The sequence below is a fragment of the Miniopterus natalensis genome, chromosome 3 (genome assembly GCF_054644295.1).
Source record: "Miniopterus natalensis isolate mMinNat1 chromosome 3, mMinNat1.hap1, whole genome shotgun sequence".
Classification (NCBI taxonomy): Eukaryota; Metazoa; Chordata; class Mammalia; order Chiroptera; family Miniopteridae; genus Miniopterus; species Miniopterus natalensis.
Window position 1 is genome coordinate 37,480,374 of NC_142083.1, and position 244,976 is coordinate 37,725,349.

The following is a 244,976-nucleotide window of genomic DNA, read 5'->3' on the forward strand; positions in this document are numbered from 1 at the left end:
GGTACAGAGACAATAGCTTCCTTCCACTCCAAGGAGATGAAGAGGGAAAGGAGAGTTTTCCTTGTTTCCATAGTTGGAGCTCTTGCAACTGTGGTCTTTCCCTTTGCTTCCGGAACACTTTGTTCTGCAAAACTCAGAAATATGTGACACAGAAACTACTTTGCCAGAGTGTAAAGAAATCTAGGGTGTGAGCTTCACAGAGGCAGAAAAACTATGGGCACACAGTCTGGTTTCTTAGACCAACTCGGCACCAACCGACCTGTTTTTAACAGGATGTTACTTTCTAGCCCAGCTTCTGTCACCAAGGAAGCCAAATCCTTTTTGCATGGGCCCCAGTCCAATTCTAAACCAAACTGTCCCCTCCACCATCACAGGAACCCTCGGAGTGAGTCACTGAGAGACAGAAGCCGTGGGTGACAACGGGTGTGGGTAAGGGAAAGAGAACAAGACAGGCCAATTCCAAGGTCCACCAGAGGAATGCAGGAGGGGATCCTAGGAAACTATTTACATTGGCAGGAGGCCCAGCCTCTCACACCTTACCAAAAAATATAGATGAGTTTCAAACAACTTACTTAAAAATAGTGACCTACAAAAAATGATTTTCTGAGTGCTTTACTAACACATTTTTAATGGAGGTTTCTCGGAAAATCCCGAAGACCATCTTGCATGATTCGTGTATCTCTGTGCTGTTGCATAATTTCCATACTGCGCTGCTGGGGGGATTCCAGAACCAAATCCAGTCTCACCCCTGGATCCTCTCTGATGTATTTCAGAACTATAGCATGACTATTCTCTCCAAGCTAAAGCAAATAAGCTCATTAAAATCTTGGCTGGGATTCTTAATTTGTAGGAATTTTCTGTTTGTTTTACTATCTTCAAAGGAACTTAGTTTAATCTGTGGAAAGATAAAAACATGTTAATATATTTCTATAGCCATCTTGTGTGTTTTAGAGAATGGATCACTCATTTTTAAACCATGTTCCCTCCTAAATTACTCTGGCTCTCCTCCAGATCCATTTCTTTAGCAAAAGTGCTTGCTAAATGAATCGTTGATGGGTCTAATAAAGTCACATAAGAGAGAATTCATCTACACTGAGTGAGCTTCATCAGGCACTAAGCCATATTAGGTGAGTTACATGAAAAACAAAGGACAGCATCCATGGAAGCAGCAGCAGTCATGGTAAATGTCTCAAAGACAGTACCATGGGAACTATCGCTAGTGTCATCCCTAGAGCCAGAGGGTGAAGATCAAGATGGCATTGTGCCCGGCCGGGCGTGGCTTAGTGGTTGAGCTTCGACCTAGGATCCAGGAGATCGGGGTTCGATTCCTGGTCAGGGCACATGCCCAGGTTGCGGGCTGCAGCCGATCAATGACTCTCTCATCATTGATGTTTCTATCTCTGTCTCTCTCTCTCCCTTCCTCTCTCTGAAATCAATAGAGATATATTTTTTTAAAAAGATGTATATATTTTTTTAAATGGCATTGTGAGCTCAAGCTTTTAAGTCATTCCCTCTACTCTAAACACTAAGAAAGTAATTTTAGAAGAGTAAAATTAAAAGATAATAAGGGGAGTAAGTAAAGTATGAGCATATATATACATAAGAAGAAATAAGTATCTGTCCACTAAAAATTTAACAAAAAAATAACACAGTAAGTAACTGAAGCTGTGAGTTTGGTAGGCTCTGGAGGTACATAGAGATCGGCAGGATAATGCCACCACAGTAGTGGTTAGTGAAGGTGCCTTAGATGGTTAGAACCTGGATCCAGGCTTATTGCTTGAACTTGAATGGGGTGAGGAGTTCTTGTTTGAAAAAAAAAAAAAAGCCACAACTGCCACCTGAGCTGTGAGGGCTTAGATGAAAATGAATCTAGAAAAACAGGAATAAGCAGACGTGACCTTGTGGCCAGGACTTGGGTCAAATTGCCACCTGGCTCAGTGACTAGAGTACAATGTCCCAATACTACAAGATGGGATCCCAGAGCCATCTACACAAGTGCAAGCTGTGGGCTGGGGCCCTAAGGCCCAACCACTGAAAACATGCCAGACAGAGAAGCACACGGGGAAAGAAAAGGGTTACAAGAGAAAAAGGGAGAAATTGATGCCGCTCCTGATGGATGTCTTTAAAAATTAAAATTCTAAAACACTTGGAGAAAACTAAGACTGAGAAATGGAGACAACAAAATCAATATTTGGGAGAATTTCATTCCAGATTAAATGAGAATAATAGCAGAATCTGAAAGTTCTTTTCTAATAATAATTTTTAGAATCCTCGAAGAGAAAAAGAAAGAAAGAATATTCTTTAAAATGATTAGCAAATTGTTAAACAAAACAAATTTAAAAATTAAACAAGAGCAGGTGAATATGAAAAAAATACATTAAAAATCCTGGTAGAGGAAAGTATAGTACTTGAATTAAATGCTAAATAGTCAGGATGAATTCCATCTCAAGTGTTATAATAGAGACAACTTGTGAACTGAAAGATGATATTAAGGAGTTTACCTAGAATGCTGCATAAATACTTAAGCAGGGAGGTTACAAAAACATGAAATAGCAATTAAGAGACATAGAAGACATATTGAAAAGTTCTAATATATGTCTAATAGGGTTTCTAGAATAGAATAGGGGAGAATATCTGTGAATCTATAGTCAAAGAGACACTGGCTGAGAACTTTTCAGAATGAAGAAAATAATATGTGTACCCTTTCACTTGTGCAAAAGGATATACCAAATCCCAAACAGAATATCTAACAATGAATCAAACCAAGAAACATTTTATAGTAAAACTGATGAACATAGAAGATAAGAGAAAATCTTAAAAGTTACCAGAGAGAAAAGATGGAAAATCTGCAAAAAATTGGCAATTGGACTAACTCTCATGTGCAACGGATGCCAGAAGACAGGAGAGCAACCTTTTCGCAGACTTGAGGGGAAAAAACTATCAACCAAAGATTCTATACCCAGGTAAACTATCATTCACAACAGAGTAAAATAAAACATTTTCAGGCAAAAAGATTTAATGTATTATCACTCAAATGCTAAGCTTCAAAACAGATAAAATATATTGATAAATATATTAACCATTGACTTTAAATAACTAAGTTATGTTTTTAAAAAGTAAATCTAAAAACCTAGATAGCAGTACTATGAAAGATGGAGTAGTAGGAAGTGCATGCTAAATTTCTTGAATCTTCCAGGAAGAAGATAAAGATAGTGAATAAATCTAGATTTTATTAGAAATTTTCACATTAAATAAATATACATATTAATATTTAGATGTAAACACAGAAAGTAAAAACTAAAAAGTAGGAGCCCAGGGTTTCGTAATAAGTATCTTAAAAAATCTGTAGGGCAAGACTTGAGTTGCAAAGGTAGCAGCTCACTAAAGGCTGCCCATGGCCTGAGAAAGCAAAGCTTTCCACGTTTCTTCTATGTTCCTAAAAAGGAACTTAAGCACTGAAAGAATTAAATGCCATGAAATTAAATTCAGATGCAAATTAAAAATTTCGCTTCTTCAGTAACAAAACAGAAACTTAATATGCCCTTAATTCAACATTGTTATTGATTAGAAGACACTATTCATTTAAAAACATTTTGGCCTAAATTAACCATTGATTTTAAGGTGCCAGCTGATTTCAGGAACACTAAGTAAGCATTTAGTTATTTATTTTATTTTATTATGATATATTTTACATACATTGTGTAAGTTTAAGGTATACTTATATTAATTCGATACATTTAAATTGCAATACAATTGTCATTGTAGCATTAGCTGTGGTCACATAATTATTATTTCTTCCAGTGTTGAAAACAATTCAGATCTAGTTTCTCAGCAAGTTTAATGTTTACAGTTTTGTTTTCTATAATCACCATACTGTGTATTTGATCATGAAGGCTTATTTATCTACTAGTTGCAGGTATGTAACCTTGTTAAACAACATCTCTCCTATCCCCCACCCCCACCCCCACCCGCCAGCTCTGGGTAACACCATTTTTACTCTCTGCTTTTGTGAGTTTGTTTGTTTTTTTAAATTTCATATATAAGATATCATACAGTATTTGTCTTTGTTTGATTTATATCATTTAGCATAATGTCCATAAGGTCCAATCATGCAGTTACAAATGGCAAATTTCCTTTTTTCTCATGGCTGAATAATATTCCACTGTATATATGTGCCACATCTTCTTTATCCATTCATCCACTGATGAACACTTAGGTTGTTTCCATTTCTTGGCCACTGTGAATAATCCTGCAATCAACATTGGAGTGCATAGATCTCTTCAATAACCTGTTTTCATTTTGTTAGGATATATACCCAGCAGTGGATAGCTAGATCATGGCAGTTATATTTTTTATTTTTTGAGGAACTTTAATACTGTTCTCCATAGTGTCTAAACCATTTTACAATCCTACCAACAATGCACAAGGGTTCCCTTTCCTCCACATCTTTACCAACACTTGTTATTGCTTGTCTTCTTGATGATAGCCATTCTAACACATGTGAGATGACATCTCATAGTGGTTTTGATTTGCATTTACCTGATGATTAGTGATGTTGAGCATTTTTTCTTGTGCCTGTGACTATTTGGATGTCTTTTTCGGAAAAATGTCTATTTTAGTTCTGCCCATTTCTTAATCTATTTGGTTGGTTGGTTGGTTGGTTGGTTGGTTGGTTTGGTTTGTTGTTGAGTTGTATGAGTTCTTTATAAATTTTGGATATTAACTCCTTATCCAATATATAATTTGTAGAAATTGTCCCCATTCTTTAGATTGCCTTTTCATTTTGTTGATTATTTCTTTTGCTGTGCAGAAGCTTTTAAGTTTGATTTAGATCCACGTATTGGTATTTTTCTTTTGTTGTTTAACTAAACTTTTATTTTTACAGTGAAAAAATTTTATGTTTAGAATTAGCCAGCTAGACTTAATTTAAATCATCTCAATTTTGTTGGCAACATCTAAAGCATCATAGTTGGGAGCCAGTTGAACATATGCCTTCTTCTCTCCCTCAGGCCTAGCATGGGGTCGACCTTGGCCATGTCAGGTCATAGAGCTTCTTTACAGCCTGTTGACCTGGTGCTCGTGGGCCTTGACGTCCACAAGGAACACAGTGTATTGTCTCCTGTCTTCTTCTTGGCTGACTCGGTATCAGGGGAACTCGAAGATGGCACAGTGGTCAAGCTGGTTTCTCCCAGGGTCCCTCTTCTGAGGCCACATAGGCTGCCTTCAGGGCCTCAGTGTCTTTGACCGTTGCAAGGTAGGTGAGTGCAGATCTTTTATGTGTGGCCGTGCATGCCTTCCAACACTGCTTTCTTTCCTTCAAAGCCTTGGCTTTGGCTTTGGCTTTGGCTTTGGCTTTGGCTTTGCCTTTGCCTTTGGCTTTGGGAGGGACAGGGGCTTCCTTCTTCACTTTCGGTGACATCTTCATGGAAAGGTAAGTAAGCATTATAAATCAACAAAATATATTAACTTGACTTTGGGCCAGGTAAAGTGGTTTTCAAGTGCATAAACCTCTTTTAGGGAAGCTTATTAAAATCTAGATCCTGGATACAACTCTCAGAGATTCTAAAGGTTGGGAGAGGGTGGGATATGCATTTCTAACAAATAATTCTGATACAAATGGTAAAAAGACCATAATTTCTGGAATGTCTGAGTAAAATTAAATTATCTAGATAACCCTGAAAAAATCAACACCAAACATAAACACTGAGCCACCCATTCTGGGAGAGATCTAGGATGGAACTATGACAATTCTAATTAATGAGTTAAATACTAGTCTAGAAAACAAAAGATGTAGGTCTCTGTTCCAAGTCTGCCAGTAACTAGTTTTAAGACCTTGGAGGTAAGGATTGGGGGGTGGGGGTGGGGCAATTATTTGTCCTTTCTAGGCCTCAGTTTCCTCATCTATAAAATAAGATTGGGTTAATCCCTGCCGGCTCTAAGTTTCTTTGGCTCAGTGAGTTCAAGTAATGGGAGTGTGGACCTGTAATTAATTTCTTCTTTAGACATTCGTTGAAAGAAGAGCTCCCGTGATTACCCTGGGGTATGGCAGTGGGAAAGTGCAGGAAGACACCCAGGATGGTTTCTGTTCTGGGACTAGTTCATTCGCATTAGGCTGCAGAGAAGCAAACTCTGGGTGCCTCGCCAAATCGCACCTCCGAACCACAGCTCCACAACCCCCCCAGTTGCAAAAGTTATTCCCTAGTAAGGAACTTACCAGACAAATACAGCAAAGGGTGAGTAAAAAGGCAGCTGAGCTCCTCTAATTGGAAATTACCTTGGCAACTACGAGAAGCAATTTAAAATAAAAACGGTGGCAACCAAGAACAACAGCAAAGATTGGATTCCCAAGCCTAAAGCTCTCAGATTCAGCCCAAAGCCGATTGGCAGGGACAAGCTACAAATCCTGGGAGATGCAGGCCCCTGGACAAGCTGTATGGTGGAGACAGGGGCCCTAACAAAGCAACTTTCAGAGAACAAACAGACTGTTAGCTAGTTCTAAGAAAAAGAGTTTTTCCTTTAAAAGCTGTCTTATGTGAGTCTTGGATTCCTCCAGCAATAAACATAGTGCCAAGCTGTCAACCCAAAGACTGGAGCTCTGCGCGCCTCCTCCAGCGTCTGCTGCAGACATCGCCGTTTGTGCTGAAAGCCCTTTTATCAGCACGTCCACTACTCCTACAGCACGGACTCCGAACACCACCGTTTAAGAATCGATCTGCAAATACCAGAATGGCTAATCCCAAAAATAAGGTGTTAACTGGTCTCTGGGTGACTCCAACCCCACACACAATACCAAGGGTTTTTAGCATTCCTTTTTAAGTGCAGAGGTTTTGCTCTCATGGCTGGTCCAAGGTGCTGGCCCTTCTCACCTGGGTGTCGTTTTCCTTTTTCTTCTTTTCAGCTCATGTTTTAGTTGAGGATAAAGGGAAAGGAAAGTAGAAAGAAATATATATAATGGGTCTTTCTCTCTTCATCTGACAGTAATTACAGGGTGTTACACCCAGAGTAAGCCAGGCTGCACCGTGTCCTCAGGAAGAAGGGAATCCGGAGGGAAGCTTGTCATTCCTGAAGTCTTCATCAAGAGCTTGGGGACCCTCCACTAAGTAACACGCACCTCCTGGGCCCAAATGCCCAGTTAACGTGGCCCAGTTTCCCTGGCTGTTGGCTGTTTACCTGCGGCCCGGATCCAACCCATAAACTGCTGACATTAATCCTTTGTATCGTCTTATTTTCATCTCCCACCTCTGACCTGCAGCAACTGCACATGTCAGCTCAGATGCTGGGGCCTCTGGACCCTCCCTGCGCCACTAAGAGCGAATGTCCTCATCTGAGTGAAGCCGTGTGTCTCTGGCGTGGTGACAGGGGAGGAGAGACCTCCCCGCCCCCACCGGGCAGGGACAGGCTGCCTCGGGGCTCTGCTCCCAACCGCCTTCATCCCACCACCCACCGCTGTCATTTCCCTGTGAGATCCTTGCTTTGGCATGGACAGAAACCTGACCTGGGACTGTTACTGGTTTTCAGCTGAGCAGACAGATGGCCCTAGAACAACAAAGTTTGGAGAAAGTGCAGTTGTTGTCCTTTGCTTGGGAGCCTGCGGGAGCAGAGTTAGAGGGAAGGATGGCGCTAAAGGTGACGGTGACGGGGCTTCCCCCAGACCCTCCAGCAGCCAGCACTGCCCCGCGCTTGCGACACCCCGGGGACTGCGCTTCCTGGTGGGCCTGGCCCCAAGCTGCCTCTGGTGGGCCTGGACGGGAGCCTGCAGAGCCAGGGGCAGGAGACAGGATGCGGGGTCCCTCTGGGAGCAGGACTGAGCCGGCCCAGCGCTGGGAACCGAGTGCTCAGACATTACTTCACATTCCAGCCGAAGGAGGCCACGGTGTCTCTGCACCAGGCTCTGGTAAACAGCTCAGGGTTTGGTTCTCTGTCCTCACTGATGTTCTTGTCACCGAGCCAGTGGCTTCCTCAGAGGGATGCAGCAAGGATCCTTACTTAAAGCCAGCTTTGTTACTGGTAAGTAAACAGTAATAATTACAGGCTCTGTACACGGACCACTGTGCAAAAGCCAAAAAGAAAAAAAAGTGGCCCCAGCTTTCCAACAACTCATCTCCCTCAAGATTATTTTTAAGTCCTTGTGGATAATTCAGTCAACCAATATTCACTGAGCAGTTTTTATGGGCATGGCAATATGCTGGGCGTTAGGTTTGCTGGTGGATGATGAATTCAACACCATCCCACCCTCCAGGGATGTGCAAGACATTACAGAGGCTAGACGTGCACAAAAAAACAGATCGTCCTAAATACCATTACAGAGGCCCCGCGCTGGTGGGAGGGAGGGCGATTTCTAGCTGAGGGCCAGCAGTCAGGATTGGGCTGTGTTGAGTTAGCCTTGTATGTTACTCTCAGGGGTGAGTAGATCTCTGCTGTTATAAGTCATCTCTATCCCCTCTCCATGCCAGGATACAGTGGACTCTGTATTTTACATAAAAATCTCGCCTGGTCTAGTCTTTATGTTGCTTCCACTAGGACAGATGAAAAAGAGAGGGTGAGACCTCTTAAATAGTTGAGAGTGATATCCAATAAAAAACCTCACTGAGGTTCATTCAGGACCCACCAACAGTGATACTCACGCAAAATCTGAAAAGAACTCCTGCCGGGCCCTGGCGGAGTAGCTCAGCTGATTAGAGCATCGTTCCCAGTATGTCAAGGTGGGGGCTTGGATCCCTGGTCAGGGCATATACAAGAATCAACCAATGAATGCATAAATACATGGAACAACAAATCTCTCTCTCCTTCTCTCTCTCTAATCAATAAATAAAATTTAAAAATAATTCCTGCCAGAGAATCAAGGATGGACTGCAGCTATCTTCACCATAACCCTCCTTCTGCCCTCTGTCTGCAATGCACCCATTTCCTCTCCCCAGTGCCTAAAACATCACCTCCCAGAGGCCTTCCCTGAAGACTCTTCCCAAGAAAGCTTGTCCCCTCTCTCCCCTATCCCTTTAATTCATTAAATGCATCACTATTTGTAATGCTTTTCTTATTATCTGTCTTCCCACCCAGACTGCAAACTCCTTGAGGACAATGGTACACCCAGTGCTTAGCAAAGTGCCCAACACATAGGAACGTGCACAAATTATTTGTCACACGAATAAATGAGGCAACAAATGACCCGTGGCACTATTCCTTTAGGCAAGTTCTCCTCCCTCTGTAGACCTTGGCTGCTGCACCGATAAAATGAAAGAATTCTAACCAAGGACCCATGATTAATCTCTAATTCTAGGACCTGGCAAACTCATACCTAGCTCCTCACCAGAAAATGTTGAGCATCCCTGATTTAAACAGAGTTTTCCTAGAACAGACATAAAATAGGCAATAGACGGGGAAATGTTGGGCATTTTGATCCCATTTTTTAAGAAACAAAAACACCTAAGTACATTTTGTGGTTGCTGAAAAGCCAGGGAACTGCAGAAGCTCCTCCGGGCAGGCAGACTGGTTAAACAGTGTGGGCAGTCAGGGGCCCTGGCCTGGCCCCTCCACTGGGGGACGCTAACAAGAAGATACTTGCAAAATACTTTCTGACGGAGTCAAAATTGCCTCTGCTCAAACCCACAAGCTTGCAGTAAGTGCCTCAGTCCAACCTAACCCTAGCAATGCCTTATGGGTCCTAAAAGTGGGTGGTCTGAACCTCTGCCTCTGAGCCTACCTCAGACTCAAACAAACCCCACATTAGTTCAAAACACAGAGGCCAGAGGGATTGGACGGATCAGAGCTGTTGGTAAACACAGTGGCTTTATTTCTTTAATCAGCAGGAAATATAAGCTTCTGTTCAGGACAAGGGGGGAGGAAGCGCTGAAAGTAATTTCTATCTGAAGCTGTCTAGTAGCCCATGTGAAACGCATTGGTGGTATCGTTCTAATTCACAGCAGACCCGGTTCCAAATTTTGTTTTTAAGTCAGTCTTTTTCTGTTTCCTGTTAACAAAGAACATGGGGTTATTTAAACACTGTTCCACTGGGTTTTCCCAAGTGTTGATAAGGCCTGGAATCCTGCTCATCTCATGAGAAAAAATCTAAACTCCTAATTAAAAGTTTTGTTCTCGCAATCAAATCTTGAACCTGTGCCCTTTGGCTTCGCTTCTCATATGGTAACTCATTTCAATCTTCATTTAAAAGATATGTTGACAGTGTGTGGGATGAGCCATTATCAGAAGATTATTTATTATTATTATTTCTGATTTTGAAAGAAGGAATTTGCTGTAGCACTCTACTTCAGAGACTGTGATTCATACCTGCGCGCCCAGCCCCAAACACAGGACCCGTGGCATACCTGGCAGTCAGTGAACATATGTTAAATTGAATTTTTTCTGAATGAATCATAATTGTTCAAGTCTAGGACTGGCTAGATAAACAGAGGTGGTTTATTAAATAGATTAGGTTTAGGCTCCGGTTGAATCCAATGACAAGAAAATGAAAGTAGATCTGACATTGGGTGACTTGGTATTTTTTATAATTTTAAACAATTCGGATACTGTTGTTTTGGGAGGCTGCCCAAGATCTGCTCTACGTGTAAGGAAACTATAAAAATGCAAACTAGGGCTTTGACAAACCACCTGCTTATTTCCCCAAGCGGACTTCATATTTTCTAAACTAAAATACTTGGTTTAAAATTTTTGTTATTGGGACTGCCCCAGAAATCTGAGACGTATGGTCAGGACCTGAAGCCTGCTGTTAACTTGGAGTTTTCTTAGCTATACCTGAGCCCTTTCTTCATGTCCCCCTGCCCCAACACACACACACACACACACACACACACACACACACGCCATCCCAAAATTTCACATTACTGGGAAGAACAAACATATTTTATAGAACTTAAATATTGAAAGCAGCCACTATAAATTTTTAGAGATGGTTGGTATTTGAATGCTTTCAAGTCTAGTCCACTTATAATTTATAAAAAGACATACTCAAAATTTAAACATTAACGCAGTGGTGGACTCATCCAGGCAAACTCCTTTTATTAGCAAAAATGAGAATCTTACTTCTGAATTCTTTGGAGACCATTCAGAAACTTCTGGAAAGGAAATGGTGTGAACACCCTTTTTGCTACCAAGACTGCCGGTAGTTACAGCAAATTATATTATAAAAATGTCTGTTTTACTTGCTAAACAATACATCCACGTTTGGAAAGCTCTGGGTGGACGTAGCAGTAGGTGGAAAGGCAACTCCTGTGGCAACAGCCATTGAGGGGAACTAAACTGAAAGCTGGCCCCAGCCACTGTCCCAGATTCTAGAAGGCTCCCAACCTTGGGGCAGGTGGTTACCTGAAACAAGGAGGAAAGGCTGCTGCAGGACAGCCTTGTCGTGGAGAGAGGAACCTTTCCTATGGCTCACCCATCTCTTGACTACTCAGCCGTGGGTTCCACAGACCCTGGCAGCACCCCAAAGGCTGGCAAGCTCTCGGGCCATTTCTGGTTGGGGGAAGACAATAGGTGAGCTTGCAGCAGCCTGGCTCCCCCACTCTATACAGCTATAAGCTTTTCCGAAGAATCCTTAAAGTCGAGGCCAATTCGAGGCCTTTTGGACAATGTATCAATGTGAATCATGCCCTACAGGAAGGTTTCCTTTGTCCCTGCATGACTGAAACGGACCCAAACTAATGGAATCTTCTTATTCTCTTTTGCCATTTTCTATTTTTTAAAATTCATATTTTGACTTCATATAGGAAGATTTTTTTGCCCAAGAGCAGCATCCTCTTGTAGATATTCTCCCAGTGACTCAACTCATATCCCCTGGGTGTGCTATAGAGGAGCCTTGAGCTCTAAGCAAGACCCGATAGCCCACCAGCCCACATGTAAGAGAAGTCATCTGGCGCCAGCGTGCAGGGAGTGGACAGGGCATTGCAGTGGGTGACAGAGAACACCTCCAGCTAAGGCGCGCAGCCTCCCCTCCTCTCCTGCCCCTCACTCCTCCTTCCCCTCCTCCAAATCACCATCATCTGCTTGAAGGCAGAGGGGCTAATTTACCAGCCCCTTCCAGCAGAGTTGGCCTGAGCTTTTCCCCTCCAGTGCACCTCCCTCGCTCTTCCAATTCAGCTGCGAGGCTTGTGGGGCCTGCGGGCGGGCACATTCCGAAAAGGATCTTGAATATTTCATTGTCAGGAGAATCCTCATTAGCTGGCTCCTGTGCTCGATCTTCTCCGGTTCTCACGTGAAGGCAGGACTAGCTAGCGCCTTTGTCACCTTCTAATTCGCTTTCTCCACCCCTCACACCCCAACCCCACTGCCTCTGGCACCCCTGCTGAGAACAAGAGATGGGGGAGAAAATGTTTCCGGGATTAGTCTCATAAATCTTTCACTGGCTTTCCTTGAAATTCTCTGTCCTTGAGCAAGACGGGCGTGGGGGAGCCTTAGAAGATCATTCCTGACTCATCAGCACGTTTCTGCGATGTGCCAGCTGGATCATCTGAAAATTATTCAGCTACCCAGGAAGAAAGGCTCTTTGCCAAATGGCAGGTTAACTCGAATTTAGTGCAATCCTCAGCCCTAGTGTCAGATGCAAAGCAGAAAGGGCCCTTCAGAGAGCCACTTCCTGATGCCCAGAGCAGTCAGTGCCCCCCAGGTGGACTTTTTACAGAGGGATTCTGCCCTTGCCTGCAAAGCTTCCTAAAGCAAGGGTGGGGGTGGGGTGGGAATAACCCACTGTGCTGCTCCTTTGTGATGTCTGGGAAGGGGGAAGTCCTGCACCTTCCTGCCCTGATGGAGCAGGTCCTGGGAAATATGGTTACTTTGCCCTGTCAGATCCCCATGAATTCAATCAGCTGATAACAGGAGCCTTTAGGTTTTTGTGTGAGCACTCACCATTTATTGTCTTTTCTTCTTTGGCTTCCTTCATATCTAAGAGCTTTTATCATCACTCATTGTATTTGTGGATGTTTTCATTCCCTTGTTAATGCTTTACTTGGTGTGAATTTATCAATAATAAGAGAAGCCACTGTGCCGAGGGCTTTACACTCATTAGCTCATTTACCTCTTGAAAACACTACAAAGTAGGTGACTAACAGCCTATTTACAAATGAGGAAACTGAGGTTTAGGAAAATTAGCCCTGTCACTCAAATCACACAGCCAGAAAGTGGCAGTCAGGATTCGAACCCTGCTCTGACTCACAGCATTACTCAAAGCCACTTCAGTAAAACACAAAGAGCCCAGGAAACTTTCTCTGGTTAACACTCATATCTGAGCTCATGCTACGGAGCCTGAGCAATGTCCACTGTCGCCTCACCAGCTCTCTTAAAATGATGATAAAGACTAAGGCCTCCATGGCAGTTTCTGCAAAAAGTCACAATACAAAAGGAATTTTAAGAATTGTCAGAAACCTTGAGGCCAGAAACATGCCTAGTTCCTAATACAGAGCAGGGTGCTAAACAGGTGCCTGATTAAATGCTTTTGATGATGAAAGAGAATTCCTCAGGCAATGGAGACAGATCAGTGAGGTGAGGAGCATTAAATGAGCCACCCCCAGGGGGAAGAAACAGGGGTGCCATCAAAGACAAGGAGGCAAGTCAGACAAACATAAAACCAGCCCAATTATGAATAAAAAAGGTGAGCCTTTGGAAGTCTGAGGGATGGTGGAAGGTCAGAGATTATACCAGAAGTTCCTCTGCTGTTGGATTCTAGCCTTCAGATCTCTACGTCTCCCCCTCTCCAAAACAAACCCTCCAACAGCCTGAGCTAGTAGAGTGCTAGAGCCTAATGAATTTGAGTTTAGAAAATCCTTGGAGCTAATTAGAAAAGACTTGGCTTTCATACATGTAGTCTCTCTGTCCTTAGTTTTCTCATCAAATATATCCATTCATTCCATAATATTGAAAGCCCTACTGTACACGGGGTTTTGTCATAGCCCTGGGAGAGAGGCTCCTTGACCCTGAGTGGCCTGCTCTCTAGGGTGTAGAACAAGAAATGCACACATCAAAAAGTGAATGAAAATGGTTCAGACCTGCATCCATCTGCCTGACACCATCCACATACGGGGGACCATTAAACACCTTGAACTTTAACATGTTCAAAACAGACTCTTGGTTTTCCCAGCATCTCCACTCGTCCCTTCCACTGTTCTCCATATTATACTTCAGGGCTCTGCTGGTCTCCACCTCCATGGAGCTAAACTGCCCCTCCAGCCCATACTGACCTCTCTCTCCTAGAAAACACTTCAACTGTTGCTGGTGGAAACAGGGCTCTTCCAAGGGGTCACAAGAAAAGCCTTTCCATGACCCAGGCATGGGAGGATGAGGGGTACTGGTAAGATTTATTGGAGTAGAGATAAAAGACTGCCCCAGGTTCCCGGAGGCTCATCCCCGTCAGCCCAGCGCTGGAAGAAGTGAGCCTGGTCTTCACCGAGCCCAGAAGAAGGGCCAGGGTCCAGAAACCCTGTGGCGTTGGCTCACCGCGCAGGACCTCGGTCGGGCTCCGTCTCTGTCCCGCGTGGCTTCCGGAGCCTGCGCTCCCAGCTGCATTCTGGCCGGCGCTGCGCTGCCCAGGCCCGGCGGCCAGGCGCCCTGGGCGGCCACGGAGGGAGGCCAAGGGGCGAGCGAGCGGGCGTGGGGGGCGGCACCAGAGCGGCCTTGGCTGGGCTTTGATTCCAGTCCCGCGGGCTTGGGAAAGCCCAGCGCTTCCAAACTAGCCAGTCTCCTTCCCAATCCTTCAGGGCTGCTGCCTGCCGCCCCCTAACCAATCTGGTCTTTTCCCAGATTAGACGCCTCTCCTTAGGGCCGCCATCCCAGCTCTTACAGCACGTGCACCCAGCAGAGGAATTTCCCCTCTCCTCCCCCAGTAATCCCAGTATCGCACCAGGGAGACTGTTTCTGTCCACTTTGGAGGGGTGGGCAGAGGATGCCGCGGTCCTCGGGAGGGACCTAGTGAATGAGGCTTAATGTCTGATCCCACCTGCTCCCTTCCTTTATTCATAACTAGCTAAGTCCCTACACTAACAGAATCTCTGCCCCCTCACAGAGGTGACCCCAATCATCCTCACCTTCGTAAACAGCAACACTTACCACCCATCTTCTCAAGCTGAGGCCACAGCATCACCCTCGGCCCCTCGCTTCCCCCCTGGAGTTGCATCGCTCTATCAACAAGTCACTGCTTCCACCACCGGCGCTTTCCGGGGCTTTTCCAATGGCCTCGCCCCCAGCCTCCCTGTTTTCCCTCAGGGGTTGTTCCTCCACTATTTTTCCACACAGCCACCAGAGTGACATTTTTAAAATAAACTGGAGCATATCATTCTCCTGCTTACAGTCCTCACGTCGGCCCACTTCACCTACTCTTCCTACTGAGGCTGCAACGCTGTGCTGATCCGGGGCCTACGTGCGCCTGTGACAGCTGCTCTTACTCACCTCCCTCTGTACCCAGCAGGTAAATGGGCCTTCTTTCTGTCCTTCCAGCCACTAAGCTTGTTTCATTCTCAGGGCATTGAACTTGCTGTTCCCTTCACCTAGAACATTCTTGCCCTGGGTCATCCCCAGCGTTGACTCTTGTTATGACTGGGACCTCAGCTTGCATGTTCCCGCCTCAGACAATCCTTTTCTACACTGCCAGTTCAAAGCGCCACCAAACGCTTTCTAGTCCATCACTGTTTCATGTGCATCATAGTACTTATCACTGGATCCTTCTTGATTGCTGCTTAATTTATGCAATTGCTAAGTACTTCTTTCACACATACAATTAGAATGCAACTTTATTATAAGCCCTATTCCACACTATTTCCACAGTGTGTAGGGAGGTGTTCAGTAAATATTTCTAATTAATTAATGTAAATTAATGTAGTACAATGTAAGTTTTCCTAACTAGGAAATGGTACTGAAAATACATAAGACCTAGTATGTTTCAGAGGAGAAAGGAAGCCATGTGAGCTGGCTGCATCAGGAAGGCTGCATGGGGGAGGTGAGACAAACTGGGCCATGAAGGAGCATTAGGGGCTGAGCCATGAAAGAGAGCACGCCATGCATTTCTGGCCAGGGATTTAGCACAAGGACAAGCTCCTTCAAACATAGTAGGAAACCTTGACACAAACTTAGGCAGCTCAACTCCAAATACAAAACCAAATGCCACACACTACTAATAATCTGGGAAATACTGTATTTACTCAAACTTGAGATGATGACCTAAACCAGAGTGGAGCTGGAATGAAAATGGAGTGGGACTAGAAAGAAGAGAAAATGTGAGAGACATTATAGGGAAGAGACAAACAGGCAAGTTATTTTAGCATAATTAAATTGAGCAAACAAAAATTAGAATTAGCAGGAGGAATCAAAGATGAATTTGAAAACCCAAAATCAAAGATGAACTTTAAAAATTAGAGGAAATGGTGGTGTCACTGATTGTAAAGAGACTGATGTCGATGGTGTAGGAAAGTGGATCAGATTTTAGTAGAGTTGGGTCTGAGAAGGTAGCAGTGCCTGTTAATGGAAATATCTAAGAAGTCCCAGGAAAGGTGGACCGGTCTCCGAGGGTGAAATTAGAGCCAAAGAAATGGATCTGCAAGTCATCTAAACCGGAATCAGAAAGGGCATTCTGATATACTCCAAGAGAAGGGAAGACTGAAGAGATGGTCCCAATGTCTCTCCCCTCAACTGCTGCCCGCCGGCTTCAGAAAGGGGGACCTGCTCAGCCTAGAGGTGGAGGCAGGTTCCAAGCACCAGGAAACAGAATGGCCCCCCTGAAGAACTGAGCAGCAAGTTGGAGCTCCAGGAAAACAGTATCTACATGGGAAGGTCATTCAACTGCTGGGGCCACATGCAGGCAGGGCACATGCGTCAGACAGGCTGAAAAGGAGAGACAAAGGAGACCAGGCGAGGAAGCAATGAGAATTCAGTCCACAGGTGGAAGCCAACAAAGGTGTCAAGTGTGTGTGGTCAGAAGGCCCAGTGCGGCAGAGTCAAGAGATGAAACTTCAAGAGACCAGCTGTGACCAGAGTGCCACGCTGCAGGGATGTCAGCGAGAATAAAGCCTAAGGGAAGGTCACTGGCTTTCCAATCAGTGACTCACATTGACTACAGGGAACAATTTCAGCTGAGTGGTGGGCCAGACACCAGAATGCTTGGGTTTATGGGTAGGAAAGTAGAAAACCCCAGGAGCACAGAGTGGACTCAAGAAGGACCACAGTGCCTGATACAATTTGAGTTCTGCAAGGCCACAGATGAAGTCACCGGCCGAACAGGAAGAAATGGAAGCGGGAGCCAGGGGGACAGAGAAGCATCGGCGTAGGCGCGATGGAGACAGTGTAGAAAACAGGCTTTCAGGTGCGAGGGCTGTTTGAAAAGTGAAAAATGCTAAGTACGGTCATTTGTTCATCCAATCAATACTTCATGAGCATTGTCTTAGGAGGAGCGACATGGCCACAAACAAGCCTGCGCCCCATACAGCTTGCAGGGGCGGGCGGGCGTGGTGGTTGGGATAACACTTGCCATTACTCTTTATAACACTTCATAGTTGGAAAAGCGCTTTCACATCTCATTATTTCATTCAACCTGACAGTGCTGCTGTGAGGCCAGTGTTGGGAAACTCATTCTGCAAAAGGAGAAAACTGAGACTGAGAGAGTAGAAGGTGTGCCAAGGGCTCCACAGCTAGTCACTGGGAGACTAAAACTGAGAAGTCGGGGACCCATGCCTCTCACAACAAGCAAGGAGCTGGCCAGGCAGAAGGTAGCTGTTTCTGGCATTAAGTGTCTCTTTGGTCTCTTCTTCCATCCCTTTCTCCTCCCTACCCCCACCCTTCTTCAAGTCGAACAAAGTCCTGTCTTCATATCTAATTTCTTGATCTGGACCCAGCTCCAGCACTGAAATGCCAATTCAAGCAACTTCGGATTTGGGGGTAGCCAAAGATAGCAGCCATCAGTGTTTACTGAACACTATGTGGTACATTAACTCAAGTCCTCATGCCCCCAGCTATCCTGTGGGATTCCCCTGTCCCTTGAGCTTTAATAAATTTGGCTTAAACCACCCAACTCTAAAAACGTTGAAAGTTCAAAGCCCTTCCCTTAATTTTTATGAATTCCTGGAGCTTTAGAGTCTAATCTCCTTGTATCTGGTTTCTGCAGTCACATCTGCTGTCTTCTCTGGCCCCAAACCGAAACCCAGCCCCCTTCCCTTGTTTCCACCAATCTAGTGAGTTTAATCAAATGTATAGATTTGCTGGGGGTGAGGAGAGGGCTTGGAGGATATGCTAATTAAACAATACAGGGCCCTCTCCCACCTCACTAGCTCCACTCTCTCCTCCCCACTTCCTCTCCGAGCCTCCCCGGTATAAGCTAAATGGAAGTCCTCTTCTTATTTCACACAGTTCAGTAGATCAGCCACATTAGGTATCCTGAGCTTGCCCTTGAGGGTCTCATCTTTTACCCAGAGTGGCTTATCCAAGTATTCCTTCCAAATAAATGTAGTGTTCCCTAGTAAGAGAAATTAAGGCAAACACAGTGCTCTACATTTTGACATTCATAAGAAGCCTCTAAAGTAGACACTATTCCCACTTTGTAGGTGACAAGTAAGCAGTAAATAAGCCCTGGAGACCTACCGCACAGTATAGCGAATGTAGACAACAATATTCTGTTACAACCAGCAAACGTGCTAAGAGACTAGATCTTATTTCAAACACTAAAAAGAAACTCTCATTACACGCAGTGATAGAGGTGCTGATTAGCGCTACAATGACAGTCGTATATAATATATAAATGTATTAAATCAACATGTTGCACACCTTAAATTTACACAATGTTATATATGTCAAATACATTTTAATTAAAAAAAACAAACAGAAAAGATTACCGTGGAGACCGACACCAAGGAAATGAAGTCATGACTGAGGGAGCATCATTCAAAAACCCCGATGCTGACTGTACGGATGATAAGAGGTGGCTGCATTTAACTCAGATGAGCCAGCCAACCTCAGGCTCTCTCTTCCTGCCGACGCTGTGAGTCTATGAGAAGCCGCCTGACCCACTGACATCTTTGCCACGCTATTGCACCCCACTTTGGGGTTTAACAAAAACGGAAGAGGGAAATCCTGAAAGGGTTCTTCCCCTCTCATCACCCCAGATGTCTTACAGGAAAGCATCGTCATCATTATCACCATCATGGCCACTGAGTAACATACGCCAGGCGCTGTGCTAAGCACTGTAGGAATAAGGACAAGTGAAAGCAGAGCCGTTGCCCTCACAGAGCTTCTAGTCCAGAGGGGAAGATGTTAACCTTAAAACTCGCAAATAGAAGTATATCGTTGTATTAGTAAACTGTAAACACTTTACTCAGTGACTCATTTAATTCCATAACCCTAAGAGGGAGGTAGTGTTGTCCTCATTGATGGATCAGTAAGTTGGGATTCAGAGAGGTTGACTAGCCTGAGGTTACATGGAGCTGGGATTCGGCCTGGGTCCAAGTTCAGGGCTACCCCGCGCGTTCTGGCGCCACCCGAAAGGAGGGCCTAGGACGAGCCTTTTAACGCTGGGTTATGCGTGTTGAGTCATGTTAAAGTGATGGCGGGAGACAGGAGGAGCAATTATCCATTGAGACTCACAGAACCTTGGGGACCCCGTTGCAGTTTCTGCCGTTATATTCCACCAGGTGGTAAATATGAGCAACTTCTTAGATTTTTCTTATCCCGAGTTCTCCTTGTCTCTTTTTGAGGAAGGGCCTTCATTTCACACAGAGGAAGGAGAGTAAAACAAAACACAAACACAGTTCATTTCAGCAGGAATCTCTGGAGCAGAGCTCCCCAAACTTCCCCGCGAGGGTCCGAGAGCAAACGTGTTGGGTCCTCTGTCTCTGCTGCAGTATCGTGAAAGGGGCCATTGAAAGGCGTGAAAGGGCATCACGTCGTTGAATTCAAGTGAAATCTTATTGATGGCAACCAAAATCTGAATTTTATTTCATACAACTTGTATGAGTTACGAGGTAGTATCCAAGTTCTCCTTCAGCAGAGGGTGCCTCTACAACCACTTTTGATCAGCACCTTGTTTATTTGATCAGCGCCTTGGTCATATTCAACCAGAAAATGACCAAAATTCTTAGCATGACAGGTCCCCCATGACTTGACCACTTTCATCCTTTCTCTAGCTCTGGCCTTGGAGCACACCGAGCTTTTTGCAACGCAATATCCTCACATTTAATTGCCTTGGGAATTTAAAAAAAAAAAAAAAAAAAAAAGCTTAAAAGCTTTCCCCACGTACTTCAGGCATTTCCTTCTCTGTGTTCTCACCTTCATTAAAACTGTTATCTCCTCATAGGTATTAGTGCCTCACCAGGCGAACCCTGAGTTTCTCCAGGTAAGAACTGTGTCACATCCATTTAGTTCTAGCACCTAAGAACAGGCACAGAGTAGGCACTTGATAAGTGCTCAGTGGGTAACTATATGAATGAGTCAAGGAACGATCGAATATCCTGTGACTCAGGGCTCTGGCACTCCTGGCAGGTACAATTTCAAAATTCCTACTAAGCCGTTTCACTTAACAGGCTCAATAAGTAACCTCACAGAATGTCAGCTCTGCAAGGTGTCTGAAATAAACGCTTCCAGCCCTTATATTTTACAGATCAGGAACTAAGGTTTTGCAGAGAAGACACTTTCCCAAGGTCACTTCTGCATTGCTCTCCACTTACTCTTCAATCACTCTTGGTTGCAGGTGGTTCATTCTTCTAACTTTGAGCTCAATGCAATCCCAAGACATTTTTTAAATTAAAATTAACGAGTGGTCTACAAAGAAGCCTATTAGTGTCACAATTACCCTGGGGGATCTTGAGAGACACTCTGGCGGGTGGAGGGAGGCAGAGGCAATGAGGTCATCGTGGTGTCTGTATTTATCAATGGGGATCTTAGTTCCTTCCCTCCATGAAGACTCTGCATTTAATGGGGAATTTTAAAAGCTTGTGGTTTGCAATAAGATCCATCACTGTTGCTTCAGCTGAGCCTATTGTTCCTTGCTGCTCATTGCAAGTACAAAGTGGGACTCAAATAAATGTAGGATGATACTGAATAAATATACATAGAGTGTAGGTAACATGCAATTAGCCCAATCATAGCGCAACTAATACTCAACCATGTGTTGTAGCCAAGAACTTGGCAAAGTCTCACCCCTAAAAGTTACTGTGTTATTGAATTCTTTACAAAAAGGTTTTACCTAAAAGGAATTATATAAAAAGTGTAATTCTGCTTACCAAACAAAAAGCAGCCAGATCTCACTGGCTGCCCATGGCTGTTAACGCTGTTTTCCTTCTCTTTAGAAAGCAAAGGGTTTCAAAACAGGAATCATTTCTCTTCATTTTGTATCCCCAGTGTCTCAAACATAGTAGGAGCTCAATAAATGTTTGGTGAAATAATAAGTCAACACATAAAAGAATGAGTGTTTGCCTGCTGTTGTCATTAAGATTAGGTTCAGCTGTACATAATTGAAAACCAAAATGAGAGGTTCAGACAAGATCAAGGTTTCTTTCTCTTTTACACAAAAGAAAAGTAAGAAAACCTGGTTAATTTGAGAGCTCCACAGCCACCAGAGGCCCAGGCTCATTTTACCTTTGCGCCACATCCTTCTGTGCTCGAGGTTGCCTCGGGATCAAAGGTGGCTGCCATGGCACCAATCAAGTCTGTGATGCAGGCAGGAAGGAGAGGGGCAAAGGCCCCCCACCTACTCAAGTAGATTTCTTTGTTTTTTAAGCGTAAGTATTTTTTAATCTTTTTCATTTTTTTAAATTGTGGTAAGATATAGGTAAATAGATAGATATAGATATAGATATAGATATAGACACAGACATTTCATAAAGTTTACCATCTTAACATTTTTAGGTATATAGTTCTATGGTATTAAATACATTTATAATGTGCAACCATCACCCCATCCATCTCCATAATGCTCTTGACTTTGTAAAACTGAAACTCTGTACTAGTTAAACCCCGACTCTCAACTCAGCAACCACCATTCTACCTTTTCTCTGAATGTGACTACTCCAGGTACCTCATATGAGTGGGATCATACAATATCTGTCCTTTTGTGACTGGCTTATTTCATGTAGCATAATGTCCTCAGGCTTCCTCTGTGTTGTAGCATGTGTCAGAATTTCCTTCCTTTTTATTTTTTAATTTTTATTGTTGACACTATTATAGATGTCCCCTATTCCGCCCCCTGTGCCCACCCGCCCCCCTCCTCCTACCTCGTTAAGGCTGAATTATATTCCATTGTGTGTTATACCAGATTTTGTTCATCCATTCATGTCAGTGGACATCTGGGTTATTTCCACTTCGGGCCACTGAGAATAATGCTGCCGTGGACACAGGTATGTCAACTAGATCTCTTAAGAGTTTGACTGGCCACCCTTCACTGCTAGGGCATTTGAGGAAAGTAGCCTTTATGTGGGCCCATTTCCCATCCAAATAATATATTTCCCATATAAAAGAGAGAGAGAATATTGGGTAGGCACCCAGCAGGCCATGCCGCTCTGCTGGATAGTGCCTCATCAAAGTGCCCGCTTTTCTCAGAACAACCCATCTGCTCTGTGCCTGAACTCTTCTCCAAAACAGTCTGTCTGTAGGTTAAGGAGCTGTGTCCCCAGAAATCTCCTCCCTGTAAAGAGTGACACATTCAGCCCGAATAATAAATAATTCTGCTCTGTGGTTTTTGGAGCGCTTTCAAATGCCCACTCTCACCTTTAGGCCCACAGTTGCAAAGGCCTGCTCAGCCTCCCCTCGGGAACTCGCCGGCGTTTCGCTCCACAGATCAGGAAGGGGAATTCTCCTCCCTTCACCCCCGCCAACCGAGCAGCTCTTCCTCCTGACTTTTTTTTCAGCTCAAACAGGTTTTCCGTATGTAACCTTTAAGAGTCTTTAATGTGATCATGTGTGCTGTGAAGCTCCAAAGGAGAGGCATGGACCAGAGCGCTTCTCGGGTGTGTTTGTCCATGGAACCCTTTCCTCTTTTATGGAACAACTTGGGATGACTGTGCTGAGCAACATATTACGGGAAACAGCCACGAAGCCTGGAGACTCATAGACGCCTTCAAGTCCCTCTTACCTTTGCCGCCTTCCAAGTCACTTGATTCTTCCTCCACAAAGTCTCTCATCTCTCCCTTCCTTCCCTTCTCTCCCATTAAATTAATTAAACGAGGACGTCATTAGGCTGGGGTGGTTCTAATAAATTCATTAGCAGCTATGACATAAGCAACCCAAAACATAAGCCTGTAGATGCCTCGAGGTTAGGAAATGGAAACCTGTGAACGATCACCGCCACCTAGGCTTTCCCAACAGGGCCAGCACCTGAGCTGGAGCCAATCGAGTGGCCTCCTTGCTCTGCCTCCCTCCTCTTTTCCTCTGGGAAAGTCTCTCCCCCAGCTCCCGTCTGCGGAGTGCTTCTGCCAACCTGATTTGTCACTGCCTGCTTCAGATCGATTTCTGCTCAAATAAACACTTAAATTTCTTAATATGCCTCAGTTGATCTTTGAACACTCCCTGCCACCCCTGGGGCCATCCTATCACCTTTCCCGGTGGGACTTCTCCCTCTGAGCTAGGACATCTGCCTTATCCATTCATTCCACGAACTGTGGACCAGTGGCCATGCTGGGCACTCTCAGTGCCCCGTGAACAAAGGAGCCCTGGTCCCTGTCTTCCTGCCTCATGTCGCTTTCAGCCGATGGGCGTGGAGAAACAGACAGATATCAAATGATCACAGAGTGAGAGTAAAATGACCACTGTGATGGGCGTTGCAAAAGAGAGCGTGATGCTGTGTCCTGAGGAGCGCTGCTTGAACGGAGGCGGAGAGTGGCAGGGATTGCCTAAATGGGAGGGAAGAGTTCACCGGGCAGAGGGGAGGCTCCTGCAGGAGGCAGAGCTGTGGCAGGGGGCAGCCTGGAGCCGAAGGCTTAACTACGGCCCAGCAGCCACAGGACACAGTGAGTGGCTGTGGTGGGGGCGCACAAAAACGGGGCAAAAGAGATAGGGGGAGTCCTGAAAAGCTTGTTAAGAATTTTCATCTTTGGCCTTTAAACCTAGGGGTGACTGATCACCACTTCCACCTTGAAAAGTTAGCTTCATCTCCCGCATGGAGTATGTGGGACTATAGAGAGGCAAGGGTGGATGTGCACAGAGACAGAGGTTAGTGCAGGTATCCACATGAATGATGAGGGCTCGGCCCAGACTGGCTATGAAGGACAGGTTTAAGTGATATGTAAGAGAGAGAATTAGTAAGACATTGTCTGGGATTATATTAGGTTATCTGTGGATTGGTCTCGTTTCTTGAAGACAAAAGTCTATGTGTTACTTATTTCTTGGTTTCGCATACCCAAGTGCAGACCTTGCATTTGGTAGAAGATGGCCATTAAGTTTGATGAACTGATTTGCATTGAATATTTGCATGCAGAGAGCAAAGGTTTGAGGAAATGCAACAAATTAGAGCATTTGGATGCAAAAAAAAGGGCAAGTTTCCCCCTATTATACAGTTCCTGAGGAGAGCAAACTGAGTTGGGTACCACTGAGGAACATGCCCAGCATAGGGACACAAAAAGAAACTCTCTCCTCTGCCTCTACCTCAGGGCATGGGCATAGAACCATTCTGTGGCAGAAATGTAATTCTATTGCTTTCCGTGGGGAGGTCTCCACATCTCCACCAGTTGCTACTGGGAGTGGACTTCTTGCAATATCCTGAGAAAAGGAATTTTCTGAGACTTGCAGTGGAGGGTGAGATAGTGTAGAAAGTTTTATTTCTGTGGAATGACACCCATGAGTTTCCAGGGTCCCATTTCCCTTTGTCCCACCAAGGAAGAAGTCCCATTTTGGTTTCAGCAGAGCTAAAATCAAAGTCAGTGTCCAGATTTTTCCATTCCATGTTGGGACCCAGTCTAATCCAGCATCAGGCTATCTTAGTTGGTGTTCCCAGCTGCAGTTCATTAGTCCACTGGGTGTAGGGTCTGCATGGCCATGGGCCATGTGGCTGTGGAGGGAACACAGCCAGGAGCAAAGCCAAAGGAACTAGAGAGCCAAGAAAGAGAATCCTTTGTTTGTGAGATTATTTATTTCCAAGCTTTCTAGGGTTTGCAATGGCCCTGCCTACTTTAGCCAATCCATGGTTCCCCAAGCTTGACTGACAGGTACTTTCCCTGTGTCACCCAGACTCATTGCACATGTGCTCATCTTCCCCTTTGTTGGACCCTTTCCCCCAGTGACCTGCAGGGAATGGGCCAGTGGTTCCCTGGGGAGTGTGAAATTGCAGCTTCCTGGTGAAGCTGCCCAAATGGCCATGCTTATAACATCTGGCCTCCCTTTTGCTCCTTTCCTATTATTAATAACTAGCTAATTACAATGGTATCAGTATGATCACTTTCCTAATGCATTAGAGAAATAGAGGGACCCCTGTCAAGCCATATAGATCCATCTATGGAAGGGAAAGAGATTTGAGGGCCTTATTTTAAATTAACATTTTGCAACAAAGAGCAGTTGCTGGGACATTTCAATTCCTATCACAATTATTGCTCTTAGATGTCAGGGGCTGTGCCTAAAAACTGGGGAAAATAAACAAACGAATCCACAAGCAGTGGTTTAAAGAGCTTTTTGGTTAATTGCTGTAATTCAGAACACTCCATATGGACTACCAAACGACGGTCATAGTGATCCACATCTCTTATAAAAAAATAAAAAGTTATTTCACCCCTCTCATAAACAGAGTTAACTTCTTTCAGAGATGCTGAAGAAAGTTCTAGATTCAGGGGTCAATCATTGCCTTTTTTTTTAGTGCTGAAGCAATTCTGTTCCAGAAACAAAGGCCTCCTTGTCCTCACTTGTCACCCCTTCACTCTAAGAAACATGAGTGTTCTTTTCTCATCTTAGCCACTGACCCCACACCATAATTAAAACCCAGCCTGAAAATTTCCCAGAGTTCAATGACGCTCACCTAAGTGACAGGCTTAGAACTATAAAAATATTTTCTTTGAAACAGAACAATGCCATCAACATCTGTGATGCTTTGTAAGTGACTAGACAGGACAGGAACAGGGGTGGTTTGGGAGAATTGCAAAATAGCAGCTGATCTTGAGATAAGAAGAGGAAAAGAGGATGCCTGAGGGGAATTGCTAAGTCAGGGCTTTTTTTTTTCTTTTTTCCTCTTGCTCTGCATTTTCATTAGTTGCTGTCTGGATCTGAAGAGGTCATAGACCTAATTATACCTGTGGACATCACATAATAGAGGCATTAACAGGGTGCCCAATGACCCACCAAGAGCGCCCCTCCCCCCCGCCAGCCTGAAAGTTCCCAAAACACACCAAATCAAAAAGTCCATGAAATGTGGATGACATTTAAGATGTTTTAGGTTTGATAATGATATTGTGGATGTACTTTAAAAAGAGAAAGAGAGAGCCCATAGTTCTCAATGATACACACTGACATATTTACAAATAAGAAAATAGGATGCCTGAGACCTTCGTCGAGACAATCCTGTTGGTGGGGGCGGGTAGGGGAGACTGAAGGAGAGAAACTGAAGCACAGCTTAGCCTTGTACTAACAATAACGGACTCTGGCCATGGGAGAACGGGGTCCGGGCACAGTGCTCTCCTTGTGTGTGTGTGTTTGACATTCTCTACAAGGAAAAGTTTTTAAAATACCACGGGCATCTTCTTTTTTGGAGACCCCCCCTATGACAGCCAGACTTCTGACACCTAGAAACCCCTTCCTTGAGGCCAGGAAACCAATATAAGCGTGTTGCTGTTATCACATGCTCTTCCATTTCTAAAACATTAATGTTGAGCTCTTTGTCGCCAGAGGATGGGCAAGCTAGGAATGAGGTGGAGACTCTCTCTCAGGCCATAAAAATAATAGTCACATCAACGTTTTTTCTCACTTCTAATCATGTGCCCCGTGGCCTCCCAGATGTTAGCCAACTGATTATTTTCAGAAGAATTTGTAAGAGTTTACTACTGTTATCCTCAGCACAAGGCCCTGTGGGCAATGCACTCTAAACAGGAACAGACTGAGATCCAGTTATAAATTCTGTTCAAAATAGTTTCTCCTCAGAAGCCATATCCACAGTCTCCCTAGAAAACTCCCGTGTTTGGGGTTTAAGGATTTCTTTGCCCAGGAATCTGGCTCTTGGAAGTTGGCTCACTTCTCGGCCCCTTTTGTCTTCTTTCACAGCAAGAAGAGAGACTTGCTCTTCTGGAAACTTCCTCCCACCCTCTGGTTTCCCCTTGCTTTACGGAGCAGCACAAGATAATGTCCTTAGGGCTTCCTGCTATGGCCACTATTCATGTAGGGCACTTGTCCCCTGTCAACGCAGGTGTTCTTGCCAATCAAATAAAGTGAGATTTAAAAGTATCAATGTGGCACCTTCTGGGCCCCCAGAACCATCCTCTGTCCTGAAAAAAAGGAGAGAGAGAGAGAATGGGATATAGGCAGAGACAAGGGGTGGGGAGGGAGGCCGGGGAAGGAAAGGGGAAGGAGAGAGACAGACAGAGGGAGGGGAAGGAATGAGGGAAGGAACAAAAAGAAGGGAAAAAATGACCTCCTAATTAACTATCTTCCATAATTTTTAGATCTGAGAATACATCTTTCCAGAAAACGCTTCCCTCCGATTCACTAACACAGAACTTCAGGAGAGAAAGAACTGAGCCTAACGCTCACCTCCAGCACCTCGGGCTCAGAGCTGCCTCTGAAGCTGCCTCGCCTGGGCCTGGGCCTGGGCCTGGGCCTGGGCCGCGGGTGGAGGCCGGATCCGCGTCTGATGAGCCAATTGACCCAGCGGGCGACTAGAGGGTTTTAAAAGCGCTCTGTGTCTGCACAGGCTGTTGGGCCATATCCCACCCAAAAGGAAGCCTGCAGCCTCCTCGGGCCAGCCTAGAACACTCTCCCAAACGGACGGGCCGCCGTGATTTGTCAAGAAAAACGCCACCGTACCTGGTAAAATTCCTCCTGAATAATGCGTCTAGATGTCAGTTTAAAAAATGTCCCTTGTGCTCTTTTCATTTTAAAGTGTGTGGTTGAGAGACTGTGGCGTGATTTATTTGTTGGTTGGGCATGTGGTAGAGTAGAGGGAAGGGGGCAGAAATTAGACGACAATTTAAAACGTAACAGATTTCGTTTGGCACTCCTCGGTGGGGACTTGAAATCAAATACAGTAGCAAAGTCATCTGTCAGGGGCAGCCTGCTCTGATGTCCAAAAGAACCTCCTTAAAAACTTATGTGTCATCGATGCAAGAAATGAACATTTTCCTTTCTTCCATTCTTCACGTCTTGGGGATGCAAGACGCAAGGAATGAAATCTTGGACTGTAAATCATAGCGACTGGCTGTTACATCTGAGCCCAGGCCCAGAGGTGAGTCGGCATGTTCAGCATCGTTCATTTTCAGCCCTCTCTCCCAGCCCTGGGCTCCCAGACCACCCCCACCCCACCTCAGGCTTGTTACCGCCTCCATTCATCTTGGTAAGAGTGACATAGTGGGAAATTGTTAAGGCTGAAGGAGTTGCCAAAAAAATGGAACAACTGAAGGATTCAGCGAGGTCCTGCCCCCTTTGTGGGACTTGTGATAAAACCAAATGATGAATGAGGGAGAGGGGGAGGAACTGAGTTAAACCAGCAAGTTTCTTTCTCATATTGTTTGCAAATGTGACTCGACATTGGCATCTGCTTGAAAGATCTTAAATAACCTGCTGGCTCAGCTGAGAAGATAAACGCCAGCCTAGGTCTGTCTGTCCCTTGCGCCTAAAAGAAGTCGGGATGATAAAGGCTTACCTGGGTTATAGGAGGGAAACAGGGTTGCCTTCTTTCACGTGGCACGAGTGTAAACGTGGCCTTGAGTCCTGTTTAGAGAAGTGTGTGTGCACGCGCCCGTTGGGGAACGTGAGGACAGGAATAAGAAGCTGCGTCACCCCGACAGGCCCTGGCCTCTTCCAGCGTGTGCAGAGGGAGCTCTTCCGCCCCACTCAGGAGTGGACACGGTCAAGCCCGGAATCCAGGAGGGCTTGTGGCAGGGGTGGGCGCACTGACACTACACCTCCCAGGGGCACGGAGCGAAGGGCTGACTCCATCTGAAAACCTCTTTGTGCAGAGGGGGGAAAAAGTTATTTCAGTCTAGAAACTGACACTGATTGACATCGGTTCTGGCAGGAAACTGGCAGGAGAGTCAGTTTTTACAAAGGAACGGTGGATGCTGTGGCCCTTGAAAGGGCCTGGAGCTGTCAGTCATCACAGCCTCCACGTCTGGGGGTGACATCTCCATGAGTCCGAGCCTTGCAGAAATTTTATTTTTATGTGTGAGTGTTCAGGTCCTCTGAGAATAGCAAGAGGTCAGAGGGACTCAAAATCGTGGGTGGAAAAAAATGGAAATAAATTAAAATACACGTGAAACCGAAGCACAGCTGCTAGGTGAATGCAAGACGCTCTCCAAGTCCACGCCATAGAATCAGTGGCCAAAAGCCCCAAGGAAGCTGAGCAGCCCCCAGGCCCACCCACAGGTTTTCAAGAGCAGGAAGACCCCAGCTACAGGTTCTCCCATTCCATGTGGGAGAGAAAGCACGTTCCTCTACACCCATTCTTCCCACTCTCCTTGCTCGGGATGCCACCACGTCATAGTCGCCAAGATCACAAGACGTTGCCCAGCGATCCAAAATTCTGGTTTATCACTTGAGGGATAAACATAACAGCCAAGACGACTGGATTCTCATGTAAACCTCTTAGAACCTTCTGTTCCCAGCAGGAAAACCAAAATAACAGCAAAAACTTATCTGTGAGTATAATCGTTGCCAAGAGAGTTGAACCTGAAGAATATTTTTATCAAGATATTATAATTATAATGTCTGAAACCACCTTTTTCCTCTACAGGAATTTATCTGGTACTTGAACTAGAACTGGTCTCTCCTTTCTTTGAGATGACAGCCTGGAGAACTGTGGTTAGCACACCTCAGATCATCAAGCTGAGAAGAGTCGGGGATTTGGGGGCAGACAATCAGTCTATAAGGGCAAAAAAAAAAATTTTCCCTGAGAGCGAGGCAACAATGTACAGAAGTGTAATTGTGATTATTGTTAAGAGTTCACACTCTGGATGCAAACCCAGGCTCCACCACTTACCCAGCTGTGCATAAGTTTCTTTAGCTATAAAATGGGATAGTAAGGTTTCTGGGAGGTTTCAATAAGCTATAAAACAGCACACAACACCTGGCCCACTGTAAGTGTTCAAATACATGGGAGTTAATATACTCTTATCATCATTTACTGTCTTAATTTTGCCATTTTCACCTTATACACTCTCCAGCTTGCTTTGAATTTCTCTCTTTTATGCAACTATCCCTCAATTTAAAAAGATGGGCCCTACTGACTCATTACACTGTCTAAAATGTTCTTATCAAAGATAAAAAATAATTAAAACAGTCCATTGGACAGGAGAAGAGAAGAGACTTTTTCCAGCATAGTATTCCTTTTTTTTTCTAGCGAGGAAGCTTATGATCTTACCATCCACTTGGCTTGTGCCCGTGAGGCTTGGGTGTTTCACCCAGTGCCACAGAGGCCGTAGAAAACTGTCCAGGAGCCAGGGAGTACAACCTGCCTGCCATCACCCAGGCCCGATTAGCTCCTAAGATTATACTTGACCTGGTCCTACCATTGCCTCTTCCTCAGCCACCTCTGCCAACTCAGAAGGGGGGGAGCAAAGCATTCTCTGGCTTCCTCCAAGTCTAGGGTCATTTTCTTCACAGGAGCTTTGTTTCCATAGGAGCCATTCATTTGGGTGTCTCTGTATGTTACATGGTGTCTTTACTGTTGAGTGTCCAACACCCTGTCACCCATATGCTCCTGGGATAAACTTATTTTGAGCAGCGACATATTTTTCAAGTGCAAATGAGCACAATAGCCCCGAGGGGGACATAGGAGGAAATGATTTTGAAAACAGAAACCAGAATCTCTTTTATCACAAACAAGGTAGATAGTCATCACCACGGCAAACACGTACTATTACTACCTTGGCCCCATAAAAGAAAAATTTTCATTCCCATCTATTCAAAATTTCCACTTACAAATTTGGCCTGTATGAAGATATTCATTGTGGTATTGTTTCTAAGGATAAAAAAACTGGAACAAGTCTGAATAAATTATAATCAAAGATTATACAACCATATTTTAATATCACCTAGTAGTTTGTTTATTTATTTATTTATTAAATATATCTTTAGTGATTTCAGAGAGAGGAAGGGGAGGGAGAGAGAGAAACATCAACGATGGCCTGCCTCCGTGATCTCCTGGATCACAGGTTGGTGCTCAGCCTCTGAGCCACGCAGGCCAGGCTCCCACCTAGCAGTTTAACAGAATGAGACAGAGGCTTCAATAGTGACTTGGAAAGATGTTTAAAACATGTAAGAAGAAAAGCAAGTTACTGAGCAAATATAACCCCATTTGTGTTAAAATATCTATACACATACACCAAACAAAAACAAAATGTATTTTTATAGGCCCATATATGTCTACGAATGTCAACACATAGGGGAAAGGGGGAAAAAGGTCTGATTCATTGGAGAGAGAAGAAGAGTACAGTTTGGCAAGAAGCCTTTGGTTTTTCTGTATCATTTGATTATTTTACATAAGAATGTATTTAAATATGGATTTATTTTTTAAAGGAGTTATTAGGAAATTTAATTAAATATATAATCTCAGTTGGACGAAAATGCTATGCATAGTCACGATGTCAGTTACAGTAGGAGGATTCTCTTGGCATTTATTTACCAGCCTCTTCAACAACCAAGAGACAATTTTGTTTGGCATAGGAGAAAAGCCTGAGGCAAAGATTGAAGGGAATCAGAGGATCACATATTTTTAAGGAAATCAGGTTTAGCCATCTGGTCAAATTATAGATAACCCATCACCTGTTGATAGTCACAAATCCTTTCCTAAATATGAACCTACCTACCATGCAGGCCAAGATTAATTTGTCACTCCCAGCAGTGGTTCAACCCCAATCACCGCTCTCCCCCTAACAACGCCTTTCCTGAATAGTTGCCCTGTTCCCTGCGTTTATCAAGTGGAAGCGAGGAGCGGGAGTCGCATCTCACACAGCAGGGTAGCTGGCAGGCAGTCGGGAAGATGAACAGCTCACATAAGGTTCTCATAAACTCGGGAGTGCTCACTCAATACCCTGTTGTGGAATACAATACAAGGAGGAGTGAAGCTGTAAACACAGAGCTAACTGGTGTTGGGTTGTAACCTTTCTATTGATTAGCTTATTTTTCAGCTATTCAGCAGCTAGATCTCAAATATTTTCAAAAGTAACTCTTCTTGATAAATAAAGCTTTAAAGAGCCATTCTGTATAGAGTTCACACTGAAGTCTGAACGACACAAATGTATGCCTTTCACCCCGCTCCGAACCAAGAAAGCAGGGAGCGGAAAAAGCATCACTCCCATGGTGAGTAGCATACTTTTAAAGCTCATTTACCCAGGATGCTGTCAAGAAAAGTCTGACTAAATCCTAAGGACACAATGGGCATAATTGCTCTCACTATTTCCAAAGTATTTTAACATTTACTATGGTTGATACAACAACCCCATGGGCTAGGCAAGCAAATAATAGTGTTCCCATCACACAGATGCAGAAATTGTGATAGGTTGAAGGGTTCAATATCCTATGGCTAAATAGTGACAGGGCCAGAGCTAGAATCCAACCAAGTATGTGGGCTCCCAATCAAGGTCTTGAAAATTCCTCAAGTAAAACATCAATTTCATAATTGGAAAAGGACACTTATTCTCTAAAATAACACAACTGGTCATTTAGTCAAGTCCTATAAAAGTGACCTCCTGCTTAGTGTGGGCCTGCAGCTCCCCTTAAAGAGGATGGGCCCATTGTTCCATTCTGGGAACGTCCTTGTGGGTCAGGTCTGTGTTATTGCTTCAAGTTGTTTCCATTAGTTCCTGCAAACAACTGTCACAGCCCGTGATGTTTCCATGCAAGTCATTTCGAGGTCAGGACATGAAGCACATCACACGGTGGGCACTGACTGCCTTCCTATTTTAAGACCCACGTGCTGCCCATAAGCTCTCCAGTAAGTCTCAGACTAAGCAGCCACCGACCTTATTGATTAATCTTTCAAACTTTTCCACCAAGATGACAATCACATCCTTGTTAGTAATGCTTATCCAAGTCTCCCAGACCATAGAGATGAGAGCTTCTTCTCTTTGGAGAAGACTGAGGTTATCTAGTGGCCTACCCTTCCTCCTAGGCAGGGAAGCTTTCCTTCCCCAGAGAAGTGACTCCCACAGATGACTTGAAGCTGCCATCCCTGGATCGGTGACCTGATTATATGGGAGCAAAACTCCCTTAGAGATGATTCAAGAGACTTGAAGCTCCCCAGGAATCTGAAAGAAATGGCCTTTAGGTTTTCATGGCCCACTGGAGCTGGTTAAAAGGTCAGAAATAAAAGGTTATTGACCTGGGAGTTTTTCTTAAGAGGAGGAGGGCTCCTGGGTCTCTCCAACTCGGGGATCATAAAGGAGCTTGCAGGTCACTGATGCTGGAGAAAATAAAAGTGAGAAAATGATAGGAAAATCTACTCTGCATTTTATTTGATTTTTATTAAAGTAAGTTGCTAGGTGATGCTCTGCTTCCAGAAAGAATATACTAGCTTTCATTTTCATATTGCTATGGAGACCTCGCTATATATATATTCCACTGAATAACACAGCATCTTCATGCCCATTCTTTCCTTTTCTCTTGGGTTATTATTTCCTCAGGACATATTCCCAGAAATGGAATTTACTAAGTCAAAAATGTTAACATTATTTTTGACTCTGGATACAGGACATCCTATTGTTTCACTGAAGAGTTTATCCATGGTAAATATATATATATATTAGCTTTGGAATAAGTTGTCTTGGGTCTTGTACTCAAATTCACATTCCTTTAATAGCTCCTTCACTGGGACATCCTGAGGCCTACACAATTCAGTTCCCGGTCTCCAACTAATTAAACAATTGAGTATTTGGCTGGTTCTCCGTCAGCTCCTGAAAATCATCGCACTGCCTGGCAACCAGGAAACACAGCAAACATAAAATGCCCCTTAGCTTTGATCAAGGCGAGGTGCCGGGCGCCTGAAACGGCGTTTGGCGGAGTGGAAGCGAGCTGGAGGACTGGGTCAGGAAATCGAGAAAAGGAAAGAGAAAAAGGTCACTGATCAAACGCCGCCCGGCAAGTGAGAAGAACCGGCTGGGGACAGGGCCCCGGGCGCCCTTTGGGCAGACTGGCCTCGGAAGGCACAGCCGCACATTCCCGAGAACGGCGTCGGGGCCGTCCCGTCCCGTCCCGTCGCGATCATCAGGAGGCTGTGAGAATGCCACCTCCCCTCTGACGCCACAGCAGCCGAAAAGCCCAGCTCCTGGCAATTTATGCCACGGGGCCTGAGCCATTAACATGCAGCTTCACACACTCCTTGGAGTTTGACACTGGCTGAACTTGTTTTTCTGGTCCCCTGGGGCAAAAGCAAGCAATAGCCAACAGTAATTTCACGTGGTAAAATGTCCTTTTCTCTCCCCAACTTCTCCCCGACCCCCGAGGTGCTCGAGAGCGTGTCCAGGGAGGAACAGGGAGGACACAGCTCCCGGTCCAGCGGCGGGCTCTGGGCCTGGACAGCTGGCCACCAGCGACAGGACAGAGACCAGCGAGCAGCTTCGCACAGGCCGCTGAGCAACCGTCAAGGGGACAGGATTTGGGGCTGAGTGAGGCTTGAATCAAGTGACTTGCTGAGGCGCCTTGGTCTGCCATCATTCTCAAACCCGGGCCTTTGGATGTTTTCTGATCCCTGCTGCGAGTCCAAATTCAAGCTTTTCCCGTCAGCACATCAAAAATGCCAAGGGGCAAAAAGGAAATACTCGTCACGTAGGGCTATGGGAACAACAGGTCAGTCACGTAGCTGTCATCTCTGCAGCAACCCATCTAGGAAGCCTGGTGAGACAGTCATTGTGTGTTTGTTCATGGAATCCCTTTCTTTCCTACAAGCTTGTAATACTTTCAACAATAAAGTTTTTAAAACTGAAAAAAAAGAAACCAACAATAAAGTGGTCTTTGCTCACCCCGCCCTGGCCTCTGTGCTTTATGATGCGGAATGGGGGGAGGCCACAGACCTGGAGGGAGGAAGGAACGGCAGACAGGAAACAGAGGCAGGAGAAAGGTGTGGGAGTTTTTGCTTATTGGTATTTCGAGGTATTTTGTGTGTTGGGGAGTTTTTTGATTGTTTTCTTGGTTAGGAAATTAAGAGTCAGGGAGAGAGTTGGGGAAGGACCACTCCTTTCTGCAAAGGGCACCCTAAGAGTGGCTGAAATGGAAAGATAAGACTTTGAAGATATTTAGCATAAATTAAGGATTATATTTCCCTCAGTCCTTTTGCAGTTGCCCTAGACATAAGTTAAAAATGAAGTTGCTATTAGTTATATTTTTCTGTTGAACAACTGTTTCTTTAAACCACCCTTGAGACTGGGCCACACAGGGCCCCAGTTATAATCAAATTATCCTTGACACCAGTAGTGGCAAAGCAAAGCTCAAACAGGGTCCTATAGTGATGATGACATGACTCACAGAGACCCATTTTTCCCAACATTGCTCACTCTTATCCATTCTTTTTTTTTTTTTTTTTTTTTAAATATGTTTTTAATGATTCTGAGAGAGAGAGAGGAAGGGAGAGGGAGAAACATCAATCAGCTGCCTCCTGCATGCCCCCTACTGGGAATCGAGCCAGAAACCTGGGGCATGTGCCCTGACTGGGAATCGAACCAGTGACCTCTTGGTGCATCAGACCAGGTTCAACCAACTGAGCCACACCAGCCAGGGCCATTCTTATCTATTTTTTTTTTAAATATATCTTTATTGATTTTAGAGAGAGGAAGGGAGAAGGAGAGAAAGAGACAGAAACATCCATGATGAGAGAGTCATCGTTGATTGCCTGCAGGCCCGAGATCTTCTGGATCCTAGGTTGATGCTCAACCAACTGAGCCACACCTGGCCAGGCCATTCTTATCTATTGATAAGAAGGACACCTACATTATTGGTATCCCTTGATACACTTGAAAGATAAAATTATGCCAGACTGACATTGACCATATCATTACACTGATAAAAGTATTCATCGACGAGATGTCTGCTTTTGAATAAGCAGAAGATCTAGATGATTAACTGTAATTTTCTTTTCTTCTGGACATTTGCTATGAGGGAGATGTGATCATTGACATTCAAGTATGAAAACTGTAGTAGATTTGATGTCAGGCATGCTAGTACCTCAGCAGGAAAATATGCTAAACATAAAAGGATTAAGTAAGAGAGATGATGGAGTGGGCCCCTTGGAGAAAAGGCTAGCCTACATCCAAACCATAGAGTTCAAGAAGCACAGTGAAATCAGACTCAGTGTGGTATCTGGAGTATTTGACATCCTGAGTGAATCATTTCTAACAATTTCCCTCTTCTCCAAACAACAAAATTATTTTTAGTAATAATTATGAAATAAATCTAATAACAACAGCCAAAAAAGAAACAAAGACTTAGGTCAAAAAAAGAAAATAATAAAATACATTAAACTATATAAAAGGGAAAAATTAATGTATTAATATTTTCTACTGTATTTCTCTTTCTAATTTCAATGTATTTTTTAGAAAAGAAAAAAACCCATGTTCATACTGGTCTGTAGTGAATCTTGCAGTTTGCACTTTTTCACTGGTTAAAATTTTAAACACAAATTTAAAACTCCAAGTGATCACGCTTCTCCATGTTTACAATCACCATGTCATCATTTTTATTTTGAATCCACTGCTTAAATACAAGAGTATATTGTACCACAGGGGTTGGAGACACTAACTTGTGCCCTAAGGGAGCTCAAATGATTCTGAGTCATTGCAAATTTAGGAAACAAACATACATCTGATTCCAACTGTGTTGTAGGCAGATTGTATAACTACGAGTCTTCAGAATTAAATTCCATTTCATGGAATGTTTAATAAAATGTGTATTATAATTGCATTAAATTGCAATGTGTATTGAAGGACAATAATAAAAATGTTCTCCTCGGACGCTTACAAAACATAATTAAAAGTCTATTGTTTAGAATTTACTTTTTGCCCCCGGGGGAGAATTGCTCCCTTTGCCCTGCCCTTAAATTGCAACTATGCAGGCTCAATCTGGGCTAATATTGTCTATTTTGACAACAGGAGCACAGCTACAGAAATCTCTAGGTTGTTTCAAGATGAGGGAAATGGAGTCTAAATCAGAAATGGACGTACACAGTGGGAGGTGGGAAGGCCATATCTCACCAGGCATTCAAGACTGACTCCATTCCTTTCCTGCTCATAAGAATAGAATGTTTATATGAAAAGATGAGCACCACCACTAATCATTAGGGAAATGCAAGTTACAACCACAATGAGATACCACCTCACACCTGTCAGGATGGCGATCATTAATAAATCAACAAACAAGTGCTGGCGAGGGTGTGGAGAAAAGGGAACCTTTGTGCACTGCTGGTGGGAAGGCAGATTGGTGCAGCCTCTATGGAAAACAGTATGGAGGGTCCTCAAAAAATTAAAAATGGAGCTGCCTTATGACCCAGTGATCCCACTTCTGAGAATATATCCTAAGAAGCCCAAAACAGTAATTCAAAAGAATATGTGCACCCCTATGTTCCCTGCGATGTTATTTACAATAAGCAAGATATGGAAGCAACCCAAGTGCCCATCAATATATGAGTGGATAAAAAAATGATGTTACATATATACAATAGGATATTAAAAAGAATAAAATCTTACCATTTGCAACAGCATGAATGGACCTAGAGGGTGTTATGCTAAGTGAAATAAGTCAGTAAGAAAAAGACAAATATCATATGATTTCACTTATATGTAGACTCTAAACAACAAAATAAATGAACAAACAAAATTGAGACAAACTCATAAATACAGAGCACAGACTGATGGTTGCCAGAGGAGAGGGGGTTTGGGGGACTAGGTGAAAAAAGTGAAGAGGTTGCCCTGGCTGGTGTGGCTCATTTGATTGGAGCATCCTCTTGTATACCAGAAGGTGGTGGGTTGGATTCCCAGCCAGGGCACATGCTCAGGTTGTCAGTTCAATCCCTGATCAGGGTGCATGCAGGAGGCAACTGATCCATGTTTCTCTCTCACATTGATGTTTCTCTCTCTCTCTTTCCCTTCCTCTCTCTAAAATCAAATTTTTAACAAGTGAAGGGATTAAGAAATACAAATTGGTAGTTACAAATAGTCATGGGGATATAAAGTACAGCCTAGAAAACATAGTCAATAATATTGTAATAACTATGTATGGTGTCAGGGGGTACTGGAAATATTGGGAGAACACTCTATAAAATGCTTGTCTAACCACTATGCTGGACACCTGAAACTAACACAAAATAATATTGAATATAATTTGTAATTGAAAAATTAAATTAAAAAAGAATTGGATGTTTCATTTTCTGCCAAGTTTGGTCCAGATAGCTCGGGACCAGGTGGGTGGGGCTGGCCTCTGGGGAAAGTTCTTTGATCTGAAGCCCTTGAAATAACCCTTCAGAGGGGCTTTATTAATAATCAGATGATCATCAGAAGACTGTCAAAGTTCTTCTAAACCAGCTAGTGCATTCACATTGTCATTCTAGAGCTGTAGTTATTCAGAAAGTGAATGTTAATTTGGGGAAGTCCTTACCTGCCTTTTTCATGGAAGAATTGAAGAAGCGAGAGGGATAAATTAAAAGATGCTGTGGCTGACCATTTCTTCAGCTGCTTCTCCTTGGGTTTCTGATGTGGCCACTCTTGAAAAGCTTTCCCGGATTTCCCAAGTTATTATGTGGCTGGGGTGCTTCAAATATCACCTGCTCAGCAGGTTCCTGTGCAAACCTTGAATTTTAATTATTATAACCACCATTTATTGGGCACTAACTACGTTCTAGGCACTGTGTTAAGCTATAGCTATAAAAGTAATAATAATAATTGGTCTTTCGGGTGCAGATTTACAAAGGGATAGTTCCCCATCACAAATAAGGACAGAAAATAGCTTCAAGGAATTAGTCATCACCCCAGCTGATAGAGATAATCATACCAAACTATGCCGGAGTTGGGAAGCACCACGTTAAGAAGATTACAAAGGACAAAGACAACTGTAATTACTCACATTAAGTATAATTGAATCACATAATTCGTTTCCATTACTTAAGTTCTGGGCTGGGACTGGGACGTTACTAGAACCGGGAGTGATCTCTTGACTGCCTTTCACTCTTCCAAAGATTACTGGGGAGCGAGGGGGCGTGACATTCAATGTGGCAAATAAGACTCTCCTGCCCATCCACCGCTTACCCCCCAGAATTCTGCGACAAATGAAGACTCTGACACTATAAACCACAAGAGTACTGGGGTGTGAAGAATTCTAGGAAAGAGCTAGGACAGCAATCATTTGTGTGAGGATGCCCTTAAGCAGGGCTGTGGGTTAGGAAGACGCAGGACCCGGCAATAGGTCTGAATTTGTCCTAGCTGGTTTGGGACTTTAGCAAGGTCAGAGCCTCACAGATTCCTGTCTGTGAGACAGCGATAAGGTTACACCCTGGTCACCTCGCAGGTCACTTGTGAGGATTCCGTGAGACGATGCATGTGAGCGGTAGGCCATGGCGTCTGCAAAAAGAAGAGGTCATCGTCCGTAAGTGTATCTGCCTTCCATCCCAAGTGCAGGCTAATGGCCCCAGGTTTTCTGAGCCTTAGATCATGTTAAAATCAAAATACACTTTATTATAACAATTATTTCAAGCAATGCAATCTTCTTCATTGTCTAATTGTCATAATGAGAAGTGGTTTAGTCATCTCGCTGCCATACAATCTGCTTTTAATCTTGCTGAGATATCCCACCGGGCTGAACACAGACACTAGAGGTTAGGCCCGCAGCGGGAGGCTGGGCAGGCTCCCGCACCCCTTCAGGTCCACAGGGGACTCTGAGAAGGACCAGTCAGGGCGGAGGGGCGGGGTGGAGGGAAGTGAGGGGAGCAGGGGCAGGTTTCCAGCTCTGTGGGAAGGTCCCGGGCCTTGGATTCCTAAGGGCACCAGCTGAGGGTCAGCCGGAGCTCACCCCCCGCCCGCTCGGCCCTCAGCTCCGCTGCTCTTCCACAGGGACGGGGGCCAGTGGGAAAGCCCACGCTTTGGGCCATGGGACTTGGTGCATTTTGCTGCAGCCCACGGCCTGGAGAGCAGTGTCAACATCAGAAGAGCGTGTTTGCTCAGGTTGTGGCAAAGCTGGCTTCACCACAGAGTCGATATTTGCTTAAGCCTCGAAGCTTATTAGGCAGATTGGGAGGCAATTAGCTTGCCCTGTCAACCACTAGTCCGTCATTGCTTGGGTGTCTGTGTGCCTTGGTGTCTCCTGCTCATTTGTTTGTGTGGCCGGGGGAGGGGGGTTGTAACGCATGTATGTGGGAGGGTCTGTCAATCAATTATTTAAGAATGGATCATTTCAAATAATCTATTTTTAATAAAAAAACCAAACCTTTATTTGGAAGGAGTAGGCCATTGGATAAATTGTATTTCTGGTCCCACCGTATCTCTCCTTGTGAGAATTTCATCACGTTCACATCTTCTGGTTTCTGTTTGGCTTTGTTCCCCTAAAAATTAGCTTGCCTGGGGATATGTTACACAAGGGAAAAGTAAATCCATTGATCACTGGACTTCGATTCTTTCTGATAACTCATCTAATACTATGCACTCCACACAGATGTCCCAGGAATAACCTACTAGCCCAGCAGTGACAAGAGTGGGCCCTGTGCTCAGAGACCATTAAGGCCAAAGTTATTACAACCTTTTCAGAGAGTCCTATTGGAAAGCTGGACACTTTAAAGAGAAGCTCAGCATCAACAGGGCACCAGATTGCTGTGTTTTAATCCTAGTTTTGCTACTTACCAGCTATTACCCTCAGGCAAGTTTTTAATCATTCAGCACCTCAGTTTCTCCATCTGCAAGCTGGGGATAATCATGGCTGTGAGGAGTCACTGATTTAACACATGGAAAGCGATTAAAACAGTTCCTAGGGTATAATAAATGCTCAATAAACATTACTATTGTTATTATTAGAAAAATACACTACTCAACGATTATACACACACACAAAAATCTTTCCCTTCCTAATCTCTCTAACCAAAGGGACTATTGAAAACTTATGTCCACACAAAACCTGACAGAGATGTTTACAGTGGCTTTGTTTATAATTGCTACAGACAATGGAACATTAGAGCTCTAAGGAGCTATCAGGCCATGAAACAATATGGAGAAAATTTGAGTGCCGATTAGTAAGTGAAAGAAGCCAATCTGAAAAGTCTATGTTCTAAATTATTCTAACTTTATGACATTCTGGAAAAGACAAAACTATGGAGACAATAAAAAGATCAATGGTTGCCAGGGGCTGGGGGGAAGAGACGGAGGAATGGGCAGGACACAGAGGATTTTTAGGGCAGTGAAAATACTCTGTATGATAGAACAGTGGTGGACACATACAATTTATCCAACCCGCAGAATGCACAGCACTAAGAGCGAACCCAATTAATGTAAATGAGGGACTTTGGATAACGATGATGGGTGAGTGCCGGGTCCTCATTTGTAACAAGCGTGCCTCTCTAATGGGGAAGTGTGGATAACAGGGAGCGGCTCTGCATGCGTGCAGGGCAGGGAAATCTCTGTCGCTTCCTCTCAATTTTACTGTGAACCTAAATTTTTTTAATAAGGTCTTTTCTTTTTAAACAAAATCTGAGCTCATCCCCACTCTCTCTTGTAGGATCTGTGCATGTTTCCATACAAATCATTCCCCACAAAGCCTATGTAACAGAAATGCGAATAGGGTTTCTTAGCATTTTGAGGAACATGTGTCTGAAGCAATTGGACTCCATTCTCCAGAAAAATTATACATCACAAATTTACATAAAATTTTGGAAAATCGCACACCTACCGCTCCCACAGCCACTCTTGGACTCCAAGAGGTCCACGGGACCTGAACTAGAGGTGGGAATCGGAGTTCGGGATACACAGGATGTGCAGCCCCGGGAGTATGAGCAGCTAGCTAGCCCCTGCACTGCAAAGCCTGCCAGCCCCTACTTGGCTGATTCTTCCCAGAGACCAACCGTGAAAGGACCCCTCAGCGCACAGCAGCACTGGATTTGGTGGCCCCACTGTGATCTAGCACAGGTCATCTCTGAGATGCTTCTCAGAGGGCTGAGGAGAGGGCCTTGAGCAGGCCCAGCCTGCCCGGCGCAGACGGCTGAACTACAGACCTTCACACTACTCATCCAGCTCCTGTGGCACACACTCTGTCTCCAGCATGACTACAGTCATTTCCCAAAAATGCTCAAGACAGTCCCTAACCTCAAGGATATTAAAATCTCCTTGGGGGCTATGAAAAAAATACATATCATTTTGAGAGAGAGAGAGAGGCCATGTGGTCCGAGGCTCATCACTCTGTAAGTCCAGAATATTTCATAAAGGCCAGTTGTCGTCTGAGCCGAGGGCCCACAGAGCATGAAAGGCTTCCAGGAAAAGGTGAGGCTTGAGCTCGGCTTGTTTCACGTGTCCCTGTAACTAGTGTCCTCCTGACAGTCACTTTCCTCTACCCACCACCTTAATCCGCTAGAATCCACCTCTCAAATATTGTCTTAGCAACCGTTCACTGATTAACAGCGACGGGCCGACATGAATGCTGCCTCCAGGACTCACGCCTCTGGCTCTGGGCTGCTTTTATACCATCACAGAGTTTTAGGGTCAGAAGAGACCTTAGAGGTCACCTAGTTGAAACTCTCTTCCATTACTCAGGAAAGAGACATCTGGGGACACGTTCGTCAAACTCCTTGGAGAGTAGCCCCGGTGCAGAATCAGCCGTGGGCCATGAAGAAGCAGGGATGTTAGGACAGACCGCACACCTGATCAGCCTCGCTGTGGGCAGAGCACAATCACCTCGAAGATTTAGGCTGTCCCAACGCCAAACTGTGTTACCATGGCCACACAACGAATTAGCCCTTTGACTGTCCAAAAGTCACGGCACCAGCCACACTGTGGTCTGCGAGCCTAACCCTCCAATTCAGTGCAGAGGTTTCGTGGTTCTTACCCAAGCCAGCTCCAGCCCCACTCGGAATTCAGGGGCAAAGATCGAGCCTCATTCGTTTGTGCATCTCTGGGCCTCACACGGCGCCTGACACTCGATGGGCCGCCCCCTGTGGCTTTGGTGAACTGAACTGAGTTGCGTGGACTGAATTGCACTGAATGACACCGATGCGTTACCATGAGCGGGCAATGGCAGGGACAGGAGATGTGACAGTGGCTGGAAGGAAATAAAAGGAGGGGTAAACCAATTTCCCTCCCGCCTCCCGCCCCCTCAGGATCTCTCAACCCAGAGAGAAATATCCATTCGTGTATATGGTGAGATAAAGATATTGGTTTCATCTGGAAATAATATCAGAATAATAATCTTAATGTAAAATGATACTATTAGAACAATTAAGTTACAAGCAATAAGTTTAGAAATGGGATGTGATTTTTTTGGAAAGAAGCAGAAATTGAGCTGGGTTTCAAGGGACGGGTAAGTCTTTGCTATCAATGTGTGAGCAGAAAAAGAGGCCAGGCCAGGTGACATCATCGCAGCCACGAGGAGATGGGGCTTCAGAGAGAGAAAGAGATGAGTTTTGATGGCAGCAGACTCAACAAATCAGATAAGGACTGAACCTTCCATTAAATTTAGCAATAAGGAGGCCAGAGTTGACCACAGCAGGGGAAATAAGGGGAGTAGCTGGGATGGAACCCAGATTGCAGCTGACGGAGCAGGAGCAAGAGTCAGAGGGCCCCAGAGGAGACCTGCTTTCAGTCACGTGGCGGAGGCAGCCCGGCGGGGGGTGGAGCAGAACCGAGGAGCGTTTTCTGCAATAAGAGAACCTGGAGCCCCTTCTCGGGGAAAGTGGCAGGACCGGTGAAGTGGTAGAGGCTGGGGATGCAAGAGAAAGAGGGGGGTCTAGAAAGAGGGGGGACTTGCCTTAGAAAGAATAGGAACAAACATATAGCAAAACACCCTGCACCTTGGCAGCCATCCTCTGACCATGTCTTACGCCCCAATTTTCAAGAAAAAATTTAGTTTTGTAACTTTGCCTTGTAAAGAATGGCAAGACAAGAAAACTCGCCCTTAGCCTGTGTTCTGCCTCAGGCTTTGTACTAGGAAATTTAACACTTACTGGATCATTTAGGTCTCAGATGCCCAGCTGGCTACAGGAGGTGAGATGCCAGCTGGGTGACATCTGGTCCCAGCTCTGTGAAACGGGAGTTCAGGGCGTCAGAAATGCTTGCGCAGAAGGTCCTGGCAGAGCAGGCGGCCCACCGCCATCTGCCCACTGAACTTCCCAGGATGGTCAAGAAAGAATAATTAAGACCCTGGCATTCCCCCGGCGACTCCTTTCTCCATTAGTCAACTTCTAAGTTAGACAACTTGATCACAAACAGCATCTTCTCTTCTTTCGCCTCGCAGAGGAAACTAAAACACCCTCAGGTATTCCCATCTTGCTTAGCCACTGAACGCTTATTAAGCACCTATTATGTGCCAGGCGGCATCAGCTTGCTTCCCTGCATATCAATTGACCCCAAAACGCCAAGCACGCGTCGCTGCTCGGGATTCTGCACACCCAGCTGAAAGTCAAGGGTTCCGAGGAGGACAGTGGTGGCAGACAGGAGCGGCCGTTTCTGTGAGGGGAGCTCAGGAAAGGTTCTGAAAAGAGAAGCACTCGGCGGAGGTCCCCCACCTCAGGCATGGGGGCAAGTTCGTCAGGCAAACGGGGGCATTTAAAGAAAGGGAGATAGCAGGAAAGGTGCAGAGGACTGTGAAACTGCAGGGCGAGCTTGGGGAGCTGTCCAGAAACTAGTGTGAGACAGAGGGCCCGGTGAGGTGGGGCTGGAAACGGCGAGTCTTGAAGGCTGGTAAGCAAGGCAGGGGTCGTCCGTGCAAACTAAGGGAAAGGCAGGGGGGAGAGGGGACATCTTGAGAGCTGTTCTGAAGTAGATGAGAAAGAGAGAGGGAGGGGGGGGAGCAGGGCTGGGCTTTGGCCTGTGACAGTAGTGTCATTAGTCAGGACGGGGGATAGCGTCAGAGGAGAGCAGAGTGACAGCGATCAGCCTGTGGTGCCTCTGGGAGACCCTGCAATGGCTGTTAGCCGGATGGTTGTATACTTTGTCTGGAGCTCAAAAGAAAAGTTCTGGGCTGGAGCATTCAATGTGCAAGCTGTCAGCATATGTAGTGCTTTAGGGATATTAAAAAGAATAGAGATCTTCATTGTGGATCATCCCAGCTGGCAAAAAAGAAGGAAAAAAAAGTCATTTCTTTTTTAAAACGAACAATCATTTTGAAATTCTTTTCTCTCCCAACAAAGGAATTAGCCAAGGGTTTGTTTCAAGACCAAACAAATAGGGGGAAGCTATTGGCTTTCTACGTGAATGCAGCGGGCAATTCATGGGCTCTGGAAAATACAGCTGCAGTGTTGCCAATAATTTCCTGCGCCTGTGTAAACAGGACCATGGTCTCTGAAGCTTTTTTCGCCCCTTCAAAAAGGTAAACTTTGCTTTGCCAGTAAGTGAGGGGCAGAACAATGTGCTCAGTCTGCAAGTTCTCCCTGGGTAAGACCAGGTTCTTTCAGCAGCCTCAGCAGTCTTCAGATATTACATGAATTGGTTACTTATTTGCTGGAGAACTGGGTTAGAAACACATTAAGTACAAGTGGCCAGATATGGTTAGCTGTTATTACTGATGTAGCTGATGAAGATTGAAGAGGGAAGGTAGGCGGATCCCAGCAACAGGCTTCTCGCCGTAGCATTTCCCTACGTTGTAGAAATTGCTTGCTGCTACTGTTTCAGGAACATTTTGCTACTTCGCCAAAGAGAAAAACAAAAACAGTAAGCTGGCCACTAAGCGGAAGCTGAGTTTGTCACCCCACAATCTGCCTTTTAGAGAAATTGATTATTTTAAGTTGGTTATTTTTAAGAAACAAAGGTCTCAAAAAGAAACTTGGACCTTCCCTCTTACCTGCCCAAAGAAATTCAGGTAGAAAAACCCCCTCAAAGGAAGGGAGCTGTCACCTTAGCATCACGTGAAGAAGTGGTGCGGAGGGGAAGGAATCTAGCAACTGTGTGATAGACGCCCCCTCTGCGTCCCATTGTGTCTGGGTGGCCCCAGCAAGAATTTGTTTACCAAACATCTGCTCTTTCTCATCTCTCTGTGGATTGTCTAGCTGCCCTTTGAAGCCCCAGACTCCTGCCTCCCTCTCCTTGGTCCAGAATGGCGTCTAAGCTTCAACTGCCCAACTTGCCCTGAGGTCCCATATTCTTAGGGAACCCCTGTACGCACACATGTAATACGTTTGGTTGCCTTCTCCTATTGATCTGCTTCATATTAATTTGATTATTAGACCACCCAGAGGAACTTGGAAGGGTAGAAGGAAAATTATTTTTCCTCCACGACACCATCAAGAAAATTTGGAGAATACTGGATGCCAAACCCCCTTTTAGGGGATCACAGTAGTGAAGAAACTTGTTCAACTTTATTTAAGTCAGTGTTTCCCCAAATTTATTTGGCCAAGGAAACTTCACTTCATAGAGCTCTCATTATGACCGTACGGTCTTTTGAAAAAGCAAAATGCATTTTGGGAAACACTGTCTTCGGGGCTTTGGGGTACTGCTCTGCAGGGTTACCGGAGCCTCGCTCTCAGCATCTCCGTCAGGGCCAACTTGGATTCATAAAAAGAGGCGGCCCGTTCTCCCATCCCCATGGACCTGGAGCGAGGATATCAGCTCCGGGCGGTCACTCCCAATTTAAATTCTGAATTTGAGCGGCCAGAAACAGCTGCCTCCCCTCCCCCAGGCCTGCCCGCTGGGGAGAGGTTCCCATTGAAGAGGAAATCCACCATTTCCTGCCCGAGCAGGGCCTTTGGTGAGGTGGGCCTTTGACCTGCTGAACTGGGGGCCTGTCTTTGGAATTATTCCCGGGCTGAGGAAAACTCCTCTTAGAAAAGATTCTTTGTCCTTGGGCAGCACACCTCCCAGGGAAAGTATAAAAACAAACACAGCCCAAGTTTTGTAGCCTTACTTTTATTCTATTCTGTATATTCGACCAAGGGGAAGCACTCTTCAAAAACAAAGCACGAGCCAGTGCAGGAAAAGTAAAAATGTGTATGGCAGCTTTTTGCTCTTAGATATTATAACGTATTTTAAGTCAGGAAACACAACATCTGCAGCTGCTCTTAAGGATTCTCTTTTTATTTCCTCACCACCAAAGGTTTTTTGGGGGGCAGTTATTTTGGCTAAAATGTCAGACATAAATTTGCATGTACCTTTGAACTAACTTTGTGTAAGATGAAACCAGGTGCTAAGGGAAAGTGCTTAAGAAAAACGAAAAGGTGAAGGGAATTGAGGACAGGGTGTCGATTGGCATCAAGTTCAGCCATGACAAATAAACAAGAAAATAAGTCATCACATTGTCAGCATCAGGAGATTCGAGGTGCTGGAGAAGTAGGAAGAGAGAGGTAGAGGGAAAGAGGGGTATCTGAGTGAGTCAGAGATGGGCCTGTGTTGGGGGGAGGGCTACAAATACCATAGGAAGAGCTGACTTTTCATTTTCACTCACGACATTAGATTGCAACATTCTATGGCATCATTTACCCCTGTGTGCAGCGAAGGCTGGGAAATAATCTTCAGTCCTTCTTGGGTCTTCGGCTTGTTGCATCCACTCACATTGCGCTCAGGCCCCAACACTGCTTCCCAGACTTGCATGGATGCCCCCAACCCACTGGAGACCCCAGGTGCTGCGTGGAGGAAGGAAGGCTGATGGAACTACTCAACTCAGGAAGCCCTTTCTCAGGGCTCACAGGGTTTATACTAATCGGTTAGGATTGCTCTCGGCTGCAAGTAACCAATCAAGTGGTTTAAACAGGAAGAAATCTAAAGAGAGGCAGCTGTTGGTTGGTTCAATGCCTCATCAAAGCCAGGTTGATTCTTGCATTGTCATAGCCTTTCCCTCGTGGTCCTAAGATGACTGCCTGTGCTCCAGGCATCACATCTACATTCAATCTTTCTTTTGGGGTCTAAGAAGAAGGAGAAGGGCATAGGCCCGTCCAGTGATATCTTTCCCTCTCATCAGAAAAGTGTTTCCCAGAAGCCCCCAGCAAGCTCTAACTTTTCACTCATGTCTAAAACCATGGGACATAGACAGGCCTACCTCTAAGGAAGACTGGAAACGAGGGTGAAGCTTCTCCAGTCTATTAAATAGAGGCAACAAGAAGATTGAGAGGCTCTATTGGCTGAGCCAATGGTAAGCATCTGCCGCAGGATTCTTATCCGTTGACCTTATTTTTACTGGAATCTCCTTCCTGAAATTAGATCGTAGACCCCTCGTGAAGCTCGTAGCGCCCCATTCTGCTCATCACGACACTTGACCCCTTAGAGGCAAGTGATGGTGTTTGTGAGCCAGCAGTAGGCACTGACTTGGTTCCCATTTAAAATAAAAACTTTTAAATTTGTTTAATTTTTTAGGCCCACTCATGTGTTCCCAAAACCCTCCAGTTTCTTTGGTTTACATCAAAGTCCTATCTAATTTGCTCCCCAGAGGAAACCTACCACAATAGTGACGTTGTATATTTCCACAGGGATTTTCCCTAAACGGTTAATGGGTTGTGACTTCCTTATATGTACACGCAGACAAGGCTGGTGCTCTCCAAGCAGGTAGACAGAATTCAAACCAGATGGTTCAAGGAAAGGAAACTGGATTAGCAGATCATTTCAAACACCTCCATGTGTTGACTGAAATCCATAAGGGGAATGACAAAACATGTAGCTTATTTTCTCAACAAACTGTGCACCATATTGAATGTTAAACATTAAATTGAGGGAGGGGTAGAGCGAGCTCTGGTTTTTCTTTCCTTGTCATTAGAACCATAAGCCTAGTTTTGCCTGATTCATGTATGGGGGGGGGGGAGAGAAATGCATGGCTGGTTCATAAACTCATGCCACAGAAGGACTCGGTGGTAATCCTATGGCAACGGCATTTGAATCAATCAGAGGTGGCGAGGGTGTGTCTAATTTCCCCAAGTTCCTGTATGGGAAGCAAATCCCATTTTGCCTGATTTTCCAGTTTAAACAATAAACCATAGGAGTCTCTCATCCCCATCCTTAAGCCAAATTCACTGAAAGGGGTGGGGGTGGGGGGGCTGATGCAAATTAAGGCACTTTTCAGCACTTAGACCCCCTAGCCCCAGTTTAATTAAAGCCTAATTTGGTTTAGGAGTAAACTGGTATTTAAAAATCAGGAGAAAATCTAGTTCCAGTAATTAAAAGGATTTTCTAAATCTTGTCCCCCATGTTAGAACACCCGTTTTAATAGTTAATTAAAGACTCCTTAACTATCCTTTGAAGGAAATTTGAAAAAGAAAAGATTAGGGACCTGCCACAAAGACATTACTGACAACTGGGACCGAAATTCTTTGTTAGGCCCTGTAGGAAAAGCCAAGGTCTTCATTCACCCAAAATACTTTGGGCATGAAGACTTTTTTTGTTTCCTTTTAACAAAAAGAGATACTAATTTGCCTCTGTGTTGCTGTGGGTAGCCTTGCAAATTTCACCGCTGTTCCACACACCTTAGCCAGCTGGCAAGTCACCCGCATGCCACCGCATTGCCGTTACGGAGCACGGGGGTCCTGTTCCTCTGGTTTCCCAAGTGATGGCTGGGGCCGAAATGTCAAGCTCCCTAGGCAGAGGCCCCCCAAGCACAGAGAAGAGCAACAGTCCCCTTGCGAATTCCACATGCCTCTCACGTACTAAATGGGTCTTAGCTGGCAGACTGATCACCCAATCCCCACCTACCCAGCCCTGTGCTAGGTGCCAGGTGGGCACAGCAGAGTCCTCGCTGCTCAGAGACTGGACCCTAATGAAAAAGACAACACTTGTCCAGGTAGCGCTCGTGCAAGGCCCTCATGCTGGACCATGTACTGAGGCCCAAACAGGGCAGTGAGAATGGGGCGGGGGGGAGGCTGCCTGAGGAACCCTCCTGGAGGCGAGAGTCAAGATCCTCAACAGAGAGGACAAGCAGATACCCGGAGAACAGGACTTCCAGAGGGGACAAGAGCCAGCGGCGGGGGGAGCAGTGCACGGTCAAGAAAGAGTGCGGACGCCCAGCCCGGGTGGCGCGGCTGGTGGGAGCGTCACCCCGTGCCCCAAAAGGCTGAGGGCTGATTCTGGTCAGGGCCATACCCAGGCTGCGGGTTCGATCCCCAGCCAGGGCACGTACGGAAGGAAACCGATCCATGTTTCTTTCTCATATAGACATTTCTCTCTCTCTCTCTCCTTCCCTCCCTTCCTCTCTGGAAACAATCAATAAAATGCTGGGCTTTCTTTAAAAGAAAAAAAAATGAGTGTGGAGATCCTTGGGGCTGGAGCAAAGGGTTCTGGGGGCATGGGGCTAAGAGGAGGGAAGAAAACATGAGCGGAACGGCATTGCGGAGGGGCTTCCCCACCAGCTGAGAAATATGTTTCGTTGTGTAGGAAAAAAGGTTTGGAGGTGATGGAAGTAAGTGGGTTAGGGGCAAAAAAGACACTTAGTCAGGAGACCGATTGGGATATTGCTGCTCAAGGCTGTGCCTGCAGCACCCAGAGGTGTGCTCCACAGCGAGGGCTCTTCAGAGAGAGGTCCCCACGCCCCGTGGATCCACAGGCTTTCCAGAACGCACATACGCTACGTGGGTCATTGAAGGGAATCCACTTCTGGATCCTCAGCTTCTTTCTACACGCATGCCCTTTTCTCTAAAACTGCCTGATCACCCGAATCACCCTGGAAAAGGAAAGCCACGCCCCCCCTTGCCAGGTCCTTCTACGGTGGGTTACTGGTTCACCGAGGCGCCTTAGGCGCGTGCGTTTCTTGTCTTTGCTGGCATCTTGGTTCCTTCTGTTAAGGATGAAACTTGACCTTTGAGGGAGGTTCTGAATTCGGAATAATCGGTGTAGCATAGATCAGTGACATTGATCATTCAAATGTTCCCTGGATGTCCCCTAGAGTAATCAACTTTTTAAAGATAAAGCCCACAAGTCGAGATCCTATTTAAATTCTCCCTGATTCAAACAGCATTTCAGGAAGTCACTTAAAACTTATTTGATCAAATCTGTCATATTTATTTTAATTGCAGTCAGTTCTCATCTTATTTCAAATTACAACATGTTTGTTATTTTCTACCTCCTATTAACAAAGAGTAAACTTCTTTAAATCCAGGATAAAAATTTTAGATGTCTATTGCACTTGGTGTATCTTTCCAACATAATTCAACTGCTTACAGGTTTGTCTTTGCCCTTCTTGAACAGGGTTCTAAAAGTACACCCGGTTGTCCATATAATGCCCTGAAGCACCTCCAATTTAGTTAATTCTCTGAATAAAAAGATGTCTTTTCAATTCCAAAATTAATCAGATTTCTTGTTTGATATCAGTTTAACAAGGAATCTATTGATTGACCGAGTCCTTGACTTCTCCATTGCATATTTCGCCTTTCCGTCTGATGATGGCAGATGTCACTGTGCAGATGGAAAGGCCATCTGGCGCGAGCTGCTCTGCCGGGTGAAGAACGCTGGTATTCTCGCAGCGCAATGCTCGGTACTGAGCACAGCGCACGCTGTGAGAGCCACAGCTTCCCCCACAAAACAGCCGTCCAGATGCGCCTTGCCGACCTCCCCTCCCATCTGCGCCGTCCCTGCACCTGACGAGTGATCCCGACATAGCCTTCCTCTGGCCTCGGAGCCCTCCCAAGAGCCGTGTAAAGGACTCGGATAATTTTTTTAATGCATGGTAAGCAACATATAATTTCAGAAGTGAAATGGAAGCCCCTTTTCAAAAGACAGTGCAATTGTCTATGAGCTTTCTTCTATTACAACACATCATTACATTATTTTGTAATTACATATTTTCCAAGCCATCTGTTTTGTCTACTTGACTGAGAGCTCCTCAAAGGCCTGGGCCGTGTGGGCCTTATTTATCGTCATATCCTCAACAGCCAGCAAGGAGACCGGCACAAAGTGGGCACTTAATAAACGTTTGTTAGATGAATGCACGGAAAACTGAAGGGATGACTAGTGAGGGAAGGAAGGAATTCAAGATTTCAATCCCTGTTTTCTTCTGGACAAGGAGGTGGTAACTCGAGGAACGTCCTAACATCATCTTTAGGTCACACTGGTTATCAGGACCTGTCTGCACCACAGCCTGACAGCAACAGCTGATATTTCAAGGCCTTAGAAATTTGCTCTGCCCTGTGTTTTCTGAAGAATTGAACTAAAAATTATAGCCCATTCAAATTGAGCTTAGTTTCACTTCTTATACTTTGATATTTAACATCGCCTTCTTCCAGATACTAAATACTTTGCTTCTGATGTGATGATCTCCCTTGAATGTGCATCTCTCCCCCATTTATCTTCTCTGTCACTTTTAAAACACATAATACTTCCTGTCTTTATTGCCTGATATTGTTCTAATTAGATTTCTGCTTTAGAAAAAAACAAAACAAAAACAACATACATATATATATATATATTTCCCTTTTTTTTCTTCTGTAATTTGTTCCCAGGGCCTCAGAGCAAGAAGCCGCCCTTGACCCCTAAATTTACGTTGGCTCCCATGCCACTTTCTCAGCTGGGCTGCCTGCCACTATCTTTAAAACATTCCTAGAATTGCTCCTTGCTGAGATAGATACCCATGAGCACACCTTCATCTTGACTTATCTTGACAGTTCCAATCTTTCCATGTGCGGTCCGCATACCTCCCCGCTGTCTGAAGGTCTGCAGATGTAAATCCCGTCTGTCCCACTCGGGGACGGGCATCTATCACTCCCTTGTCCTTCTTTGCTCTGACATTTGGGACTTCGCCAGCCCAGCTTCTTCCTTCAAATCTGGTGTCAAGTTGTTTCCTTAGAGCCGGTGATCGCATGCGGAGACTTGTGCTTTGTTTTGTTTTTCCCCTGGCTCTGCCTACCGACACGGTAAAACGCCGGAGACGAGGTATTGAACTTGACTCTCCCGGTGAGCACAAAGCCGAGATTTAAAACACGTGGCATTCAGCCACTCGGGAGCACACCCTAAGGACCATGATCTGCAGCCATAGCTAGGAATCTGTTATTACGGATCTCTTCCAGCAGCACTGTAATTTTACTGATATGTTCATGATGCTCATAATAATATAAAGAAATACGTTAGCAGGCATGAAAACTCGGAAAGACTCTGTTATCATGGTCTTTAAAAATTATCTGCCTACTGTGCTCCTCACCTCTCTAAACACTACTGGACCTTTTTTAAAGCAAGTATCAAACTGCCCAGCAATCACTCTTTCTCTTACCACTCTAGGTGAGTTCGCTTTGTCCCGTTGAGACTGTAAGAGCCTGGACATAAGGCTCATGCTGATCTTCCTCCGGGACCCCGCAGCACCAGCTCCAGCACACCCAGGTCGCTCCCAACAACACTTTCTGATTGGCAGTATTGCCCATCCTGGGGAATCTCTTTATCATAGTGGATAAAGGATGGTGTGCGACTTGAGTGAGACTGCAAAGTTGAAAATTATTAAGTTTAAGCCCCTTTGTTTGTAGCTCTGGGAAATAAACTGCTCCAAGCCCTCCGAAAGCCCTGAACGCAGTTCCCAGCAACCCCTGTGTGTTACTCGGAATTTCCGAAGATTTCCCTGCTGGGCCGGGCTCCTGCTCTCGGGAGCGGGGCCACACCGGAGCGCGTCCTTTCCCACTCACCCACGTTTCCTGGCCACATTCCTCTCCGGCCTTCTCACTTTTGTAGGTCAGCCCCTGAAAATGCCACATTTATCTGAGACGACAGGCACAGTGACACCCACCCACCTCCACATACCGCAGTACAGCCTTGTGGTTGCCGGCCTCTTGTCTGCTGCGAAGGGGAGAAACGTTCCCTGTATTTATTGAGCACCTGCTTGGGTCGGGGATTCCTCTCCTAGTTGCTTTACTAAGTCTGTGTGTGTATGTGTGTGTCTGTGTGTGTCTGTGTGTGTCTGTGTGTGTCTGTGTGTGTCTGTGTGTGTGTGCGTCTGTGTGTGTCTGTGTGTGTCTGTGTGCGTCTGTGCATGTCTGTGTGTGTGCGTCTGTGTGTGTCTGTGTGTGTCTGTGTGTGTCTGTGTGTGTGTGCATCTGTGTGTGTCTGTGTGTGTGTGCGTCTGTGTGTGTCTGTGTGTGTGTCTGTGTGTGTCTGTGTGTGTGTCTGTGTGTGTCTGTGTGTGTGCGTCTGTGTGCGTCTGTGTGTGTCTGTGTGCGTCTGTGCATGTCTGTGTGTGTGTGCGTCTGTGTGTGTCTGTGTGTGTCTGTGTGTGTCTGTGTGTGTGTGCATCTGTGTGTGTCTGTGTGTGTGTGCGTCTGTGTGTGTCTGTGTGTGTGTCTGTGTGTGTCTGTGTGTGTGTCTGTGTGTGTCTGTGTGTGTCTGTGTGTGTGTCTGTGTGTGTCTGTGTGTGTCTGTGTGTGTGTGTGCGTCTGTGTGCGTCTGTGTGTGTCTGTGTGTGTCTGTGTGTGTGTGCGTCTGTGTGTGTGTGCGTCTGTGTGTGTCTGTGTGTGCGTGCGTCTGTGTGTGTCTGTGTGTGCCTGTGTGTGTCTGTGTGTGTCTGTGTGTGCGTGCGTCTGTGTGTGTCTGTGTGTGTCTGTGTGTGTCTGTGTGTGTGTGTGCGTCTGTGTGTGTCTGTGTGTGCCTGTGTGTGTCTGTGTGTGTCTGTGTGTGCGTGCATCTGTGTGTGTCTGTGTGTGCCTGTGTGTGTCTGTGTGTGTCTGTGTGTGTGTGCGTCTGTGTGTGTCTGTGTGTGCCTGTGTGTGTCTGTGTGTGTCTGTGTGTATGTGCGTCTGTGTGTGTCTGTGTGTGTCTGTGTGTGTCTGTGTGTGTGTGCGTCTGTGTGTGTCTGTGTGTGTGTGTGCGTCTGTGTGTGTCTGTGTGTGTCTGTGTGTGTGTCTGTGTGTGTCTGTGTGCGTCTGTGTGTGTCTGTGTGCGTCTGTGTGTGTCTCTGTGTGCGTCTGTGTGTGTCTGTGTGTGTCTGTGTGTGTCTGTGTGTGTGTGTGTCTGTGTGTGTCTGTGTGTGTCTGTGTGTGTGTGCGTCTGTGTGTGTCTGTGTGTGTCTGTGTGTGTGTGTGTCTGTGTGTGTCTGTGTGTGTGTGCGTCTGTGTGTGTCTGTGTGTGTCTGTGTGTGTGTGTGTGTCTGTGTGTGTGTGTGTCTGTGTGTGTCTGTGTGTGTGTGTGTCTGTGTGTGTCTGTGTGTGTCTGTGTGCGTCTGTGTGTGTCTGTGTGTGTCTGTGTGTGTGTGGATTTCTTCCCAGCTCTCTCCCCCTGGCTCTCTGCCTCCCACCCTCCGTCCGTCTCTCCCCTAGAGGTAGGCAGGCTGGGGAAGTGATGTGCTGGTAAATGTGCGCAACCAGTGTGGCGAGGGAGCCCTGGTTTGCAGCGCTGGCCGATCTCCATGCCACTGTCCCGGTTCGGGACGTGATGTCACGGCACACAGTGTAGAGGGCGCACCGCACGATTGGCTCCAGGGAGCTGGGTGGAGCTGGCTCGGGTTGGGGCGCAATCAGGTAGCAGCTCAAACTCCCAAAGTGTCTGTGAAACCAGCGCATGCAGAATAAGCATAAATTGGGCTTTTTTCCCTTTTGACTTTGCTCCCGGGTTATACACAGAGAGCCAACCACTCACCCCGAGGGCAGCAGCAGAGGCCGCCCCCGCCGGGCCGCTGCAGAGGGAAGGCCGGCTGCGTTTGGGGAAAGCATTTTTCTCTAGTTTCTTCAAAGCAAAGCATGCGCGGTAGTTTTAATGAAAGGCACTTAATAAAAAATAAATAGTACCTTCAGACCACTTACGCAGGCAACTTCCTGACCATCCCTGGAAGCGCCGACTGCCCGTAAGCTAATTACCCTGTAAATTTCCTTTGCTCCCCCAGTGTGAAGGTGAGATCTAATTTGAAAGATTAAAATCTTTGCGTGATTACAGTATATAGTAATTGTTAAGCTCTGCAGTTACATGCTCAATAGCTACTAAGTACAAAGAATTACAAGGTGATTTGTGCCTGTAAGATAAATTCCAAGAATTCTGCTTCTACGAAAGGCAGGGAAGTGGAGGTGGCAGAACAGCAGATGTGCTAAGTGGAGCCGCTGATGGTGACCTTCGGGAAGGAGGGGCTTCGGGGCCTCTCCATCCCCGACGGCCAGTCGCAGGATGCCTTCCGCTGCATTTCCTAGGCTGTGCTGAACTTTATTTACATGAAAGCACTGCTCAAGTAGGTGAAGCTATCTAAGGCGTTTTTAGCCTAAATTCCTGGACAGGTTCCAAATGTCTGCTATTCTCACAGTAGAGAAACCAACCAAGCCATGTGTTCATCACTTTCAAACACACAAAAAGCACCAAAAGCCAAGTCCCATCAATACGAGAGCAATATGAGATTATATACAGACATAAAGGTTTTAAAGAAAAAAACAATAAAGTGTTCGGTATTTAAGTTTCCAACTCCACTACTGTTTGGTGTTGCGCCAGCCATTCTTTCCCTGCCTTGCTAGATCACTCCGGAAAATTCACTCATTGAACAAATATTTATTCAGCACCCAGTGCATACCAGGCTCCAGTTATTGCCACTGGGGACATGATGACAAATAAAATAGATAAGGCCTTTGCTCTCATGGGCTCAGAGTCCAGGAGGAAATAAAGATTACTAATACCTTCAAGTATTAATTATGATTACTAACACTTACAAGCACTGTTTACAGGGCCTGGGAAAGAGAGCCGCAGCATACCATGGAGCGTGTGAGCGTGGGGGGTCCAGCCTAGTTTAGGAGTCAAGGAAAGTATCTATGAGGAAATAATGCTTTATTTGGGACCTTAAGGATGAGTAGGCATTAATGGCTCAGAGACAAGGGGGTGGGCAGTCTTTTCTCCAGGCAAACGACACAAAAGGAGTTTCCAAAACTATTTTTTAATGCCTTTCTCCCTCCAAACCATGAAGGTCCCCAGCTCAGTGAACTTGTTATAGCTAAGATTTCTTTCATTTTGCTAGTTATAATGTTACTGGTAGCTGCAGGTATAATTCTAAGAGAATAAGAAATATCAGACCTGATAAAACTGGGCCTAACTAAGTCACTAGAAATTCAAAGGCAGAGTGGTCTGGGAGTGACTGGTCCTACAGCCATTCTGGGGAGGTATCCAGGAGTGTGGCTTCCCTGGTAAAGAGAAGGGGACACATGGGCAGGCCAAAGAAGGAGGGGTGGTGGACAGGGGCCGAGTCAAACTGAGCTCACATTGTTTTTGTGCTCCTCATTTGAAATTGCCTTCAGAATTATTTTCCGAGTCTCCTGCATTTTTACTGCCGATGATGTTACTCAAGTTGATTATGAGTCTTACCCACCTGGTTGGACCTAACCTGCTTTGAGAGGGTTCCGCTGATCGTCTCTCTCACCTCCGGAACTAGAGGACTGCTACTATGCACCTGTCCCTATTGGTCCATATTCCCGGGGACTCTAAGACTCAGAACCAGAGTAGGGAGGAGGTTTGGGGTAATAGGACATTCCTGGAACAATCGTAAGGCATAGAGGAGCCTGCTTTGAGGGAGTCCAGATGCATCTGCATATGTTGGTTCTGGTGGGGGTCTCCATGAGCAGGTGTGCCCTCCACAGCCAGCACCACCTAATTTGATGGCCTCGCTTCTCAAACGTGCGTTTGAAAGTCCTTACTTGAAATTCAAATATGCAGAATTGCTTTTATGTTTTTTAAAAATCTAAGAAAAAAAGTTGCATAAAGTCAAGGTTAAACTGAAATCATTAAGGCTGCCTCATACGAGACTTAACAAGGTTTTGTCACAATTAACTGTGTGCACACAATTTTGAGCACTGCTTTTTCTGACAAAATGTGAACCAGCCAAGTCCACAAAGGTGGCAGGCCTACCACAATTTAGAAATTATCGCACCGTGACCCTCTGAGTATAGAATGGTGCTTATGTCAACATGCATTTGTTCAGAAATTCCTAAGATGCTGCTTTTCTGAGGCAGAATCAGCAGTGGGATTGATTACTCATTTAAAAAACACTCTTGGGCATCTCAGCAATAATGAACGAATGTCTTTGGTGGGTCAGTAATTTTTCTCTCTAATCACAAGGAGAAACCCAGTGCATCAGGAAAGTCATCAGCAAAAACGAAAAAAGATAGGTGCCAGCTGTTTCTGGCAGCCTCTTACAGAGGGGACAGAAGAGAGCAAAGAGAAATGCTCGCCATGTGTTGGGAGATGAGTGGTAATGGAAAATATTCATGAACAAATGACTAACACTTGTCCGTGTGCTATTCAGGTGCGCAGCTAGAACACATCCATCTCCTTGCCATCGACTTTTCTGCATGCAAATTAGTCCACGGCGCAGGCAGTCATTTCCAGGCTTGTCATTCCTCATGCAGACGGGACCGTCATTGGTGTCAGCAGTTTTGCTGTATAAGCACTTTACGATAAAATCCGAACATCTGAATTAGCATAAAACATCCTGTGCAAAGTAATTCACATTAGGGGCTTTCCTTGTCGATTTGCAAAATGGAGTTGCTGTGGTCTTGTCTTCCGAATCAGCTTAGAAATCTCTCCCCTTCCCCCTAACCCCCTGTCCTTGGTCCCTGGCCTGACGCATCCCCCTCAGGCCGGCTACCTCGGCTGCGCCTCGAAGGCCCCCTGTTTGGCAGAGGGCAGGAATCACAAAGTCTGCCCACTAAGGGTCAGATCAGTATCGTGAGCAAACACCCTCTTCCTGTGCTTGTATTTACATAGGTATGATAGATTTCTTTCCCCCAGCAATTCACTGTCTTCTCCAGAAATTCAGTTTTGCCAGAGCAAGAAGCAGCTGAGCAGACACCCTGGGCAATAAAAACCCTGCTAAGTAAAGGGAGCTCGAGAGGCACACAGCCCTTCCGGAGTGAGTCAGGGCATGAGTTAGTCATCCATAAACCACACTGTGGCTTTCACAATCCGGCCGGGGTTCAAACACAGGAGGGCGACATCCCAGGCCTTCTGGGAGAGCCAGGGAGGCCCGATTTCAAGGTGGTGAGATCCCAGCTGTGACCCTGGGTCTTGGCCGTGTGTGCAGGTGGCCACAGCTGTGCAGGCTCTGTGACGTGTGCCGCTTCGTTGAATAGAGAGCTAACAGAGGTTGCCACCTCTCTTGCTTTAAAAACAACTGTTTTTAATGTCTTTTTTTGTTAAGATAAATAATTAAGTCCTTGACGATGTCTATAACCAGGTTTGTGGTTCACCATGGCTGCAGCACTGCGACCGAGAATTTGGCTGACTTTCACCTGTAGGTCAGCCTTAAAAATTTGTCACCAAGGTGTTTCTTTTTTTAAAATTGAATTTATTGGGGTGACATTGGTTTGCAAAACTGTTAGAAAGACATGAGCAGAGCATGGACAATGGGCCAGGTACAGGAACTCAGGTAAAGAAACTCACCAAGGCAGAAAGCCCCGCATGCCTAGCAAGAGGTGCAACTGGAAAACAAGAACCTTGTCCCCAGGGCAACCTATCTTCCCCTAGCATATCGCTGGTCTTGCGGTTTAGACCCCCTGAGCGTTTCTCCCTAAAGATAACACCTAGGCCTCACTTGTATTTCAGCTCCAGGCCCAGAAAAGTAGCAAAACCAGACAAGTGGCGCCATGGCTGCCTCAGGACCAGCTGCATTGACTAATGACCCCCTGCAGTGGCACCGACCAATCAGTGGAGACCAGGACCCTGAAAGAGCACCTGGAAAGCTGGTGAGTATTCCATTGAGATCCTCCCCTGAGATAGCCCCTAAGATTCCCACTTGCAAGAAAGAGATAAATATGCTCAGGACAAAGGACCCAGCTCGAGCTCCTGCCCAAGGGAGACGCCAGCACCATCTCCACCCCCTTCTTCCTTCCAAGGGGACCCCAGAGACTTGCAACCAGGGGAGCAATGGGCAGGGGCAGCTCCTCCCAGGCTAACCCCCTGAACCTGTCTCCAAGGCCGCTTCTCTCTCTGACCTCTCAGTGAGCCAGAGCAGCCCCGCCTGGGCTCTGCTGTTGCTTCCATGCCCCTCCTTGTTTCACTGTCCCAAGTATATTTTTGCTGCCATCATGGACCCAATACCCTTTGACTCAGTGCTGTGTAGCCCTTCCCTTTGGGTATTCCCCACCCCCACCCCCTTTTCCTTAAATAAATTCAATTTTTCTTTGTCACCATCTGAGATGGCTATTTAGCCGGCGGTGCACCACCGACCTGAACCCTTCGAAACCCATGCAGGTTTCAAGTGTTCAGCTCAATGAAACGTCATCTCCACGCTGCACCGTCGCCCCTCCCTTCTGTGATTTTGCTTTCCAAGGTTTCAATTAACCACGGTCTAGAAATATTAAATGGAAAATTCCAGAAATAAACAATTCATAAGCTTTAGACTGCTCGCCTTTCTGAGTAGCATGAGGACACTCAAGCTGCCCTCTCTGCCCGGCCTGGGACGGGATCACCCCTGTCCAGGCGTCCATGCCGCACACGCTGAGTGGCCGTCTAGGTTAGCACCTCAGCTGTTGAGGTGTCGCAATGCTTGTGTCCAAGTAACCTTTATTTTATTTAAAATAATGGCTCCGAAGAGTGCCGATGCTGGCGATTTGGACATGCCAAAGAGAAGCTGTAAAGCATTTTCTTTAAGTGAAAAGGTAAGTACAGTAAAATAAGATAAATTTTGAAAGAGAGACCACATTCACATAATCTTATCACACTATATTTTTATAACTTTCTATTTTATTATTAGTGCTTGTTGTTAATCTCTTACTATGGCTAATTTATAAATTAAACTTTATCATTGGTATGAATGTATAGGAAATAGCATCGTTTATATAGGGAGGGTTTGTTACTATTTGGGATTTCAGGCATCCACTGGGGGTCTTGGAACGTATCTCCCGAGGATAATGGGGGACTACTGTATTTACCTGGTTCTGTCACTCCATTCAAATCGATTATTTACATACTTCAGTGAGCCACAGGGTCACCAACTATCTCAGTCATTAGACATTCAACACAGAATTCAGATCAGTGTGTGAAAGTGCGAACCCAGCTCCTGGCTGCTGGCGTTTTGCCTCCAGGCTGTCCGAGTATTAGAGGCTGCCTAGTCACTCAGCATCTCTTCTTTAACTCCTTCACCTGTAATACTGGGATACTGGCCAGAGTTTCCGCCTCTGGTTCCTCCTAGGGGTGTGGTGATAATTAAAGCAATAATGTTTTTCAAGTACAGAGACATTCCAAATTAAAGACACTACATAATTGAACACATTCTGCTTCTAGTGACATAGCTCGATGTAATTGCAAGCTAGGGAACTAGATTAAACCAGGTGTCCCTATTATAGGAGTGATGCCATATGCCTCACTCTCATTGACTCAAGGCCTGCCTGCCTCAAAATGAAAAGAAGTCCCAGTGCTCAAGATAGAAGGCACCAGGGTGAGAAAGAAATGCTTTCATCCATTCAACCTGCATTTTATCAACATACAAATGGGTGCAATTCTATTCCAGTCACTTAGTTTAAGGCTAAAAATAGATTTAAAAATAAATGGCACAGCTATTTGTTCATCAAGTCACTTGTACTTAGAGAGGGCATTTATAAAAACAGTCATGTTGCTATAAAGGCAGGAATACTTGTCAGGTCCATCCGTTAACCTAGGCAAATGCTATGCATGTTCATTTCCTTCTCTCCCTGTATGATTGGCCCACATATATAATTGGTAACACATCTGTTCTGCTGACCAATGCATCAGCTCTTAACCGAACATCTGACATCTGACACAGAGCTTTAGCAGAGCCAAAGCTACAAACCACAATGGTGGTATCAAAGACGCTGCAAAGATATCAAGAAAAGTAGTTTGGAGATCCGAGCTCTTTCCCAATGGAATGCACTTCTGTAAGATAATGCTTATGAGAGATTGTATTAAGAAGCTCTATTCAGAGCCAAGCCACTGAGAATATATTTTCTGATTTCATCCATTCAAATATGTCCGGAGTTCCAGGTCTAAACTGGCAAAGGAACCAGAAAGGGCAGTTGGAAGTGTTCATTGGGCGGCGTGGATTGAGGAGGCCGACAGAATGCGAGCCAGGAGAGGATGAGGACCGTTCCTGCTGGCTGTCTGCTGACTGAGGGGCTCCTAAGCATGGCCAGGGTGCCCACTCTACTCCTAATGTCCTGACGTCCAACCTCTTTCCAGAGAAAAGAGAACACAATTAGAAAAACATTCACACGGAGAGGACCCAGTGACATAGTAAGAGAAAAACGCAAGTTTCAGATTCATACGCAGAGTATGATTAACCCTCTTTGCTTCACCCCATGGCCAAACTCATCAGAAACCAAGCAAGCTTGATATTATGGATCAACTGCATTTGGGCCACAAAACTGTAGAGGCGTCATAGGAACGTCGCCCGTCAAGAATAACTCCCTCTCCGTGGAAGATGTCTCCCAAATTTCAAACAATTCTTGCTTAACAGCTCTTAAGCATAAGTCATTCTTAAAGGCTTTCAAAAATTTGGTACATAATAAATGGCTTAACTGAGAATCTACCCTGATTGTTATTTTTCAAAACTGGGTCGTTAAAAAAATTACCTTCCAGTAGCAAGGTAACGTTCTCATATTTGTCATCCGGGCCCTTGGTGCATTTCTGTGGACCCTCCACCCCAAATCCCACATGATGATCCAAACTTCATTTCCAGAAATAGCTCTTCAAATTTCCTGATAAATGTTCTCATCTGGATAAATAACGAGTTGAGTATTTATTGCTATTTAAATAAACCTAGTTTTACACATCACACGGCAAAGGGAACAGCCCAACCAAGTTACTTAGATATTTTAATTTTGGTCAAAAGAAGTTTGAAATTATTTTTATCAAGCTGAAACATGAAAACTCTCCAGTCAACTTTTCCTGGGTTTAAGAAGCTTCTCCATCGTCTGTCATCTCCCCGGCACTTAAGCTCTCAGGATGAGTTTGCAAGAGGCACGAGGCTGTCAGTGGTTCTATTTCAGCTCTTCGGTCACATTTCAAAAGTGGGTGAAGGACAGCCCGCTGACCGGTGTGGCTCCGTCTCCCGCTGCTGACACTTCCACAGAGGGGGCTCTTCGCGGAAGTCATTTAATAACTCAAATTACAAACAACTTTATGGCATAATCAAGGAGGCTCCAGACTTTTTTTTTTTCTGTGACTAATATGGTTTCTTCTCCTCCTTCCTTAAGACCTTTAAGTGAATCACCGAGAGGAGCTAAAGGCTGAAACAATGTGTCAGCTTTTTAATAAGCTTTTATTGTCACCACAGAAAATTAACCACAGGTTGAGAGTCAGGCTTCAAGGTCAGCTATAAGCCCCAGACTAGTAATCAGTTCTGATCCCAGGATCTCCTGAGAGCTTTGTGTCCGGGGTAAATGGAGGGTCAGGGGATACCTGCGTGGAGCACCGAGCGGGAGCGTTCCGCTTCTCGGCTGGGCCACAGATGAGACTATTTTCAGTCATTTCCTACCCTCTGCTAATTTGGCTGAGGGACCTGAAGGCAGGATGGGAGCTGCAGCCTGCAAAGCAGGCCCCGGCTGCTGAAGGCCTCAAGCTGTGGGCATCCATTCGTGGTCTCTTCCAAAGCAATATCCCTCAGACATCTTCCAAAAGTATATACCAGAAACTGAACACCGACCTTGAAGAAAGGCAATGCTTCGGGGTCGGGATATTAACAAATCGAAGGTGACCGCTGGGGCTTCCCGCTGCTTCCGAAGCAGGAATTTCCTGCAGATACATTCAATCAACATATTTTCCCTGAGTGACGATTTAGCAGGTTGGAAAAAAAAAATTGGAGGAAAAATAACTGTAGAACTCAGGCAGTCGGTATTTATTTCATAACAATGCTCAGAGGCCTCCTTTGGATAGTGCCGAATCGATGCAACAGCCGAGCTTGTTAAAACGGTCCGAAGCGGCGGCCACGGGCTCTCACAGAGCCGCGTGCTTTTCAAATGCACCTTAAATGGCTCCCAAATCCTTTCCCTCCAAACCCACAGACAAAAGGAGTCGTTTCTTCTCAAAGAAACCAAGACTACTATCTCCTCAGAGAATAAGCTATTAGAGCTGGTAAAACATTAGCGAACAGCCCATTCCAGCCACAAAGAGAAGAAACGATCCGGTTTGGCTGCTTAGCAGGGAGAAGTGCCATTACCTTGAGGCTCTGCTGTGGGAACACTAGCCGGAGGGTTCTAATTGGCTTTCGCTCACTTACCAGGCGGAGCGAGGAAGAGTTTTTGCCCAGGTGACGTAACAAAATGAAAAAGCAGATGTTACGTATCCTGAAATTTCCGCCGAGTTTTCCTGAGCTGCGAGGCGCTGAGATGCTCTGAGGATGCTGCCTAAAATGGCAGCTTAGCTGTGAACAGAGCAGTCACATCCCCGTGCTCCTGCAGATTGTCACCAAATACTAAGAAGCTTTCAAAAACACTTAGTCGGCTCCCCAAATACAAGAAAGCAAGCAAAGAAACTAGCCGTCTGAAGCTGAGATGCTAAAAGCTGGGCCACTGGGGTGACTCATCCCTTCTCAAACCCTTCCGTCGCCCGCCCATGTGACATCATAGGGCGACCGGGCGAGGTGACAGGCAGGGGTCATTTCCATCCTGGCCTTCAACGGTAACCCTCTGAGTTAGTTTGGATTCTCCATGAACAGACGTCAAGCAAGAGACGCACGGGGAGAAAGGTCTCTGAAGACAGTGGAGGGGACCAGAGAAGGCGGGGAGAGCATTCGGACCACAGTGCGGTGAGCTCCTGCAGGGAGGGAGGGAGGACAGAAGACACTTTCCTAGACACTAGCGTTTCCCTCCGGTAGTGGGGCTCCTGTGCTGGGCGTGAGCGGCTCCATCTACTCACCTCTCTCACCTCCCCTTTCCTGCAGGTTCTACCCAGTGCCGTAGATCAGCGTCTCAGGCTCTCTCACGCCGTCCCAGGCCCCCCTGTGAACAAGGGTGTCTCTGTGTTAAGCCAAACCCGAGCGAGGAGAGATGGGCAGATCTTCTCCTTTCTCCGGCTCTGATTGCCCGCTTCCTGCTCCCCACGGGGGGCTAATGCCGGGTCCCTGCTTCCCTGGTGCAATTACAGCAGCTCCTTCCAGCTCCTTTCCTCCCTGGTTCCAAGAAGGCACCTACAAGCCTTCTCAGAGATGCAGAGGGAGGGTCACGCCCGCCCCTTGTTCTCAGACAGGAAAGGATCTCCTGATGACAGCCAACCACCCAGCCTGCGGAACTCACCGAATGCTGAATGTCCGAGCACAAGCAGTGCCAACCCAGAGACCCCAGGGGTCCCTGGTTTTCTGCTCTGGGACGTGGGTTTGGAGGGTATTCAAAGGCTATACAGGTAGTCACTGCCCTAGGCCCATCCTCCTAGCAGCCTTCTCTCCAGTTTGCTGCAAGCACAGGGCAGCCGGCAACATCTACCCCACCCCACCCCCAGTGTGCCTCTATCCCCCACTTCTCCACCCTTAGGGACCCCAAAGCTGAAAGGCGCCTCTGCACAGGAAACTCGGGGAACCCTGCGGCAGCGAGCCCAGCAAGGCCAGCCTGCTGCCGTCTGCGGGGAACGCTCCCTCCCCAGCTGCCTCTCATCGGCTCTGGGAGAGCGTCCCGAAGGCTCGTCCTTCCCAAATGGTTTGGTCTACCTCCGAACACGTCTACTTCCCACCTGGGATAATTATCCTTCCCTAATTGTTTTCCCCGCCAGCAAGTAAATGAATGAATGAAGAAATGAATTTCTAGCCACACAGAGGCGTTTATACACCCATACTGCCATTTATAAAGTAAGCTTTCTGCTCAGAGAAATACCTGAAAAGGAAAATAAAAATGTGTTACATTTTCAACACTAAGTATGGGGGGGGGTTGCAGAAGTAAAAATCTCTGAGTCAGCATTTCACTGCGAGCGCGGACCTTCAAGCGCAGGCGTTTGCCAAGGTCCAGACTGTCACTGCTTATGAGTGGTTTGGTTCCGACAGTGCGAGTAGTTGTTGGTAGCTTGGAATGTGGGACATATATCCTCTTAGTGACGATGTTTTAATCGGCGGTTGGTTCCCCAGGCAGCCGCCCTGACTCCGTGTCCTGAGCCTCCGCGGGTGCCGGCCTGATTCCAGGCCCTGGGACAACGAGTGCAGGAAGCGGAGGAAGGGTCTTCTCTCCAGCACTCGGAGTCCACCCATGGCAACATTTAAATATATGTATTCACCGTGTGCTTCGTTAAAGAATTTATTTTGATGTCCCCAAAAGACTTTTGTTTTTAATGTAATTGGGGGGCACTTAACAGACATTTTTAAAGAGCAGATTTAAGTCACAGCAGAAATTAGAACAAAGGGCAGAGTTGCCCCCACCTCCCCCTGCCCGCATCACACACGGACCTCCCCACCCGCCAGCACCCCGCAAGCGGTGCCCCGTCACAGTCTGTATCTGTGAGGAGCCTGCGCGACACGTCTTACCACCCGAAGTCCCTAGTTTACATCAGGGCTCCCTCTTGGTGTTGTATGTGCTATGGGCTTGACAAGTGGATGACACGTATCCCCCGTTGTAGTGTCACACGGAGCAGTTACATGGCCCTAAAAATCTCCTGTTCTCTCCGCGTTCACCCCTCCCTCCCCCGTAACCATAATATCCTGAAGTAAAATATTGCCTTTCCCATTCTGCCCCCACCTGCGACCACCCACCCACAGGCCCTCTAGCCCACCGTGTTCCCGGTGTGCCTTGGCCTCTGAGTCTCACTCAGCAAGGCCCCCAGGGCCCCCAATGGGCTTTGTCAGCACTCCCAACCCCACCCGCCTTTCAGAGGGGCCTGGTCATATGAACCTGTGAATCACTAACAGCCCCCCAAATGGGGCTTAGGTGTTTCCATTTTGGAAAAGGATGCTGGTGGACCCCCCTCCATCTCTTACACAGGTGCGCTCTCAGGAAGTCCCGGAAAGGGATGGGAAGCTGCCCCCCCCCCCCCACGTGCCAGACACCTCTCCCTGAGGGTATCTTCTGCTCGACTCCCTCCCTCCCTTCCTTCCGAGGACGCAAAGGGTTTCCAAATCCCAGGGTTCGTTCTCTTGGGTGGTTCTCCTGGCAGCGATGCGGCGGCCAGAATGCATGCGGGTGGTGAGCGAGACAGGGGTGTTTGTACGTGAGAACCTCAGAGAGACATTTTCGTTCTCACTTTGCAGGTGCCTAGTGTATGTCCACCGAGAGGCTGATTTCATCTTCTTTGTGGTTCCAATATTAGCGTATCTGGTGGGGGGAAGATCCGCTCAGCCTTGCTAGGATATCTGATATACACTGCCCGGCACCATCTAAAAAGGGGGTGTAAAATAACTTTTCATGACAAAACAAATCATCTGATAACACAAGAGAAGGATTAGACTTTGCTGAAATTCCAGCTGCCTTCCCTCGACGCAGTCCCGCATCTTGGTGCAGATAAAGATTATGGTTGCCAGGGAAACAGACCAGAGAGAGAAAGACAGAAACTTTGTCTCATTTGGTTTCCCCCAGACTCACAAAACAAGACTGGCTGTAAGGAGAGCTGGATGAGATTATAGTAGATTTATAATTTACTTAGTCAAATTGCTTTTAATTCATCTTCAGGCCTCTGTGTACATGTTTTTTCCTCTGGAAGGTAGGTCCTGCACAAGTTGTCCAATGTCTGACAAATAACAGAGCCTTAACATTCATTGTCTGTGATTAAACTCAAATGCAGGACAGATGGCTTGTCTGAGTATGTGTCAGACAGGCAAAGCACTTAAGATTTGTGACAGGCAAGACCAGGAATTAACTGCTAAGTTTTTGCATTTATTCATACATTCATGTGCACCATGAACACAGCTGTAAAACTTATATAAGTGTTCTCACTTTATTCAAAATATTCCTAAACAAAGCAACTGCTCTCCTTTTAGCAAACCAGATGCCCTAATCTCAACCCCATTAACTCAAAATCCATTTTTCTCATATGATATGTATTGTGTACATTTCATTTAGTCCAACATTTGAGATGAAAGCAGCCTTCTCCTGAAAACCCAGCTCACCCAGAGCCCACAGTGTTGTCCCCATTTCATTTTTATGAACCTTTTTAGGGGAAATATTTCATTATTTTATTTGACAAACAAATAATATTTCATTATTTTATTTGTCTGTAGAAATAAACAAAGACCAGACAAATGAGAACAGGCAAAGTCAATAGCAAGAGAGTCAGCCACGGTCACTTGCATTTTGGCAAGGACTCAAAGTCAGGCAGAGGGATGGGAAAGCTCTGTAGCGGAGAAGAGGGAAGGCTCCAGGTGCCCTGGCTGGAGGCTCGTGGCAGGGGGAAGCTGCAGGCAGCTAAGTAGGGCTCCTATGTCACAGCCAGGAGTACAAACTCGGCTTTCTCGGGTGGGTCCTCAGTTGGAAGCAGGGACAAAAATTAGGGAAGGTGCTAGTTACTAACCAAGTCCTGGCTGTTTTGTGCCAATTGTTTTGGGGGGTATTGTTTGGCTTGCTGGACCAGTTGTAGAGACAGTGGCCTGACTTCCTGCAAGTCTGACCTGTAGGTCGCAGGCTGGCTTCCCGGGCTGGTTTCTGCTAGCTGTGGGTCAGAGTTCAATTTTTAGTATGGTCTGGCCATTGTCCGCTTGCATCTTCAGTCTCTTAGCCAGTAGTCATTACACATACAAAAAAGTACACAAAGCGTAAGTGTACAGGTCAACGAACGGTTGAGTGTAACCACCACGCGGGGGCCCCCATCCAATTTTAAATTCTGCAGAATCTTTGCTTTAGAAACCCGTGGTCAAGGAACATTCTGAGTTGCTGAATAGACTCTTTCCATGAGCTTCTTAAGAAGCCCTCATGTCGGGGGTGGGACTCACCAGCTGCAGGCCCCTCGAACCTGCTCGTGAGGTGGTCTTCCCAGACACGGCGGACAGGCGGCCCAGGCTTCCCACAGACAGCCTGAGCCCCGTGAGCTGCCTTCCTCCACACTCCGGGACCCAGTCAGAGAGCACGCCTGGGAATCCAGTTCTGCCACTCCTTTGGGCAAAAATAATCTCTCAAAATCTGTTTCTTCCTCTACAGAACGGAGGTAGTGCCGGCCCTCCCAGGGTTGCTATGAGGATGAAGTGAGGTGATGGGCATCTGAACTTGGAACACAATTCCTTGCACAGAATAGGCATTCCGATTTAGATGTGCTGAGTGTACTTCCCCCAGTGATGTTTAAAAATGACAGCTGAAAATTCTTGAGAACCTGCTATGTGCCAGGTACTGAGCTTAGTGCTTCCTCTTAAACGTATGATACCTTTTTTTTTTAAATTGATTTCAGAGAGAAGAAGGGAGAGAGAGATAGAAACATCAATGATGAGAGAGTCACTGATGGGCTGCCTCCTGCACGCCCCCTGCTGGGGATCAAGCCCACAACCCGGGCATGTGCCCTGACCGGGAATCGAACCGAGATCTCCTGGATCCTAGGTTGATGCTCAACCACTGAGCCACACCGGCTGGGCGTATGATACTATTAAATCTTTATCAATAGAGAATATTAATCATCTTTATTTTACAGATAAAGTAGCTGAGGCTCAGAGATGTTAAGAAACCTCTCTAGCCCGGCCAGTGTGGTTCAGCAGTTGAATCTCCCTCTCTCTCTCTCCTTTCCTCTCTCTTAAGTCAATAAATATATATTTTTAAAAAACCTCTCTATACTTACCTACATTACTTGTGAGAATTAAATGAGATGATTGTAAAGCATGTCCTTAGTAGGGCTCTTGTTGAAAATGACCCTGTGATTATTCACGGTAACCGACCCTGTGCAGCGGGTGCCCATCCAACCTCTGTTCATCCTTACAAAATCAGTTTCCTGCTAGGTGGCCGTGTGCCCCGTTTTCCTTAGTCTCCCTTATTTCTTTGGGAGTTCATGTGACCTAGTTCTGGCCAGTGAGAAATAACTGTAAGTCTCTTAAGTGGGCCTTTTGGAAAAACCATTACTATCCCAAGAAAATGGGCTTCAAGCGACATAAGGCTTTTCCTTTGTCTGTCCGTTTTCGCCGCCTGGGAAGCACAAGGACACCACCAAGTACAGTTTGTGGCCACCCTGCATCCACGAAGACCAAAGGCCCATGTCCAGGAGGGCCAAGTGGAAGGAAGAGCCCAGACCTCCAGTGGCGGCTAGGGGTCCCGCCCCCGCCCTGGACGGTCCGCCTCCGCACGGTTCCCCGCCGTGGATAACCCAGGGCCAGCTTTCTGCTGGCCGCAGCCAAGGGCCGTCCAAGCCACAGCCACCGTCTGGGTGATCTGTCTGAATGAAATGAAATTTCCAAGTGAATGGAAATTAAGAATTTGAAATATCTTCTTTCCTTCAATCTGTCTACATGTTTCAACCGAGATAACAAAGAAAAAGACCTCCTGAGAATGAAAGGCTGCTTCCCAATGGTCTCTGCGTGAATCCTTCGCAGCTTTTCCTGACCAGCCCAGTGTCAGATTCCCAGGCGCATTCTCTTCTCTTCCCCATCACATGGTGTCGTATCTGGTGTCACCAACAGGGTCCCCGTGGGTCATCAGCATCTTGAGCCTGGGGTCTGAGGACACTTGCTCCCAAGGCTGGCTCCAGGCCAGCCTCACCGAGCACGGAACGGAGCTGAGCGATCCTGTGAAACCCGAGGCATCTGCTCTGGCATCTTGGTCAAAGTCCAAGGGCTGTAATTGCACTCGGCCTACCCGGGAGCTCTCCCAGAGTCCTAATTAGGTAGTGTCTATCTATTTCCTAACCAAAAAAGATCATGCCCAACATTACCCTGCACATTAAACAGCAAGGGTCTGACCCAGGTGATAAAGGAGCATCTCACTGTGACACACAGCGATCCCGAGGTGGGGGCAGAGGCTTCATAGGGCTTTAGGCTGAGCCAGCTGGGACGGTGGCTTTCAACTTGGAGGACGCTGAGTGTACCAGAGGGGTTAGGCTGCTGGTTTTGTACAGTTACAGGGAAACAACCTGCCCATATCCCCACTTACTTGAAATGCTTTCTGAGGCAACGTCAGATGAAAAGATCGAGTGAAAACATAACCCACCGGGAAGACCAAAAACTAAATTCCTCTAACATGTTACGCTGTCTTAATAGTGCAGGGAACATGACTTTTTATAGTCTAAGCTGGAGTAACCCATATTTTGACTTGCTTAAAGAAATATCCGGAAAGGTGAAAATTCTTAATTACTTCATGTGTAAAATTGCTTTACTAAAAGTACACAACTCAATGGTGACATAAAGGACACTCAGAACGTATTCGAGATAATCCTCCTTTTGATTAAACTAGAAAAGGCGCACATTTCCAACAGCTAAAATTATGTTGTATTCAAGTAAAGACTCACCACACACAATGAAGAGAAAATCTCTAATAATTTATTTGACCTTCAGTTTCACATTGTGAAAAAAAAAACACAACAGTTTTACAAAACCTCAAAAATGTAGTCATAGGAAACAAGTACATAAGAACATGAACACTTTACTTCTTCAACTTACACAGAGTTTTGTACGTGATCCACATACTCAACAGCCAAGAGAGGGATATTATTCAGCTCTAATCACTCGTATTCAGACAGGTGTCAAGCCCAGAGAAAAGGGGGCCCCACAATTATACCAGAAGTGGAAGGCTGCCCTTTGTCATCCGTTTCCACAGCAACCCATCCACAGAATAAGAAGAACCTTCTCTGTCTCATGCCAAGGTTTTTGTGTGCACTGTGCTGTGAATTGTATTTGCTTCAAAGTGTGGGGCGTCTCACAGGGTGAGAATGGCCGAGGAGCGAGCCCAAATGCCCACATCAATTCAAAGAGCGGGAGAGTCCAGAAAGTTCCCTGCAGGCTGGGGCCCACCCTGACCACGGCTCCCTCTGGCTCACACACAGTAATTAATAGAAGATTCAAGGACGGACCACAACTCCGAAACAGCTGTAGGAAATCCACCCTGCTCTCAGAAGCCGCGCAGCGGTGCACACATCTCGGCCCATTTGCATCATAAACTACGGAGCTGTAGCTGCTACAATGTAACGACGCCCGGCTACGCTGCCATTGTGCAAGGAGACGTTGGCATCGCTTAGAGCACATGGAGGAGCGAAAGACTGACTGCTGGCAAGGACTGGGATGCTTTTATTCCAACGGCTCGTTAATTTTGGTCCACCTATAGCCCACGTATTCATGCCATGGACAGAGATGTACAATTAGTCTAAAGTTTTCAGATGCAGAGAAATGTTAAGGATTTATCTGTCATTAGACACGGCAAGCACACTCACAATGTAAAAGGTTGTTATCAGTCTTTAACCTTATTTTCTAAAGTACAGTAACGTGAGAAACATCAATGAACGTAGTGCGAGAGTTACAAACTCTGGTCTTCCCCAGGCACCTGTGAGGAAGCACCTAGTGGAGTCTAATACTAACACCTATCACAGCACGTGTTTAGTAAACAAGCCTGCAAACTAGCAAAGAATGTATTCACAACCGATCCCCAGCTACCCCAGAAAACCCCAACGGTGGCCACTGCTCACAATTCTTTGGTGTTTCGTGACCAAATGTGACACTTCCGTGCACCAAAGAGTTCTTTTAGAGACTTACCTGCAGGTAAGCACTAAGGTATGCATTGTACCAAGGTTACTATTGTCTCGGAGAACCTGCCACACTTGCTAAATTGTACAGCAACGGTAACAATGAATCCAGGTCAAGCAAATTGGGTAACTGAATTAATTTATGTCTGTGACAATTCAGTTTTTTATCCCCAGTTAGTTGTGGTTATGGCAAAGCATTCTCACAGGGTAATAAATAAATAAATATATAAACTTTGGACTATGCCTTTACCTGTGCCCTATATACAGAACTATTCCATAGAATTTTCCAGGATTTCAGGATATTACACAAAGAAAAAAAAAACTGCAAAGCAATTTGGTCCTTTCCAAATTTCAGTAGCCGAGACTGAAGGAGGTGAATCTGATGGAAGGGGCAGAGCGAAGCCTTCCCTTACGTGACCAGAGCCCATGAAACCCCACTGACAGTCGGTGAGTCTAAGAAACGTGACCTCCATCCATGTTTTCTCTACCTCTAGGTGTAATTTAAGTTTCTGTTTTGTAATACTTCCCTGTCTTGACATTTACAAAATCCCTCCCCTTCCCAACCCACCCTCCAGTTATATTCCAAACTGTAATTCCAAAGTTTTCCTTTTTGTGCAGCAAAGCACATAACAGCCACAAAATTGTGCAAAACATACAACCATTCACACAAGTCCATACACGTGAAGACAACTGTAAGCATTGTTTCAGCATGCAGGCATCAAACAATAAATAGCTAAATCTATAACAAATTTCTTAACAGCCAAGGGAAAGTTTAAAGTCACTTATAAATAGAAAAGATCATCTACCAAACAGCTACCAACAATGTCCCCATTGTTCGGAACCCTTCCCGGGGAGCACAGCCCCTCAGAGACCGGCAGGGCCCAGGGCTCCTCACTCTGCGGCCAGCACCAGCCTCCCTCCTGGCCCCACAGTCGGGCTTTCAATCTCCAAGAGCAGCTGGCGTGGAGGCTTCAAGCTCGCTCCTCAGAGAGAGGTGACAACCATTTCAAATTTTACACATAAATGGTGGAGCCCATGGAAATCAAATGCTGAATATCGTACAGCAAGGGAAAAGGCCCGGCTTTTCTCTCCCTTTGAGGGGCTGATTAACGCTGACATTAATCCACAATTACAAGACAAGGACTGGATCACAGGTTCATTCATTCATATTTAAACCATGTGCTACTTGCACAGAAAATCCCACCCCTCCCCCACCCCCTTCCTTCATGTCCAGTTAGAGCATTTACAAGGTGCCGCCGATGGTACAATCCAGGTCTTGTAGCAACTTCTTTTCCGTTTTTTTCTTTCTCTTCGTTAAATTTGGCCTCTCAAAAACAGAAATCGTTTCTTGAGCTAAAACAGAGGAAAAAGATTTTTGTTAGTATCCTCAAAATCTAAAAATAAAACTCAGGACAGCACTGGTCAGTATTGCTTCTGAAGGTCTTGATTACAACATGTTCAGTAGGAGCTGTGCAAAGACGTGAGGTGCTGCCTTGAATGCACACGCACGCACACACGCACGCACGCACACACGCACACACACGCATGCATGCAGACGGCTGACCAGACGGGAGCAACGGTGTCCAAAGGAGGATCTTCGCTTCCTTCCTAAACACGTGTGTTCAAATTCAAACCTATACGTCTAGATCTTACTATCAGTTGCCACCTTCTGCTCCCAACATTCGTAATTCCTCTGTGTGGTTAAACAGAGCTACTGGGAAGCAATCTCCGGAGGGTCAGGAAAGATTCCTGTGCAAACCTCCACGGCCCGTTTACCGTAACAGGTTCCAAATTCAATTTGTTTACCATATAGGCGGCAGACGTATTAATCCTCTTATTTAAATGCATCTCTGCTATTCATTATGGCAGGAATCAGTCTCGCTCCCTTTCATATGACAACATACCGGGCTCAGTAGCCCAAGGCTGGACTTATTCTCAAAGTTCGTCCGTCCACAGTTGGGAGACGCCGGCTTAGGTACACGGAGCAGCTACCTGCGGGATCTGCCAGTGTCAAGTGTGGATACAAATTCAAGGCGCCATAACCACTCGTCATGGGAGCTGGCATTTCCTCACAGTGCCCACCCCTCCCGCTCGGTTACGTCTAATGCGATATGGGGACGTTTTGCAGATGGCTTGCCTTGCAAACGCTCACCCTCACACTCAGCCCGGGTAGGAACTTGCATCCGGCCGCTGTAGCTATTCACAAAGGGAATTCAGGAGGGGCCACTCGTTCCTGGCCCTGAATTCTCCTCGCTTTTGTGTGTTTAGGAGTCTGATTCATTGCATCAGTGTTTCTTTTGGCAGTTTCATAACAGTGATTCAAGCTTTCAAGGCATTCCTTAGACTACGGTGTCATCCCCTTGGCCCCACCTCCTTAGAACCTATATATCAACATTAGGCCAAAAGAATGTATCTTGTAATAATACAATAAAACTTCAAGATGCTGCACACACGGGGGGGGGGAGGGGGGAAAAGGACACCAAAAGAAAAGAAAAACTCTAAAAAAGGAAGAAAAATGCAAAGCAAAATCTAAGTTCTGGCCTGCTGGGGCCACACAGCACCATGAAAACGCAGACTAATCAAAAGTAATTTCCCTTTTGTCCCTCCCACCCGTTGACAGAGCGGCAGGAGTCCGTTAGAATCTCCTAGATGGATGAGCTTTAGGACCAGGGCAAACTTTTTGTTAACACTATTAATTCCCTCAGCACCTCCATTTGGAGAGCAAAGAGATGTCCTCTTGGAAGTTTTTGCCGCTTAGGACTGACACCTACACTGCACCGCCTCTCACTCCATCCCGCTTTGGCGTTTTAACAAATATCTGTGTGTAGTCAACTTGGGCAGTTTAAAACAACCCCCCCCCCCCCCGTGGGAAACCACAAGAGCGGCTTTGATCAGGCCCACCCGCGCCACCTTTAGAAAGGCGGGCGACCCCGGCCACGTCGAGTGCGTCGTTACATGCTCGGCTCCGGCTGGCAGCACCGAGGGCAGAGAGGATGTGATTTCACCCAGAACCTAACACTTCAGATACCCTCCGTTTCCAAGGCACCGGAAGCGTGTGAAGAGATTCAAATATTCTGGATACGATGAATTCCAGTGTTTGCATACTCTGGGCTGAGAAAAATGAGGCACCGAGAAGGAAATATAAAGATAACGAGAGATGACAGTCAGAGGAACTTCATCCCCCCCACACAAAGCTAATTCCACTGCAGGCTCAGGTCTAAACCGAAGTGAGGAAAGAAGCCCGAGAGCACTGAACACTGAATCTACGCCAGGCGCTGGGCTAGGCATTCTAGCTACTCCCTCCCCTGCCTCCCTATTTATCCATCTACCCAGGTCTGAACTGGGGCAAATCTTAGGGGACGCATAATGCAAACACCACTCATTTGACAAAGGAGCGAAATCCAGAAAGGTCCAGACTCCAGCTTAGAACCAGAACCAGAATGCACGTGGTCTCTCTTTCGGCCTTAACGTCCTTACCTTGCTCCAAGGAGGCCAACCATTCCACCAGTTGCCATTCTGAAGTACCGCCACCACTGGCAATTTTATGGCTCCCCTTATTATTATGGGCAAATAGAGTCGGTTCTGGACTAACACCCAACTCAGTGTGCTGTTAATTGATGCTTTACCCTAGGAGGTTCTTTAAAGCAGCTTTGGAGGTGAGTCACGCATTCATATCACAAAAGAAATAACCACGTTCAGAGCACTTGTTTACTCAGGATTACTGAGATGCCAGCAAGGCTGCAAAAACCAGTTTGGTGTGGACGCTGTGAGCCAAGCTGCTCCCCAGAGGAGGCTTCTGACTGCTCCTGCATTTCATTCCGAGGAAACATTACATTGCTAAGAACTCTACTAACTGGAATAGGCCGGAGGAGAAACTGCAGAAATGAAACAGGTAGAAGGATTAAGGGTGAGAGCGAGGCCAGTTTTCGTGGTGTTTTTAAATGAGCTGTGAGAGAGGAGGGAAGAAAAGACAGGTGAGTCAGAGCCCCCTCGACTCAGCTTGCAACGACCCCTAAGCTCCCATTTTCTCTTTGTAAGTTCCCTTCAAAGGTCTGACGCATACTACGGAAAACAGGGCCCAGAGTTTCCAAGTAAGAAGTTGGTTTTCGTTGTAGTTCCTCCAAAGCAGAGTTTTAATTTTATTCTGCTATTAGTAACGGAATAAGCCCCTGAGTCACCAAAACCAATCAACAGGCTGTGTGCTCTGTGCGGCCTCTGGACAGTGCTGAAGTGACGCCCGGGCCCGGGCCTAGGAATGCCTAACGGCGGCCGAGCGGACACTGAGCTGTGGAGGCCTATTAATTATTTGAGCCAAGAGTATAATATACTCTTAAGTACACAAGACAACCATTATGTGCTCAGATATATGACACAGAAACACAACTTTTGTTAGGCCCGACAAAAGGGCCGGCCTGTCTGATTAACTCTGAAAGGCTGCTGTAAGAGCAGCTTAGATGGCTCAGCGTATCCACGCATCAGACATATGTATGCAATGCAGGTGCGGCCTTTTACAAGGGCCTTTTAAATTTCCCTCCAAAGTTAATACGTTTGAGAAAAAATTAAATAAGCTAATAAATAATCCTGGAGAGAATAATCTAAGAATAAATTTAAGCATTCAATTTTTTAAAAACCATACTTCATTCCAGGAAGGGTTTGAGGGAAGCTAAATGTGAATATTAACAAATATCTTCACACCAATATGAAGCTCAAGTTCATTAAGCGGCAGTTCAGCACAACGCTCGAGTGCCTGGAGCCCCGCTGCCTGGGTGGATTTCTTGACCAATTCTTGCGCCTACTGCTAAACTCTATGACCTTGGGCAACTTCACCTCTGCGTGCATGAGGTGTTTTCATCCATGAAGGGCTCTGGTAACAGCGTCTCACAAGGCTGTTGTGAAGATTCAGTGAAGTGATCCATGCGAACACACAGCCCAGCTCCAGACACACAGCGAGGGCTCGCTAACTACAGTTGGCATTATTAACATAGGTCAGGGTTTCTCAGCCTGGGGTACATTAGAATCACCAGAAAACTTTCTAAAAATGCTGATTCTGGGCCCCACAAGACCAAATGAAACCAAGTGTCTGGGCTGGGTAGTTTTTGCAAAGCTCTTTGGGAGATTCTGAGGCTCAGTAAAGACCGAGAACCACTGGTTTACAGTGTTACAGTGGGGGGCAGGGGGGAGCTGTGGTCAATACAACTGTTTAAGTGCTGGGATACAAGTTCTTTCATTTTTACAGTTTTTGTAGTAGTTCTACGGGATAGGCTATAGGGACCACGCCTCACGCCACACGCACACTTACACGGCTAGCTTAATTACACGCATACTGACAGTTAGCCCGACTCCTTACCTCCTGCCCACCCTTCTAGAGGATGGACGGCGTTTAAGAAGGCAGATGCTTCCAGGTGCTGACGAACGCAGTCGGTATCAGCGAGTACGGGACCGTGGTTATGCTGTTCCACACATCCAACGTCGGGTCGTAGCAGTCCAGGGTCTTGCACCGCTGAATGCCGAAGTACCCCCCCACCACGTAGAGCTTGTTTCCGGAGGCCACCGCGTGGCAGCTCATGCGCTTCGCCGTCACGTCCCCCACCTTGGTCCACTGGTAAGTCTCGCTGTTGAATTTATAAGCAGAGCAGGCGGAGAACTCTGTATCCCCCCCCATAATGAAAATCTGGTTGCCCAGCACGGCTGCGGCTGTGTAACGCCAGGGCTGGGGACAGGTGGCCGGAACCGTCCACCTGTTTTCACACTGATCGTAACACTGAACCTTGGGGAGCTTGTCGTGACTGACACTGGTACCCCCGAAGGCGAACAGCTTGAGTTTGGCGCTCACTACGGCCGCATTGCTCACGCCTTCCCGCAGCGGGGCCACCATGGTCCACTTGTTGGTTGCGGGGTCATAATGTTCTACCTGCTTTAGAGAGACCGAGGGGGAGGCTGGCAGGCAGCCAGTGGCGGCCGTGTGGCCCCCGACCACATACAGGCAGTGCTTCAGCTCCGCAGAGCCGTGGCCGAACCTGGCCACCAGCATGGGGGCGGCCTTGGACCACTCCTCGTGCAGGGTGTCGTAAACCCAGACGTCTTTCGAGACGCCATTCTCGGAGCCCCGGCCCCCAGTAATGTACACCTTGCAGCCAATGGCGCACGCACTGAACTCTTTTCTTGGGCTGGGGATGTCCGCCTTCGGGATGATTTCTTTGGCCTTCTGGTCGACCAGGTACAGCTTGTCACACATGAAAGTCTGCCCCCCCAGGAGGAAGAGGGCGTGGCCGGTTTTGCGAGGCCGGGCACAGAGGCTGGTGACCACACCATCGTTCTGCAGGATCTTCAGCTTGCACCTGATGGCCTCCTCCACGATCTCCTTGCTCTTCCTCTGCTTGGTGATGAGCTCCTCCGTGGCCACGTTCTCCATGAGGTAGATGGCCGGCAGGAGGGCCAGCCTCACCGTCTGCAGCAGCTCCGGGAGGTGGCAGTGGCGCTTCTTCAGGTCGTAGCTGATCCAGCTGATCGCAGACTCGTACACGAGCCTCTCGTCTTCTGTCTCCAGCTCCTCGCTGGACAGCAGCTGCACTACCGTGTCCTGGGGCAGCTGCAGGAAGTCCTCGTTCTTGCGGATGGTCTGGAAGTTGCTGAGGCACATCCTCCAGGCGAGCTCGTGCAGCCTGGCGCACTGGTGCGCGTCGGACAGCAGCAGCATGCCCAGGCAGTTGCTGGGGTGCAGGTTCCTCTCCAGGAACTCCGCGCAGGCGTCCCGGATGTCCTGGAACTCCAGCATGTCGCCGGCCTCCAGGAGCGACTCCGCGTTCTCTTCGTTGATGACGACCCGGGAGGAGTAGGCGTAGTCCAGCAGCAGCTCCAGGACCTCGGGGTGGATGGAGCTGTCGAAGTTGACCTCGCTGTCCTGGCTCTCCTTCAGGCCGCCGCTGAACATGGCCTCGAAGTAGCGGCTGCAGGCGGCCAGCACGGCCCGGTGGCAGGGGAAGGTCCTGTCCCCCGCGTGCAGGAGCACGTCGGTGAAGAGGCGCTGCTGGCGCAGCAGGTTCAGGTGCGTGAGGACGCTGTCGGCGTAGGAGGACTTGTGGAACAGGTAGATGTTAATGGAGCCGCTGCTGGCCCGGGACTTGCGGTTCTCGTGCACGCTGACGGACATTTTGTTTCCGCTCCTGAAACAACAACACAGAACCGCTGAGCGGGTGCTCGAAACAGCAGAACAAGCAGCGATCCCTCAGGACAGGAACCCGAACGCCCTGCCCTCAGCCCTGCTGCCCACGGCCCCGCACAGCCGATGGCCGCTCCCGCACAGAGCCAGCACCCGTCCGCAAGGACAGCCGTTCACGGTCAGGCTGTGCTCTGCACCGTCTAAAAGAAATCACTGCTCAAAAGCTGGTTCATCTTGGAAAACCTGACTGCCGACTTTCAGGATATCGAAGCCCGGGAGAATGGTACGTCAGCACAAGCCAGGAGGAGCGAGGTCTCATGCTCACAGCTCCCTGTCCCTGTCCAGCTGACTCACCGCAGGCCACTCAAAATGCCAGGCCCCCAGCCCTCATAACGCCGGGACAGGCACAGCTAGAATGCCCTATGCAACATAAAGCCATGCGTAAAACAAACACCTACTAATTAATTCCATTAAGAATTCCTTTGGTAAGTTCCGGTCTCCCTGCAATATACAGTAAGTGGGAAATGTAATATTAAAATGACAGGCTTAGGCAACTTCTCCAACGATAGGACCCTTATTTAAATGTTACAAATCATTCCTAACCAGACAGCTCTGCCACTACAGAGTCCTAAAAGCGGCCCAATACAAACATTACCATATACTGATCAGCAGGCTTTGGTGAAAACACTGAATAGATTCTGACCACAATCACCACCCATCGTTCTTGCTCTGGACAGCTTCCAAAATGAGGATTTGGGCACATAAAAGGAAGAATATTTTGAGTGGCATACACATGCGTGCTGTTTTTCTGTTCTTCCTTCTTTATATCAATTCTTAGGAAACCAGTTGCAAGAACAAAGGATCTACCTGCTCCTCTCTTTTGATTAGATGGTGCATCACCAAGACCGTTCTTGTGTACCTGCTAGTGCTGCCATCTGCATATAGGGAGTTCAAAATGCAAACACTGCTTTATCTAAATAAAAAAACATGCACACGTATGTATATGTATATATGCATGTGTGTGTATTTTGCCAACCATTGTTAATTTTGGGCTACCCTAGAATGTATTTGCTGACTAAAGTTTTTTTTTCCCTCAGTGTCTAAATTGAAATTATAGCAGAATCTAATGCTATCTTTGGCTTTCCTCGGTAAGTAAATTGTAGGCTCAAGGTATAGGAAATCCCTATCACCTATCTTCAAAAATGGAACCACATCCTTTAAAACACACACATACAAACCCTACCTCTCTTTTACTTCAAAGGAGTAAAGGCTTCAAGCACCTGCCTGTCAAAAGATTCCTAAAGAAGTTGTTTATCCCAGGAGAGTAAACTAGGTGGTTACAGTATCTATTCGAACTCAGAACAGCCAGTCCTTATAGTACAGCTGAAACCCATGGCCTGTTTGTTTCCTTCAACCATTCAGATATTTGTTTTTAATGTATCCCAGGAATTATCAATAAATGCAAATGCGTAACTTACCACAGATTCATGGGCTAGACACTACACTGCACTTCCCTGACCAGCCATGTCACAGAAAACAAAAGCAGGTGCCTAGCTTGCCCTTAACACATAAGCCACATACCATTAGGTGATGTAACTTGTTTTCCTTTATTTTGGAATGTAACTTTTCCTTGTGCGTAAACACAGCTCAGTGGAAGAAAATAAGCAACAAAGTCCCAGGCTCTGGTGTTACAAAGACTTGACAAACACCCATTAGTCTCCTGGATATAGCAAATGGTAAAAGAGCCAAGCTTCACCCCCACCTCAAGCCAAGCCTCTACAGGTACAGTCCTTTTTTTCAACCAGTGCTCAATGCTGCAGAGAACAAGGGGGAGGATCCTGGTGAATGCACCAGGTTTCCCAAGTGTTAAAACATCTAGCAGCATCACTGATGCTCTACCACTGTAGTGGTCATTTGAACTAGTACATTCCTTCCTTCTGAAGCACTTTGAGAAAGATTTTAAGCCTGAACCTCAAAAGACGGTATAAATACTTACAAAAATTCCAAATGAGTAAGGAGCTACACCTTTTTTTTTTTTTTTTAAGCTAATGCTTCCAAAGCAACCTCAAAAGCTAAGAACAAATGTAGCTCTGGCTGAAGAATGGGGGACCTACACAAACAAGGTGCACAAGCACCATAAGCACATGGGGCAGGAACCTCAGGAGCCAGAACACATTTCCCTGAGCATTAGATACCCGATGATGTCCAACACGGCTCACAACCTAAGAAGACCTTAGGATCTGCATCTCTATGCATCCTGTGTTGACGCACCTGTATTTTCCAGGTTGACCCATAAAGCCAGAAGGAAGAACCTAACCTGTCATCTTGGATAACATCCAGATGGAGAAGCATGCCACTGTCAAAACCCAACATTCTTGCCGCAATGTTTGATTAAAATAAAAGGTACACTTGAAGACCCATGGGAAAAGTTACTTTCTGGTTTAAAATTAGCAAACATCCAAATATCAGCAGAAATCATTTATACAGTCACTAAGCACACCTTCAACATAAATCATCCTTCTGGCACTTTCTAAGCCCCCAGAGAAATATCTGCATGCCAAGTAAGTGTCCAAAAAATGCACACATATACTTAACCTGCACCTACAAAGAAGATGAGAAAAGGGCTGCTATTACCCTTAACATCAAAAGGGCCTCTAGTTACAGTAACTTCAGCTCACTTAGAGCTCCTTACCCAAGCTCTCTGCCTTCAATTCTGAGTCCCTGTCACATCTCTTTAGGTTTTGGACCTGATTTCAATGCAATCAGAGGAGAAACTAGGCAGACTGGGGGGAGGGGGGGGCCGGGGGGCACTTACGTTATTGGTAACAATGAAACATTATAAAAAGCTCCTGTTAACAGGAAAAGCATTTCACCATGCTGTCCCCTAAAACACTTGACTTGCAACGCTCTTTAAAACGCCACCGTTCCTTTCAGGGAGACACCAAATTACAAGCCCGACAAGTTCAATGGTTCACCTCCGCCCCGCCCACCAAGTCCTGTCCTTCGAAACTAATAATGTTACCCTAAAGGCCACATACTGTACTTACATGAGAAGAAACTAATTTTTGAGACAAAAAAAAACACCACCACAACAGTTTTCATTCATTTCCTACAGACATTTCGCAAGAGTGGCCGTGTCCTCACGAGGGATTTCTGCGCGCGGCCCAGCGCTCCTTGTGCGGGTCGGGCGCAACGTGGGCCAGCCATCCGCGCTCTCGGCCCGGCGACTGCGAGGCCCGGGCAGCGGGAAGGCCGCCCCGGAGGCCGCTGCTTTCCGCAGAGGGGGGGCGTCACCGCTCCCTCGCCCCGCTCCTCGGTCCCCCAGCAGCTCCCCGGCGCCCCGCCGCCGAGAGGGGCCCCTCTGGCGATGCCCGGCCCCCGCTTGCGGTGGGAGGTCATCGGAGAACACAAAGGTCTCCGCCCCAACAACAGCTCCCCATCTCCGCCTAAGTCGGGGCTCCGGATCCGGGGCGCACGCACACCCCTCGCGAGCACACCCCTCGCGAGCACACCCCCGCAGGCCGGGCATGTCCAGAAGCCCGCGGCGCCCGCAACAGGTCCGGGGCAGCGGGGAAAACTTACAGCAGTGGCGAATGGCCTCGGGGCACAACTAGCTGGGTTCCTGCCTCGGTCACCGGGCGGGGAGGCGACAAAGTGGACGTCTCGGCCCCGGGGAGCGAAAGGACTGCCCAGCCGCGGAGAGGACCGCGCCCGAGGCGCTGGCTCGGGCCGGCTACCCTGGCGGCTCGCGATGCCCACGCCGCAGCCCGTGTGCGGCCCGGGGAGCGACGCCCGGAGCGCGTCTCGGCGCGGAGGGCGAGCCCGGCGGCAGGCGCCGCGAGGAGGCGGCTGTGCGCTCGGGGAGGGAGCTGGGACGCGCTCGCGCGCCGGCGGCCGCCTGGCGTCTGGACCGGTCTGCGCGCCGCCGCGCCGCCTCTCCGGCTGCCCGAGCAGAGTGCGCCCGGCCGCGGCGCGCCGGCTATAAGCGCGGAGGGGCGGGGCGGAGGGAGAGGGCGCGTCGGCCGAGAGTGACACCCCGAGGGGGCGGGAGGAAGCGCCGGGAGGCGGCCGGGCGGGGCGGCGGCGAGCGCCGCAGAGGAGCGTGTCGGGGGAGTTAATCGGGAAAGGAAGCGGGGGAGGGGGCTGCGGGGAGCGGAGACAAAGCGGACGCGGGATCTCAGCCGTTAGCGAGCAGCTGCAACCCTCGGGGACCGCGAGGGAAACAAGTTTTCCCGGGTCGGAGAGTCTGAGCCGCTCTGGCCAGCCCGTCTAATGGGTCGCCCCGGAGCCGGGGGACCCGCGGCAGGGGAGTGACGCCCCGGGCTGTGCGCCCCGCGCGGCGGGAGCCCCCGAGACGCCCAGAAAGGGTGGCGAGAAGCGAGCGGGGAGCGCGGCACGCGCGCTGGATGGGACACCCGGAGGGAGGACGGTGGCGAGGGAAGGGGCACAAGTTCGGACCCTCCGGGGACACTGCCGGTTGGGCAAAGCCGGCCGTGGAGCTCGTCGCTGGCGGGCCGGCCGGCCAGGCAGACCCCAGCCCCAGGCGTTTCCCCGGTGGTCTCCATCCCTCCCTACCCCGGTGGGTGCGGCAGCAGCGGGCGGACTGTGCCCCACGCGCCCGGAGCCGCGCCCGCTGCCCGGGGCGCCCACGTGCCTCGCGGCCGAGCGCCGGGGGCGCTGCGTCCAGGGCGCTCTGCTCCGAGCGGCCGCCGCGCCGCCCCCGTAGCGACGGGGCCCCGATCGCCCCTCGGACGGGACCCTTCCCGCCTTTGCCCGCCCAGCTGCGTGAGTTCGAAGTTCAGCAAAGAAGCGGCGCGGCCCGGCCCCGCCTGCCCGCCGCGTGCGGGAGGGAGCAGTGCGATGCGGAGAGGGCCCCGCGCACAAGCCCACGGCTGGGCCTCGGGCCCCGGTCTCCTCTCCGCGGGGAGTACACACGTCCGGGAGGTTGGTTTGTGTTTTGTTTTCAACTAGGATTTGGCATCAAGTCTGTGAGTGAACCGCGGGGGTCGCGGGGCCGCGCCGTCGGTGAGCGGCCCGGGTGAGCGGCTCGCCTGCCCGCGGGGCGCAGGCTCCCCGCAGCGGCCCGCGCCCGGCGCCCGCTCCCCCGGCCCCCCTTCTTTCGAAACCCGGGCGCAGACATGATTTAGAGGCTGAGGGGGCACCGCCTGGCCTCCCGGAGCCCGCAGCCCGCGGAAACCAAAACGGTCGGTCCTTTGTTCCACTCCCCACCCAGCCCGCGGTCTCCGCTGGAACCGGGCGGAGCGGCTCCGCGCCCTGCAAACGCAGACGGACAGTGCCCTCTGAAGTCCTGTGTGAGCACTGAGTCGGCAGCCGCACCGTGAGCCCGTACCAGTCTGTTCCATATTTTAAATTTTTTACGTAGAGTCTGAGCTGGAGAGACCGCCCCCCAAAGCCAGAGCGGCCGGATCAGCGGCCCCCAGACCCGTCCGTCCAGGTGGCAGGTCAGCAGCAAGCCCGCGGGTCTTCAAGACCCAAATGTTAATGACTTCCTCTGGGAGGAAGTGTTCTGTTGAAGAGATTAGCATTTTCTTTCTGTAAGAAGCATTCCCTTCCAGGGCACCCACTCACCATGTCTACCTAGAGCTGCCTCCCCTAGGCGGCCCTGCCTGGAAATAAAACACGGCTCAGCTGGGGGGGGGGGGGTCAGAGGCCCCTGAGCCAGGAACAGGCCAGTCCCTGCACCTTGGCCCCTGGAAACTGCAGTGTCCTTCTCCGAGGGGACAGCAAAGCTCCCTTCTCGGTGAAGGCCGCTGTGCCTCCGTCACCGCCCAGGGATGCCACTCTCCAGTGTCTGCTCCACCTGCTGTTGCTCCGTCTCTAGGCTGCAAGGAAAGAGAAGGAAAGAAGCTGGAGCCTGGAAAATCTTGAAATGTGTTCAGTGACCATAGACATTCGCTTCATGCGCTCAGGGAGATAAGCCCCCGGAGGCAGGGAAGAGAAATTAGCTAAGTGGGTTCTAAAACTGGGAAAGCATTTTCCTGCTAAAAGACGCAGGAACTAAACTTGCACTCGAGGGGACACATGCCTGCGGCCAGTGACCTCCTGCAGACAGCACCCCGGTTTGCTTGAGCCACCGTGTGAAGAGTTTTCAGCCTGTGTGCAGTTTCTAACGTTCATTTCACAGCTGAAGATGATTTGCGATTTAGCGTGTTTATGATCACAGCGACCCAAACTGATTTCTCCAACATTTCTCAGCCAATCCTAAAGGTGATTGTCACGTCACCCACAAGGAAGGAGAAATGAGCAAACCTTATCTCTGCGCAGGAAGAACTCTCCAGGCAGGCCTGTGGTCAAGCTGGATGACCAGGGACATAGCAGATGTCTGAGTCACAGCGACTCAGGAAGTGCGGCAGACACCCCGTTATCCCAGGCCACCACCCGCTCGGGATGTTAGGCCCGTCCTGTCTGCCCCTGGGAGCTGCTCTCCGGCTCTGCCTTGTGACACCAAACCAAGGCCTCATTTTTAATGCTATTAAGAAGCGGTGCCCAAGGCCTTCGCCTTGTTATCTCCCTTAACAACTTTATTTTGTTAGTCTGCAAAATAAGCAGCATGGGGTTAAATGTATTAGCTGCCTTCAAACCTAATTTATCTTCATTCCTTCCTAATTTACACTCGGGCTGAATTAATGAGAATGATTTAATTAGCATGGTGGGACCACGGTACCAGGGACAGACAGCCCGAGCAGTGGGCTGAGCAGCTGCCACCCTGCCTCCCTGGGTCCCCTGAAGCCCCACCCGAATTTCAGATGCGCTCCCTGCCAGCCTTCCAAAGTGTCCTCTTTGTTCTAGAATCCACTTCCTGCATCTGCGCGAGGAAAAAGGCACAGCTTTCCTCCCTCGGCTCGTTCGTGAGATGGGCTCCAAGGCCGCGGCCTGTGGAGTCAGTGTGGCCCGGGGGCCACCTGCCCGCAAAGGTCTGTGTTCTTCCTCCCTCGTGTCCGGTTCTGCTGGGAAGCGGACACCCAGCCAGGGGCAACATCCCCCTGGCTGCACTTGTGCCCTGGGATGAACACTTGTGGAAGGAAAGGGAGGGAAGGAGATGGGCAGAGGGAGGAGCTGAGCCGGGACCAGCCTCCGCCAAGTGGAAATGAGCCTGCGGATTGTCCCCAGAGGAGAAGCCGAGGCCAGGTCTGTAGGGCAGGCTGCCCAGGGAAGGGACGGCGGCCTTGGTCAGGGTGGCTCTTCCAGAGGCGGTTCTAAAGAGGGCAGACCGCTGGGCGTCTCCTGCTGCCAGCAGCCCCGGGGGGGGGGGGGGGGTGCTTCATTCCCACAGGAACCCAGGTCTGGGGGCCCAGCAAAGTACCCACTCCAACGCCTCACCCTAACACAGACGCACAAACCGGGGAAATGAGACCTCACCGTATCCTATCAGCAATCCCCTTGCTTTCAAAAAGAGGGATGTTTTGTTTTTAAAGACAGGGATAATGGAAAAGTGAGATAATCAATACAAGAAGTTATCAGCATTGTATGTCAGTTATTTTTGTTTCTGGAGACAAACAAGAGAGCTTAACTGATAGTGTGTTTTCTAAACTTTAGTTTGCCACCTTCAGTATTTATGCCTTTTTAACTGTACCTGTGTTAAATGCCTGTTGTGATCAACCTTGAGAGTATTCTTAAAACTGTATCCAAATTTGCTTGGTCAGATTTAAAATTTTCAGTTGCTCCCTCCATTCTTCACATACATTTTGACGATCAAATTGGATTATGGTATGACCTTTAAATTTCAAATTCCAGTTGCTCCCTGCTGATATAGTACACGGTGGACTTCTCTGTCGTGACTTTTAATGGAAAGTTTCTGTGAAAGTGTGTTTGTGTCCTTTCACTGCTAAGCTCCGCCATCGCATCGAACCTTCTCTTCAGGGTCGTTGGAGCTGGAAAGTTCATTCTTCCTTTGAGACTCTGTCACCTTACACAGCCCCAAGTGACACGGCAAGGGGTAGACAGTTTATTGGCTGCTTACAGGACTGCAGACGGACACACTGACTCACTTTTCCTTGGTGACAATTTACTCTATAGAGTGTGGCCGCTGGTAAATCAAACAGTCCAGGCTGCTTGTTATTTCTACCCCAGGGCCCTTCAAGGCAATGATCTTCACAGCCTATTATAAGTTACAGATTTTAGGGTCAGGATTTTAAAGCAGCATTGGTTCTTTTCAATTACAAAAGCAGTGCATGCTGCAAATTCAGAATAAACCGAAAAGTAAAAGAAAAAATTAACCATAAGCCCGTCACTTGGAGAGAATGACACTCAGCATTTAAATTCTAGTCTTTGTGTGTCCACGTAGTATTTTTATTTTTAGCATCTAAGTGGTTAAGGGCAGAATCTCTAGAACCAAGCCAGGATTCCTGCTTTTACATTTTACTAGCAGGGTGTTTGGGAGCAGGTATTGTAATACCTTGGTGCCTTAGTTTCCCAGTTTGTAATATGAGACAATGAGAGTACCAGGCTCCGAGGATTGCTGCCCAGATTAATAAACGAGCGTACGCACGGCACACAGAGCAGTGCCTGGCTTGTGGTAAGTGCTATGTAATGCTTGCTTTTATGATTCCGTAGTAAGCTGTTTAAGGAAAATGGTCCTACAATCCCATCGTTATTTCCTAGTAACTCTCCTAAATAAAAGTGCCTTGAGCCCTGGCCGGGTGGCTCAGTAGGCTGAGCGTTGTCCGATTCCCGGCAACCGATCGATGTTTCTCTCTCTCTCCCTCTCCCTTCCTCTCTCTAAAATCAATAAAAACACTTTTTAAAAGTGACTTGGGTCCTTTTCAAAGTTCCTCTTCCCGTATCTGGCCAGTAGCACCGGGTAAGGGACCCGTCCTGCGCTGAGTGACTTGCCGCCCTGGGAGTGTGGAATTGAGTCTCTGCCCTCCTGGCACTCGCCGGGACCTGACGCCCGCGGCCTTGCTCTCCTTCCCTCTCTCACTGACACTGTCTCCATGTTTTGTGCTGGAGCCATCGCTCTCCAGTTGATGATGGGGAAAGGGCTCTTTACTCTTCATTACCTTTAAAAAAACTAAGCTGCTGCAGAGGGAAAAGCGTTTAACAAATCACACATTTAAAAAGGAAGGCCGCTGCCGAGCCTGAGCCCGAGGCCACCAAGGCCCGGAATACAGGCCCGCTGTTCCTGGCCCTGGTGTCCCGTAGGGTGCACTTGGTAAAAGCTCACCCCGTCTATCAGAATAACACCAGGCCTCCGTGGGGTGTGGCCTTTCACAGCCCAGGGACATCTTAAATGCTCCCCCTCCCCCAACTATTTTTCATAATCTTTTGAGTGCCTGGAGGCTCCTGGATCTAAACTCTTAATTTGTTCTAAGTAATTACATTAAGAATTGACCGTTGTTCTGAGCAGTGAAAATGAAGGTTTTGTTTGGCCTATATGCTTTGCTTCCAGGGAAAGATGCCAAGTCTCCAAGCATGTCTGGGCATGAAGAAGGGACCAGAAGAAGGGACCTTTGTGGTCCAGAGCTTGCACCTTTGGATGAATATTAAAAGGATTTTATGGCACTCTGGGAGCATGGACTTCACTCGTGGCACACAGTTCAGCTCTGACAGGAGTCTGGAAAAAAAGTTAGGAAGCTGCAAGTTAACGTTACCAGAATGAAGAAAGAATGAAAAAGGAGAGGGGTGCTGGTGGGTGGGTGTTGCCCTCAAAGTCCCAGGGCTGTTTCTCCGCATTGTTTTGAAAAGACGGCATGAGGAAGGACAGACTCATACACACAAGCATTCCCAAAATTCCCTTAGCCTCATGAGCAATTTCAGAAGCAGTCACTAGAAAATTCCAAGTAAATATTTCTATATCTGAGGATATTTGGAAATACTAGGAGGAAATGGTAACATTTTTTACAATTATGTATATTGAAATAGTTATAAGTCCGTTTTTATACCCATAATTATCTGAAAAGTTGTGGTTTTAGTCATTCATTCACTCAGCCGATCAATCGGTCCTTCATCCGGCAAATATTTATTTATCGTTATCGTATTAATACTTGGTGCCAGGGCTGTTCCCCAGCTCCACCCGGTCTCTGCCAGCCCTCGCTGTGACTTTACAGCGTGCAGGCTTGGCTTGCCATCAGCATACATGTATTTGCATTTCGAATGTGTCTCCTTCCAACTCTGAAACCATGGAAAGAAGTCATATATAGGGAAACTTGAGAGGATCAAGGAGAAAAAGAACATAAACAGAGGCAAAAAAAGACCTCGGTGTCTGTCACCCTTACTAGACTGCTAGTCTAGGGGAGACCCAGGGGAAGGGTGCAGACCGCCCAGGCTGTGACTTGGTCTCCAACTGCCATTTTTCACCCAGGGATTACAAGTGAAGCCATTATTGCCTTATTAAAAACTTGCCTGTTAAAAGGGTAAACTGGCTCATAAAGGCATTGGCCAAGAAAGGAAAAGGCAAACCTCACAGGCAGAAATAGGGGGTGCGCGTCAACACCGCACCCTCTTTCCTCCTCACAAAGGCTCTGAGTTTCACGCCTTGCGAGGGGGCGTCCCAGGGTCCTCCAACACGGCATCAGTATCTTCTGTGTCTTTTCTGGGTTATTTATGATGCCCCAAATTAACAGGAACACCAAGTTACACTCTGATTTTTCAAACAGTGGTTTCCCAGGCAGGTCCTTGATGAATTTCATCAGAATGCCTTTTCTCCATCTCACTTGCCTATTTCAAAATCCTACACACAATTTTGTATAACTTAAAAAATATAAAACATTTGTCGAGTCTCAATATTTTTTGTATATGTCCTGCTAAAGACAAAAGGTTTTCTTGTTTGTTTTATTCTGGTTTTTTCCTTGCTGGTTACTGAAAAATGAAACCGCCATCCTCAACAAAGGCAGAAACGCGGTCACCCAGGACCCAGACGCAGGGTTCCGCAGGCCCCGTGCAGAATTTGGGTGAAGCAACAGTGCCCTCTCCTGGCTACAGTAAGAACCAGTTACAGAAGAATCTGACAAAATTCAAGACAAGTCCTCGAGATCTGTACAGCACAGCGCCCACAGTTAACAATAATGTGCCGTGTGCTTAAAAATTTGCCAAGAGGGTTGGTCATATGCTGTGCTCCTATCACAATAATAATAATAAATAAAAATGGCAGGAGAAAACTTAGAGATGGTGGATATGTTTACTGCATAGATTCCACAGATACATACTTATCCCAAAACTCATAAATTGTATACATTAAATCTGTAGAGATTTTTGCATGTCAACCATACCTCAATAAAGTGTTTGTTGTTTTTTTTAAGTAAAAAGGTAAATAAATAAATAAATCCAACATATTGAAAAAGAAAGCCAACAGGGTGTCTAAACCCCTTTGGAGTCTTGAGCAGTTACACGGCCCTAAAGGTTATGTCTCAAATGAGCAATGTCAAGTGTCATCTGGGGTCCAGCCAGTCTACACAGCCTGACGCCACTCCTGTGCTCCACAGGCTGGCAAGCAGAGGGCACACCTGGACCATGCGTCTCCTCAGCACAGACCGGGCAATCCCATCCCGCCCGTCCAGCGCCATGCCTCTTCTGTGCACAGTGCTAATGCGAGTTGTCCTCAAGGGCTGCTGGACAGGACCCGCTTGTCCGCTGGGACGGTCTTGGAGCTAATAAAAAGGAGTAGAATCCCTAACATTTATTTAGTCTTATCATGTGCCGAGCACTACATATGCCCATTTTATTTAATCCCCACAGCAACCCAAAAAGACTAAAGGTGTTGTATGAAGGCAGACCCCAAAGCGGTTTTATTTCACTAGGGTTGAGTTCCTAACCGCTGGCATACACTGCCTCCTCTCTTTTCCTGATTAGCGGGGGCTCTATTTCTCTGTCCCCTGGAATGCCAGTGGACACCTGGCATGTGTGCAGTGAATTTACAAGAAGAGAAGAAATGATTGTTTGGTTTACTTCGCTTGATGTTGACAAATGAGGGTCTGATAAAAGTGTGACAAATAAGAAGCTGGAATCAACTAACTAAAATTACACAAGTTTTTTTGTTTGGTTGGGTTTTTTGCTGGTAATTAACTGTTTTATTTTTAAGGCCAACAAGAAATTTTTTTTTCCTAATACAAGCATTAGTACTAAAACTTACCTTCTAAACACTGCTTTAGCTGCATTCACATGAATGCATTGTATTTATTTTTATTCAACTGGAAATATTTTCTAATTTCCTTTTTTAAAATGTTTTTATTGATTTGAGAAAGGAAGGGTGAGGGAGAGGGAGAGAAGCATGGATGAGAGAAGAGAACCATTCATTGGCTGCCTCCTGCACACCCCCTACTGGGGATCAGCCTGCAGCCTCGGCATGTGCCCTGACTGGAATGGAACTGAGGACCTCTTGATGCATGGGACAATGTTCACTCAACTGAGCCACACCAGCCGGGGCTCTAACAAAGCATTTTAAATAGATTTTCAACCTGATTGAAACCCAGATGATGTGATTTACATGATCTGGAAAACCCCATTTCCAGAATATTTTGCTTAATCAGAATTTCTCTGGATGCCTCAGGAAGCAGAACCACATTCAGAGCCATGAATTAGAAGAAAGTTTCCCCCAACCTCCAAACAAGGACCGCCATCCGCCTATGATGAATGAAGCTTTGCAGAGAGCTCAGGCCTCCTCAGAAGCATGGACCATTCCAGTTGTGAACTAACCAGCATCTCTGTGCTTTTCCTCTAGAGATAAGAAGTGTTAAGTTACCCAAAGACCAAGTCACCCAAAGGCCAGCTAATTTATTTCTGCTCCTTGGTGATTAATTGGTCTGTGTTCCCTGGTACTAGAAATAATAAAACTTAGGTAATGGGAAACCAGAGCCTATGTTCCCATTGGGAAGGGTCACAGTCCACAGTGGGCTGTTAATTCTAATGGCCGGCACAGGCCTTCTGGCCTGGGTTTGGGGCAATAAGTCTATTCCCCGGCTCTGTGTAAAACTACCCTTATGCCAGAAATACTAGGCATTTTTGTAAAAGCCTAACCTTAACTGATTTTGCTTAGTCTAATGCTTAAGTCTGGAGTGAGGAGTCTACACAGAAATTAAATTAATGCTCACTTTTATGTCCATAGTTAATACATGTACATGAACCACCTATAAATAATAATAATGCCCATTTATAGTCACACCATGGCCTACAGCGTGTGTTGGGTCCCCTTGATCGTGCTGGGAGGTAGATACTATCCTTACGCTGTTTTGTTAATGAGGAAACAGGAGCAACAGTGTACTGTAACTTGCCCAGGAGCCCACAGTCGGTAAGTGGCAAACTCCAAAGCCCAGGCTTTCTCATTCAAAACCTGTGTTTTCCTCGTTTGTGGGCCTACTAACCAGAAAATCCACTTGTGCAGCAGGCAAGCAGCTCCTGAACACAGAACAGCTTTTTGCTTTCAAGTATTTTCTCAGTCAAAGGATATTAAAATTACAGCAGCTCTTATGTTAGAGGAGATTCTGCAATTTTTTTTCACATTGAAAGGGGTCCTTATACTTGGTAATAACTATGAATCTTAGGACACAAACTTAGAAATATAAGAAAGGCAATTTTATTTTTCTAGAACAGAACTTTATTTTTATAAGCCCCTAATCTGCCGGTTTGGTGGAAACTTAATTGGTACCATTTAAGGCTTCCCTCCCTCCCTCTCCACAGCACTTTTCCCTGAAGCTATGTGCAAGTTCCAGAGTGCTTTGGGGGAGCCAAAGGGTCAAGGACAGAGGCCCACCTGGTCCTTTGCATCATCTGCTCCACCGACGGGACCACCGCCAAGACAACCATCACCCCTTCTGATCTTCAGTAGGTGGTCACTGAGGCCCCCCAGCCTTGCTGCCCCTCTCAGTTACTCTGTCATTTCGCTGTCCTGTTCCAAGCTGGAGGCTCTGCCAGGTTGTCCGAGGCCTTTCCAGCCTGAACACGCCACACAGCTCTCCCCCTATGAGGCCTGGCCGCAGTCCCAGGCCATTCCTTTAGGAACAAGGGGACAACCCTCCTTCTCAGGAACAACCCACATCCACACCAGGGACACAATGTCCCCTCTTATGTCAGTCATTTCTAATGCCCACTTTGCTTTCCCAAAGTGCAATTTATAGCTAACATATCCATCAAATACGACTTCACAAAACTCAATGAAATCTCTTAACTGTAACATAAAGGAGAAACAAGCGGAAAGTTATAATAACATCCTATGCCTGTAAATATGTAAATATCCTAGCACGACTACACTGAAAGACATTATAAAGCAGTCAGGTGGTTGCACACGGGTGAAGTCACTGAACATGCATCTCCAGTGACACTGGGTGCTGCACTGGCCCCTCAGGCGCCGTGCCCCACACTGCTTCAGCGGCATGACTCTACACCATGGCCACCAGTTCCTGCTGAGGCCCCAAACAAAACAAAGAATTGACCCTCAATTTAATAGCAGTCCCACTCCTGGGTAATTCAGTGAGGATTAAAACACCATGAAAATACTGTGCAAACCAGATAAAGTGGAAAACTCCCACTCCAGGTTAGAGTAAAAGGGCCCAGATTTACCCTCCCACATGAAATAACTAAAACCAGACAAAGTATCTGAAGAAGGGCCCTCAAGACATTGGGTCATTAGGCAACAGAAGCCAACCTGACAGGCCAAGGTCCAGCCTCCCAACCGGACCTATGCCTGCAGGGCTCCATATAAAACACTAAGTACACCCTTTCTCGTTGCTTGGATGTCCAGGTTTATATTTACAATTTGCTAAGTGAAGCTTCCCAGGAGTTGTAGTGATGTTGGTGTTGACCTTGTAGATAATTTTGGCTAAAAGTAATAACGTTGAGTCCTGATAAAGTTTCTGGAAGTCCGTCATGATTCAATTGTCCCTGTTAAAACTGGAGATAAGGTTAGCTCTCCTTCCTGAGCTAAGAGGATCGGCAGGTAAATAAATACGTTGCATAGAATGTAAGAGGACAGACTCTGGGAAGGTCAGGGAAGGCTTCCAGGAGGAAGTGATTCCTGAGCTGGGTGTGTAAAGAGTTCAGAGGGTGGAGAGGAGGAACAGACACAGAGAGGTGAGTCGCTGCACACACAGCACGACCCAAGCTTAAAGGTTAACTGGAGAGACACAACTGAACATACACTTTAGGCAGCATCCTCTGACTGCTGTGTGGGGAGTCAGCTCGAGAGGAGGAAGGTCGGGACCAGGGAGTCAGCTCGAGAGGAGGAAGGTCGGGACCAGGGAGTCAGCTTGAGAGGAGGAAGGTCGGGACCGGGGAGTCAGCTGTGAGTCTAATGGAAGGGACAGTGAGGGTCTGGACTAAGCAGAAAGCAGAGAAGCAGGATCCCCACGACCTGCGACGCGGTGCCTGGTGCCCTGACGTGACAGGCGTGGGCGGGGAAGATCATGAGCATAGCTGTGCCCAGGCTGAGGCTGGCGGGGGCGGTGCTGATGTCCTGGAGACGGACACCAGCATCTAAGGCTGGAGTTTGACTTGGAAGATGGATCTTGATCCCACATGTGAATGGTGGTGGGGTTGGGCCGAGGGAAGTGGGGGAGTCTTCCTGGGAGGGGGGAGGTGCGGTGGCACTGGGAAAGCCACTGTTTCTTTGGTTCTGGGTGGCACTGGGAAAGCCACTGTTTCTTTGGTTCTGGGTGGCACTGGGAAAGCCACTGTTTCTTTGGTTCTGGGTGGCACTGGGAAAGCCACTGTTTCTTTGGCTCTACGTATCCTTTCCAATCAGCAGCAGCACCAAGTATCTGTTAATATCAGGATATATAATCGCACAGTTGTTTGGGCCAGGCACTAATAAGGGCCGTGATGAGAACACCAGGCTTTTAAGAATGTTCTAACCAACATCCAGAGTCCAACCCTTAAAGCTCTGGAATTTTTTAGACTTTGAGTAGAGTTTTAGGCTATTGACCATTGATCTCTCTGAATCTATAAAAACCTGCACTCATTGTGTACCAAAGCCAGTTAGAACTAGTCAGCAAGCAGTCTTTATGCTAATTCACGCGGTTAGGCCCTGACTGTTATTAAATGCAAATGACTTGAAGCAATGAAAAAAAATCCGTTTTAAAGGAGCCAAGTCTTTCCACGGCAAAGCCAGTCTGTACAACGATTATTCTTGCTGCTCTGTCTGTTATTTTTTAGAAATTCTTACATAATAGATTTTTTTTCATGAATGTAGATATCTTAGTGATGTTTATTTTTAAATTATAATTTCAATAACTGCTATGTAACTTGAGATATAAGTTATAGTTTGAAAGAATTTATTTTGATTATTAATAAGGGAAATTTATCCTCAAAACCGCATATATACTCTGAAATAAGAAAGAAAAGCAACATTTTTTGTCTTTCTTGACTCGTATAGGGTAAGAAAGGGATTGCAGCAATTTGACCAAAGTTCTGCACTCTGATGTGTGCATTCCATCTCTTCTGGTCAAATGGACCTTCTACTGACATTTATGCATAGCTAAGTTGATGTTTTATGGAAGCATTAATTTTAATTATTTCTTAAATTTATTCCACATATATTTAGTGAGTACATGTAAGTGTCCAAATTGTAATTAAAAGTGATCAATTAAAATAATGACTGTCATTCCCTAGCTGGTTTGGCTCAGTAGTTAGAGCATCGGCCCTCAGACCGAAGGATCCCGAATTCGATTCTGACCAAAGGCACGTGCCTCGGTTGCAGGCTCGATCCCCACCCCAGTTGGGGTGGTGAGGAAGGCAACCAATCAATGTGTCTCTCTCACATCGATGTTTCTCTCTGTCTTTTTTCCACTCTCTCTGAAAAAGCAGTAGAAAAAAAATATCCTTTGGTGGGAATTTAAAAAAAACAAGAGAGGTGGTTTTCAGGAACCCCTCCCACAAACTTGCAGTTGGTGTCAGAAGTGAGGGCAGTTTTGGGGACTGTGCCTTCAAGCCTCGCAGTGTGACGAACCAGGTGCCGTTCCCACCAGAAGACCGGGGCTTCTGCCCCAAGGTGTTCCAAGCCAGCGCAACATGCAGTCTTCTTTTCCCATTTAACTTATTTTTAAAAAAACAGTTTTTTATTCTTCTAATTTTTTATTTTTCAATTATAGTTGACATATATTATATTAATTTCAGGTGTACAACATAGTGATTACACATTTATATACGTTCTGAAGTGATCACGCCAATAGGTCTAATACCCACCAGACATCACGCATAGTTATTACAATATCATTGACTATGTTCCCTATGCTGTACATTACTGTTTTTATAAGTGTAATCTTTTTTTTTAATATATCTTTTTATTGATTTCAGAGAGAGGACGGGAGAGAGAGAGAGAGAGAGAGAGAGAGAGAGAAACATCAATGATAGGAGTCGTTATTGATCAGCTGCCTCCTGCAAGCCCCTGACTGGGCATCAAGCCCACAACCTGGGCATGTGCCCTGACAGGGAATCTAACCTCAAACTCCTGGATCCTAGGTCAGTGCTCAACCGCTGAGCCACGCTGGCCAGGCTATAAGTGTAATCTTAATCCCTTCACCTTTTTTTACCTTCCCCCCAACCCCACAGCCATCCATTTGTTCTCTGAATCTTGTTTCTGTTTTGTTTGTTCCTTTATTTTGTCTTTAGATGCCATAGAAAGTGAATTATATGGCATTTGTCTTTCTCTGTCTGACTTATTTCACTTAGCATCATTCCTTCTAGGTCTGTCCACGTTGTTGCAAATGTCAAGATTTCATTTTTTATGGCCAAGTAATACTCCATTGTATACTCTACTTCTCCTTTATCCAATCGTCTATCAATGAACACAGGCTGCTTCCAGATCTTGGCTATTGTAAGTAATGTTGCAATGAGCATAGGGGTGCATATATCCTTTCAAATTAACATTTTGGATTTCTTTGGCTAGATACCCAGAAGTGAAACTGCTGGATCATGTGGTAGTTCTGTTTTTAATTTTTTGAGGAACCTCCATACTATTTTTCATAGTGGCTGCACCAGTCTGCATTCCCACTAACAGTGCCTAAGGTTCCCCTTTTTCCACATCATTGCCAGCACTTGTTGTTAGTTGATTTATTGATGGCAGCCAGTCTGACAGGTGTGAGGTGATATCTCATTGTGGTTTTAGTTTGCATTTCCCTGATGATTAGTGATGCTGAGCATCTTTTTATATGTCCGTTGGCCACTTGTATGTCTTCTTTGGAGAAATGTCCACTCAGGTCCTCTGCCCATTTTTTAATCAATTGTTTTTTTAGTGTTAGGTTGTATGTTAATATTTCCTTACATTATATTTAAAAGCTCTCATGGATGAAAGGTACTTTTAGAACAGAGGGAAGCATGTCTTTGGTACTTATGTAATATTTGTGTAAGTCCCAAGGTACTTTAAAAATATTGAATTTCAAAATGATTTCCCAGCACAGTATTAATCTTGTCAGAGTAATTAAGTCACCTGCCTAAAACCTCACAAAGTTCATAGCAAAATTAGGAACAGAACATGCAAGGCTGATTTCTCTGTCTGTCCAACCAGCCACGGGCAGGGCCAGGGACACATTAATCCTAGAACACACTGGAAAGCACAGGATCCCCAGGAGGGAGCAGGTGAGGCTGAGCCAGGAGGGAACAAGGGGACTTGTCTGCCCTGGAAAATTACAGAAAGGATGAAGGGGTGCCCCAGGCCAGTCTGAACTCAAAGGGGTCACAAGGGGACATATGAGGTCCTGGCCAGCAAGAGAAGAGAAAGCACAAGGAAGGAAGCAGGGGGTGAGGAAAGACTCGGGGGCACCAGTGACTGTGAATAGAGAGCAAGTGGGGGTGGGGAGCCTGGAGAGGAGGTGTAGCCCCCAGGGCTGTGGAATAGCCCCTCTCGCTCCTGCCCTGGCAAAAACCAAGGATGGTGCTAAGTCCTTTCTCTCTGATCTTTTCAATCAGCCAACACTCAACACTAGAGGCCTTGAGCAAAAGCCAGAATTGCCCTATTGGCACCTGAGCCTGAATGCTCTTCCTCAACCCGGGAAATGGCCTTTCCATGGGAATCAATGAAATCTGAACCTTGAACGCTTGATAAAGATCTGGAATTTAGTAGCATATCTCTGAAGTCAAAGAAGGCTCTGATCTTAGAAATAATGCTCTTTTGCCCCCAGGGTGAAGGGTGAGGGGGCAATGAGGGGAAGTTTTCTGTGCACAACTCATAGAGGAATTCTCCACAGTGAGCCAGAGTCAAAGGGAGAGGAGAGCCGCTGATCTTTGTCAAAGAAACCACGGTCATTGGGAAGGAAGCGAGAGGAAAGAGCACGTGTGACACAGAGGCCTCCACCTAAGGGGCCCACACGTGCCCAGCAGCCATGACCTGGATTTTAGCCCAGCCGGTGTGGCTCAGTGGTTGAGTGTCAGCCCTTGATCCTCGAGGTCTCGGTTTTATTCCGGGTGGGGGCACCTGCCGGGTTTGGGCTCCGTCCCCAGCAGGGGCGTGCAGGGGGCAGCCGACTGATGACTCCCTCATCACTGACGTTTCTCTCTCTCTCCCTCTCCCTTCCTCTCTCTGAAATCAATGAAAACATTTTCTTTTTTAGAGAAAGACCTGGATTTTACTCAAACGGTGTGTGCAGCCCCGAGTAATGAATCCTGAGCAGTGTGAGCCGATCACAGCAGCTCCGGTCCCTTCCCCAGCAGCCGATTCCCAGGCCCCTCGGAGCTGGGGGGCTGCGCGGCTCAGGTGGCGCCAATGAAGTGTAGACGGAAGCCTGCTAGGGGGCTTCTGGGACACGTTTTGCTTTCCTGCGAAGAGGCCAACATGGCTGAGGCCACCTCTTTCCCTCTTCTTCCTGCCTCCAACACAGACCTTGTTGCTGAAGCTGCAGCTCCGAGGGACGAGGCCAGACAGTCGCAGAGACACCAGCTCCGCTCTCCTTAAGCCCCTCGGTGAGCCAGCAGCCGCCACCTCCAGGTTCGTGGTAGGCGAGAAAAATTACAGCTTCTGGGCTCAAGCTGCCGAAGTTCTGTCCGCTCTTCCTCGCAGCCACTGCATGTAGCCTTAATACAAAAGCCTTTTTCCAAGAAACTGTCTTTCAGTCTTGAACTATTGCCTTTATAACTGGTAAAATCATATTTTAGATATCACTAAAAGAAGCCCACAAAAAAATTTTAATTGCCTTAGAGCTCATGGATCCCGTCAGAGGGGCCTCTGAGCTCCAATTCGGGAAGAAAATGAGGCCAGAGACGCAGTTGCAGCGGGGTAAGAAAGGCAAGGCGCTGGCGGGAAGGAAAGGGGCCCCCGCAGGGAGCGAGGCCAGGCCGTGGGAAACGGGAAGGCGCCGGCACAGCCAGCGTCCCTCTGGCAGAGGGGAAATGACGGCAGGAAACCCATTTCCGCCCCAAGCAGCAGCCGACCCGGGCGGCCGCTCCGCTGGAGCTGGTGGAGGTACTGGTCCCTGTCGGCATGACGAGCCCAGGCTTCCGCAGAGGCCAACTGCGCTTGTAATAAGCACCCGGTAGATTCCCAGGGGCTTCTGGAAGCTGACATTGCAGTCCACAGTCCTTGGCCCCAGCAGTGAGCCTCAGGGTGGGAGTGAGGTTGGGGCAAGTCACCAGGGATGCGTGGGGTGGAGAGCAAAGCAGGGAAAGGAGCAGGGCCCAGGCCAGCCAGCTGAGGGAGCAAGGCTCTCTCCACCTCGAGGAGCCTTTCTTTTCTCCTTGAGCTCTGAACAGCAGGACTTCTATTCCGAACCTGACTTCCAGTTAAAGGAAATTCAACACACAGACACCCAAACCTACCAAACAAATGGAAAGAAGGCCATTCACATTATGGACGGAGGGTTCATTTCACACACTGCAGGGTTTCTTCGTAAAATGAGCTTCCTTAGTGCCTCTACTCCCCAGGAGTCTAAGTCAGCCGAAATCTTCAGCAGCGTGTCCATGTGCAGTCGCAACGCCTTGCACGCGTGGAAAGCACTTCATACCTTACAAAACATGTCCACCGTGTTTGCCCTCACGGCCGCTCTGTTGAATCCTACGACAACCCTGTGATCAAAAGGAATAGATATTCTTTTCATAATCATATGTTTTTGTTCAAGGAACAAATATTCATTTAAAAAGTACTTTTACTTTTAGCTGAGTATAAAATTTATATATATTTACTGGAGAAAATTAGAAAATATAGAAAAGTAGAAAGAAGGGGGGTAATCCTCAATAGCCCCCCCTAAAAAACATTGATTTTAAGTTTTTCTTTTTTAAAAATAATTTTTAAATTGATATATTGACATATAACATTATATTAGTTGCAGGTGTACAACATGACTTGATACCTGTATATATTGCAAAAGATCACCACAATAAGTCTAGTTAACATCCATCACCATACATTGTTACAGGGTTTTTTCTTGTGTTGAAACTTTTAAGATCTACTCTCTTAACAACTTTCAAATATACAATACGGTGTTATTAACTATAGTCCCATGCTGTACATTACGTTTCCCATAAACTTTTCTTGTAGTCTTTGTGCTGTGCAGGTTATTTTTACGTAGACATGATCATACTGATTAGACAATTTTATTTTCTGCTTTTTTTTACTTACATAACATGAATATTTTCTCAGGATATTGTTGCTCTTACTAAATGTCATTTTTTATGATTGCACACTGTAATTTACTTTATTATTTCTGATAAGGGAACACTTTGCTCACTTTATTTTGGATTTCTCTGCGGGTGTCATCTAAGCAAAAATCTAAATGAATTAAGTCATTATAAAATCTGTTACTGGAGACACGCCCGAGTCAAAGGGGGCTGGCTCGCCCTTCCTCAGCTCTTGTCATGCTCTCAAGAAAGAACTCAGACGAGTGACAGACAGCAGTGGTCAAGCAAAGCAAGAGAATTTACTAAGAATACAGTTGGCATAAAGCACAAGCAAGCAGCTCGGCTAGTCTGAGTGCCCCGCCTGGCGGGGGTTCAAGGGTTTACACATTTCCCCCTACAGGTTTCAAGGTTCCCCTGCCACAAAGACTAGATTTCAAAGCTCCCCTTTCACATTATTTGGCTTTTCCCACAATTTATGAGAACACCTGGCAATTTTCTCTTGGCAAGTCTCAAGACTGCTGCCTTCTTTGTTCAGTGGGTGAGATAAACTCACTTTTTCCCCCTTCCCTCCTCCTGCCCTCACAGCTATCCATCTGCCTAACATCCTCCCTCAAGTGATACCATCCAAATGCCCCCAGACTTCCCCTGTCCGTGGGTCTAGCTGCACAAATGGCATTCCTTGGGTCTCTGCTCTCTATCTCCCCGACGGGGGTGATTTAAGCTGTGTATTCTCTGGTTGGGAGGAGGCATAAACCGTTTGCTCTCAGCGTCCTTGGCTGTGGAAGATAAGATCTTGCCATTCACAAGCTGGCTGCAAGCCGCTCAAGCTGTTCGGCCCTGTTTGATTTTCTGTCTCGGTTTCCCCATCCGCTTCGTTTGCCTGGGACTTTCCTAGGTTCTTACTGTCCTGCCCAGTAGTGAGATTTCCCTCTTGTCAATCACTCTGCATTGAACATCTTTATGTATAAATCTTTGTCTGTATCTAAGGTGAATTTTTTTTTAGGCTAAATTACTAGAGGTAAAACTACTGGTCTAAACAGAATGAATGTTTTAAGGTGCTTAATTGCAAAATCACTTCCCAAAAGGATTGTACCAATCTACTCCCAAAGTGCCCATTTAACCATACACATACCCTCACCAGCACTCAGTGGAAAATTTTAAAAATATTTCTTAATTTTCAGTAGAAAATTGTATCTCACTATTTATATTAATTTACATATCTTTGGTTACCACTGAGGTTGGTACATCTTTCCAGAAATTTATTAACCAGTTATAGTTCACCTTTGTGAATGATTTGATCCTATGTCAAAAAAGTCTCATTTTACTGCCAATGGGGAAAAACTAGCAGAAGTTAAACCATTTCCCCAAGGCTACACTGCTATTAAAATGGCTAAGCGAGGACTCCCAGCTCAGGCTTTTTGAGGCTTACTGAAGTAACCTCCCCTTTCCACCGCCACTATTTTTTTGAACCCCTCAGCCCTGCCTGCAATATTTAACAAAATAAGTTCTTTTTAAAGCACATTCTTCAAGCTCACAAGCTCCTCTGCCAATTTACAATTGAGTAAACCGAGGCCCACAGATTCACATGGGCATCTAGGTTGCCGACCTAGAATCGATTGTCCAACGAGAGAGGTGACATGTTTCTAATCGTGTGCAGTCTGATTCTCTTAGGCTCACGCTCTAATGCTGACACCCCAGACACACATACTGTGTGAAATTAAGGGGCAAGCCAGAAGCAACGCTGAGAATTCGTTTCTAAGCAGAACTGTTGGGAGTCGAGAGCTCCCGAGGCAGGCGGAGTTGTGGTTTGCAGTCAGTGAAAAGAAGAACACATATCAGTGAACTACCTATGAAAGTGAAGGCATGTAAGAAAGACCTAGATAGAGAAATAACACTCCTTTGCTTTTAATTTTTAAAAGCTGGATTACTTTAAGATAGAATATTGAATAAATGGTGCTGACACAAGCTGGTAACCATTTGGTAACAAATAAGATTCCCCACATCAAAAAATTTGCCAAAATCAGTTCTCAATAGATTTGTGTTAAGTATAAAAATAAAACCATCAAATAGCTAGAAAAACACAAATATAAGTAAAAACTAAATCTAGAATCTGATTTCAAGCTGGGAAAACTTAAAAGCCAAAGAAGACCCCATAAACAAAAAGGTTGAGAGAAAGGGATTTTAAAACTTCTGAACAAGGGATGGGGTGGTGGTGGGAGACAACTTGGCAAAACTGCTGAAATTTTCCAGCTCATTGTCCAGGTTAAAAGACAAACATCAAACTATGGAAACAGCAGCATCTTCGCCGGCAGGTGGAGGCTTCTCTTTGCTCTGGGACTGTTACTAATGAGGGGACCCGGAGGGCGCGGACAGGGGGGCATCCTCGCAGTGGAGGGTAGGACATACACCATTACCCCCCTTCTGAAGAACACTCAGGACAGTATGTGTTAAAGTCTTAAAAACAGAAGCTCATATGCTTTGATCCAGTAATTCCACCTCTAGGAAAGAATCAGAGACCTATAAAACGATTTTTAAATAAGATATTTATCATATTTATTGTAGTAAACATTTCTGAAAGGTTTAAATGTCCCAAAGTAAACTAGTACAGGAAAAATGGTCTATCCATCATGACATAAAGAAATATGTAATAAAAGGAAAATATTGGAAGTGACAGCACTACATATAGAGCGGGATTGTACTTTCATAAAGTGAAACGTACATGGATAAACAGTGGTAATAAATAAATATAGTTACAGATTTCTTTAGTTTAGCTTTTTTTTGGTATTTTTCTGTGCTTTACAAACTTTATTTTTAAAAGTTGTGTGTGTGTGTGTGTGTGTGTGTATGGTAGAATTCTGGGAAATTTGTAGAATAGTAGCCCAGTGGACTGTGTTCTAGATATTTCCACCCCCTGCACACACATGTTAAAAACATCTTGTGGGAACCCCACAAAGGACTGTAAAATGGAGACTACACAGGTGGGTTACCAGCTAAGCTTTCTTAATGAGAAATTGGGAAGATGTGAATAGCAAGTTTGATGAAATCATTTCTTCAGAAAGCCATAAATATTCCAGGAGAGAGATAACAACATAGTGACCACAAGATCAAAGACTCTGTGGAACAAACCACTAGGAACTAAGGGAAATTTATAGACTGAATTCTTTTTCCGAAGCCAGCTCCCTGTGAGTGACCAGTTTAATGACTGTTTAAATTATATCTGCAATTTTCTGAGCAGTTCCCTTAGTTTTCAAGTGTGTAAACCCACACATTGACAATTCCCAATCAATGGGATAGCTTTCTCTAGGGGGCTGTGAAAATATACCTTGCATTTTAAGTGCAATAAAAAGCATGACAAAGCATGCCTCTGTTCTTCATAGCAGAGAAGTACCACATCTGGTCATAAAAAAAATGCATTATACAGGGTTGTAAGGATGCCAGATACTTATTACAGCGGGCTGTTTTATCCATTTAGCCCAATTTCCCAGATGTTTTATTACTTGGGGACAGGAGAATTATTTAAAGTGGTGATTGAAGCCCTTTCATTTCAAGGGGTTTGTCTGCAAGCCATAGGAAGCATTTGAGGGACAGGTAATTTGTGACAGGCCACGAGGCAATGCTAGAAGAGGGCTGTCTTCTCTTTGGGTCACAAATAATCTCAACAAAGAACAAAATACCCAATTTTAGTAACTCCCAGCTTCATTTACAAAAATTGCCTTTTAGGCAAGCGCTTAGTTGCTGTTTCACATGCAAATGTCACGGTCGTAATTGGAGCAATTTCCATAATAGTCGGTCAAGTTGGCAGGGACGTTAAAAATGGCCCAGGCTGGCTGTGACTGGAGGTCTGGCTCTCATTGTCTACAAGATGCAAAATTCTCACTTGGACCGGTTGGAAGTCTTGTCCTCATAAAGACAAGACCAGGGTCAGCAGGAGCAGGTGTCACTTCTACCCCTTCCCCAACAATGCCCCCCTCCCCCAACACACACAATCAGAGCCCGCAGAGCAGGGCCTGCCTTGGGCCTTAGGGAGCTGGCCCTGGCACCAGTCACTGCAGCTCATTAGAAGAGAAGGCACCTCACGGTGGCCAATTCTCTCCTCCTGTCAATCAAAGCAGGGATTTGAGGGGAGACAGGAATTTCTAGCTTCCCATCTCTGAAATCAGCATCTCTGCCTTTGCTTCACACACATGTAGGGAACAAAGCTCTCGGGCATCAGGGGATGTGTTCTCAGGCCAAAAGGCCCGCCTGGCAACTGGCCTAAGCCGCGCGCCCACATGCGAGTGTCGGATAATTCATTTGCTGCGGTGGTTCTCGTGGGTGCTGAGCGCTCCGGCAGCAGACCGTGGGTCTGTCCATTCTCTCCCTGACAGCCTCGCCACCAGCTTGTTTATTGCAATAAGCGGGCGTCTGAGACCAGAATCTTCTAAATGTGCCAGTGTGTATGAAGAAGCAGATATGAAAATGATCACACAGTTCATCTCGAGAGCTGGGGAAAGGCCCCACGTCCCCAGGCATTCCGCCCAGCTCCTTGCCGGAGAGCCACTGCAAGGAGGAACAGTATTTTCACGGCAGGATCAGCCCCCTTTCTGGGTGGGTCTGGAAACAGGCTGTGGGGATGGGGAAGGACACGGGTCAAGTGAAGGCCCGAGGGTCGAGCGCTGCTCCCAAGGCTTGGGGCTGGCTTGTCCGAGCCTCCTACGTGCTTGGGGGAGAGCAGCAGGCTAAGGCCTTTCTCCTCGGCCACAGATTTCGACTCTGCATTTCGCCGGTGGGAAATCACCCCAGCCATTCCTTACACTAGTTCACCGGCCCTCTGCTGGTAGATTTCAAAACCGACATTGAGATGGTAGTTTTGGGGTGTATCTTCTTTCTGAGCCTACTTTAGAGGCTCACGAGTCATCCCTGAAGTGTGGATTCCTCCCCAGGAATCCTGAAATACTAACTGCCCCCCACGTGTCACACAGGTTATTGATCTCAGGGTGTATGACACCCGCTACCCACAAGGGGCGGATTGGAAAGGGACAGCAGCCCTCCGACGTGCCTCTTCCAGCAGCTGGTTTCATTTTGTTTTTCTCTGCGCTTTGTCCTTAGATTTTGAATTCTGCTTTTTTCTTCTCGGTCCTTATTCTGTTTTCTTATAACCTGTTGTCCGTCTTCCTCGTGGGTTGGGGGTTGGGGATGGAGGGGAAGGGGGAAGCAGCTCTCCCAGGAGTAGCCGCCTTCCTCTCCACCAGGTGAGAGAATTGCAGAGGCCACCGGCCCAGGTCGGGTGAGAACAGGATGTGTACTTAGGCCACGTGCAGTTCAAATCCTGGCAGTGCCTTTCTGAGCCTCATTTTTCTCATCTGTAAAATAAGACCAATCCTATGTACCTTGCGGGGCTGGCATAATGGTTGCAGGGCTCTTAAAGGGATAACTCTGCTTACCCCCAGGAGCCTCTGGCTGTGAGCAGAGCACCTACAACACACAGGGCGTGATCAAGCATAGGTAGCTATAGTGTCATTCGTTAGGTGCTCAAGTTGTTTTTAATCTTGAGTAATTTAACCTACAAAGGGTCATATCTCATTCCTTTTTAATTGTACACATATTTGAGTGCAGCAAATAAGGTTGAACTTTTGTCCATATGTTCATTAACCAACTGCATTCCCTTATTTGGATGCGTCCTCTGGCAGTTTTTCTATAAAATGTTTATTGGTCTATGTGAGCACTTTATATAGGAAATATATTATGCCATTACTAGCTGTATTTGCCACAATATTTTTTTTTTAAGTTCAAAGAGTGCATTTTAACTTGGGTTACTTTTTGACAAGCAAAAGTTTAACAGATTTTTTTAAAACTACTGACTTTTTTCTTTTATGAGCATCACCCAAATCTAAGCTGAGAGGGAGACAGCCCTCCCTCTGCAGAGATTTACTAATATTCACTTTCGATTTCTCCTAGGTTTTTAAAACTTACCTCATCCATAAATCTGGAATTCATTTTGGAAGGGCTGAGATAATTATCTAAATTGATTTTCCCCCCAAGGAGCTCATCAATTGTTCCTGTGCCATTACTGACTCTCCTCTCTCCTGCCCCAACCTGTGGAGCCTCCTCCACACGTGCTAAATCCTTGTATCCACTAGGGTCTGTTTCAGGGCTATCAATTCTATGTCATCGATCCGTTTGCCTCTTCCTGGACCAACACCATGCTGACCGTCGAATGCTGATAAGCAGGGTAGGGGGGTGGGAGGCGCCAAGGAGGCCGGCAGAGAGGAGAGGGAGGGATTTTCAGGACAGGCAATGTGGTCTGAACATAAACTGGGCAGAGGGGAAGTTGGAGGCCTCAGAAGAGGAAGAAAAGTGACTGTGTCCATGTGCAGTTGGGGGGATGAGTGAGGGACTGAGGAAAAGAATAAGTAGGTAGCGGGGATGCAGAGAGACGGGCTGGAGCCCCAGGAACGAGCGCTTACCCCGTGCAGTGCTGGAAGTGCTCTACAGCTGGGGGCAGGGGGGGATTCCTGCTGTCCTCAGGACTAGGGCAGTACACAGAAAACCTGATGATAAAATACCAGCAGTAAGAAGGGATGACAGTGCTGTGAGAATATCACCAACCGAGTGCTCCAGGGCCAGTAGAAATCCTATGTCTCCTCATTCGTCCTACCCAGATGGGGCTTCACCTCTGCTGAGCCCCTGGAGCACTGGCAATAACCCAAATGTCCATCAGCTGGTAAATGGATAAACCGATTGTGGTATATCCATACAATGGAGTACTAGGCAGCAATAAATAAGAATGGACTATTGACACATGCTGCAACATGCATGAATCTCAACAGAATTATGCTAAGTGAAAAACAAGACCAAAGGAGAGAACATGTGATTCAATTTCTATAAAATTCCAGAAAATGCAAACTGATCTATGGTGACAGAAAGGTCAGCAGGTGTCTGGATAGGAGGTGAGGTGGGCTGAGATGGGGATAGGGAGGGCAGGGACAAGAAGAAGGGACCGGAAGAAACATTTGGGGGTGATGGAAATATCCATTATCTTGCTTGTAGTGACTGTTCCCGTTACATACCTAAAACTTACCAAACTGTACACTTAAATATATGTAGTTTATTGTATATCAATTATACTCAACGAAGTCGTGTAAAAAAATCACCCGCGTCTTACCCTTGATGATTCTTATTTAGCAGATCTGAGCCAGCACGCAAGCATCGCTGTTTTCCCTAAGCTCCCGAGGCGAGCCTGCTGCATGGGGAGGCTGAGAACCCCTGGGCCTAGCACTCTCGGAGCACTCTTGGCTCTCAGGTTCACTCTCTATAACAGGATTCCTTGCTGGATATTAGGAAAGTACTTTCTTGCTCATGGGGAGTCTGGCCACTCCTTTGCTGTTGGTTCCTCCTGCCTCTCTTCTCACGCTGAGACTCAGGGCTGATGAGGTCCTTGGGGTTTGTTCCCATGGAGGCCCCTGTCTGATCTTCTCCCAGTGGCTGTGATGCTTGTTTTCAGGCCATACCCCCCGCCCAACCTGCTCCGGCCTCATGCCACCATGAACTGGTAAGAGAGTCACCGCGTCTCCCCTCGTGTCCCTGCCTGTGGTGCACCTGCAGGCCATGCAGGGTGCGCGTCCCCTTGCTCAGCTGGGGCAGCTCCCCAGAGCAGCCCGAGCTCCCTCAGCTAATCAGCACGTCTGCAGCAAAGGAAGAACTTCCTGTTGAGCACCCTCTGCAGGCTTCTGGCTGAGCTTTCTGGGCCTACACACACCACACCACACAGTCCTTAATGCCAACACTGCCCAGAACGCTTATTCAAGTGCCAGCTGCCTGCAGGGCACAGTGAGAAGTGGACCCTCATTCCATGCCCTCTAACCTCTTGTGTCCCCTAACCTCTGAAGCAACAGACCAGACTGAATGCCTCTGGCAGGGGAGAGAACCCAATGCCAACCTCTAAGGCCTAAGAACTTTGCTCTCCCCCAGAAGACAAAGTCCCCGCCTCTCTAGGCCTCTCTGGGCAGAGGGCGGGCAGGCCGAGCGCAGGCCCAGAGGCAGAGCCCTCCTCTCAGACCCTGGCCCGAGCAGCTAGTGCCACCGCTTTTTGCCTGAGACGTGTCCTCTCTCACTCCCTGGTCCCTTTACACACATCAAATTCAGCCCCTTTTCTGTTCCAGCCCCCAGTCCCCTGCCGTATGGAATTCCTCCACACTCAGAAGGCCTCCCCTCCCAGGACTGCCTGTGGGAGGGGGTGGAGGGTAAGGCAGGGACACCTTAGGACGGTCGGAGACAGGCAGTCACCAGCATAACCTCGGCCCCCAATCTAGAGATTTGGGTTTTAGAAGTCTTAGAAATTCTTGTGGATCTTTGCATTTTGTGGCATCACAGCAGCCTTTAGTTACCAATCAAAAGATGAATGGATACGAAGATGTGGGCCCTGGCTGGTTTGGCTCAGTGGTTAGAGAGTCGGCTCTCGGACCAAAGTGTCCCAAGTTCGATTCCAGCCAAGGACACATGCCTCGGTTGCAGGCTCGATCCCCACCCCAGTTGGGGTGGTGAGGAAGGCAACCAATCAATGTGTCTCTCTCACATCGATGTTTCTCTCTCTCTCTCTTTTCCGCTCTCTCTGAAAAAGCAGTAGAAAAAAAATATCCTTTGGTTGGAATTTAAAAAAACAAAACAGAGGTGGTTTTCAGGAACCCCTCCCACAAACTTGCAGTTGGTGTCAGAAGTGAGGGCAGTTTTGGGGACTGTGCCTTCAAGCCTCGCAGTGTGACGAACCGGGTGCCGTTCCCACCAGAAGACTGAGGCTTCTGCCCCAAGGTGTTCCAAGTCAGCGCAACATGCAGCCTTCTTTTCCATTTAACTTTATTTTTAAAAAGACAATTCTTTATTCTTTTAATTTTTTATTTTTCAATTACAGTTGACATATATTATAGTAATTTCAGGTGTACAACATAGTGATTAGACATTTATATATGTTCTGAAGTGATCACGCCAATAGGTCTAATACCCACCTGACACCACACATAGTTATTACAATATCATTGACTATGTTCCCTATGCTGTACATTACTGTTTTTATAAGTGTAATCTTTTTTTAAAAAAATATATCTTTTTACTGATTTCAGAGAGAGGAAGGGAGAGAGAGACAGAGAGAGAGAGAGAGAAACATCAATGATGAGAGAGTCATTGATCAGCTGCCTCCTGCAAGCCCCTGACTGGGCATCGAGCCCGCAACCCGGGCATGTGCCCTGACAGGGAATCGAACCTCAAACTCCTGGATCCTAGGTCAGTGCTCAACCGCTGAGCCACGCTGGCCAGGCTATAAGTGTAATCTTAATCTCTTTACCTTTTTTTACCCTTCCCCCAACCCCACAGCCATCCATTTGTTCTCTGAATCTTGTTTCTGTTTTGTTTGTTCCTTTATTTTGTCTTTAGATGCCATAGAAAGTGAATTATATGGCATTTGTCTTTCTCTGTCTGACTTATTTCACTTAGCATCATTCCTTCTAGGTCTGTCCATGTTGTTGCAAATGTCAAGATTTCATTTTTTATGGCCAAGAAATACTCCATTGTATACTCCACTTCTCCTTTATCCAATCGTCTATCAATGAACACAGGCTGCTTCCAGATCTTGGCTATTGTAAGTAATGTTGCAATGAGCATAGGGGTGCATATATCCTTTCAAATTAACATTTTGGAGTTCTTTGGCTAGATACCCAGAAGTGAAACTGCTGGATCATGTGGTAGTTCTGTTTTTAATTTTTTGAGGAACCTCCATGCTATTTTTCATAGTGGCTGCACCAGTCTGCATTCCCACTAACAGTGCCTAAGTTTCCCCTTTTTCCACATCATTGCCAACAGTTGTTTGTTGACAAGTGTGAGGTGATATCTCACTGTGGTTTTAGTTTGCATTTCCCTGATGATTAGTGATGCTGAGCATCTTTTTATATGTCTGTTGGCCACTTGTATGTCCTCTTTGGAGAAATGTCCACTCAGGTCCTCTGCCCATTTTTTAATCAATTGTTTTTTTAGTGTTAGGTTGTATGTTAATATTTCCTTACATCATATTTAAAAGCTCTCACGGATGAAAGGTACTTTTAGAACAGAGGGAAGCATGTCTTTGGTACTTATGTAATATTTGTGTAAGTCCCAAGGTACTTTAAAAATATTGAATTTCAAAATGATTTCCCAGCACAGTATTAATCTTGTCAGAGTAATTAAGTCACCTGCCTAAAACCTCACAAAGTTCATAGCAAAATTAGGAACAGAACATGCAAGGCTGATTTCTCTGTCTGTCCAACCAGCCACGGGCAGGGCCAGGGACACATTAATCCTAGAACACACTGGAAAGCACAGGATCCCCAGGAGGGAGCAGGTGAGGCTGAGCCAGGAGGGAACAAGGGGACTTGTCTGCCCTGGAAAATTACAGAAAGGATGAAGGGGTGCCCCAGGCCAGTCTGAACTCAAAGGGGTCACAAGGAGACATATGAGGTCCTGGCCAGCAAGAGAAGAGAAAGCACAAGGAAGGAAGCAGGGGGTGAGGAAAGACTCGGGGGCACCAGTGACTGTGAATAGAGAGCAAGTGGGGGTGGGGAGCCTGGAGAGGAGGTGTAGCCCCCAGGGCTGTGGAATAGCCCCTCTCGCTCCTGCCCTGGCAAAAACCAAGGATGGTGCTAAGTCCTTTCTCTCTGATCTTTTCAATCAGCCAACACTCAACACTAGAGGCCTTGAGCAAAAGCCAGAATTGCCCTATTGGCACCTGAGCCAGAATGCTCTTCCTCAACCCGGGAGATGGCCTTTCCATGGGAATCAATGAAATCTGAACCTTGAACGCTTGATAAAGATCTGGAATTTAGTAGCATATCTCTGAAGTCAAAGAAGGCTCTGATCTTAGAAATAATGCTCTTTTGCCCCCAGGGTAAAGGGTGAGGGGGCAATGAGGGGAAGTTTTCTGTGCACAACTCATAGAGGAAATTTCCACATGAGCCAGAGTCAAAGGGAGAGGAGAGCCGCTGATCTTTGTCAAAGAAACCACGGTCATTGGGAAGGAAGCGAGAGGAAAGGGCACGTGTGACACAGAGGCCTCCACCTAAGGGGCCCACACGTGCCCAGCAGCCAAGACCTGGATTTTAGCCCAGCCGGTGTGGCTCAGTGGTTGAGCATCAGCCCTTGATCCTCGAGGTCTCGGTTTTATTCCGGGTGGGGGCACCTGCCGGGTTTGGGCTCCGTCCCCAGCAGGGGCGTGCAGGGGGCAGCCGACTGATGACTCCCTCATCACTGACGTTTCTCTCTCTCTCCCTCTCCCTTCCTCTCTCTGAAATCAATGAAAACATTTTCTTTTTTAGAAAAAGACCTGGATTTTACTCAAACGGTGTGTGCAGCCCCGAGTAATGAATCCTGAGCAGTGTGAGCCGATCGCAGCAGCTCCGGTCCTTTCCCCAGCAGCCGATTCCCAGGCCCCTCGGAGCTGGGGGGCTGCGCGGCTCAGGCGATAATTTACTTCCATATTTCTGATAAGGGAACACTTTGCTCACTTTATTTTGGATTTCTCTGCAGGTGTCATCTAAGCAATAATCTAAATGAATTAAGTCATTATAAAATCTGTTACTGGAGACACGCCCGAGTCAAAGGGGGCTGGCTCGCCCTTCCTCAGCTCTTGTCATGCTCTCAAGAAAGAACTCAGACGAGTGACAGACAGCAGTGGTCAAGCAAAGCAAGCGAATTTATTAAGAATACAGTTGGCATAAAGCACAAGCAAGCAGCTCGGCTAGTCTGAGTGCCCCGCCTGGTGGGGGTTCAAGAGTTTCATACATTTCTCCCTACAGGTTTCAAGGTTCCCCTGCCACAAAGACTAGATTTCAAAGCTCCCCTTTCACATTATTTGGCTTTTCCCACAATTTATGAGAACACCTGGCAATTTTCTCTTGGCAAGTCTCAAGACTGCTGCCTTCTTTGTTCAGTGGGTGAGATAAACTCACTTTTTCCCCCTTCCCTCCTCCTGCCCTCACAGCTATCCATCTGCCTAACATCCTCCCTCAAGTGATACCATCCAAATGCCCCCAGACTTCCCCTGTCCGTGGGTCTAGCTGCACAAATGGCATTCCTTGGGTCTCTGCTCTCTATCTCCCCGACGGGGGTGATTTAAGCTGTGTATTCTCTGGTTGGGAGGAGGCATAAACCATTTGCTCTCAGCGTCCTTGGCTGTGGAAGATAAGATCTTGCCATTCACAAGCTGGCTGCAAGCCGCTCAAGCTGTTCGGCCCTGTTTGATTTTCTGTCTCGGTTTCCCCATCCGCTTCGCTTGCCTGGGGCTTTCCTAGGTTCTTATTGTCCTGCCCAGTAGTGAGATTTCCCTCTTGTCAATCACTCTGCATTGAACATCTTTATGTATAAATCTTTGTCTGTATCTAAGGTGAATTTTTTTTTAGGCTAAATTACTAGAGGTGAAACTACTGGTCTAAACAGAATGAATGTTTTAAGGTGCTTAATTGCAAGATTGCTTCCCAAAAGGACTGTACCAATCTACTCCCAAAGTGCCCATTTAACCATACACATGCCCTCACCAGCACTCAGTGGAAAATTTTAAAAATATTTCTTAACTTTCAGTAAAAAATTGTATCTCACTATTATATTAATTTACATATCTTTGGTTACCACTGAGGTTGGTACATCTTTCCAGAAATTTATTAACCAGTTATAGTTCACCTTTTGTGACTGATTTGGTCCTATGTCAAAAAAAGTCTCATTTTACTGCCAATGGGGAAAAACTAGCAGAAGTTAAACCATTTCCCCAAGGCTACACTGCTATTAAAATGGCTAAGCGAGGACTCCCAGCTCAGGCTTTTTGAGGCTTACTGAAGTAACCTCCCCTTTCCACCGCCACTATTTTTTTGAACCCCTCAGCCCTGCCTGCAATATTTAACAAAATAAGTTCTTTTTAAAGCACATTCTTCAAGCTCACAAGCTCCTCTGCCAATTTACAATTGAGTAAACCGAGGCCCACAGATTCACATGGGCATCTAGGTTGCCGACCTAGAATCGATTGTCCAACTAGAGAGGTGACATGTTTCTAATCGTGTGCAGTCTGACTTTTCTTGGGCTCACGCTCTAATGCTGACACCCCAGACACACATACTGTGTGAAATTAAGGGGCAAGCCAGAAGCAACGCTGAGAATTCGTTTCTAAGCAGAACTGTTGGGAGTTGAGAGCTCCCGAGGCAGGCGGAGTTGTGATTTGCAGTCAGTGAAAAGAAGAACACATATCAGTGAACTACCTATGAAAGTGAAGGCATGTAAGAAAGACCTAGATAGACAAATAACACTCCTTTGCTTTTAATTTTTAAAAGTTGGATTACTTTAAGATAGAATATTGAATAAATGGTGCTGACACAAGCTGTTGACCATTTGGTAACAAATAAGTTAGATTCCCCACATCAAAAAATTTGCCAAAATCAGTTCTCAATAGATTTGTGTTAAGTATAAAAATAAAACCATCAAATAGCTAGAAAAACACAAATATAAGTAAAAACTAAATCTAGAATCTGATTTCAAGCTGGGAAAACTTAAAAGCCAAAGAAGACCCCATAAACACAAAGGTTGAGAGAAAGGGGTTTTAAAACTTCTGAATAAGGGATGGGGTGGTGGTGGGAGACAACTTGGCAAAACTGCTGAAATTTTCCAGCTCATTGTCCAGGTTAAAAGACAAACATCAAACTATGGAAACAGCAGCATCTTCGCCTGCAGGGGGAGGCTTCTCTTTGCTCTGGGACTGTTACTAATGAGGGGACCCGGAGTGCGCGGACAGGGGGGCGTCCTCGCGGTTGAGGGTAGGACATACACCATTACCCCCCTTCTGAAGAACACTCAGGACAGTATGTGTTAAAGTCTTAAAAACAAAGACGCATATGCCAACCTCTGACCCCTAAGAACTTTGCTCTCCCGCAGAAGACAAAGTCCCCGCCTCTCTAGGCCTCTCTGGGCGGAGGGCGGGCAGGCCGAGTGCAGGCCCAGAGGCAGAGCCCTCCTCTCGGACCCTGGCCCGAGCAGCTAGTGCCACCGCTTTTTGCCTGAGACGTGTCCTCTCTCACTCCCTGGTTCCTTTACACACATCAAATTCAGCCCCTTTTCTGTTCCAGCCCCCAGTCCCCTGCCGTATGGAATTCCTCCACACTCAGAAGGCCTCCCCTCCCAGGACTGCCTGTGGGAGGGGGTGGAGGGTAAGGCAGGGACACCTTAGGACGGTCGGAGACAGGCAGTCACCAGCATAACCTCGGCCCCCAATCTAGAGATTTGGGTTTTAGAAGCCTTAGAAATTTAGCTTCTTGTGGATCTTTGCATTTTGTGGCACCGCAGCAGCCTTTAGTCACCGATCAAAAGATGAATGGACACGAAGATGTGGGCCCTGGCTGGTCTGGCTCAGTGGTTAGAGTGTTGGCCCCTGGACCTAAGGGTCACGGGTTTGATCTCTGGTCAAAAGCATGTACCTCGGTTGCATGTTCGATCCCGGCCCCAATCTGGGCACATGTAGGAGTCAACAAAGGGATGTTTCTCTCTCTCTCCTTCTCCCTTCCTCTCTAAAAATCAACTAAAAAATCTTAAAAAAAAAAGACCTTAACACTTAAAAAAAGTAGTACAAATCGGCAGTTGGAAACGAGTCAGGAGGACAGCACAGGGAATATAATCAATAGTGTTGTAATACCTGTGTATGGTGTCAGGGGGCACTAGGTTTATTGGGGTGATCACCTCATAAGTTATATAAATGTCTAATCACTGTCACGCACCTGAAAATAATATAATATTTAATGTCAACTATAATTGAAAAAAAGTTTAATTTTTTTAAAAATAATTCAGAATAAAGTATAGGAAAGGTTCTAAACCAGTGAAGAAAGAATGCTTTATTCGGTGCATGGCATTTTGATGATTGGCTGTCCATTTGGAGGGGAAAAGTTACAGCTGTTGTATGAACTCAGAAAGAGACGGGAGGCTCTTGCTACATATAAATAATAAGTGATTTATTGAAGGGTCTTAGATTTTCCCAACTGGGAACACAGGTAGGCAAAAACCCAGGGGTGTTCCCAAGAAGAAGGAAAAGTCAAGTTCTTTTAATAAAAAATGCATGTTTGAGAAGAACCACCCCTGCATTCTTAGCCCTAGGGTTGGTCTAGCAGGATTATCAGTGGGATAGCAGGCAGTCCAGAGGACGGATGCCAGGCGGTCCAGAGAGCGAGGGCCGGAGGTCTGGTCATGTGCCATGGTCTGGATAACGGGTGTCTGGTGGACGTCAGGTGGTTTGGACATGTGATCCTTCCTGGGGTTAATCAGAGGGTCACCTGGAGATCTAGGATTTGTCTGGATGTATATCCAGGTGATAACACAGGACTGGAAGGTTCAAAAGGTCTAAGTTCCAGGCCAGTTAGAGCAAGAACAGTCTTTCCAGGCTCCAACCTCCATAACGCTGGTGAAAGCGACTCTGTGTTTTATGCTCCCTAACCCTGCGCTTTCCTCACAGCCTCACCTTAACTATGCACAGAAATAAACATCAGCTGGAGTAAAGCATGCAACTAAGAAACAAAAGCATTAGGCTAAACAGAGAATGTTTATAATATTTCAGTCCTAATCAAGATAAATCCTGAAGCCTTCAAAGGAAAATCGACAAATTAGATCTCAAAAGAAATTAAAACCATTGTAAGATAAAGTACCATGTAAATGAAGATGAGAGAGAATTGATGGCCCAGGAGAAAATATTTGCAATATACAGGACAGATGAATATCTGTAATTTAAAAATCACCCATACAAGTCACTAGAGAAAGAAAACAACCCAAAAGATGTGAGGAGGCTCTTAGCAGGAGAGATAAAATGGTTTTTATTCAACCTCACAAGTAATTACGTACTAATTAAAACAGCCTACACAGGGTGGTGAACACACAATACAATCCACAGATGATGCGTTAAAAGAACTGTGCACCTGAAACCCATATAATTTTATTAACCAACGTCATTTCAATAAATTCAATGAAAGATATTATGTTAAATTCACAGAAAATAAATAAGGTGCTACAAAAGCAGCTTACAGAATTGAAAAAGATGAACATTGTGAGCTGAGGCAGTGAGGAGTGGACGGCACGCACCTTCACTGGTTTCGGAGGGGAACAGCACTGCATCAGCATTGTAATTGTATGCGTCCCTTGAGCGTCTGCAATTTACACAGCGGCAGGTAATAAATACCCATTTTGATGCCACGGCAGACACCTAACATGTGGGCGCGATTTGGGAATTAGGCGGGGCGGGCAGGGTTAGTGGGCACAGGGCCGGGAGCACTGCGGGAGGGGGGCTCAGGAAGCCCACCTACAGGAGAGGAAGGACAATCCTGCTGGCACGCGGCGTGAGGCCCCCCTTCTGTCACAGCGGAGACGCGAGCGACACGGTGGCCGCTGTGCCTGCCTAGCGAGCCCGCGTCTCAGATTCCCGGCTGGGCGCTCAAGGCGCTCCCAGCTGCATGGTCCTGCTCTGCCAACGGGCAAGGGGCAAGAGGAGCGAAGCGAAAGCAGCCGGGGCTTGACCCCTGGTAGACATTTCCAGGCTGGGCAGCCCGCGACACCAAGGGGACGGGTCGGCCTTGGGGCACACGCCAAGTCCGGGCACTCTCCGGAAGACACGGGGCAAACGCGAAGCCGAGGCTGCGCCCGAAAGCCCCTTGAGGCCTCAGGAAGGTCTGTTGTTGTGCTGCCCGAGCGTCTGCCAGTGGGGCCGCATCCGTCTAAATATTCCGGGGGCATGCCTGACAGCCTCTCAGCCACCCTGCAGGGCTGCTACGGACGCCACCCCTCAGAGAGGCCCGAGGTGGGGAGCCGCAGGCCTTGAAGGGATGGGGGTGTCGCTTTTGTCTAGCGGCATGAACCTTGGTGAGATACCCGGGGAATTAACGGTTTTACCAGAATTGTATCAGCAGAAACACTGCTCGTTTGAACGGAAAGGGATGGGGACAGAACCAAACGAAGAAAGGTCTTTGCACCCCCAACATTCTACAAGTAGAAAGCAGACCGAGAAAAAAAAATCGACTCAGCTGCAAACCCATACGACTTTCATAAAAAAGGAAAGATCAGTCAGAAGGCAGAGCCGAAAGCCCAGAGAGGGGAGTCAAGAGCCATGGAGATTATTCCAGGCTCTGTAACCTAATCAGGGAACTTCCATCATCCGCATGGCTGGATTCTGGAATTGCTACAGGCCCCGGGACGCCTCTTTTGAGCAGAACCATCTGTAGTGGATATCCTATGTCTGTCCCACATCACATTTTACATGCATCGGATGGGGGCCGGTAACTTGTCTCTTTAGTTCCCAGGTCTTCAGATTAAGAGAACTTTACTGGAGGAGAGCTGAGAACACATCCAAGGAGCCTTATCCATGCCAAGAGCTAATTTAGATGCAACATTTTGGATTTCAAGCCAATGTTCTAAAGGGATGAGACTTTTGGGGGTTCTTGAGAGGAAGGGAATGCATTTTGCATGTGAGAGGAATATAAATAATTTGTGGTCAGAGAATGGACTCCTCCCTTCAAAAGGGGAAGCCTAATTTTTCTCCCCTTGAACGCAGGCTGTATTTAGTACCTTGTTTCTAAGGGACAGAAGGTGGAAGAAGTGTCACTGAACAATTAAGTCATATAAAGGCACTGTGGCTTCTTCCTCTTAATGCTGGCTCTACTCTCCCTCCCTCCCCCTCCGTCCCCCTCCCCTCCCCTCCCCTCTTCCCCTTCCTCTCCCTCCCTCTCCCCCACACAGACTTGGCCTGGGGGAAGCCAGTTGCCCTGCTGTGAGTATCCACAGGAAGCCCTATGGAGGGACACAGTGTCGAGTAACTGAGGCCTTCAGCCAACAGCCAGCAGAAACACTCAAGTCTCTCGCCACCAGGCATGGAAGTTAGCTTAGAATCAGATCCTCCAGCATCAGCCAAGCTTTCAAAAAAAAAAAATCCTTCAGATGACTGCAACCTCCTGAGAGACCCTGAGCCAGAATCACCCAGCTGAGACTCCTGAATCCCTGATCCACAGAAGCTGTGCAATACTGATTACCTTATCATTATTATTTGTTGTTGTTTTAAGCTCCTAAATTTTGGAGTCACTTTTCCCACAGCAATAGGTAACTAATGCACATGGCCAAGTCACTTAACCTACGGTAACTTCAACAGTGTGAAGTGGAGGTTGAATCTCACCTTCAGTTAACAGTAAAAATTGGCAGTAAATGATACTGCAAGTAAGATTCATGTTAATTACACGAAGAGGGGGAAATAGTGTGACCTGAGGCTGGCTTTTCTAGAACTCTAAGAGTGCCTCATAAAGTTCTCGGAAGTCTTTTCCTGCAGCTGTTGTCAACATTGCAGAATACTAACTAGCAGCTCTGGGCTTTGGGCCTTACATCTCCTTCTCTTTCTTGAGGAACAAAATACCTCTTCTCCTTTTGGGGGAAGTTGGGGTCACTAGTTCAGGCTGGTCATGCGACTTCAGTAGCTCTGCCCTAGGGGCGGGTGTGAAATCAAGCTTGGGGATCCTTTACCAGGACCTATCTGCATGAGCGAGCGACCTAAACTTCCTCGGGGGTTGTACTCGATGCCCAAGGAAGGCATCATCATGAAGAAAGAGCCTGTCCGAGGATGGAGCCAATGCGGGAAAGCTGAGTTGACAGATGGATGTATCAGGAGACGACAGCAATGGGAATGGGGAGGAGGGGGAAGGGGGAGAGAGGGGGAGAAGGAGAGACAGAGACAGGGACAGAGAGAGGGAGAAAAAGAGAGACAGAGAGAGAGCTCTTGAATCCCTGACACACTGGGTGCAATTACATTGTTTCTGCCACTTCTACATCTGATACTTTATCTCCAGATACTATAGCCAGAGAGAGGTCTGTCACAAATAAATAGTTAAGTTGCTCTTGGAAATTCATTATAAACAATTTCTTTTTTCTGGAGTGGGGATGAGAGTGCCAAGGCTCAGATGCATAAGGCTGGGTCACTCTATGAAACCACCCAATCTTTAAGCTATTTAGCCGTCTTATTTGAACACTGCTTTATTAAATTGCCTTTAAACCAGACATCATTATAATAGTTGCCTAAGTAATGAGTTGAATAAAACCTTTGACACATTTTCATTCTATTTTGTAATAGTCATGGTCGTAACTTTTTTTGAAAATTATACTGACAATATTAATCCCTCATTACAAATATATTCCCTTGTCCTATCATCTGTCTGCTAACTTGGTCCACGGGGTTCTTTTGAAGTTTTAAAAAGTCCTCTGCCCGCGCCCACCCCCAAGACGCCGTCTGGGGACCGGCTCGCGCGCGTCCTGCCCAGGCCCCGGGGCCTTTAGCGAGGGCGCCGCGCCGCCGCCGCGGGGAGCCGGAGCCGGCGGGGGGCCGGCGGGGGGCGGGGGGACCCGGGGCCGGCGGGGGCGGGGGGCGCGGGGCCGGCGGGGGGCCGGCGGGGGGCGGGGGGGACCCGGGGCCGGCGGGGGGCCGGCGGGGGGCGGGGGGACCCGGGGCCGGCGGGGGCGGGGGGCGCGGGGCCGGCGGGGGACCGGCGGGGACCCGGAGCCGGCGGGGGCGGGGGGCGCGGGGCTGGCGGGGGGCGCGGGGCTGGCGGGGGGCGCGGGGCCGGCGGGGAGCCGGAGCCGGCGGGGGCGGGGGGCGCGGGGCCACGGGCCTGCGCTCCGCAGTTTCTGAGGCCCTGCGCGCGGGGCGACTGCGGGCCTGACCCCGGCTCAGAGGTCGGGCGGGGGCGGGGCGGGGCGGGGCGGCGGCCGCGGGGCCACCCGCCCGGGGGCGGAGTCGGGGCGGGGCGCGCGGTCAGCTGACTCGGCGTCGGGGGCGCCGGGCTTCCTAGTCCCGGGCGGGCCGGGGGTTGGCGCGGCGGCGGCGGAGCGGCCATGGAGCGGCGCGGGCTGCGGCGTGCGGGGCGTGCGGGGCGTGCGGGGCTGCCCGCGCTGCTGGCGGCGCTGGCGTGGCTGGCGGCGCAGGCCCCCGGCGCCCTCGGCGCGCAGAGCCCGGCCCTGTGGCCCCTGCCGCTGTCGGTGCAGGCGACCTCGCGCCTGCTGCGCCTCTCGCCCGACGACTTCTACATCTCCCTCGACCCCTCCTCGGGGGCCCCCGGCTCCTGCGCCCTCCTGCAGGAGGCGTTTCGGCGGTGAGTGCGCCCGCCGGGGCGGGGCGGGGCGGCGCGGGGCGGGCGCCGGGGCGCCGCTCTGGTCCCCGTTTCGCCGACTGAGCGCCGGGTGGTGACTCCACGGGGGTCTGGAAGATGGCTGAGCGAGCTGGAAGCGCAGCGACGCCCGCGCTCCCGCCGCCGCCCCCGGGCCACCCTGGGCGCCCGGGAGCCCTGCTCTGCGTGGGGGGCCCTCGGAATCCGCGGCCGTGTGCCCCTCGGAGGGGGGGCAGCTGCCTTTCCCGGGGAGCTCCGGGGGAAGACGAGCGCCTGAAGCTCGGGGACGGGGTCCCGCCCCAGCCTCCCACCTGCCCGCAGCCGGGGCGCGGTTCAGAGGGCGGGAAGCCCTGAGGTGGGAGCGCTGCCTGAAACCGCCCTCCCCTCCCAGAGCGGTTCCAAAATGTTCCGTGTTTTCATCTGATTCCTTGGGTACGGTCGGTCCTCCACGGCACCCGAGCGTGTCTCCCAGCCCCAGTCACGCGCTTGCTCCCCGCTTCTGCTCAGTCCCGCAGCTCCCGGGCCGGGTGGGTTGTGCGGCGAGGCCGCCCGCAGCCCGGCTGCGCTTGGGGGCGGTTCACGGGGCCCCACGCCGGCCCCCACTGAGAGGCCTGTGTAGGCGGGGCTGTCCTGAGGTCCCCCCCCCAGTTTTGTCTCTTTCCTGTGGGTATTGTAGCTTAATTGTACCTGCGGGACACCAAACAGTTGGTGGGAAAATGCAGAACTAGCTGAATCGCACGCGCGGCCCCGGGTGCTGACCGCAGGGGGGCGCCCGCCCTCCTTCAGCTCCGTGCGGCCGGGGGCGCGGTTGCCTTCCTTCCGGGCACGCACCCCAAGGAGCCTGCGGCTTCGAACCTGCCCGCGGGCGGGACCGGCCGGAGCCCAGGCGAGGGCGCGGCGGGCGACCGGGTGGGCGGCTGCCTTGGAGCGCTGAGAGGGAGGAGGACCGCGGTCGCCTGGCGAAGCTTGGGCGGGCAAGCTTCTAAAAGCAAACACTTATCATACTTGCTTTGGGACTCATGCTTCTAAGATTGGACGTCCCTTCCTGCCATGCCACCAGTAAAACAAGGGCTTGGCCATACGCTGAAGGGATGTGAGTAGGGCAGGAAAGCATGGGTGACAATTAACAATGGCTGTGAAGCAGGACTTGAAGGGCTGTGAGACGTGGGAAAACGAGGCTCGGCATTCCCAGGCAGCGTAGGTCATCCAGGTCACCCCCAGCGTGCCTGACTAACCTGTGCCTGGGTGTGAAGCAGCCTGGATGATCCCGGCTTTGTCCAACAGCCCGGTGCCTAAGGCTGGAAGCAGCCCGGTGAGCGTTCCAGGAACGCGGGAGGGCAGAGTCTGTTTCAGAGTAAAACCATGATGGGGCTGGAAAGGCTCAGATTGACAGAGCCGCCCCCAAGCCCCCCGCAGGCGGGACACACCCGGCCTCGGCCCCAGCCCTGCAGAGCCCCGCGCTCCTGTCTGGGAGCCCCGCTTCTGTAGCTTCTGGACAGGACAGGGTCCATCACGTGCTCCTCCTTCTCTAATGAACAAACAGCTTCGCCCTGTCGGTTCCTGAAAGGCTGAACTAACCCAGACACCGGCCTTCCTCAGAGACACTGCGGGTTCCGTCCCAGCCACAGAAATAAAGCAAACGCACAATAAAGTGAGTCGTACGTAATCTGTGTGCCTTCAACTTGTAAAAAAAAAACCCAACATCTGTGAAGCACAATAAACCTTCACCACTGCCTCTGAACAGTCTGAGTTTGCTGTCAGAGTTTTAATATCCTGGGCCAGGACTTCCCTTATTTGGGACAAGCCAGCACCCAATGTGGTAAAATACACGTAAGATCACCATTTAACCATTTTAAAGTGTAGATCAGTGCTCTTAGTTGCCTTTTGAATCCACCGAGGTTTTTCTGTGCAAAGGGCCCGCAGCACCTTCCTCCCTTCTGCTCTCACTGGCTAATTGCCGTACACGTCCAGGTTCATCAGAACTTTCTTACCTCTCCTTACTGTGGAAAAACAAAAGACGTTCTTACACACAAGTAGCATACACAACCTTCCGGCTTATCATCATCTCTAAAGTACTAGGTAGCCCTGGCCAGTGTGGCTCAGTTGGTTGGGTGTCTTCCCATTCACCAGAAGGATGCTGGTTAGACCCCAGGTCAGGGCACCTGCCTGGTTGTGGGCTCAATTCCCAGTAGGGGGTGTGCAGGAGGCAGCCTGCGCTGTGCCCTCACATCCATCGATGTTACTCTCTTCTCCCTTCCTCTCTCTGAAAATTAATAAAACTATTCTTTATTTTAAAAAAAGCCACAAAAACTATTACTTAAACACTTGCTTTGAAGCCTACCTGATCTTTTATCTTTTAGCATATTCAAGTGTTTATTTAACATCCCCTTTCTCCGATACTTGGGTAACCAGCAGCATATGGTAAAAATTTCAAGGCCCTAGTGAGGATCTTGTGGTCTGGCGACATTTCTTGCAGGTTCACGTATTAGCTAGGATGCTTTTGTTGGAAGGTAGCAGGAACCCTGGCTCAGTCTGGCTTAGCAATAAGAAAACCCATTCTCTCACACATCAGGACGTCCAAGAGCAGGGAGGATTTCAGGGACAGCTGACTAACTGGCTGAACAAGGCCATTAGAAAAATCGTATTCTTTCCATCTCTGCCCTGCCATCTTTAGTGTGGTGCAGTGGGCCCCCGTGTCGGTTAGGAGAGGAGACTTCCTCCTGTAACCCAGCCCCACGCCATCACTGGTCAGAATTGGCTTGTACACTCAAGAGGGATTGGATTACCATCATGGGTTTGATTACTGGCTCACTGGGGACTTCTTGAGTCACCTGGGAGTGCCGGGAACTTTTCAAATTTCCATGCCTGGATCCTACTCTCCAAGGTTCTGACTCTGAAGGTCTGGATATCAGTATTTTCAAAAAGTTCCCCAGGTGACTCTAATGTGCGGTGTGGGGTGAGAGCCCTGTTTGGACTAATGCGGGATAGTTTGGATTTGAGGGGTCAACTGCAATATCTGCTGCCACCTATGTATTTAAAACCTGGCTTCAGTGGTTTAAAACCTGTTTGAATTTATTTCCCACACAGATATCATAACTTCATTTTTGGAACCCACATGGTGTATTATCACCCCAAGAAACTTCACGTTCAGGAGGAAAACCTACAGCAGCTTCTCGTCTCAATTGTCCTTGAGTCAGAATGTGAAATGTTCCCCAGCATCTCTTCAGATGAGTCCTGTGAGTACCTATGTGATGTGAGTGTGTCCTAATTAAAGCTGTTACAGACTTAAGTGCCAAGAGTAGTCTTCACGCCATGAACTATTGTGAGGTCTTCGCTAGTGAGTTTATAATTAAACTCATATTTTTAAAACTATCATCAAAGCCCAGCCGGGCGTGACTCAGAGGTTGAGCATCGACCTAGGATCCAGGTGATTGGGGTTTGATTCCCGGTCAGGGGCGTGCAGGAGGCAGCCGATCAATGACTCTCTCATCATTGATGTTTCTATCTCTCCCTCTCCTTTCCTCTCTCTGAAATCAATAGATATATTTTAAAAAAATAAACTATCATCAAAGTCTGATGATAAAAGTACAGTAAGTGGAGGAAATAAATCACTTATAACTCCAGCACTCGGTTAACCACTGTTATTTCAGATTTTTAAAAAGAGTAATTAGTTTAAATATTTTACAAATGCATAAACATGCTAATGACATGAAAATGGATTAATTCTGTACATGTGATTTTGTATTTTGCTTTTTTTATACAACAATGCATTATAAACATGTATTTCACTAAATATTTTTCTATTTAGTGATACTTTTTTTTTTGGTTAATCCTCACTTGAGGATATTTTTTCCATTGTTTTTCAGAGACAGAAGGGAGTGCGGGGGAAGAGAGAGAGAAGCATTGCTGTAAGAGAGAGACATCAACTGGTTGCCTCCCTCAGAGAGTCAACCAGCAATCGAGGTGTGTGCCCTTGGAATCGAACCCGTGATCCTTTGGTGCACAGGCCAGTGCTCTAACCACTGAGTCACACCAGCCAGGGCTTGAAACATCATTGTTAATGGCTGAGTAATGTTCTATCACTGTCTGGATGTGCCGTAACTAACTTGGCTAATCCCTTATTTTTGGACAACTAGGTAATTTCTTAACTTTAATTTTGAAGACAGATCAATGCTTATATCCATGATCTCTATTTATAATCTGATTCCACACAAAGGTAATGCAGAACTCTGGGAGGGGGGAGCTATTTCATTTGCTCAACAACATAGTCAACATTTAGCTACATGATTTTTTTGTTGTTGCCTAAAACATTCTCTAAGGCTTTTCCCTAATTGTTGTAGAAGGAATAAACAGTTGGGCAGACCTTTTCCATAGGGTGTACTGAATGGCAGCAATGTGGAACTAGATCAGAGAGTCAAAGAGGAGCAACATGAGGACGTGTGACATAGATTAGTGCAGAGAGAGCAGACTGATGAGCTGGGTGTAAAAATAGAAAGGAGACTGTATGTGAGAAAAGAGTGATTCTTTGTCCTTAGACTGCCCCATGCTCTTGGTATAGATGAGATTTCTTAATAATACATTTCTCTTCAGTGCTATAGCTGTTCTTGGAAGAGAAACAAGATAATTTGCCAACATAAACCATGTGATTTCACTTGATAGAACTCAAGACACTATATGAATTAGGTTTTGCAGTTTGAATGAAGATAGAAATGGTCATTAAGTTATCAGGGAATCTTTGCTGACTGTTCGCAGTACAAAGACATATTACACATCCCAGGAAATAGAGACTGGAGAGTTACAGCTTATCTTCCATTCAGCTTTGCAAACCCTTTTTATTCTGAAAGGGAGTTTCTTGAGACAAGCTGATTATGAAATTTTCTCCTGGAAGGATAAACTAGTTTTAAGTTTTAAACAAGTTGATGATGACGATGATAAAAGTAACATACACAAATAGAAATAACAAGATATCAGGTGGTGTTCCAGAGTGTGAGGAAATGTCAAAGGAAGTGTAAGTGTTACAGCATTATCTAATAAAAATTGCTACCCTCAGAACCAAAAGTGGACTCATTTATACTATACAGAAATAATTACATATATCAAGGATGTTTGATGCAATTTACTTGTGTGTTTATGTATCAACAGGAACACACGTAAAGCAATCCTGTATTTTCTTGTTATATGTATGAAAATGCCTATGAAAAGCCTGATGTTTCCTCTGAGGACAATAGAGGGAGTTGAGTGGGTATCTCAAAGGAGACCTATACCATTTCACAGTTTTTAAAGGAGAATATATGTTATTTGTATATATGCCCTTTTAGAACAAAAGTATGGTGCAAAAGTGCAGACAGGGGCCCTGGCAGGTGTGGCTCAGTTGGTTGAGCGTCCTGTGCACCAGAAGGTTGCCGGTTTGATTCCGTCAGGGCACATGCCCCCGTAGGGGCGTGCAGGAGGCAGCTCATCGATGATGTTTCTCTCTCATCGATGTTTCTGTCTCTCTATCCCTCATCCTTCCCTTCCATCTATAAATCAATAAAAACTTTTTTTTTTTTTAAAAAGTAAAAGGAATCTACAGGACATCCGAGTGAAGATGTACAGGAGGCAGCTGGGGAAACAGGTCTGGAGCTCAGAAGAAAAGAATGGTCTAGAAATACCAACTGCATGCTTAGGAAGCTTACTGTGTGTCACTGAGGGATTAACCAACCTTTTTCCCCCCAATACAGATACTTTAATTGTGAAAGGACCAGTGGCTGTCCTCAAGGCCAACAGAGTCTGGGGAGTATTACGAGGTAAGGCCTATAAAGTTTCGTTGCTCTTTTCTAGTAAAGAAATCTTTTCAGTTGGTGCTTTGGGAAACAAGCAAAACTGCTTCCTCAGACACTTGGTAGAATGGGTTGTTGGGTATTTCCAAAATGATTTCAGGCTGACCTTTTAAAAAGCTAGGGTCGCCCGGCCGCGCGTGGCTCAGCGGTTGAGCGTCGACCTAGGATCCAGGCGATCGGGGTTCGATTCCCGGTCAGGGCACATGCCCGGGTTGCGGGCTCGATCCCCGGTCGGGGGCGTGCAGGAGGCAGCCGATCAATGACTCTCATCATTGATGTTTCTCTTTCTCTCTCTCCCCCTCTCCTTTCCTCTCTGAAATCAATAAAGATGTATTTTAAAAAAAGCTAGGGTTATTGCATCCAGTGCTGTAAATTCACTGATGCTCTTGGAACTGCCATGTTCCAGAGTTATAAATGGCCCCAACATGACCTGAGTAGGGGATTTTGTTTCACTCTCACTTAAATATGTTTTTATTGATTTCAAAGAGAGGAAGGGAGAGGGGGAGAGAGCGAGAAACATTGACGGGCTGCCTCCTGCACGCCCCCTACTGGGGATCGAGCCCACAACCTGGGCACGTGCCCTGACCGGAATGGAGCCAGTGGCCTCCTGGTGCAGGGGATGTCGCTCAGCCACCTGAGCCACACCGGCCGGGCTCACTCTCACTCCTTGCTGCCTTCAGTAACAAGCACTGTTTCCCCTCATTTTATTTATTTATTTTTGGCTGTTTCTTAAAATAAAAGTTCTCTCATATCTAGTACTGAACCAATCTACTAGTCAAGCAGCGGACAAAGAGAAAAACCATCTTCCCATTAAAAACATGTCTGGCTGTCCAGATAGTGGTGGTGTTTGCAGCTTGATATGGTAAGGTGCTGACGGCCTTGACACAGCATGACTGAGCCACCTCACCTGCGACACGTGGGCTGAGCTGGCTCTCCTCCGCTGTCTCCTCTTGGAGTCAGGCCTGAACCTGTTGCCAGTTTTCATCGGCGCACCGGGGAATGGGACAGGTCTGCTTCTCTGGCCAGGACTCGCCTGATCCTGAGGATCTTGTGAGAAAGCACGATAAGAGTCGCCAGCACAAACCATGAGGACAGAGAGCGGGAGAGGCCCCTCCCCCCATTTAAATGCCCGTGGATTTAGAAACGTAACGAAGTTTACAGGAACAGTGAAAGGACAAAGAGTGGTTGGAACACTAGAGTGGAAGCAGTGGGCAGAGAGGAACCCTAAACGCTTTTCCTGTGAATTTCAGAGTCTGAACTTCAAAGTTTGGGCTTTGGGTCATTTACTTTTGCTATACAAAAGCTCATTTTACCTCTTCTTAGTAGATATTATACTGACTTCCAAATAGTAAGGTTTTTAAAAAAGATAATATTCTTTAGCATGAGCTAACCAAAGTTAATAGTACTTAACAATAAAGGCAGCTTTGGGTTTGACTCAGGTTGAGTGTTATCTCAAGTACAATAATCATATATAAATAATCAAATAATCATTGTTTTATAGTCATAATAAAAGTGGCATGATCATAATCTTATTTCAAAGTAGAACATGAAAATATCGGTATTTACTACAAACGTAACTGCAATCATTACCATCTGGGTCATTTATATATATAGCAGAACCTTGGTTCTTAAGCTTAATTGGTTCTGGAAGACTGTTCAAAAAGTGATTTGTCTGAAAACCATTACATTATTTCCCATTAGAAATAATGTAAATGGAATTAATTTGTTCCAAACCACAGAGGATTCCATTTTAGCCTTTCTCAGTTGCCTGTGATCACTGTTTCGTGAGCACTGTCACACCCTTGGCAACGTCAGCACTCTTGATGGCCTCTTCGTGTTTTAAAATTGTGCCAGTCATCAGTTTTTATTTAGTAGCCAGATCAGACATGTGAACACCTCTATCATACTTTTCAATTATTTTTTTAAAGCTCTGTTGTTGTTCTCACAACTTCCCTTTCACTTTGCTGCTACACCAACCTTCTTGGGATCTGTGGTGACTTACTGTATGTATTTAAAATGTACAGTAAGTTGTCAATATTTTATAGTTTTCAGGGTAGAGATCTTTCACCTCCTTGGTTAAATTTATTCGTTGATATTTTACTCTGTTTGATACAACTGTAAATGGGACCATTTTCTTAATTTCTCTGATAATTTGTCATTAGTGTGTAGGGATATTGATTTTGTATCTTCTAATTTTACTGAATTTGTCATAAATGGTCATTATTATGTTGAGAGTATGGTCCCTCTATATGCATTTTGTTGAGTTTTTATCATAAATGGACGCTGAATTTTGTGAAACGCTTTTTCAGCATCTCTTCCTGGGATGTGTCACATTGATCTTGGATGAACCCTCCGCACATCCCTGGAACAAATCCCCCTTGACCGTGCTGTGTGACCCTTTGAATGGATCATTGAATTTGCTTCCTAATATCTTGTTGAGGGTTTTTGCACCTGTGTTCATCAGGGACTTCAACTGTAATTTTCTTCTGTGTCATGTCTGATTTGGTAGCAGGGTAGTGCTGACCTCGTAAAATCAGTTTGGAAGTGTCCCCTCCTCTTCTGTTTTGTGGGAAATTTGAGAATGAGTATTAATTCTTCTTTAAATGCTTGGTAGAATTCACTAGTGAAGCCCTCTGGTCCTGGACTTTTGTTTGTTGAAAGGTTTTTGATTATTGATGCAGCCTCCTTACTAGCAATCAGTTTGTTCAGGTTTCCTATTTCTTTATAATTTAGTCGTGGTAGGTTGTATGTCTATCCATTTCTTCCAGGTTGTCAAACTTGTTGGCACGTAATCGTTCATAGTAGTCTCCTACAATAATCAATTTTAACATCTCCCCTCTCATTTCTGACTTTGAACTGTTAGGTTAAAATCTTCCCTGGCTATGTAGTTGGCAGCTAGAATGTGGAATTTTGGTAAACTCAAGCCTGCGTAGAGGAATTGCCCTGTAATATAGTGTATTAAGGGAACAGGCCACGTGAGTAAAAAATGTTCAGGAGATAGGCTTTGTGGCTGTGAGTAAAACATTGTAAGTTGCAGTTGGGCCTTTAAAGTTTCATGGTGGTTTTTTGAGCCTTTTTTCCCTCTTTAAGTTTAGGTACCTTCTAAAGTGTCTATATTTTATCATAAAAACTCCTACTCATGCTGCTGTAAATTTACTGTATTAGAAACTGTTATTTTGGTTTTAAAATCACTATCCTTTTTTTGTGCTTATTCAAACGGGCTACAGGAACTATGAAGTTACTTTTATTAATAGCAACAGGGATTTTTTTGAAAATTGAGCCTTTAGAAAATGTTAGAGAATAACGATATAACACTATCATTTAATTTTATTTGCCTTACATGGTTATGGTTCTGTGTTTGGATAGTACAGCTTTTATTGTTTCAGCTTATTATTTTATAAATTATACAATAAACTATAAATTTTACTTTTCCCTAGGTTTAGAGACCTTTAGCCAGTTAATTTATCAAGATGCTTATGGGACTGTAAGTATTACCGTCATACGTTACCTGCGTTTTTGGGAAAACATATTACTACAAGAAAAATGTAAGCTTTTTAGCTAGTGATTGCTTCTTGAAGGTTTCTTCTCCCCAAATATTTATCTTAGCTGGTAAATTTCACATCTTTTTTCTTCTAAATTAATCTTTTTATCCAATATGTGCATGGATAGATGTAGTCTTTATTGAGCTCAAATCAAGAGAAACTTCTAAAAATAAATTGAAATTTATTTTGTCTTACAGTTCACCGTCAATGAATCCACCGTTAGTGACTCTCCCAGGTTTCCTCATAGAGGAATTTTAATTGATACAGCCAGACACTATCTGCCAGTTAACAGTATTCTTAAAACTCTGGTAGGTAATTATTTTCTTTTAACCCATTGTATATCCTGAGGATGTGTCCCTTTATGTCGTTACTTTACGTCGGTTGCTTATGCTATTCATGTACTAAGTGGAAGCACTGGGCTTTCTCCCCTCTTCCTTGTGAAGTGTATTTCCTTAGCTGCAAAGCAGGGGCTCCCCTAGGGAATCACCCTCTTGTTTTCATGGGGGCGGGGGACTCAGCAGATTTAACCAGGATTAACAGAAAGACAGTTTTAATTTAATTTATTGATTAAATTTACTGGGGTGACATTGGTCAGCACGATCATACAGGTTTCAGGTGAGAAAGACAGTTTTCATACTCTCCTGGCCTCTTGTATACTCTCCCTTGTCGAGTCATGGTGAGGAATGTGCCGTCTCGGTACCTCTAGTTAGTTCCTTTAATTTGGGACCTCCACTTTCTTTATAGTGGCAGAGGAAGTCTGGGAGCTGCTTTATACCTAGGGAAATGTCCCAAAGGTATGTGTAACCTCAGGTGGTAAGAGCTGGGTGCCAGGCTGACAATAACTATTTTCTCCCACAGACTTTTTATTGGTTCATCCCCATCATCACTGCCAATTTATAGTGGTGGGGCTGGGAGGTTTCCTCCCATGTTTTTCTGTATCTTCACTTGATCATTTACAAATACACCATGTTATTAAAAAATTATTCTTACATTTACATTAATACCGATTTTTTTTCCTCCAAAAGACATTAGTCACTTTTATGAAATGTTTAGTGTAAAAACTTCACGTAATAAAATAGGTGGTAATCCCATAATTTACCAAAGATCAACGTAAGTTTTTATGTCCCATTTATTTCATTTTAGACTTAAAAAATAAATATATTAACAAATAATGTGACTTTTAAAAAACTTAAATGGGATTATACTTTGCTACCTTTAAAATAGACTGTTAGGGACATCTTTCCATGAAAGACTATATAAGGGCTATATCAATCTTTTTAAACAGTTGAATATTCCGTTTTATATACCGTGATACGTATTTAACCAGTCTCCTGCTGATGGACATCTACGTTAATTTATTATCATCACAAATAGCACTGCAGAGTAGCATTCTTATATTTGCACACTTGTCAGGAATATTTCCTGAGGATACATTCTTAGAAGTGAATCTCTGGGCTTAAGACTGTATACGGTTTACCTTTTGGGACGGACGGTGAGATTGCCTTCTAGAGAGGTCACACCGTCGCGTGCGTGGCGAACAGTGGGGCACAGCTTTGCCACATTCTTTGCTAACCTGGTGATGAAGTGTATCTCCTTGTTTTATTTGCACTTCTTTAATTTTTAGTGAATATAAGCCTCTTTTACTAACTATTTGTATTTTTGGCATTGCAAACTACAAGTTTATTTTCGATGTGCATTTTGTCTTCTAGAACATTAATTCCTTCCTTGTTGACTTAAGAGCTCTTTAATGTTATATTGGTTTATAGATGTGCCAATGATACTTTTATATTTGTTTATATTTATGATATTATTATCCATCATATATTGTGAAGTTTTCTGTGTTTTTTAAACTATGTTTATAGTATAGTGTCTTTTGTCTGTAGAAGTTTTAATTTTTTATGAAGTATTTTCTTTCAATATTGTCCTCTATTGTTTTTGACCTTGGGAGGTATGCTAAGAAAGGCTTCCAAAACAGGTATAAATATAAAAACCTCTCAAATTTTCTTTTAGATTATGTTTTTTCTTATTCTTGATTCAATTAGAATTGGGTTGTTGTGGGTGTTTGCTTTAATTTTGTTTTTTCTCCAGTAGTTAGTCCCAACATCATTTCTGAGCAATCTATAATCTCCCCACTGCTTTCCGTATCATGACTAGCAAATACTAAACTCCATAAATACACAAGTCATTTTCTGAACTCTCAGTCTGTCCTACTTACCAGTTTATCTTCTTGGGCCAGCATAGATGGTTTTAATTTCTGTAACTTTAGAAGTTGTTTTTATTTGAAGTAATTTCAAACTTACAGAAAAGTTGTAAGAAGAGTGCAAAGGACTCCCCCACACTGTTTACCCAGACAACTCAATTTAAAAATTGTGCCATATTTGCCTTATTTTTCTTAAACCATATGCAATTTGCACATGAAACACCCCAGTACCCCTTAATAGTTCTCTTTGGATTTCCTAAAAAATAGCACTTATTTCAATAACTATAGTACAACCATCAAAAATCAGGAAATTGACATAATCCTCAGACCCCATTCACATGCCATCAGTTATTCCAATAATGTTCTTTATAGGTTCAGCATCCAATGCAGGATCAGGTGTTGTATTTATCTGTCATGTCTTTTTAGATGCCTTTAATTTGGAACTATTTATCTTTACTTGACTTTCCAGACCATGACATTTTTCCCAATTAGTTTGTAGAATGTACTTCAGCTTGTCTTTTCCCATGATTAGATTCAGGCTGTGCATTTTTAGCAGGACTGAGGCAGATGTAACCCCCTGTTCTGCTCTGGGCACGTCAGGTGGCAGGCAGCCTTATTTTCCAGTATTGGTAGTGTTAACTCTTATAACTTGACTAAGATGCCATCTGCCAGGTTTCTCCAGGTAAGGTTAATTAAAAAGTATTTTGTACTTATAAGTAAATAAGTATCTTGTGGGACAATATTTTGAGAGTCTGTAAAATTCCTGTTCTTAATCCGGCATTTACCCACTAGTCTTAGCACCCAGATTTTTTTTTTTTTTGAAATATATCTTTATTGACTTCAGAGAGAGGAAAGGAGAGGGAGAGAGATAGAAACATCAATGATAAGAGAGAGTCATTGATCGGCTGCAGCCCACAACCCGGGCATGTGCCCTGACCGGGAATCGAACCCTGATCGCCTGAATCCTAGGTCGACGCTTAACAGCTGAGCCACGCCCGGCCGGGCAGCACCCAGATTCTTGCCTAAATCAGTTATTACTAAGTTGGCCACCAGGTGGTGGTGATTTTCTAAATTCCATCATTCCTTCTATGTTTCTTAGTTGGCATGAAATTTTACTGTAAGATAAGAGTTTCTCTTTAAGTACTTTTTAAAAATCAGTTTGTACTCAGGGATTACTGGTGGTTTTTTTGAGGGGACTATAATCTGTTACCATCCCCATTTAATAGTCACACTCTCAGTGTTGGCCAGCAGGAGTCCTTCTAGCTGACTCCTGTATCCTTTTGGCATGTCTCCTTTAATCTTTGAGCAATTTCTGACTTTTTAGCACATGAATATTCCAGGCTTACCTTTTTGCTTTCCCAGTCCTGGAATCAGACTTTTCTCCAAGCAACACTTAGTTCGTGAATGATATTTTGAAACCAAAACCCAGGCTGTAGGTGTACTCATTGTTTCTGGGCCCTCTCAGCAATCAGAGCTATAAAATAAGTGTGTATGTTTATGTACATTTATGTGAATACACACACACATCTTTACCTATTTCTCTATCTGTCTGTATCAGAGGCTGACAAACTACAGCCCAAGGACCAAATCCAGCTGGTCACCCATTTTTGCAAATGAAGTTGTACTGGAATACAGCCATGTCCATTCGTTTACATATTGTCTTGCCTTACAACTGTAGGATCAGTTGTGACAGAAACCAAACAGCTCTCCAAAATCAAAATATTTACTACCTGGCCCTTTGTGTAAAAAGTTTGCCATCTCCTGGTCTTCATTAAAAACCACGAGGAACTCCCTTGTCTGGCAATGCAAATCCTGCCATTATCCTCACTGCATTTATCCCTTTGCACAATCCCCTTATATGTAAGCTATTTCCCAAAGGCACGAGCAAATCCTTTCAGTCCGATGGAGAAGGGAGGCTTTAAATTTGGATTATCTGTGAGGGCAAATATCCCTTTATAATTTTATCTTTTTTGAATAATCATATTTTATATAAATATTGTTGATTCCTCTGGAGTAAGCATGTCAGTTTCCCCAAAAACTCCTCAGAATTTTTATTGGAACTGTATTGCATTTGCGTTATTTCTAAGGAAGGGTTGGCACTCAAATCTCAGACCTGGGAATTATTAGCTCTGGTACTTGAATGCCTCCTTTCTTCTGCTCTATTCCCAAATATAATAGTAGCAGCCAAGAACTATTTTCCATCCTTGGCCGACCCCCCAATACTTACTGGGAATGTATAAGCTTGCTCCCTGCTCATGGAGCAGTTACAGCTCACTGTTTAGAATGTACAGATTCTATCTAGGCTTTCTGAAATATGGCATGCCATGTGGACTATGTAAGATATGGGATTTATACTTCTTCCACATTCTTTCTTTGCGGAAATTTTTCAAAGGAAGCAGACACATTGGAAACAATCCTTGAGTGGAGACATGTAAATTGGATCATGTGTTCTATCTGTGGTATATAATTTTTAACATGTTTTTTGCAGGATGCCATGGCTTTTAATAAGTTTAATGTTCTCCACTGGCACATAGTTGATGACGAGTCTTTCCCTTATCAGAGCACCACTTTTCCAGACTTAAGCAATAAAGTGAGTAATTCATGTTGTGGTCTACAAAAAATTTTGGTAGTTTCATTAGAATGTAGCTTTAATGTTTCTTCTTATGGATAGAATTAAAGTGTAAAAGATATTTGTGGTTTTAAATGTTTTTTAATAGGCTGTGGCTTAGCATTTTAGATCCATAAAACTGTTCTGTTTTTATAATTGTTATTATAAATGGAAACAATCTCCAGGGGTTATATAAATAAAATTTTAAAACCTTAATGAATGTAGGAGACCTGACACATTCATGATTCAAATAAGGTTAAGTAATTCTATTTATCAAGTAGTCCAATTGTATATTTGTTTTAAACAATTATTTTGAATTCTGTGACTATTTTTCTCTCTGAAAAGCTACATGAAGTAGGTAATTTTAGAAATGAGAGCTCCTTCTTAGAAAATAATGGTCGTCTCAGAAGTGTTCAGATTGATCATATTAGAGACCAGTGGAGCTGGGAGCAAGCCTCAGTATCATCTACTTTAACCCCATATAATCCAGAAACAGTAATTGAGAAGCTATATGCCTTGTCCAGAGTTGCAGAGCCAGGACTCAAAATTTCATTCTCTGGCCATAATTCCAAAGCTTTCACCAGTGCTGTAACATAGTATGGGCTGAAATGCTAGGAGCACTCCTGTTTTTGTTTGCTTTTGTTTTACTTTTTATTATATTAAAATTTTATTATATTAAAATTTTGAACATATACAGAAGTAGAATAATTTAATGAATTTCCCTGTCCTCATCTCCCAGCTTCAATAATCAGAACATGGACAATCTTATATCACCTATATTTCCCCCCACCATTATTTTGAAGCAAATCCAAGACGTCATATCTCATTTGTGAAAAGGCCTGTTTAAAAAACAAAAACCATGAAACATTATTGCAGCTAAAAAAATTAAAAATCCAGAGAGCCATTTCCCCAAGCCCTTTAAAAGATGATAGATAGATAGATAGATAGATAGATAGATAGATAGATAGATAGATAGATGATAGATAGATAGATAGACATCTTTATTATTTCAGAGAGAGGAAGGGAGAGGGAGAGAAAGAGATGGAAACATCAATGATGAGAGTCATCGACTGGCTGCCTCCTGCACGCCCCTGACTGGGGATCGAGCCTCAACCCCGGCATGTGCCCTGACCGGGAATCGAACCTTGACCTGGATGATAGGTCGATGTTCAACTTCTGAGCCACACCGGCCAGGCCCAAGCCTTTTCCTTAATTAAATAAATAAAAATTTGCATTGGGGTGCGAGGTCAATACATTGTGGTCAGTTCATATGTCTGCTAATTCTCTTTTGATCTATAGGTGCCCAGTCCTGCCCATCTCTTTTTTTTTTCCTTAAAATGTTATTTTTTGATGAAGAAATGAAGCTATTTGTTCGATAGTTTCCCATAGTCTGTCTAGATTTTGCTAATTGCATTCCCGTAGTGTCGATTAACACATTCTTCTGTATTTACTATAAACTGGTAGACTTAATATTAGATCTAATCTTGATTAGATACCAAATTTGACTTGCGAGATGGGGGAAAGGCTACTTTGAGGAGTTGAACATTTATATTTGTATATTATATATACATTATATATACATTTATATATTATATTTATACCTTGAGAAATGTGCTACAGTCATACCTTTAATGGACCTTTATCTTTAGTTACAACCAGTATTGAGTTCTAATAAGGAACTGAGGGTAACCTTAAAGAAATATCTGGTCACTTATCAGAGGGTCTCTGGGGGAATTTTTAAAGTTGATAGTAATTAAAGTGACTTTGAAAGACAATAGCTATGCTTTGTAGTAATCTGTGGATTTTTATTTTAAATTGACAAGAGCAATGTATTCCATTTCCAGAGGTTTCACTTTGGAGTCAAACATTTTATTTCTGTTTTGTTGCATGGTTACATGAGATTGAAACAGCATAATGGAAGACATTCCTAGGGCCATTTGGATATTTATAACATCACTTGTGGGCCATTCAAAATTATCAACTTAAAAATTAGCTATGAAAGAAGCTCCTAGATTTATTGAATTTCGAGCTCTGCCTACAGTTTGCCTTGGCAGGACCAGACCAAATGATTTCGCGGGCATATATGGCCCGCAGGCCGGACATTCCCCACCCTGGTTTAGATAGTTCTATCAGTAAATGTGGAATTAACCTAAAGTATGCTGAGAGCTTATAGATAAGATATGGTAAATAATTTAAATGAGTCATCCAACATCACATGGAACTATTTAATACATTGTGACACTGGAAAAATCAGCTATGAGATACGGAACTGCAATCAGAACTGTTAAGTTTTCAGGACCAAATCCATTTGGTACATTTAAATTTTAATCAATATGGCTTTTACAGGGAAGCTATTCTTTGTCTCATGTTTATACCCCAAATGATGTCCGTAAGGTGATCGAATATGCCCGATTATGGGGGATTCGAGTCATACCAGAATTTGATAGCCCCGGACATACACAGTCTTGGGGAAAAGGTAAGTGTTTTATGAGTTGCAAAAACTGAACATTTGAGGTCCTGCATCTCTTATTTTATGACTTGGTGTTTGCTCATTTTGTTCTTAGTTGTGATTTACACAAAAGGTAGCAACTATTGACATATAATTCAATAACTGTGGGTCTGTTGTGAGCAAGTCTCTGTGCCTAGGCACTGCCTCCAGTATAAAAACAAGGGAGAAAGGCAAACATAAAGAGTGACTACGAGAAGTAGAACATAGTAAGTGAATTCAAGAAATGGCTTTATGGATGAGGTAACACTTAAAAAGCTTTTGAGAGATCAGAGAATACGTTCGTGCTGCTGGTGGAAGGAGTAGCATGAGGAGGCACCTGGCTGGAGCTCAGTGCAGCAGAGGAAGGGGATTCGTATTACAGGGTGGTTAAGACCTGGCTCTGGAGCCACGCTGCCTGGGCTTGAATGCTGCTTCTGCCGTTTATAACTGAGTGACCTTGGGTAAGTTACTGAACATCTCGTCCTCATTTTCCCCATCTCTAGAATGGGGATGTTAGCAGTAGCTACCATATAATTTTTTGAGGATTAAATGAGTGTCAAGCATACAGCCCAGCCCGTAACTTTTATAGCTGTTCAATAAGTATTATTAGGATAGACATGGAGAAGAGTGGACAGGCAGTCTGGATGAATACAGTGTAGAGGGCCTTGCATGAGCAATGTGGGCTTCATCAGGACACACGGAACCAGTAAAGCTGGAAAGCAGATGAGGGACATGAGGGAGCCACGCTTCAGGAAAGTGACAGATTGGAAGGGGAAAGAGACTGAATTCCCAGATCAAAATGGTGATAGCAGAAATGGAAAATGTGCAGAACTGAGGGACATTTTGGAAGTATAATCCATGGAACTTGGCAACTGATGGACTTCAGGTGGTGAGGTGAGGAAAGAGTTTAGACTAGGAGGATGGTAGTGCCCTTACCAGAATACAAAACTCAAGAAAAGCTATTGAAGCAGCTTAGGGAGCAGAAAATTTAGTTTTTGTTGGATTGTATTTGAAGTGCAGATAGGACGTCTAATTGTGTTGAGCAGAGAATCTGAAATATGGATTGAAGCTCACGAAAAAGGGTTGTGGCAAGCTTAAGATTTGGGAATCATTAATATTCAAGATAATATCTGAAGTAGATAAAATCTCAGAGAGGCTGATGGAAAGGGAAACAAAGAGGTACAGGGATAGGATTCAGGAAACAATTCTCCATCTTATTTGGGAGAAATCACCATAGTAACTCTTAGTAAGCATGCTTATCTTTTTCTGTATACAGTCTCTTAGAGCTTCAACAAAATAAAGTAGTATAATCATGTGCTAAGCCATGTCTTTGTGATTAAAATACTTTTTAAGAAAAGAATCTTCGTATTTTCCTCCAGGTCAGAAAAATCTCCTGACTCCATGTCACGATCGACGTTCGCCTTCTAACCCTTTTGGACCTATAAATCCTATTTTGAATACAACTTACAGCTTCCTGTCTAAATTGTTCAAAGAAGTCAGTTTGGTATTTCCAGATCAGTTCCTTCATTTGGGAGGAGACGAGGTGTCATTTAATTGCTGGTAGGACAATTCTTTAAAACCCTTCTTTTGTTAACCATTGCATCTGAAGTAGGGTTACAGGTCTCCAAGTGAAAAGGGAAGGCTTGGGGCGATACCTCTGCTGGCATGGTTTTAATCTGGCAACACAACTCCTGAGACGGTGCTTTGGGGGGTATGAGAAAGTAAAAGCTTTTAGGAAGGAGACTCAAAATGCAGAAGAACATGGAGATTAAGGGGAAAAAAAGACTAGTGAATGAGAACAGCTTTAGTGAGAGGGCAGTGAGTAAAGGGGGGGGGAGGCACTTTTTCAACTAAAAAATCCCCTTTGCAAACAGCATTAGATGGAGGGGAGAGGCGGGAGGTAGGGAAAGCCACTTTTACAAGAAAGCGGCTGGGAAAAAGTATTTGCCATGGAAAACAAAGGTAATGCATAACTGAGTTTTTAAGTTTTTAAATTTATTTTACTCTACAACTTTAACTGTTTTAAATTGGCTTTACATAGATTAGGCATATCAGACTTTTAATGACATTTTAATCATTTTTTTTTTTTCTTAAGGCACTCCAATCCAGATATCCAGAATTTCATGAAGCAGCATGGCTTCGGCAGCGATTTTGAAAAACTACAATCTTTCTATATTCAAAAGTAAGACGCTTGAAACAAGCCTTTTTGTTTTTGTTTCATCATTGCCTTTTGTAGAAGTTTTAGCTATTACCAGTACTGTTTTATTTCTTCATTTTCTCTCTACCCCTTGCTAAGGTGTAGATGTTGTAAGTCATAAAGGAGGAAGCATTATCCACGGCTTCCTTCCAATCAGCGACACGGCAACTCTAACATCTGTTGAAATGGAGGACGGCAGTATGTCCTGAGAACTCAGCTGAGTCCTGGCTGCCCTTCCCAGTCTCCATCACTATCCCGCCCCTGGAATTCATTCCCTTGTGTCCCCTTCAGGAGCACTGTTTCGTTCTGTACCGGTGCTGTCCAGTACGGTAGCCATAGCCGTATGTGGCTGTTTGCATTTAAGTTAAAGGAAATTAAAAATTCAGTTCCTTAGTCACATTAGCCACATTTCAGTGTCCAGCAGCTGAATGAGGTTAGTCAGTGGCTCCTGTATTGGAAAGTGCACATACATGAACATTTGCCTCACTGCAGAAAGTTCCACTGGATAGTGCCGCTCTGTAGCAGGGATCAGTAAACTTTCTTCTGTAAAGGCCAGATAGTAAATATCTTAGGCTTTGTAGGCCACATTTGGTTGCACATTTTTATTTTTTAAACAATACTTTACAGATGTAAAAACCACTTTTGGCTCATGAGCCACGTGAAAACAAGCTGCAGGCTGCAGTTTGCCTGCATTGGGCAAGCCCAGATTCTAGTCTTTTCCTCTTTAGCTTTTTGTATGATACATTCTAATTTTTTTAAATCCTGCAGAGCACCTGGCATGGTCTAAATATCAGGAAATACTTGTGGACTGGTTGTCAGCAACTGTTGAATGTTATTTAGGTGACATTATAGGCTAGGTCAGTTTCTTTTATTCTGAGATAGCCATGAAATTACTAGAGATTGCTGTTTGTATACTTCCCTATGAGCTGCTCTCTCTCCCTATTTTGGGGGCATGCTTAGCTCATTCATTCAGCTGTGCCAGCTTCTGAGCCGTGTCTTAGGAAGAAGGGGTCACACAGCTTAGCTGGTTCTGCTGTAAAGCTGTGCGATATTGAAAGGTACCTCTCAATGCTGCAGTCCTTGGTAGAAAATAGGCATGCTTTAAACATGTTAAGCTTGTGATTTGAAATCACCTTTTTTTCCAATGGTAGGCTTACGGATATTATTTCTACTGTAAAGAAGAGACCCATAGTCTGGCAAGAGGTTTTTGAGAATAACTCGAAGGTGAGAAGTGCAAAGACTACATTTGATTCTGATAATATGAGAGGCTTAATATTCTAACGTCTTGGATGGAAGAAACCCTAGTGAAGCTCCAGTTCCCCAACACTTAGCTTCCTTTCCCATAGAACTCCCATTGGGCAGTAGCTGCAGACTGAGGCCAGTGTTAAGGGCATCTGCTGCTTTTCTTCCATATACTTCACTGTTTAGTGCCCCCTCACCTTTCCCCTGCCGGCTCATTAATCACAAATTGAAGTGCTTTGAAGTAAGTTCCTTTTTTCAGGAAAGAGCAGGACAAACAGATAAGAACAAATGAGTCCTTACTGCTATTAAGGTCATTTTAAGTAAAATGGTCAATGTACCCTTTTTCCTTTCAATGGCATCTCTCCCACATAGTCAGAATTCCTTATTTTCCTTTGGGGCAACTGAGACTTTGCAACTCCAGCAATTAGTGTTAGCTTCCCAGAAGGGTTGGTGACATCTTCACAGTTTCAGAGTAAGTCCAACAGTAGTGTGGTAGGATGGGACCACAGCCTTGGTTCATTATACCTGCATGGTGTCATAAATACGCAAAAGTTAAGTATCCAACTTGAAAGGTGATGCAACTTCTAAGTCTCTAGAAGAAATAGTATTCTGAGGGGGAAGGGGCCGATGTGTATGGTTTTTCAAGGATCTTATTTTTCTAGTTATAAGTCTTGCACTTTAAGTTTCATCTACTGTATTTTCTAGATCTCTTATTATATATTGCAATTTTTAACTTTAATAGCTTCAGCCAGGCACTGTAGTTCAAGTATGGAAAGAGGGGTATGATGTTATACTAAGCAGTGTCACAGCAGCTGGCTTCCCCGTGATCCTCTCTGCTCCGTGGTACTTGGACTGGATCAGTTATGGACAAGACTGGGTAAAATACTATCGCGTGGAACCTCTTGCATTTAGCGGTAAGTGAAGCACCCCCATTCTCCTGATTTTCTCCCCTCCCCCCAGGAAATCCTTACCCAGATACTGCCTACTGACTCTCCTCCCTTTTATGTGTGATTCATTTTATTTGTGTTTACTTAAAAAGAAAGGCCTTAGTATTATTTGAAATGTTGTGAAAGAAACCAGATCCTTATCTAAGAACTTCAAAAGTAGATTCCCTTAGATTTTGTCTCCATTTTCACAGATGAGTCTTGTTACTATCTATCTACATTTTTTAATCCTCACCTGAGGATTATTTTATTATGGGTTTTAGAGAGGGGAAGGGAGAGAGAAACATCGACTGGTTGCTTCCGTACACTCTGCAGCCCGGGATGGAGCCCTGGTATGTGCCCTGACCAGGAACTGAACCCACAAGCTTGCTGGTGTGGGGGATGATGCTCCAGTCCACTGAGCCACCCAGCCAGGGCTCTCTACATTTTAAGGATGTTTGACTGCATTAACCTTGCATCTCCTCTTCTGAAGTGCCTCTCCAACATACACCTACACAAGGCCATCATCCAGTTCAGCAGATTTCAGGCCGTGTAGTCTTAGGGTTTGAGGAGCAGGCATGGAGCTTCAGGCTCGCATACTGCCTTTGTTAAGAACAGCTGTACTCTGTCTAGGTTTGTACACCAGACCTGAATATAAAATTTCTTTTGAGAAAAAGGATTTTGCTGTTTTAGAAAGTTTCAAAACCACAGGTCTATTAGGAATTGATGTAACTTTCTCTGGAAAGCATTTTCTGAGAATCAAAGTCATAATTACTGTAAAACAAAGTATTAGGTATTTAGTCTCTTTTTCACTCCCAAGAGACAGATATTAAAGGCAGGGGCACGGTGGCCACTAGTATTCCAACTTGTATTCCTTGGCACACTATTCATAGGCAACCAGGGGAAAAAAGGTTTCTGGTGACCAAATCAGTTTGCAGAAAACCAATATAAAGTGGTATCTTTCACATTGGTTGACACATGCTAAAAAGCACTATGTGCACCACAGGGTCAGGGGTGGGAATCAAGTTTGCCACCTTTTCTTGTGCCACTACCATGAACACCTCCCAGGGTCCTGCTGACTACAGGAGAAAGACATTGCCCCGGGATACAGAGAGGAGTCAGTATTGCCTCTGTATGTAAGCCTTAAGCTGCAACTACTTCCATCAATTCAATGATTTTAATGTAGGTTCAAAGGAACAGAAACAGCTTGTCATCGGTGGAGAAGCCTGTCTGTGGGGAGAATTCGTGGACGCGACCAACCTCACTCCGAGACTGTGGTACGGCATTTAGGTGGTGACATTTGAATTAAGGTGCCTAGTTTTCCTTCCCTGGCCAAGTCGGGAAGCATTAGAAATTTAGAAACTCATTTTTTTTTCTTTTATTAATTTCAGAGAGGAAAGGAGAGGGAGGGAGAGAGGTAGAAACATCAATGATGAGAGAGTCATTGATCAGCTGCCTCCTGCACGCCCCCTGCTGGGGATTGAGCCCACAACCCAGGCATGTGCCCTGACAGGGAATCGAACTGCGATCTGGATCCTAGGTCAATGCTCAGGCTGAGCCATGCCCAGTCGGGCTAGAAACTCAATTCTTTGTGAAAACATTTAAATTGCTTTGGGAGACATGTGGTTTAAATTTTAGGCCTCGGGCAAGTGCTGTTGGTGAGAGACTCTGGAGTGAGGAGTCGGTCAGAAATGAAGATGATGCCTACAAGAGGCTGACGGCTCACCGCTGCAGGATGGTCCGGTAAGGCTAAGATACTAGTAAGTCCAGGGTGAGTTTTAAACCTTATTTACCATTAGCTAGCTTCTTGGGTATTTTTGCTATAAATAGAAATGTATGTAATCTAAGAAATAGTGACTTAATTAGGAAAAACTGGGAATAATACCTATAAGGAGAAGATATATTTGGACTTACAACCATTTTATAGCTATGCTAAATTTGGGTATAACTTGGACATCCATCTTGAATCACTAACCATCTCTTTAAAATAATTAATGCTGTGGTTGGTGATTCTGATCGAAGCTGCTAAGTTCTTTAAGATGGAAATTAGTCATCTCAATCTAAAACGTCTTTTATTCATACTTTATCTGCTCCACAGACGCGGGATAGCTGCAGAACCTCTTTTCACTGGATACTGTGACAATATGTTGAAATGAGCTGAAACCAGGAGGGAAGAGCCCACAGCAGTCTACTAATCAACTCAGTTTTGAAATCATGTAAATTAAGATTTGGTACATTGTGTTTGAATAAAATATCTTTGTATTGATTGAACTTTATCTTATACATTACTATAGAAGACTGGCATCTTTCTGTGAGAGAAGCTTAAAAAAACAAAACCTGGTGATATCACTCAATATATTCCAAAGGGCTGTGTCTTTACTGACCGTAATAACCTCATATGTAGTTCAGGTACATTAACTTTCAACATCAAAGCACATTTCTAATGATGTACAAAAGAATGGACAGCTACAGTGCCACTGTGAGGTGTTTTTTTTTAAATCCTCACCAGAGGATATTTTTTCCATTGCTTTTGTGGGGGGAGAGAGAGAGAAACATCGATGTAAGAGATCAATTGGTTGCCTCTCACACATGGCCCCAGTGGGCCAGGGATCAATCCTGCAACCGAGGTACATGCCCTTGACCAGAATCAAACCTGAGACCCTTCAGTCCAAGGGCCAACGCTCTAACCACGGAGCTAAACCAGCCAGGGCACCACTATCAGTTTTAAGTTACATTTTTCAGTCAGTGCTTTGAATATGCTGAAACAGTAATTTATTTCTCCAATAAATAAAGCAATAAAAATTGCTCTTACTGAAAACGAACAGGTAGGTGCTCCTGAATCTCCAAGGGCTCGAAGCACTTAGGTAAGGCCACTTCTCCGGCTGAGCAGTGTGCTCTGGTCTTGAGGACTCATGGCGTGGTAGTTACAGAGTTCCAAGGCAAAAGCAGCTGAGCCTGATGTTAGCGTTCGAAGCACAGTTGAATAACCCTAATCAGAAAGATTTAAATTTAAGCCCCAAGCTTCTCCTCCTGCTGATCTTTTACCATCACCAGGAAAGGTGACTGAGTAACTCATCCCTATCACTTCTTCAAATGGGGCTTTGAATCATTTTTCTCAGGAAAATGTGCCACAAACGTGGAGGACAGAAGCCAGTAGTGAGAGTGCTTCAGATGCGCTCCCTGGTCCCAGCATCTAGTAAGATGGCTGCCAGCACTCAGGTGCTTGCTCTGAAGCAGAGAGGCTGTACCTGCCTGAAAACCTGCAGTCGTAGAAATAGGGTAAGAGTTGGGAAGAGAAAAAATGACAGCTGGTGCCACGTTTTGGTACAGCACATCTCTACCTTTGTGGGGGCCCGGGAACGACCCCCATGCTGCTTGAATCCCCTACAGTTTAAATCCCAAGTCCTACCAGTTCCTGATGGCTGAACCTGAACATGCATCCTCTACACCGAAGCCCTGATGCTTCTCTCGGGTTACTGATGGTCTATTTTCGCTCAACCTATCTATCCCCCTATTAAAAGAAGAACATGTACTTTTCAGTCACAAGGTACCCACCATGATTTCTGCTAAGGGAACAAACCCAACCACCACTCTGTTGTCCTGACGAGTCTGGATCTCCTGGATGCTCCCTCTTCTCTGTGCCAGATCTGCCAGGACTGCACTCAGGTGATCTCTAGTCACAGTAACCTCCAGGTTCATCAGGGGCTCCAAAACTTGCTTATCAGCTTTCTTCAGAGCCTAAAAAAATTAAAGAATGTTAATCCCTCTCCCCTAAATTGGAAATCAAATTTCTGTTAAAAAATTTCATTAAGAAAATAAATACTGCCCATACTTGTAAGCCTAGAGCTCTGGCAAAAAGATGTATGCCTACTTTAGCGCTCTCTATAAAGGTAACAACAAAGCCAGAAACTTCAGCACTTGCTCACACACGCAGACAGCAGTACCCTGAGGGCTCGTGCAGGATGGTGCGAGGGGCTCAGGAAGCCAGATGACAGAGCACACCTGTGAATGTGCGGCCAGAGACCGTGAAAGAAAACAAGCTTCAGTCAAAGACTGACCTATTCACACTGAAACATCCTGTTTCATTCCTGATGCCGACAGAGTTCATGCCAGTCAAGCAGGGAATCAAAGGAGAGAGCTTAAAATTGAAATTTAACACAGTAAGGTAGTAGGTAGAAACACATCCTCTATATACAATAAATACAGGTTTGGCAAAACCTGTATTGGTTTATGGTTGTATGTGAAACAGTTTACTCTTGTATTTATTAATTTCCGCACAAACAACCGTAAACCTACTTTTGCCCACCCCTAGAGATCATCTGTTCAGAACTTCAGATTTCAAAGGCCAAGGAGAACAAGCACATGAAGAACATGGGAATTGAAAAGAGCTAAAATAGTGTAGGGCGAGAAAACTGGGGAAGCAGCAGCAATATAAGGAAACCTTACTGGGACTACCAGTCAGACACTGTCTTTAACAGTACCGTTACCTGAGACAACCTGGGAATGGATTTTGGATGGAGTCTGCAAACACCGTAAGGACTGGTGAGTTTGATTTAAAAAGCTATTGTGCTTCTCCAGCCTGCCAGACATCAAAAGTAACAAAACAGTTTCCTATAAATTCTAAGCCTGTTTGGTTACCAGGTGGATGTAATAAACTTAGAATTAGCAATGAGAACCAGATAAACAAGGGAGTCTGGCTCTCGAAGGTGCGCTGACCTTTACCTGGGTTTGGCTGATCACCTGTCTTCTGCTCCCACCCCACCACCACTCGTCATTATTACTAAGGCCTTCAGTGGGGCACTGTCATCGGGACCTATACTGTCAATGCTTCCAGGTCTCTAACCACTCTGTCCCTGATACCTCGCCGCCTCCTTTCTCCCCTCCCCGTCTACCCTCACAGCCATGAAAAATGGCCAAATTAGTAAAGCCAAAAGTATATTCTCTTCATTACAGAAATTTCAAAAAAGTAGCACATGTACATAGTAAAACAATCTCAGTTCTTCATAGCTAATTAAGCCTTTACAATCATTAGCAACGGAAATGAAACAATATAAAAGGTATCTAGTAGTCCTTGAAAGAAAATGTTACTAAAAATGATGACAGTCAACAGCAAACAACTAACTTTATATCCTCTGTTCTTATCAAGAGCTTTGTGCCATTTGTCTTTTAGAACAAAGTAACGGAGTGGAAGAAGGTGAAGAGGAAACTGCTGCAGCTAAGGAGAGGGCTGTGTCCTGCGTACCGCCCCGGGCTCACGGGCCTGTCCTTCCCCCTTTTCTCCAGGCTTCCTTGATAACACTGCCTGAGCGCAGAGCTTCAGAGATGTCTGCACACGGCTTCCTCAAACTACCAGCCCCTGTCTCAGTGTCCCAGCCTTGTACTCCACTGGCCTACTCTGGGATATGTCTGTCTATCCTACAGCAACCCAATTTGCCCCCAAACTAAGCTCATCACTTTCTTTTCCAAACACTCTTGTCTGCTGATGGCATCACTGGTCTTCAGTTCACCTGGACACGCATGTATGACTTTTTCCCCCAAGTAACCTGAAAGACTTCCATTCCTATTCCACTCCCAGTTCCATGCTTGTGGTCCTAGTTCAGACCTAGTCCAATCCTTGTCCTAAACTAGCTCTTCCCTACTCCAGTCCCTCCTGGATTCCAATGATTATACTGCCCTCTTCAAAAACTATTCATCACTCTTTCCAAAACAAACCTCAAACTCCTAACAGTACTTTTTAAAGGTTTCTCTACAGTCAGACTCTATTTTACCTTTCCAACCTGTTTTTCACTGCTCCCTTGCCTTCATCTGATAACTACAACTACACAGACTCTTTCATTTCTCCATCTGGAATGCCCAACACCATGTCCAAATTCTCCAAATCATCACAGCTCAAATATTAATTTCTTTCCAAGAATCTGCCCAAATTGCACTTCTCAGCTTTTATGGTTCCCAGTCCGTTCTACCTAATATTTTGGCTATTTGTCTATTTTAATTCCCTTCTAAATCTAAGGCTCCTAAAGGCCAAGAAGAAACACAGGAATCCTGTGTCCATCTCAATGCCCAGTACCCTGCATCACAACACAGATGGCTCAATACATACATGAAACATCCTCAGCTTCTCATAAGCAGAGAGAAAGAGCTTCCCCACTAGGTAAAGCTTAACAAGGGCTGAGTACTTCCATTAGGAGTATTTCATTTAAAGAAGTGAATTAAAACTGAAGATGAAATCTAAGGCCTCATAAACTTAATTCTTGTTCTCTAATATGATCTCAATAAAAAAGCTAATCAACACCAAAACAGTTACGATTTTATTCTTAGAAGGCATATTAGATTTTGAAGGAATGGCCAATATACTGGGGCTTGGGATTAATTTACAAACATTACTCATCTTACAGGTTACTGTTACTTCAATATTAAAACCAATTTCAGGAGAAACTTTAAAAATTACTGGAAGGTAAACATTTTCAACAATTTAATAATGACTACAGGTGATATTTCTTACTATATGCTTAGGCAAACAATATCAAAAATTTTATTTCTGAAAGTATAATTTTTTTTAGGAAGTATGAATTTCAACTCCTATGATAGAGACATTAAGTTCAACCTTCTTAAGTCAGGGCTTAGGGTATGTAAAGTTCACTTTATAACTATGGATTCAAACAAGACTATAGAAAATCAGGTCTCACAGTGTAAAATATTAGAAGATGGTTATAAAAGCCAGTATTTTAATGCAAAATCAGTCGCCTACAAGGCCAAAGCATACCAGGATCCTTGGAGTTAATCCAGCTCTGGTAGGTACTGGGGCAAGACATTCAAGATACCCCCAGGGTAACCATGCAAAAAGATCAGATTGCCTGATACTCTGAGAAGTATCTATTATGTAGCAATTCTTGATGAAAGAAATCTTACTTGAATAAATATTAACTCAATATTGGAACCAATATTAGATCCTCAATGTCCTTTATAGTTCATCTTGGGCCAAGCTGACCCCAGAAATGTCCTCTACTCAAACCTACCAAGCTTGTTTCTATCGGCTATGTGTCTGGGATGGGGAAAGAATTGCCATTTAAGGAAACTTGCCTATTTGCCAAAATCAGGAGATATTTCATAGCTACCTATGTTAAACAGTAAATTTCGCAGATCTTCTTGCAAATTAAACCCTGATGATTAGAAAAATCAAAGATTCTCCATGGTAAAAACTCTCGGTTACAAGGCTCAGGAAGCAAAGACAAGGTCGGCATTACAAGCACAGCTGCCTGCCGATCAGTGTGCATTACTGCCAGGAGAGCAACCTTAAAGCAAAGAGGGTTAGGATAGTTATCTACCTTTTGTACACATCTTGAGACACAGGCAGAAATCATAGTTGAAGAGGTACCAGGATGAATTATCAGTGAATGTAAAGTAATTGCCACATCTTGAATTGGGGATCCAAGCAATGGTCCTAGGCAGGAAGGAAAATCTGTATTAGGACTCAGTATGCAGTGAGGAGTAACTGAGAAATGTAAAGAAATAGGAAGAGGACTTCCAGTTTCCAGTTTAGCACGTGAGGAGCTTCCTTGGAAGTTGTAACTCTGTCCTAACAAGTAAAAAGGCAAACAGCTGACAAATCAACAACTCTTCTTGGATCTGTAAGATGGGAGGACAAGGGCAAACCACTGCCCCCCAAAATGGACAGAAGGCGAACACAGGGAGTCATGGCTTCCTGGAGCAGAGACTTACTGGCAGAAAAACCCAGGAACCAGTACCAGGGTAGGAAAAACTGAACTGTAATTGATAAATTACTGAAGGCTTGGTGTGGACAAGTTTAGGGGGACCTGGTCATTGGGGGGACACAATTTTGTGAGATTTACCTCCAGTAGCTCAAGCAGGTTCTCACAGTAAACATCAGAGAAAAGTTATCTTGTGCTTCCAGTGGAGAAGAGAAGGAAGCATTTTGAAATACAGCTGACCCTTGAAGAGCGCGGGGGTCTAGGGGAACTGACCACCAGGCACACAAAAATCTGCGTGTAACTCTTGACTCCCCCTAAAACTTAAGAGTCGGCCCTTCCCCTTTGTATCCACTGGTTTCAAATCCACAGATTCAACCAACTTCAAATCAAAAACAGTACTTCAGGCGCTGGCCCAGTGGCTCAGTAGGTCCACATGCAGTCCTGTAGACTGAAAGGTTGCAGGCTCCATGCTCAGTTGGGCACATATGGAAGGCAACCGACTGATATTTCTCTCTTTCCTCCTTCTGAGTTATTTATCAGTAGAAACCTCCAAAACTGAAAAAGCAAAGTGAACAGAAGACTGAAAGAACAGAATATCCAAGGACTATGGGATTATTTAAAAAGGTATAACATACACATGATGGGAAGAGAGACTGAAACAGTCGGTAATACTGGGAGTGATTGAATGGCTGAGTGTGGTACTCCTGCTTCCTCTTACCTGAGTACCTTACCTTGGAGGCATGCACTGTGAATTCCATTTTCAATGGCCTCTTGGGAGCCCTTCAAAATGTCTTCACTAACATTTTCCGCATACTCAATAACCGGCACAATAGACGATGTTTCAACGGGCTTTGCTTCCAGTTCTACAGTCACAAGATGTCGTCTGTCTCCTAAATTTCTATCTAAGGTATCTGTAAACAGATTGAATATAGGACCTCAGAGATTTCTTCTGAGAAGGTGTCAAGGTGCTACAACGGGGAAAACTATAATCAACAAGTTCAAGCTCTCATGGAAGATAAAGTGGGAGAAAATACTAACAATGGCACTAAATATAGTATAAAAAATCAGAATAAGTAGTTCTACCAAGAAAGTATCTGCTTCCATGTTTATCAATGTTAAAAACCTGCTCTGAATCACCTGTTAATATTGCTTTAGTTAAGATGCCTGGAGGCAGATGATCACACAAATTTTGATATGCAGATTACACCCAACTTTTTGAAACATCTCTTATGTGACTGAAATTCTAATTACAAAGACATAAAAATCTTCATAATAGTATTGTAATTTTCTTTACTTAAAAGTAAAACATTTAGAGTGCAAAAAGTCACCTAATGAAAATGAAAAGGACGTTAACCCCGGTAACGTACAAACTGTTAAATTTTATATATTCTTCTAGTAATATTATATGTATTTAAAGTTTATGCTTTCCCCCAAAACTAGTAAAATGTCTTATTGTAAAATTGAAAATAGTATCTCTCATTAGCTAACAACCAATAACCGTCACCAATCTGCACTATTTTACTAAAACAAAACTGCTCAATTTATGTGAGTGACCATGTAATGCAGTGATTCGTGGCCCAAATTTGAAACTAAGAATTAATAATAGTCTATAATTCCTCTTTAAGCTAACTTATGAACTATTTTATACTTACAAATATGTACATATGCTAAAAATAAAATGAACATTCAAGAAACCTAAAATTAGTAAAGAAACAGAACATTACCAGTAACCTAGAAACCTTCTGAAACCACCACCACGACATCATATTTAATCACTATGATTTTCTTTAGAGTTGTATCACATATGCATGTATCCCTACACAACATAGTTTATTTCTGCTTCATTCTGAATTTATTTTATGTATCCTGCAACTTGTTTTTGGGCTTCACATTAGTGGGTCATATGGGCTGACACATGTTAACAGAACCCATTAATTTTTCACTGCTATATAATATTCCATCGTATGAACATGGTACCATTTATCCATTCTTCTGTCCACAAATATTTGGGCTGTATTTTTACTTGCAGGCTTTTTTTTTAATTACAATGCTATTATGAAGATTTTTATATGTCTTTCTATGCACATGTATAAGCGTTTCTCTAGGGCATATACCTAAGAGCAGCATTGCTGAACAGTGCACACGGTCAACTTAACAAGAAAGCTGCCAAATTGTTTTCAGTGGTTAGATAATTTACACTCCATCAGAAGTTTTTGTAAGAGTTTCCAATGCACATCTCATCACTTTGCATTGTCAGATTTTAATTCCTGCCAACTTTGTTAGTATAAAATGGGGTCTTATACTCTTGCATGATCCTAGTCATTACTGAGACTGAGAATCTTCTGGCCTTTTGGCTATGATCTTCTGTGAAATATCTGTTCAATATCTTTTGCTTACTTTTCTACTTAGTTGTCAGGTTTTTACTCATCTTTAGAAATTCTTTATACATTCTGGATACTAATCTTTTAACAGTTTATATAATACAAATATCTTCTCTTAGTTTTCGGTATGTCTTTTTGCTTTATTGTCTATCCTAATAAACATATTATTAATTTTAATAACACCAAATTCAGCAACCTTTACTTGACTGTTTCAACTTTTGGTGTTCTGTAAGGCCAACCCTATCCTGGTTCGGCAACCCTATCCTGGTAAGGCAATTCCCCTGTGTTTTCTTCCAAAAATTTGAAGGTTTGCCTATAATAGTTTATGGTTTTTAAATGTTTAAATTTTGGTATACATTAGCACTTATTTCCTTTATACTTTGTGCTCCAAGGGAGATTTTGCAACTCTTCTTTCATATTTAGGTTTTTAAGCTCATATGGAATTGACTTTTGTGTATGGTATGAAGTAGAAATCAAATTACACCTTTTTCCATATGGATAATTATTCCAGGGCATTCCTGAATAGTCAGTCCATCCTTTCCCATTGAGCTGCAGTATCATGCTGACATAAACCAAATTTCCACATTTATGTATGAGTCTGTTTCTAGACTTTCTGGTTTGTTCCACTGGTCTTTTGTCTGCTTACAGCTTGCTTAGTATCATAAAGACTATGGCTTTATAATAAGTATTAATGTCTGATACACTTCTTTGTAGCTTCATGATATTTAGTCATGGTAGCTTCATATATCGGTAGCTTCATGATATTTAATCTTGCCTATGAATAGCAGGATTTTCCATTTCATGTCATTTTTAATGTCCGTAAATTTCTGTAATTTCTCTGGATGTATGCAATCTTACCCTCATTATCACTAGTGATTTGGTCATCCAATCAAGGTGTGATCTGACTGAGGCAGCACCTAGTAACTTTTTTTTTCTTTTGTACCTTGTAACTAATAAGTAATCTGTGGGTAGATATTTTAAAACCATGCAAATATGCTATTCCTCAACAATGTAACCAACATTAAGCATTCACAGTAGTTGCAAAACTACTTCCCTGCTTCCCCAACAAACAGCACACGGCACTCCAGCGTAAGGAGGAGCCCTCTGTCTTCCCCATGTCTGCTTATCATCATTAGAGACTCATGAATCTTACTTTTTCTCAGTGGTCTATAATTACTAAATTTAATTATTCTGGTGTTCAAATTAATCCAGATTTGGCCAGTGGAGCCTCTTCAAGTTGGTTCCTGTGTCCTTATGACATGCCCTAATCATTTTTTGAGCATTTCCTGTCTTTCTTACACATGATGTTCCATTGCCTGCTTATTTTTGATAGTGTCTTGCTCCCTATCAATACCTCCCATTCCCTTTTATCTCTTCAAAAACAATAAACATACTTATTTTATATTCTGCATCTGATAACTCCAATTTCAGAAGCCTTTGCTAATGTTTGTTGCTTCAATTGCCTTTTTGCTCATTGTGCCTTTTCTCGTGATTTTAAAACTTTTTTTATTGTGACTTCGTATTTCTTTATCTGTGGGATTGTCTTTGAGGCCTGGGCTGAAGATACATTTATAGAGAGGCCCTTTGTTTGTTATCACCAGATTTCTGGGAATATTACCAATCCGTGAGAGCACTGTACACTAAATTTTTGGTTTGGAGTTTTTCGGGTCATACTGATTCTATAAATTCTATCAGAAGCCTATAGTTACACATTCTCAGAAATTTTGCCCCTTACCCCCAGAGCCAGTCAGACAAGTTTTCTTATCTTCTTCTATGAAGACAACTTTCCTAGTTAATTATTTCCTTGAGGATGCAGCCCTCAAGTACTAGGCTAGAAATGACTGCAGATTCTTCCAGAATAGCTGGGGGCACTGGTGCGGACTTATTTTCCAAGGTTCCTGCTCCAACTTCCTTTTTGACCTCTGGAAATTTCCATTATGTTTTAACCAGCTCAGACATTAATTTTATAGGCGCTGCTATATTTTCCCAGCATTTTTAGTTTTTCCAGCTATAAAGTTCAGAAACAGAAATACTCGTGTCATTTGCTCCTATATTCTATTTGTGTAGTTTTTCAAGTTTTAGTGAAAAGCAAAGTGCTAAAAGCCCCTGGTTATACTAAACATCTTTTCTCTGTATTTCTAACAAACCTGTCCATGTTTTTGCCTTGGGAAGAACAGCAATAGCGTCATGTTCTCCTGCTTAAGAAAACCAAATTAAAACCATGAATCGTAAATTCTTACATTTGGGACAGAAATATAAAAACTGCACTTCCATCAGCATAGGATTACCCTTATTTATTAAACAGTAGAAATTATTTTCCACTCACTTTACAGACTAAAGATAACACATCACCTTCATTCTCCTGTTTCCTCTTTTTTAAAAACATGTGTCTCAGTTTGGGGCTTTTTGTGTATGGTTACCATTAGGTTTGTGAAAAAGAAAGTTTCATATACATAGTAGTCCTTTTTCTTTGGAATGCATCTGATCCATCTTCAGGTTCTTACACACATTCTGGTGTAAGGACAGGGATGAGCCATCTACTTCCATGGCTCACTCTATTCCATGACACTGCAAAGCACATTTGCTCGAAGAGTGGCTCACCCAGTACGTGTCATGAGTGGTAATGGAAGAGGGCTGTGTTTAAAATTTTAAAATCCTAAAAAACAAAACACACACACATATAAAACCTGTCCCCACTGATGGAAAACACTAGTGACTGTGAATCCTACTTGCAACTAAACTAAGAGATTCAGGAAACAAATCTTGGAGAAAAAGTGATGAATGAAAACAGCAATTGTTTTCTTGTTTTACCTGTGGCACGGACTGAATTGAGAATGGTCTCTCGGTATGCCACCTGAAGAGGCCCCAGGTAGGTTTCCAGTCCATACTCTCTCTTGATTCGGTCATGAAGAATTTCAATATGTAGCTCCCCCATTCCACAGAGGATAGTCTGGTTTTTTAAAAAAAAGAAATAAAACAAAGATCAAGGAAAAATTAGGTTTATCACAAAACACTATATAAAGGTATTGTCAATCTGTTAATTTTTCATTAATTACAAACTGAGTTTCTTTTGCAATTTTTTGGCTCCTACGTCTACACACTGTTTTTAACTTTTCTGACTGGAATTAATCAATTAAAAATGAATTACTAGGCCATTCTCTTCCATGATATTATTATTCCATGATAGTTGAATTATCAGCTGAACAGGTGGCAACTAGCTAGGACTACACTTCCCAACCACAGAGCTAAGTTCTAGCCAACGGAACACGAGTGTAACAGATGTAGGAAACTTCTAGGCTGTGCCTTGAAGGAAAGGAAAAACTCCTCCTCTTAAGGAAAAGGTAAGCAACTATCTTGAAACATGTGGATGAGGGCAGCATCTTATAAATGGGGAAATAACCTTTCTCCCAAACATTCCCAACCACACGAATATTTCCCAACCACCCTGGGCACCTTACAGCTTTGTGGGCAGCCCAAAGTTCCAGGTCAGTTTTGACCTTTATGTGACAAAGAAACTGACTTATTTACTATGAACCAATGTTATTTTGGGCCCTTGTTAGAACAGCCAAATCTGTATCAAAACCCATCAAGACAGGCATTTTTTGTATTTTAGCAACAATGGCTATTCCAGAAGGTTTCTGTGTATGAGGAAGAGTCCAGTGAAAGAAATGCGCGTTTGATCCTTTTCAGTCATTCGCCATTTGTGTGGTGAAGAATTCGGCTAGAGAGGGGTCTGGCTATTGCCGCAGCCTCTGAGAGATTCTCTCTAGGCCAAGATGCTGCCTGACAGAAGTGTCTTTCTTGTCTGAGGGCCCTGTTCTCCAGCTAGTCAAACAATGTGACCTATGACGCAGGCTCTGGAATAACCGTATCAGTTCCAACCTGGAGAGTAGAGGTACCGGCTCAAACCTGCAGGAGGTGCTGTAGGCTAAAGGTCAACCACACAGGCAGTGTGGGATTGAGCCCCAATAAAAACTGGACACCAAAGGCCCAAGTGGGGCTCCCTGGTTGGCAACACTCTTTGCTAGGACGGTAACACAACCCTGAGGATGAAGCAAGCTTCTCATTTAGAACTGTCCCAGACTCTGCCCAGTGAGTCTCTTCCTTTGGTTGGTTCTAATCTGTGTCCTTTTGCTGTAATAAATCTATACTTGTAAGGAACTACAACAGAAAAGACTTGGTGTATGACTGTTACACTTTAAAGCTAAAAAACTGCATTACTTGGAAAAAAGCAAGTTGTAGAATGATACAAAGAGAATGACTTGTTACATATCTGTGTATATATATTTGGAAAAAATATACTCTGCTTTATCACAGCACAGCGATAGAGTAGATGCTTAAAAAAGTGCAAAAGGCTTTTTCACCAAGTTTTCACAGTGGTTACCTGTGTGAAATAGGATTGAGAGACTGGAAAACTTTAATCCTTTAACCTATACACTTGTGTGCTGGTATTTTAAATGTGTATTGGCATTTTTTTAAAATAAAAATTTTGTTAAAATAAAAAGTTTGTTTTAATTGCTGTTGTAGCATTCAGGATCAATTAAACTAAATTACTACTCATTAACCTGGCATTTGGGAAAATAAGTACCCCAAGCCTTTCAGATTAACTAAATCAGTTCACTCTCTTTAAAGACAAATGTATAACCTTTCTGAGTAACTTCTAAAATCTTATGTACACTTTACCCTGCCTTCAAAAAAGAAGATACAGAATTAGCATCTGTTCTTCCCTGGGCTGTAAAACAGAGCCCAATTCTGCACCTACCCCAGAGCTCTATTTCCTGCCACACTGCTAGGCGGTAATCCCACTTACCCATCTTATGAGTGTCACTGTCATTAAAAGCCCCTTTGCACCCTCTCTTTGGCATGCCACTTCTGTAAGCCTTAGCACAAGAGGTTCAAGGCTTCATCTTGGGACTGAACCTCATTTGAAAATTTCACAAAAGGCTTTCTTCTGGATGCTATAAATGTTGCAGAGTAGTTTATATAAGTGAGGTATAATTATTTTAAGGAATTAAGGAGAACTTGTCCATTTAGATTGACAGTCGACATAATAATTAGAAGTTTATTATTATGAGAACCAAGAAAGTAAGTTTCTTTTTCAGGCACATAGACCAATCACTGTTTTAGATATATGCACTTACACACACATGTGCACATGTGCACTGTATTCTTGACAGATTTCTGGGATTAAGTAATAATATGCCTACCTGTCCAGAGTCAGGATCAAGCCTCACTTTCAAACTGGGATCTTCACGCTGAAGGCATTTCAATGCATGATCCAAATCTGGGGAAGAAATAGAAACAATTCCTTCCACTCCATTTCTTAGATAACATACCATGTGTTCCAGGGGGAACAGGTGAACAAATAAACTCATGTTGAAAAAGAACACTCCAAACAGCCATGAATGCTTCATAGAGAACAAAATAAGGGGTAAGACAGCGAGGGGAGGTTACCTAAGAACTGGAGCTCTGGGAAGGGCTCTCCAGGATGATTTGGGTAAAGGCATAAAAAAAAAAAAGAGAGAGAGACCTTGTAAGTAAAATGCCGAAGAAAAAGAATTCCAGACAGGGAAATGGCTGTGCGAGGAATAATTTGCTACTAGAAAGACAAGGAGGCAGTGTAGCCTGACGCCGGTGGGTAGAAGGAGCAGCAGCATCAGGTGTGGGGGTGGTGGTGCTATGGGTCTTGAGGGCCGCGGTGAAGGGTTCGGATTTGCGATGGGAAGCCACTGAAGGGTTTAAGTGGAATCGGAACATCACCTGATTATTATGCTTTGCAAGGACCAATCTAAGAGCTGACAAAAAAGCACAATGCCTTCAGAAACATAGGCAATAATGAGAAACCGGTAAAAGGAAGCTAAATTACCATCATAAAGAGATGGTAATGTAATCACTGTGTGATAAATAATCACAAGCAAAGAGGAAATAAGAACATATTACTTTCATTAAATACACCATCAAAAGTGAAACTTTAATACAATCCATTAATTGATACATATACCCTACCACTTTATAAAAGATGTTAGAAGTTTCACAAAGTGCAGTTGAAGTAAAGAGCCGAGCAATGGATTAATGAACCTTATGTCACACATTTAAACTGTTCCTAGGTAAATGACCAGGCCTTCTAGACCTGCAACCCAAATGGTAACCACTGGCCATTTGTGGTAGGAATTACCAACCCAAATTGACATGTGCCGTAAGTCTAAAATACACACCAGGTTTCTAAGACTTAATATGAGAAGAAAAAAAAAAGACAGTAAAATATCTCTATTTTCTATAAATTTTTTATATACTGGGTTAAATAAAATATATTATTCAAGTTAATTTTGCCAATTTAACTTTTTTTTTTAATGTGGCTGTAAGAAAATTTTAAGTTACATAAGTGGATCACATTCTATTTCTATTGAACAATGCTGTTCTAGACTCAATATCCCAAAGCTGGGTCCAAGAACCAGCAACATCGGCATCACCTGGAGCCTGTTAGAAATACAGAATCTCAGGTTCTGGAATGAATCAGAGTCTGCATTTAACAAGAACCCCAAGAGGTGTATATGCACCTCCAAGGTCAAGAGGTATTATTTTAGGTAATATTTATTTTTAAGCTCTTACAGATAAAGTAACAATGTTTATGACACTTTGTGGCTTTTGCAATAAAAAGATAGTTTTACAAAAGAAACAAATCCATTCAAAAATATTTATAAAAAAAATCTATCTTTCAGGAGTTTATTGGGGTGAAAACGCTTACAACATTATATATGATACAGGGTGTCGGCTTCTGTAACAGGGCCGTAGAGTAAATACAATGGGATATGTGGATCTGCTGGTAAGACTTCTGAGAAAGGGAGGCTCTGGAAAGTCCCCTCTCCTCTGGGGCCCAGGACCTCTACGCTAATGCTCATTAATTAGACTTTGGACACCAAACTTCTTCTAAAGGAGTTAAGGATTGAGGTCTTAGATTTAAAATTGGCTGGTGCAACTTATCTACAATCCTATATAGGTGGCGACACTACATTTGACATATGAAATGACTTTCAAATCTATTTAAGAGAACTCATCGGTTCTTTTGTGTGGGGAGCCTCTGTCCTTAAGTGTGTGACCACACTTGATATAATCAGCTTGGTCAAACTTGATGTAATCGGGAGCCACATTCAAGACACCTGATCTTTTCCCAGAGTCAAGACTACTTTAGCCAGCCTTGGGGCATTTTACAGTAGCAAAAAAACTGCTGCGAAACCTGTTTTAAATGCCATTCCTTTACCAACTGGACAAGAAAAGAGCCAGCTTCCTTCAGTATTCGGGAGCTTATCTCTGTACTTGGATTTCTTTTATGTGAACTTCCGCTGGAAAGGTAGGAATTAGAACAGCCACTTGCCTGGGAACCCTCCTGGCTTCCCCACTAGGTACTCAAAAAGACATGGGAGGCAAGAAAGGTTGCCTTTGTTTTCCCATGATCTGTGAGTCCAAATTGTTTTCAAGGGGGAAAAATGGTTTCTAAAGCCACCTCTAGACCTAGAAAGTTTGTCTTTTAACAGTCTAATATATTGAGTGAGGGCTTAAAAACCAGAGGATGCTTGAGCTGAGACCTAGAGAAAAAGTGCAGATCTTCCAAGCAGACAAATTCAGGGGTGCCATCATAGTGCATGTGACAACAAAGGAAAGGAAATAGCAATGCAAAAAGAGCATGCCATCTTCAAGAAATCAGAATGATTTTTAATGGTAGTGTAAGGTGTGAGTGGTTAGTTTTTATTTTTGTTTGGGTGAAAGAAGAGTGTTCAGAACAAAGGAGGAAGTTTCAAGAAATGAGGCCAGGCAAGAAAGCTGGTGTCAAAGACTCCTAGTAGCCTCCTCTATTCTGCTGCTGTCTAGCTAAAACATTGCATTACCAGACTCCTTTGTAACTAGGTGACCATCTACCTAGTGACTGCCAATGACATGTAACAAATCTTAAAAGGGAAAGGGGCACATCTTCTTTCTCCCCACTCCTCTTTTCTGCTGCCAGGAACTCCAATGTGACGCCCAAGGCTCCAGCAGCCATCATGAGATGACTAAGGACAGGACCTATGTATGCACTCAGGCAGGAAGACAAGAGATGAGCCTGGGTGCCTGATGGTATTGTGGATCCACCCACTAATCCCTGGACTACCAACTCAAGGTATCATTTACAATAGACAGAAATAAACTTTTGTCATTAAAGCAGCTGTTATTTGGGGATTTTCTGCAATATTTAACCAAATCTAACTGGAAATGACATAGCTGGAACAATGACATATATACACCACACTAAAGAGTGTGGGTTTGTGCTTTAAGTAATGAAAACCCACTGAAGAATTCTGAGCAAATATGCTAAAAAACAAAGTATGTAACACTCAAAAAGGTCAATCAGCATTAACACAGTATATAAATATCTCCACTGAGTTACAAAGGTTGATCTAGAAAACAAGAAAAAGTAGCAATTTTATAAATGGGGGAGAGAAGCGGAGCCAGCTCCGAACTGGTCACTAATCTAATATATTGGAAGGGCCGTCCCAAGGTCTGTCACTTAGACCCACAGGCAGCACCACAGGAACAGGACTGAAGAGGAGTATGACATGAGAAAATGGCCAAGACACAGGAAAAATTAAAAGGAGTTTGTAAAAATCAAAACATCTTAAATACAAAAACAGACCAATCACAAGAAATACTTAGCAATATATTGTGATTTAGATTCAATCACATGAAAAGCCTTTTGAGGGTATAATGTAACTATTTTATCTAAATCGTGAGCGCACTAATTAATCGGTACACCAAGTCTGTTTGTACCTGGCTGCTTGGCCACTGAAGGGGGTTCTATGGTACAGAAGAAAACAGGTTCTGGGACCTCCACCCCAGCCAATAAAAGCCTCTCTGCGTCACCGTTTTGTCTATGCTTCTTTTCTCCCTCCCTTTCGGCTCGACGAGCGGCAGCTAATGCGCTGGACTTGGATGAGACAATAGTGTCTCCAGTGGCGGTCTGCAAGCAAAGGAGAGACCTTGGAATAAAACAAGTTGTTGGCAAGCACTTAGCTTCTACCAAGAACCACAAGAAAAAATTTAATGCAGCACTTTCTTTTCATCAGTACTTAAGAGACAAATTCATAAAGCTCATTGTAACTTTGCATAAGTAAATATAATTTAACCTAAGAATTCTATGCAAAATACTGCTATAATAAGTCTAAAACACACACACACACACACACACAACATACATACCCAAAATTCATTTTGCAAAACACATGGATCTTCCTAAATTTTCAATCATGTAAAGACAAGTTAGGTAAAAGTCCATTACAGTGTTTTAGCACCAGTAAAAGTATATTACTATTTCACAAAAAATCCTCTATTAACTAAAATATGCAATTAACAGAATACCCTTGACCATGCAAAACTGACATAGTCCCTGTAGACTCCAGTTATTTTTTTAAAACTATAATTTTACTTTAAACTTATATATTATGAAGTCCTGTGCCAGTTTTCCTGTCTGTAAAGATACCCCTTCTGAAGTACCGGCCCAAACAGATTTCTGTAACTCCTTCAAATACATTCAAGGAGTTCCTGCCTTCAGATAGACAGGACACTGTGATGCTATAAGTCCAATTTCCAGACCATGGGAATTTCCTGTAAAGGATTTTAAATCTTGCAATTTCATAAAGGATTTAAAATGTTAAAGTAACAATGTTTATCCTAAATGTCAAATATACCTAAGTTCATTGAGAAACTGTACTTGACTTAATCCACATATAAGCGAAATGTCCTTAGTTTTAACCTACCAAAAACATACACAGGTAGCATCAAGTATTTTCATCCTATGAAAGTCATGGACTGGCCTAAGGATTAAGAATAGAGAACGAGAGAGACAAAAACCCTTGCCCTCATGGAGCCTCATTGTCACATATTCAGTTAAAACCTGATGGGCTATCCGGTTAGATGAAATTGTGGGCAATGACCAAAACAGGAAAAAAATCCAGTGGGAATAATAATGTTTTACATAATCTTAAAACGTGTATGTATCCATGAATAGTATATTATTTTACTTGGATTTGAGCCTTATATGAATACAATACATACTGTTAATAGTCTTCTCTAATTTACTTTTCTTTCTTTCCATTAAATGTGTGAGATTCAACCATGTTGATGAATATGCCCTGATATTCATTATTCCACTACTGATGGACGTTTGAATTATTTGTGGGGTTTTGCTATTATAAAATACCTGCTTTTAATTAAATACATGAGCTGTTATTTCCTAGAGAAACCACTTGGTCACTTACATGTTTAAGCCCAACCGTCAAAGCAATGTTACCAGCAGTCAGCGAAGGGATTTCTATGTGTTGGTCAGCAAATGGCAAAAGCAGACGACTTATTCTCTCCCTGTAAAACAATGATTTATATTAGTAAAAGTACTTTTAAAGAAATGAATACAGTTTTAGGAAATAACCTAAACTTCTACTTACGTGCAGTTTCCGTTAATATTATGGATGGCCAATTGGGGTTTTATCATGCCTGAGTAAATGCGCATAAAAACCAGTGGTCCCCGCTGCTTGTCATGGAGAACTTTAAATGCCAGTGCACATAAGTCACCCTTATACCACTGCCTATAAAAATTAAGGAGACATTCCAGAAAAGCCTGTAAAACACACTTCCTATATATTTATACAGGTCAGATCATAACTGCTACACAAATTCAATCTTCACGTCTTCCAAAGAACCTTCCTATTTTCTAGGTTAGCTACCCAGGCTGACTAAACAGTGTCAGTACCTCACTTCCTCCACTGGATTAAATTATTTAATGGAGATTTTACTATTAATTCCTCAAAACTAAAAACAACGGGGTCTCTTCCAAATATTACCTCTATTCACAAATAATTCCCTCCTCAAAAAAATATACCTAGGAACATCCACACCACTTTCTCAAAAAACCTGTACAGGGGTAAATAAATAGGTACTTTCCAATTACTACTTTTATATAATCCTCCCACTTTCTCTCCAGTTACATCGCCATATAAATCTAAACTACAAATCTGAACTTGTTTACGAGCCAACATTCTTACAGAACGATGTGCTTAAACTGGTGTTCATTGATAGGTTACAGAAAGTTTGAAACCCTCTGAAAATGCCAAACTTTGTGCACAAATACATTTTCCTTCGGAAAAGCTCTGCATTTCATTAGTTTTAATGCAGTCTATGGCTCAAAGTAGGTTAGACATTTCTACTACAGAAATTCTCCAATCTGATTTCCTCTAGTTTTTAACTTTATTTTAAAAATATTTATACAGAAAGCTTACAATAAACTAGGCACTGTTCCATATGCTTTATAAATGTGAACTCCTTTGATCCTTTAAGAATCCTATGAGACAGGCCCTGTTCTCTGCACTTCACAGATGAGAGGTTAGGCAGTTTAGAAGAGCCTGGATTTAAATCCAGATAGAACAGTCCATGCTCACAATCGCTTCATTGTAATGTCTCTTCAACTGAGAGATATGGAAAGTGATTAATGCTCTAGTTAAATGATTGAAGTCCAATTGTGTCTGCCATTCTACATAAAACTTACTCAGATTTTAGAGGATCTATTAGTAAGTACAAATCTGTTAGAGACAACAGGAGTAAATCAATGACCTTTCTTTATAGCCACAAAATATTTTGAACTTACGTAAAATCTTGAAATCTAGAATATAAATATATCTACAGAATATTTATCAAACGTCCCCAGTATATGACTTAAAAAAACACACTAAGATGGCAGGGTCAACATACTTTTACACACCAATAAATCCACATTCCTAGCTCCATCGGTAAATGTAGCAGGTTACAAGAGATAGCAAATGTCCCTTTCAAGTAAAAACTATGGCACTATGTTATGTTATTTACAATGATAGTTTTCATCAATATTCAAAAATGGTGATTCCACTACCGATTGTGAAAAAGAAACCTATTTACCTACCAGTTTTTTCAAGGCTGTAAGGTTTTCATCTAGGACTTGCATACTTACAGAAATTCATAGCTGCGCTCTTCAGGTGATGGCAAGTACATAGTGATAGCATCTAACAAGGGCTGGACCCCTTTGTTTTTCAGGGCACTTCCACAAAGCACAGGCACTGCTGTCTGAGCCAGTGTTACTCTATGGATTGCAGTCTGTAGCTACAAAGCAGAGGTATAAGTATTTTATGTGACCATAGAATGGTCACATATATACAGTATACTGGTCTCAACCAAAATAGCTCAGAATCAGATGTCTTTCCTAACCACCCATGTAAAACAGCACTCCTCACACACCTCCATCATTCTTTACTGCCTTATTCTTTGCTTTTCTTTACAACAATAACCACTATCTGGTACATTAGATACATATTTATTAGTTTAACTTTAATTAGTATTAAATTTAATGTAAAATTTATATGAGCATTACAGTAAGGTCCAATGTAAACACTGCTAAATCCCCAGAAACTAGAAAAGTACTTAAAATAAAGTAGGTATTTAAAAATATTTCTTAAATAAATGAGTTAATATACTTGTGATTTTTACCTTGACAACCTAACAGAGAAACTGGTAAGTTACAATTTCTTCAAATGAATTAGATCCATATTAAATAAAATCCAAAAGCAAATGAAAAATCAAAGTGGAAAAAATTTTTTTGAAAGACCTCAAAACCAAGAAAAGCTTGGGTATACTTGCAAGCTACAGATAAGAGAAATGGTGGGTCAATTCTACTTTAGACTATAAGCTCTTTGAAAACAGAAATCATGTTATGTGACTGCAGGGTAGCATTCAAATAATAAATAATAAAAAATGTCAAAATTATGGCATTGCATTCAAAAGGAAAAAATTACTTTTTTCCACCTCAAATAACTTCAAATGGCTCAAAATTAATCTACAGATCTTGTGTTTTTCTTCAATTCCTTTCAGGAAAAATAACTCCATGAATTTGCTGGGCTCATCTTAAACACCACTATACATATTACCACTTAAAAACACTTTCTTGCCCTGCCGGAGTGGCTCAGCGGTTGAGCATCAACCTAGGATCCAGGAGATCGAGGTTCGATTCCCAGTCAGGGCACATGCCCGGGTTGTGGGCTTGATCTCCAGCAGGGGGCATGCGGGAGGCAGCCAATCAATGACTCTCTCATCATTGATGTTTCTCTCTCGCGCTTCCCCTCTTTTAAAACAATAAAGACATATTTTTTAAAAAACAACACTTCCTTTGGTAACTCTTATGTTTCATGAAGAAAAATAAAAAATAAGTTTGCCAATTCATGGGGGGAGAGCCCTGGCTGGAAAAAAACAAAAAAACAGCAACGCCTTAAAGAAATCTGTCATAATCCTATTATTATCTGTATTTTACTTTCCTAGTCTCTAGTTTAATGCTTTTCAAAAGAAAACAAACAAAAAAAGGCCTGCAATGAGTTTCCACTTACAATTAACACATTGTATGCGGGAAACGTATTTATACCTTTTACTTTGACTGGTAGTAGAGCGCACGATAAAAACTACCCGCAAACAATGTGTTAAAACAGATTCAGAAGAAAGTTCTGATTAAAATAATCACTGTAGTAGTTTGAAACACCAATAAATTTTAAATACAAAATTTCTACTTGTGATTTCCTGAAAAATACTTCAAGAAATGATCACAATGAAGAGAAAAGGCTGAGAATGAAAAATTAACTTTTCCTGACTCAATATAAATAAAAAATATTTAGTTTCCAATTTTGTAAAAATATAGCCAAAACCAGTAAATCACTGCCCTTATTAAGTACCTGTATTAGCAGTGGCTTTATCTTAATGCTCTCCTAATTTTCAAGTCAACATTTTGTATTAGTAGTAACTTTACCTTAATGTTTTACTAATTTTTCTTTAAGGCAACGTAATTTCCAATGCTATGCAAAGTTGGGGGGAAAAACAAAAACCACAAAACACAGAAAGCAAAGCACATCCAATTAGTAAAACTTGGTAAGTAAATGAATAAAATTTACCTTTTCAGCTGGGAGCAAATCAAAATTTTCACTAAATTCCCCTAAAACCAAGTCAGCAAATTCATCATCCAAATCTGCAACCTATAAAGAAAGGCTTTAGTTCTATAAGTTGTATTTGTTGGCCAACTATTAACTTAAGTGTAATACATTATCCAAATGTTTCAAGACAGCTATATGATCTAACTTACCCAAGCCAAGGACTTCTCCCTATTTCTAAAAGAGTTCTTTCCAATTGAAGGTATGCTCTTATGAGTTCCCTAAATTCATGGGAAGCCTGAGCCAGATTAAGCATATCATTAAACTGCTATCTACCCAGAGTGCTCAAAAGAAATAAAAGAAAATGCACAATTTACGGCCAATGGTAACATATTCAATGAATTGCTTTCTTTAGATAAATTTGGGGGTCTTAGTTCATAAAAAAGTTTTACCTGGTGCTCCTCTAATATATTCTGAATGTTCACAAGATCTCTTGCGACAGTCAAAGTAAAAGAATTAATCTTATTGTAATTAATCCTGCACTGAGGAAATATGTTTAAGTTGGGCATCATAGACATAATTCAATAATAAAAGGTTATCTAATTCATGTTCTTTTCACAATCATTTGCTATTATGAAATAGAATTCAGCTGACAATAAAATTAATAAAAGTCTCAAAAGTTTGTAACAGTACAAGGGAACAACACTTGTAAACTTGTTGATAGAAACACTTTTGATAGCTAACTATTGCAAAAATGCACCAAAGCATCCTCCTGAAAAGCAACATATGATTAAGCACAGCTTCTGGAGTCAAACTGCCTAGAAATGACTCCGCTACCTACTAACTTACTCAAAAACTTTGGTCATTATGTCACCACCTCTCTTTTTCTTGGTTACTCATGGAGATAATACTAGTAACTACCTCATGGGACTATTGTGAGGGTTAAATAACCAATTCAAATTATGCTGCCAGAACATACAGTAAGTATACAAGAAATATTACTTATTATTTTCACTGTTCCCCTTTAGAACACAGAAGTTTTTCCTTGTCCACACTACTCTCATAACTGTGGTAGAGTACAGATAACAGAAGCACAGCATGAACTCCACCACCTTAATCATGTCTAAGGGAACGGTTCAGCAGTATTAAGTATATCCAGTGTTGTAAAACTAACCTCCAGAAGGTTTTCATCTCACAAAACCGAAACTTTAGACCCATAAAATAACTTTCCTTTTCTCCTTCCCCGCCCCTGGTAACTATCATCCTACTTCCTGTCTCTATGAACTGGACTATATAGATCTCATATAAGTGGAACAGCACAGTATCTGCCCTTTTGTGATTGGCTTATTTTAATTAGCAATTTAATATCCTCAATGTTCATTAATAACATATGTCAGAATTTCCTTCCATTTTAACGCTGAATAACATTCCATTGTGTATACACTGCATTTTATTTATCCATCCGTCTGCTGGTAAATCCACCTTCCAGCTCCTGGCTATTCTAAACACTGCTGCTATGAACACAGATGTGCAAATACCTCTTTAAGACACTGCTTTCAATTCCTTTGGACACATACCCAGAAACAGAATTACTAGATCATACGTTAATTCTATTTTCAATTTTTTGAGGAACCACTATACTGTTTTTCACAGTGGCTGCACCATTTTCATTTCCACCAACAATGCAAAAACAGGTGTGATGTGGTCTTACTCTCTAATTCTATACATACATATGTATTCCTTGCAATTAGCTCTTTATTACCTATTGATAGTATATAATGAAAATAAAGAAAATTTTAGTCTTTCATGTCCAAGAACAGTATGAGACATATGCAAGTTTATGTTGGTGCCTCAACTAGATTATAAAATCCTTCTTAGGTTTATTCTGATAGCCCTTTTGTTTAAGATAAAACCTCAAAGGAAAACCAATTAGGTACCCAATCAATGATTAGTAAAGTTCAATTCCAATTTTTTTTATGTGCCCTCCCCCCAAATTACTGTTTTCTATTAAAATTTTGAGGGTGAATGACGTCTAAAGTTATATATTAACTACAAAATTGGTTTTACATTTTTCTAAATAATTTGACACATGGTCAAGTAAAAGATGAACACACCCTTTGACCTGGCAATTCCACTCCTAGGTTTAACCCTAAACAAATTCTTGCATATGTGCACAAGGAGCTACATACAAAGATGTTCAAGCAACACTGTTTGTAACAGCAATAAAATAAAAATAAAAAAGAGGTAACAATCTCGAGGTTTATCCACAGGAAAACAGACCATAAATTATGGTATAATCAAATACTGGCACTCTATAAAGACTGAAAATGACGTATAATCACACACAACGACTCAAGAGTATTGCTAACATTCTATTTCTTAGGCCAGGTGGTGCATACACTGGTGTTCATGTCATTATTCTTATACCCTACATGTTCCATATGTAATTTTATATTAAATTTCACAATACAGTATTTTTCAAAGTTTCTAAATACTCATGCAATTTTAAACTCAAAGTATTTATTTTACTTGTTCTATTAAGGCATTCCGTGCTTCAGTAGTCTCCTTCAGCAATTTAGGATCACTCATTTCCAAGAGGGGTTTTCTCTCAAAGTCTTTTCCATCATCTGAATTGGGATTCCAAAGAAGCTTTTCTTTATTTACTACATCCACCACTCCTTTGAAAGTTTTGGCTTCACCAATTGGCAACTATAAATCAGAGTAAGAGTAACATTAGTAAATGATCATTCAATTAGAATGGCATTGATGATGAATCTTATCTTTCCTTGAAATGTCCATTATTATTGTTACCATAATCTTACCTATTTTTATTTATATGCCAAATTCTTCCAAAAAGGATTTGATAGCTTCAGAAATGTATAAACTGATGAGGAAACTGAGAAGCTGTTACTACTAATCAACCAAATATGAATCCACCAACCTGTAAAAGCAAAGGCTTTGCCTTCAACTTCTCTTTGATGCTTTCAACTGCATAGTTAAAACTGTAGAAAGCAAATAATTATACAGTAGTTAAAAATGTTAAGAATTTAAAAACAGGTTTAAGAATGTTCTCTAAACTTATAACCCTTTTCATTGTTCCTAATGTTTACCACTTCAGTTTTCCTTAGGACATCTTGAAAAAAATTTGAATGTCAATTTCAAATAACAGAAATTGAGCATCGATCAGAATCCTGCCACACAGGTATTTATGGTGTTATTATTGTTAGCTGCACCTTAACTAAAGTTTGAGGTTAAAGTCACCTAAATTGATCAAGGTCACAGATAATAAATTGCAGTTGGGATTCAAATGCAAAATTTGTGATTACAAGTCAAGGATTCTTCTAATAACTGCATTTACTATTACACACGCCACCAGCTTTCTTCCAAGAGCCAGCCTAATTTTTCTATACTTTTAGCTTAGGCTTTTTAAATATCATCTGCCACGCTGTTCATTTCTGTGCTCACAGTGGGGTTGGGTACCTATGGCACACGTCATCTTTGGCACATGGGCTAACTTTTTTCTGGTCTCAATGTCTTTGAGAACCAGCCTAGTATCCAGTCACTTCCCTCCCCATCATCACAGGTATTGTACGTCAGTAAAGGCAGTGCTTCCATCTACCTCAAGGAACTCCAAACAGAAAAGGGTCAGAACCTGAGCCTCACATATTTTGAAGGTTATGCTTTCACTAATCAAGACAAATGTCCTTTAAACCAACAGCCTTAGAATTACTGTCGAGAGTTATATAAACACAAAGTATACTGTGTGGTTTTAGGGAAGAAATAGTTTACATTTTGTTTCTGCTGCTCTCACACCACAGACCAGCATCATCCCTGTCACATTTCCCTAGAATCCTTTATATTCTTGATTCTCTCCTTTTCACATTTTCTCCAAACCCTTCAAATATTCTTGATTCTCTAAATTCTGAATTCTGTTCTCAGAATAACGTATCACTTTGGCTTGCCGCTCTGTAAGTCACCGAGCACTACCACATTTCACCATTAACTCGTTTGTACTACACGCAGGTCTTACAACATCTACATTCTCCTCTCCCAGTTCCCTTCGGTTGTAAGCACGTCACCCAGGAGCTAAAGAAAATAGAGGACAAGGAAGAACCTTGTTCTCCGAGGCAACTACAGGACAGAGTTCTCTAACCTCTACCTTTAGCAATGACAGAGGGCACCGTAACCTCCAGCAACAGAGACAGGGACTATACCATTCAGCTCTAAACAGAAGCAGTGGAATCAGCAAGACACCACTGTCAGGATCTAGAAAACAGAATACAGTCTCTCTACATTAGAATCAGGACAGTTCATCATCTTTCAACTCTCTGTTAACCTCACATTATTACTTAACCTATGAATTAGCTTTTTTTGCTTGTTTTTAATGGGAATAGAGATTTCATGGAATATTTATACTCTATAGGAACTAGCTACTTCTAAATTTAAGTTATAGTCCATTAAAAGCTCAAATTGTATTCTTACTTTGATAAGCCTAAGAAATACACTTAAAATAAATACCTTGCTCCGGTTTTGTCCATCTTGTTTAAAAAACAGATTCGAGGTATCTTGTGTTTATCAGCTTGCCTCCATACTGTGAGAGTTTGTGCCTAAAGCAAAGAGCACATATTGGACAAAAGTAACTGTTACTACATAAACATGAAATAAAGAGATCTAAGACTCTATTATAACATGGAGCTGGGCCTTTTCCAGCATGGAATTATTGCCACTGCACTTACACTTCCAGAGTCATTCTTTTGCTATTGGGTTAACAAAGCTAAGAACGTAGCGAAGTGTGATGGAAAGTATGCTCCAGACTCGGAAGAATACTTTGGGTGAATGAGGCTGCCACACAGAGGTAATGAGAGTCATGCAAAAAAGGACTGAACCAAGCATCAGAAGACCTACTTTTTGTTCGGCTTCACCTTACCTAGTACATGTCACACAACGTTGAACTTATGTTTTCTGATCTTTGAAATATGGACTTTTGCCTTAATTAATTCAGACAGTTGTGATTTAAAAAGAACAGAGGTATACTATAAAAATGCTATTGAGATAAAAATCATGTATTTTTACTGTGACTGTTTAAATGTTCATGTAAACTGAAGATAATTTAAGGGGGGGAAAATAAGCCAATATCTGTATTTATAAATTGCAATTCTCATATGCTTTTCTATTTAACTTCTTTTAATTCTACTTTTTGTACACCATTAGATATAAATTGTTTGAGTCTACTATCTGTGCCTAATGGAGTCAATAACTTTGAAACAGAGCATAAAAAGCTTAATGTGCTGTCGTTAGTTAAAATAAAAGCCAATTTGTAATTTCAGTTTTATTAGGTAGAATTTATCCATGTACACAATAAAAAATAACATATACAGCTCCTAAGTGTACAGTTCATTGAGTTTTGATAAATGAATACCCTTGTATAACTACTACCCCAATCAAGATATAGAACATACAGAACCTAAGGAAATTTTCTTATGTCCCATCCCCAATAAGCAACTAATTCTGATTTGTCACCATAGATTCATTCTGCTTATTCTTAAACCTCATATAAATTGCATAGTTTCTTTCACCCAACATGTCTGTGACAATCATTCATGTTGCTGGGTGTACTGGTTCACTCAGTCTTATTGCTAAATTCCTTTGTATAAATGTGCTAGTTTGTTTTTCTATCTACCTGTGGATGCACACTGGTTGTGTCTAGTTTGAAGCGATTATGAATTTTACAGCTATAGACATTCTGAACGGGTCTTGGTGGACAAATGTTTTCATTCCCTTGGGTAAAGACATAGGAGAAAATTACTGGGCTGTAAAACAGGTATATGTTTAACTTTATAAGAAACTGCCGAACAATCTTCCAAAGTGACTATAATACTTTACAATCCCACCAATAATGTAGGAGTCCAGCTGCCCCACATCCTCAACCAACACTCGCATCCTTCTTAGCCATTCTTGTGGGTGTGAAATGGTCTTTGTCATTTTGATCTGTATTTCCCTTTTGACCAATGATACTGAAAGGATAAAAGTGTTAAGAAATGAAGTGACTCAAAAAGAAATAGAAATAACAGTGTATAATCTACCTTGGACCTCAGTGTCAGGCTTTATCAAGCAAATATCACTGTCAGAAGTCCTCAGGCAGGACTTTCAGTAACTGCTTATTCCCCTCCCTCACTGACTGCTTTTTTTCTGAACTAGATTTTCAAGGATGTTTGTATAGTGAACATCTTCTAACGATAGACACTGTGTCTCCCTCCAGAGCAAAAGGGAGGTTTGCTTACAACCCTGGAAGTAATGTCTCTCTCCAGAGCAAAGAGCAGCCATGCTATTGCCCACTGTAAGACACTTGCATTTTCTAACACAGGTTCCACTGTGTGTGCAGCTGTCACCTCCCTTCAGTCACCCTGTGGGACTTAGGCCTTGGGGAACCAGCACAAGGAAACCTTGATACTATGGCTATTACTATTTCTGTGACTAATAAAGTCTTTTGTCTCTGACTCAGGAGTCTTGCATATACTGCCAGAATCCATAAAACGATGGCAGGCTAACTTGTTAGTGTAAAAATAAGGTAGAATCTCAGACCTTTCACAGTTCAACACTAACTTTCATATTTCATACAGAAAAGCAAACATACTTTCCTTTTATTATGAAATATCTGAGATCACATATGGGTCACATCTCAATATAAAATTCTAACTTCCTTTAATTATAATTTGATTTATATCTGCTTTTACCAAATAAAGGGTTATAGTAAACTAAATCTAATACTTTCTACTTTTTTAAAAATCATGCTGTTCTATATTTATTTTACTTTGGCAATTTTTACCTCTACACCAGCAGAGGCATCAAATACAGCCACTGCACCATCCAACACTCTTAGGCAGCGCTCAACCTCTAAGGTAAAGTCCACATGACCTAAGAAACAGATGAAAAATACAACACTTAAAATCTTAAAACAAAAACAAACAAAAAAATGAATTACTCAGCAATCCCACTTCTGGGATATACCTAAAAGAATTGAAAGGAGGGTATCCAAAAGATATCTGCACATCTACGCTCATAGCAGCACTATTCACAATAGCCAAGAGGTGAAAGCAAACCTAACGTCCACTGATAAATGTTACATATACAAAATGTGTTATATATGTAAAATGTAGTACTATGCAGCCTTAAAAAGGAAAGAAATACTGTCACATGCTACAGCATAAATGAACCTTGAAGGACTTATATACTAAGTGACACTAAGCCAGTCACAAAACAACAAATATTGTGCCCTAGCCAGTTTGGCTCAGAGTGCCAGCCAGCGGACTGAAGGGTGCAGGTTCAATTCCAGCCAAGGGCATGTACCTTGGTTGCGGGCTCGATCCCTGGCCCCAGTTGGGGCGCTTGGGGGAATCAATCAATTAATGTGTCTCTCTCACATCAATGCCCTCTCCCCCTCCACTCTCTCTGAAAAAGCAACGGGAAAAATATCCTCAGGTGAGGAAAAACAACAACAAAACTACAAATACTGCTTGATTCTACTTATATGAGATATCTAAAGTAGTCAATTCCATAGCGATAGAACACAGAATAATGATAGTTACCAGGAGTGGTAGGAGGAGACAAAAAAGAATAGTTGCTTAATGGGTACAGAGTTTCAGTTCTGCAAGATGAAAAAGTTCTGGAGATCTGTTTCACAACAATGTCAATATACTTAACACTACTTAACTGTACACTTAAAAATGGTTGAGATGGCCCGGCCGGCGTGGCTCAGTGGCTGAGCATCAGCCTATGATCCAGGAGATCAAGGTTCAATTCCCAGTCAGGGCATATGCCCAGATTTCGGGCTCGATCCCCACTGGGGGGCATGCAGGAGGCATCCGATCAATGACACTCTCTCATCACTGATGTTTCTCTCTCTCTCTCTTTCTTCCTCTCTCTGAAATCAATAAAGATATATATATTTTAAAAATGGTTGAGATGGTAAATTTTATGATTTTTTTTTACCACAATTTAAAAAACCATATACACAAAGAGAAACCTCAAATGATGCAGCATCTGTGCCCTGCAGGAACAGCACCATACCTGGTGTGTCAATTAGATTGACTCTGTACCCCTTCCAGTCAAACGTAACAGCCGCTGACTGAATAGTAATGCCTCTTTCTCGCTCTTGGGCCATGAAATCTGTCACTGTGTCTCCATCATCAACATCTAACAGGAAAAAGGTGACATACTTAGGCTTAATTACAGTGTATTTTCTTGGTATCTGATGTCTGACAATTTAATTTGCTCTAAAAACATTATTTGTAAAATATTTGGTTTAATATTTAGGGCCCTTAATCCTCCTCTAAACAAATCCTTGTTTTAGACAAAACTTTTTCAGCACAATTAGTAATTGTCCCATAAAAATAATTTTTCTGTAACAACCAGGATTAAAACCTGTTTAAATATTTTCATTTTACTGAACCATATACTTCTTTCATTTTTTTTAGTTTAACTTTCATTATTTCTTTATCTGATACCCCTCACACCTGATGTCTTGACCTAAGGCAGAGCAGTGTAAGGAAAGAGCAGACAGACCTAGATTTAAATCCCGACCTTACTGCTTACTACTACTCTGTGATCTTGAGCAAGTTACTTAACCCAGTTTGTAAAATCGGGCTAATAAAGCCAACCTTGCTGGGTTATTACAAGAATGAAACGAGACTATATATACAAAGTACCTAGTTCAGTATGTGTTAGGTAAATGGTAGCTACATGGAACACTATAGAGAAAAATTCCTCCCAAGTTAACCTTTACAAACCCTTCTCTCATTATTAAATTTTTAAAAAAGGGGGAGAGGAATTTATTTATACAAAAGCAAATAAAGTCTTGGTAGAACTTCTACAGCATTAAGTCATGAATAAAGTTCACCTGGAAACCGAAAAGGTCACTGAAATTAATCTACAGTAAAACTCTTTTTTTTAATTAATTTTTTTCAATTATAGTTTACATTCAATATTATTTTTGTATTAGTTTCAGGTGTACAGCATAGTGGTTGGACAATCATATGCTTTACGAAGTAATTCCCCCAATATTTCCAGGACCACCTGACACCATACATAGTTATTACAATACTATTGACTATGTTCTCTATACTGTGATTTACATCCCCATGACTATTTTGTAACTAACAATTTGTACTTCTTAATCCCTTCACCTTCTTCACCCAGTCCCCCAACACCCCCTCCCCTAAAATTCTTAACTTAAGCATTTCATTCTGATTAAGTTTATACAGTAAAAGAAATGAAAACAAGGACTTCTGGTCAAGATGACAAGTAGGTAAACACTGTATTTGTCTCCTTCCATGACATCAAAATTACAACTAAATTAGAGAACCACCACCATTGAGAACGCCCTGAAGACTAGGTGAATAAAAGTCCTACAGCTAAGGATATAAAGCAGCCATGTGGAGCCCTGACTGGTGTGGCTCAGTGGTTGGAGCATCAGCCTGTGAACGAAGAGTCACAGGTTCAATCCCCAGGCAAGGGCACATACCTGGGTCGAAATTCAAACTCATGAGGGAGGCAATCAATCAATGTGTGTCTGTCTCTCCCCTCCCGTCCTCCCTTCCACTCTCTCTAGAAAATCAACGGAAAAATATCCCTGGGTAAGGATTAAAGCAGCAGCAGCCGCCATCTCAAGACTGGTGGGTGGGGTAAAGACACAGAATGGGTAGGTCGCAGACGCAAGGTGGGCACCCCTGCGGAGTGAAGGGTCCAAGCCCCCCCCCCCCCCCCCCCGGATGGAATAGTACTCGGCCAGAAGATGAAATCTGTGGCAACACAGATGAATCTTGACAGCATAATGCTAAACGTCGTCAGTCAGGTGGAAAAGAACAAGAACCACGATCTCACCACTCACAGGTGAGATATAAAACAGAAAGCAGCAAACAAAACACCAGGAAGCCTCAAAGACACAGACGCAAGTATGGGGGTTACCAGAAGGGAGGGAGGTGGGGGAGGAGAAGAGGGTAAAGGGGGTCCAATACATAGTGACGAAAGGAGACTAGGCTGGGTGGTGAGCACACAATGCAATATATAGATGCTGTGTTACAGAACTGTACACCTGAGCTCATAATCTTATTAACCAATGTCACCCCAATAATTTTAATAAAAAAGGGAACTAGACCACTTTCTTAGATCATATACAAAAATAAACTCAAAATGGATTACAGGATTAAATATAAGACCCTGGCCCGGCCAGCGTGGCTCAGTGGTTGAGCGTTGACCTGTGGACCTGGAGGTCAGGGTTCAATTCCTGGTCAAGGCACATTACCGGGGGCGTGGGGCGTGCAGGAGGCAGTCGAAGGATGATTCTCTCTTATCATTGATGTTTCTATCTTTCTCTCCCTCTCCCTTCCTCTCTCTGAAACCAATAAAAATATATTAAAAAAAAACACAATACCATAAAACTAGAAGAAAACACAGGCACTAAAAACTCTTAGACATTGTTCTTTGCAATATTTTTTTGAATGTCTACTCTCCCCAACCAAAGGAAACAAAAGAAAAAATAAACAAATGGGACTACATTAAACTAAAGAGTTTTTGCATAGCAAAGGAAACAAACCATCAACAACATGAAAAGACAATTTACTGGATGGGAGAAGATATTCACCAATGATACATCCAATAAGAGGTTAATATCCAAAATATGTAAGGGACTCAGACAATTTAACACACACACACACACACACACACACACACACACACACACACACACGATTTAAAAATGGGCAGAGAAAGGAAATAGACATTTTTCCAATGACAACATACAGATGGCCAACAGACATGAAAAGATGCTCAACATCACTAATCATCAAGGAAATGTAAATTAAAACCACAATGAGATATCATCTCAGGAACACCAGTCAGAATGGCTATCATCAAGATATCAACAAATAACAAGTGTTGGCAAGGATGCAAGGATGTGGAGAGAAGGGAACCCTTGTGCACTGCTGGTAGAATTGCAAATTGGTTCAGCCACTACGGAAAACAGTATAGAGGTTCCCCAAAAAATTAAAACAAGAACTACCGCCCTAGCCCATTTGACTCAGTGGTTAGAGCATCGGCCCGAGCACTGAAGGGTCCCGGGTTTGATTCCAGCCAAGGGCATGTACCTTGGCTGCAGGCTCGGCCCCAGTCGGGGTGCATGCGGGAGGCAACCAATTGATGTGTCTCATCTCTCCTGTCTCTCTCCCACCCCTTCACTATCTCTGAATAAACAATGGAAAAAATATACTTGGGTGAGGATTAAAAAATAATTATAATAAAACTAGAACTACCATATCACGCAGTAATTCCACTTCTCGGTATTTACCCAAAGAAACCCAAAACACTAATTCGAAAAGATATATATATCCCTATGTTCATTGCAGCATTATTTACAATAGCCAACATATGGAAGCAACCTCAGTATCCATCAATAAACAAATGGATAACTATGTGATACACATATGCAATGAAATATTATTCAGCCATAATGAAATTTCCCCATTTGTGACAAGATGGATGGACCTAAAGGGCAGGCTAAATAAAATCAGTCAGAGAAAGATAAAGACATACGATTTCACTTTTATGTGAAATCTAAAAAAATAAACAAAACAAAAACAGAAACAGAACATTTTAAAGACTTCCAGAGGGGAGTTGAGGGGAATGGGTGAAAAAGGGATTAAAAAGTACAAATTGTCAGTTATAAATAAATAGTCACGAGGATGTCAAGTACAGCATAAGGAAAATAGTCAATAATAATGTAATAACTATGTATGGTGTCAGATGGGTACTAGACCTATTGGGATAATCACTTCCTAAATTATATAAATGTCTAATTACTATGTTGTACACCTGACACTAATACAATATTGTATGCCAACTATAACCGAAAAATATTTTTTTAAGAAGGAATTAAATAAAGCAGACTTTTACCACTGAAAATTCAAGAACACAAGTTATCATGGCTCATATTACCACTTCTTATATCAAGATTAAACCTCTAAAACGTAGTTAGTTTCCCCATATCATGTTTGGGTGCATACGAATGTGTACATAAGTATACATACACATATACACCAATAGAGGGGGAAATAGCAAGAAAAATATCTCAGTAACTCCTTATGCCTATGTTAAAGATATGTATTAGTGTTGCCAGTTACTCACAACATAACTAACAGAGAAAGCAAACATCATTAAGGACACAAAGACCAAAATTAACCAGAAGTTCTAAACGAGGCAGTACATTTTTAGAACACTTACATGATAATAAGATTTTTAACAACAATAAACACCTTACTTGCTATTCTCTCTTTATGAATACTAATATGACTAACAAAAACAACGATGGAACAAGTTCTGCCACAATCTGGTTTCTAGGCCTCTAGACAGAACAGAGAAAAACTTTAAAAGATACCTTCTATCTACATACAACGGATTTATTATTCAGCCTTAAAAAAGCAGCAAATTCTGACACATAGCACAACACAGATGAATCTTGAGAACATTAAGTATTAAATAAGCCAATCACAAAAAGACAAATACATATTATGATCCCACTTATATAGTCACATTTATAGAAAGAAAACACAGAATGGTTTCCAGGGGCTGGGTGCAGGGGGAAATGGGAAGTTGTTTAACAAGTATAGAGTTTGGGTTTTGCAAGATGTCCTGGAGATTGGCTGTAAACTGTGTAACTATACGTAACACTACTGAACTGTACACTCAGAAATGAGTAAGATGATCAATTTTATATTACGTGCTTTTTACCACGATTTTTAAAAAAGATAAGCTGAAAGTCACCTGGGCCCTCACCACTCTGGACTCTTGCTTTAGGAATACAGACTGGGGATGTGAGAGAAGGACTCTTATCAGATTTGTGACACAACAGAGGAAGCCTAAAAAGTTCCGCGTTTACTATCCCTTACACCCTCATTTACATAGCACTAATTCTACGACAGAGCCCTGTGCTTTACACTTAGGAACCTATCATCATGAAGATTATAATCCTGGGAGGAGTACACCAGCCAGGATTAGAATCTTCCTTTGAAATGCACTCTATTGAGAACAAATCCCAAGGGTCCAGAGAAATGGGTCTCAATACAGTGCACTTCAAAATCACTGTAGAGCTTTGGAAAAAGAGATTTCTTTTGAATATCTTTCAATTCATCAGAGAAACATAACAATCATAAATGTGTATGAGTCAAATACAGTTTCAAAATACATGACACCATCCAAGCATCACACCCCAGACCTGCTGAACATCCAGGCCATACTACAGACTTGTTGAATCTTAATTTCCAGAGTGGAGCGAGGGCATGGTTATTAAAAAACAAAACAACAACAAAAAAAGCTACATGGGGTTTCAAATGTGAATGCCTGGCCAAGAACAAGTTTTTGACATGTTATAATTAAAAATTAAATTCAAAACTTAGGTAAATACTACTACTGTCAGGTAAAAATTAACAAAATCCTTTCTTTCTCTGCATGAAAATTTGACCTCTGGTTAACTTTTTGGTTTTCTTCTAGAAACCAGAAAACAGAAGAATGTTAACTGTGTAGCTAGGCAACACATCTTACAGAAAAATATTTGATTGGTAAGCAGCATCTGAATTGGCAAGAACTATAAATGCATTATAAACACCTGATGGAGATACAGAGCTTTAGGTTTCCCTGAGTGGGGAGGGGCATGGCATGTCCTTTGTGGGAAACCCTGAGGATAGTCCATGGAGCTGTAACACGGGAGATTCATTCCTAGGGGGCATAAGTCTACTAAGCCAGAGTGACTCCTGTGAATCGTGCTACCTTGCAACTAAGCTATCACTTTGGGCTAGTCAAAGATAGTTCCCAGATAGGCATGTGGGCTGCTGCAAAAATTCCCAAAGAAACAAACACCTATTGCTGGTCTACTGGGAAGTTATGGTTCCTGTCCTATAGCTTGAGTAGACCAGTGCCCACTATAGTCTATGATAGTCTCATGAGTCTGAATATTTACTTGAACCTCGAAAGACCCTTTTGTGAGTGTTGCAACTACCTTATTTTTATGTTGTGGTTTAGACAACAGTGCCTCCAAGCCATACTCAAGATCTCTAGGTTGACTTCTTACTCAAAACATTTTCCAATGATGTTTTTGCTAAAGGGGGTAGGGAGAGGAGGAATCCATTCTAACCTCCCAGTGATCTTGTGTATCCAGAATAGTACAATATTCTTTCTGTGGTGGTAGTTTTGCCTGCATCAATATGAGCCATAATTCCAATATTACGGATTCTGTTTAAAAGGAAGAAAAAAACATGTATTATTAGGTGGACATTACTAAAATTGTAAAACCCAAATATCTATGCTGTGCAAATTTTGAAGCTGGTTAGTATTTCAATAATTTATATAATGGTGTAAAGACTAGAAAAATGGAAAATATATCAGTACCACAGTACTCTGACAAAATAAGTAACAAAAGAGCTAACTACAATCTTGTGAATATCTTATATTTATTTCTATGAGAAAGGTGCTGTTGCTATATTAAAATTTTTACCTTTCAATTACAAAAAGAAAATTGCTTTTAAGATACTTACCAACATGGATTTATAATAAGGCAGGGCAAAAAGTAACAGAAATTAGAGCATTCACTAACAATACTTAATAAAGCCCATGAGAGAAACCTGTAACTTTTCATGGCAGCCAATGAAAAAGACAGTATCAATGGAAATGCAATACTTACTTAGAAATCGGAGGATTAATGATGGAATGAAGAGATTTGATATCATTTCCTATTAAACCTAATGGAAAGAGGGTTAAAAGTAAACTAAGAAATTTTCCTTTAATTTACAGGTGAAAGAAATTAAAATAATTTTAAGCAAATACTGTAATTCTAATTAAAGTAAAATCCAAGCTAAATAAAAGTCTCATTTACCTAAAATTTATTTTCCTGCAATCTTTAAAGGCTATGGATGACAATACAACAAGTTAAAGTTTTTAAACATCAATTTCTAAATCACATCCTTAAAAAAAAAGTAAATTTACCCCAATCTCTGCCACCTTCTACAATTCCATAATAGAACTATAGATTTAGAATTGATGTTCATAAAAATAATCTTAAGCCAGTATATCTTGAACCAAAGAAAAAATATAAAATGCAGTTCTATAAACCTGCAATGTTCAGGCCTGAAGAGCTAAGAGTAATCCTCATAACAGCCGATAATGAATTTCGGTATAGTTTGGACCTTTTGTCAGCAATCCCCAGAACACAATACCTTTAAAGTCAGGCTGGGAGGTACTACTGACCAGAAGCTATAATAATCTAATAGTTCTAAAAGGCCAAGTAGTATTTCTGGAATAAAAAAGTCCTTAATGTCTTACTCCATGCTTAACATGTATTTTGTTAATAATATTAAAGCAACAATGCAGTTACATTTATAATGTAATCTATACCTTCCTGATGTTTTAACCAGTTCTCCCAAATTTCTATAATAAATCAAGAGTTCTATTCTATTTGGAAACTTCATGGAAGTTTGAAGATGGAAAGATAATCTGTATTGTTACAGATAATCTTGCATGAGTAAAATACAGAAACCTAGATACACACTAATAATACAGACCATTAAATTCACATGCCCTTACAAGTCACAAAGACAGTATTTTTACTCCATTTTTCTTACATGACAAAGATGGTAATGAGAACAGTAAAAATGAAAATAGTTTCATCAAGTCTCCCATCTGCTTGCTTACTTCAAACACAGGAAGAACATTCAGAATTGGGAGTAGCCAGTTCCTCAGGCTCCCAGCTTTAAATGCGCTATTATTTAACCTAAACTATCCCAGATAAACGTTTAACCAAACTATTCTCAAGAACCTTCAAAATAAATTATTCTGGTAAACCTCTACTGACAGGAAATACTTTTGTATAAAAACCAGAAACGGACTGGACAACCAATTTACAGCAAGAGCACTCTACAAAGGAGACTCCCCTGCTAAACGTTTGAGCCAGCTACTAAAGCTGATTCAGCCCTTCCCTTCATTCAGCTCATTAGGATGATCAGCAGATAAGGAGCACAAATAAGTCTGCCGATACTCCCTCTTGGTGTCTACCAGAACACTCCCTACCTTTAATAACCTTAAGGAAACAGCCAAGAAGTAAAAGGAGCAACTATTTCCAAAATGGCTGGAGCCCCCTAATAAGGGAGATGCTTACAAATGAGAGAGACATTGGGGAAGGGGAGGAGAAAGGAGATGGAAGAGAAGGAGAGGCAGAGAGGGAGAGAGGGGGAGAGGGGGAGAGGGAGAGAGGGAGAGAGGGGGAGAGGGAGAGAGGGAGAGAGGGGGAGAGGGGAGAGGGGAGAGGGGGGAGAGGGGGGAGAGGGGGGAGAGGGGGGAGAGGGGAGAGAGGGGAGAGAGGAGAGAGAGGAGAGAGAGGAAGAGAGGAGAGGAGGGGAGAGGAAGAGAGAAGCAAGCGAGCAAGCAATTTAAGTAAAATGAGAAGAATCTAACAGTATTACCTGGCAGGGAACTGTAATTTCTTCCGAGAGGCACATATGGCTTTATTCTTTTTAAACCTGCTCTTATTCTAGAGTAATACATATCCTAGTGGAGAGAGAAACATTTTATGTTGGCATGACTTATTACAGTAGTTTTAACATTATAACTATGCTTTGTCAGAGGGCAAAATACTCTGAATCTCCTGAAAGCAGTCCCAATTCTTTTTAAAAGTGACAAAGCAAATCATACTACAGGAAAGAAAGAATAAAATTCATACTGGTTTGCTATTTTGAGCTGACCTGAGATGCCGGTTCTCCTAGACCTGTAGCATTAGCATCACAGGGAACTTGTTAGAAAGACAAGCTCTAACGACCCACTCCAAACAAGAGAATCAGAAACTCTGGGGACGGGGCAGAACAATCTGTGTTGTAACATGATCTCCAGGTGATTCTGATAGCTACAGCTTGAGAACTAAGATCCTGAAGTTTCCAGAGACTCATAAAAGTTAAAAAGGTCTCTCACCCTGTATACTCCTTGGTTCTCCTCTACAGCTGCTAAGAGCTAGTGGGGGTCATGAACTCTAAAACCATCAGCTGTTTTTGGGATTTATAATAGTGGCTACAGTTAGAATCACCTGGAACGCTTTTAAAAAACACTTGGGGTGGGGGAAGAACAGACTGGCATTTTAAAAAACTGCCCAGGTATCTTCTAATGTTCCCACATAGAGGGTGAATATTCTCCATCCCAATTTATCCCTAGGCCACTATATAAACATTCAATGGCTGACAATGTATTTAGAATCGTTACAGTTAGTATGATTTGGGGCTGCCACAACTGCCTTTTATAATATAATAGAATGCATGCCTGTGCCTTCTATGTTATTTCTACATTAGTTACCAAGTTTCTAGCAATAAAACACTATTATCCTAAGAAAATATTTTAAGAGTAAAGAAGAGACTCAAAGCTATAAGTCTCAAGGTAATGACCAAGGTAAGACAGGGTGTGTAGTCTGAAAGCGTCAGCAATGAAAACACTGAAGAAAAACTGTAACTCTTTGGGCCAGTAATGACTTCAAAATGGAATTCAGAAACAGATATTCTTCAAAATGCTGCACAGGTAATTTTAAAGCAGCAAAATGAATTTATAAACCAGTGATAAGGCATGCTTCTTCTTGGTTACAGGTTCTCCCATCCTTGTTAAGAAACTGCTAAAGATATATATACTAGGCCTTCTGGGAAGTAAAGTAACTGAAGTTGTTGAAGAACATTTAATTTTACAAGAAAGACTTACATTAATGTGCAAGCTGGGTATTTTCTTATGATTCACTGCAAATATCCTCAAGTTGGACAACATCCTGGCCCTCTAAAGTGTTAACCTCTGAAAAAGAAATAGACAAGATTATAAAACTAAGTCTACATATTCTATGTCAGTAACACATATGTAAGGCATATGTAGTCTATATGGTAAAAATGTATATTGTAAGAAAAATATTTTTAGCTATCAAAAACAATGCATTGTTCAGAATATGGAAATTCTGACTAAACATGAGGAAAACGGTTCCAAGCTCAAAATATCCCTTGTTTTTTTCCAACATGCTTTTCATTCTTCAAGAAAGATATGAAGATAGTACAGAAAAAGATTTATTGACTTTATAAAAATATATCATACCAACCAAAATTTTTGTGTAAACGTATATAGAATTAAGTATAGAAAGGTAAGCATCTACATGTTAGTAATTTCTCATTTGGTTTACCTGTATATTCTGATTTTTCTACCATAAATATGTAAAAATAAAGTCATATAAAAAAATATACAAAATCAAGTCCTCTTCTATGACTACAGAAACTAAGCATCTTTAGTTTTAAAATGTTTGCTACATATTCATTATGTTTCAAGTACACAATCATAGCTATGAGAAACGCATGGAAGCATTTGATTGGATGGGGAGACAAAAACACATAAGGTTAAACCATTGTGCCCATGTCAAAACTTATCATTATTCATCTTAAATTTGCTTTTTTCCGTATCTTAAGACAGAAACATTCACTATCCATGTTCAGGAAGTCACCAAATCCTTTTATGTCCTAAATTTATCTTCAATCCATTCCCTCTTTTTCATTTCTAACACCAAAGTTTAGGGTGTTTGCAAAACCGTGCCTGTTAGATCTGTTCTAAAATAGAACAATGGATTCTAACAGAACAGAATAGAAAAAGTTCCTGATACGCTTTGATTCCACATTGCAACTAATCTTTAAGAAACTACTGCTTGTCAAAGCCTGGTACTGCGTCTAAGATGGTCCACAATTTTCTGAAAAGATAATTAAAATAATCTTTCCTTTTCCAACCACATATACATGTATGTATGAGGGTGAATTTTCTTCTTACACTTCAACCAAAAAAAAAAAAAAAGATATATAGTAACATAAATACAGAAGCAGGTATGAGATGCCAGGTGTTTTCTACTAAACCAGACATTAAAGAGACCTACAAAATTGTAAAGCAATGTAAAACACTCTTCAAACTAGTATTTTAGTTTTGGAAAGTGGGCATTTCTCATAAAACTGCATTACTTACATTAACATTTAATTGATGTATTACATTTTAATGAATGACTAAAATACTTTAAGGTTTTGTTTTAATCTCTAACATTTGAATATCAATTATAACCCACATAAACAGACCTCTCTGGAGTTCTGAATCATACTGAAGAGTGTGAAGGGTTCCTATAGACCAAAAATTATGAAATACTTATTCCAACTCCATGTTTCCCAAAGAGAATGCCCATGATTATTTTAGGTTATAGACAACAACAACAAAAAAGTTTACTAAATAAATATTAAGGGAAAAAGTGCCAACAAAGCCTGTGACTTTATAGTGTTGTTTAAAATGAAGTTAAACTAATTTACATAAAACTGAATTAATGTATGGAAAACATTAAGTAAACAACAGCACAGGTGACATTCAACTATGACCGGTCTTGAAAGGTCGTACTCAAATCACTAGCGTGGGAAACGCTGCTTTAGCCCGCTCTTCACGCGTATCCTTCCAGTAAACATCTTGTCGCGTCCTCAGGTCAGCTCCTGAACTTGACGAATCCACGCTTAACTGCCTCCGCAGCTCCGCGCTCCCCCCGCCGCACGCCCGGGGCTCCAGGCAAACCGCCCCGCACCCCGCGCTCGGGCCTTCGCGCCGCGGGGGAGCCCTGCCCGAAAGCGCCCTAGGGCGCCCAAAGCCCCACCTGGGCCATTTCTATTCCGTCCTCAAGCCCCAGCTAGGACGCCTGCCCCGATTTCCTGGAAAGTTTTACTACTACCTCTCTGTGCTTTACAACACTTGCAATTTACACTCAGACCAATAATTGACCAGGTACCCCCACCCCCGCGAGCTCCGCACGAGGCGGGACGTCCGGCGCAGGCCTAGCTCCAGGCCTCTAACCCTCCCGGACCTACGGTCCTTCCCGGCCCTCGGGGCTTTCTCCTTCCCCGCGGGCCAGTGCACTCCGGCCACACGGTCTCCTGCGGCTGCGACAATGGAGCGCTTCGGTAAGGCCTCGGAGAGCACTTGGGTGCGCGCTCAAGGCTGTTCAACACCTGATGGCGTGGGAGGGACTGTCGCATCCTGAAGGTCAGCGGTGCCCAAGGAGGGGCAGGGTCTTAGGCACGTGGGAGTCGCCCGGCGCGGTTCGGTACCCACCAGGCACTCAGTCGCATCCCAGAGACCGGCTTTTTCCCTCCAGGGAGCTGAGAGCGGGGACCCGGGGGCGCCAAGTCGGCAGAGACCTCAAGTCGCAGCGCCCGCCCACCTCGGCGAGCGCCCCGGTGCCAACAAAACCCGAACCTACATCCTCTCCTTCCCGCCCCCTGGCCGCCGCACGCCGAGCCGCGACACTTCCGGCGGCGCACCCCTCAAAGGCCTCCGGCCAGCAACTTCCGCCCTTCTCGCTGAGAGCGGAGGACAGAAACTCGGAACGGGTGCGCCGCGCTCTCGCTGGAGTCGGGCGTTTCAAAAGCGTCCCTTTCCTGTCGCGAGTTGCCAAGAGTTGGCCCTCGGGTTTCTGAGATCCGAGGATCGAGAGCTTCTTCGCGCCCGCGGGACTGCGCCCGGCGGGCCGGCGGCCGCAACCATGGTGAGGAGGTTGCCTGGGGCGCTAGCTGCACAGGGCGTCGGAGTCGGGGGGCCTGCGGTCCCCGGGGCGCTGGGGCAGGGGGTGAGGCGGGGTAGGCGGAAGTGAGGCGTTGCTGGAGGCAAAGAGGTAAACTGCGAGCGGTCGGCCGCGTGGAATGGAGAGCGCAAAGAACTTCACCTTGGGGACACAGAGTGGGGTGTTTGCCAGAGCAAATAGTACAAGCTCTAGAGCAAGGCAGGCCTCAGGCTGTGAAAGTCCTGGCTCCGCAGGTCGCGTGGCCCCCCGCGGCAGGCGTTACCCCTCCACCTCGCTTTGCTGCTGGGGAGCTGAGGGCCTACGGTGGCGCTGGCCGACAGCTGATGAGTTGCTGGTCGGGCTCACAGCCCAGATCTGACCGCTGGGTCCCGTCTGCTTCCTCTCTAACCCGTCTGTCTGCAACATGGCATTCCACGCACCCTGCACGCGGTGGCCGCCAAGCTTATGGGGCAGCAGTGGAAACCACACCTGATACGTAGCACCTTGTTCCTTAGCGTTATTCTCTGTGGAATTGGCTATCATTTTTGCAGTCTTAAACACAAATGGACTGGGGCTGCCGTGTTTCAACAAAATTGGCATATAAAATAAGAAAGGTACTTAAAAAGCAAAGGGGGATCTCGTACACTGCTGGTGAAATGCAAAATAGTACAGCCACTTCGGTGAACAGTTTGCGTATGTCCAAAGAGTTATGTGGACACGTTTATTCGGTAAAAACGGAGGGGGGGGGGAAGGGGGACAAAAACCCATCACTGGTCTGTCGATAAACAAAAGGTGGTCTACCCATACAATGGAATACTACTGGGCAGTAAAGAAAAGGAATGAAGTCCTAATACATGCAACAATGTGGGGAGTCTCAAAAGCCTTATGCCAAGTGAAAGAACCTGGATGCAAAAGGTGACCTGCGGTAGATTCCATTTACATTTCATTCTGGGAAAGGAAAAACTAGAGCAATAGAAATAAGATTGGAGGTGGCAAAAGAGGGTTGACCTCAAAATGGCGCAAGGCGACTTTCCAGGGGTTGGAAATAGTCTCTATCTTGATTTTGGTGCTTATACAACTGTATAGTTTGTCAAAGCTGAAAACTGTATGAGATCCTGAATCTGATCATCCCTTTTGTGGTTCAGTGGACTTTGGATCGTTCCCTTCAGTAAACAGTAACTTTCACTGAGATTATTAGATGTAAATCCTGATGCCTCATGATCCAGAACCAAAATGTGTTTAATGTACATCATGTGAATAGGCTTAATGCTGCAAGAGTTGTTTAAGGAAGAGAACATTTGGGTGATCTAGGGTCTTCTTTCATATGTTGCTCAAAAGAAATTAAAGTTAACATTTCTTGCATTGTTATAGCCACAAAACGAGTATATTGAGTTACACCGTAAGCGCTATGGATACCGTTTGGATTACCATGAGAAAAAGAGAAAGAAGGAAGGTCGAGAGGCTCATGAACGTTCAAAGAAGGCAAAAAAGATGATTGGTCTGAAGGCTAAGCTCTACCATAAACAGCGCCATGCTGAGAAAATACAAATGAAAAAGACGTAAGTGGTCATCTGTTGTAGCAAGTTAATGTCTTTTGAGTAATAGTTATTAAAAATGATAATCCTGAATCTTTTCCCTTCTTGGTAGTATCAAGATGCACGAGAAGAGAAACACTAAACAGAAGAATGATGAGAAGACTCCACAGGGAGCAGTGCCTGCGTATCTACTGGACAGAGAGGGACAGTCCCGAGCTAAAGTACTTTCCAATATGATTAAACAAAAACGAAAAGAGAAAGCGGTAAGCAATAAAAACATATTTCTTTCCTTTTTTGTTCAGGAGAATTATTTAAATTCAAATGTGACGTTCTTTGTTTGCTCAGTTTAATTGGAAACCTGAAGTCCAACTAGTTCCATTTAGATGTTGAGGACTCTGTAATTTTATTTTGTGTAAAATGTTTAAGTAAAATTGCTTTCTCGTCAGCCAGCACATTTTAGTATTTAACACTTTTCTTGAAAATTTATTTAAAAACCCCATCTTTAGTTTTTGAATCTCAAATTTAGTATTTTAGTAGCTTCCTGTACTTAACTAATGCTGTGCTGTTGCAGAGAAGGCTACAACTGCTTTGTTCGTGCTGCCCTGCAGTATGTCAAAACTAGTTAAACTGGATAGTGAAAAACATCCCCAAGTGGTTGAACATAAGTAAAAATTCAAGTTTTAAAAAATATTGTGCTTAGTGTTAAATTCTGTTAAAAAACAGAAAAAGACATATTATTTTTACACATCTGAGGATAGACAAATCCAGGTAGCAACAGAATATGTGGTAACTTAATATTTAAAGAACTTACAGTCCCCAAATTTGTTTTTTTTTTAAATGTTACTGCTTGTTTTTTGGTGTGTAATTATGCAAAATTAGAATAGTAGAACTTTAGCACCAAAAGAAACTTCAGACATTATGTAGTTAACCCCTCCTTATTTTAGAAATGAAAAGACTGTGGAGTCCAGGAGGTTGTAAATCAGTCTGCAGGGTCACGTATCTATGAGATGGTAGAGTAGCCTCTAGATCCTGTGTGTTACTAATAAATCCAGAATTATTTCTCCTGCCTTACTATTTTAGTTTTTTCATAGAATTTGCATTCTAGGGAAGTACAAAATATCTGGTGATAATTTTGTCTTACAAGTAATGCAATCTAAAAATCCATTTGAGGTAGAAATACAAAGATATGTCAAAAGGTGGAGACAGTCTTCCAGTTTTACACTTTTAACTTAGTAGTCCGCACATAAAATGCCTAGAGAAGTCACTGCCTTATTACAGGTGGTATTTTTCGTCCATAACAAGGTTTTAAGATTTTTACCTTAAGCAAACCATTTCATTTAATGTACCTATGATATGTAAACCGGTTCCAATTATTTGGGGATTTGTGAGGAGACAATGCAGACCTCTAGAAAACATTGGAGCCAAAATCTTGTCGGTTAAGGAAAAATTTGCATTACTGCTCTGTACAACTAGAACATACTTGACTTCTTATTCTCGTTGTCTTTTACTAACAATGTAAATTTTAACTGTTCTCTATTTTTAGGGAAAATGGGAAGTCCCTCTACCCAAAGTTCGTGCCCAGGGAGAAACAGAGGTATTAAAAGTTATTCGAACAGGAAAGAGAAAGAAAAAAGCATGGAAGAGGATGGTTACTAAAGTCTGCTTTGTTGGAGATGGCTTTACTAGAAAACCACCTAAATATGAAAGATTCATTAGGCCAATGGTAAGTCCCTGGCAAGAGTGCAGTGGCTTAAATATTAGTTCCTGTGTTAACCTGGGTAAAGTACAATTTCCTGAAATTCATAAACTGATACAAAAAACAAGTTGAAAGACATTTTAAGGCTATTTTTGTTATTTTAAGTTAGTGAAAAAGGATTGCTTAGGACTTTTTCACTACCATAAAAAAATCTTGTCTTCGGCTTCAAAAGAGATTTGATATGAAAAAGATTTTCATCACATTGTTTGTAGAATCATTTTCCACGTAAAGTAATTTTACTCGTTCAGTAAGTGACCTACTATATGCCTGACTCTTGTCTGAGAACAGTTTGAAAACCTGAGTAGGATTTTTTTCAAGTCAATTCTGGTTTAGTAAGAGGAGTAGCTTAATGCTTTTGAAAACATTCAGTATGCAATCACTGCAAAAATTAAATTTTCTTTCTGATGATAGCAGTAATGGCCAACCCCCCCGCCCCCCAATATAATTGAAGATACATTTTTACAAAATCCTTTGAACAGACTAAATTATTCTCCCAACTGGATATCCAGCCTGCTTAGAGGAATGGAATCGGGAAAGTTGGCAGTGTTACTCTAGCTCTGAACCTGAATAATTTTTAATGGATTAAAATGTCAAACGGCCTGTTTATGTAAATAAAGATCTGTTGGAACACAGCCATGCCTGTTTATTACATATTTCCCATGGCTATTTTTTTCTGCAGAGTTTGAGTAGTTTCAATAGAGAGCATATGGCCTGCAAAGCCTAAAATGTTCATTTAGGTCATTTACAGAAAACACCCACCGATCTCTAGATTACATCATAGACTCCCCTTATTTTGATTTCATGTGCAGAATCTTTTAAGTACATTTTGGTAACCTTATCAGTTCTACAGGGAGAGAATATACCAGTCAGGCTGCTCTAGGCTTTCAGTAGCTTGACAGAGATAGATCTTATTGTGAATTAGTCAGATGGCATTCTGAATGGTCTAAGTTTCTTACCAGCTTGATTAATGAGTCCTTTACTAAGAACTTGATTTAGTGTCGTTTGCCACCTACCTCCATCTAGGTAATTGTCTCAGAGACTACATGTAAGAGACTACAAAGTAGTAAGAGACTGTATGTAAGAGACTACAAAGTGTGGTGGCTTTTCAACACGCTACACTCCTGAAGACCATATCTAGGTGACTGGGTGACTGTGGTCTCTTCCAGTCCTTGACCAGTGTTACTATCAGTGCAAAGAAAGCTAACAACTTTCATCATGGAAGTTAGCTGAGGTATATAAAGCCTTAGAATCAGGCTGCTTAAGTTTGATTCCATCCACACACCATTTAACTTAGAACAAGTCATTTAACCTCCTAATCCTTGTTTTATTGTTTTTTAAAAAAAAATAGGGGGAATTGTATTTATCCTGTAACTCGGGTTTTTAGTCTGTAGAATTGGATTTTTATTTGATGCCTTAAGATTTTACATTTAGACTTGTTTTGTTTTTGAGACTTGGAAAAGATAAAGCAAAAAAGACCACTACTCATTGTTAACATTTTGGACTCAAACATTCTTGTGTTTGACTTACTAGGGCTTACGTTTCAAGAAGGCCCATGTAACACATCCTGAACTGAAAGCTACCTTTTGCCTGCCAATACTTGGTGTAAAGAAGAATCCCTCATCCCCACTTTATACAACTTTGGGTGTCATTACCAAAGGTACTGTCATCGAAGTGAACGTGAGCGAGTTGGGCCTTGTGACACAAGGAGGCAAGGTTATTTGGGGTAAGTAAATTTTTTAGTATGGGGATGCTGCTCTTTTAATCCAAGTTTTAAGTTAACATAAAGTACATAGCAAATTTTAACACAGAAAAGCTAGATAAGTTCAAACTTGATGTAAATCAGATTTAAATCTTTAGGAAGAGTACTTTTTTGCAGGAAAAGTAGTTATGAATATAATTATTTTCAATGTAGCACATTGGTTTCAGTTATATAAGAACTACATTGCTAGGATTTTGATTCTATACTTAAAAAGGCATTAATTACAAGGGAAGCAGGTGCAAAGATATGATTATATCTAAAAAATATTGGAAGAAAATACAATAAATTAACCATGAGTGGGGGAAAGGAGGCATACATCAAACAGCCACATTATTTCAGTAATAACTAAAAACTATAATGTGTCATGTAATAATTATAAATTCTTTTCTCCTCATTTTCTTATTTTTCTGCTTTTAGTGCCCAGGTATTTCTAAACTTTAATGTTCTTTGAAAGAGAAGAGTATGTTCTGTAACTCTTAAAAGTGGTAAATTAGAAATATTGGGGCAAAGGTTATCTTCTTTAAAATTAATTTTTATTAGCTAACATCCCTCTTTTTCTCCATTTTGTTTCCTTAGGAAAATATGCCCAGGTTACCAACAATCCTGAAAATGATGGATGCATAAATGCAGTCTTACTGGTGTGACAGCAGTTTCATACAAGTAACTCCTTATAATTACTGCAGACTATGCGCCAATCAGGAAGACTCTCTTACTGCGATGTTTCTGAGTACTATCTCACAGCTTACATGTCTGCAGTCATCAAGAGAACTATTTATTCTGTTGTAAAGAATATTAAAATGGCCCAGTTTTACAAATTGGTCTTTATTTTAGGGTGTGTTTATCATTTAGATGTTCATGAAACTGAATGATTAAAAAAAAGCAGTTATAGCAATATCCTGCTCCATCAGTATCTGTATTAAGAAGGAGGTACTCAGCAATGCAGATCTGTCATTCTGAAAAAGCCAGTGGAGTTGAAAACACACCTTTTATCCTAAGATGGGGATAAACGTGGGGCCTAGGCTACAAAACTGTCATCTAAAACCTCACCCCATCATGCATCATTTATCCTAAAGAGATGCAGCATAACACACTTGGTAACGTTTGTTAAGTTTATCCAGTATTCACATTCAAGGTATATGAGAAAAGGTACATTACACTAAATCAAATTCAGAAGAACTTATTTAGGTAAATCTTTTCACCTGTAATCCTTAACTTCTTCAGACAGTAAGTCAGTAGTTAGTATTTTAAACATTTTTTTCTCTCATTATATAGTAAGACCTACTTGGAACTGTTTTCTACTTAAACCATGAAAAAACACACCAAAATGTTTATACTTTTAGCATTTTCTATATTATGAATTCAGGGTAGTCTATATCTGTAGAATAGGAAAAATTTGTTTAAATAATTCCAGAAAAAATGATTGCACTGATGCCCTTAAAGACATATATTTGTAGTCACATAAGAGAAAAAAGATCATGTTTTTTAGGGTTGTGACTAAGTCAAAGCACTTTTGTGATATGAATTATATGTTTGTGGCTTTGAGCTTTAGGGTGGTTCATATTATATTAATCGATAATTGTTTATTTTTTAAAGTCTGATTTGAAGGTACAACCAGTATGATTAATTGTGCCTTTAACAAAATCATTTAATGTTTAAACAAATTCAGTATCTAAACACATCATCAGTGAAATTAGGGAAAAGGTAAAAAAATTTCAAAACACAGACCAAGAAACAATCACAAAATATAGGTTTAATTACTACTTTAAACTTAAAAAAAAAAAAACTATCAAGAAAACAAACGAGTACTTCGTAAGACTTGCTATTCTGAGTAATGTAATAGCTTCTAAGTTCTATAAACAGAAGTTTTAGAATACAGACACTTAGGAAAAGAAAGGCTAGGCTATTCCTGGGAATGACTACCCAATATAATACAATTACTTTGGGATGACAGAAGCTGAACCTTTCTTACAATTAGATTTTAACATGATTTTGCCACAAACAGAAAAGGGGAATGTATGAATGACTTAGGTTTTGGAAGGTGAAAGCAAAACACTGGCTAAAGTACGCACTTGATACTACAGAACTGAGGTCTGCTTATTTTTTAGAACCAAAAATAAGCAACTTAAATATCTTACACAAAGAAAGCTTGATATTAAATATGCAAATAGAAGCATAACTAATCACACCCACGAAATACTGGGTAACATCTTAAACAGTATTGATGTTAGCGGACATACAAGGCAGAAATATATTTGTAAAATACTATTACACAAATGAGTAATGTTAGTATAAATTCTTTATTTACACCTTAAGAATTTGTTTGTTTGCTGGTGTGACCAAATTTTAGAAGGTAATCCCTAAGGGTAAAACAGAACATAATAGATATTAGATACTAGGTAAACTCAATTTGATGCAATCCTAAACCTCCCAGCTATTTTTCTAAAGTCACTGAAACCATTTTAGGTAGTGTAGTGTTCTGGTGGTCAGCAAAAAGTGGACCATCAATCACTAGTAGCTGTTACCTTCCTGTGAGAATTCTCTACTCAATGGAAACACCACAAATATAGACACAATTTAAGTGGATGACTGACATTGTCATGCTATTAGAGTCTATAAAAAACAATAATAGACCCTCTCACCTTTAAAAGTTGTAAGGACCTTTATAATTCTTAAATATACTTATTTCTGTGATGTCTAGCAACTGAACAAACTTAAAAGTAGAACTAAAATTGTGCTAGTAACTGCTTTACATTACACAAGGAAATATATACGTATTTACACAAAGAAGTTAACTCCCTTCTCCACAAATAAGACTTCTGAGCAGAAAACAATTCACAAAGGACTGGAGGATGTGCCTGGACACCCACCTAGACCAGCCCATTGAAGTCGGATTTCTGTCTTCTCTTTCTGAAAGTTTTACTAATGACTTGCAAACACAAGTATCTGATGAAGTTTCATTCAGTCTCCTTGTTGAGGATATATTTTGTTATAAATTCTATGCTCACTGAGTATAGAAGTCATTTACTGAAAGAACATGCTACGGAACATGAACATTAGGTTTTTCCACGTGACTCAGCTTTTTCTCTACCATCTATAAATGCCAAAATAACATTTTCTGTCAGATAATATGCAACAAAGTCTTGTGCGCTGAACAAAATGTTTTGAAATGGCCTAAAACGCGCATCTTGTTTAAGAATAAACCGAACAAGTTGAACACGTTTACACTGTTGCTAACGACCACATACGAATAACTAAACATTTGTTTGTAAACTCAGCAACCATACTCACACAGCAAGAGTGAACTCAGTCTTCTTAAATTACACTTTTTTAAAGAACTATTTTAAAGAGAACAATGAGTAATCCAAGTAAAAAAGTAAAATAATATTGTATTTTTATCTATTATAAGAATTTTAAATGGAAAGGTTAAGAATAAGAACTTACTAAATCTTAATCTTGTATTTCCCTATTTGTGGTTTTAACAAAAGTTTTTCATAAAATGTATAACAACATAAACATTCGCTAACTATTACTACTTATACTTTTTCTTTCACTTATTTAGCATTTTTTGAGAAAACAAACAGCCAAAGTGCTGTAATTTTCATTTAACGTGAAATCTGGTTTACCCCACCAATAATTAAAGAAAATTTGGAGATACAAGTACTCAAAATTTTACAATGAATAGGAGGGTTTGCTATTTCGCCCGCTTAAAGATTTTAGCTTAGATCTTTCTAAAATATCAACATCCCAAAATAAAATGTAATGACATCACCTGACTGGACTAAAAAAATCAACATCAATCCTTAGCACTTCAAATAATGACAAAAAGTCATAACATATTTATTCATTAAGGACCAAGCTTGTTTTGAAAACAATCTAAGTGGTCTTTTCAAAGCATTCTTCAACTTAAGTACAGATCTGAGTATACATAATACTTCCAAAGAGCATTATTGTTTCGAGATTCTCTTTGGATCCTAAATATTACCATTTTGTTCATTTCTAAATAAATTACTCTACAAAAATTAACAATTGAGGGATTTGTTATTATTTTTTTAAGTTTTCCTAGGCGAAGGCCTTTGCTATGGCAACACAATGAGCAGGCTGACTCATAACCTATCCGCACAGAACAAACCAAGAGTAAGCAAGACCCAAGGGACGATCAAAGCCTCCAATTTGACTTAAGCTGTGGTGACCACAGCTCCTAGGGCAGCTTTATTGCTGCCATCTAGGTCTATGATTGCGGGGCACAGTTTCATACCTACCCAAAAATGATGCCAAGGGCATAAGCTGGCAGGCAGGCAGGCAGATCTTTTGACAGGAATCACTCCGTGAGTTAGCGAAGTGGATGAAAGCTGAGAGGAGTATAAAGATTCTAGAATAAAGCAGTGGCAGGATTAAGGAGGAGTCTTAGGAAGGGTCCTCTTCTGATGTATACATGTTAACTAGGTGAAGACAAAAGTCTAGTCCCCAACTTCAAAAGCAATTTTAAATAATTGTATTAGTACCTACATGCCAGAGTTAAATCCCTAGCAGTACTGTTAATATCAGATGTTATAAAGAGTGAGTTGGAAAGTTTGTACCTATTCAGACATTAAAGTCAAATGAAGAAACTGTATCTATACAACAACGGGCTGAGAGGCCAAAGTACCACCCTCATAAACCTCTGACCATAAATTTCTATATTTGTGCTCTCATTTAGCTGAAATTATTCTAATTTACTGACATTTTTGGTTAGGCATGCCTACATTTTTAAAAATGGTGATTTGTTTTGATATTTAAACTAAAACCTCTAGACCAATCACCAAGTTCACTATTCAAAACCCTTAGTGTAAAAATTTCTATGATCCTCACAAGTAATGGAAAGCCTACTACTTTCAGTTTTCTAATTTATATTTCCTAAATAATTAATGGTCAGATGGTCCCAACAACTAAAGAAAATATAGTATGACCTGGTTTCCCAAAATTGAAACATGGCTAATAAAAATTAAAAAACTGTATTTACACAAAATAGCCTGAAAAATTAAAAACAATGATGAATCCTAGGTCCTAAGGGGGAGGGAAAAACTATCATAAATAAGCTCAAAGTGAAATTTTGGAATTTTGTCCTGTGCCCCGTGCTATTTATTACCATATTTTAAAAACAATTATGTTACAAAGAAGAGGAATTATCATCCGCATTTCTCCTTCATTCAGGTCAGCTTGGCTTTCTTCTTAGCGGGTCCTTTATACCCCTTGGCCTTTCTCCTTAAATTCCGCCTGTCTACAACAGGCACTTCCACTTCTATTTCCTCTGAGCTGCTATCCACAGTTTTTTCTGTTGATTGTGTAAACTGATCCAGTTGCTCAGAAGAAGCTTCAGACTGTTCCTCTGACTGGTTCTTCTGTCCTGCATTCTGCGAAAATGGTACATCTTCAAGTTCAACCTCTATCAAAGAACTCTGAGGAGGAGCCGTAGATGTTTCCTGGGGCTCGGACACACCCTCTTCGCCCTGGTCTTCCAGTGAAGAAGTAGTGTTGGGCGATAAATTTTCAGAGATCGATTCCTCAGAAAATTCAGCTATCACAGAGTTTGGAAAACCACTGTCAGATCGTTCTTCATTTGGGATAATAGCAACGTTGTCTGAACTCCCAAAATGTGCCTTCTTTCTTGGAACTAGCGCTGGTTTCTCTTCTGCATGCCCTTTTTCATCAGATGGGCCTTCGTCTAGCAACATTTCTGAGTCAGTTACATGTGAGGTCTAAAAATAAAAAACCTGGTGAGCCAACTTTTGAAATATAGGCCTTATATAAATCATTCTCAGAAACAAATATGCAATGACACTAAACTGCCTTTTAAAGAATTCAGTACTGCCTGGCCAGCGTGGCTCAGCGGTTGAGCCAATATTGACCTATGATCCTGGAGATCCCTGTTCGATTCCCAGTCGGGCACATGCCCGGGTTATGGGCTTGGTCCCCAGTAGGGGGCGTGCAGGAGGCAGCCAATCAGTGACTCTCGTCATTGATGTTTCTATCTCTCTATCTCCCCCCACTTCCTCTCTCTGAAATAAAGACATATTAAAAAACAAAAAAATTCGGTATTCATTACTATAGTTAATCATGTGTACATATTCTGAATACAACTCAATTTCTTCAAAATAGTCTTTCTGATCATTTGGATACATTACGTTCTTGCTTTAAAGATATAATAAAGAGAGTAATTTTACCTCAAAAAGTACTTAAGATATTTTAAAAAGATATTTTAAACTTCGTATCAAGATTCTTCAAAGCCATGACCCAACTCAAAAGTTTTTACGTTCTTGCTATTACTGGAGGCAGAACCAAGAGTCCCTCGGGAGTTGACACTTGCCACCCCACTAAGTTCTCAGTCCTTCTCTGTCATGCGCCAAAACTCATTTTGTTAGATGACAGGTAAGGGCAATGCAAATTTTATTCATTTACTTATGTGAGATGCTAATAAAATAATGCTACACAATAGTTTTTTACCCTTAAATTAAAATGTTCAAAATAAAAAATTAAATTTCTTTAAAAATAGTCCATCAAGTTTTTCCCACTAATCTAATCTGTCTCCCTAATTAAAACAAATTAAAATGACTCTGTAAGCAACAAGTATTCAAATATTTGGTAAAAAAAAAAATTTTATCCATTTTTCTAAGCTTTTCCCTTTACAAAGTAAAACTCATTTTGTTACCATAAATCAGATAAGAATAAATAGTTACAAAGATTTGAATTTATGAAATGTTACTGATTGCATCTTTGTAAAATACCAAATCTAGTCTAAAACTTAATTTTCCTAAAGGACTGTACATGTTAAGGTGGAGGAAAGTACACATACTACACTGCCCCTGCATGTCACAAACACTAGAATACAGTAACTATAAAAAACTGGCTTATTTCCCTCTTACCTTATCCTGTGCAACAGCCTCAGGGAGTTTTGAAGATTCTACCACCAGTGGAACAAGATTTGTAGAGTCTTCACTGGAATTAAAAGACTGCAATTTTAATTCTTCATCTAAAACTTCGCTAGTGGAGTCCTCCTCTTCAGTTATAAGAGAGGTCTTAAGAGCATCATCCATTATTTCACCATTCATAGGCTCTAATTCAGATTCCTACACAATCAGGAAAAATAAGGCAGGACACAGTTACAGGCTGCTATTTGTCAGGCAAGGTGGGGTCTATTCTCAGTTCCTCTCTGTCATGCACCAGGACTCAAGGTAAATTCTACCACATTACAGGGCAGGGGTTAAAGAACAGTCTTACTGGGGGAGAGGGGAAACTTATGAGGCAGGGTCAATAAAAGAAAAGAATCCATAAGTACCCCAAACTCCCCCTGTTCTCATGGACAGAGAGGACAGGACCCGGATGTACTATGAGGCTGGGTCAGTAAAAGAATCCATAAGTACCCCAAACTCCCCGTTCTCACGGACCCAGATGCACTACGGACACAGTGTGGGTCCGAGAGTCAGTAATGAGACCCTGCCCCTTCTTGCTCTTACAGGACAATCATGCCAGGAACCTTTTCAGTAAAAAGGCACCAGAGAGAGTCTAGATGTGGTGCTGCCTCTTTACAGACCACCAGCTGCTCAGCACCTGGTATCTTTGGGGCCTGCGGGGAGTCAGGGTTTACCCTGCCAGGGGGGAAGAACACTAGCAATCTTATGGGAAGCTGAGTTTGGCCACAGGTTCTTGCAGGGATAAATGAGCCCCCAATCTCAGTTCATTGTTTAGTAAACCCATTTCTGTACAATCCTGCTCCTTACATCATATTAAAATATAGAAAAGTGATCTGATAACACAAACCTTCCAATTTCTGAAAATATTCTAATGTTTACCAATTTACAAGACTTCTATTTAATGTCTAATATTTCTACTCCTAGTGATATTCTAATAATTAGAGGGCATTTTATTACCATTTTTAAAATAAGAAAACTGATGCACTCAAGTGTTCAGAAATAGATTTGGCTGAATTATACAGAACGCTTGAAATCATGTTAAAAACATTTTCCACAGGAAAACTGAAATCAGGGACTTACAAAAATTAATGGCCAGACAGTATACAAAATAGCTTGCACACAGAAGGCAATTACAATAAAACTCATAAAAGGACCAACTAGGGTGGACAAATGTTAAAAGAAAATGAGAAAGAGCAAAAGCTTTAAAAATAGAATTCTGGTAACTAAAAGTAAGAAGCAACTGAAGAGAAATACTCAGTCCAGCTGGTTTTAGTTTTGGGAACAGAATGAAAGATAAAAGGCTCAATACAGAAGTGATAAAGAATAGAGATTACGGTGAATTTAAGATGATAAAAGACATCTGTCTAAACAGAAATATTCAGAAGGCAAATAACTTTATGAGACTACACTCTCGATCAATATTGAAAGTCTAGAGTTATTGGTCATCCTCTTACTGAGCCATTAGATTGGATGCATTTTCAAAAGAGAGTATGAACCAAAGACCAGAAAGTCAAGAACTGAGTCTTTTTGCCTGGCCGGGAATGGCTCAGCGGTTGAGCATCGACCTAGGATCCTAGGTGATCGGGGTTCGATTCCTGGTCAGGGCACATGCCCGGGTTGGGGGCTGCAGCCTATCAATGATTCTCTCATCATTGATGTTTGTATCTCTCTCTCCTCTCCTTTCCTCTCTCTGAAATCAATAAAGATATATTTTAAAAAAGAAAAAAGAACTGAGTCTTTTAGAGTGTCCACAAATAAAAGGGAAAAAGCAGAAAGCAGGACAGTCAAAAAATAAATAAATAAAACCAAAACAAAACGTCAGAAATTAAAAAACCAAGAAACCAAAATACAGCAGTGTTATAGAGCCAGGGGGCTTGAGAGTCTTGGAGAGAGAGAGCAGTCAATCTAGGTAAGGTAATACACTGGAACTGAATGAAAGTGTCACTGGTGGCCTACAACGGTATGTGCTCAATGTATTACTGGACACATAAAACCCATTACATGATGTACAGTTAATATTACGTTTTTAAAAGAGAAAACACACACAAATATATATGCCCATAAGCATCTAGGCACACATAAATCTTTTTAGTTTTTTAATTTTTTATTTTTCAAATACAGTTTACACTCAATATTATCCTGTATTAGTTTCACATGTACAGCAAAGTAGTTAAAAAATCATGTACTTTACAGACTGGTCCCCTCGCCGCTTCAAGTATCCACCTGCCCCATACATATTTATCACAATATTATTGACTATATTCCATATGTTATAATCTACATCTCTGTGACTGTAACTACCAATTTGTACTGCTTAATCCTGTCACTTTTTTCACCCAGCCCCCCAACAGCCCTTCTCTCCTCTAACAACTGTCAGTCTGTTCTCAGTATCTATGAGTCTGTTTTCATTTTGTTTATTTTGTTCATTAGATTTTACATATAAGTGAAATCATATGGTACTTGTCTTTTTATGTCTAACTTACTTCACTTAGCACAATACCCTTTAGGTCCATCCATGCTGTCAAAAGGTAAGAATCATTCTTTTTTTACTGCCAAGTAGTATTCCATTGTGTGTATATATGTAACACAGCTTTTTTATCCACTCATCTACTGATAGGCACTTGGGTTGCTAGACCACCTTCTTACACCATATATAAGAATAAACTCAAAATGGATTAAAAATTTAAATATAAGACCTAAAACCATAAAACTCCTAGAAGAAAATATAGGCAGTAAAATCTCACACTTTTCTCTTAGCAATATGTTTTCTGATATATCTCTTTGGGCAAGGGAAACAAGAAAAAAATAAATAAATGGGACTACATCAAACTAAAAAGTTTTTGCACAGCAAAGAAAACCATCAACAAAACGAAAAGACAACCTACTGAATGGGAGAAGATATTTGCCAGTGATACATATGATAAGGGGTTAATATCTAAAATTTATAAAAAACTCAGACAACTTAACACCAAAAGAACAAACAACCCAATTAAAAAGTGGGCAGAAGACATGAATAGACACTTCTCCACGGAAGACATACAGATGGCCAAGAGACATATGAAAAGATATTCAATATCACTAATCATCAGAGAAATGCAAATCAAAATTAAAATATCACCTCACACCTGTCAGAATGGCTATCACCAATAAATCGACAAACAACAAGTGTTGGCTAGGATGTGGAGAAAAGGGAACCCTAGTGCACTCCTGGTGGGAATGCAGACTGGTGCAACTACTGTGAAAAGCAATGTGGAGTTACCTCAGAACATTAAAAATGGAACTGCCTTATGACCCAGTGATTCCACTTCTGGGAATGTATCCGAAGAAACCTGAAACACTGATCTGAATGAATACATGCACCCCTATGGTGAATGCAGCATTATTTGCAATAGCCAAGATATGGAAGCAACCCATAAATACCTTTTTTTAAAAACGTACTTTATTTTCCCAATTTTCTCCAAGTAAAGAAAAAAAAAAGCCATTTAAAAATATAGTTTCAAGCCCTGGCCTATGTCACTCAGTGGTTAGAGTGTTGGCCCCAGCACCAAAAGGGTCGCCAGTTTGATTCCCAGTCAAAGGCACATGCGGGAGGCAACCAATCAATGTGTCTCACACATCAATGTTTCTCTCTCTCTCCCCCCCCCACTCCCTCCCTTCCACTCTCTCTAAAATAAAAATTAAAAAATCAATGGAAAAAATATCCTTGGGTGAGGATTAACTAACAAACAAAACAAACAAACAAATAAATAAAATACAGTTTTAAGAAGTAGAGGAAGCTAAATTGGTATGAGAAAATAAAATTGGTAATGTTTAGTTGCTGGCTGGACTGAGCAAACAGGTAAAGAGTTTTTAAAGAAACTGAAGCACATATGAAAGAAGAAATAAGGAATCTGCAAAGAGGAAATGATTAAAGACATTAAAGAAAAAGAAGAGAAGGACAGGAAATGAGAAGAAGAAAAAAGAGACAAATATTTGAGGAGCTGAAGAAATCCTTAGTAAGAAAGGATTTTCTTTCTTTCTTTCTAAAGTAAACTTAGTCAGAAAGGATTTTCCTATGTTTTCTAGTGTTTAAAAAAAATGAATTTAGTTATTTTGCCAGGAATCCATAATCAACTGTAGTCAAATAAAGGGTGTTCCAAAAACATATATATACACAATTTAACAGCTGACAGCTTAATTTGGAAAATGAAATGTATTTTAATAAATATTGCCTTTATAATTATTCAAACTGTATGTATACATTTTGGGGGGACACCATATATATATGGGTAACTCATTCATATCCTCCTAACCAAACTAGCGTTGCAATGAGGACCTGTTGGACCTTAAGGCATTCTAACTAATTCCATAAGGTAGATATTATTTGTATCACTTCTTAAGTATGTTTAATTCCAAAAATTACTTTATGTTTTAAATGTACTAAGGTGCCTCACTACCTAAACATTGTCTATTTTATCTTTGCTGTGAGTCAAACTTTTATAAACTGCTTGAAATATAAAATTATATTTGTAACTCTAGCCTCTCCCCATTCCAGTACCTGAATTCGCTTAATACAGATATATGCTTTTTAATATTTAAACACAGTTTCTACTAAGACTCTAAAGTATATAATTATATTTATCTAACAATATACAATTAAGAAAGTTAAAATTTAGTTTAACTCCATTCATTCTATTTAGTAAATGATCTACCTTTTCACCATCCTGCTTCTCCAGATGTGGCTGGGTTTCAGGTGCTGAACGAGCATCTTTATCACTACTTCCGTCCTCAAATTCAATCACACTCCGTTCATGTTCTTCTTCCAGGAATTCTTCTGAGCTCTCTGATGTGCGTGCAGTAGACTCCAATCTAGAAAACAAAAGAAAACCATTCTTACTTGTTTTTTTAAGGATGAATATAAATTTCAGGAATCTGTTAATAAAGGAAGTAATACTTCAGAGAATCAGCTAAGTGGTGTTCAGTCAACAACTTCAAATTTTACAGGTCCCAAACCAATCTCATTCTACAAATTTGTTCTCTTTCCTACGTTGTTCTCTAGTTCAATTAATAACATGACCATCTTTTCAATCATGTAAACTAGGCCTTTCTTTTACTCTATCCATATCTGATCAGATCTTATTCTATTAGAATGAACATGCATCATAGTTTATCTGGGACAGTCTGGTTTATAGCTTTTATCCCAGCATTGGCATATTATAATGCCCCTTTCTTTCTCAAAAATATCAGTTTGGACCATATATGACATAGTTTAGTTCTACCTCTGAATGTGATTTTCAGGCCCCAATTCTCTCTGGAGAATTCTATTAACTTCTCCCCAATTCACCTTTTTTAAAAAATATGTTTTCATTGATTTTTAAAGAGAAAAGAACAGAGAGGGAAAGAGAAACATCAATCGGTTACCTCTCCAATGCACCCCAATCAGAGATCAAACCCACAACCCGGACACCCGGACTGGTGCACAGGATGATGCTCAACCAACCGAGCCACACCGACCAGGGAACCCAATTCATCTCAATACTTGTTCTTTATAAGGTTTTCAGAGCTATATTTCTATATATCTGTACCTATGACAGCCCCACTCAGAAAGTTCTGATGGTTTTCCTATGGCTTAGGGAATAAGGCATACCTCCTTTCAAAGCCTAACATGACCAGAACCTTATATTTTTATCTCCTACTAGATGCTACTGTAACAGTGGAAAATTGCGACCCACCCCATCATTCTTTTGACACTGGTTTCTGTAAATGCTGACTGACTGATATGTAGCTTGTAGATACACAGCATGCTTGTATAAGAATCCTAGGAACTAACTTCAGAAGAAGCAGACTCCGACCTTCAGCCATTCTAGTTCTGGGAGATTTGGTGACCTTCAACCACAGAACCAGGATGACACACACCAGTTCACCACTTGAACAGTTTCAAGATTCTTACTGGAATGGACTGTGCTAGCCTGCATGTAGAGAACTTTTCAATTCCCTTCCCTTGATTGCTTTGTCCTGCTTTCCCTCTCCCTCCTTATAAAAAACCTCTGTCTGCACTGAGATGTTGAGATGGGCTTTGTGACAAAAGTCCCCCACCTTCTCAGGTGACTGGCACTTAAATAAACCTCGTTCCTTTTTCACCAGCATCTGTCTCTCGAGTTTGGCTTTCATGGTGGCAGGCAGTAGAACCTTGATTTCCGTTACACTACGATTTACCTTATATATCACAGTTATCCTTATCAACATTCCTCTTAGCTTTGTACCTTCACTCACATTATTCCTGTAGTCTAGAACTGCACAATGCAATACAGTAGCCATAAAATACTTGTCACTATTTATATTAATTAAAATGAAATGAAATTAAAAATTCAGTTCCTCAGATGCACTGGCCACACTTCAAGTGCTCAATGGGCACACTGGGTAGTGTCTTCCATATTGGGAAAGGCAGACACAGAACATTTCCTTCATTGCAGAAAGTTCTTTGGACATCCCTCGTACAGATCCAGGGTGAACAAACTTTTATGTTTTGTGGGCCATATGATCTCTGAATAACTACTCAACTCTGCCACAGTAACTCAAAAGTAACCATAATAAACATGTAAACTAATGAGCATAGGTGTGTTACAATAAAATTTTATTTACAATAGGTGTTGGGCCAGATTTGGCCTATGGACCATAGTTTGTGGACCCTTGGGCCAGAAAATCTTCTCTCCCAACTCTGCTTATTAAGTTTCTACCTATCTTTGAAGCCCTAGCCCAAATGCCAAACGTCTCCATACCCTCAATTAGAATCACTCTCTCCTCAGCATTCACAGCCCTTTGCACTTCTGTTATCACACCCTGCCACCCTGCAGTGCCCTTAACTTGAGCCACAGACAGATACATGTAATAGAAACCATGAAGCATTCTTCAAGGGCAAAGATGAAATTATGTTCTCTGTACTATCTGAGTAAGCATTCAAGTACTTAGTCTTACTGTTACTATTGTTTATGAAAAGTGAACAAAATTCCACATCATTCTGAGATGTTCAATTTAAGATGCATTGTTATATTTCCTTCTAAAAAAGGTATTACATCAAATGTGGTTCAGTAAGAAAATCATAATTATCTAAATTCTTATTCTTTTCATAAATTACTAAATTTAAATATTTATGTTCTCCTTCAACATGAACTTTTCACAAAAATAAAACATTTATATACTTACTGAATTAAACAAATGCAAAATTATTTACATAATGAAATTAGTATAGCAACAGAATTCTCTACCTGAGTAAAATAATTTCACGGCTAAAATGGCAAAGCTATGAATGGTTGATTCAAAAACAGTTAGTAGGAATAGCAGGGCAGAAGTGTAAGTTTAATACAAAATTTAAAATCTTGCTTTAAGATTCAAAGGAACATAGAAGATACAGTTTTGACCAAGTGTTCTGTTGATTAAGAGGAGCTGACTGCACCATTTACAGTTATCACTAATTTATGTTATATCCAATAACCCAGTGAAATGTATCAGTTATAATGTAAAACTGAAGGTTTTTAAAATTGACTACACCTCAGCATTACTAAAAACTATAGCTACTGTCAAATTCAAAGTTGAAGATAATTATACATTTGGGATAATCAATAGAATATTCTCCTGGATTTTCATGTCTAAGAGACTGAATTATAATTAAATTCCACTCTCTTGCTAACAATTAAATTCTCCCTATTATACTGTCAAAGTGACACCACTGATAAGTAGAATCAATAATCCTGTAGAAAAGTTCAAATACAAACTCCTATACCAAATTCATTTGCTACATGATTAACAACAGCCTCCACCTTAAATACTAATTACTAATAATATGAAAATAAGAATAAACAAAATAATGAGAATAAAATACACAATGCTTTACTTGTTTACTGACACTGTAGAGGAAGTCTTTTCACCTTCCCCTTGAGAACTACTAAATTCAGCATCCTGAAACCGCCTTCCAATCTTTGGCCGCTTCAGATGACTACTTCGGGTACGAGTGGAAAGTGTGGTTTTATCATGGCCTAAGAAAAAGACAGCAAAACTACAATTAATTATGTATTCAAAGGATTACCTATTAAAATACACAGAAATGCAAGAACTATGCTAGTTTACGTATATCCCCACCATTACACCCTTCCTTTCTCTCACATCTGACATAAGAAACGATGTCAGGATCTTTTTCCAAATTATGAAAAGACTTTGTCAGTATTCATTCCTCACACTTCCATGTTACTTTGAGCTGTACAAAGTTTTTGCATTTTCACTTATATTCTCTCCCAGCAATCTTGGGAGATAAAAAAGGTAAATGTTACTGTCCATATTTTACAGGTAAGAAAATGAGGAAAAGAGAGGTGCCATCACTCACTCTGTTCACACAGTAAAACCAATGGTAAGTGGGGGCATTAGACTCCAGAGCTAGACTCGAAAGCTGGGTAAGTCTTAACCTGCTCTAAGTAACACTCGCACACACCCCTAATTCTAAGTGTCTCAAACACCTTCTGACAGATCAGCTGAATTTCTTACCTTCAGAAGTGCTTGCAAAGGCATCTTTTAGAGAATCAATCTAAAATAGAGATACAGATTAAAACCAAAAGTTTTAGATCATTTTCATCTCCCTGTGGATCTATTTCATTCAGTGTCAAAGAAAATCTTTTAAAATGTTTTTCAAATAGCACTTTCTGGTACTCACTATTCATCAATTAAGAAAACTTAAGAAATAAAAAGGCTATGTTACAGCCTCAGTTTACCATGAGCCTAAGAACTTATCAGGCCCTTTCATGGGTTATAATGGTAAACACTGGAGTTTCCAGTATTCAGTCCTCAGTTACCTTCTCTTTTCAATCCACATGCTGTCCCTTTGTAATTTTATCTACTACCTTCACTTCAACCTCTATCTGCTAATGAACCCAAACATACAATCTAATTTCCCAAACTTCTTTCTTGATTTCCAAAGCCCTATTTCCAATGAAATATCTCCCCTGTGGATGCTCCATCCAATTTCACATCCAACCTGTCCCAAACCGAAAATATTATTGTAACAATCTTTTCCCAGCCGTATTCCCTCTCTTGTTTAAATGGCAGTAACAGTTCAGTCTGTAATGACTTCTTCCTATCCTTCATTCAGTCAACCACAAAGCCTGTCAATTCTGACTTTGAAGAACCTCTCAAACTTGCCTCCTCCTTTGTATTGCCAATGCTTTAGTTCAGGCCTTTATCATCGTTAACATGAACTTTCTAATAGCCTCCTCACTGCTATCCCTCACTCTAGCCACATGCCCCATAATCCTCTCCACTCTGATGCTAGTGATGCTTCCAAAATGCAAACTGTGCTACTCCTTTACATTACAAAAAAATAATAGTTGGAATGCCCTAGCAACACTTGGCACAGAACTCCCACTCACCTCTTAAAAGCCAGCTCAGCTTGGTTACTACTTCACCAATTTCAGTCCCTGGATAGAGTTAGTCATACTCTTTTATGTACCTGCAATCACTTGCTATGTGCTCTATTATAACAATTATTACCCTACAGTGTATTTGTTTACTTATCTGTTTCCAATAATGGACCATCTACTTCCCCCATGCTTAAAAGACCCATAATTCATATGTCAAGCGCTTGCCCCAGTAGCTACTTTACTATATAAACTGCTATCCAGTCACACACTTATCAAAACCTTATATTATTATGGGCACATACACTTGAAGGTGTGTTTATAACACACAAATAAGATAAAAATCATGTCTTCGGGAAGGCTGTAGCTCAACTAGACAAGGTTAAGACATAGATAAAGATGAATAAACAAAAGGTACAAAAAGCGACGTATGTTTTATGTCTAAAAATAGGAAAAAGCAAATAGAAATACCATCATCTAAAGAATAAACCATGTAGTGATAATCATTTCACCATGTATATCAAAACACAAAGCTGTACATCTTAAAGATATACAATTGTCAATAACACCTCAATAAAGCTAAAAAATACATCATGTAGTAAAAATAAACAAATAAAGCCACTTCCCCATGAGGTTACTGATAAAAATAGAGATATAATACCTTAATATGAGAAATATTTTCCTTGAACTATTAAAATATTAAAGTAATATCAAGAATATAAACTTCTAAAATGAAAGGAAGCCTAACTTACGCTGCCAACCTTATGACATAGTGCAATTTTAATATATTTTCACTGAAATGACACATTGAAAATTATTTGGCTTAATATTAAAATAAACTGAAAAATTGAGTTACAGATTTTTCTTTTATTTTATGTGTATTTTAAATTATTTTTCAAAGAAAATTAAATCCTCAGTAACCAATTAAAAGATGCCAGAAAACTAAAACAGTAGCAATTACCTAAGTTTGTTGAATGAATAACACTTACAAAATTAAATACTGACTGAATCTATTTTAAACATAAAAATTATTTCCTACAGTAAATATACAGTGTACCTACAGTTAGTTGCATCTCACTAGATGGACTGTCTTCAGTTCCCACTTCATACTCTGGAACAGATGCAAGACCGTATTCCCCAGACACAGGTCTTTTAGCTTCATTTGGAGAAATTGCTGCATGTACAAGAATTTTACAAATTGTGACCCAATAAATATTTGGCTTAAATTGTAACACTGTTCTGATTTTCACAAAAGCCCTGCAGAGCAGAATAGAAGGGTATTGAAAATCTAGGTGTGGGATATCCCCTTTACCAATATCTTATCCTGAAACCTGGCAATTACAAAGAGTCTTACACAGTTATCTGTAGTTTGTGACTTTGAGGAAAGATGCATGAGACTGGGGACTACCTCTGGTCCTCTGATGCCTATTCTGTGCTCTTTCAGTAACCTCTGTTTATTTCTCACCCACCAGTTCCTGCTGATGACATTCTGCTGGGCTATTCTTAGTGACTCAACTATTAACACATAACAAAAAATCATGTTACATCTGAGGGTCTGTTACTAGAGAGATCACATTGCAGTGCACCACTCCTCTGGATTGTAAGACACATCACCATCAGGCACTGCTACTTTCAAGTGGCACATGTGTTCAAACTAAAAACATTCTTACCTGTAATTTTAAGTGTTTCTCTCTGTAATGCTCTGGTGACAGGTATTCGCTGGCACCAGTGTCCAACACCTTCAACTTCCCAAAGGAGTTCATGGTCTCCTGGATACTTTTCAAAGTATTGCTTGCAAGCTGTAAAACACATTTCGAATTTTCTAGAAATCCCAAATATCAATTGTTTTAGAAAAGAGAAAGAAGATGGAAAGATGAAATCCCAAATATCAATTGTTTTAGAAAACAGAGAGAAGATGGAAAGCTGAAAACTCACTTAATGGGCTAGCATCACTTTGATACCAAAATACCAAAGCAACTCAAGAAAATAAAATTATCCAGTCATCTCATTTACATAAAAATTCTAAATAAAATTCCATGTTAAAGTTTTAACATGACCAAGCAAAAAAAATCCTAATAAAAGATGTGTTTTACCTTTAAAGAGAAAATTACTAAATTTTATTGAAGGATGCAAAAAAACTGAATAAAAGGATTGTTAGACTCAATAGTGTAAAAACACCAATTCGCTCTAATTTACTTTACAAATTTGATGCAATCCTATACAAAATCCCAAAAGTTTCCTTTCAATGGAACTTTACAAAACTTGATCCCAAATTCAAAATGAAAGAAGAAAAGGTTAAGAAAGAACATTGAGGCCAACTGTGAAGAAAAGAATAAAAAAGACTTACCCTAACAGATACCGAGAATCATCATAAAGGCACAGTAATAAAAACAGCCTATATCAGCACTGTCCAATACAGTAGCCACAAGCCACAGGTGGCAACTGAGGAACTAATTTATAATTTCATTTAATTTTAATTAACTTATATCTAATTTATATTAGTGGTTGTTGTAATGCACTGCATAGTTTTATATTAAAAAGATACCACAAAGACACAGATTAGGAGATACTCAGAATAAACCAAAGGATTAGTATTCCAATCATATAAAAAATTCCTAAAACTGAATGAGAAAGATGCAATAACTCCCCCTTCCCAAAACTGGCAGAGGCTGTGGACAGGAAATCCACACATAATGAAACTTGAATGGTCACTAAACAAAGATAAAGATGATAAACCTCACTAGCCGCCAGGAAATATAAGATGAAACAACAAGATACCATTTTCACACCCATCAGATAACAAATAACAAGCATCAGAAGAATAAGGGAAATGGACTCTGTTGGTCTGAGGACAATTTTGCAACATTTAGTAAAAGAATTAAGTTACAAAATATATTTTAATGAAAATAAACAGGCCAGCGTGGCTTAGTGGTTGAGCATCGACCTAGGATCCAGGAGATCTCGGTTTGATTCTCAGCCAGGGCACATGCCTGGGTTGTGGGCTTGATCCCCAGTCAGGGGCATGCAGGAAGCAGCCAATCAACGACTCTCATCGTTGATGTTTCTCTCTCTCTCCCTCTCCCTTCCTCTCTCTGAAATCAATAAAGACATATTAAAAAAAGAAGAAGAAAATAAACAGCTGATGTTAGAATAAAAGCAATGGTAAATTGTATGTCATAAAAGTTATCAAGTAAATTACTTTCCAGAATTAAATCTTACTACATTAAGGAAAAAAAATTGTATGGAACTTACATAAATATAAATCCACTAATAGTTTTTAAAGCATCACTACATGGTATAGCCATACAATGGAACACTAAACAGGATGGAAAATGAATAGAGCTTTGTGAATCGACATTAATGAATCTCATAAAGATGAGTAAAGAAAGGGAACTACAGAATTCATACAGTACTTTTCATTTATATAAAGTTTTAAAATATTTAAAATAATATGACATATTGTTGGAGGATATATACATATGTATTAAAAGCCTAAGAAATGCATGAAGAAAATAAATGCCAAATCGAGGACAGTGCTATTTCAGGGAAGGGAGTAAGCTAATTGGGCAGGAGTACAACTGTGCTGGCAATGATCCATTTCTCATGGATGGTACATGCTGATGGTACGTAAGTATTTACCTAATTTTTTATACCTTTTGTATGTCTGAAATTTCTTTTTTAATTTCAAAACTACCACAAATAACCCAAAGAAAAAATGGTCCAATAATCTAAATAGGGATTTCTCCAAAGACGACACACAAATGGCCAATACACACATGAAAAGATGTTCAACATCGAGTGCAAATCAAAGCGATGAGAGGCCACTTTGCACCCACTCGAATGACTATTATAAAAAAAGTAGACAGTAAGTGTTGGTGAGGATGTGGAGAAGCTGCAAACCCTCACATATGGTTTACGGGAATGTAAAACTACTGCAGCTGCTTTGGAAAACAGTCTGGCAGTTCCTCAAAATGTTTAACTTAGAGTCGCTATCTGACCCAACACGAGAAATGTCCACACAAAAACTACGCAAATGTACACAGCAGCAATATTCATAATAGCTAAAATGTAGAAACAACTTTAAAAGTCCATCAATCGGTGATGGATACACAAAATGTGGCATATCCATCCAATGGAATGTCATTTAGCTATAAAAAGGAACGAAGCACTGATTCGTGGTACAGTGTAGATGAATCTTGAAAACAATTACACAAAATAAAAGAAGCTTGACACAAAGGGCTTATAATATAATCATATCACATGATTCCATTTACATGACATGTCCAGAGTAGGTAAACCCAAAGAGACAGAAAATAGATTAGTGGTTGCTAGGTAATGAAGAAATGGGGGAATGGACAGTGACTGCCCGCTGGTGCAGAGTTTCTTTTTGGGATGATGAGAATGTTCTGGAATTACAGTGGTTACGATTACATAGCCACAGGGTGCGCTTTATGGAATATAAATTATAGTTCAATTCTTTTAAAAAGCTACCATATACATGCGATAAGGACACATTTGCAAAATTAAGCTCTAGGGTACCAAAGAATCAAAATGTATTTAATACTGATATGTACACATTTACAATATTCTGCAAAAACAAGTCAGAAGTGACACTGAGACAAGTTTAACATTTTTAACTCAATCCATTTACCTGTGTACATTAGAGAGGACAGTGGATACCGCAAGCCAAGTGCATCTTCTGTAAAGGAATCGACAAAGTCCTCCAGCATATGAAGCCCAAAATCTTTGCCTCGATATTTCTTTCTTATAAACATTGTATCAAGAACTGGCAGCTGGTAGCTTTGGGTAAGAAATGAGGCACATATGCTCCCTGCAATCATAAAAACAGAAAAAGCCAACAATTTTTCACATTAGAAGACTATATATGTATATACTTTTAGAAAGCATGAGTTGACAGTCTTTCTAAAAATGGTTGGTTTTTCGGTGGACAAGAAGGGGTGCTATTTCAAAAAGTTCCCTCCATCCCTTTTATGGCTAATCCATCCATCCTGGGACACTGATTTCTGCCACTACAAATTAGCTTTTACTTTTCCAAAATAACAAATGGAATCATACAGTATATTTTCTTAGTGCCTGGTTTCTTTCTCCCAACACAATGAATTTGAAATCTAGTACATGCTATGCCTATCAGTATAGTATGCATGATACGGATTTAACTGAACTGTTTACTTTTTTTAAAAAATTACTTTTATTGTTAAGAATATTACAGATGTGCCCCATTCCCCCACCACTACCTCTTGGCCCACGTTGGCCTGGCTCCTACTATTTGGGTTGTTTCCAATTTGGGTTGTTTCCAATTCTGTCAAGCTGCTTTGACAATCTCTTTTTTAAAAAAATTGTTTAAGGGGGCGTGGGGTGCTATAACAAAACTAACCTAAAGTAACTTCACAGGGTGATCTGATCATAAATTCCAAACTGGACAAGTCATGGTGGATAGTCACACCCCAGGCACATAATTTCTTTAGTGAAAGGTCTATCTTTGCCTTAAGCAAGCCCTGTCCGATGTTTTTGTTCATCAACATTAACATACTTTTGAAATGCCTCATTTTCAGAGCCCTTGGAAGCCTAACCACCCTCAAGAGAACACATATCTTAACTAACCTATAATCCAATCCCCACCCTGCTCTTCAGGTAATCTTCCTTACATTCCCTCCCTAATTCCAAGTACATAAAAGAAGCTGGAAACTGTCATTCTGGGAAGCATTATTCTCTGTGGAAATCTTGATTCCCAGCACTGTCATCAGTTTGGAAAATAATGCAATAATTAGTAAATAATAATACAAGAATAAACTCTGTTTCATGTACTCACAACTTAAACCTACTTTTGCCCCGCCCTGTACATATTCATTGCAAAAAAACATGCTGATTCTCTTCCTTTGCCTACACCTTAAATATTTAGACTTTGTATAAGGGTCACACAAAGGCAATCAGATAAAGGGCAGAAAAACTCCATGGTACCAGAGATCTTCAGACACGTCAACAGCTGTAGACAATAGCACAATTACCTTGAATAGCAAAACCACAACTGCTACCTTAGGTGAAATTTTCATTACATTAAATTTATTAAATGAAATTAAATTCAGCATTGTACATGATAACAGAATATTTATACTCCCCAAAGTTCCATCTTTGACTACCTTCTCTTCCTATATGCACTTTCTGGGTAATTTCACCTACTCCCAAGGCTTCTACCATTTATCCAAATACTGATGTTCACTAATCTTTAATTTCTATAATGCCTGAGGCTTACTCCAAGAATGGAAGACATCATATAAATGTGAATATAACAAAGACCACATGATCACCTCAATAGATGAAGAAAAGGCATTTCATGAAATCCAACACCTTTCATGATAATAATACTCAGCATCCTCAAGCTGATAAAGAGATCTATGAAAAACCCACAGCTAACAACACATTTAATGGTGAAAGGCTGGATGTTTCCTCTTTAAGATTAGGAACAAAACAAAAATGTTCACTCTCACCACTTTTACTCAACATTGTACTAGAGGACGGGTAATTAGGCAAGAAAAGAAAATAGAAGGCACCAGATTGGAAAGAAAAAAGTAAAATTATGTTTGCAGATGATATGGCCTTATATATAGAAAACCTAAGGAATCCACTAAAAAATTATTAAAACTGATACAGAAGTTTAACAAGGTTGCAGGATCAATATACAAAAATTAATTGTATTTCTATATATCAACAATGAACAATCTGAAAATGAAATTAAGATAACAATTTTATATCTAATAGCATCAACAATAAAATTCCTAGGAACAAATTTAAGGAAAGTGCAAAACTTATAGACTGAAAACTATAAACATTGTTAAAAGAAATTAATGAACATCTAAATAAACAGGAAAACATACCATGTTCATGGATCAGAATACTTAACATTGTTAAGATGTCAACAACACTCCCCAAATTGACCTACAGATTTAAAATCCCTGGGTTTTTTACAGAAATTGAGGTGACCCTAAAACTGATATGGAAATGCTAAGGACTACAACAGGAACTTGGGTTCCTTCTATCTATGGCTTCCCCATCCCCTAGGTCCTCAGAATCCTTTGCAATCGGCAGAAAAATTTAAAAAAGGGATGCATCTTAACCCCTTTGACCCAATGTCATACATATCATTTCTTTAATTACTTTGGGGAGAACTAATCACACAGCCCCCCCCCAACTGTGCAAGTGACTAGAAAATATAATCTCCGACTAGGCAGCTGCTGGCCAATGACCAGAATACAGAAGAGGAAGCACAAATATTTGGTGGGCAGCTAGCAGCCTCAGCTAACTTTCCCCTTTCTTTTATCTCCTAACAGACCAACACTTCCTTTTTACCTTAGTTTATGTGCTGCAGAAGTGAGGACACCTCCTTTTTAACTTCTGGAAATCGATGATCACATCTCATCAGGTGGCACCTTTTGCTGGCTGACTCCCTCCCACAGTTACATTTGGTTACCTCAGGTTGTTTTCAGTAACTTACTTATATCCTCACAGCAATATTCACAAACACACATACTTCATACAGTAGTTTTGACTGATCTCATCCATATTTTAAAAATACGGTGACTTCTGTGGCCCACAGAAATATCCCCACCTCCCCCATATGGTACAACTTACATTTCTAACTATGTACTTTCCCTACTTACATGTCCCATAGGCACATTGAACATTACACGCCAAACGGAACTCAAGTATTACCAAATCCACTCTTTCTATATTCCCAATCTTAGCTCACAGCTTTCTACCTAAGCACCCAAGCCAAAACCCTCAAGATTCATCACTGGTTACTCCCTTTCCCTTCTGACACATGGAGTGACTGCAAAAAAAATCTCCCTCAGATGTTTCCTTCTCTATCCCTACTGCCACTTTCCTAACAGAAGTACTTCTTTCACCTGGAGTACTAAAATAGCTCTTTAATTGACTTCAGAATACAGTTTCCCTGCCCACCACAAAACACTACAAATATTATCTCCCTAAAATATTTAACCATGTTACCTCTACATAAAATTCTTTGATAGCTTCCTTGCCAATAAGATAATGTTCCAAAGTTGAGTATGGCATTTAAGACCCTTCACAAGTGAACCGCCATCTTCCCTTCTTCCCATTCCACAATCCTACCCTCTAGTACCACCAGCTTACTCAGGTGGTTTCCCAAATATACTTTCATGACTCTGTGACTTCATTCTTTCACTCATATATTTACTAAGAATGTTCTTTCCCTTCCTCCCTTCTTTGCCTAACATCCTACTTATAAAGGCACTTTTTTAAAAATTGATTTTTAGAGAGAGAAAGAGAGAGATGTGAGAAACATCGGTCAGTTGCCTCCCACAAGCACCCCGACTGGGGATCAAATCCGCAACCTGGGTATGTGCCCTGACTGAGAATTGAACCCACCACCTTTTGGTGCACAGGACGATGCTCCAAGTGAGAAAGGTACTATTAAATACCACTTTCGGTGACACCTCCCTCCAGACAAAATTAGCTGCTCCACTCTTCAATGACTACTATTGTCGATGCCTCAAATACAGTGCTTATCAAACTGAATTACGACTAGTTGCTGACTGATTACAGTTTCTGTGTCATCCACTATATTTTGGTGCTTTGAGGCCTGAAGCAATGACCTCCATCTTTGTGTCTCCACTGCGTATGGAGTCAGCCCTACCTCTCCAATAAACAGAACCCTTACTAGAAAGCACGTGCTTTTATAGGTGGCTAGGACTTCACCTGAAAACACAGTGGCCACCTCATTTCCCAAGGACACATTTCAGGTAGCTACAGTGTAGTGTGGGACTCCCCCATTCCTTTGCTCATTTCCTTTAATAAGTATTATATCTAACCAGACGCAAGGCCCTAAAATATAATGGCAAGCCTTTTCCAACAAAAACGTCTGCTATGTTTTGCTTTTAGCTATACTAGCAATCCTTATCATTCTATATCACAGCTTTTTTATTCTTTAAGATCATCTCAGGGCCAGAAATCTGACCTTAATGAACAGGAAGTGAGTGATCTGTCCAAAAAATAGGGAAGATCAAAGATATAGTGCTCAGTAAAACATAAGCTGACTAGCAAATGAAGGGAAACAGTGCTCCCATTATAAGTCATTTCAAATGGAGATTACAAAAACAGGTCTCCTAGTACTGATCGTAAGTCCCTTCGACAGTGAGTCAACAAACTGATTTATAGTAGTTGATTAGATTGTGCTTCCTCTATATGCTTCTTTGATTGTGCTTTTCCCCAAAATATGGGTCTTCAAATTGGATCAAGGTGGTTTACATTTGGAGCCAAATAATGGACATTTCCAAAATAGCAACTATTAACGGTATCCTCAGCTTTTGTCTTTCTCTCTCCACTTGTTTACACGAAAATGTGATACCTGTTTTATACAGATTTGCATCTTTTCTATTTCCTGACAGAAGGCAAATTTCAGCTTCCACTGAAATAACAATGGGCATTCTTGTTTTATTTTGTTTTGCTTTTCATAAGCTATGAGGGTTTTTTTTAGTTTTCTAGTTAGAACAGCTCTTTTGACAGGTGGATGTGATCACTACAGGTCCCATGAGGATTTATAAAGTTCAGCTAGTTTTGTGAGACATTAATAAGACTCTGGGAATAGTTCCATTTCATAAAATGCTCAGTTTTTAATCAGTTTTACATGAACATTGTTTACAGTACAATAGCCCTATAAGACTCTTTGGGGAATAAGCAATCCTTTGACTGCCTCCCTGCTCCAAACACACAAACACATTCTCCATTCTCGAGAAAACAGCACTTTGAAATCGTTTAACTGATATTTTTGGTTTTTAATTCCACATCTCCAAATAACTTACTACTTTTTGATTTTTCCATTTTAGGCACAATCTACCGACTTCCGAGTATGGAAATGACTATTTAGCTGTTACATAAATTCACTCTAATTCCAATTCCACCATAAACATACTTCCTAAATATGTCCCACGCCATTACCCCAATACAGTGATTTGTAATTTGGTCAGATCAATTTTCAGTATTTACACTATGAGTGTATACATTTATATACTTTTGACAACTGAGCCATGTAGTAGGATCATTTATCTTTTCCTGCACTGCTTTTTGATTTGCCTTAATAATGGTTTGTCACTATTACTGACCTCTGATCCCCCAAAGCCTCCTATAACTGTGTAAATCTACTTTGATAGGGTCAAACACATCAGGTATTCCATATTCTTGAATCAATGTTTCAGAGCTTGCTTTCTTTTAATCCTCACCCAAGGATATGTTTTTATTGATTTTTAGGGACAGACAGAGAAACATGGATGTTAGAGAGAAGCATCAATCAGTTGCTTTCCCTACATGCCCCAACCAGGGATCAAACCTGCAATCTTTTGGTGTCTGGGACAACACTCCAATTAACTGAGCTGCCCAGCCAGGCTGTCCCAGAGCTTTCTGACCTGTTACAATCTAGATCAATCTCTAGAAAAGGGTTGTCTAAAACTTCTCTAATGGTGAAATTGTATATATATATTCTGTTCAATGTGGTAGCCACTAGTCACATTGTAAGTGGCTACTGAACACATACAAAGTGGCTAGGATAATTGAAAATTTTAATTTTTAATTATACTTAATTTTAATTTTCATTAAATGGCCAATTAAAGCTAGTGGTTACTAATCTGGGCAGAGCTGCTCCAGGACTATTACATAATTATGATATGGGGATATATTTTCCTTAGTTTCCTGATCGGTTATCTTTCTTTCTGGGTTTATCTCCTTATTTTGGTAGAGCATTAACTCTACTTACTAGCTTCCTGAAAAATGGTGGAGATATATATTTTTTTTAATTAACCATCTAAAAATTTCCTTCTTTTACTCCCATACTTCACTGATAATTTGAGCACTGAATTATACTGGAAATCACTTTCCCTCAGGATCTTAAAGCCACTGTGCCACTTGTGGTATTCAGTGTTACTGCTGAGAAATACAATCTGAGTCTTCATCCTTTGTATACATTTTTCACTTGCTGGAGGTTTACAGTCTTTTCTTTATTTCAGATGTTCTGATAGTTCATAATAATTGATCTCTGTGTGGGTCTATTTTAATTCATCATGATGGATGTTCATTGGGCCCTTTTAAACTGGAAATGCACGTTCCGTAGTTCTGAGATATGTTCTTGGATTATTTCATTGGCGATTTCTTCCCTCCCAGTTTCTGTTTTCTTCTTCTGAAACATCCTTAATGGTCCTTCAGACCATTCCTCTAATTTTTATATTTTCTTTCCTATTTTCCCTCATTTATGGTTTACTGTTGCTTTTTTGCTCTCCTTTCTGATCAATTTCCTCAACTTTGATCTTTTAATACATCATTTCATGAATGTAATAGCTACTCTACTCTCACCTTCCAAAAATTGAGTTTATTGTTTTTGCAGTATCTCTTTCAAAAAGTTTTTATTCTTTTTTGTTTTGATCTCCATCTTTCACACGAGTGGCTTTCCCCAACTAAGCTGTTTATACTTAGGAATGAGATTAAAAAGCACGTTAGAAGTTCCGTGTGCGTGGTGGTGGTTGCTGACAATGAGCTTCATGGAGAGATGATGCAGCTAAAACCTTTCCCAGGGCTACCACTTACACTGGTAATTTTCAATTTTTTTTTTCTTGGCCAAGACAAATACCTCAAAGGAAACTTTCTTGCTCATGTAACCATTAAATAATTTTGAAATATCATGTATTCACATATCTTTGGTAACATCTAAAATTTTCACCTTAACTTTCAATGATTACAAAGGATGTAATTTCTAGCATATTACCAATGTCAACTTTTTTAAAACTTTATTTTAAAAATAATTTTAGACTCATAAAAAGTTGCAAAAATATAGAAAGGGTTGCCATATACCCTTCACCCAGCTTCCCTAATGTTAACATCTCACAGAGCCAAGTACTATTATCAAAACCAGGAAGTCAATACTGATAAAATACTATTAACTAAATTGCATATCTTATACCAATTTCACCAGTTTTTCCACTGATATTCTTTTTCTGTTTCAGGATCTAATCTAGGATCCCATAATGCATTTAATGTCTCCTTAATTTCTGGTTTTTGGTAATTCCTCCATCTTTTCTTGTCTTTCATGATGTTGATACTTTTCGAGATTACTCATCAGTTATATTGTAGAATAACCTTCAATTTGTATTTGTCTAGTGTTTTCTCATGATAAAATTGAGGTTATGCATTTTGGGCAAAAATACCACAGATACCATGTTATGCCCTTCTGGGGTCCATGATATTAGTATGTCTTATTCCTGGTGATATTAACCATGATGTTTGGTTAACATGATGTCTGCCGGTATTCTCTATGTAAATTTACTATTTTTCCCTTTGCAATTAACCAACAATATTGTCTTAAAGAAAAACAAAATTTATTACATTAACCTTTTAAATGTATCAAATGGACCCTAAAAACTATTATCAATTTTATGACTGTCAGCATGCATTGAATAAACTATTCCTTTACTATTGAACTAATCATTCTTTAACACTCAAAATTCTACACTGTTCCCTTTTCCACTTGAACTATTATTTCTATTATATTTATTCTACAGACTGTTATCCTATATAATGTATTTCTATACGTGAAAGTTTACTGATTATCCAATCATTCTCTGTAAAAATATATCTGTATATAAGTATAAAATTTTTAAATTTCTTGTGACCATTAGGTTCCAAGTATCAACCCAAAAGAAATTCTAAATTATCGTTGTAGTTAATTTTAGTACATGATGGATCAAAACACAAGTATATTATATATTTGAAAAACTAAGCAGTAAGCAAAAAAGTTAAATTCTACTGAAAATACACCTCTTAATGAAATATAGGGCTTACCTTTTTTTCACTTATATGTCCATGAATGAATATTACTTACTACCAGAATGAGACAAGGTTCAGCATTAACCCTATTCCTATTTTTTTTTTAATTTTTATAGATAAAAGTGTTTAATAACTGTAAACAAGACCAGAAAACCTTTTGACATAGTGGTGGTGTTACTCAATCTGAGCTCGCTTAGAGTTTTATGTCAGATATCACACAATAACCTAGTGCAAAAAACTATTTTTAATAACCTGACATCTACCTAACCCAAAAAATAAACAAACAATAAGTCCCTCACAGTGATCTCTTACTTCAGGCAAAAAAGAATTTACATAGTTTAAGTTTCACTGTACTGTAATAGAATTTAACCTCAGAAACAAAGCCTCCTTTTATATATAAAGCCTATTTTTACGTCCCAACTATTATCCCCATTCACTGTTTTGCTATTTAATTACAAAGTCGTAAGTAATAAGTGATTGCATAAGGCTTTCACTCAACTAGAACTTTATTTAATAAAGAGTTCTTTTTCTGATATGTATGTAGGAAGTACTTCTATCACAAAGTGTTTTAGTATTTGTTTTGGACAGTTTTTCCAAAACATTTTATGTTTGGGTTTCCTTTGTGTTAAAAAAATGTACATTTCCAGATTAAATTAAATGGTTACTGATCCAAAGGCTAGTATAAGCACACCTAATTCCACTGTCATCTGGTAGGGGAAAGCCAGAGCGTAAAGTGAGAACAAAAATAGTAAAGATGTAAAGCAATTAGCAGAGAGGTGTCAAAGGTACTAAAAGTGGTAGAAAAGTAGCACTTGGAAGCTCTAAGATATAAAATTGAGTTAACAACCAGAACAAACAAAAATAAAGGTCAGGTCTCAGAGGAGAGGAGGAACCCCAAATGTACATAAAATGAAGAGGAACACACTCCTGGAATCAAATGCTGATCATCAATACTAGAAGGGGAACGCTATGCCCTTTAACTGTGGGTCTTTCGTCTAAAGCAAGCTCTAAACAAAAAAGTGAAAAAAGTAATATGTGCTCGAAATATCTATGAGCTAATTTCAGATAGGAAACTCCCCTGGAGCCAGAGTGAAAAGTGAAAAGCTGCCATTCCCATAGAAATTATCTTGCATAAATTAAAGCATAAAGAAATTAAACCACACCTCAGCCCCAAACTTGCTAAAACGTTTTAAAACAACGTGATGCCTTTTATGCAATGCAGCAGCAAGCTTCCATTTAACAAACAGTATTATTCTGTCCTTGTATAATGATCTCTTTCTGGAGTTACATGAATCATTGATTTTATTTCAAATTTATACAAGAATAAAACAGAATATTAAAGGAGAACCAAAGTATTTACTAAACAACAAAACCATTTTAAACTCTAGGTCACAGTTTTTTATTGTTGAGAAAAAGTGGCCTTACTTTTACTGACTGTGTGCATAACCTCATCATAAATGGTTACCAATTATGTGATTAAGATACCGGTCACAACTGTTCAAATCAGCGGTGAATTCCATATGACCTTTACACTGGATCTGACCAGAAGAGCTAAGTTTGGAAGGTTTGAAATGCAAAAAAGACAGAAAAATGTGAGTGTTCTCAGTCAGGGAAAGGTCTTTTGGTCAAGGTACAGAACAAGGTCAACTTTGTTATTTGGTAATTTGTATACATGGAGTAAGCAGGTTAGATCTTTCTGGCTCCAGTACATCTAGACAGCAAGTGAGCAGGAAAACAGGTCAAACAAGATGAAGCTACACTGGTCTCTTAGGAGTAGGGTATAGTTGAGTCTTAGGATCAGAAATACAAACTTTAGAAGATTTCGCAATTTCAAAAGCTGTTTTTCATGGTAATTAGCAAAGCTGCTAATTATTAATATGTCAAGCTAAATCTGCGGCACTAAGCAGAAAGAGGTATGCACTTGGATCCACAGCTAAACAAGAGTTTAAAGGGAGCCAGAAATGGTGGTAACAGCAGAATCACAGTAAACGACCTTTAAATAAAGGGAAGAACATGGGAAAAGATGGACAAATTTGAGGCTCAATCAAAATATTCTCCCCCAAAATACTAAGTAAAATCACTTCAATTTATACTCGAGATTCATTTAAAAGGGATACTGATACAGTTGGGGTCTGAAAAGGGGGTTTCCATCACACACAGTTTAAGTAACATATAAAGACTCACCTGTAGGCTTAACTGAGTAAAACCCAATGGCCTCTCCTTTTTTCCATAGAATCTTAGCATAATCAGTACTGCTATGACACAGGAACGGGATCTCACTTCTCTCCATTTCCTGTTTTCTATAAATAATTCGATTCAGAACATACAGGACCACTCTCTCTCCAAGAGTTCTCACCTACAAAAAGAGTCGAACACCAGGCACAACAGTTACAATAGGCACCAACTGAGAGGTGCTATTTACCGCACTCCCTTCGTCCTACCTACACTGGCATTCAGAGCACTTTGAATACATTCAAGATGATTTGTAAAACATTTCATCATCACAGAGATAAAGCTAATCATCCATGCCAATAACAATCCATTTCTATGCACACATATTATGGATGAATACTGCCTCAGCAAAATTCTAAAACAGGCAAAACGAGTTTCCAGTGCACCAATCCCCAGCATCTCCTCTTTAGCATTCAGCGTTTTCTTTCTGCTTCCAGCTGCCCTGAGCAGGTCTCAACCACCTTAACTGCCGCCTCCACCACCTCTACTGTTTCAACCCTTTTTCACCCAGTTCAGCCTCCACATTAAAAAGAAAAAAAGGAAAAAAGGCTTCATGTTATCCCCTGAAGGCATTAAGACCAATTACCTTATTTGATGAGCAAAGCTGTAATAATGCTCCTGGGGAAGGAATCTTCTCATCTTTTCCAGGTAAAATGTTCATTTAACAGTTGTGTTTTTGTTGTCTAACTATAAGGAATACCCACCCCCTTGGCCACACGCACACATATATACTCCTCAGCCGGGCAAGTGATGACAGTGGCACCAGGGAAGTCTAGTGAAAACATACCTGGGGTAATCACAGAATGGAAACTGAGCCGCACTTCTTACGTGCAGGGCTACATGATCACAGGGCCCCCCTTACCAACTTTCTGACATCAAACAGTAGGGTTTTCCCCAACAGCCATCTTTCACTGCTAAAAACAAGAGTTCTATCCATAGACTCCTTAAAGAGAAACAAGAGTGCCCTCTAATTAGCTAAGTGGAGAGAGAAAGCATTACCCATACACACACTACTCTCAAAAACATCCCTAGTAGATCTCCAATACTAAACAACACATGAAATGACAAAGCTCGTTGGCTTTTAAGGCAACCCATTCCTCCCCTGAACAGCTCTGATCAGCATAATATTCTTCCTCATACTGAGCAAAAATCTATTTCCCAAAGATATGCTTTGCTATTCTGGAGCCACAAGGCCTACAAATATCTGAAGAGAACCATAATATTCCCCTGAATTTTATACCAATGCTAAATAATTGAAAGACTAATCTAATGCAACTTGGGGTACTTTTGCCATTCCAGTCCCCATCTTTGAAATTGTTCCAGATCCCTAATATCTGTCTTCATGATGGCATGCAGATAATTACAGATATAAACATTGAAGATATTGCTAAGACAATGGGGCTTTTCTGCATAAACTTGAGGTTTTTAAATAAGCTTTCTTGCTAACCTTTTACTTCTAATTAGCTCACGCCCACTCTTTTTCATATGTGCTGCTCTTTCAGTTTGCTCTTCATGGATACGTGGTGCAGTCAATTTTTTTAGCCTGTGGGCACTACTTTACATTTATCCCTATTTATTTTCATCTTGTTAGATCCTTCCTTTCTGTTTCTTAATTCTGCCTTTCACAGGCTGGTTCTTCCATTCAGCACTGTGGCATGCAGAATTGACACATCTTCTTCTAAGTTTATGAAATGGTGACCAGGGCAGAAAAAAGAGAAAGTTTTGCAGTATGTTGCTGAGAACCTCCCAACATGGCCCTGCTGATAAGCAAGTTTCCTGGTCAGTGTCTCCTAGAGACAGAGAACCTAAGCGACCACACACAGAGAGAACTAGCTTTTTCTCTACCTAACAAGAAAATCAGAAGCTAAAGTTGCTATGGGTGACTACAGTTCAAGTAACCCATAAGCATTCATTCTTTCTCACCCAACTCTCACACACCTTTAGAACAATGAAACTCTAAGGGTTTAATATAACCTGGTTATAATAAAATGGAGAAGAGCTCAGTAACTTCAAAAACTATCACTGTCTATGAGAAACATACTTGTGAGATGGCCAAGAAAGGCTTAAAATTATAGGATCTTATTACCTGCTTAAGCCCCTCTCTAGAAGGGACAGATGTTTTCACAATATCATCAATAGCCCACCACTGATCAGCAAGGTAAAATGCCACAGCTAAAACAGAATAAATGATAATATTAACATTTAAGTCTTAAGTCTTCAAGTACATAACATTACCATTTTGTAAGGTTTATACAGATACCCTTAAGTATACCCATACTTTTATAATACAACGTTGCCCCATTTATACCATTTTTATTTCACTAATTAAACATTTAATTGTAAGCAATTAAGAATTATATTTCCCTAAATTTATAGTTTGAAACAGTTTTCTTTTTTTAAATTCCTTCATGTAGTTACCATTTAACAAATTTCTAATTGTTTGGAGAAAAACTCCTCAGTCTTAAAGATTAAGCAAAAAAGAGACCTGTGAGTGAGTCCTCAGGTGAAAAAAGAGCAAGAATTTTCTGGGTCTGGTCTCCACCATAAAGAGGTACAAAGCCTACATTTGACAGGCTAATGGGAATCTGAAATGAAAATTAATTAAAAATTAATGAAGAGTATGTTAAGAAAATATAGGACAAAAACACCATGATGCTACCAAAATATTAACTTTTCCTCCATTAATGCTAATTATGTAACTTCATTTCATAGAGATATTTCTAGTCTAAAAAAAAGTAAATCAAAATTCCCTTTTGCAGGAAGATTATTATCTTGGAAAAATGAAAGTTTAAGGAGCCACAAGTCTAAATAAAAATGAAACAATGATATGATCCATAAAGTCATTAAAACAACTATAGTTTTCATCTGTTATTTAGACTATTAGAGGGGAAGGGGATTCTAATTTCTAGTAAAAGATACCAGACAGGTAAATTTTTTTCCTATCTTTTGGAGATACATACAATACTTTAAAATTTTTCTGCTTCATCAATCCAACACTAATCCCTCATTTACAGGCAATATTGCAATTCAGAGAATTATAAAATACTGGTACTAGAGGAAACTTCAAGAATCCTTTACATCAACATAATTTTCCAGAAGAAAAATCTAAGGCCTAGAGGTCGGAGAATTTGCATACCATCAAGTTCACAGTGGAATTCTCATGATTCCAATTCTAAGGATGTATTACAAGATACCACAGCTTTCTAATTTGAAAGTTTCATTTTAATACTTTAGAAAAGGGAAGGTCTGTGACACAAAATTGTGTAATTTAGTGATTTGCTGATTTTTTATTAAAAAAAAAATTCTAATATCACAAATTCCAAATCTAAAGAAAATTTAACTGAGTTAGCTCAAATATGGTAACCAGTCTTAGGAAAATTGGTAAACTACTTAATTCTAAAGGCACAACACAAATATTAAGCAATAACCTGTAGCATTTCTTTTTAAAACCTGATCATGCTACTATACTGTACTAACCAATCAGAATTTTTATCCATTTCACTGATGTCTTCTGATACAAATTTCAAAAGTGTTACTTAACACTTTAAAATGATAAAAAATAGCCCGGCCGGACGTGGCTCAGTGGTTGAGCATCGACCTAGGATCCAGGCGACAGGGGTTCGATTCCCGGTCAGGGCATATGCCCGTATTGCGGGCTGCAGCCGATCAATGACTCTCTCATCATTGATGTTTCTATCTCTCTCTCCCTCTCCTTTCCTCTCTCTGAAATCAATATATATTTTAAATAAATTAATTAATTAAATAAAATAAAATGATAAAAAATAAAAGGGTACTCATTCTATGTATAAACTCAACTGAAAAGACTAATAAAAATCACCACAGAACACCTTACCGTAATATTGAGAAGAGAAAAACACTCAGGATTTTCAGGGTCCCCACACCTTAGGTCTGACATATAATCTTCGGCAGAATTTTCCAATTCCTCGTGACTGCAATTATCCAGCATGTCCACAGGGAATGCCATCCTCTTGAAGAAACAACATGGGACAAGATGTTTCAGAATATGAAATGCTAGCTTCCTTTTCTCATCAAAAAACTTTTTATAGTAATGTTTCAACATTTCATTGTAGAGAGCTCTTTTTCACTATGCCAAGCCAGACTACAACTTGGCTTGCTAACTTAATATATGTCAAAAAGAAAACTTTTAAATATTATTCATTTGAGTTAAAAAGAAAACAGGAATTAATGGTAATTCTTTAAATGATATAAATATATTTATACAGGTATAGAATTTACATATAAACACACGAAAATATATACACATATACCTGTTAACATTACAAGTCATTATAAAAGGGGAGAAGGAAACTTTTTGGAATAGAAATGTTCTATAACTGCACTGTAGTGATGGTTGCTACACCATACAAATTTACTTTAAAAACATCATTGAATTGTACAGTTGCAATGAGTAAATGTTATATATGTAAATTACCTCTCTCATAAATGGAGCTGTTCTAAAAAAAACAAAAACCAGCACCTTAATGGGAAAACACTAAACATTTTCCCACTAAAGTCAGGAAAATGACTCCACCTTGTATAACATTATATAGGTACTCACCAGTACAATTAACCTAGAGGCATAACACTTGGGTATGGGTGTATGTGGAACTATCTCTACCCCAATTGCAAATAATATATGTAATTGAAAACCCCAAAAGAATCAATGGGAAAACTATTCCAAACAAGACAATGTAGTAAAACAGCAGGATATAGTTACACACAGAAATCAAACCCTCATATGTACAATAATAACCAGCAAAAGAAATCATGAATGAAAAAAATGAAGTAAAAGTAGAAAAGAAGACCCCATTTACAACTGCAAAAATAAAGGGCTTAAAATTAACAAAATAAACAATACAAACCCTATATAAGGAATACGACATTCCTGAAAGAAGGGAACAGGAAAGACAAACCACATTCTAGGAAAGGAAGGTTCAACATCATAAAAACAGCAGTACTCCCTAAAATGATCTACTAATTTAATGCAATGCTAATGAAAATACCTTTAGGGTTTTATTTTTTTTCCCCCCAAAGAAAAACAAGGTGATTGTAAAATTAATTTGAAAGAATAAATAGAAGAAAAGCTAGAAAAATCCTAAAAAGACAGAGCAACGACTGGAGAAAGATACGAGTCCTGTCAGATATTAAAACATGTTACTGCCTGGCCGGCATGGCTCAGCGGCTGAGCATCGATCCTAGGACCCAGGAGATCGCGATTCGATTCCCAGTCAGGGCACATGCTCGGGTTGCAGGCTCGATCTTCGGGGGGATCGTGCAGGAGGCAACCGATCAATGACTCCCTCATCACTGTTTCTCTCTCTCTCTCCCTCTCCCTTCCTCTCTGAAATCAATAAATATATACACATAAAAAGAAAAACAAACATATTACTAAACTGTAACTAAATGTGATACAGGTATAGGAATGAACATACCAATGGAACAAGATACAGAAACAGACCCTAATGCCATGGAAACTGAGTATATGATTAAGGAGCTATCTCCATTAAGTGGAGAAAGGACTTTATAATAGACAGTATTGTTTCATTGGTCTGTACTACAATGTTTAAATGGGACATTAATTTTGTCCATTTGTGAGCTTCTTATATCTGATACCATCTATTTTGTCAACTCTTTTCACTCAACCTTATTTGTGAGAAACACAAGTGTTGCGTCCATCAGTTAATGTTTTTTTTATTGCTGTGGTACTCATTCCATCACATACAAATACAATTTACTTATCCATTCTACAGCTAATGGGCATTTGCGCTGTTTTGAGCATTCCTGCTTGAGTATTTTGGTGAATATATATAAATAATCAATGGTGTTAGGTCTGCATACCCACACTAACCCATCTATCTAAAAGTAAGTGAGACAGACACATGCATCTGGATGTGATGAACAAGAAAAACCTGATCCAAATCTAATCAAGCCATTGGACAAACGTGAAATGACACCTTAAGTACGCAGCCAGTCAAATTTAGAATAACCCAGTTTCTTCAATAAATATACAGCACGGAGTTTAAAGAAAAGAGTGGAAACTAATGAACCTTAAGACACTTAAGCCCTGGCAGGTATATCCAATGGTTAGCGCGCCGGCCTGTGCACAGGTGGGTCTGGGGTTTGATTCCCAGTCAAGGGCATGTACCTGGGTTGTTGGTTTGCTCCCTGACTCCGGCTGGGGCACAGTGGGGCCCGTCAACGTGCATCTCTCACATGATGCTTCTCCCTCTTTCTCTCCCCCCTCCCCCCACTCCCCTTCCCTCTCCCAGAAAACAATAGAAAAAATATCCTCAGGTGAAGATTAAAAACAAACCAAAAAAAACCACTTAAGAGACATAGCAATGAGATGCATTGTGGGGGATTCTGATTTGTGTACTCTTGAAGATTTCCATGATAAAAAGGAACTGGAGAGTATTATGCTGAGCAAAATAAGCCAGTCAGAGAAAGACAACTATCACATGATCTCACTTATGTGTGGAATCTAATGAACAAAATAAACTGAGAAACAAAATAGATCCAGAGGCATGGACGCATGGAACAGACTGACCGATCTGAGAGGGAAGGAGGGGGCGGGTGGCCGGGGAGAGATCAACCAAAGAACTTCCAGGCGTATGTGCATAACCCGTGGGCACAGACAACATTGAGGTGAAGGCCTGGGAGGCGGGGTGGACGGGGCAAATGGGGGGGAAAGGGGACATCTGTAATACTTTTAACAATAAAGATGTATTTTTAAAAGGACTTAAATAAAAAATAAACATATGATCACCCTAGCCGGTCTGGCTCAGTGATTAGAGCATCGACCTGCGGACCGAAGGGTCCCGGGTTCAATTCCAGCCACGGGCATGTACCTCTCAGCTGCAGGCTCGATCCCTGGTTAGGGCTTGTGCGGGAGGCAAACAATCAATGTGTCTCTCACATCCATGTTTCTCCCTCTCTCTCTGCCCCTTCCACTCTTTGAAAAGCAATGGGAAAAATATTCTCTGGTGAGGATTAAAAACATAAAAATAAAAATAAACATACGATCTATACCAAAATCTACGCTACTAGTTCTTAAAGAAGACATAAAACTAGCATAGGTTATTTTGTTGTAAAACTTCCCTACTTCATATTTACCCAAAATAAAAACTGCAGGGCCCAACTACTATATTTGTCAATAACCTCTTCAATTTTGACTTAAAAAATAATAAAGGGAAAAGGCAGAAGAAAAACAGTTGAGAAAATAAAAATTTATTTGTCTCTGAAGTCATTCTTCAGAGAAGAATTTTGTCACATCTATTTTATCACAACAAATTTATTAGTAGGCAAGAAACTGAAAACCTAATGAAAATATGAGATCAACATGTAAAAGTCAGGACAGACATATACTAACAGTTATATATAGTTAAATATAAATTTTTTTAAATAAATTTTTATCTATTTTTTAATACTCACCCGAAGGTATGTTTTTATTGATTTTTAGTAAGGGTAAGGGGGAGAGAGAGAGAGAAATATCGATGTGTGAGAGAAACGCTAATCAGTTGATCAGTGGCCTCCCGTAGGAGCTCCAACCAGGGATTGAACCCACAACCTAGGCATGCACCCTGACCAGAAATCGAACCCAAAACCTTTTGGTGTACAGGACGACGCTCCAACCAACTGAGCCACCCAGCCAGCGCTAAAAATATTTTTCTGAATTTTGAAGATACAATGATAATGAGAAACTTATTTTTTATCATCATCCGAAATCCTGGTCGTAGGACTTTAAAACCTGGTGTACATGATTGGGAGTCTAATTTTATACAAATATGTATTTTTTAATCAAATTGATTTTTAAAATTTTTAAAATCAAAACCTAGAAATAGAATACACAAAAATATCCTATCTGTTAGTAAACATAAATGTCTAAATAAAAGGAGAAAGCAAGAAAAATTTGTGAAACATTTATAAAAGCAATGCTATGGGATTTCCAGCCAATTATAAAACAGAAAAAAAAACTGTGACTTTCAAGAGAGAGCAACCAGAAGCTTACATAAATTAAGATGTTATAGTTAGAAAAGTATCAAAATAAAACAGTAGCTCTATTGAAAGGAAGCTTATTTGTTATTTTGGGCAAATCTTTGTATCTCTATCAAAGTCAATATGCAAAAGCAAACTAAAGAAATAGAACACTATGTTCTCAAGTCAGATCTAAAACAATTCTAATGAAGATTAAAATTTTAGATGAAACCAAATACACAAAACAAATGGTCAACAGCAGATGGGAGAAAAAGCATAATTAGGACACTAGTTAAGAGAATGTATTAACTGTTTTCCTCTCTTCTAGACAAGATCTCAGCTTTGTGTGTAAGTAAAATATTAAGATCATTTAATATACCCTACCACTGACTAGATGAAGCTCAAGGATTAGTATCACAGTATTTTCCTTAAACCAACTCAAAAGATTCTCCTGAATATCAGCTACCAAAACAAGGTATGAATGAAACACATTTAAAAATTTCATTTGCTGAGAGTAATCACAACCTAAAGGATGAGATGTAGATTAATGCATGACGACTGATGCCAAAAACGTGGTCCACAGAAGCACTGTTGATTACAATCACACAGAAATAACACAGCATTCTAGGCAAGGGACACAGAAGGGAAAAGAGCCTGATACATAGCAAATGGATGGGTGACTCTCACCTACTGTTACATAGTCCTTAGATTTTAAATACTGCCATGTTTAAATAGCATTTTTTTTAGTCTTACTTATTATTTTTAGTTTTATTCATATTGCATAAAGAACCCAAAAGTATAGCCCAGAATAAGAGAATTATAGGGTAGTGAGTAGTCTTAGAGGTCATAGCTTCTTACCTAATACTCTTTAGCTATATCTGGCCCATCCTGCTAGTGAGTGGCAGTGTGGAGACTGGAACATGGGCCAGGTCTCACTAAGCCATTGATCTTGCCTCTATCCTAGTGTTGGCTGAACTTCAATTATCTGATACCACCTTCAAAATTTTTTCCAGTGTGTCTATATCACTACTTAATATTTTTCTCAATTCACTTTTTTAAACACACACCTCTCATCCCATTTCCTACTCCCTCCCCTTTTAATCTGGTAAAATATACACAAAAAATTTACCATTTTAACCCTTTCTATGTTTACAATTCAGTGGCAATAAGTACATTCACACTGTTGTACAACCTTCCCCACCTCCCTTTCCAGAACTATGAACCCACTAAACAATAATTCCCCATTCCTGTTCCCTCAGTCCCTGATAACCACCATTCTACTTTCTGCCTCTATGAATTTGCCTATTCTAGGAACCTCATAAGTGCAATCACAATAATTGTCTTTCTGTGTCTGGCTTATTTCACTTAACATAATGGTTTCAAGCTTCATCCATGTTGCAGCCTGTATCAGAATCTCAACTCGCTTTTTTAGAAACATTTCATTCACTTTAAACTATAAAACCTATGAAACCACCCATTTGAAATATTAGATTATACATTTTTAAAATCAGCATTATGATTTCTAAGTATCATCATTTAAATGTTCACCTGAATGCTAATTAAAAAACCTCTCCTAAATCACCAGTAGTATATAGTACACTTTAGAAAACACTGTACTATCCATATGGGATTGTACCATAGGATGGCACTACTACAGATCAAAGGCAAAGAGACTAAATTAATTGAAGTGTAAAACAAAAATTCATTATCTTTCATTCTTAAACCTTCTTAGATTGAGGTTTTTCAATAGAAAAATAATCACTTCTAGGTTTTTTTTATTATTAGTCAGAGATTATTCATATATATGTATATATCTATATATATAATGCAAAATGAAACCAAATCTAGTGTTCCTGAATTACGACCATTTAAATACTCTGAAATTTGAATAAAGAGCATTCCTGGGGGCGGGGGGGGGGGGGGGGAACTTCACTTAGTTAGAAGTTGTGGTTTCTGAATACAGTTTAAAGCCAGTGGCCCCAGCAGGGCAGCTCAACTGGCTAGAGCGTCCTCCCACACACCAAGCAGGGTGCAGGTTTGTTTCCAGGCCAGGGCACCTGCCTAGATTTCCATCCCATGTGGGAGGCAACCAATTAATGTCTCTCTCTCTCTCTCTCTTTCTCTCTCCCTCCCTTTCTCCCCACCCCCCACCCCAGTCCACCCATCCATCAGTCCATCCATCATTCCCTCCCTTTCTCTCACTCTAAAATCAATAAACATATCCTTGGGTGGGGATTAAAAAATAAATAAAGACAACTATAGCATCATAGTTTCACACGAAATGTAAAAACATTTCCCTAATCTCAAGGTTCAGGCACACACAGATACCCCTTCTAAAATATTTTTTACAATCTGTCCTTAAATCTTTTGTTACTAGTCACTCACAATGCTCAATTTTATTGGCTAGTCACCTATTCATATTTAAAGAAAGATGAAAGAACTAGAAATTACTGTAACTCAGTAACAGGAGGAGTGACTATATAGCAGACTTTAAAGAGATTGTTGCATATACTATATATTGAAGTACATCTATCTGCTGTATTCTACAGATGAAGCAGAGCTTTACAGATAAAAAAGACTTGGCCAACGTCATACCACTAGTGGGGCTGGAAGAGTATGAATCCAAACAACCCAATATACCTTCCAATATAATTATTTTACTCAATTTGCAAAATCAAATATCACAGTATTTATCATGGTGTAATTAAATTTTCTTTCATAAGATATGGTAAGAATCACCTTGTTATTGAGTATTCTATTCACACATTACACCAAAAAGAGCATTAAAATTGTAATTCTATGACCTTGGTTCCTGGGTCAGTTCTGCTACTAAGGATCTCTTTGACCCTGACCCTTTTTAGGCTCCTGTACTCTCATTGGTAATGTGACAAAACTGGACAAGATAATCCTAAGGAACTTTCCACCTCTAAATACTAACAATTGTTTATTTTTAAAAAATACTGGTTAACTCAAGAGTGCGTAATTAGCCCTGTGGTGGTTCTGCTACAGTTTAGAGGCCAGTTAAAAGGGTGGTAAGGTTCTGGAGAAAAATTAGGTTGCTATGATAAACCACTCGCATCTCCCCATTTTTGATTGTTTTTTAAGCTTGTGTTCTATGTTACATAACTGTAATGCTGTCAGGTCAAATTTTGTCAAGCACTTTATGCTCTGCCCATGAGATAAACCATGGCCTGACTAGATTCTACATGGGTGAGAAAGCTTAATGTTGCCTTCAGTGAACTGGCTCATCAACAAATGTTCACAGAATGGACAGTGAAGTGTAAAAAGTGTCCAAATTAATTTATAAATTAGGCAAAGGGTATGCTCATTAACCCTGACTAACTTGTACAAAAACATACTCAGACCTCTTCCTTATGTAAGAGCTCTAAGATGCCCATCAGCTATTTTACATTCATCTTTTAATAATTTCCCTTTTCCTGAAAAATTATGTCACTATTTGAAAGAATGACTACTCTTAACAATATAAAAAAGTTAGAAAAAATAATTCCTGTTATTGTGATTTATTCCCTACTTAATATTAATTACTAGATGTCAACTATACTCCAAAAAGGGGGAACATATTTTATAAGTTCAGTTCCTAAATTATTTCAGGATTCTTATAGGTTATTGCTATTATTTAGGGGTTTTAGGGGAAAGGGAAAATCTCAAAAATATGAATAATTTAGAGCTGAGAAAATTCTTAGAGAACAAATAATTATCTCAACCAACCCAAGTCAGGATGCTACCTCTCCCGACTGTCTCCCCAACACTGAAAAAAGGTTAGGTGTCCCGGCAACATAGCTGTCAGTGCTCTCAACCTTGTACACAAAAAGCCTTATTATGATTCCTCTCTAGGTTCTTCCCTCTTTTCTCCCTAACATCATTTCCTTCCTTAACTAACCTAGCTCCTGTGCTGCACAGCTCAACTGATCTATCTTACTTACCTTCTCAGCCCTCCAGCCCTCCTGTCCTACACAAAGCCCTAAATCCTAGATTAATCCTCCTCTGTACTTACAGCTGAGTTTTTAGTACAACAAAAATGAAACCACTGAACAGACTGTTCCAGTGATCAAATCTCAGGTGGGCTCAACACTGCTCAGCAATCCTTGTCAGTCTTCTGGGAAATGAAAAAGATTTGATTGCATATGGTTACGGACTACCTACAAGTTCATGGGTAGGGGAGCAAAAAGCTAAGTGCGGTTCCCATCTGCTGCCTGTTTTTACTCCAAGTAGAAGTCAAAATCATCTTTTGAAGTCACAATCACTGAGCCGACAGTGGTACACGTACTTCATGGCCCAGATCACTGAACACGGTTTATAATCTCACAGAAGCAGTTTACAAACTCGTGAAAGCCAAACTAAGATCCTTAAAGGGAATCCTACTTGAGTAGCAAATAAAGTCCCAACTCTTCAGTCTGTATTCCTGGCCTTTTTTAAAAAATTGAATTTACTGGGGTGACACTGGTGTGTAAAGCCATACTGTTTTCCTGGCCTTTTATGTTCTGTCCTCAATTTATTTTCCTAGCATCCCTTCCACTACTTCTCTTTATATACTTCTCTTAATTCTCTTGGTAAATCTAACTACTTGCCATTCTCGGCATGCTTTCTGGCTTCCATTAGCATCTTTTTTTTTAGAGGGCCTTTCCCTCTATCTCTGCCTGTTGAAGGACCGTCTATTGCTTTTCATCTAGCAGCAGACCTTTACATGTCTTTCATCTGTGGACGGTCTTCCTCCTGGCAATAGTGTGTGATTTTATTTATTTTTTCCATCACCATTTATCACCCCCCTATACCCTCTTCCACCTCCCCCACCTCCCATCACCACACTGTTGTCTGAGACCATGAATTCTTTCTTTTTTTTCTTTTTTGCTCACTCCACCACCCCCAACACCTCCTAAATGGGATTCTTCCCTTATCATTACATTGATATTATTATTCTTCAGGCCTCCAATAACCTCTCAACTCCCTAATTCAATGGACTCTTTTCATTCCCACTCCTCTCAATGTTACAGCAGCCCAGACCCAACTGACCACTTTCTACTGCTTAAAAGTTCCTCTCCTTCCTGGGAAAACACTCTCTCCCAATTCTACTTCTTAGTTTCTTTCCCTCCTCAGTTTTTTTCATCAACTGAACCCTCTCCTCTGCACAACCCATACATGTAGGGTTCTCCCCACCCACGCAACCTGATACTTTTTAAGAAATGCAATTTACTAAATGAATTTGTTCCCTATTCACATTTATAAAAATCTTTGTGCATTTACATTTTATGGAATGTTTAACATTTTAATCCACAATACTTCACTAAACTATAAATCCCATGATAGTGGGGTGTACTTGTTTTTGTGCCCCATAACATACAACAGACATTCGGTGCTTGAATTAATGAAAGCTATCTTTTGTGTAGCCTAAAACTAACATATCACTGGAGCAGGAAGTAACTAAACTGGTATTCTTTTTTCAAAAAAAAAAGTATATGGTAAATCACAATCTTTCTGGCTCAAAGAATAGGTTGGGCTAGGTGAGTAGATCCCTCCTACAGAGCAGATAAACCTGGTATAAAATCTCAGATAGCAGCTCTAAAATCCAATGAGTCTAATAATTCTTTGATATCTTTAGCAAATTATCAGCTTTTCCCTGATTCTTTTTAAATCATCATATCTTTTCCTTAATAAATTCAACCTTGAGTGATTTCATTGTTATTGTCATAGAGGACTGTGAAATACCTTCACTACCAATGAAGCATACCAAATTTAGAACTTTAATTTCAGGGTTAAATATACAAAGGATCAGAAGCCTAATGGTATGTGAAAAGAAAATCACCTTAAACGCAATAGTCGTGCAACTCCTTTTTTTCAATTTAGAATCAGAAAATCTTAGAAATGGAAAAGAACATGAAAGTTTTGTTTACCTTCTTACCCAACCAACAGTCCCTTCTACAGAATCCTTGATATTTTTCAAACCTCTGCCCAAATATTCAATCCTCTTATGTTCTCATTACCTTTAAAAAGTAAATCTTTTTGCATTTTTAAGCATATGACTAAACATAACATACATAAGGCTTTAAAGGGGTTTGTTAGGTGGGAGCTAATGGATAAAAACATTAGATCTTTTTTCTTTTCAACTTCTCAACCACTGATAAAATAATACTCAAAATCTCAAGCTATGTTAAAGATTAAAAAAACACCAAGATCGCCCAGCCAGGCGTGGCTCAGGGGTTGAGCGTTGACCTAGGATCCAGGCGATCGGGGTTCAATTCCTGGTCAGGGCATATGCCTGGTTGCAGGCTTGATCAATGACTCTCTCATCATTGATGTTTCTCTCTCTCTCCCCCTCTCCTTTCCTCTCTCTGAAATCAATAAACACATATTTAAAAAAAAAACACACAAAAAAAACCACACCAAGATCACTTCAAAACTCAATTAAATACAACAGTACCAATTCTAAGAACCTCTCTGATGTGTATATTAACATAATCAATGTAAACGTGTAGCAATTCTGTTTGGCTCAGCCATGAGCTTGATGGAAAGAACAATCTCATTCCCCATGGACTAGGATAGGTCCCTAGCAGACTATCTTTGCTCACTTAAATTCCCTAAAACAAGACTGCTCTCTCAATGTCCAAGGTCTCTTTCATCTCCATAATTCCCCCCAGAGAACAGGTCATTAATGAGAGGCATAACATTGCTGTGAGGGATGGTGCATGATATGGAATCACTAGAGAATTCATGGGAAAGTCAACTAATCAGAAAAAAAGGTTTACAGTAATTTAATAAGGAGGGTGACATTGAAATTTACTCTCAAAAGCAACTAATTACAAAATATTTTGTTTTCTCCAAATCAGTTAGGCCCTTTGTTTGATGTCTGTCGTACCTTTGCTAGAGAAATGATACAATTAATTGATAATGATTCCCAATCCTATTTCAAAGGTCAGACTAACTGGGAACTTTTTAGAACCTAAAATCCACAGGTAAAGCATTTTAGGTAATAATCACTCAGGCAGCAGGATGCTGCTGCGATTCATGTAAGATATTTCTAAGTTCCCTAAACCCGCCTCATCGTATTCAAAGAGAGGAGTACACTAGGGCAGCTCCGGGCACTGTGACAGGCTGTGACAGTCTACCTCTGCTTGCACTGGAGGGCTTCACAAACAGCCTTCCAGGTTCCTCTCACCACCGCATTTCCCTGTCCTCTCCTCCTCACCCCCACGTTGGAAAAATAAAAACAAACCCAAGGCTTAGTCTGGTCCGTACTGGTCACTAAAAATCTTTCATCTTGTTGGAGGAAAATAAAATATAGTTTGCAAAGATAACCTGTACACCTTGCGTGCAATAAATAAATAAATGCAAGCAGACGACACACTCCACATCGAACCCAGATCCATTCTGCTGAATTCCCTCCGGGGCCCAAATACGTGTATTATGCAACAGCCACCATTCCAGAGTTTAATCCCTGTCTGTGAAGCAGTGATAAAATACAAATGGCATGAGTATAATCCACTAGGTACCTAAGTGCATTTACGACATAAACAACAATTAGCAAATTCTCAGGAACCTTGATAGTGACAAACTGCGTGCAACAGTTGAGAATCCTCATTACAACTTTTCTTTCCAGTAGTCCTTTCAGTAGCCTGCCCCTCCGGCCCGATGCCCTCAAGAATCCCCGCTCGTGCGCATTTCCACTGAGGTTTTCAAAGGCTCTCCCAAAGGGGCAGGGGCAGGCATCAGGTGGTTATCCTAAAGCCTACTCCGGGAAGGTACCCACACCGACTTCCAGAAGCTGAAAAGCAAGATGCCTCATCGTCTCTCCCAAAGGCCAGCACAGGGAGGCCATGCCCGCGGGTCCCCGAGCCACAGCAGCCCCGCGCTCCGCCGTCGCCTGGGCGCGGGCTCCGAGCTAGACCGAGCGCGCCGCCGCCAGCCGCGGTCCAGGGCGCGTGTCCACCGCCCGGCTCCGAAGGGGGGTAAAGGCCCGGGAGGTGGTCCGAGCACCCCTGGCCGCCCCCTCCGAGGGTGACCCGCGCCTACCGGCTGCAGTCCCACACCTGACCAGGTCGGCTTCTCCCCAGGCCACGGCGTCCACGCGCGCCGAGAGCTCCAGGCGGGGGCCGGGGCCGGGGCCGGGCGGGGAGGGGGCTCGGCTCGCGCCGCGGGGAATGGGCGCGCGCCGGCGGCGAGCGCGGCAGGAGGCGGGGGCCTTCGCTCGACAAAATGGTGGCGCCGACTCGGAGGCCCGCGCACCTGGGGGCGCGCCACACGCCCCCCCCCCCGGGGGGACCCGGCCGGCCGCCAGCCGCTGGACGCGCGCCCCGGGCCCGGGCAGCCGGCGTGGGCCTGCGCCACGGCCGAGCCCGCAGCCCACGGCCGGCGTCGCCAGCCGCGGGGCCCGGGGCCGGTGGAAGCAGCCTGGGCCTCGGCCCGCGGCCCCGCCGAGCGCGGGCGGCACACTCACCTCGGACGTGCCCGCGGAGCCCGGGAGGGAGGCGGAGCCGCGGGAATGAATGGAGCCGGTGACCGCTCGCTGGCGACCCCCTCGCGGCTGCCGGGGCGGGTGCGGCCGCCTCCCCTTCGCCCCAGACGCCCGGCTCCTGGTCGGCGGGTCGGCCGCAGCCCCCCGCGCCCTCCGCCGGCGTGACGCACTCGCGCCGCAGCGCCCGCAGCCTGTGCCGCCGCGCGCCGCGCCCACCGCGAATCCCCCCGCCCGCCCCGCCCGGCGCCGGGGACGCCGCCCGGCCTCCCTGCGGGCCTCGGCGCCGCGCAGGTGCGGGCCCGGCCAACCGGGGGCGCCGCACCGCCCCCGCCTCGCCGCCGCCACCGCCCCCTCCGCGCCCCGCCGCCGTGGCTAGGCGGCGCGCGGCGCCCCAGCGCGGGGCAGTGGCTCGGTGCTAAAGGGCGACCTTGGCGTAGACACAGAAATAGGTGCGGGTAGGCTGCGGGGACGCCGCCGCGCCATTTGCGCCTCCCTCCAGCGTCCACACTCGCAGAACCCCGTCCGCACCCCCAGCGCGGCGCGGGCCCTCCGGGAATTTACCCGGGTGGGCGAGACCATCCCGGCCCCGGGCGGGGGGCGGGGGGAACATTCCAACCTCGGGGCGGCGCGAGCCCCGCGGGCCCCCGCGCTGCCACCTCCTTCCCAAACCCACTGCCACCGAGCAAGACGCGGGGGAAGGGAAGTCGAGCTCCAGCCAGTCTGGAGGAGCCCGAGAGCCTGGACTTCCATCTTGAGATAACAAGGACCCACCAAATTCCTGTGTTCACGTTCCTCTTCCAGAATCTGGTACCGGGGCGCTAACCCTGGCCCCCAAGGGCGCCGGCTCCACCCCCCTCCCTCCCCCAACTCTCCCCACCCGCCTCAGCGCGCGGGGCGCTTTGCTAATTCCATTCCCGCGACGAAAGGTAACCCCTGAAGCCCTGAAAGCAAGGTAGACTTCTTAGACGTAATGCAAGTCATGGTGTAAATGTGTTTAGTAAAGGTCTTGAGGGAGAGTATTGCGTGTAAGAAATTTTAAGTCTTCCTTTTACAGTGTGTCAACTCCGGAAAATAAACGCAGCTTATCCAGTAGACTGGAATTTCTTTCGTTCCTCGGAAATATTTAGCAATCACAATGCCAAGCTCTTACGAATTTACCCCAAATAATACCTGTTGATAGAGGTTTGTTTGATTCAGATATTTTAAAAAATCAAATAGGCTTTCCTGCCTCGAGTTCCTCCCGAGACTCACTCACATCTGTTGCTTGAGGCGGCTTTCCGTGTGCAAGGCACGCCACCGGCTTCCTCTGTCCGGGACACAGCAAGCCCTGCGGCCGCGCCTGCCCCTGCGAGGCCGCGAGCTCCAGCCGCCGAAGAACGGGAAGGAAGGCCTGGCCCGGCCGCGTGGCTCAGCGGGTGAGCGCCGGCCTAGGATCCAGGCGATCGGGGTTCGAGTCCCGGTCAGGGCACCTGGCCCGGTTGCGGGCTGCAGCCCATCCGTGACTCTCTCATCATTGATGTTTCTATCTCTCTCTCCCTCTCCCTTCCTCTCTGTGAAATCAATAAAGATATATTAAAAGAAAAGAAAAAGAAAAGTCTGTATCGGATTGATACGTGCAACCAAAATACTTTGAAATATGCTTCGAACCTTTTCGTCTGAAAAGTGTTTCAGAGTTGTTAACCTTAACAATAAAAAAATAAAAAGCTGAAGTGAGAGGCAGCAGGCTTGTATTTGAGATCGAAGAATAGCTATTCCAGAAGCACTGATTCAGGCAGAAACCCAAATAGTGTTTCGATTATGGGGTGAAGGCAGAGGGTTTTTTATGAGAAAAGGAAGAGAAATAATTACATGAATAGAAAGAAGGAATTTCTATTGGTGCTAATAAGCTAAGTTATTCTTTGGCTTTACATGGCTGTTTACTGATCGTAAAAAAAGTCATTATCAGTCCTCTGTAGGAAGTCAGCTCTGTAGGCTTCAAGGAGTTAAGAGGTGCAATGCAGTTCCTCTGGAAAGGCTGCCCAGACCCCATTTAAAAATGGTTCCATTTAAAAATAAATAAATAATAAAATAAAATAAAATGGTTCCATTTATGCGGACTTTTTGCAGAGTTCAGGGTTACTGCTTCGCTTTAGTTGTTATTTTGTTAACTTATAAGCAGAAGGAAACATGTTAAGAGCTCTCGTTGCGTTTTTAGTATATATTAAAAGGGGACTGGGGCCATCCTAAGAGAAGCTTGCCACAACACTGGATTTTGGAAGTTGGTACAAATGACTCAGAAAAGACCCTTAAATTGCAGTGCAAAAGAGGAATTCATAATGGCTGTCTTTGACCGCTAACAAATTGCCCGGCACTTTACTAACTTCTTTGTGGAAATTAACTCATTTAATCCTTATAACTATCCTTCAAGGCACATGCTGAGGTTATCCCCACAGAGAAACTAAGTAATTTGCCCCTAGTTACACAGCTAATAACCCTGGCAGTTTGGCTCAAGAGCATACTCCGTTAACCAGTATTCTATACCACCTTTCATGGGCACAAAATCATACGCCATATGGTAGAATTTTACTTTTGAAGCCCTAAGACATACTAAATGCCCAATGCCTTCATGTTGAAATGATTTCTTATATCTAGTATTATTTTCCTGGACAGGAAGAGAGAATTAAACACTGAGAAGACTCGTAAGACTTCCTCTGATAATATATTAAGCAAAATTGTATAGTTTTTGAAAACCAAAAAGAAAACTTTTCACATCTTTTGAGGGTAATTGCTCTCCAAGGTGTTTTTGTTGTTTTTTTTAGGGTTCAGGAGCACAGTTATAAGTTTTATGAATATTTATTTAGTAAATGGAAGAAACACATTTTCTTAGAAAAGATTCATCACCATCTTTGACTCTCCATTACACTTACATGGGTAGAACTAGGATCCAATATAGACAGTATATGTTTTAAATTCATAAAATCACAGTAAGAAGATTTTAATGACTGTGGTAGCCCAGGTACTTCTAACTAGATCTGAGCTATTAGCCAGTTAGTTAACTAATGAGCTAATAATGGGGAAATAAGGCAATCTTTTTTACTTGCATTAGAAGAAAAGGGTCCCCATATCCTAGGATGCTTCATTTCTTCCTCTGGTATATAAAACATGTCACAGGAATGCTTTGGGGATTAAAAATAGTGCCGGCGGGTTTTCTTTATCCAACGCTGCTACTACCCGCAGATTTCAAATTCCTGAGTGATACTAAGCACCCAAAGAACAAGAGAAATAACAGGTTTGAGAAGCCAGGTTATATTGTTTCTTCTGCTTTGGTTTCATATGAGGTAGAAGTTTAAGGACATAGTGTTTAGTAAGTTTAGTTTGGGTTTAAGAGAAATAACATGGGGTATTTTTTTTACATTACTAATGAAAAATTACATACTACGTCCATGGCAGAAACTGCAAGTTGCCTAGTCAGTATCCATTCTACGCTTTTATTTGACAGACCCAGTTTTGCTCGGGGGCAGTGTGCCCGAGGCACTATGCTCAACCCACCCTGTGTGTGATAAAGTCATGAATGGACAGGCAGAGAGCAGGCCACGGGCTGAGGACTCCAGGACAACGGCTTACTGGGGTGTCAGGAAACGAGGCTGGGGAACCTGGAGAAACAGGCAGGGCCTGTTCCTAAGATTATCCTTTTGAAAAGCCCTGGGCAGCCATGGTAAGGAGGATGGACTCGGTGTGGAAGGCAGTGGAGAGCCATGTGGGGCGGTGAGCTTCAGAGCGACGTGACCACATTGCCTATGACACATTTTCTCAGGATGCCCAGTGGGACGTGAACTGGAGAAAGTAAGGCTGGAGGCAGCCAGCCAGGCAGGGAACTGACGAGAGCGACAGTCCCGTCTAGAGGTCGCAGTGGGGTGAGCAGAGGTCAGTGGATTCCGAAGCTCAGCATTTGGCAAGACGGGCCCTGCGATGGAGAAGGCCAGCGGCTGGCCGGGGCTGGCGCTGCTGCTTGCTCAATGGGAGTCACCACAGCGCGGGCGCTGGGGCGGCGGGGCCGTGAATTCCACCTTGACTATGTTGAGTTTTATGTGCTGTGAGATCTTAACTCGAGTCCAAGGGGCTATCAGGACTGAAGGGATAGATAGTCGTCAGCGTAAGGATGGAAATGGAAGCCATAGACTGAGTGAGCTCGTTTACAGAAAATGCGGAAAAAAAGCATAGGCGCAGCCAAAATGGAACAGGGACCATAAGGAAGCCCTGGAGGGGAAGCAGAGACATGGGAGGGGAGGGGCAGAGAGGGCGAGGCGTCCTCAGTGGAGTTAATCACTCCCTTCAGAACTTACCCAGAGGAGCTGGGGAGGATGAGCACCAAGGTTTGCCTGCAGGCTTATTTCCATATTGTTTGTGGCGGGGAAGTATTGGTGCTGGGGAAAGGGCAAGACGCCCAACAAGATAGTTAAGTGAATACCAGCGCATCCATACCACAGAACGCCGTGTGGTCTCTAAGTCACAGTTCCCAACAATATTTAATGACATGGGAAAACGTTAAGTAGAAAAGACATCTGTTAAAGAGTATGATCCCACTTTTGCTTTAAAAATTATGCTCAATTATACAGATACATTCAGAGACTATATAGACCATAAGGATATATATTGAAATATTAACACCAAAAGTTGGCAAATGGATTACAAAGAAGCAAGAATGGATAGGACAACTGGATAGTAATTTTGTAATTTGTTTATAATACTTTTCTCATTTTCCATGATGAACATATAGTCCTTTCATAATAAAAAAAAAATTAATGGGTTTTTGGTTAAGAAATTTATGGCATATAACCCATGTTATATTACTTTTTAGAAAGAATCGGGTTAAGAACTGGTAGAACTATCAAAGCCAAGCAAAGCCACACTAGTTGAAAGGGGTAAAGGCAGATATTAAGTAACTACCACAACCAGAGGGGAA

General features: G+C 42.8%; 5 protein-coding genes across 11 annotated transcripts; 2 read left to right on the forward strand and 3 right to left on the reverse strand.

Annotated features, from left to right (window-relative positions):
* Positions 1–71,393: 71,393 nt before the first annotated feature.
* On the reverse strand, positions 71,394–83,436 carry ENC1 (ectodermal-neural cortex 1). Of its 2 annotated transcripts, none has more exons than XM_016205260.2 (3): positions 83,353–83,436; positions 77,959–79,774; positions 71,394–73,964 (listed from the first exon to the last, which is right to left on the reverse strand). In XM_016205260.2, exon 2 carries the CDS (start codon positions 79,759–79,761, stop codon positions 77,992–77,994), a length of 1,770 nt encoding a protein of 589 aa, XP_016060746.1. In that variant the 5' UTR covers positions 79,762–79,774; positions 83,353–83,436; the 3' UTR covers positions 71,394–73,964; positions 77,959–77,991. The 2 variants fall into 2 exon arrangements, with proteins under 2 accessions (XP_016060746.1, XP_016060744.1); XM_016205258.2 differs by lacking the exon at positions 83,353–83,436 and adding an exon at positions 82,818–82,961.
* Positions 83,437–121,313: 37,877 nt separating this feature from the next.
* HEXB (hexosaminidase subunit beta) lies at positions 121,314–144,702 on the forward strand. Its single transcript, XM_087815414.1, has 14 exons — positions 121,314–121,397; positions 124,500–124,648; positions 127,133–127,198; positions 130,669–130,715; positions 130,971–131,081; positions 135,462–135,563; positions 137,928–138,057; positions 139,449–139,629; positions 140,165–140,251; positions 141,418–141,490; positions 142,251–142,422; positions 143,618–143,708; positions 144,070–144,174; positions 144,530–144,702. The coding sequence occupies exons 2-14, from the start codon at positions 124,528–124,530 to the stop codon at positions 144,585–144,587; spliced, it is 1,344 nt and encodes a 447-aa protein (XP_087671540.1). The 5' UTR covers positions 121,314–121,397; positions 124,500–124,527; the 3' UTR covers positions 144,588–144,702.
* Positions 123,065–186,826, reverse strand: GFM2 (GTP dependent ribosome recycling factor mitochondrial 2). 5 transcript variants are annotated; one of them, XM_016205251.2, is made up of 22 exons: positions 186,652–186,823; positions 184,249–184,335; positions 182,979–183,063; positions 181,205–181,262; positions 180,659–180,756; positions 174,547–174,672; positions 173,306–173,394; positions 170,998–171,086; positions 169,421–169,481; positions 169,009–169,188; positions 166,504–166,584; positions 164,526–164,674; positions 162,991–163,131; positions 162,808–162,907; positions 161,321–161,510; positions 157,729–157,805; positions 155,333–155,471; positions 150,872–151,051; positions 149,757–149,872; positions 145,987–146,169; positions 145,244–145,420; positions 123,065–123,412 (listed from the first exon to the last, which is right to left on the reverse strand). In XM_016205251.2, exons 2-21 carry the CDS (start codon positions 184,309–184,311, stop codon positions 145,292–145,294), a joined length of 2,334 nt encoding a protein of 777 aa, XP_016060737.1. In that variant the 5' UTR covers positions 184,312–184,335; positions 186,652–186,823; the 3' UTR covers positions 123,065–123,412; positions 145,244–145,291. The 5 variants fall into 5 exon arrangements, with proteins under 5 accessions (XP_016060737.1, XP_016060736.1, XP_016060735.1 ...); XM_016205250.2 differs by lacking the exon at positions 123,065–123,412 and adding an exon at positions 140,048–142,033; XM_016205249.2 differs by lacking the exon at positions 123,065–123,412 and having other exon boundaries at positions 144,487–145,420.
* Positions 186,488–193,020, forward strand: NSA2 (NSA2 ribosome biogenesis factor). The gene is made up of 7 exons (XM_087815191.1): positions 186,488–186,523; positions 186,695–187,084; positions 188,471–188,658; positions 188,747–188,897; positions 190,178–190,357; positions 191,921–192,113; positions 192,726–193,020. Exons 1-7 carry the CDS (start codon positions 186,488–186,490, stop codon positions 192,791–192,793), a joined length of 1,206 nt encoding a protein of 401 aa, XP_087671317.1. The 3' UTR covers positions 192,794–193,020.
* Positions 193,021–193,879: 859 nt separating this feature from the next.
* FAM169A (family with sequence similarity 169 member A) lies at positions 193,880–240,084 on the reverse strand. Of its 2 annotated transcripts, XM_087815413.1 has the most exons (13): positions 240,017–240,084; positions 227,426–227,560; positions 226,058–226,157; positions 225,659–225,744; positions 223,525–223,696; positions 213,128–213,307; positions 210,147–210,275; positions 209,538–209,650; positions 207,611–207,650; positions 206,967–207,108; positions 203,788–203,944; positions 199,049–199,252; positions 193,880–197,884 (listed from the first exon to the last, which is right to left on the reverse strand). In XM_087815413.1, the coding sequence occupies exons 2-13, from the start codon at positions 227,555–227,557 to the stop codon at positions 197,336–197,338; spliced, it is 2,004 nt and encodes a 667-aa protein (XP_087671539.1). In that variant the 5' UTR covers positions 227,558–227,560; positions 240,017–240,084; the 3' UTR covers positions 193,880–197,335. The 2 variants fall into 2 exon arrangements, with proteins under 2 accessions (XP_087671539.1, XP_016060741.2); XM_016205255.2 differs by lacking the exon at positions 240,017–240,084 and having other exon boundaries at positions 206,979–207,108.
* Positions 240,085–244,976: the final 4,892 nt, after the last annotated feature.

Bases quoted from the DNA above. Each gene is read 5' to 3' on its own strand.
- GFM2 (XM_016205251.2), bottom strand. From the start codon at position 184,311: ATGTTGTCCAACTTGAGGATATTTGCAGTGAATCATAAGAAAATACCC. The intron at 171,087-173,305 runs GTAAAAATTGCC...TCTTTGCTTTAG, and splicing joins ATGCCTCTGCTGGTGTAGAG to GCACAAACTCTCACAGTATG. The intron at 146,170-149,756 runs GTAGATAACTAT...TAATTTTTTTAG, and splicing joins TCTCAAGATGTGTACAAAAG to GCTCTGAAGAAAGCTGATAA.
- NSA2 (XM_087815191.1), top strand. From the start codon at position 186,488: ATGGAGCGCTTCGGTAAGGCCTCGGAGAGCACTTGG. The intron at 187,085-188,470 runs GTGAGGAGGTTG...GCATTGTTATAG, and splicing joins GGCCGGCGGCCGCAACCATG to CCACAAAACGAGTATATTGA. The intron at 188,659-188,746 runs GTAAGTGGTCAT...CCTTCTTGGTAG, and splicing joins AAAATACAAATGAAAAAGAC to TATCAAGATGCACGAGAAGA.
- FAM169A (XM_087815413.1), bottom strand. From the start codon at position 227,557: ATGGCATTCCCTGTGGACATGCTGGATAATTGCAGTCACGAGGAATTG. The intron at 209,651-210,146 runs GTAAGAATGTTT...TTGTACATGCAG, and splicing joins AGAAACACTTAAAATTACAG to CAATTTCTCCAAATGAAGCT. The intron at 203,945-206,966 runs GTAAAGCATTGT...TTTGTTTTCTAG, and splicing joins TCTACAGTGTCAGTAAACAA to ATTGGAGTCTACTGCACGCA.
- HEXB (XM_087815414.1), top strand. From the start codon at position 124,528: ATGGTGTATTATCACCCCAAGAAACTTCACGTTCAGGAGGAAAACCTA. The intron at 135,564-137,927 runs GTGAGTAATTCA...TGGCTTTTACAG, and splicing joins TTCCAGACTTAAGCAATAAA to GGAAGCTATTCTTTGTCTCA. The intron at 140,252-141,417 runs GTAAGACGCTTG...TTCCAATGGTAG, and splicing joins CAATCTTTCTATATTCAAAA to GCTTACGGATATTATTTCTA.